The 288,358-nt window shown below is 44.8% G+C and overlaps 2 protein-coding genes and 2 non-coding genes across 5 annotated transcripts; 2 read left to right on the top strand and 2 right to left on the bottom strand.

Annotated features, from left to right (window-relative positions):
* Positions 1–60,721: 60,721 nt before the first annotated feature.
* On the bottom strand, positions 60,722–60,797 carry TRNAT-CGU (transfer RNA threonine (anticodon CGU)). The gene has a single exon. It is a non-coding gene; the product is annotated as a tRNA-Thr (tRNA).
* A 20,124-nt stretch (positions 60,798–80,921) lies between these two features.
* Positions 80,922–91,880, top strand: S1PR3 (sphingosine-1-phosphate receptor 3). Its single transcript, XM_066368454.1, has 2 exons — positions 80,922–81,126; positions 88,903–91,880. The coding sequence occupies exon 2, from the start codon at positions 89,035–89,037 to the stop codon at positions 90,169–90,171; it is 1,137 nt and encodes a 378-aa protein (XP_066224551.1). The 5' UTR covers positions 80,922–81,126; positions 88,903–89,034; the 3' UTR covers positions 90,172–91,880.
* Positions 91,881–93,060: 1,180 nt separating this feature from the next.
* Positions 93,061–231,718, bottom strand: SHC3 (SHC adaptor protein 3). 2 transcript variants are annotated; one of them, XM_066368451.1, is made up of 12 exons: positions 230,893–231,718; positions 188,945–189,015; positions 140,568–140,631; positions 138,133–138,252; positions 133,932–133,985; positions 126,956–127,007; positions 122,441–122,567; positions 117,587–117,737; positions 116,582–116,669; positions 114,150–114,308; positions 110,078–110,376; positions 93,061–100,524 (listed from the first exon to the last, which is right to left on the bottom strand). In XM_066368451.1, exons 1-12 carry the CDS (start codon positions 231,349–231,351, stop codon positions 100,396–100,398), a joined length of 1,773 nt encoding a protein of 590 aa, XP_066224548.1. In that variant the 5' UTR covers positions 231,352–231,718; the 3' UTR covers positions 93,061–100,395. The 2 variants fall into 2 exon arrangements, with proteins under 2 accessions (XP_066224548.1, XP_066224549.1); XM_066368452.1 differs by having other exon boundaries at positions 110,078–110,373.
* On the top strand, positions 109,476–109,551 carry TRNAF-GAA (transfer RNA phenylalanine (anticodon GAA)). Its single transcript has one exon. It is a non-coding gene; the product is annotated as a tRNA-Phe (tRNA).
* Positions 231,719–288,358: the final 56,640 nt, after the last annotated feature.

Raw genomic sequence — 288,358 nt, 5'->3', positions numbered from 1 at the left:
ATTTCTTGTTTGTTAGCCCTGGATAATATTGTATCATCTGGATGCACCACAGTTTATTTCTCCATTCTCCTACTGAAGGACATCTCAGATGCCTCCAAGTATTGGCAGTTACAGCTGAAGCTGCTCTCGACATCTGTGTGCAGGTTTTTAAGTGGGCATGTTTTCAACTTGTTGGACCAACACCAAGGAGCACACATTGTCTTCCAAAGTGGCTGCAGCATCGTGCATTCTCATCAGCAATGAGTGCAAGTTCTTGCCGCTGCCCATTGGGTGCTGCCAGGCTTCCAGGTGTCAGCCACACTGATAAGTGTGCAGTATCTTATTACTGCTTTAATTTGTAATTTCCGAATGATATATGATGTAGAGCAGGGGTCGGGAACCTATGGTTCGCGAGCCAGATGTGGCTCTTTTGATGGCTGCATCTGGCTTGTAGACAAATCTTTAATAAAAAAAATAATAACGTTAAAAATATAAAACATTCTCATGTATTACAATCCATTCATTTCCTACCACTCATGTTCATGGTTGCAGGTGACTGGAGCCAATCACAACTGTCCTCTGGGACAACATCAAATTTTTATTGGATAATGCATAACATACACGGGTCGTTGTATGGCTCTCACGGAATTAGATTTTAAAAATGTGGCGTTCATGGCTCTCTCAGCCAAAAAGGTTCCCGACCCCTGATGTAGAGCATATATGTTCCTATGCTCATTTGCCATTTGTATATCTTCTTTAGTAGGATGTCCACATCTTTTGCTCATTTTTAATTGGATTTTTAAATTTTTCTTATTTTTAAATTTAGAATTCTTTCATATTTTTTATAACTAATCTTAATCAAGTATGTGTTTTACAAAGATTTCCTCCCAGTCTTCTAGACATCTCATTGTCTTAGTTGTGTCTTTTGCAAAGCAGAAGTTTTTTATTTTAATGATGTTCAATTTATCTTTTTTTTTTAAATGGATCATGCTTTTGGTGTTGTATCTAAAAAGTCATTACCAAACCTGGGTTTACCTAGATTTTCTCCTATGTTATACTTTAGGAGTTTTATAGTTTTGCATTTTACATTTAGATTTGTTGCCTACTTTGAATACATTTTTATGAAGGATTTAAAGTCTGTGTCTTCAGTCTCTTTTTTACATGTATGTGGCCAGTTGTTCCAAGGTCATTTGTTTAAAAGCCTTTCATTTCTCCTACTCTCTGCTCCTTTGTCAGAGAATAGATGACTATATTGGTGTGGGTCTATTTCTGAGTTTTCTATTCTTGTTCGTTGGTCTATTTATCCCCTCACCAGTACACATTGTCTTGACTATTGTAGCTTTAAAGCAAGACAAAGTCAGAAAGTGTCAGTCTTCCAGCCTTGCTCTTCTTCAATATTGTGTTGTTTATGCTAGGTCTCTTGTCTTTCCATAAAAAATTTTACAATGTGCATATTGATATCCACAAAATAACTCATTGGGATTGTGATTGAGTCTGCATTGAATCTGGAGATCAGGTTGGAAATAATTTATATTTTAATATTGAGTCTTCCTATTCATGAATTTGGAGTATCTCTTCATTTATTCACTTTTTTGATTTCCCTCATTAGAGTTTTGTAGTGTTCAGCATGTAAATCTTTTTTAAAATGTTTAAAAACTTGTTGATTTCAGAGAGAGGAATAAAGAGAGACAGGCAGAAACTTCAATCTGTTCCTGCATATGCCCTGAACAGAGATTGAACCCACAACTTTTTGTTTTCTTTTTTGCATTTTTCCGAAGCTGGAAACGGGGAGGCAGTCAGACAGACTCCTGCATGCGCCCAACCGGGATCCACCCGGCACGACCACCAGGGGGCGATGCTCTGCCCATCTGGGGCATCGCTCTGTTGCATCCAGAACCATTCTAGCACCTGAGGCAGAGGCCAGAGCCATCCTCAGCGCCTGGGCCATCCTTGCTCCAATGGAGCCTCGGCTGCGGGAGGGGAAGAGAGAGACAGAGAGGAAGGAGAGGGGGTGGAGAAGCAGATGGGTGCTTCTCCTGTGTGCCCTGGCCGGGAATTGAACCTGGGACTCCTGCACACCAGGCCGATGCTCTACCACTGAGCCAACCGGCCAGGGCTGAACCCACAACTTTTGTGTATCAGAGTGATGCTCTAACCAACTGAGCTATCCAGCCAGGGCCATCATGTAAAATATTGTACCTGGATATTTTGTTAGATTTCTAACAAATAATGCAAATTGTGTTGTGTTTTTTATTTCAAATTCCAAATGTCCACTGCAGGTATATAGAAAAGCAATTGGCTTTTGTAATTTAACCTTGTATCCTGCAACCTTGCTGTAATCTCTTATTCCAACATTTTGGGGTTTTTTTGTTTGTCTTTGTTTCTTTGGGATTCTTTTACACAGACAAGTATAAATTATTATTTCTTTCTTCTCCCAATCCATATAACTTTTATCTCTTTTTTTTTTGGTCATATTACACTATCTAGTTCTTCAAGTACAGGGGAACTTCTTGACTTTTCCTGATTGTAGGAAAGCATCTAGTTTCTCCTCAGTAAGTATGATGTTAGCTGTAGAGGATTTTAAACAGATATTCTTTATCAAGTTGAATTCTCTCTTCTTAGTCTGCTGAGAATTTTTATCATAATTGGATGTGGAAGTTTGTCATATATTTTTTTCTGTGTCTATTTCTATGACCATGAAAGTTTTCTTCTTTAGCTTGTCCATGTGATTGATTTTCAAATATCAAACCTGGTGGGCACACCTGGAATAAATCTCATTTGGCCACAATGTATAATTCTATTTGTATATTGTTAAATTTAATTTTATATTATTTAGTTTAGAATTTCTGCATCATGAGAAATATTGCTCTGTAGTTAGTTGTTGTGTTTTTGTCTGGGTTTAATATTCAGGTAACTCTGGCCCCGTAGACTGAGTTAGAAAGTATTCCCTCTACTTCTCATTTCTGGAATAGATTATACGAAACAGGTAATTACCTGGGCATGGTAATAACCTCTTTGCAAATTATTTATTATTGTTTCAATTTCTTTAATAGACTCAGATCTAGTCAGATAACCTATTTCTTCTTGTATGAGGTGTGGAAGGTTATGTCTTTCAAGAAATCAGTCCATTTCATTTGGGTTATCAAGTTTGTAGATATAGAATGTTCAAAATATTTTTTTAAGTCCAAGTGATCAGTAGTGATGACCCCTCTTTTATTTATTATATTAGTTACTTGTGTCTTTTCTTGGCTCAGTTAGAGGTTTATCAATTTATTTTATTGGTCCTTTCAAAGAACCAATTTTAATTTTGTTAATCTCTTAATTTTCTCTTTCACTGACTTCTGCTCTAAATTTCATTATTTCTTTTCTTTTGTTTGTTTTGAATATAATTTGCTCCTCCTTTTCATGTTTCTTAATGTGAAATTTTAGGTCTTTGTGGGTTTTTTTTAAAGATTTATTTTTTTCTAAATATGCATTCAATGCAATATTCTCTAATCACTGCTTTTGCTGCATCCCACAAACTATGAAAAGTTGCAATTTTATTTTCCTTTAGGTCAAAATATTCTAAAATCTCTCGAGGAAATGTCAATAGAAACTGCCCACAGTGAAAAGAAAAGGGAAGGGACTGAAAAAAAGAGCAAACTACCCAAGGACAGTTACCAGATGGAAAAGAAAGCGAGAAAGAAACAGAAGAAATATTTAAAGCAGTAATGATTGAATATCTTCCAAAATTAATTTCAGATATCAAATCTTGTGACATTTCCTTGTCCTGTGTATTATTTAGAAGTATGTTGTTTCAAACCAAATATTTTGGGATCTTTCAGCTACCTTTCTGTTAATTGATTTCTAGTTTATTTTTACTGTGGTCTGAAAGCAGACATTGTATGATTTCAATTTTTTTGGTTTTTTTTGTATTTTTCTGAAGCTGGAAACGGGGATAGACAGTCAGACAGACTCCCGCATGTGCCCGACCGGGATCCACCCGGCACGCCCACCAGGGGGTGATGCTCTGCCCCTCTGGGGCGTTGCTCTGTCACGAACAGAGCCACTCTAGCACCCGGGGCAGAGGCCAAGGAGCCATCCCCAGCGCCCGGGCCATCCCTGCTCCAATGGAGCCTCGCTGCGGGAGGGGAAGAGAGAGACAGAGAGAAGGAGAGGGGGAGGGGTGGAGAAGCAGATGGGCGCCTCTCCTGTGTGCCCTGGCCGGGAATTGAACCCGGGACTTCTGCACGCCAGGCCGACGCTCTACCACTGAGCCAACCGGCCAGGGCCTATGATTTCAATTTTTATGTTTGCTAACATGTGTTTTATGGATACCCGTCTTGGGGAATGTTCCATGGGAGCTTCAGAAGAATGTGTACAGATTCTATTGTTGGAAGAAGTTGTAAATGTCAGCGAGATACTGCTGATTGAACACGATGTTCAGTTCAGTGATGCCCTTCCTGATTATCTGCCTGCTAGAGCTGTCAGGTACATGGGATGGTCAAGTCTCCAACTGTAACAGGGAATTCATCTCTTTCTTTTTAAAGTCCTACTAGTTTTTGTCTCATGTATTTTGAAACTTTATTGTTAACACATATACCTTAAAGGCTGTTATGTTTTCTTGAAGAGTTGCCCCTTCATCATGATCTAAGACCCCTCTTCATACCTGGTAACTTTCCTGCTTCTGCAGTCTGCTTTGTCGGAATTTAACATAGCTTTCTTCACGTCAGTCCAAAGCTCTGACCTATATCATCTTCCTTCTCTCTGAATAACTTCTTACAGATATTTCTTGCAAAGTAGGTTGACTGGCAATAAATTTCTACAGCTTTTGTTTATTGATAATTTCACTGGATACAAAAAGTTAGATCACTGATTTTTTTTGTTGTTCCTGTTGTTCAACATCATAAATATTTCACTACATTTTCTTCTTCGATTTTTCTAGAAGATTTTTTAAATTTAATTTTTATTTATTTATTCATTCATTTTAGAGAGTTAGAGAGAAAGAAAGAGAGAGAGAGAAAGGAAGGAGGAGCAGGAAGCATCAACTCCCATATGTGCCTTGACTAGACAAGAGCAGGGTTTTGAACCGGTGACTTCAGCATTCCAGGTTGATGGTTTATCCACTGTGCCATCACAGGTCAGGCCTACCTTCTCTTCTTGCTTGCATGGTTTTTCAGGAGAAGTTCAATGTAATTCTTATCCTTGCTCCTCTATATATAAGTAAGGTGTTTTCTTTTTTACTCTGACTTTTTTCAAGGTTTTTTCTTTGTTTTAATTATTATATTCTTAAGTGTTGACTTTTGTGTTGTTATTTATTCTTTTTAGTGTTGTTGAGCTTCCTGGATCTGTGATTTGGTGTCTGAAATTAATTTTGGAAACTATTCAGTCATTATTGCATTAAATATTTCTTCTGTATCTTTCCTTTTTTTCCTTCTGGTAACTGTTCCATAGTTCTTGGGTAGTTTGCTCTTTTTTCAGTCTCTTCCTTTTTCTTTTCAGGTTTCTATGGACATGTCCTCAAGTTCAGAGATTCTTTCCTTAGTCCAGTCTACTAGTGAGACCATCAAAGGTCATTTTAGTAATGTGTTTTTTTTATTTCTATAATTTCTTTTTTGAGTTTTTCTTAGAATTTCCATCTCTATTTCCACTATCCACCTGTTTTTTTTTGTTTGTTTTTTCTCATTTTTCTGAAGCTGGAAACGGGGAGGCAGTCAGACAGACTCCCGCATGCGCCCGACCGGGATCCACCCGGCATGCCCACCAGGGGGCGATGCTTTGCCCCTCTGTGGCGTTGCTCTGTTGCTTCCAGAGCCATTCTAGCGCCTGAGGCAGAGGCCACAGAGCCATCCCCAGCGCCCGGGGCCATCTTTGCTCAATGGAGCCTCACTGAGGGAGGGGAAGAGAGAGATAGAGAGGAAGGAGAGGGGGAGGGGTGGAGAAGCAAATGGGCGCCTCTCCTGTGTGCCCTGGCTGGGAATCGAACCCGGGACTCCTGCACGCCAGGCCGACGCTTTACCGCTGAGTCAACCGGCCAGGGCCTATCCACCTGTTTTAAATGTTGTCTACATTATCTATTGAAGCCCTCAATGTATTAATCATACTTCTTTCGAATTCCCAATTAATTCCATCCTGACTGGTGATGGCACAGTGGATAGAGTGTCAACCTAGAATGTTGCGGTCCCTGGTTTGAAACCTCAGAGTCACAAACTAGAGCCTTGGCTCACCAGCTCAAGCACAGGGTTGTTCTCTTGAACGTGGGATCATTGACATGATCCCAAGGTTTGAGCCCAAAGGTCTCTGGTTTGAAGCCCAAGGTCACTGGCTTGAATCCAACATTGCTGGCTTAAGCAAGGGGTCACTGGCTCAGCTTGAGAACCCCCTGGGTCAAGGCACGTATGAGAAGCAATCAATGAACAACTAAAGTGAAGCAACTATGAGTTGATGCTTTTCACTCCCCTCCCTCTTTTTTTTCCCTTCCTCTTTCTCTCTCCCTCTCTCTCAAATCAATAAATAAAAAAATTAATAATTTCTCTATAAATTCCTGATAGTCACTACCTCCATGCCATGTCTAAACTGTGTTCTAATGGTGGATTTATCTCTTTCAAGTCTGTGTTTTGCCTTCCAGTTTGCCTCGTAATTATTTGTTGGAAACAGAATATGATGTACTAGGTAAACAGAGTTGTGGTAAAGAGGCCTTTAGAAATGTGATGGTGAGGTGTAGGGGAGGCAGAGGTTCTATGGCCCTATGATTGGCCTTAGTCTTTTAGTGAGCGTATGGCCCCAGGCTGTGATCATCACAGTGCTTCTCAGTTTCCCCACCCCTCCCCTTTAGGTGAGTCTGGATCAGCAGAGAGGAGTTGGGTTGGCATTTTCCTCTCTCCCATGTGAAAGGCTGGAGGGGGTTGAGTTAGGTATTTCCTTTCCCATAGTTTTGCGGCTCAGGAAAAACCCAAGTTGGTTAGGCTCTGTTGAAATATTTTCTTTGTCAAGAACAGAATGCTTTGGGCATATTTCAAAATGATTACTTGCTTACTTTTCCACTCCCCCTGCTGGAAACATGGGGGGACTGCCCTCTGGCCTCCAAACTGAGAACTTGATGAGGCTCCTAGAATTGAAACTCAGGAAATTGTGCACCAATAGCCACCACCGCCATCACCACCACCACCACCACCAGGTTCAGCCTCCAGGAGTTTTTATCTCTCAAGCTAGTTCATGCTCAGGCTCCAGCAACTGGTCCACCACACTTGAAGAATTATACCTGCTGCTTCCTGACCAGGCAGTGGTGCAGTGGATAGAGCATCAGACTGGGATGCGGAGGACCCAGGTTCGAGACCCCGAGGTCTCCAGCTTGAGTGTGGGCTCATCTGGTTTGAGCAAGGCTCACCAGCTTGGACCCAAGGTTGCTGGCTTAAGCAAGGGGTTACTCAGACTGCTGAAGGCCCATGGTCAAGGCACATGTGAGAAAGCAATCAATGAACAACTAAGGTGTCGCAACAAAATACTGATGATTGATGCTTCTCATCTCTCTCCATTCCTGTCTGTCCCTATCTATGCCTCTCTCTGACTCTCTCTCTGTCTCTGTAAAAAAAATAAAAAAAATAAAAAAAGAATTATACCTGCTGCTGACTCCAGCATGGTTTCTGGGTTGTGTCTGCTCCATGTAAGCTGTAATTCTTCGTGTCTGCCTGTCTCTCTAGTTTTTAGGGAGGTGGTTTGTCAAGTACTTTCATTTTCTGATGCATCTTACAAAAGTTGTTGGTTTTCAGCTTTCTGCTTGGTGTGAGGATAAAAATGGTGAATTCCAATCTCCTTACACTTAGACCATCTCTTGTAGCATTTTAAACAATATAAAACCAAAACATTTGCTCTATCTAGAATTCTAGTGTAAACTGGGAGGTGTGGGTAGAGTTTTTTTCTTTCCAGGTGCCCCTCATTTGTCCAAAAGCATTTATTAAATAATACATTTTTTTAAAAGACTTTATTTATTCATTTCAGAGAGGAAAAGGGGGGGGGACAGGAAGCATCAACTGTCATTATTTGCCTTGACCAGGCAAGCCCAGGGTTTCAAACTGGCAACCTCAGCATTCTAGGTCAACGCTTTATTTACTGTGGAACGACAGGTAAGGCCTCCCCCCCACACACACTGATGAAATGCCGGCTCTATAATCTAGTTAATTTTCTTAAGTCCATGGAGCTACAGTATCTCTGGACATCCTACTCTGTGGCATTGATCCATAAGTTCATGTACCAATATCAATCCCTTTTGATTACCAAAACTTCAAAATATGTTAGAATGTCTAACAGGTTAATCCTTACTCATTATTTTTGTTTTTCACATTATTTTCTTCTCTACTGTTCATTTTTCCATAAGAGCTTTGACTAGTTTAAGAAAAAAAAAATCTCCTAACAATATTTTTATTGGTTGCCAAGTAATGTTAAAATTTAACTTATAGGGGGAATGAACATCTTTGCAATGTTGAGGCTTCTGGTCAAGTATATAGATAATCTTTCCACTTGTATAGGTAGGGTTGTTTTTTTTTTAATGATCTTCAAATGAATTTTATAGTTTTTCTTTTTTTTTATAAATAAATTTTTATTAATTTTAATGGGGTGACATCAATAAATCAGGGTAAATATATTCAAAGAAAACATGTCCAGGTTATCTTGTCATTCAATTATGTTGCATACCCATCACTCAAAGTCAGATTGTCCTCCGTCACCTTCTATCTAGTTTTCTTTGTGCCCCTCCCCCTCCCCCTCCCCCTCTCCCTCCTTTCCTACCCCACCCCCTATAACCACCACACTCTTGTCCATGTCTCTTAGTCTCATTTTTATCTCCCACCAATGTATGGAATCCTGCAGTTCTTGTTTTTTTCTGATTTACTTATTTCACTCCATATAATGTTATCAAGATCCCACCATTTTGTTGTAAATGATCCGATGTCATCATTTCTTATGGCTGAATAGTATACCATAGTGTATATGTGCCACATCTTCTTTATCCAGTCTTCTATTTTTTTTTTTACAGTGATTAAAGCCTTTAAGCAAACTCTTGGCCAATACAGCAAGAATCCATAAAAGAGTAGTGTCCTTAACATGTTCACCAAATCCAAGTTGGCACCATCATCATTCCAAATCCCTGCAAATGCAACCCAACTCCAGTTCAGTCTGTTAGGAGCTGTCACAAGGAGCAGGAGTCCAGAAAAAGTCTGCATCCATGAAAAGTCCACATGGCACTGGAATTGTCACAATTCTATACTTTGCAGCTCACATCCAAGTCTCAATGACCACTGCTTCTAGCTGGTAATGATTCAGGTAGACTGGAAAAGCCATCTGCAGCATGTGTGGAGATGGAGCTTCTGTTCTCCTCTGCCTGGAGAGATGAGACCAGGTTGCTTTCCCTGGAGCTCTGCGACTGTGGCATGGTAAAGAGAACCTTGGGACACACTAAGCTGGGTGGCAAAGGTAGATTCATAATAGAAGTTGGCATATAGTTTTTCTTATAGATTCTCCATATTTTTAGTGCAGTCATTATTTTTTCTTATATTTTTGGTGGGGTATTTTCTTCTATTTAGCTCTTCCCATTAATTTCTGCTTTTATACACAAAAGTTGTAAAACTATATATATTAATTTGTACTCTGCTGTGTTATTGAATCCTCCTATTGTTTATAATATTTTTTTCATAAAATATTGTGGTTTTTTAGGTATAATTAATTAATATATAAAATACAATTTATTTGTTATGTAAAACAAGTAATAATTTTATTTCTACTTTTTCAATTATTTTATCTCCAGTATTTTACTAGTAATTCTAATTGTTCTGAAACAAATCCAGGTAATAATGATAACAGTGGACATTCTTGCTTTTTTTTAAATTTAATAGAAGTACTATCCAATGAAAAAGATGCTGTTGCTTTGAGTCTAAAATAGGTATATTTTATCTTACTAATGTAGCATATGTGTGTGTCTATGTATGTATAGTTATATTTTAAATTTTATTTTTATATATACTTTTTAATATTTATTTAAATATATATTTATATATTCAGTATTTATTTTAATATATGCATTTATATATTTTAACAAATATATAAATACATATATAAATATATAAACATGTATTTATTATTAAGCAGTTTTTATTATGAATGGATATTAAATTTTATTGAATGCTTTTCAGCATCCTTTAAAATAAGCACACACTTTTCAATTTAGCTTCACGAACATATTAACCATATTAAAAATTTCTTGTCATTGGATCACTCTTACAATCCTGGAATAGCCTGACCGGTGGAGGCACAGTGGATAGAGCATTGGCCCGGGATGCTGAGGTCCCTGGTTTGAAACCACAAGGTCAATGGCTTGAGCATAGCCTCATTGGCTTAAAAGTGGGATCACTGAAATGGTCCCAAAGGTCACTGGCTTGAAGCCCAAGGTCTCTGGCTTGAACAAGAGGTCACTAGCTTGGCTTGAGCCTGCTCCCCATCCCCCATCAAGGCACATATGAGAAGCAATTAATGAAAAACTGAAGTGACGCAACTACAAGTTGATGCTTCTTATTTCTCTTTTACTCTCTCACCCTTCCTGTCTCTCTTTCTCCCTCCCCCCCCCCAAAAAAAAACATGTTTGGTCATGGTGAGTTTCTATTTTTATCTGTTGCAAGTTCTAGTTCATAATATTTTATTTATAATTTTAAGTCAATATTCATAAATGGCATTGGTCTGCAATTTTCTTTTGCTGAATTTAATTACTGCATTCATTTTGTACACTGGAAGCACTCCCTTTCTGAGTTCTAGAACAGAACCATTTAATAGCATTGGAATTGCTATTCTGTATAGGTTTGGTAGAATTCCTTGTGGGAACAACTGAACTTAGTGATCTCTGGAGCTATAACTAGGAACTTCCTATTTTCTCTCTGGAGTTAGTCTCTTTATATTTTTGAAGTTTATTTAAGTAAATCATATATTCTTAAGAAATTATCTGAACTTCCTATTTTCTCTCTGGAAGTCAGTCTCTTTATATTTTTGAAGTTTATTTAAATAAATTATATATTCCTAAGAAATTATCTATTTTGTCCAGGTTTTTAAAATAAAATATTGAGAAGACATAAGCTTCTAGCCAAGGTGAAATAACAGATACTAAATTTTAGCCTCACCTTCACCCCCCCCCACTCCAAACACACACATACAACTAAAATATATATATGAGACAATTGTTTTCCAGACACTGGGCTTCAGGCAAGAAAAGACAGTAATCTCTGAGAGTCAGGAAGCAACTGAAATGAGCCCAACAACTGCCCTAGCCTATTGACAGAGCAGAGTTTTCAGGTCCGGGCTCAGGGAGGAGCAATCCAGGGAGAGCTGGACAGCTCCCAAGTTGAGGAGATGGGGCAGAGAGTACAGAGTGATGGAGGAGAGACGTGCATGGGAGAGGACCTCAGTTTCCCTCCAGTGTTCAGCTGAGGACTGATTACCTCAGGTGCGTGAAGAAGCTTACCTGAGGCCAGAGAGGATCCTCCCAGAGAGGACGAGAGGGAGCAGCACCTGCAGCACTCATCCATGCCCAAGAGCCGAGCTTGTCTCTATCAGCGAGGCTAGAAAGTCTTATTTTTCATGAAGAATAAGACACATAGGGGAAAATATATATATATATATATATATATATATATATATATATATATATATATATATATTTTTTTTAATGAACAGATCATCAGTGAACTGTAGGACAATTTCAAACTGCAACTATCTAGGCAAATAGAGTCCTTGAAAAAGAAGGTGAAGACAGGAAAAATATTTGATGATGTAATGGCCAAAAACTTACCAAATTTGATGAAAACTATAAACCCACAGATTCAAGAAGCTCACTGAATTTCAATCATAAGAAACATATAACAATAAGGCACATTAAAAAGAAATAGCTCAAAACCAGTGATAAAGGGAAAATAGTAAAATCAGCCAGAGGAAAAGAAGACACATTATGCACAGAATAACTAAAATTAAGAATAACAGCTCTTTTTGTCAGAAATAATGCAAGTGAGATATCAAAGCAGTAACATTAAAAAAATTTTTTTTCTTAAGTGAGAAACAGGGAGGCAGAGTGACAGACTCCCACATGTGCCCTGACTGGGATCCATCCAGCAAGCACCCTATGGGGTGATGCTCTGCCCATCTGAGATTGCTCTGTTGCTTGGCAACCAAGCTATTTTAGCACCTGAAGCAAGGTAATGGAGCCATCCTTAGCACCTGGGGCCAACTTACTCCAACTGAGCCATGGCTGCAGGAGGGGAAGAGAGGGTGAGAGAGAGAGTATTGAGAGGAGGAGGGGTGGAGAAGCATATAGATGCTTCTCCTGTGTGCCCTGACCAGAAATTTAACCCAGGACATCCATACACTGGGCCAATGCTCTACCTTTGGACCAGCTGGCCAGGGCCAGACAGTAACATCTTTAAAGAACTGAAAGAAAAGTAGTTTGTCAACTCAAAATTCTATGCTTCACGAAAATGTCTTTAAAAAATTAAGGCAAAATAAAGACATTTTCAGACATATAAAAGCTTAAAGAATTTGCCTACAGCAGACCTGCACTGCAAGAAATATTAAAAGATGTCTTTCAGGTCTGAGCAGGCAGCGGCACAGTGGATAGAGCATCAGGCTAGGACGCTGAGGACACAGGTTTGAAACCCTAAGGTGACTGGCTTGAGTGCAAGCTCACCAGCTTGAATGCGGGGTCACTGGCTTGAGCATAGGATCATAGACATAACCCCATGAAAGTGGTTTGAGCCAAAGGTGGCTGACTTGAGCCCAAGGCCACTTGTTTGAGCAAGGGGTTACTGGCTTGGCTGGAGCCCCCAAGTCAAGGCACATATGAGAAAGCAATCAATGAATAACTAAAGTGTTGCAGCAAATAATTGATGCTTCTCATCTCTCTCCCTGCTTGTCTATCTGTCCCTGTCTGTCCGTCTCTCTTCCTTTCTCATTCTCTTGCTTAAAAAAATGTTCTTCAAGGAGATGAAATATGATTTGAGAGAGAATCATGGATCTATACAAAGGCATGAAAAATATCAGAATTTGTAACTATATGGATAGAGAGACAAGGTTTTATTCTCATTATTTAAATATATTGACTATTTAAACAAAGAATAACAATATTCTCTGAGGTTTATTAATTATGTAAGTAATATGTAAAAATGTATGACAATAATAGAACAAAATTGAGGATGAGAAAATGAAAGTATGCTATTGCTAAGTTCTTATACAATATGGGAAATGGCATAATAGCACTAAAAACTACTCTGTAATAAGTAACTGCTGTATAAAATGTTAAAGCAACCACTAAATAACAAAACAAAAAGTTACAGCTAATAAAATTAGCAAATAAAAGAAAACAAAAACATTAGTTATAATAATTATAATTATTGTATTATAATAATCATAATTAATAAATCAATCCAAAAAGCCTTTTTAAGAACAGGGAAAAGACAGAGGGGCATTCACATCAATAATCACATTAAATGTGAATAGTCCAATTACCTTAATTAATAGACAGTTTTTCATATTGGATGGAGGAGCAAAATCCAACTCTATGCTGCCTATAGGAAACATATTAAATGTGAAGACATAATAAATTAAAAGAAAAGTAAGGGAGTAAGATATAACATGCTAACACTAATCAAATAAAACTGGAATTACTATATTAATACCAGACAAAGTAGATTTCAAACAAAGGAAATAACCAGGAATAAAGAAAGAGGGTAACCAGATTGGTTTTCTTGAAATATTTGATTTATTTAAAATATGATGTTGGAAGGGAGTGCTGTGGATACTTTTGCTTACCAAAATGATGAACAGGTGGGTCCTAGAGCAAATTAAGCCTGAAACATTGCTAGAGGTTAACAATAATAATAATAATAAAATAGTAATTCGCTAAAGCTGTCCTACTTCAAGAACATCATGTCAAGCAGAGTTCTTCAGAAAGGAAAATAATGTTGGAAAGAATAGAAGGTAGCAGGGGCAGAAAAAGACCACATATGAGATGAGCTGGCTCCATAAAAGAAGCAATTAGCATGTGTCCACAGGATCTGAGCAGGGATGTTGAGACCAAGACCTTGTGGACATCACTTACTCATAGGTTTACCAGGAATCAACAGCATATAGACACACACAGAGAAAGAGATTTTGTCATAGCAAAAGGGTCAATTCATCAAGAGGACAAGGTAATCTTAAATATCACTTAATAAAAGAAAATCAAAATAACTGAATAGTAACTGTTATGACTGCAGGGAAAAATATATAGTGTCATAGTTATATTTAGAGAATTCAGTAATCCTCTCTCAATAATTGATAGAACAAATAGACAAAAACTCAGTAAGAATATAGACTATTTGAACACTATCACCCAACTTGACCTAAGATATTTATGGAACATTCCACCCAATAATAGCATAATATACATTATTCTCAAGTGTATATATAATTATACCAAGTTAGATCAATTTGGGATCATAAAACAAGTCTCAAAAAATGTTCAGTGTTCCAAGCCATATAAAATTTTTGCTCTATTCACAGAGTAATTAAATTTAAAACCAATAACAAAAAACTCTACTAAAAATTCTTCATACACATGGAAACTTTGACAATACATTTCTAAATAAGTCATGGCTCAGAGAAGAAAACAAACTAGACAGTATTCTGAAATGAATAAAAATAGAAACACAACAAATAAAAATTTATGAGATGTCACTAGAGCATTTAGGGAGAAATATGGAACTCTAAACATAAATATTTAAAAACAAATGTCTCAAGCTTAGAGTCTGAGATTCCACAGAAGATTAGAAAAAAATAGCCAGTTAAACCCCAAAGTAAGTAGAAGAAACAAAGTAACAAAGATCAGAGTAGAAATAAATGCAACAGAAAGCAGCAAGGCAAAAAAAAAAAGAGTCAATAATATCGAAAACTGTTTTTTTTTAAAGAGGACTGATGAAATTGATAGATATTAATTAAGGCTGATCAGGAAAAAAGAGAGAAGTAACAAGTTATCAAAATCAAAAGAGATAAATGTGATATCACCTAAGAATCAAAAGATAATAGGACAATAAGGAAATATTATAAACAATTTCATGCCAATTAATTTGATGCTAGATGAAATGGACAAAGTCTTTGAAAGACACAAACTACCAATGTTCACTCAAGAAAACATAGATAAACTGAATAAGCCCTCACAACACACACAAAAATTCTATTCCAAGGTAGCTTTACTGGTGAATTCTAAGAAATATTTAAGAAAAAACATAATTACAATTCTACAAAAATTTTTCCAGAAAATTAAGAGGGAAGGAATCCTTCCCAATTCATTCTAAGACCAGCATTAATTATGCCTACTCAAAAACTAGACATAATATTAAGGAAAAGACAGTATAGACCAATATTTCTCATGGAAATAGGTGGAAAAATATTCATCAAAATTTTAGCTAATCTCTTTGACAATGTTATCAAAAGCAAAAGATATTTTGTCTAAGTGGGGTTTTCCCCCAAATACACGTTTGGATTAACATTGAGAAGTTAATCAATGTAGTTTACTTTATTAACAAACTGGAAAAGAAAAATCATACCATCACCTTAATACCCACAGAAAATTATTTGATAATATCTAACATATACTCAAGATGAAAGCCCTTATCAAACAAAAATTAGAAAGGCATCTACCAAAAATCTGCAGATGACATGATACTTACTGGAAAAGACCAATGCTTCCCTCTTGGTATCAAAAACAACACATTTCTATTCAGCATGGTACTACAGACTCCAGCCAATACAAACAGGCAAGAAAAAGAAACTAAAGGTGTTTGTATTGAAAAGAAAACAGGAAAATTATCTTTATTTGTGTACGACATGGTCACCTATGTAGTAATCTGATGGAACCTATGAAAAAGCTAATAGAATTAGCAAACGAGTTTAGCAAGGTTCCAGAGTACCAGATTAATAAACAGAAATCACTTGTATTTTTGTGTACTCACATCAAACAATGGGACATTGAAAATCTAATACCATTTGCATTAGCATAAAAATATGAGATATTTAGGGATTAATCTGTTAAAGGTAGTGATAGAACTATACACTAAAAACTACAAAATATTACTGAGAAAAATTAAAGAAGATAGAAGACCTAAATAAATGAATAAATATACTGTGTGTCCGTGAGTTGAAAAAGTCAATATTGTTAAGTTGTCAATTTGTGGCAAATTGATCTACTGAAGCAATTCAATCTCAATCAAAATTCCAGAAGTTTTTATAAAATTTTATAATTAAATCTAAAATTCATACAGAAATGCAAGGTACTTAAGATAGCCAAAACAATATTTAAAAATAAGAGCAAATTTAGAAAGCTAACACAATCTAACTTCCCAATTATATAATGAGCTTACAGAAAGCAAGACAGTATAAATTTGTTGAAAATATAGACAAAAAAAAAATCAATGGAATAGAATGGAGGGTCCTGAAATGTAGCTACACTATAGTGACACTGATTTTGACCAAAGGCAACTGGATGAAGAAATCATACCCTTTTCATTACAAGGCGCTGAAATATTAGACTGTTTAAAAGTTATAAATTGGCCTGAAGCACAGAGGTTGCTTGTTTGATCCCGGGTCAGGGCATCTACAAGAATGAACTGATGTTCCTATCCCTCTCTATCTCTCTTCCTTCTTCTCTGCAAAACCCCCCCACAAAAAACAAAAAACAAAAAACTGTACCTATTATGCCCGGGCCAGTTGGCTCAGTGGTAGAGAATCAACCCAGTGTGTGGATGTCCCGGGTTCAATTGCCAGTTAGGGCACACAAGAAAAGCAACCATCTGCTTCTCCATCCCTTCCCTCCCCCCCCCCCCTTCGTCTCCTGCAGCCATGGCTGTATTGATTTGAGGACATTGACCCTGGGTGCTAAGGATGGCTCCATGGAGACTCTGCCTCAAGTATTGAAAATAGTTCAGTTTCAAGCATCGGGCCCAGACAGGGTTGCTGGGTGCATCCCGGTTGGGGCACATACAGGAGTCTGTTTTTCTATCTCCCCTCCTCTCACTTGGAAAAAGAGGAAGAAAAAAGTTATAAAAGTTATAAAATGGTAAGATTAAAAATTTGGTACAGTGTTTTTGGAAAATATTACAATTGTATTGAGAGCCCAGTATAGAAAATTTGTGGAATTCACAGATTTCAGGGTGCCATGGTGCTTTAGTCTCAAGGAAGGGGGATGTGGGTGGTGGGTCCCAGTCCTCCCTTGTTTGTATCTGGGGGGCTAAGGGGGTTTTAAATGAGAAGACTCTCTGAGATCCTGTGGAGCAAATATAAACTCGGTGTCCCATAAATAACCAAAACCAGGTATTCATTTTCTCCAGAGAAGTTCAGAGGAGAGGGCTATGGGTAAGAATTAGTGAGGGAAAGAATGGAATGTTTTTTGTTTTGCTTTGTTCTGTTTGATGAGGTGGACTAATAGAAGATGGAGGTCCTGAATCACTTCATTAGGAGTAATGACTGGGATTTATAGGGTGGTTTCTTTCTTCTGAAGATCTAAAGACATTTTCATACCTACTATTTTCTGCAACCTGACAAACAAGACACTGTTGTGAAATAAACATCAATGCAGAAATGTTGCCTAAAGAAAATGGCTTGAGAACCTGAGACCTGCGTGCGCTTGGAAAAAGAGCAGCCCCACCCCACTTGAGGCGGGAGTGGGGGTGAGGGGTTGCGGGGTGGGGACAGGGCTGTGCAGGCAGTACCACTGAGCCGGCAGGTCCTTGCAGACACTCGCGGACTTAGGTGCTGCCTTGTTGTCTCCGGAAGAAGTCAGTAGAGTGCAGAGGGCTTCATGTCCCCAGAAATCTTTTTCAATCACTTTTTCCAAAAAGTAGACTTTATTTTAGAGCAGGTTGAGGCTCACACCAAAACTGAGGGAAGGCACAGAGATTTCCCATGGACCCCTGGCCCCGTGCAGGCACAGCCTCCCCCACCATCAACTTCCCCATCATAGTGGCTTGTGTGTTAAACTGATGCAGCTGCATGGACACATCAGCATTGCCCGGAGTTCAGAGTGTACCATAGTGTTTGGTGCTGGACATTCTGTGGGTTTGGACACATGTATATGGTCACGTATCCACCATTACAGTGTCACACAGAGCAGTCTCACTGCCCTAAAAATCACTGTGCTCCACCTGTTAACTCCCCACCCAAACCCCTCGCAGCCCCTCACCTTCATGGTTCCCACAGATTTGCCTTTTCCAGAATGTCTTACAGTTGGAATCATACAAGATGTAGCCCTTAGAGATTGGCTTCATTCACTTAGCAATATGCATTTAAGGGTCCTCCAAATCTTTAATAGTTCTTTTCTTTTTCATGCTGAGTAATTAATATGATATTTTCTGAATGTACCAGCTTGTTTATTTATTCACCTACTGAAGGACATCTTGGTTGCTTTCAAGTTTTGGTGATCATGAATAAAGCTGCTATAAACCTCCATGTGCAGGTTTTACGTCAGCTCCCTTGGGTAAATACCAAGGAGTGCGATTGCTGGATCCTACGGGGAGAGCAGTTGAGTTTCATAGGAAACCGCCAAGCTGTCCTTCATTTTGGATTCCCAGTGGAGACAGCAGTCAGGCCCTGACAGGGACAGAGCGGAGCTAGAACAGACCAGCAGGGCAGCCTCTCCTCTCAGCGACACTTGCTGAGTCACTTCCTGGATGGGGTTTCACACTGGTATTGTCCGCTGGGAGTCCATGAGAAAGTGGCTGGCGTCCTATGTCAGCAGTGGGACACAGTGTGCCTCTGGGGCCTGGGGGCACAGATGATTGGTCCTTTGGTTTTGCTTGTTCAGCATTGCTAAGACAGAGCGCCTACCATGTGCCAGGCACCCCTGTGCTCCTGTGTCAATCTCCCCACAGCCCACCTCTGACCTTAGCTTTAGGCTGATGCACAAACAACACTGGTCGTGGTGCCACTTAAACCACAGGGTCTCCCACCAAGTGGAGATATAAGCTGAGCCACGACGTGGCTCCTTGTCTGAACCACACAGGAGGGCCTGTGTCTGAGCTCTCACAGGGACACTGGTCACGTGGCTGTGGACACAGAAGCATGGAGACTTAGAAACTTGAACACATGAGACACTCCGTAGGACAAAAACATGTTTTCTTTAAGCAAAATATATGTAAGCAGATAAAAAAGAATAGAGAAGAGGAATGCATTTAGAATAAAAGAGAACAGATATACCTAACAGTCTAATGCAATGTGTAGCCCTTGTTTAGAGACAGATTTTTAAAAGCCAAATGAAAAAAAAGGGCATTTTAGAGATAATCAAGGAAGTCTGAATATGTGCTGGGCATTCAATATATCAAAGAACAATTGGGTTCTGATTATGATTATAACAATTAGAGATGATAACAACGTGTGTTACATTAAAAGAATGAGTGTCCTTTTGGTTCAGAGATACACATAGAAGAAAGGATCTAGCAGTCAAGACATATGCAGTCCTTGCTTGACCTGTGGTGGCTCAATGGATAGAGCGTCGACCTGGAATGCTAATGTTGCTGGTTTGAAACCTGGGGCTTGCCTGGTCAAGGCACATAGGACAAGTAATCAATGAACAACTAAAGTGAAGCAACTACAATTTCTCTCTCTCTCTCTTCTCTAAAATTATTTTTAAAAATCTTAAAAACCTCCCATTAGGCCTCAGCGCCCCAATATACACACAGACAAGAAGTGATGCAGTAGATGAAGCGTTGACCTGGAATGCTGAGGACCCAGGTTCAACCCCAAGATCACTGGCTGCAGCATGGGCTCACCAGCATGAATGCGGAGTCACTGGCTTGAGCATGGGATCACTGAAATAATTCCATGGTGGCTGGTTTGAGCCCAAGGTCACTAGCTTGAGCAAGGGGTCACTGGCTTAGCTAGAGCCCCTCAGTCAGGGCACATATGAGAAGCAATCAGTGAACAACTAAGGTGCTGCAACTACAAGTTGATGTTTCTCCTCTCTCTCCCTTCCTGTCTGTCTGTCTGTCTCTCTCTCATGCTTAAAAAAAAAGAGAGAGAGACATATGCAGTTCATTATTAGCTCTGATGCTCTGATCAACTTCAACAAACACACACAAATCAACAAGCCTGGGGCACAGATGCATGGTTCCTAAACACAGGCTGCTGGGCCCCCAGAGCTTTCCATCCCTCAGGGCTGGGGTAGGACCTAGTATTTGCATTTCTGACAAGTTCCAGGTGTCGCTGATGCTGGGGTTCACACCGGAGGGAACCACAGTATAAACGAAACAAGCCTGCAAAGGGGACAATCGCTGAAGCTGCGTTTGGGGTCCATGGGGTTTCTTTATTCTACTCACATCTGTGCATTTGATACAGGTGGTTTTTAACATCTTTCAAACAATATGCTCTCTACACTCAGAGTTAAAAACACATGGATGATTCAGAAATCAAATTCTTGCCAGTACCTTCCTTTCCTCAAACCTTCTATGAGAAATCAAATCGTGAATCTAGCGGAAGCTCAACTGCCCAACAGGTGTGAGTCACTCTCCTCTCTCTTTTACACTTTGGTGGGGATTCTAGCAAAGTGACACAGCCACAAGCACACCCTAGGAGGAAATTGCAGCAGGTGGAGAGGTCCCAGCAACTTGCCACAATGGGAAAATCTGTGTTTAAATTATATAATTTAATAATAATTCATGTTCAAATCAGTTGGCTGTGAAAACATTTAACACTGTTTGGCTGAGGATGACAGACAGCCACCTTGCACACCCCCAGTCCCCCACATGTTGGCGGGAATGTAAAAGCAGTGATTTAAACAGAAGTACTTGTTTCTCTTTGCTCTTGGGCCTCTGGGCAAGCTGGTTAGGGGCCAGCCCCCTACTCTGCTGGCCTCATCGCCCAACATGGCAGAGAAAGCACAGGGCATGTCTGGAAGATTCCTGAGGCTCTGAGCCTGCCATCAACGTTTCTGTTAGGGCTCCACTCCTGCCAGGGAGCAGTCAGAAGAGGACAGGTGCGCAGGAGAGGCCGAGCTCTCTGCCAGGGTGCATGGCAGGCAGAAAGCATCATGAAAGGACCACCTTTCTTCCCTTACACTCTGGACCCACCAAAGCCTCAGGACCCAGCCCTTCAAGTAAGTCTCTTGTGAAGTTCCACTGCCATATGTAGGAAAAATGAGACAAGAACCAGCCTGACCCATTAGCAAAGTGGAATTTGAATTCTAGATCCCAAGCAACCAAGTGAGAAACCCCAGCTTGATGCTGGGGGCAGGGACAGGCCTTCGGGTCTGTGGGATAGGCCAGCACAAGTTCACATCCTGCCTCTATCTAAAGTGGGTGAAGTCAGCGATTTTAAGGATAATCTACTTCCTGCCATTTTGCTTACTTAAAAATAGCTTACACTTTAGCACATAAAATCTTTCAAATCAGAGAAAACCAAGAACTGCATGATTCCATACATTGGCGGGAACATAAAAACGAGACTAAGAGATATGGACAAGAGTATGGTGGTTATGGGGGAGGAGGGGGAGAGAGAGGGGGAGGGGGAGGGGCACAAAGAAAACTAGATAGAAGGTGACAGAGGACAATCTGACTTTGGGTGATGGGTATGCAACATAATTGAATGACAAGATAACATGGACATGTTTTCTTTGAATGTATGTACCCTGATTTATTGATGTCACCCCATTAAAATTAATAAAAATTTATTTATAAAATAATAATCTTTCTGAGGCAGATGTCGTGATCCTTGGGGAAGGGACATCTGGAGTTGGCCTACAGTCCCCCTGCAGGTGGCAAAGTTCTACTCTGTTCTGCAAGTATATTTGGTTTTAAAGACTTAGAGATCATTGCTGATTTAAAATAAAATGACAAGAAATAGATATATTTTGTAGAAAAATTACCAAATGTAGCCTAGCCAGTGGTGGTGTAATAGATAAAGCATTGGACTGCGACACTGAGGACCCAGGTTCGAAATCTGGTCACTGGCTTGAGCTCAGGCTCATCTGGCTTGAACGTGGGCTGCCAGCTTCAGTGTGGGATCATAGACATGATCCCATGGTTGCTGGCTTGAGCCCATGGTCACTGGCTTGAGCAAGGCGTCATTGACTTGGCTTGAGCCCCTGGGTCAAGGCACATATGAGAAGCAATTAATAAATACCTAAAGTGATGCAAGTACAAATTGATGCTTCTCATCTCTCTTCCTTCCTGTCTCTCTGTCTGTCTGTCTGTCTCTCTCAAAAAAAAAAAAATTACCAAATGTAGCTTTAAAAAATCTTATTTTCACCATAAGCTTTGTTAACTATATATGGGGGGAGGGGGTCACCATTCACATTTAACTAGATATATTCATTTTTTTTAAATTTATAGAAGTGATTTTAATGTAAAAACTTGAAGCAAACCCTCAGTGTTCAATAATTTTCCTTTAAGAAAGACTTCAGGCCTGATCTGTGATAGCGCAGTGGATAAAAGCATTGACCTGGAATGCTGGGGTCGCTGGTTCAAAACCCTGGGCTTGCCTGGTCAGGGCACATATGAGAGTTGATGCTTCCTGCTCCTCCCCCTCTTCTCTATTTCTCTGTCTCTCTCTCTCCCCTCTCTAAAATGAATAAATAGCCAGAATAGGCAGTGGATAGAGCATCAGACTGGGATGCAGAGGACCCAGGTTCAAAGCCCTGAAGTTGCCAGCTTGAGCGCGGGCTCATCCTGCTTGAGCACGGGCTCACCAGCTTAAGTGTGGGGTTGCTGGCTTGAGCGTGGGATCATAGACAACCCCATGGTCACTGGCTTGAGCCCAAAGGTCGCTGGCTTGAAGCCCAAGGTCTCTGGCTTGAGCAAGGGGTCTCTTGCTCTGCTGTAGCCCCCCCAGTTAAGGCACATATGAGAAAGCAATCAATGAACAACTAAGGTGCTGCTATGAAGAACTGATGGTTCTCATCTCTCTCCCTTTCTGTCTGTCCCTCTCTCTGACTCTCTCTGTCTCTGTCACAAAAATAAAATAAAAATAAAATAAATAAATAAAATCTTTCTTAAAAAACGAGAGAGAGCTCAGACTTAAAAAAAAAAAAAGAAAGAAAAGAAAGACTTCAAATAGTCTTGAGCTTGAGGCCGCTAAGCCTTGGAAACTCACGCTTTAACCCCACCGGGCAATCAGAATTCACGGTGATGCCAGATTTAAACACACCTGATATGTGTGGACTGAGCCACACTTAGCACGGTGGAAACCCCATTCCCCTGCCACTGGTTCGGGGAGAAAGTAGAGCTTCAAGGGTCTGAAGGACGGGCAGCCCGAGGGCCGATCCTCCTCACGTCCTCCAGCAGGCCACCCTCATCCGCTCTCAGGTTCTTGTCCCCAGAGAAGGCCTGGGAAAGCCAGGCTCTCCCTGGGCTTTCTTGTTCTTTCCCATCCGCTTAGACGGAGAGGGAGGTTCAAAGGCACCAGGGAAGAAGGCGAAGCAGACCTCAAGTCCAAGCCTGCCTGTACCTTAGCCCAGGGGGAGCCAGTGAACATGGCGGGGGTGGAGGAGGGGGAGACAGGGGCCCGACCGACCGTGGGAAGATGCTGCCTGCTGTCCCCACGAAGGAACCACAGAGCCCTCTTTCTCATGTGAGCAGTCTTACAAGGGGCCTCTGGCTCCCACACCAGCCCACAAATTTTTTCTTTTAATTATACCATAGAGGAAATCAACAAAATGACTACGATGTGGTCAGCCAAGAAAACTCACTACACATACAACTACGTATGTCATTAATAAGATGAGGTCCACCTTCCAAACAACAAACTGAGGAGGAGCCTTTCAAACCCCTGCCCTCCATCCTTCCTCCTCAACAGTGACCCGTCCCAGCCCTGAGTCCACTTGATGGGCACAAAGATGGAGAGAGATAGGAAGGAGTATAGGTGGGCTGGTGGGCCGGTGGCCACAGTGAGCAGCCTTCCCGGGACCCAGCTCTGTGGGTAGCTCTGCAACAATACCCAAGGAGACCTTCTGAAATACTGAGGATCAGGACCCTGCATATGAATTTGGCGCAGGAAACACAATTCAGCCCATACCACCCAGGAAGGTGGGGTCAGGGGTGGGGGGGGAGACATTGCATGATGCAGGCACTGAAAGCCGCTGAAGGGACCCGCCTGTGTGCACCTGGAAGCCCCGCGGGGTCCCTTTGCATAGACAGACCCCCTATTTTATTGCTGTTTCCAAGGAACAAATGAATCACAAGTGCTTACTTGGATGTGAGGCTACAAATGGCCTTTCTGGGGCAAGCATTGCTGTGAGCCCTGCACCCTGACCTTTGAGGTTTACCTGCAATTTCACAGCCTGTACAAGCAAGAGTCCAGCGGCTCGCTAGCTCACCAAACAGCACAGCATTCGTTTCCGTCTTCAGAGAAGTTGAGGTGCATTGACCATTCCCATCCACTTCTGCTTTTTACCCATCATCTCACACTTATTTTGCCACCTTTTACTTGGGAAATTTTTTTCAAAATAAATATTTTTTTTAATTTTTAAATTTTATTTAAAAAATTTAACAGGATGACATTGATCAATAAGAGTACATAAATGTTTTAGGTAAACATTTCTATAACATTTGAACTGTTGATTGTGCGGTATGCCCATCACCCAAAGTCAAATTATTTTCTGTCACCTTATATTTGTCCCTCTTTATACCCTCCCCCCCACACCCCTTCTCCCTTCCCTCTCTTCCTCTTCCACATCTCCTTCCCCTTGGTAACCACTTCAAAAATTAAAACCATAATCTTTTGGCCAATTGTCTCACTTGACTCTAATCAATCTATTAAGCATAATAACATAGGTGTTTTTTTTTTCTCAGTGTTATACGAAGATCATAAAGTGGGACTCGCTGAGAATCCCTAACTTCATTTGCCCAAGTAGGACTGAAAATTGACATTTTATTTCAAGTAAGTGTGGTTAAGTGTGGTTCATTGACTTCTTTGTACATACATATGACACTTCATGATGGGGGAGAGGGGACAGAAGGCCCCCTGAGGGCTTCAAATGTCAATGTCCAGATAACCTCCCAAATGAAAATGTATAAAAAGAGCTTTTTTGTTTTTTTCCAATTTTTGCTATGAGAAAAAAAACCCTGTCTCTCAGCACATGTCCATTTTCTCTGTCACCCTCTTCTTTCTTTGCATGGTTTGGTGTCATGTTGTAAATTTTCTCTGATTTTCAGATCCTTCTTTTGTCCTTGTAGTTCTCATCTTTTCCTTTTCTTTTCCCTTGATTCTTAAGTTCAGTTTTTGCTTGTTCTGACAAAGCACTAGTTATTAAAATTCAGAGCAGGATAGGTTTCTTTTTCTTTCTTTCTTTTTCTTCCATTTTGCATGTCCCCTCCCTCACTGAATTATAAAATAGATAGGCTACGGTGCGGTGACAAGACTTCAGGACATCACAGAGTGTGACATCTCTGGTCTGGAGGTGTTACAGGACACGAGCATCCATGCGGCATTGCTCACTGGTGCCTGGAGCTGGCACCTGTAGAGACTGGCAGTTTGAAGTTCCTGTCCTTTGCAAGGTGGCTTTCACACTGCAGGTTCACAGCACATGGGACGGAAAAGGACGCATTAGCTATGCGGTTCTGGCTGAGCCAGCTTTCTCTGCCTGCTTCTGGGTGCTTTCCCAATGTATCACTCCTTCTCACCTACGAACACGGCACTTCAAAGCAGGCACAACCCTTTAAACTGCTCATCACACATTCCGCTCCATTCCAACTTTCCCTCCTCAGAACTTTGCGAAGGACAGACGTCCTCAGCCTCAGGAATGTCAGTGTATTCCTGGGTCCCTGACACTGGACACTGCTCACCGACTATGAACTAATGGCCAGGCTGGGACTCTCTGCATGTGTTTCTCTTCCTGCTCTGTTTGCTGGGCCTGAGGGGTTAGCCACGTGAGTCCTAGTTTATCACCACTGCAAATGCTGGCTCACAGGTTGCAGCTGCTCATAGCATCAGGGAGGAGCCACCCTCCGAGCACTGTGTCACCAGGACATGTGATATCAGGTGGGAAAGCAATGTGGCTATGTCCAAGGCCAGCACATCCACATAGCATTTGAGCCTGACCAGGTGGTGGAGCACTGGATAGAGTGTCAGCCTGGGACACTGAGGTTCCACATTCAAAACCCTGAGTTCACTGGCTTGAACGCAGATTCACCAGCTTCAGCGCGGGGCCCCAGCTTGAGCGTGGGATCACAGACATGAACCCATGGTCGTTGTCTTAAGCCCCAAGGTTGTTGGTTTGAGCCCAAGGTCGCTGGCTTAAGCAAGGGGTCATTGACTCAACTGGAGCCCCCCAGTCAAGGCACATATGAGAAAGCAATTAGTGAGCAACCAAGGTGCTGCAACTATGAGTTGATGCTTCTCATCTCCCTTCCTGTTTGTCCCTGTCTCTTTCTCTCTCTAAAAGAAAAAGAAGAAGGAGGAGGAGGAGGAAGAGGAGGAGGAGGAGGAAGAAGAAGGAGGAGGAAGAGGAGGAGGAGGAGGAGGAGGAGGAGGAGAAGAAAGAAAAAAAGGAAAGCAGGCTCGCTCTTGCCAGGATCCAGACGGGGTCAGTCTGGGCAACCTCGTGGGTCCTTCCCTTTGACATTAGATAAGAAAGTCAGACACGCTCGAGCGTTTCCAGGGCTGGGTCATAACCTTGTGGTGCAATAAACTTGTTTTTGTGAAAAAGCATTCTCCAGGTGACATTTTTCTGTCCCTCTGACAAACACAGCCAGCTGCCCTTGCAGCCTCCTTCCGTGACTGACAGACTGTTTGGGGTGCTCCACAGACTTCTGAGTATAAGGTACCTGAGTTTACACAGAACACACAGATGAGTCTACTCATGGGAGAACTCAACCCCTAGAGAACTGTAGGTTCCTTCCCAAGAAACCAGAGCTGATAAATGCCACATGGGCTACGGCTCAGGACCCTGGTGCCCGAGCCCAAAAGCCTCATGACCCTCAGAGAGTGGGGTTCCCTCGCTGGCTCCAGGTAAATGGACCAGTAACACCCTCCCCAGCCCTCAGAACCTACAGCACCAATAGTCAGTCTTCGAGCAGTAGGTAAACCCTGTTCAGAGGTCCGTGAAGCCAGTTTCTATTTTTATTTCAGGCTTGAGACAATTTTTGTCAGGGTCAGTAACATCTTGGCTAATAGAATTCTTTAAAATACTTAAAATAAATAACCTCAAGTTGCCTTTGGCAAAACCTGCTTTCCAGGTATTTCAGGGGGATGTGACCAGGATGGTTGAGTGGTCTACTCTGAGGGATGGGCAATGTCTCACAGCAGAGTCCTTGGAAAACTGCGAAAGGAAGTGGCTTCAGTGACTCAGGTAAGGGATTCCTGCTTAGTAAACATCCACTAGCTCTTTCCCCATCTGTCAAGCCCAACAAATTTGTTCTTCTGTTGGGGAGAATTCAACCAGCTAATTGGCTCCATCCTCATCTCACATCTTCTCTATGCAAACGAGACTATTTATTTAGCAAACCCCATGTGCCATAACCCCCTCTCTGAGCAACACCCATGTCCTGGCACCCAGGCCACTCCCATGGGCCCTCCCCCTCCTCTACTATCAAATAGCTCAGCTCTTTTCTTGGCCTGAGGCAAATGAACAGCCCTGGTGACCAGGGGGAATTGCTCTCTCAGCAGAAACTCTCCAGTAACACAAACCCATCTGCTGCCCAGATGTCCCTTGCCCCCTGCAGGGCCCTTGGCCAAAAGGCTACAGCCTCCAAGTGAGAGTATTATTCTTGGAGACATCTGAAACCAGTTTCAAGTCCTTTCCCAGGTCTTCCTGCGGCCAAGAAGGAAAGACCCTGCTGTGGACAGGGCGAATGTGGGCCAGACAATCCCCAGAAATGACAGCAAAGGCCCAGGCCAGTGTCCCCAGAGGGGAGCAGTCATCCTGGCCTGGGGTCTATTTCCTGTCCATCAGAAGTCACTGGGGCAAGAGGGTTAGAAGGGCATTTCCTTTCATTCTTATTCCAGCCAAACACTGATCAAATGTGCATAAGTTAAACCCATAGCATCTGCAGATCCTAAAACTGCAAGTTCCATAAGCTCCCCCTCAGAGAGAAATATCAAGTGGCCAAGACAAAAAACTACTAATTCAGAACATGTCTGAATCAGTTGTGTCAGCTTGAAATAAAGTATATGCACAGGGTGGTGGCGGGGTATGGAGAGAATGGTAACAGAGGGTGAGTGAAGAGATGTGTGCAAAGGTGTGTGTACGGGGTGTAGAAGGTGTGAGCCGAGAATATATAGGGAAAGTATGTAAAAATGTGTATGGGAAAAGAGTGTAGACAGTGTGCAGAGGGAGTGTAGAGAGGTAGTGTATAGAGCGTGTGTAGAGGGTGTATGGAAAGGGTGTGTGTAGAGGGTTGTGCAGACACAGTGTGTAAGGGTGTGTAAGGGAGTGTGCAGAGGAGGTGACTCTGAGAACAGTGTGGATGGTCACTGGGAGGAAGGAGATGCTGTAGACAGCTATGTCAGCGTGTGATGAGAAAAGGTGCACAACAGGGTTTTCGATAATTCTCCCGAAACTCACACTGTCATTTCGTGTCTTCATAAACTAAAACGACTCCCATAAAATCGTTTCCAAATTAATTACAAGGAGTCATAAAAAGGCTCTGGGGAAATTTTACTGGGGCGCATGATGGGATGCTTACATGGGTACCTGTTCTCCCCACAGCTCTTAACATTTTAAATGCACTGGACTCTCAGCAGTCGCCTTCATTACAAAATGCTTAAGATTCTGAAAATTTACAATTAGCTGTTAAGGAAGGGGACGGCACATAGCTCTTAAAATTAGTCTGCTTTAGTCACAGGGTTAAAATGTTGAAAGTAAGAGCTTAATGAGGAAAGGGGGAGAGTGGGGGGAAGAGAGAAATAAATTGGCCTTTTGTAAATTGAATGTATTGGTGGTGACAAGAGTTAACAAGTTTTTTCAGAAAACTCAGTTCAAACATCAGTTGCTTAAAATTAATTAAAGAGGAAAGAAGTCTCTCTGTTGAATGGCCATCTGTTAAGGGAAGGAAGGGAGATGTTCGTGGCAGCCTATGGAGAGGGCTCCAGACACCGCCCCCTCCCCTTCGAACCCCAGGTGAGATCTTCATCCCTTGAGCGTTGGTGGCTCTTGCTACTAACGAAAAACACGCAGCAGAGGTGGTGGCTGTCACTGCCATTGAGTGGGTTATGATTTGTCTATAAGATGACCATGCTGTGTACGTAGATGACATGCTTCTGCTGTCCTTGGAGAAGCAAACTGCCATCTTGTGACATGCCTGGGGACCGCCTAGGAAGATGTGGAAGGCCTCTGGAAACTGAGCCTCCCCACTCATAGCCAAAGCACTCCCAAGAAGGAAGAACCAAGCAGGAGACATCACACATCTGATTTCAAGCTAGAAGAAAACGTACCAAACACATTTCTTGACATGAACCCTTATTTTTTGGATTTGACACCTAAAGCACAGGAAACAGAATAAAAAATAGGCCCTGGCTGGTTGGCTTAGTGGATAGAGTGTTAGCCCTGCATGTGGACTTCCTGGGTTCAATCTCTGGTCAGGGCACACACGAGAAGAGGCCATCTGATTCTCTTCCTTCTCTCCCCCCCCTTCTCTCTTTCTTTACCTCCTGCAGTCAGTGGTTCAATTGATTATCGAGCATCAGCCCCAGACAGGAGTGGCCAAGTGTATCCCAGTCAGGGTGCATGCGGGAGTCTGTCTCTCTATCTCCTCTCCTCTTACTTAAAAAATTTGGCTCCTGATCTTTGAGAGAAAGCATTCAGATTTTCACCACTAAGATGATGTTAGTTGTGGGGTTTTTAAAAATAAATGTCCATCGTATTTTAAAAGTCTCCTTCTACTCTTGTTTGTTGAGTTGTTTTATTATAAAAAGGTTTTAAATTTTTGTCAAGTAATTTTTCTGCATCTATTGAGATGATCATAATTTTTTTGTTTGGTTTTTATTCTGTTATAGACTACATTACTCTATTTGATTTTTGAATGATTAAACCAACCATTCAGATTTTCACCACTAAGATGATGTTAGTTGTGGGGTTTTTAAAAATAAATGTCCTTCATCATATTTTAAAAGTCTCCTTCTACTCTTGTTTGTTGAGTTGTTTTATTATAAAAAGGTTTTAAATTTTTGTCAAGTAATTTTTCTGCATCTACTGAGATGATCATAATTTTTTTGTTTGGCTTTTATTCCGTTATAGACTACATTACTCTATTTGATTTTTGAATGATTAAACCAACCTTGCATTACTTAAGTAGATTGTATTTTGTCATGGTGTACAATATTATTTTCATGTTGTTGTATATAGTTTGTATTTTGTTGAGGGTTTCTACATTTATTTTTAATTTTTTTTTAAGTGAGAGGAGGGGAGATAGAGAGACTGACTCCCATATGCACCCCAATAGGGATCCAGCCAGCAGCTGTCATTTGGGTCCAATGCTCAAATCAACTGAGCTATCCTCAGTGCTGGGGGCTAATGCTTGGACCAATCAAACCACTGTCTGAGGGAAGGGAAGAGGGAGAGATGGGGGAGAGGAGCAGATGGTAGCTTCTCTTGTGTGCCCTGACTGGGGATCAAACCCGGGAGGTCTGTATGCTGATGCTGTATCCATGGAGCCACTGGCCAGGGCCTACATTTATTTTCATATGGGATAGTAGTCTGTAGTTTTTATTGATGTTTTTGTATCTAACCTAACAGAGAAGTTTGGAAGTGTTTGTCTTCTATTATTTGGGTAAGTTTATAAGGAATTAATATTAATTTTTTATTAAATGTTTGGTAGAAGGCACCAGTGAAGACATCTGAGCCTAAACTTTTCTTTGTAGGTACTTTTAAAATTACTAATCTGAACTTTTTATTTGTTTTAGGTCTATTTAGACATTCTATTTTTTTTTCTTTAGTTTTAATAATTTGCATCTTTCCAGAAATTTGTCCATTCATCTAAGTTAACTAATTTACTGGCACAAAATTTATAATTATCCTTTGCAGTTCCTTTTATTTCTATAAGGGCATATCTTTCTTTTTTTTCTTGATTAGTGTAGGAAAAGTTTTGTCAATTTTGTTGACTTTCTTCATTGTTTTACTTTTCTCTATTTCATTCACTTCCACTGTAATCTTTGTGGCTTTTTTTTCTTTTGCTCAAAATTTTTCCAGAGTCTTACGGGGGAAGTTTAAGTTATATAATAAAGATTGTTATTTTTTAATATAAACATTTATAATTATAAACTTCCCCTATGCCTGACTTTGGCTGCATTGCTCTAAGTTTTAGTATGCTGTCTCATTTCCATTCGTTTCAAAGACGATCCTAATGTGCCTTTGTGGTTTTCTTCTTTGGTCATTAGTTATTTAGGAATGTGTTGTTTACTTTCCACATATTTAGGAATTACCCAAATTTCCTCCTGTTTATTATTTTAACTTCAGTCCATTGCAGGCATTGTGACAAACAAACAAACGCACTAAAAGATTTTAATCTTTTAATTTATGGAGGCTTGTTCTATCCACAGGAACACTTCATATGTGCTTGAGGAGAATGTGTATGGTCATACTCCTGGGTGGAGTGTCTGTTAGGCCTCACTGATGTATAGTGACATTCAAACCTTCTAGATCCCCATTGGTCATATGCCTAGTTTTTCTATTCATTAATTAAAACGAAACGTTAAAGTCTCCAACTTTTATCGTTGAGTTGTCTACTTCTCCCTTCAATTATTTCAAAGTCTGTTTTGTATATTTTAGGATTCTATTGTCAGGTGCATATATGCCTTTAATTGTTATATTTCTCTGATAGATTGGCCCTTTCCTCATTATAAAATGTCCCTCTTTATCCTAGTAATATTTTTTTATTTAAAGCTTATTTTTGGAATATTAGCATAACCATTCCACTTCTCTTATAGTTGCTGCTTTCAAGATACGTAATTTCCCTTTCTTTTACTTTTGGCCTGCCTACTTGAACTCCTCACTGTAAAGTGCGTCTCACAAAGACAGTGTATCACTTGATCATTTTTTATCCACCTCAAGAATCTCTGCCTATGATTGATTGTGTAATATATCTGCCATTTTGCTTTCTGTTTTCTTAGCTCATGCTTTTCCCCCTGTTTCTTCCTTATTTTCTTTGCATTTAATGAACATGGTCTATTCACTAGTGTAACATTTTCATACTTTTAATTATTTTTTTCACTATTATTTAAGTTATTTTTCTTAGTGGTTGCTCTAAGCTTTAGCATATACACGTTAACGTATCATAATATGCTTCAGATTGGCATTAACTTAATTCCAGTGAAATATATATATTCATATATATTTATATATCAAATATATACATATTTGTGTTATCATTACACATATTACACGTTTGTGCATGTTACAAGTGCTATAATTATTATTTTAAATACTTTATATTTTTTAAATGTTTAGAAAAAAAGATAAGTAAGTATATATTTTTACAACTTTCAGTGCAAGGTTGGTTCAACCATGTTCCTTTTGCTGTTATTTTCAAGTATATTATATTTTATATGTTGCAGATACAACAATAAAATTATATATACTTACATAATACATATACTGCAATTTTATACAAATTATATATGTGTACACACATATATAGTAATTTATACAATTGCTTTTCAAATCAGTTTTGAGAAAGGAGAATAGGAAATTTACTGTCTTTTGTAATAACTGCATGTTTACACTTTGTTTTTTCATGAAGATTTGAATCATTGTCTGGTTATCTCTTGTTTCCAGCCTAAAGAACTTACTTTAGTATTTTTTATAAGGTGACTCTTCAAGCAACAAATTTCCTGTTTCTGCTTAATAAGTGATGTCTTAATTTCTCTTTCATTTTTGAAGGAAAATTTTTGCTGGATACGAGATTCTGGTTTGATAGTTTGAGTTTTTCCTTCTGGCATTTCGATCATGTCGTCCCACTGCTTTCTGGCCTCCATTGTTTCTACTGAGAAATCAGCTATCAGTTTTATTGGGGTTCCCTTGTATACAATGAATCATTTTTCTCTTGCTGCTTTCAAGGTTTTTTTTCCCAACACTTTCTACTATGACATGTGTGTGTAAGAGAGAGAAAGAGTGTGCATCTCTTTGTGTTTATCCTACTTAGAATTATTTTCTTCCCTGATTCTTGGATATATAGAAAAATGTTTTCATCAAACTTGGGGAGTTTTCAGCCATTACTTCATATCTTTGCTCCTTTTTCTCTTCTTTCTGTTACTCCCTTTATTTTTATATTGCTAAGTTTCATGCTGTCCCGCTTGACTTCTCAGTTCTGTTTATTTTGCCATATCTTGGAGGTACCAGCCTCCTCATAATTGCTCTTCACCAAGATGTGAACCATTTGCCCCACCTCCTCAAGCATGGGTTCTCTTTGTTCCAAATAGTCAGAGATGCAAAGTTACTTTATGGTTTGCCTGTCCTCTTGACAGAACCTCTGCATTGCTGCAACAGAGCTGGGGGCAGACCCTGCTTCTCTGGGTGTGACACCCCACTTCAGAGGTGGACCTGGGAGGGGGTGGCAATCTCTAGTCTTCTCTGCTTGTTCCCTCAAGCATGGCATTTCCACCCCACAAGAGACCTGGGGCAAAGGGTGATTGAGGACACTATGCTCAGCCTATCAACCTGGAGTAGAATGTCCACCCCATGAGTGGGAGCTGCATGGAGAAGAGAGACCTGGTCCTCTCCCTGTGCCTACCTGAAATAAAAGTTCTGTAACAGGATGGGAAGATACAAAATGCTACAACTGACTCATTCTAACATGGACCTATATTAACCACAGACTAGGATCTGAGGAAAGGAACCTCTGAATTCTTGGCTGCATATGCCTGGGATGGAACTTTAGTCTCATGGGAGAGGGGATAGAGCACACAGCTCATCAGCTGTAAGGGCCCGATTGTGGTGAGAGGCTATGAGGCTATGGGATCTCTACTCTGCAGGACAAAACCCTGTGGAGAGAGAAGGCAGGTGGCTGGGCAGATCCCAGGTGGGACAGCTGTGATGGAGGGACAAGAGGAAGAAGAATTTAGAGGTGTGGAAAGGAGGTAAAACAGTACATGAGCAGAGCTGGGTTGTGAGAAAGGCAGAGAAACCCTGGGCAGGAGGTCATAGGCCCAGAAACATCAGAGCACCTTTCACAGATAGGAGGACACAAAGGGCTTGGGTTCTGCTCAGAAGGTCGGAAGTGGACGGCTTCACACAATGACAAAAAGACCATGCGGAACAAGTGCCAAGTGGGGCATGTGAAGATTGTTGAAGAAGAATAACCAATGTGCCTTGAGCACTGGCTGTTCACAGACATTTGAGTGATTCAAGATGCTGGCACTAGTGTCCCCAACTGGTGGGAGAATTATATTTAATGTGGAATTTACTCAAAGTCTAAAGAGCTACAAAAAAAAAAAAAAAAAAAAAGGCAAGATGAAGACCATCAAACTGTTTCTCTAATAATATTTTTCCTAAGAACCCATAGCTTCAGAAAATATTATCGAGAATAAGATGTAAAAAAATTCCTACATCTTGTATTCTGAGTTCTTAGTGTCATCACAGAGCTTCTGGATCAACCCCTACCTGAACCCCATCTTTATTGTTTTGGGCATATAATTCAGGTTCCCTGTGATTTGCAGCTCAGGGAATACCAACAAATATAGGAGCTATTTACATGAGTCATTTTTTTGTTACCAACTCTCCTTTTCCTCCCCTATACCACCTCAGCTGGATTAATTCTTCTAGCAGAAATTGACAGTGGATTTCTCCCTAAAAAGTTTTACATGTGAATCAGCTTTGTTTTGAACTAGTGAAGCAACAACACTTTTCTTGTGAAAATAATATGCTGGGATAACATGAAAGACCAAGATAAAAACATCCACTTAAGAACATCTTCACAAAATTTAGATGTGTGGGAGGCCAGAACATGAATACTAAAAGAACAAGCACAAGAATGGAGCTTTCTCAGTTACTGAGACCAAGGAACAGGTCAGCAGCATGTCTAGGAGACCGGCCATGCAGAGGACAAAAACCAGATGCATGGTCACTGTTGTAAGGGTGAAATTAGCCCCTGTAAAACTCATATTCCCCTCATCCAAACATTTTGAAAAACCAGAGTTAATTTGCTTGCTATTCCCTCTCCTAACAGCTCTCTGGCCTCCACTTTGAAATGTCATTGGGGAGGAACCTGACCATTAGGGGAGATTTAAATCACAATAGCTGTTTGTGAAAGCAGGCTCAGAGACTCAGGCCCTCGGCTGTTATTGGGCAACTGACCTTTTGGCTATCTTCAAGATTTACAAAGGATACTAACCTAAGTCTGTGCTACATCAAAGAACTTGTGTTTCTGCAGCAGAATTCCCCTCATTAAGTCAGTAATCAAGGCCACAAAAACCAATACGCTATTCTAAGCTTGCCCAGGTGCATGAATCCCAGGCCGGCAAATTCCCTGTATCTAATGCCCCCTCCTGCAACTCGGGGCTGACACTTTTTCTTCTTTAGCTTGCTTGTATGCTTGCATCCAGACGTTTGTAAAATATGATTTTCCTTTTGGAACACACCAGCCTCATGTTTTCTGCCTTTCAATTGTCATCTGTAACACACAAGAACCCGCCAAAGCGTGGCTCCAGGCAGACCTGTGATACAGCTTTTATGGAACAAGAGAGGAAGGGCAGCATTTGCCTTTCTCTCCCCTACCTGTGTTTCCTGCTGTCTCATTCGGTGATGGCAGTCAGCTGTCCCTGGGTCAGTCTGTGTATGGCCCAAAGCAGAGATTCAGCAAGACTGCTCCTTTTCCGGCCTTGGTCTTTCTCAGGTTGGAGTGTATTAGAGACTCTCTTAAGAGCCTCTGTCAGCAACCAGGTAGACAGAGATGTGGGGAGGATGGGGAGTATAAAGAAGGGACCCTGAGGAGGGGAATATCAGAAAGGGATAGTCGCCAAGCAACGTGGCTCTCAGCTTGGTTCAGTCCCTGTTTCCCACTCGGTATGTGGGGGCAGAGAGCTCCCAGGCTGACCAGCCCATGACCAGCTAAGATAGGGAGGACACCGGCCACCCCAAGGTTTTCTGCTTAGAGGCCCCTGTCATCACATAAACCTGCCACGGTGGGTGCCACGTGGCAGAACAGGAGATTCCGTAGTTGCCTGAGATCCAAGCCTCCAACACCCTGGAAGCTTAAAGACTGGGAGTCAGGCTTCAAGAAAAAACAAACAAACAGGAAATGAATGTGCCTTGCTTGTTTGAGTCGGTGGTCTGAAGCTCCTCCCTGCTGCTAGTGAGCACATGCACAAGTATTTGTGGTGGTTCGGCCTTTGCTTAACTCCAGGAAACCAAGTCTAAAACAAAAGGATTTGTGAGAAGCATTAATAATACATGTCAAAACGCACTTTTTAATCCCCTATCCTAAATCTAAGTACAAAACCACTAGACTGGTGACAGAATAAAACTGAAGACCTGGATATAAACTCACATGTTGCAACATAGGTTCCCATAAGTGGAGGTTTGTGTGCATACGAGATCTACAGCTCACATGCACTATCACCAGCTTTGCCCACCACGAGGGTCTCGACGCAGGGATACCCAGGGAACGACCAGCAGAACCAGCTCCCATATCTTAGTTTCTAAATGCCGATTTCTAAAAAACATGGAACCACAGCTCCCTGGAGAAATGTCCGATTCTAGGACAGGGGCAAGGAAAACACAGGATGAGCCAGGAACATCTTACTGTGCCAGAAACACAAAAAGTACTCAGAAAAAAGAATAAAAAGATAACAATTGAGGAGCATTTTTGAAAGAGCACCAAGATCCAACCTGGAGAAACCCCCAACGGCCAACGCTGAAACAAACTGTGCGACCAAGTAAATGAGCAAAATATTAGAGTCTGACTCAGATAAGAAAATAAATATCTGTTGAGTACATACTGGTATAAATAAATGATTGGAAAAATAAATAAATGGGAAACAAGACACATCTTCCTTTCAGAATACCAAGTAATGAATGTGGGAGGACTTGGGGGAAAAGCGAGACGTCATGAGAACACCACGGTAACAGTGGCCCCAGGCAGAATCCATGGAGGATGCTATAATTAGTGGGGAGACTTTAAAAAGGGCACAGAATATTGGCACAGCCTCAAAGGATCTACCGCAAAAATGTTTATTCATTACCATGGTGGTTTTAACATATGTCCACAGATTCCTGACCCACGTCTAGAAGATGCACCTTGCCCCCCCAACCCCACTGGAGTGTAAGCTGGACTTAGTCACCGGCTACTAACTTACAGGAAGATAACAATAGAACCTTCACAGAGAGCCCACCTCACTGGGAGATGCAGGTCACCAGCACCAGGAGGCCATCAACGGCACGGATCCCCTGGCAAGAGGTGAGGAGGAGGCTGTGACAGTCTCTTAGAAACCTGTAACCCCGAGAAAGCACCAGAGGGACACTCCACAGAATCCCCAACCAGGGCTCTTCAAAACCACCAGCGGAAAGAAAACAAGGAAACACTAAAAGCTGCCTTAGACCCCAGGAGAGTAAGGAGTCACAGGGCCAAGGCAAACCCTACAGAGCAGGATGTAAAGGCTACAGAGCCTTGTTCGTCATGGATGTAACACCATCACCCAAGTGCACACACTCTGGGGATGTTCTGGAATTATGTTATTTTGAAACTCCTTCCTCCCCAAGGCTCCACACCATGGGCTACCACCCATTCAGCCAACACATTCATTGCCGCTCTGAGACCTGGCTTCTTAGACAGAGGGGTGGGAGTAGGGAGGCAGGAACGCCCACAGGCAAAGCTTAGCTACAGACAGACAGGAAGGGCCACTAAGGAGAGCTGGACCTTGGGGTAGTAGGGTCTGTCAGCTTCACCCTCCACGCTGAATCCAACAGCTCTGGAGAGGGGTCACTGCTCTTCCTCCCTTCACATCCGGTGTGTGTGGTGCCCCTCCCTGAACACTGACAGACCACCTGGAGAGGACTGCTCAACAGGAGCACCCCCTCCTGTGTGGCTCCCAGGATCCCCTGGGTCCAGGTCTGCGTGTGTTAGGTGAGAGCGGGAAACTCTGCCGCAGGTTTTCTGTCAGAGCCTTCACTGGGCCTGCCCCAGGCTCTCCTCGAGGGGTCCTACACCCCACCCAGGGCACAACCCAACTCACATGGAAGCTCACAGTGTGGGCTTGTGGAAGCCTGAAGGCCTGCAACCAAGGGAAGGCCAGGGCCAGGTCCCTGGTTTCCAAAACAAGTCACGAAGGTGATGGAGGCACCAGACAGCTCAGCTCATCTCTTCCCCACTTGGCTTTTCTAAGGGACCCCTGTAAATTTGCAGCCGTGTGTCCATGGGCGTCAGCCAGCAGCCAGCAGCCAGGAGCCAGGACACATTCCTGCGGAGTGCAAAGCTGCCCGTCCCTGGGGTGGGCATCTAAGCCAGCCCTGTTAACACCTTCGCCTGAGTGCACACGCTCTGGGGATGTCCTGGGATTCTATGTCACCGTGTATTAGGCCCCTTTACCCTTCCCTGTCTCCAGCTCCTCTTCCCTCTGGTAACCACCACTGTTGTTTGTGTCTATGAGTTTTTGTCTATTTTTCTTGTTTGTTCATTTGTTGCTCCCAGTTTTATATCCCACATATGAGTGAAATCATTATGGTTCTTAGCTTTTTTTTTTCTTTTTTTTTTTAATTTTTATTAATGTTAATGGGGTGACATTAATAAATTAGGATACATATATTCAAAGAAAACATGTCTAGGTTATCTTGTCATTCAATTAAGTTGCATACCCATCACCCAAAGTCAGATTGTCCTCCATCACCTTCTATCTAGTTTTCTTTGTTCCCCTCCCCCTCCCCCTAACCCTCTCCCTCCTTCCCTCCAGCATCCTCTCTCCCCCCACCCCTGGTAACCACCACACTCTTGTCCATGTCTCTTAATCTCGTTTTTTATGTTCCACCAATGTATGGAATCATGTAGTTCTTGTTTTTTTCTGATTTACTTATTTCACTCCATATAATGTTATCAAGATCCCACCATTTTGTTGTAAATGATCCGAAGTCATCATTTCTTATGGCTGAGTAGTATTCCATAGTGTATATGTGCCACATCTTCTTTATCCAGTCTTCTATTGAAGGGCTTTTTGGTTGTTTCCATGTCTTGGCCACTGTGAACAGTGCTGCAATGAACATGGGGCTACATGTGTCTTTACATATCCATGTTTCTGAGGTTTTGGGGTATATACCCAGTAGAGGGATTGCTGGGTCATAAAGTAGTTCTATTTTCAGTTTTTTGAGGAACCACCATACTTTCCTCCATAATGGTTGTACTACTTTACAGTCCCACCAACAGTGGATGAGAGTTCCCTTTTCTCCGCAGCCTCTCCAACATTTGCTATTACCTGTCTTGTTGATAATAGCTAATCTAACAGGGGTGAGGTTCTTAGCTTTTTCTGACCAACTTATTTCACTTTGTATAGTAGTCTCAAGGTCCATCCATGTTGTCACAAATGGCAGTATTTCATCTTTTTTTATGGCTAAGTAGTAAACCACCAGCAAAACAAAAAAGCCACCAACCAAATGGGAGATGATATTTTCAAACAACAGCTCAGAGAAGGGGTGAATACCCAAACTATTTAAAGAACTCATACAACTCAAACACCAAACAAACACTCTAATTGAAAAATGGGCAGAAGACCCAAACAGACATCTCTCCCAAGAAGACAGACAACAAGTATATGAAAAGATGCTCAACGTCATTAGCTATTAGGGACATGCAAATTAAAACCACAATGAAATACGACCTCACACCTGTTAGAGTGGCTATTACCAACAAGACAAGTAATAACAAGTGTTGGAGAGGCTGTGGACAAAAAGAAACCCTCTCCTTCACTGCTGGTGGGAATGCAAACGGGTGCAGCCACTATGGAAGATAGTGTGGGGGAACCTCAAAAAATGAAGACTAGAGTTACCATATGACCCAGCAACCCCTCTCCTGGGTATCTGTCTGAAAAACTTGAAAACATTTATTTGCAAATATATATGTACCCCTATGTTCACTGTGGTGTTATTCACGGTGGTCAAGAGGATAATGAAGGTGCAGCACATACATTCACTGCATTTTGGTTGTCACAACTGGGAGGAAAAGATGTCCTTGGCATCTAATGTGTGGAGGCCAGGGATGCTGCTCTCAACATCCAACGGTGCCCAGGACGCCCCACCACCGAGAGTTATCTGGTGCAGAATGTCAGCAGTCTAAGAATAAGACACACTGCTCTGCCATTGTTTGGTTTTTAAAAATATTGATTTGTTTTTCAATAATCCAATTAAAAAGGTCTCCTGTAGAGAGCCACTGTGTCTGAATGCACTCAGCCGACGTGCAGCTGAGAGCGGAGGAAGAGCCCTGGTCGGCTTTGAGTGACCTGGCAAGGCAAAGGTCACTAAAACAACTTAAAGGCTGTTTGTGGCACTGACGCCAAAAGCAGGGTCAGCGGTGACACGGTGGATAGAGTGTCAGACTGGGATAACAAAGGACCCAGGTTTGAAGCTCCAAGAAATGGCCAGCCTGTAAACAAGCTCAGGATCGTTGTGTCTCCATCAGAGCACAAGGTCTCACCTGGCCCAAACTCTATCTATGTCTCTGTGTTTTCCTTCATTCTCCGTCACCCCCACTCAGGTCTTCACTTCCCCACGCTGGTCGCGGCAATCTCCCAAGCACTCTGTGCTTTCCCGTGTCTCCACCAGCTGCATTTAGCCCGCACACTGCAAGCCTTTGCCCTGCCCTGACCAGCCCTGCCCTGCCTGCGGGGTGGAGCCCCGGACCTCTGACCCACGGGGCTGCAGGCTGTGGGTGTCCGTGTCTGAGTGTGTGTCCTTCCCAGCTCAGAGGCTGAGACCCAGCTTGATCTCAGTAGTCCAGCTGGAGATGACTACAGGAAGCACGTATTTGGAGAGGGGGAAATGAGGGCCATGAAGTGGGTGGGGTGAGGGGCATGGGCACGTGGAGCTCAATCTTGCAGGTGACCCTCCAGACACTAGGGAGACACCCTTCATTGTCGTGTCCCACGGAGAAGGACGATGGCAATCCCTGGTGAGGGCTGGTCCCAGGCACAGACTCCCCACCCTTCCCACAGCAGAGACTGGGCCTCTCTGGAGTGTCTGCAGGAGGGAGCTGCAGGCAGCCTCTCGGGTGCATGTTCGTGTTCGGCTGATGGTCCCCTGCAAACATGGGCCGCAGGGTCCCGAGCAGACCCCTCGTCAACAGCATTCTTATCCCACCGTAACCATCACCCTATAAACTCCTGAACAGAGGCTGTCTCCTTGCTCGGCATTGTGCTCTCAGAGCCTGACACCTACTCACCTGCAAGACATACTGGTAACATAAGGGAGGACCCAAAGGCCCTAAGCATCCCTGTGGCTGAAGGAGAGAAGCGAAGAGTGACCCTGTTCCCGCTGGCCCGGCCGACTCTGCCAGTGTAATGAGAAATGCATCGCGCGCCAGTTCTCCAGCCCACTCTGCAACAATATCTGCAAATGTGCTCTGCACTCAGTATTGATTCTGACCTCTGGGCAGAGAAAGGGTGTTTGATCCCTGCCAAAGAGAACCAGTATCTATCTGATTGAGAAGACTCGTGCCCACAACTCTGGAGCTGAAATCCTGCTGGCGCCTGGGCTGGCAGGAGGCTGCATGTGAGTTGTAGCGATGGGAGAAAATAAAAATTGCAAGCACTGAAAAGGTCTTGAGCCATCACTGCACCTATCTTGGCCTCTTTCCTCCCAGTATTTTGTTGCAATTTTCTCAAATAAACAGAAAAGCTGAAAGGTTTTGCTGTGCACACGCATATAAGCACAGCACCGAGATGTCACCATTCACTTACCCTCCCTGCTTTATCCTACATCTCGTCTCCCACGTGTCCACCCTCCAGCCACCCACCCAACCCTACCCTCTCCCTTTCAGCTCAGGTTGTGTCTAGACGGTCAGGAAAAACAGAGAATAGATATCACGGCAATTTAAATGGACTCAGAGTCCAGGACTAAGAAGGGAACCTCTTACAAGAAAACTTTCTTGCAGGCCACATGATAAAGCACTTTAAAGTTGGAAACTTTAAAATTGCTTATAACCCTGGCCAAGCTGTTCTCAAACTCGAAACCCCAGGGGTCAGTCACACCAGTGTGCATGTCTCAGGCAGCTGGGCCATGCGGAGCATTGCCTCAGACGTGAGACAAAGGCCTGCACTGTGGAGACTGACGGGCAGAATGGTCCCCTCAAGCAGTGGACCCCTCAGCAGACCTGTCATCTGCAACTGACCATTCAGAAACTGGACTCTGGAAAACTACCTTGAAGACTTACCAGTGTGGGCTTCAGCTGCTGGGAGTGCATTGCTTGATATTTTGGAAATGCAACTTGTCAGTTTTACAGGTATTATTAAGCCTACGTCATTGAACTCAATAAGATGGACACAGTTATGTGACAGTGATGTGCATTTCTGAGCATTTATTGACTTAGAGAAATTAGTAAGTTCTTAGCAATGACTGACCTAATCAAAAGTTAGAGCATGAAAAGCAAGAGGCAGTTTCGGCCTGGCCGGCGGAGGTGGGCCTTCCTCACCAAGCCCCCAAAGCATTGGCGGCAACGCTGCAGGGCAAAGGCAGAATCAACCTAAGGAAAAGTTTAAGCCAAAGGCAAGAAAAGAAGTCCAAGACGCTAAGTGATAGGCACCGATGTTTTACAAGATCAAGTTTGGTATCAATGTAGGCTGAGTTTCTGAAACACAAGACAGAAACTGAAAAGTACTTTAGCAAAAACAAGAGATGTCTTGGAGCTTTGGCAGGGGTCTCTCAGCTGGCCAGATGGCATAGCCCTCAGCGCTGCCCCCTTCCTATGACAACTTTGGGCGAAAAGCAGACAACCTTGGGACTTCTGGGGAAGGGTCCACAATAGGTCAAGTTCAATGGGGTTGCCCTCACGGAGAGTCAGGATGCAAAGTGTTCTTGGACGGACAGCAGTAACCTGCCTTTCTCAGGCAGACTGACTCTATGCCTCTTGCTGAATATAACAGATTCTACAAGGTGACTTGCGACATTATCTTCCTCTTTCTGAATCCATCAGATGGGAGGCCTGAGTGCAGAAGCAGGCCCCTTGAGGCATCTGTCCCCCACTCTTCACTAGTGGAGAGCTGAACAGGTTGTCGGCCTTCCTCCCAGTGACCTCGTGTTGTCAGAGGTCCCACCCACCCCTCCCCAGAGGCCTCCTGAAGCGCCAGTCTCCCTCCCTCCTATTTCCAGGCCTCTGTTCTTGCCCCTCTGCTTGGGGCTATGTTGCCAGTCACTAAGAGGAGAGGAGGAACTTCGGGAAAGTTTCTAAATTGTTAAGGTTTCTTTTTCCATTTTTTTACTTGTTTACGAAGCCTTTATTTAAGAAAAACTTATTTTAAAGAAAAGGTAAATCATGACTTTTTAAATCTACAAATTAAGGGGTGTTTATTTTTCAGTTTACTTGCAAAATAATTGACAGAGGGTTTTTCTTAAACTAAGAGTTTTTCTGATACACATACATGCTTGCTAGAAACAAAGAGATCCAAGCCTGAATGGTTAGATGTCGTTGATCATAGAAAATTGGTCAGTAATGGATAGGAGTCATCCCCGAAAGGATGGCCTGTCATGGGGCACCTGCAATTCAATTCACTAAAATATTGATTCGTATGTAGATTTTGAGGTAATCTACTTCCCAGAATCATGACCTAATACATTGTACCAGATAACCTGAATGGGTATATTTCCACTTGATTAGGCTTTTCCACAAATTACTGAAAATATTGAAAAGTGAAGGTTCTTCCCCTGAGGAGCACCCTCTGCAGTCGGGTTTCTGCAAAGAGGTTCGGGAGAGGGACTCCTTCCTCAGAGGTTCTTCCCGTGAAAGAAACGCCCCTTCTCTCAGGGAGATGGAAGGTCCTCCCACCAGGACAGAGAATCCCATAAACAAACCTGCAGATTAAGCTGACCATCAGCGTTTTGTTTCACAAAACCTTGTGCCAAGCAACGAGAATGTCCTGGATTTGAGGGCCACCCTTGAAAAGCACCCAGAATGGGAAGCACCCTGGTCTCCGGATGTGATTCTATCCCCACGCTGCCCCCTTCTCCTGAGGGCACCATCCTCATCCCTCCCTTCAGAGTGCCCGGAACCCCTGCTGCAGGTGTGTGTGGGGGGGGTGTCTGACCCTCTCCTTGAGGTGAGGTTTGTTCCCATACATATGTATGCATTCAGTTTGGTTATTTTCTCTTGCTCATCTGTCTCATGTCTATTTGTTTATTACATCAGCCAGAAGGAACCTTGGGGGTAGAGGAAGGCTTGTCAGTCCTGCACAGTTGGTGCTCTGAGCAGGATCACTCCCTGGAGGCTGCGGTGGGGGAGGAGAGCCTGGGGCATCTGTCAGTCTGTCACAGGCCCACGGAAGGTGAGGGCTCTCCCTCAGTCAGCACACCCCAGAGCTCTGCCTGCAGGATCCGGTGGAAAGTCAAAGTGGTGAGAATCTTTTTCTCTTGTCTAGATTTAGGTTGGTGGGAGAAAATATCTGTGGAAGCAGTTTCTTGGACTAGCAATTTGTGGTTACTTGGTCTGTACTTCTGTGGATGAATTAGGGGCCACATAGTAAACCTGACAAGCTCAAGGGAGGCCAGCAAGGTGGGCCTTACAGACTCAGAGATCAAAAATAATCACACAGGATGGTCTGAACATAAAAATTCCTAACTACCAGAGTCATAATGGGTAGTCACATCCCATATCCATGGGTTTTGTTTTTCTTTGTCTCTGTCTGGTTCCTTTCATCTTGTTACGTGTCCTGAGAGCCTGGCCTTATGACCAGTAAAGGTATTTTCTCTCTGACCTCTACCACTCAGAGGGTGCTTTGCAGAGGTGCACCTTGCTCCTTAACTGGCCATGCAAAGTCCTTAAGGAGTTTTCTCTGTTTATCTTGCTCCTCCCAGAAATGGTCTATCATCTCAGCCAGCTGGAGGATATATATTCATCAGGGGACAGCAGAGTAGTTGTGGGTCCAAGCTCCAGGGATCTTAGACCTTGTTCTGTTCAATGGGGCAAAGCACATGATTCCCTGGGTTTTGGAACAGCTGTTCACAGACAGAGCTCCTCACCTTTCTGAGGCTAACTCTGGGAGTCATATTTTTGTGCATTTTTGCCCACTCTCCTTTGGGGATGGATCTCGCGCCCATAGCATTGGTTGAGTCGCTATAGATTCTATCATCAAGGTCAGATGATGGATCCTTTTCCCCAGAAAAACTTCTTATTTGAAAAAATAGAAAGAATTTTTTTTTTTTTTTTTTTGTATTTTTCTGAAGCTGGAAACGGGGAGAGACAGACAGACTCCCGCATGTGCCCGACCCGGTCACCCAGCACCGCCCACCAGGGGCGACGCTCTGCCCACCAGGGGGCGATGCTCTGCCCCTCTGGGGCGTCGCTCTGCTGGGACCAGAGCCACTCTAGCGCCTGGGGCAGAGGCCAAGGAGCCATCTCAGCGCCCGGGCCATCTTTGCTCCAATGGAGCCTCGGCTGCGGGAGGGGAAGAGAGAGACAGAGAGGAAGGATGGGGAGGGGTGGAGAAGCAAATGGGCGCTTCTCCTATGTGCCCTGGCCGGGAATCGAACCCGGGTCCCCCGCACGCCAGGCCGACGCTCTACCGCTGAGCCAACCGGCCAGGGCTAAGAAAAAAATTTTTTTTAATTTATTTATTAAATTTAATGCAGTGACATTGATAAATCAGGGTACATATGTTGAGAGAAAACATCTCTAGATTATTTTGACATTTGATTATGCTGCATACCCCTCCCCCAAAGTTAAATTGTCTTCTGTCACCTTCTATCTGGTTTTGAAAGAAAAATTTTTAAGAGAGCTCCCATATTGTCAAAATAACTAGTCATTAAAGTTTCTTTCATCAGATGGAAGAACAGAAATTAGAACAAAATCAAAGTTTACTATTTGCCTCCAGACAGTTGCAAATACTGTAACAACAACAACAACAAAATAGGACGTTGGAAGTACTCACGTTAAAAACATCCAAAACTGCCATGAATTTTTATGAATTTATTTGAGCCAAGCCAACAACAGTTACTGAGGAGCAAAATCTCAATAGATTGAGAAAATGGCCAAGAGAATGGCAGTTTGTGGCTTACTGTACACGTTAGAATCAAAGGGGAAGTCAGAAGGGGTTACATGAAATTTACTGGTGGTAGATTAAGGGAGTGGGAGAAAAACCAAGTGGGGAAATCGCTGAAATTGGATAAAAAGCAAAGTGAAGAGGCACATACTTCTCTTAGCTAGGTGGGAACAGGTTAGTTAATGATGAACATTTACAGCAGACAGAGATGGAATGTGGAGAATAAGAAAGCAACGGGGGTTCCAGGTCTCCTGCTGTCCTGGGAGGTTGTGCCCTAAGTGACCGTTAAAGATTAGTCTGAAATTTCAAAGCTATGTTTATCTGAGAGGCAAAAAGACAATAGACAGGCTTACTTAAAGTAAAGATGGACTTTGTCAAGGTAGCTTTAGGCCTAGGACGTGACTACCCATTATGACTCTGGTAGTTAGGAATTTTTATGTTCAGACCATCTTGTGTGATTATTTTTGGTCTCTGAGTCTGTAAGGCCCACCTTGCTGGCCTCCTCTGAGCTTGTCAGGTTTGCGATGTGGCCCCTAATCTATCCACAGAAGTACAGTTGTCCTGCACTGAAGTAGTACTTAAATTTATGTCTTAAGAACTTGGCTTGGTAATTGTCAGGTCGGAAGCTCTGAAATATGGCCAGAGAGACATGTGGGCTGAACCCCATTAACCACGAGGGTCCTACCAGACTCTGGCTCCCTTAAGGGAAGTGCAATCTATGAAACCATGCTTTTATGAGGAATGTGCCCATTAGGAAAAGAATCAGGATAAATAAAATGGACGTTGATGGGGCTAAAACAAAGGCTTTTGTAAAGCAGTAACAAAGGCTGAATGTGCCAAGTTGATCCCGTGTCAGCCCCCAAACATTAAAGGGCCCCATGCAAGTCTGCTCTATTTACCCCAGTGTGGAGAAATTTAAAAGACTGGGTGGAAGAAATTACAATGAGAAGCCTCATCCACAATCACGTGAGGCAACATCAGGCTGGTTAAATGAAGTTAAAGGTTGATAAGAGGGCCAGCGTCCCTTGGCTTGACCCCTTGCTGGGACCCCAAAGCCTTGTTACTTAAGAGTGGATACAATGATCAGAAAAATGGAAACAGACATTTCTAGAATTTCTTGATATGGGAATTCATGAACTGTGGTATCAAAGCTTACTGGTGAAGCCCTGACTCAGGCTACAGTTAAAGTAAAACAATACAAAAATGCCAAGATAGATGAAACTAGAAAATTGGCATTATGTTAAAAAAAAATTATGTCAGCTTTAATTGACTGCATCTCTTTTGCTTGGTGATGTGTGGAAACAGACATCGTCTCACTGGAGAACTGAGAGGAAGGCTGTCAGTTCTTTGAGCTCTCGGAGGGAAAGATGAGGAAGTGGGAGCCTTTCTGCTCTTGTGGGTCCATGAAATCGTTTACTACCACCAAAAATACTTACTCTATTGTCCGTCTGAAACCTGATAAGGTATTTGAAAGGATTTAATAACTTTTGATCAGAAATTTGGCCAGACTGGAAATTAGTGTCAAAGTCTGATTTAAAAAAAAAAAAAAGTGTATCCAAAGAAACATCCCAACCAACACGTGTCAGTTCTTTGCCACCAATCAGGTGGTGACGCATTTCCTGGCGTATTAAAGACAACTGCACTTGTTGTACAAGTAAAGTCTGTTAAGGGGCCAGAGGTGTGGCTCCAGAAACAATCAAAGCACACCAATTTTTTTTACCTTCCCCAAACCTCCCATATTTATCTCAAAGGGCTTATAAATATTGGCTTTATGAAACCGAAGTCCTTCTAGAAGGGGCTTGCTTCTCTTTTCCTTTCCCTTTGTGATATAAATACTTGATTTTCTCCAACAACTCCTATCTGGGGCATCTTTTAAAATGTAAATGTTAGGGAGGGTCTTCTTATTTAGAAAAACTCAGGTATCTGGGCATATCAGTTTAGCTATTACAGTGGTTCCTTTCTAAATTAGTGAGTTTTGTGTTCTGGTGTCTACCTCATGTCTCTGTTTGTATGTTCATGTGTGTCGTGTAGTATTTTCTACTTCTGAATGATACTGTTGATTTATTTTTAAAAGAGAGCTCTATTAAGTTGGCTTAAACAAGCACTTATATGAATAAGACTTCTCAAAATACATAATAAAAACCAACCCCAATTTTTTTTTTTAGAATCACCTGATCTGGGAAAATTTAATATTAATAAAGCTGGTTTGAGTTTGGTTTGGTTAAATAGAATCACAAGCATTAAATAATACTTTTATTCTACCTGGGTGTGTTAGTTAGGTAAGTTTATGCTATCTCTGTTGCAAAATTTGTCAGCAAGAAAAAACTTTCATAAGTAATCTAAACTTAATTGTTAAGAGTGAGTGAATTAAATAAATGTAAGTGGGGTAAAAGGTTTACTTTTAGGGGAATTCTTTAACAATAATTATATTGTTCAAAATAATTTCCTCATCCTCCTATGGACGGAAAAAGGGGCCACATGCTGAACCTGACAAGCTCAGGGGAGGCCTGCCTGGTAGCCTTGCAGGCTCAGAGACCTAAAGTAACCACTTAGGATGGGATAAAATGAAAACTTTCTTAACTTTTAGGTCATGGTGGATGGTCATGTCCTAGGGCAGTATTTTTCTCTAATAAACAATTAACAAATCTTAATTGATAGTCTTTTCCCATCTACAATAACATACCTTTAAAAATCTAGAAAAGCATGCCTTTGAAGTGTCACAGTAATCTTTCTAGGACACAATCTCCCACCAGAGCAGGAGACCACAGAACCCTCCTTGTTATCCTCTTAGTTGTTAACTATCCTACAATCACCAATGTAAAAGGAAATGTGTCTATACTGTTCTTTTTATGCAGTCCCAGAGATTTCCCCACCTTGCTTTCTCCCGCCTCCTTAATCTCCCCCCGGTGGATTCCATGTAACCCCCTACGTCTTCCCCTTTAATTCTGATGTATAATATAAGTGTCAAAACTGCCATTTTCTGGAGCATTTTCTTATTCCCTTGAGATTTTGCTTCCCAGAATTGTCAGTTTGGCTCACAAACTCATAAAATTCTTACAGGTTTGGACATTTCTTATGTTGACACGCTAGTAATCTGAAGCCTCATTTGCTAGCTAAATTAAATAATGACTATTTATGGGATTTCTAGACCATTTCCAAGTAAGATAAAATAATGAAACATTACTGAACATATACTTATCTACTTTTTGCTTCTTATTATAGAGAAATGTATTTGGGTCTATTAGTAACCATGTCTCATGCCACATTAAAGAAAAATGTTTGTGCTATTGTCAGCGTGAGTAGTTAAATATTAATAAGAGGAGGGAGTGAAGGGAATCAGACGTTAAAGGCCCTGCTTGTCACCAGGAAGTTGCAGCTTCAGACACCCCCAGGGACCACAGCCTTGCTCCCTAAGGGGATTAGCACCCTTCCTTCCCCCTGGAAGGGAGGAAGGGCCAGCTTTTCAATTTCCCCAAGGTACAACCATTCCATCCCCAGGCTATGAGGGGAAGGAATAGACAATAGAGGAGAAAGTCCTTTGCTGAGCACATGTGCAGTAGAAGCCAAGATGGCAGCCACAGAGGCCTGTCAGTCTAGCCTGGAAAAAGGATCTGATTGGATAAGGGACACAGCACCTTGGAGATCCAGGAAATGGATTGATTAGGGGAGGAACTATCAGAACCCCATAAAAGATTAGGAAATTGATTGGCTAGTTTGAAGAACATCTAGTCCATCCCAAAGCCCAAGGCAACATAATCACCCTAACAAAGAGCTAGCTCTAGTGTGCACTCCCATTCTCTCTCTCTCCCTCTCCCTCTCTCTCTTTCTCTCCCTCTCACTCTCTCTTTCTCTCTAACATATGCTCATCCCAGTCACGTATTCTCTCCATAGCCCCAAGGGCATAGTAGCAGCCTGGGGCCCTGGTAGGCCATGTGAGCTCCAAAGAACAAGCCTGGGTACAGCACTAGCCATAGTGCTGTGGAGAACACAGACTATGCCAACCAGACAAGGACAAAGCTTGGCCTGGATTGAGCTTTGAGATGGACTGAACCACGGCACAGAATTTTTGCACTGGGCCTGATGAAGACCAGACTGGAACTTTTCCCCAGTGAGATGGACAGAGATGAGGCATTGGGAACCTGTAGGCAGCCTTCCATTTCAACCCCAAATAAATCTCATCACAAAGCCTCACTCCCCATATGTGGTTCCTTGTAATGCTTTCCTCAGGACTATGAAAGAATAGCATTTCCACCAGCGTCACTATAAGGAAATGTATATGTTTCTAGAAATTATGATATGTGTTATAAATGTATCAGTCTAAAGAATACTTACAGTAACTATTGGTCTGCAACTAATGTTAGGTTCTGGATTACTTAAGAAAACTGAATCTCTCACCTGGCCTGTGGTGGCGCAGTGGATAGAATGTCAACCTGGAACTTTGAAGTTGCCAGTTCAAAGCCCTGGGCTTGCTCAGTCAAGGCACATACAATAAGTAACAAACAAGCAATGAACAATTAAAATGAAGCAACTATGAATTGCTATTTCTCACTACCTGCCCCCCCTCTGTAAAATCAAGAAATAAAAGTGGAAAGAAAGAAAGAAAGGAAGAAAGGAAGGAAGGAAGGAAGGAAGGAAGGAAGGAAGGAAGGAAGGAAGGAAGAAAGAAAGAAAGAAAGAAAGAAAGAAAGAAAGAAAGAAAGAAAGAAAGAAAGAAAGAAAGAAAGAAAGAAAGAAAATTGAAACTGAATCTCCTCAATGGTAAGAACTAAGTTTAGCTAACAATTATGTAAACTTCTGTATTTGTGTTTGAAATCTTCTATCAACACTTTGGTTAAATAGATAATTAATTATTGCTTCATAATGACTTATGATTCTAGTTAGCCAAATTTTCAATTTTTTGATATATTTTAAAAATATACAATAAAAATATATAACAAATTTCTCAAAATATAAATTATAAATAGAGTTGTGACCTTGGAATAACTTTGAGGTATTCCAGAGGGCCCTTGGAATACTTCAAAGGATTGGTTTTCTTTCCTTATGTGTAAACATAGTTTCCCAAAGTCTTTTGGTAGCTTGAAATTTAGAGTTTTACTAAGTTATGTTAAATGGTAAAAATTACTGAATATCTAGATATTTCAAAATTAAAATTCTGAAACATTATTAGATTAATCTAAGGTTACCTACTTTTGGCTTCTTACTACAGAGAGACTAAAAGATAAATTTGGGTCTGTTAATAAATATCTTATAATTCATTAAAATATATGTTTTTTTTTAAAATTGTAAATGTATTTGACAATGAAAGGATGCTAATTACTTACTTTTAGCTGTCACTAGAAATTGGAGTTTCTAATTAAGATTAAAAAAACTGTTTGTGTTTGCTAATAGAAGGTATAAGGTATGGAGATATTATTTGAAGGAAATTAAAGAAAGATAATTTGTCCTGAAGTTATTTATTTCTGAATGAGTTAAGAAAAAGCAAATTAAAAGGGACAAGGAAAATTTAAAAAAGGTTTATAAACAAGTATCTTAAGAAAAAAAAATTATATATGGCTAAGCTGAATAAGATAAGAATAATTATAGTTAAGTAACTGAATTTAAATATTAAAAGTAAGCAGATGGAAAATTAGAGTTTGGTGCTTTTCCCTCAGTTAACAGGAAAGTTATTTTTTGTACTTATTGTTCTACTGCAGATAAGATATTGTGAAATGTTTTCTACCTAGAAAGCAAAGATATTATGTTTTATTAAAATAGTTGTATCTTGTTGTCTTAATCAGTTTCTTCATTACTTAAGGAAACAATCTTCTCAATCCCAAGAACTGAAGTTTGACTAATAATAGCTAACCAGTATTTATATTTGATGCCGTTTATTGTCACATTAGGTACATAAATAATGTAACCTAGTTTTATAATGATATATGATATTTTTGGTCAAGTATGTTTGACAACCTTCCCAGGGTTCAAATTTTAAAAGGACACAGTTTCTTAACCTGGAAATGTCTTTGAGTTATTCCAGTGAGCTCCTGGAATACCTCAAAGATTTGTTCTCTCTCTCTCCTTATAGGAGAGAAATTTTAAATTAATTTGGCCTATTTGATATGTTTCAATTACATGGAAAGCTTTGTCAAATTAAAAAAATAATAATACTTATGTTGTATTTATATGCATCTAATACTAAAATGTTCTAGCTATTATATAGAAATCTAGAAGAGTCTACAAAGTCATGCTATATTTTTACTTGTAATTCTGATTATCTTAAAATGTTGTTATAAAAAAGCAGAGTTCTCTGTTAATTGTATTATAATCATATCTATAACTGTATCATTTTAAGTTTTGTCATTTACAGACTTTTTTTATTCTGATGCTTTTTTAAAAAAAGATTTTATTTATTGACTTTTAGAGAGGGAGAGAGAGAGAGAGAGGGCAAGAAGCATCAACTCATAGTTAGTTCACTTTAGTTGTTAAACCACCTGTTGCTTGTCATATGTGCCTTGACGAGGCAAGCCCAGCATTTCAAACCAGCAACCTCAGCATTCCAGGTCCGCACTCTATATCCACTGTGCTACCACAGGGCAGGCTACTCAGATGCTTTTGAAAATATGGTTTTTTGTGGGGTTTTTTGTTTGTTTTGTTTTGGGTTTTTTTTGAAAATATGTTTTATCTTCAGAAAGATTCATGGAAAGGACTCTGTCCTATTCTAAAATAGTTTTCTTAGAATAAATTTTCAGATCATAATTTTAAACTATATGAAGACTTATGGAACTCTAAGTAACTAGATTCATGGAAATGCTAGCAAATGACTAAGATAAATAAGAATTAATTATTCGGGAATGAATGAACTGAGAATGGTTTGATTTTTGTGATTTTTTACTTGAACAATTGCTGATTTTGACTTTTTTGTTTTCCTGATATAAGAAAAACTTATTTTTCTTAGAGCAATTTGGTAAATTATATCTTTGTAAACAGTATTGAAACACTTATATTTTTCTTCCCACCTGATCTCTCCAAAGTTTGGAAACTCCTAAAGGATGAGTATTATTATTTTCATGGCAATGTGATTATGTAAGTTCAATAAGAATTTGTTTTCTTTAGAACAGGACAGAATTGGACATTGATATTGTTATCATGGCTTTAACCGGAATATCATGTTTGAAAAAGACATGCATAGACTTTGATGTCACCAAAAAGCTTTAGGGACTTAAGATTGACTTTGGAGGCCAATAAAAGCCCCTTGGATAAACAGCCTGGGCCCTGACCAGTTAGCTCTGTTGGTTAGAGCATCATCCTGAAGCACAGTGGTTGCTGGTTCAATCTCTGGTCAGGGCACATACAGAAACAGATCTATGTTCCTGTTTCTCTCTCCTTTCCTCTCTTGCTAAAATCAATCAATCAATAAAACAAATGAGCTCTTATTTAAAAAATGAAAAGAGAAAAGAAAAGAAGTTAAAAGAAAAGAAAAGAAGATCCTGGTACCTCGTTTACATGGTTTATAGAAGTCTTTCTAAATAAGGAACAGAAGTTGCTTTCTGGGAGATGGCAAAGAAAGAATCTCAAGACATTTGGGGGAATCTTGAGAACCTGAGGAATTCACCAAAATCTGTAGGCATTGCAGGCAAAGACTTATGCTATATGGCATGGCTTCTTAGGTTTGTGAAGCTAATTCAAGTTCATTTGGAGATTCCTTGTGAAATTCCAGCAAAGCAAGTTTGAAAAGCCTATATAACCAATTGCTATTCTTGTTGCATCCTTGCAAATAATAAGGGCAAATTTATTAAAATTAGACTTATGCAATAAATTAAATAAATTAGTCTTAATTTAACTATTGTTTATAAAACAGGGTAATTTGGGGAAGAGAGATTATGTTTCAATGGAAACTATGATTCATGGTTGTAAATATTAGATTCTGGTTGTTCATTGTTTTTAAAGTTTTATTTTTTACCTAGCAAGTGAACTGGATCCTGAATATTTCTAGTTTTCTTAAATATTTCGCTATCACCCTTCAAACTAATGTTTTATTTTTCTCCCATCCTTGGACTTGGAATCATCAAGAACTAAAACAGTTTCTTCTGAGACAACATGACATAAACTTCAAAGAAACCGCCAAAACAACAAAACAACTCATGCTTAAACAATGTCTGTGTGATGCTGTGTAGCCACAGAGGGTTCACCTGTGCACCTGCTGACATCATCTGAGATTCAAGCTGCAGGCTGGGAGAACCTGCTGGTCTCAGTCTGCCCTCACGCCAGCAAGGAAGCTCAGCTTCTCGTCCAGAAATATTCTCCACTGAGAGCCTACAGACTCAGAAACTGCTTCACAATTTTTCCCTGAACAGCAATCAACCTTTCTTCTCTTTTGTTTTCATAGTCGTACCTCGTACTAAATATCTAATTGCTTGATTACACAATACACACCTCATTTCACTGCCTCCTGAAATGAGATTCAGCAGAGTAACAGGATTGACTTATTTTGGGGGCTGATTGATTGAGTCAATGAAATATAGAGCAGTCTGCCTACCAGTTTAGCTTCTGGAATGTAGAACTTACTTAAAGTTTCAAAGGTGGAGCTTAAGGGAACCATACATAGTTTTGCCACATTGAAGCTGCCCTTTGGGATACTGATTTCAAGCTCTTTAATAAGAAATAAGACTTGGAATGAAGCTTTGACCATCCCTCCTTTCCTGCTCAAGAGTTTCAGAGAAACCTGCTTTAGAAAGAGAGCCACTGGGCTTAATCACATTAAGAATCTTCACCCTGGCAGGAAGACTCCAAGCCTGCTAGCTAGATGCCCCATCTCCCATTGCTCCTGAGCTGCCTAGCAAAAATTTCCCTGCCTTGTGTGTTCTGTTCTTCCTCAGCTCCCTGTAAATTGCCCATTCTCACTTCTTGCATATAGTACTCCATCCCTTCCTTTTCTGCTTTGTTCAAAAATATCATGTGTATCCAATTTTGCCTCACTGTCTTTGGAATTTTCATGCTTATGCGAATTCATATGCACGTGTATTATAACTTTGATTTTATCCTGTTCACCTGTCTCTGTTAATTTGATTATTGGCTCTCAATAAACTTAGAAGATGAGAGAAAAAGTATATTATATTAATGTTTTTTAGCCCCCATAATACCATTTTGGGGATATTAGATTCTAGTGCTGTTCATTGTCTTTTAAGTTTTTTTTAAATTTTCTATCTAGAAGCAGGACTGTCTCCAGAATTTTTCTAGTTTTCTTAAATATTTGGATGCAACCCTCCAAACTGACATTCTCATTTCCCACCCATGGACTTGGAACCATTGGGAGCTGAAATGGCTGGTTTCACAAGGCCATGAAAGCTACAGTGGGCCAATCTGATGCAGACTGCAGAGAAATTACAACAGCTCATCTGTGGACAGTCTTCATGCCCGCTGCAGAGGGATCACCAGAGATAGTCACACTACAGACCAAGAGAGACCACCAGATGACCACTGCTAGCCTCCACTCCATCTGATGATGGTCAAGACAAATATCTAAAAATCTTTTTTTTCTTTTATTGATTTTAATTTATTGTGTTTACATAGATTCTAGTGTCACCCTGAATGCATCCCCCCTCCCCCGTATTCCCCTCAACATCTCCCTTGCCCCCTTCCCCTTCCGCCCTCCCCCCTTACCTTCAGGTTTATCCCATCCTATCATCCCCTTTCCCTCTGTCCTCTTTTCCTCTGGTCCCTTTGATCTCTCCTCTGTCTCAATTTCGTTCCTCAGTTCACATTGTTCATTGGATTCCTCAAATGAGTGAGGTCATATGATATTTTTCTCTTTCTGCCTGGCTTATTTCACTTAACATAATAGTTTTCAGACCCATCCATGTTGGATCTGAAAAAAGGTAAGATAGCAAAAGGTAAGATTTTCTTCTTTTTCATGGCCCCATAGTATTCCATAGTATATATGTAGCACTGCTTTTTAATCCACTCATCCACTGATGGACACTTGGGCTGTTTCCAGATCTTTGCTATTGTGAACAATGCTGCCATAAACATGGGGGTGCATTTATCCTTTAGAAACAGTGATACGGTGTTCTTGGGATATATTCCTAAAAGTGGGGTGGCTGGGTCAAAAGGCAGTTCAATTTTTAATTTTTGGGGGGAATCTCCATACTGTTTCCACAGTGGCTGCACCAAGTCTGCATTCCCACCAGCAGTGCAAGAGGGTTCCCTTTTCTCCACATCCTCACCACCACTTATTCTGTGTTGTTTTATTGATGAGCACCATTCTGACTGGTGTGAGGTGATATCTCATTGTGGTTTTAATTTGTATTCCTCTAATGATTAATGATGTTGAGCATTTTTTCATATGCCTATTGGCCATCTGTATGTCCTCTTTGGAGAAGTGTCTATTCATTTCTTTTGCCCATTTTTTGATTGGACTGTTTATCTTCGTGGTGTTGAGTTTTACAAGTGCTTTATAAATTTTGGTTATTAACCCCTTATCAGACTATTGTCAAATATGTTCTCCCAATGTGTGGTTTGTCTTTTTATTCTGTTCATATTGTCTTTAGCTGTGAAAAAGCTTTTTAGTTTGATATAGTCGCATTTGTTTATCCTGTCTTTTATTTCACTTGCCCATGGAGATAAATCAGCAAATATATTGCTGCAAGAGATGTCGGAGAGCTTATTGCCTATGTTTTCTTCTAAGATGCTTATGGTTTCATGGCTTACATATAAATCTTTTATCTATTTTGGGTTTATTTTTGTGAATGGTGTAAGTTGGTGGTCTAGTTTCATTTTTTTTTGCAGGTAGCTGTCCAATTTTCCCAACACCATTTGTTGAAGAGGCTGTCTTTACTCCATTGTATTTCCTTACCTCCTTTAACAAATATCAGTTGTCCATAAAGGTGTGGGTTTATTTCTGGATTCTCTGTTCTGTTCCATTAATCTATATGCCTGTTCTTATGCCAGTACCAAGCTGTTTTGAGTACAATGGCCTTGTAGTATAACTTGATATCAGAAAGAGTGATACCTCCCATTTGCTCTTCCTTTTCAAGATTGCTGAGGCTATTCATGTTCTTTTTTGGTTCCATATACATTTTTGGAATATATGTTCTATATCTTTGAAGTATGTCATTGGTATTTTAATTGGTATTGCATTGAATTTATAAATTGCTTTGGGTAATATAGACATTTTAATGATGTTTATAATTCCTGTCCATGAACACGGTATATGCTTCCACTTGTTTGTATCTTCCTTGATTTATTTTATCAATGTTTTATAATTTTCTGAGTACAAGTCTTTAGTATCCTTGGTTAAATTTACTCCTAGGTAGTTAACTTTATTCTTTTGGCTGCAATAGCGAAGGGGATTGTTTCCTTAATTTCTCTTTCTAATAGTTCATTGTTGGTGTATAAACATGCCTCTGATTTCTGAGTATTCATTTTATATCCTGCCACCTTGCTGAATTCATTTATCAGGTTCAGTAGTTTTTTGACTGAGACTTTAGGGTTTTCTATATGCAATATCATATCATCTGCAAATAATGATAGTTTTACTTCTTCTTTTACAATTAGGATGCCTTTTACTTCTTCTTCTTGTCTGATTGCTATGGCTAGAACTTCCAGAACTATGTTGAATAAGAGTGGTGAAAGGGGGCACCCTTGCCTTGTTTCTGATCTTAAGGGGATTGCTTTTAATTTTTGCCCATTGAGTATGATGTTGGCTGTGGGTTTGACATAGATGGCCTTTATCATGTTGAGGTATGTTCCCTGTATTCCCACTTTACTGAGAGTTTTGATCATGAATGGGTGCTGGATTTTATCAAATGCTTTTTCTGCATCTATGGAAATTGTCATGTGGATTTTCTCCTTTCTTTTGTTTATGTGATGAATCACATTGATTGATTTGCAAATGATGTACCAGCCTTGCCTCCCCAGAATAAATCCCACTTGATCATGGTGTATGATTTTTTTCATATATTGCTGGGTCCGGTTTGCTAATATTTTGTTGGGGATTTTAGTATCTAAATTCATCAGGGATATTGGCCTATAATTTTCTTTCTTTGTGTTGTCTTGCCTGGTTTTGGAATCAGAATTATGCTCACCTCATAAAAGGAGCTTGGAAGTCTTCCTTCCTCTTGAATTTTTTGAAATAGCTTGAGAAGGATAGGAGTTAGTTCTTCTTTGAATATGTGGTAGAATTCACTTGTGAAGCCATCTGGCCCAGGGCTTTTGTTTGTTGGGAGTTTTTTGATAACTGTTTCAATCTCATTTGTTGTAATCAGTCTGTTTAGGTTTTCTGATTCTTCCGGATTGATTTTTAAAAGATTATATGTTTCACAGAATTTGTCCATTTCATCTAGGTTGTCTAATTTTTTGGCATACAGTTCTTCATAGTATTTTCTTACAATCTTTTGTATTTCTGTTATGTTAGTTGTTATTTCTCCACTCTCATTTCAAATTTTATTTATTAGAGTCCTCTCTCTTTTTTTCTTGGTGAGTCTGGTTAAAGGTTCATTGATCTTGTTTACCTTTTCAAAGAACCAACTCCTGGTTTCATTGATCCTCTGTGTTGTTTCTTTAGCCTCTGTGTCATTTATTTCTGCTCTAATCTTTATTATTTCCTTCCTTCTACTAGCTCTGGGCTTTACTTGCTGTTCTTTTTCTAGTTCTTTTAGATGCAGGATTAAGTTGTTTATTTAAGCTTTTTCTAGCTTCTTAAGGTATGCCTGTAATACTGTCAACTTCCGTCTCAGTACTGCCTTTGTGTGTCCCATAAATTTTGAGTTGTTGTATGCTCATTATTATTCGTTTCTAGGAATTTTTTTATTTCTTCTTTGATCTCATTGTTAACCCATTTGTTATTTAATAACATGTGTTTTGTTTCCAAGTGTTTGAGTATTTTTCAGTTTTTCTGTTGTGGTTGATTTCTAGTTTCATGCCATTGTGATCAGAGAAAATGCTTGATATGATTTTAATCTTCTTAAATTTGTTGAGACCACTTTTGTGCTCTAACATGTGGTCTATTCTAGAGAATGTACCATGAGCACTTAAAAAGAATGTATATTTTGCTGCTTTAGGGTGAAATGTTCTAAAGATATCTATTAAATCCATTTGATCTAATGTGTCCTTTATATCTGCTGTTTCTTTGTTAATTTTCTTTCTTGAGGATCTAGCTAGTTATGTCAGTGGGGTATTGAAATCCCCTACTATTACAGTGTTGCTGTTGATTTTGCCCTTTATATCCATCAAAGTCTGCTTTATATATTTAGGTGCTCCTATATAAGGTGTGTAGATACTTATAATGGTTATATCTTCCTGTTGGATTGCTCTCTTTATCATTATGTAGTGACCTTCTTTATCTCTTACTATAGCCTTTGTTTTAAAGTCCATTTTGTCTGATATAAGTATTGCTACCCCAGCTTTTTTTTCATTTCCATTTGCATGAAATATTTTTTTCCATCCTTTTACCTTTAGTCTATGTGCATCTTTTGTTTTTAGGTGTGTCTCTTGTAGACAGTATACATATGGGTCTTGTTTTCTTATCCACACAGCTACCCTATGTCTTTTGATTGGATCACTTAATCCATTTACATTTAAAGTTATTATTGATATGTAGCTGTTTATTTCCATTTTATTCTTTAAAGCTATATTTCTCTTTTACTCTATTCTTCCCCCCTCCTTAGATTTGTTTACAACAGGCCCCTTAATGTTTCTTGTAGCATTGGTTTGGTTGTAATGAATTTCTTGAGGGTTTTTTCTTTGTGTCTGGGAAGCTTTTTATTTTTCCTTCAATTTTAAACAATAGCCTTGCTGGATAAAGTAGTCTTGGTTGTAGGCCCTTGTTTTTCATTTCTTTGAATATTTCTTGCCATTCCCTTCTGGCCTCAAGTGTTTCTGTTGAGAAGTCTGATATCATCTTTATGGGGGCTCCTTTGTACGTGATAGCCTTTTTTCCTCTAGCAGCTTTTAAAATTTTCTCTTTATCTCTTAGCTTTGGTATTTTAATTATGATGTGTTTTGGTGTAGATTTCTTTGGGTTTCTCTTTAGTGGAATTCTGTGCTTCTTGAACTTGTGAGATGTTTTCCTGCCTTAATTGAGGGAAGTTTTCAGCTATGATATGTTTAAACAAAGTCTCTATCCCTTGTTCTTTCTCTTCTTCTTCAGGAACCCTATGATGCGAACGTTATTTCTCTTCATGTTGTCACAGAGCTCTCTTAGAGTTTCCTGAATTTTTGAGTCTCTTCTTTTTGCTACTCTGCTTCCATGCTTTCATTTATCTTGTCCTCTAACTTGCTGATTTGATTCTCAGCTTCATCCATCCTGCTTTTATTATTTTATTTTTTATTTTTATTTTTGTACTTTTCTGAAGCTGGAAATGGGGAGAGACAGTCAGACAGACTCCCATATGCGCCCAACCAGGATCCACCCGGCACGCCCACCAGGGGCAACGCTCTTCCCACCAGGGGGCGATGCTCTGCCCCTCTGGGGTGTCGCTCTGCCGCAACCAGAGCCACTCTAGCGCCTGGGGCAGAGGCCATGGAACCATCCCCAGCGCCCGGGCCATCTTTGCTCCAATGGAGCCTTGGCTGAGGGAGGGGAAGAGAAAGACAGAGAGGAAGGGGGGGGGTGGAGAAGCAAATGGGCACTTCTCCTATGTGCCCTGGCCGGGAATTGAACCCGGGTCCCCTGCACACGAGGCCAACGCTCTACCGCTGAGCCAACCGGCCAGGGCCCCATCCTGCTTTTAAATCCTTTTGTTGTGGTCTTCATTTCTGATATTGTATTTGTCATTTCTGACTGATTCTTTTTTATTATTTCAATTTCTTTTTTTATACTTTCTATCTCTTTATTTAGGTGTTCATTATGTCCATCTATTGTTATTCTAAGATCTTTGAGCATCCTAAGAATCATTATTTTAAACTCTGCATCTGGTAATTTGGTTATCTGACTCATTCAAGTTCTTTTCTGGGTATTTCTCTTGATTCATTTGGGTTGCATTATTCCACCTTCTCATTTTGTCTGTATATAAGAAGGGTGTGGCCACTGGAGTCCACTGGGTGTGGCCTCTGTGTTCCCTAGGTGTGGTCTGTCTGCAGGCCTGCCACCTTCTCTGCTGCTGCCTTCGTTGTTCAGGTTCCCCAGCTTTCACCTCACCCCTCACGGTCAGAGCTGCACTCGCATGCCAGCCACATGCCCCAGCTCCACAGGCCTGCTAGGGCTGTGTGCCTGCGTTCAGCTGCGGGTTTATGCAGTTCCCAGCTTTTGCCTTTCCTTTGTGGGCAGGATTGCAACCGGGATTGCAGGTGGGACTGCTCTTGCTCACCCAGCTCGCAGCCAGGTTGGACCACTTTCATGTGGCCCTTCTGTCCCCACCGAGTGAGACTGAGCTCACACCAGGCCTCAGTCGTGGCTGGACCATCTTCTGCCCCCACCCACAGGACTGTACTTCTGTGTCCCACTGCTGCCGCCCACCCTCAGGGGAGTCCTCAGCAGTGTGGGTGGGGGCGCTGCTGCTCAGACCTCAGCACTCCATACTGTATTCCTGAATGCTCCCTCCTTCTAAGTGACTCTGCTCTGAGTGCTGTGGGAGAGTTTGTTTGGCTGGTGTCCTGCTTCCCTTTGCTGGTATTGCTTGTTCCAGGGGAAATATTCACTTTATATTTGAAGGGTTACTCAGCCCAGGGGTTAGGGTGGCTGTCTATCAAAGTGTTTCTCCCTATGCCTCCTAGATTACACTCTCTTCTTGCTACTCCGGTCCTCTCAACTCTCTCCGTCCTCCAGTGTCTCAGGTGAATGGTTGTGAAAGAAGTTTCCTGTGCGGTCCCTTTAAGATGAATCCTGGGTCTGAGAATTCTGTCTCTTTTTCACAAACAGTATCCTGACTTGTTTCACAGCTAAATAATGCCCATACGCTTCTTCTAGGCTCTGGGGCTGCAGGTTGGGGCTTTGTTCCTAGGGCCCAGAACCCTCCCCTCTTTGCTAAACTTACTTCCTGCCATGTGAGTGCCTCTGGGCTGCCGTTAGCTCCCAGGAGCTGGGCAACCCCCTTTGCACTTCTGCTTTTCCTACCAGTCTCAGTGTGGCTTCTTCAGTGTTCCTTGGTTAAAGAGTCCTCTTAGTTTAGTCCAAAGTTGGTTTTTCCTGATGATGGTTCTTAAAATTAAGTTGTAATCCACTTTGGTTCTGGGAGGTGGAAGTTGGTATGTCTGCTCAAAAGAAACTTCCACCCTTCCTTTAACTTCCTCCATTTGACTATGATCAGTAGAGCAGGGCAAATTTCTATTTACTAAGCATCTGCCCTTCTAGTCATCCTGCAAGGACTCTTTGAAGCCCCTAAGCCACCTTACCTCATCCCTTACTCAGGATGTTTACTGACCGCATCCCCTTTCTGTCTCTGGACCCCTACTGCATATGGGGTCTCTGATGCTCTCATGTATGTGGGGTTCCCATCAGTGGTGGGATTCAGCCAATTCACACCAGTTCAGCAGAACTGATACCTAATTTTTTGTTGAGTTTGGTGAACCGGTTGTTAAAATGGCACTTGTAATCAGGGTTCTCCCTAAGGTGAGTGCCTGGGCAGCTGCCCAGTGTGGAAATCACAAATTTACATTCCTCTCTTTTTTTTAACATTCATCTGCACAATGTATTCTAAGTGCTCATAGTAATGTTCATTTCATCCATAGGTGAAAACAATTGCAGATGAGGATGCCAATCAAGAAGCAATATGGAAATATTTTCAATAACAGTTTTATTGTTTTTTGTCATATATTATTTAATATTTTTTCATTAATATTTAAAAATTTTTATAACAATTTAGTTTTGTGTACATCTTTTATTGTTCTTATTTAAGCATTAAATGCATAATATAATAAACTGCCTTTCGGTATATCATTTTTTAATAGTTAAAATGGTTAGTAGGGCAGAGAACTGATTGTTAAATTATTTGAATCCCACCACTGATTATCATGCATATGTATATATTACATTTGGTTATTTTCTCTTGCTTAAAAAAAAGTGCCTGGAAACTTGAAACAAGAGTAGCTGTATTCACTGTATCAGAAAATCTTCCTCTGTCACAATTGTTAATGTTGATAAAATATTGTTCGTAGTCACTGTGAATAAATATTTCTCCTTCACTGAAAATCAAGGCCAATAAAGACATTTTTAATTAAATTTATTGGAGTGACACTGGTTAACATCATCACACAGATTTTAGGTGTCCAATTCTATCACCCATCCCTGTGCACCATAATCATTAGTGTGTAGAGTAGATTTCCCAAACCACAAACTGAGGGCTCCAACTGCCTCCCTCCTGCTGTCCTAACTCAGCAACATCTGAAAGGAGTATGAGTTATCACAGGGCCCGAGGCTCAGGGGCCAGTCGGCCTTGGCTCCCACCCACCTTGTTCTACACAGCTGACCACACCTGGCCTGCCCAGGCCACTCTGGTAACCTTTTATTTCACTTCCTGGCAACCTACCCATCCTTTGGGGAGGCAGGCTTTTCCCTCCACCCCGAGGAGGGACACTGACTGGAGCCAAGAGACCCCCACTCCTTCCCAGGAGACCCCCAGGGGTTTGTCACCAAATCCCATATAGCCATGTCCATCGTGATGGATGTCTCCACCTGTCACCTAGCCACAGCTCTTCACTGTCACTCAGGGCCTATGGTTCCTTGCAATTTAGTTGACTATAGCCCACCTCAGAGCCAATGTTTTACCCTAATTGGGGCATCTGAGACCCGGCATGTCTCATTCCTGCTAAGGCACATGGTGCTGCAGGTCCACTAGCAGCCCCCGATCTGGGCACCCAGCCCATGTCCCGCAGTGGGCTGCCCTCTGTTCTGTGGGTCTCTCTGGTCCCCTGGCTGCCACCCCATGTTCTGTGGGTGCTGCTTACCCTCTCTGGGTCCAGAGCCCTCAGAGCTCAGACACTTGCCTTGAGGGTTGGGGGCTTCCATGGGCCCTGGGATTCTTGCCACCAACTGTCATTTTGGAGCAATTATTAGGGTCCTGCTGAAAGAAACCATCCTTGGATGTTTAGTTAATGAGTTTACTGTAAAGGTAAATTATCTTCATATCACAGGAGCCTCAATTAGGCCCTGGCATTGACTATTTTCAGGTAAGATTCTCAGAACCCCAAAGGCATGGACGATTACTGAACACCCTGTCTCCCTGAATGGAATACTTCTCCCCCAAATGGAGCCCCCATCTCCTTGAATGGAGCACCATCTCTCTGTGAATGGCCATGCTCTCCAGGCTTGGCGTCTGCCACCCTGCCTCCTCCACAGGCCCTCCATTTTACCCATTCTGTAAGAGGGCTGTCAGGCCCCTCCTTCAGGATGCCTTTGCCTCCCAGGCTGGCTAACAGCACGCTCATCAGGACCTGGGCGCTCCTCCTCCTCTGTGAGAGCAGCTCTGCCTGGCCTCCATCTCTGACCCTCCCCTGCCCTAGATTAGGGCACAGCATTTGGTTCCATTCACTGTGTCCCCTAGAACTCCAACAGATGAGCAGGAGGGAGAAAAGAAGTGAAGAGGAAAGCATTAGTTGTCTAAGACCTCTCCTGTTTCTTTCAAAGGCCACGGAACCACTCTTCACCCAGCAGGGTGCACAGCGCCAAGGGCCCTGGTGGCTGCCTGCATCAGGTCACAGGAAGAGAGCTAGCTACACCTGTGCTCATCAATGTGAGTGGGCCTGATCTTCAACGTGCTCACCCGGCTACTCTCCTGTGAACTCAGGTGGGTGTGGCTTCAGTGCCGCAGGAGTACTTAACGTGTGAGGTCAACACAGAGAAGAGGTGGCTTCCTATAATCCAAGTCAGATAGATTGGGAGTGGGAAGGAAGGCAAGGCAGGGTTCATTTCAAATTGTCTTCCAACACAGTTACCATATTTCCCCCATGAATAAGATGCTCCCATGTATAAAATGCACCTTAATTTTGGGGCCTGAAATTAAAAAAAAAAAGTATTACATAAAGTTATTGAGAATTCATACAACTCCTCATCACTGTCAAAACCCATCCATTAGCTCATCCTCATCTGTGTCTGAAGACAAATCACTGTCTTCAACAAAGAGCACAAAGCAAGTGCAAAAAAGCGGAAAATGCAAGTAAAAAAATCTACACCCACTGTATAAGATGCACCTAGTTTTTAGACCTCAAATTTTTTGAAAAAGAGTGTGTCTTATACATGGAGAAATACGGTAATAGAAAATGAGGTAAATATATTAGAGACCAGAGTGGTAGCTGGTATAAGACATTCATTCAAAAATCACTGTCAGACACACCAGGCATCGGAGACAACTGCTAAGAAGGAGGGCAACAGGGCGGCCACTTCAGAAGCAGCCTGCAGGGGACACAATTGTCTGGGTCAGGGACCTCCACTCCACATGCTTGACACATATGCAAACACACACCAAGACACCCGCATGAAAACACATAGGCACATATGTGCACACACATGCATGTGCATGAACATGTGTACACAGACACACACACACATGCAGACCCACGTGCGTGCATGCACATTCCACACTTTTCTCGGGGTGATGCTGAGCTCCAGGACCACAGAATAGCTGAGCCTGCGTTTCCCACATCTCCAGTTTGGAATCCATCCAAAGGGGCCGGCTGTTTTCCAAAAGCACTGTTTCCAAACGCAGAACCCCTCCTGAGCAATACTTGAACCAAACATTGGCTTACAGCCAATTGTCAAACTTATAACTTGGTGAGTAAAACCATCTTGACCCTGGAAGGCTGTAAATTAATGTAAACCTTTTCCATGCCTCAGGCTTCACCCTCAGGTAAGCGACAGGTCCAGCTGTGGGCTGTCAGGGTTCCCACAGGCTTCTCAGGGCCCCAAGTGCCAGGTCCCGGTGTGGGCGAGGCTGTGGCAGCCAGGGTGAAATCCAAAATACTCTCTAGAGTGAATATAAATTGTGTTTCCGCTCCACGGGAGAAAAGAACACCCTCCACTCTGCATTGGGACTGGCTAAATGAAGCAAAAACCACAGGATGTGTTGCTCAAGTGCCACAGAGATCCAAGCCCTCTCCCTGAGGGAGCTCATGGTCTGAGGGCAGATGAGGAATCCAAGTGGGGGTGAGGGGAGGGGAATTGGGGTGGCATTTATCCCTTCAATGGCCTGGAGGGAGAGAAGGAAGTGCATCATGGGAGACTTCCTGCAGGAAGGGCCTCTCCATCTAGAAGCCAAGGTGTATGTAGGCTCGCATGAGCTAAAGAGGAAGGCAAGCACTGAAGGGGGGGCACGGCATGGCCACAGACCCTGTGGGGGCTGCAGCATGGGAGGAAGAGTGAGCTGAGAGACCGTGGGTGTGACAGGATGTGAGCTGGAGCCGGGACACACAGGGCACTAGGCCATGAAGGAGTATGGACTCTACCTGAGGCGCCGCGGCATCAGTAAGGGGTGAAGAGATGTAATCACGTTTGTATTATGAGATTTGTTTGGAGGTTCTAGCAGGGAGCACAGCTACTCGTATACCCTTGACTGAAGAACGGTCCTCTCCTCAATCAGGGAAGGTCGTCCTCTTCATCTGAGCGTGCAGCTTCGGGATGGACGCACACGGAGCGGTGAGGGAGGAAGGGGACACCCGCCTAGCCAGCCAGATCAGCCGAATCAACCCTGCGATCAATGGGGTGACAGATGTCGCAGCCAGATCGCCCTCACATCCACGTTTGTATTTTGAAAAGATCCTTTAGGCTGCAATGTGAAGGGAGAATTAGGGGGAGTTTTAATGTTGTATTTGTGTATGATCATTATAAAAATTAAAAATGAGAAAGTCCTACATCCAGCCACAAGGAAGGCCAAGGGTCAGCCTCTTAAAAGTCAGGTACCTGCCAAGAGGAGGGAGGGAACATCAGGGAGGAGGAGAAACGGGTGGCCCAGGAAAGAGGGGCTGCTGGAAACATGTGGTCAGCACGACAGTCAGTGGAGAGGCCACAGAGAAAGAAAGGGTCTTGGGTTAAGCAACGTGGAGAAGTTTTGTTTTGGCTGGAGCAGTGGATTCAAGCTAAATGGCAATGAACTGGGGCGAGGGGGAGAAATAGTAACTTTTAGTACAGAGAGGAAAGATGGCAGGGTTGGGAAGGGGCAGTTGTCAATGGGTGGGTGGTTTTGTTGTTGTTACTGTTTAAAATGAGAGCAACTGCCTTTTGTTTAATGCCGACTGCCTTGTATAATGCCAACTGGCTCCCCAGTGAATGTATCGCATTGTCACATTTGCTTTCTCTCCCTCTCAGCAAGGTTTGGAGACAGAGGGACAAAGAAAGGGAGGGGCTGGAGATATCAGGAAAAGAGATATTTTGGAAAACTTTTGGGAGAGGAATCCTGGATGAAGGCCGGAAGCTGCCATAGAAAAGTGGGAGGGGCTGCAACTTGGTCTTGCAGGGAGGGCACTGACCATGAAAACCCTAGGGAGACACTCAGGGTCTGCGAGCGGGGCTGACACAGGAGGGCCCAAGGGGCTGGAGCCCAGTTCCCCCACCCACTCATTCTCCTAGTACAGCCTGGTCGTGGTGACAAGAATCCACACAAGTTGTGACATGGCACAGGACTGCACGCACTTGGTGCTCTACAATTACTAAGTAACCATCGGGAGATGTAACCATCGGGAGAATTGACTGCAGGATCTATGGGACAGCTCTGGACCAACTTTGCACATCCCTATGCATCTATAACTATTTCAAAATACAATGTTAAATAATTAAAGTTAAATAATTAAAACTCAGCATGTCCATTGTTTTTTCTGGTAAAAGATTTAACACATGACGTCCATGTTCCAATGGGGAAATGGAAGAGTCAGTGTGTTCTTAATGACCATACACAAGTACTAGGGTGTGTCCCCCAGTGAGAAAGAACCAGGACACTCTGTCATCAAGGACGGGAAGGGCAGAAAAACCCCACCTAGAAGTTCCATGGACTTGTTACTCCTCGAGCTTGTGGTCTGAATGGGAACAGTTTTTTCTGAGATAACCTCTGGGCAATGCAATAGAGCTTGCAGAACTAAACACCTCCAAGTCCGCAAATCCTGGGATCCCACGCTAACTGGGAAGCTGGAGGAAGGCCACCTGCCCCTGCCTTCTTGCTGGTTCTCAAGTCACTCACAGCTGGAGTACGTTTTCCTGGTCTATCTTTACCTGAGCCCCCAAATTTAAAACCATGGTGCCCCAAAGACTTTTTCCCTCTTTTTGTCTCCTTTATTTATCCTAAGTGCCTAGAACATTTCCCATGGCCTTTATTGAATGGAATTTACTTTTCCCAAGTCAAAGTTGGGAGGGTTCCCGACTATCTGTGAGGCTCAGGCAGCAGGCTGGCCTTGCAGGCAGCTTTATCTCCTGCTTTGTGATCAACCTCTGCTTTTATCTGACTTTGCAAGACCCCAAAGCTACCTAGCCCATAGAGCTAGGAGTCTGGGGTCCTCTGATCGCTGTTACTGCTTAGAGACCTGCAGCCCTGATGCCCTCACAAACTGCAGGTTCTGAGAGAGAGAGTCATTTTATTTCCCTGTTGTTCGGAATAGAGAAGGCAGCAACAGAGTCTGTCTTCATTCTGAATGTTGAGTTCCCTATTGATTCTCTTTTATCCCCTGTGTAATCTCTGTCTTTTTACTCTAATTACTGGGGAATAATTTTTCTTATCTTCTAACCCCATCTGGAATATTTTAAAACGTTTTGTAGATGTCTCTTCTCCCCCCTCCCACCCCAGACTATTTATTCCTCTAGTTGCTCCTTTTTCATGAATTCTGTTCTTGTTTCATTGATGCAACATTTTCTCTGTAGCTACAAGTTTCTTTTGATGTTTTTATCACCCCCAAAGGTCAATTTCATCTCCGTGAGGATCTCTCTCAGTACACTCTTTTATATCCACCCCCTACACACCCCCTACACCCCTCCCAACACCTAACCCCTGGCCTCCACTGACCTGCCTCCCATCTCCACATACAGTGCATGAATGGAACCACACAGTATGTGACATTTAGAGACCGGCTGGTTTCATTCAGCATGTGTCTGTCCACAGTGACTCCTTTCACTGCCGGGCTACAGTTGAACAACTTACACTCCACCGAGGAATGTTTGGGTCCTTTCCTGTCTGCAGTTACAACTAAAGCTGCCGTGAGCAATCATGTGCAAGTTTTCTGTGGACAGAGCTTCACTGGGATGACCGCCCAGGGATGCGATGGCCAGGTCACATGGTTTTGCGTGTTTAACTTTTTAGGAAACTGTTATATGGTTTCCCACAGTGGTTACACGATTTCAGCCTTCCCACTGGAGTGACCGGGTCTTCCTCACCGTCACCAGCTTGTGGTATTGGAACAGTTTTTTAGGTTGTTTTCATAGGTGTATGTAGTGACATTTTATTGTGCTTTGATTTTTCTTTCCTAATGGCTAGTCATGTGCCTATTTTCCATCCACATTCTACTTCATGCCTTTTGCCCATTTTCTATTTGAAAATTTTAAAATGTTAAGTTTTAAGAGTTCTTCTATACTCTAGATACAAGTACATTTTATTTGCAAACTATCTTTCTGCCAGTGTTTCTTCTTGCCTTCTTAACCAGTCTTTTGCAGAGGAAAAGTTTTAATTTTGATGAGATCCAATTTATTAAACTTTTTTTTATAATAATTTTATTTTTTTAATGGGGTGACATCAATAAATCAGGATACATATATTCAAAGATAACAAGTCCAGGTTATCTTGTCGTTCAATTATGTTGCATACCCATCACTCAGAGTCAGATTGTCCTCTGTCACCTTCTATCTAGTTTTCTTTGTGCCCCTCCCCCTCCCCCTTTCCCTCTCCCATTCCCCCCTCCCCCCCCGTAACCACCACACTCTTATCAATGTCTCTTAGTTTCACTTTTATGTCCCACCTACGTATGGAATAATGCAGTTCCTGGTTTTTTTCTGATTTACTTATTTCGCTTCGTATCATGTTATCAAGATCCCACCATTTTGCTGTAAATGTTCTGATGTCATCATTTCTTATGGCTGAGTAGTATTCCATAGTGTATATGTGCCACATCTTCTTTATCCAGTCATCTATTGACAGGCTTTTTGGTTGTTTCCATGTCCTGGCCACTGTGAACAATGCTGCAATAAACATGGGGCTGCATGTGTCTTTACGTATCAATGTTTCTGAGTTTTTGGGGTATATACCCAGTAGAGGGATTGCTGGGTCATGAGGTAGTTCTATTTTCAGTTTTTTGAGGAACCACCATACTTTCTTCCATAATGGTTGTACTACTTTACATTCCCACCAACAGTGTATGAGGGTTCCTTTTTCTCCACAGCCTCTCCAACATTTGCTATTACCTGTCTTGCTAATAATAGCTAATCGAACAGGTGTGAGGTGGTATCTCATTGCATAAACTTTTTTTTTTAAATAGATCATTCCTTGCTGTCATATCCAAGAACTGTTCCTCAAGCCCCAAGTCCAAAACAGTTCTCTTATGTTATCTTTAAACTATTTTATAGTTTCACACTTTACATTTAAATATGTGATCCGCTTTGAATTAGCTTTCATATAAGGTGTGAGGTTTAAGGTCAAGCCACTTTTTATTTTAATTAATTAATTAATTAATGCTTTTGAACATATCCAATTGTTCCAGCAGCATTTGTTGAAAACACAGCCATTCTTCCATTAAATTGCTTTTGCACCTATATCAGATATCAGTTGACACCCATGTGGGGCAATGCCTGGGTTTTCTCTTCTGTTCTACTGATCTATGTATCTCCTTTGCCAACACTACCTTGATTAATATCACCATATTATAAATCTTGAAATCTGGTGAAGTAATTCTTCCTGTTTTATTTTTAGTGTTGTGCCAGCCATGCTATTTACTTTGCTTTTTCATAAAAATTTTAGAATAATTTTGTCTATTTATACCAAAAAAATGCTGAGATTTTGTTAGGAATTGGGTTAAATCTATATATCAGTTTTGACAAGTCAACTGCTTTATTGCATTGACTCTCCTCCTCCATGAATGTGATCTACCTCTTCATTTATTTAGATCTTTAATTTCTCTTTTTAGCACTTTGTGGTTTCAGCATATAAGTTCTGTGCATTTGTTAGATTTACAACAAAGAATTTTTTTTTCAGTGATTACAGGTTATACTGTATTTTTCATTTCAGTTTTCATATATCCATTCCTACTACATAGAAATATAGTAGAATTGATTTTGGCATGTTGATATTGTAACCTGCAAACTTGCTTATTAGTTCTAAAAGTTTTTATTTTATTTTTAAATTTGAAATCCCTAGGATTTTTATGAAGACCATCATGCCATCAGCAACTAGGAGCGGTTTTTTTTCTTTTTTTTTTTTGATCCATATGCCTTTTTTTTTTTAAGCTGGAAACGGGGAGAGACAGACAGACTCCCGCATGCGCCCACCAGGGGCGACGCTCTGCCCACCAGGGGGCGATGCTCTGCCCCTCCGGGGAGTCGCTCTGCCGCGACCAGAGCCACTCTAGCGCCTGGGGCAGAGGCCAAGGAGCCATCCCCAGCGCCCGGGTCATCCTTGCTCCAATGGAGCCTTGGCTGCAGGAGGGAAAGAGAGAGACAGAGAGGAAGGGGGGGGGGTGGAGAAGAAAATGGGCGCTTCTTCTATGTGCCCTGGCCGGGAATCGAACCTGGGTCCCCGCATGCCAGGCCGACGCTCTACCACTGAGCCAACCGGCCAGGGCCCATATGCCTTTTATTTCCTTTCTTGTCTTTATTCTGCTAGAAAGGAATTCCGGTACAGTACTGCGTTGAATGGAAGTGGGAAAATGGGCATCCCTGTCTTCTTCGGATTCCTCGGGGAAAGCGTCCAGGCTTACACTGTCAGCGAGGATGTTGTAAGATTCTTGCAGATGCTCTTTGTCAAGTTGAGGAAGGTCCACTCTATTCCTAATATTTGGAAAATTTTATCATGAATGGATGTTAATTTTGGAAAATACTTTTTATTTTTTACATCAATTGATATAATTATGTGGTTCTTCTTTTGTGAGCTATTAGCATTATGGATTACATTGCTTGAGAATTGAATATTAAACAAGCATTCCAATACTAGAATAAACCCAACTCAGTCACAGGAATAATTATTTTCATGTATGATTGAATTCTACTTGTCAGTGTCGTATTAGGGATGTATGTGTCTATATCAGAAATACTGGTCTGTAGTCTTTTTGTGTGTGTGTGTACTGTTTCTGGTTTTGGTACAAGGATAATACTTGCTTTATAAAATGATTTGGGAGGCATTTCTATTTCCTGAAAGAGATCATGTAGAATTAGTGTTAGTTCTTTTTTATATGGTAGAATTTTTCAGTGAAACCATCTGGGCCTGAAGATTTCTTTTTTGAGAACTCATGAATTCCACATCCCGTTCAAATTGTTCATTTTGTATTGAAAGAATTGCCATAGCTTGTGCTTTTGAAGGATTGGCCCGTTATATTTAACTTGTCAGGTGTAAATGTGTGCAGTTATTCCTAGCCTTGTTTTTTTTAATTTATCCTTTTGATGTCTTCAGGGTAGGTACACAGCATCTGTTTCACACCTGATACCAGTAATTTCTGTCTTCTCTTTTTCTTGTCAGCCTGGCTAGAGGCTTGTCAACTTTTTGAGCTTTCAAAGAAATGCACCTTAGGTTCACTCGCCGCATCACGTATGTCCTAGGCCTTTACTTCGCACTGTGGTCCTTAGAGCCGCAGCCCTATCCATACACCGCCCGGGCTGACAGTCAGTCCGCGAGCTCACGGTCATGCTCTCAGCTCCCTCTTCACCCTGGAATGTAGGAGCTCTTTTTTTTTTTTTTTGCTTATAGGCTCAGCTATAAATATCCAGGTATTTTCAAATATTTTATTTAGCTTTTCTCAGAATCGGTAGTCAGAGACTTTCAGTATCTCCTAGTCTATTTTTTTTTTTGCCAGAAGCCACTAATATTCTATGTAGTTGTGTTTATATTTATATATACATATGTGTACTTGAATATGTTTTTCATGTACTTCTATATGTTTCCTATGTAGACAGTACATTTATATTTATATATATATGCGTGTATGTGTTTAAATATAAAGCATATAAAAATAACATGTATACAAGATATATACACAATGGCAACAAATGCACATAAACTCTCACAATTGTTCATGCCAAATTTCTATGAAATATTCTTTATTATGATATAACACTATAGAATGGCTAGTGTTTCTTCTTCTCTGAACCTCAACTGATACAAAATTTGTTACTGGGAAAACAAACAAATAAAAAACCCCAAAGAGCCACCTTTTCTTTCATGGGTTATTTTTCTATTTTAATTTAATTACTTTCTGCTCTTAGGTTTTCTCTATCCTTCCTTCTGCTTGCTTTGGGTTTATTTTGTTCTTATTTTTTTCATTCTTTGAGGTAAGAGCTTAATTATTAATTTGCGACATTTTCCCTTTTTTATAAACTCAGCTTTTAACCTATTTTTTAGTCGAGAAGAAAGGCTTGTGTAAGGTTTCCACTCAGTTAATGTGGAAGTAAAGGCTTTTTCACACAGTTGTGTATTGCATGAAGTTACAGAATTTCTATAGCCCATTTAAATACCCAGTTAACATTCCACTCATGGAATAGGTACAATGTTCCATCTTCCAGATGCAGAGACTGAAACTCAGAAGATTCCTCACACTTCTCCTCACTACAGCATTCCTGCCTGGCTAGTGGTCCTAACAGGCTTGACCAGGGGTGTCCAGCAGGGATCTGGGCAGCTTCTGTCCAGCGCCCCAAACCAGCCACACGCCATCCAGAACCAGAAGCAGGTGTGAGGACTGGCAAGAGGGAAGCCAGCAATGGCACCCATCCTCCTCCCCTTTCTGCCCTCAGGCTTCAGCCACCTGAGGTCCAGGGAGCCGGCTAAGGGACTTCCAGAGGTTCCCCCAGGATCGGTCATCTACGTCTAAAGTCTAGTCCAGTGTCTGTCAGGAGGCTCGCAATCCCCACGGCACTAAAATAGACCAACAAACTCCGAAGGGACAAAGCTCTTCAACTCTGCTGCTCCCCAGCTGTGTTACATTGGGCAAACCTACAATCAAATCTGGGCCTCAGACACCTCATCTGAAAAACGGGATGTTACCACCGTTGATCTCACAGGGCGTTGTGAGGATGAAGGAGCCATGCTGTGCAAATCTCTTGGAACAGCAGGACCAAGTGCTGGTCAGTGCTGACCTGTGCTCTTTCTGTCCCCATCAAAGCTCCTTCAGTCCTTTCTGCTTAAAACGCACAGGCCTTTGATGTTGGAGGAGCAAAGGAAATGCACAATTACGATTATATTTATCTCCACCCTTCCCCCACACACACACACATCCCCGGTGCCCAAGGAAACCCTTCTGCAGCCAAGAAAAAGCAGTTACTCAACAATGTCACAGACATTCGTTCAAAAAGCCAGGGGCCGGGGAGGAGTACACAGGACAGGTCCGAGCAGAGTGCAGGCAGGTTTGCGCACACCCACCTGTCCACCACAGCAGTGTGGGTGGCTGGATAGACACAACCAAGCATTTGTGTTGAATGACACCGCAGACCATGTGTATACACAGTTCTCCGTAAACAGAGAGCCCTGCTCTGGCAAGCCTGCTCCTACCAGCTTCCCAGGCATGGCATCTGGCAAGGCAGACACACATTTGGACTAATTTAACTGAAAGCATCAGGGCAGCTGAAGACCGAGCTGCCTAGTTTGCAGGACTCAGATGCAGGCATCACCATCAGCCCTCAGAGGACTCTCCTCCATCAAAACAATGGGAGGATCAAATTAGGAGTGCGGCCCATGCCTCTCCTGCGTCCAGAGCCGCAAGCATCCCTGAAAACCCACGCTTGCACACTCACAAGCCCACACACACTAGACCCTTACCACTCCCCAGGCTGAGTTCACACGTCCGCTCTGTCCACGTTCCTGTCTGTCCACTCCCACTGGATCTTCTGCCCAGCTGACCACAAACTTGCAGGATCCTACGCCCTCCTCGGGTTTGGTCATTGGCTAGAATAACTCACAGAACCCAGGGAGATGCTTTACTTATGTTACTGGCTTTTCACAAAGGTGACAACTCCGAAGCAGCCCAATGGAGGAGATGCATAGGACAAGGTATCGGGAAGCAGGGCACGGAGCTCCCACGTCCTCTCTGGGAGTGTCACCCCCCAGCACCTAGAGGTGTTCCCCAACCTGGAACCTCCCCAAACCCTGTTGTTTAGGAGTGTGTGTGGAGGTTCATTATGCAGGCATCACTGATGAAATCATTGGCCTTTGGTGATTAACTCCATCTCCAACCCCTCTCCCCTCCAGCCCCATCCTGAGTCTGTCTGCCACACCCTACCCCATACAAAAGACAATAAATTCAATGATTTTAGGAGGTCTGAGCCAAGAACCATGAGCAGAAGACCAAACATTTATTTTGTCTTATACCACAAGGTCCAGGTGCTCATGCTCCCTGGAGGGTCAGACACATTACCTTCCTCACAAGATACAGTCCCCGTGCAGCACGTGCACACACACAACCACATGCCCACACATGCCAACAGGCACACATATGCACACAAGAGTCCATATCCACATATATGTACATATACTTGCACATCCATATATACACATATTGATACATATGTGTGCACATGTATATACTTTTACACATACACATACATACATATATACACACATATGCATACAAAGTTATACACTTACATAAACACACACACACACTCTTGTTAGGTGTCTGACTATAAACATCCTTACAAAATATGAAATGTAAATAGAACACTTCTTGGAATCTCTGTCGGTTCCTGGCTGACATTAAGGGTGCAGAAAGGGGGTGCATGAGGCACAAAGACGGGGAGAGTTGATATAGAAACTGGGAAAGTCACCATTGAAGTCATGAGGCTCAGCTTTTGTCAGTGTCTCTGTCAATGAATGAATACTTATTATAAAAGAGTCCTGGCAGTGGCCCTGGCCGGGTAGCTCAGTTAGAGTATGCTCCCAATATACCAAGGTTGCAGGTTCGATCCCTTGTCAGGGCACATACAAGAATCAACGAATGAGTGCATAATTAAGTAGAACAGCCAATCAATATTTCTCTCTCCCTCCTCTTTTTTCTATCCTAAAATCAATGAATAAAAAAAAAAGAGTTCTGGCAGCAAGTCAGAGGCTGCATTTGAGCCCCGACAAGGTCATTATACAAAAGGCCCAGTTTCATTTTGCAAGTCCATATCCAGACCAGTGTTGTAAACCTATTTCTCCCCAGCACTGTGCAAAAGACTGCACTCACAGTGAGTGATTTGTCAGAGAACCACAGCCTGGGCCCCAACATTGCCCAGGGTTCCTGAGGGCTCCTTTCCACCAGGTACCCTTCCCTGTACCCCCCTACGTCCCCCTGCTCCTGCCCAAAGCCCCCTCCACAGGCTCATCCCCATGTGTGGACCCATATCATGCTGTCCTGAGTGCACGCTTGAAGAGCAGCTTCTGAAAATCAAAAAAGATGGTGTGCAATTTGACTCAAGATAGGCACTACGAAAGAGCCCAGAAAAGGCATGGTGCAGATTAATGCCAACTTGGGGACTGCAAAACGCACCCTGGGGCCCTGGAGGTAGAGGCTGGGAGGGCGGATTACGGGGCAAAAACAGGTACATTTACAGGTGAAAGGGTCTGGCCTTCCCAGCTACTCGGCTCCTGCAATCTATTCCATGTCACCGTGGTTCTGCTGGGAGAAGCTCCCTAGTGGTGAGAGCCGCGCAACTGATGCCCTCTAGCCACACTACGCCTGTCTGCCAGGCGGCAGGCACTAGTGCTGGGAAGTGAATGTATTTTTTTAAATTAAAAGTAAGTATGTACTATATTTGTTCAAATGATAGTCAAATTTGGTTTTCAATCATCTACAGATATAAATCATATTACCTTTTCATTTTATTCCTATAAGTCTAGATTTGATTATATAGCCTTAGTACTGAGGTGGAGAAAATTTTAAGTTATATAATATCTGACATTGTAGTTTTCTCCAACTTTTCTTTTTTTTTTTTTTTGTATTTTTCTGAAGTTGGAAATCAGGAGGCAGTCAGACAGACTCCCGCATGTGCCCGACCGGGATCCACCCGGCACGCCCACCAGGGGCCGATGTTCTGCCCATCTGGGGTGTTGCTCTGTCGCAACCAGAGCCATTCTAGCACCTGAGGCAGAGGCCACAGAACCATCCTCAGCGCCCGGAGCCAACTTTGCTCCAATGGAGCCTTGGCTGCAGGAGGGGAAGAGAGAGACAGAGAGGAAGGAGAGGGGGAGGGGTGGAGAAGCAGATGGGTGCTTCTCCTGTGTGCTCTGGCCAGGAATCGAACCCGGGTCCCCCGCACGCCAGGCCGACGCTCTACCACTGAGCCAACCGGCCAGGGCCTCTCCAACTTTTATATGAAAAAACATTTTAGCATATAATTAAGGGGAACACATTGTACAACTTCCCCCACATCTACCGCCTAGATTGTTAACATTTTGTTATAGCAGCTGTATGGGTATATACTGTTTTTGCAGAATAATTTAAAAACAAAATTCTGCCATCGACACATTTCATCCTTTAATAGTTCAGCAGGAACATCCTAAACATAAGAATGTTCTAGAGAAATGTTGCACTGTTATCACACTTAATAACATTAATGATAATTCAGTCCTATCATTCAAGACTCCATCATATTGAAATGTCCTCCAAACTGTCTGTCACAGTGGTCAGTTGATGCAGGTGTCTGTTAGGCTCCACGCTTGCTGCTAAGAATATTGCATCGTTTTCACTGTTTCTATACTAGAACTATCCTCACCCTTTTTCTGGCATTGGCTTGTTTTAGGAGACCAGGCCAACTGACGACAGAATGGTCGCTGTTGGACTCATCTGCTTGCTTTTCCCTGATTCCATTTACCTTGTTGCTCTGTCCCTTTTCCATCCCATAAACCAGAAATGTGGGCTCCACATCTGACCTCTGAGTCAAGGAAAGAGTTTTTAGCAAGAAAACAGCATGGGTGCTATTGTGTGCTGGGTTCCACATCCTCCCAAGCTGTCAGGATGGTCCAGGACACTTGACATTAAGCTTGATCTCCTATTAAGGAGCTGGAAGCCAGGTGCCACCATGAAAAGTGAAATAAGTTCTCCTTTTCTGGCTAGCAATCCGTGGTTAGCCAGTTCTCCACACTTCCACCTCTGGGAGCATTAAATCACTTTGTCCAGGCGTGGCCAACAGTTTTTGCCCTTGGACCAGATTAGAAAAAACTTTTTTCATGGGCCGGATGAAATATTAAAATTAAAAAATGTTAAATACAAAAATGATTCGTTTAAGTAAACAAAATTTTATTATGTAATTTGTTTATGAATAAATGTGAGTGAAAAAAATTTTAATATACAATATTATTTTAATAAAAATATATTTTAATAAAAATATAATTACATACCATATAAATATCCAAACTGTATTGCAATCAATCAAAACAATATTTAATAGAATGAGCTTGATGGGGTTATATCACAAATAAAACAATTACTTTGTTTTACAAACAGCCTGGACATGTTTTCAGTTATCAACTGCAGCTATTGTCTATGCTACAATGCCACTTGATTCAGCACACTTGACCACAAAAATAATGAATTGTTTGACCTTGGGTGCGCACTGGCAAACTCCACCTAAAAGAATGTAGGTTTCACATCACCACTAAATGTCAAACAGTTCATATCGAGTACAGACAAGTACAAAAGTTGTAAACCTTTATAATGGAATTTTTTAAAAAAATAAAGAAGTATCTCGAATCCATTGGCCAATTATTGTAAGTTAACCCTAGATTAGTCACACGCGGAATTCTTTTCCACGTATCACTATCTTCTTGAATATCTCGATTTCCAATAATCAAAGACGCTTCCACTTCTGAGTAGCTGAGATTTTAAAGTAGTGGAGAATATTAAAAATTTAATCGCGGGCCGCATAAACTCATTATGCAGGCCGCATCTGGCTCGCAGGCCATATGTTGGCCATGCCTGACTTTGACTCAATTATTTCCTTGAGGGCTGCAGGACCGGAACTTGCTAATTCTCCCCCTCTGTCTTCATTATGAGCTGGCATTTTTCTGTAAAGAGATGTTCTTTTTAACCAGGGGTGCAGAGGTGCCAGTGTGTTCTTAGACCCTTAGTGAGGGCTGGCTTTCTTCTGGGATGCAGTGAGAGTACATGGTCTCTAGGGGTTGTGTGGGAGCATGGAGGGGCCCTGTCGGGCTCCACTGTCGGGGTCGACTGTCGGAGCTTTAAGGCCAGGAGCGGGAAGTGAGTAGGGTAGGCGCTAGGTCAGTGAGGGGACAGGAATGTGTGTGGTGTGAGCTTCCCAGGATTGGGAATCTTTGGGGGAAAAGAGCATTGACAAAAGAGGAGTTTCAGGTACGACTGCCACTGTATGTCAAATCCTGTGTCTCTCTTGCACACTTGCAGTAAGGAACCCCAGTAGTTATCAGAGCTCTGGAGTCTGCAGAGGCAGTGGGAGTAGCCACCTGGTTGCCCTGGTGAGGACAAGTGGCTAAGCAGCACCTTTCGCCTCTCTTTTCCTTGAGTCACTGCTGCGGGAGTGGGACATGGAGACACATTTGGTCCCATTTGCTATTTGGGACAGAATTGGCTTCTTAGAGCTTGCACAAGACACTCTGAGTCTGGAAGGCCAGATGCTGGGGCGTGGGTGGGAGGCTCACAGTAGCGCGGACAGATAGCGTTAAGGGCAGCACCTCCTTCCACCAAGCCCCAAGGGCAGGCCGAGCTCTGCGCCTCTTCCCTTCCAGCCCAGAGTCCCAGGGATGCGTTTCTCCACCCGAAACCACAGAGCAGTTTGCCAGCGGCCTGCACCCTGATGCCGTTATATGGCAGGTGCCCATCAAGGCTCCAACCCACCCCAAATAAATATCAGCTCTCAGCTCTAGGGAAAAGCTGCTCCAGGCTCCTCCCCTGGAGGCGAAAGGGCACAGGAGGGGCAGGTATCTGAGGACACTCTGCCCCAAGGTTCCCCACCGCACCGGGACGCCCGCGGCTCCAGTCTTGTCTGCTCAGGAACGCATAGCCCTGCTTTGGATAACGGGCTCCCAGGTCATCTCTTCTCGCCTTTCCTGTTCCTCCTCCGCCCCCCGCGCCAGCGGCTCAGGGCAGGCTGCGCGCTCACCCCCTCCGCGGCCCTCGCTTCCCGTGTCCACTAGAAGATCAGGGAATCGCTTCCCAGGGGGACTCTTCTTGCAGAAGTGTTTCGCGAGAAGCATCTTATCTCATCACAAAGAAGCTGAACCCGCGCGTGGGCAGAGCAGTCGCGGGTCGCCCCCCCGCAGGTTCGCGGACTGGGCGCCTCCTGTAAGCCAGGGTCGGTTCGGTTCAGACGGAAACGATCATGACCTCAAGGATAATCATTGTCGTGATAATCATCATCGGCCCAAACTCTCTCCTTCAGCGCAGCCGACCCAAGGACAGCCTCAGACTTGGTTCGGACTTGTCCCCTCGGGGTCTAAGGGTCCCGGGGTCAGCGCCTGGAGCTAGCCCGATGGTCGCACGTTCTGGAGGCCGGACCTGGGCAGGGCAGAGGGCGAGCCGGCCCCACAAGCACTGCATCCCAGGGGGAGCGGGGGCACAAGGCGCGCGGGGGCGGGGGCGGCGGCCGGAGGCTGAAGCCCCGCAGCCCCGCGCAAAGCTGCAGAGCGCGGGGAGAGAGTAGACTGAGACCCCGCGCGAAAGGTGGGCGCGTGCGGGGGCGAAGGGAGGCCGGCGGGGTGTCGGGGGCGGGGTGGGGGCGGGGCTGGAGGCGGGGACGCGGGGCTCGGGGCCCGCCCCCGGGACGCTGGAAAAGTTTGTGTTCCGGCTTTGCGGGCAGTGGCTAGGGGAGCCGGTCCCGGGGACGCGCTACTGGGACCCAGAGCTGAATGTGATGGCAGGAGGAGCCCAAGCGAGACCTCCAGGCCCGGGTGCGACCCACTGAACACCGAGACTGCCCGGTTCCCCTGCCTGGCTTGCATCTGAGCGGAGGACCGGGCCTTAGGATGCCGGCGGCCCGAGTGCCCTTCCCGGACGAAGGTGAGGATCGCAGACTCCCTGGCGGGTGGGGGCAGCGGCTGGACCCACTTTCCTCACGAAATTCCACCCGATCCCCGGCGCGACAGTGAGCCAGGCGGGCGAGCGCACCACGACAGCATCGCCCCCTCCCACCAAGCCATCCATCCCGGTGACCGGGCCGCGACAGGGGGAGGGGGCGCTTGCCCTTCAACTATTGTACAATCGGAGCCTCTGAGCTCAGCTGCCTTCAATTAACCTGCATGAAGGAGAAGTGGCTTTTCTTAGGGAAGTCCCACCCGTCCTCTGACTTGGACAATTGGAAGGTTAGACACCCTCCCTGGACGAGGACCTGAGGACTCGAAGAGTGTGTGACTGTGGTCACTCTCCTGGTGAAATAATTTTTAAGTGATATTTGTCACAACATTTTTCATCTTTCTTTATATTTTTCAAGCAAGGGAATCGGGGCGAGAAGGCAGAGTCCCGGTGCAGTGATGAGGTTCCCACAGAAAACCAGAGCCCGAGGGCAGAGCCCGGAAAGGGGCTCAAGTCCTTCCCTGGCACGCAGGGCGCCCCGCTGGCTCTGCCACCCTTCACCGGTCTCCAAATGGTGCTCTCTAACCCTCTCTGTCTCTGTCTCTCTGTCTCTCCCTTCCTTTCTCTCTCTTTCTGGCGTCGGGCACTCCCAATGACATATTTCTTTGCGGTCTTTTTATATTTAGATGTAAAAGGAGGACTTGGAGTTAGAATTTTTTTTTTTCAAAAACATAATTTGTTTTGAGGATGAAGGAAGGATAGCAGCATGAACAGAAGACTCTTTGGGGAGATTATTTCAAAACGGAAAAGTCCACCCTGCACCCAGTCCCCATCCCCGCCCACCCCTCCACCCTTCGGCCCTCCACCCCCACCCCCCACCCGCAGCCCTGGGCTGCCAGGATCCCAGCTGGCAGGCGTCGTGTGTAATCCCGTGCTCATACTTCATCTTTTCCGTGTTCTTTTCTCCACTGGTGCAAACTGTGCAGGTATGATTGAGAAAGATGTGATTCTTAGAAAGGGTAAGGGCGGGATTAGCTTCTGCAGGGCTATGACTATAAGGATGACCATGCCCTTTCTGGGCTGGTGGTGGTACGGGTGTGTGCGCATGCGTGTGTGATTGTGTGTGTGTGTGTGTGTGTGTGTGTGTGTGTGTTGCTCAAGGAGTTGTGGAAGTACCTGGGTCTGTACAGTTTCTCACTTAATTGAGGCAGAGCTCCATGCCAGTACGAATAATTTTTGTGATCATAGAGGGCCCACATGTTGGTTTTCCCAGTCAGCAAATGTTTGCACTGGGCCAGCCTGCCAGTCCAGCAGCACTTGGTCACCTGACACAGGAGATTCTAAAATGCAACGCCAGCCCTAAGAGCCTCCCCTAAGATACAGACCCAGTGATTTCTCATCCAGGTTTCATCTTCGAAAATGCCTCCTTCCTCTTTATGTTTGTGATTTTCTTCACGTGCGTGGCTCCTCTAATGTTGTACCATGCGTGGACAGGAGAGACTCACGTTTCCCTGGAGAAGAAGCCTTACGTGTGGCCTAATAGCTTCATTTCTTCACACGCGGGGACTGGTTTTCCTTTATCTGGGAATTATAACGCACTCTTGGTTCCATGGCATCTCTTCTGTGTCCTAAAGATGATGCAGTATCTGCCGTGTATGCATATATATATTTGCATTATAAAAAACAATGAGAATCTGAGCACGTCACAATCTTGAGACATTGGGGGTTGCCGTCATGCCGAGCCCTGTTTTGTCTGCCAGGGCCGAGGGTGTGACTACTCAGGCGCTGGGCATCGTCAGGCGGCTGGCCGTGTGTGCGGGACCCGGCATGGGGCTGTGGCCTGCAGGAGCCCATCTCCTCATGTTTGGCTTTGGAATTCTTTTATCCATTTTGGAGTTATTTCATAGTACTCCTTTGCCATGTAGTTCCTGTTGAAGTAATTGATTGCCCTAAGAAATTTTTCCCATAAGATTTTGGAGACAATATAATATGCTGAGTAGAATCCTATCTAGTGTCCATTAATAATACATTTCAGTTGTTATTGTTGTTACAGCTATGGACATAAAGTCGCCTCTTTTGTTTTGTGTTGGGGTTGTTATTTTTGAGGAATGGGAGTTGTGTGTCTGTAAGAACCCAGGCATCAGGGTAGTCGGGTCAAATCCGTGACAAGATGGCTTGTTGGAGAATGTGGCACCCAGGGGCTCTGGTGCCTTACCAGCACAGTGAGCTGGAGCGGGGGTCCTGGTCAGAGGACGAGGCTATTTGGCCTTGGCGATGTCCCCACTCCATTTCCCTGGAGGCAGAGTTGTCCACATATTTCAGCAAAACCCCCATTCCAGGATTTTGCTAGCAGAGTAGTAGCGAGAGGTGATTTGGCTTGAAAGCCGTGCTGAGGACGCTTTTGTCCTCGTCGAGGTGAAGAGCATTTGGAGAGGCAGTCACCTCCACAGAAGCCTAATTAGCATGGTGTACTGGGCACAGGCATCCAGCCTAGTTTGGCCTTTCCGAGCTGTGTCCTTAAGGATGGGGACCCCCCCCAGCCTCATTTTCCTCCTGTACACAGTCAGGAGTCAGACGGGGGGGCACCAGAGCTGGTCCCCGCTAGGTCAAGTTTGATGTGTGGTCCACAGGCCATGGCTCTGAGCAAGAACACCGCTTTGGGAAAGAATGGGAGGGACCCCATTTCTTCAGCAGACGCTTCTTCTCTGCATAAGCCTTGAGCTGCCTCGAGGGGCTCTGTTCCACACACTCCCATTGGCCCATGACAACCTCGGGAGAAATGCAATCCTGTGCCCTTATTGAGAGCAAGCAGGGAAGAGAAAGTCTGAAAAGCTTGGTTGAGAAGCAAAGAAGGTGAGACTTCTCATATTAAAAGCAGTGGCCTTCCTGTGGAGTGAGCCCTCCAATGTGAAATCCTCGCCTGGTTCATGGATAACAGTGGTTTTCTCCCCAGAAGCTCCATTCCTGGCCTAGAGCAAAGTGCAAGCATGCAAAGCAGTGTGTGTGCGCACAGCCTCTGGCTGTGAACTATCCCCGAAAGCAGAGAGAGGTCGCCTAAGAAATCCAGAGGGAGGGAAATACTCATTAGCAAAGAATTTTGCTGGGACCGTGAAATGGCCAACACATTATTTCCTTTTGAAAAAGAAAAAGTCTGCTTTCCAAGAAATTTTGCTTGTTGGCAAATGCTTGGTGTTTGAATTCAGTTTAGAGAATGAACTAGTTGATTTCCCTGTGAGAAGGTGCCTTTTAGAAATACTGCATCCTGCATTCTAGAAATTTCTCTCTGTCTCATTGTGCTTTTCTGTTCGGCGTGAGAGAGAGAGACCCCAGACTTTGTGGAGATAGTTTCCTTTACTTTTTTCTTTTTCTTCTTTTTATAGTTTGTTTATTTTTCAAATTGACTGTGGAGAAAGTGAATCGCTAGCGTAGAAAGCACATCTGGAATCCATCAACCTGCGGTCCAGGGCTCTCCCCGCCCCTCCCTTCCCTGCGGATGGGCCTCCTTGGAATGGAGGGAAGGGGAAGGGGAGCTCCCTGGCTCAACAAGGTCTAACCTGGGGGGACACACTTCAGATCCACTTTCTAGAAGGTGCTTTATTCCTTCTCCATAAAAAGAAAAAGGGTTGGTTGGCCTGGCATGTGGAAGTCCTGGGTTTGATTCCTGGTCAGGGCACACAGGAGAAGCGCCCATCTGCTTCTCCACACTTCCCATCTCCTTTCTCTCTATCTCTCTCTCTTTCCCTCCTGCAGCCAAGGCTCCATTGAAGCAAAGTTGGCCCGGGCACTGAGGATGGCTCCATGGCCTCCACTTCAGGCGCTAGAATGGCTCCTTTTGCAACTGAGCAATGGCCCCACATGGGCAGAGCATCGCCCCCTGGTGGGCATGCCGGATAGATTCCAGTCGGGCGCATGTGGGAGTCTGTCTCTCTGCCTCCCTGCTTTTCACTTCAGAAAAATAAAAAAGGAAAAAAAAAAGATAAAAAGAAAAAGGGTTGGTGTTGAAACATCTAGAGGTGGATGGGAGGTCTCAGCTTATGAGGATGAAGTGAGATCCCTTAGGAACTGTCTCCGTTGAAATCTAAGGGGAGCACAGGCATGGGTGGTGCACTTCCTTCAGGTGAGATGCAGGCAGGGGAGGGGTCTGAGGGGGTCTGGGCTCTGGACTGAGCCAGGCCTGCTGGAGGACACGGCATTCCTGAATCTGAATCTGCTGGAAGACTACTGCCAGCGAGCCTGTGTATCTATTATATTGTACCCCAGTGCTGAGGGCACACGTGTCTCAGCATTGGGCTGTAGGGGTTCAGGTGGAATTCAAGCAGTGACCAAACTTGCACAGTGTCACTCCCCCCACCAGACACTAATCTTTTGAAATGAAACAAAATGTGAACATCTGTAATATGTAACTCTTGCCCTCTGGGGGACTTGTCCAACTCCACACAAACATTCGTGTGCAGGATGTTGGCCGAGTCTAATGGGTCTCCATGGGAACTCCCGCAATGGAGCCCAAACTAGGCACCAATACATGTGCTGGCGGGTCAGTGGTACCATGGACATACAGACATGTGCCCACACATACATGGAGGAGGGCATCCAGACCACTGGGAAACCACCTGTGTCCACAAACAATATGCGATACATCTGTCCAGTGGGCACAGCCATGTCCTGCACAGCTCCGTCTTCAGGAAGTCAGCCACAGGTTACAGAAGCCCAGACAGTGGTCCCATTTGGGAGTGGGCAGTGGCTAGAAGGGTCTCCAGGACATCTGAGGGCCCAGCCTCAGGGGTGTCAGGTTGGGGTCCCTCTCTGTGAAGTGAGACAGCAGCCCCTCACGAGATACCCTGACCAGGCGCAGCAAGTCTCACAATGCATATAAAGCCAGCCTGGCCTCCAGCCAACACTGGTGTCTAGGGATGGGTCCCATTCTAATGCTGATATTCCAAAGGACGTAGGCTTTTAACTTCCAAAGACTGCTGGATGCCTTCCAGTTATGCAAAATGTGGAGACTCACATTTTCAAAAATGTTCTGGAAAAAGAAAATATGCTCCTTGAGCCATGAATATTTAATTAAGGAAAATGATAAATCAAGCATTTATGGGAAAATATGTTCACCTTCAGAATGCAAGGCTTTGAGGGGGTCTCTGGCCCATCTTGGGCTGTTTTTATTGTGGTTATTTTATGGCTGGTTGTTAGTTTTTATTGTGTGCTTGGTATTTATTCGCTCTGCTCAACTTTATCAAAACCCTCCATACGAGCAGGGAAATGAAAATGACGTCAGCCCACAGAGCCCTTGGCCTGCTTGCCCTGTGCTGCTTACTCTCGGAGAAGTCCGGATGCAGCAGGTCTGCAGGGACTTGCTGCCCTTCTGTCTGGGCTTCGTGGGTCCATCAGAGGGGCCTCGGATGTCCAGGGGAAGCCATGAAGCACACAACATGGCGTGGGTTATCAGCAGGAGGTTGAGGCACAGAAGACTGGCTTTAGACGTACCATGGTCTCAAAAAATTTCTGGTACAGACATCCACAGCCCCTTCTTCCATGTGGGTGTGAGTCACGTGCAGTTCACACTACTCATCTGTTACCATTCTGACCTCCCTGGTGCTCACCATATATCATGATGCATCACGTTAACCATGTGTGCCATTATCAGTGTCTGGGACAGAAGCTCCCAATGGGGGAGTGGATGCTCAACAGACATTTTGAGGCAAACTGGAGGAGGTGAGGGACAGAGCAGGGGTCACCTGGACATACGAGCAGGCGGCCCTGTGTGGGGATGTATGAAAGGTCCTCAGGCCAGCTTTGGGGTATGGAGCCACTCTCAGGGCACTGCTTCTTATGGCTCTCAGAACTGTGCCTCTATCCCTTCCCTCGTGCTGAGCCTTTTCTAAGAACAGGACCACCTGTGGTATCATTGGTGTCCAGCAGAGTGGGGGGTGGAGTCCTCGCTCACCGTTCACAGATAAAGAATGCACAGAGGAACAGGAATAAGGCCCACACAACGGGCAGCATGCTCTGAGCTCCAGGTGTGGTGTGAGAACTGGACAAGGCACCTCGGACACAGGGCCCGGACACTGGGAGCCGCTGCTGTCGTTTCTGCTCTTGGAAACATTCCTTGCGATTTGTTTTAAGAAATGGAATGCCAAGAAAAGTCACCAAGAGCTGGGCCAGTTCTAGAAAATGTCACAGAGCAGATAGAATTTGGCTCGGGCTTAAAGGACTGACAAGATTTAAGTAAAAATGGGGGAGGGACAAGAAGAGAAGGGGGCTGGTGAGATAGCTGCCCACCAAGGTGGCCTGTCGCTGTCGCCGCTGGAAGAACCAGTGGACATCCGTTGTCCTTGATGGTCCTCAGGCCAAGTTGGGGGTGGGGAGTTCCGGGGTTGGGAGCACCCAGGCAGCTTTGCCTTGCACTCAGAGCAGCCAGGTGCCCCTGCGCCTGGGTGGGCAGCAGTCAGGGAGGCAGCCTCGGGGCTGATCAGCAATCGAGGAGGCTCAGTAACCCCTACCCCCCAGTCCTTCATTGTAATCCAGCCTCAGAACCTGCCTGCTGGTCCCTTATGAAGTTAGAAGAAGTTTCTGCCAGAGTTGGCATCCAAGCTGACCTCCCAGTCCTGCGTGGCCTCAGACAACTGTTGTAGGGGGACCAGGAAAAGGTCAGGGGCAGCTTGCGCAGAGCACAGGCATCAGCTCAGGTGCCAGGGCCCACAGGGTTTCCAAATCAAGTAGCACCCTGAAGCTCCTGGACCCTGGGAGAAATCCCCGCAGAGAAGCAGCGGGCCACCTCTGCCCAGCCTCAGAGGACAGGGCCCCAGACTAATGAACGGAGGGGAGGGTGTGACAGCATCCGCAAGGCCCTGGGACCAGCACCTGCGGTGCAGGAAAGCCAGTTACCATGGGCAGGGCCCTCCCCTGCAGAGCAGCTGCCCTAACTGACCCCTGGGTCCTTCCAGGGACTCGGGCCTGTCTGGCCTCCATTCATTCTGGGAATGATCTCAGTGGATACACGAGGCCTTCAGGTCACATCAACCTCCAAAATGCCAAGCCCCAAGTCACTGGAGAATGGTCCATTTGCCCTTGACTCCAATTTAGGGTTGTGACTTAAATGTCAAAAAGTACAAAAAAAAAAAAAGCACAAAAACAAAACCCAACAATCCACCTTTACTGATAGACACAGTGGGCTGTTGTAAATTAACCTCATTTGATCTTAGACATTTAGATATTTAACTAACTTAAATGTATTGAGTTCACTGCAAGCCCTTTCAACCTTGATAGTTGGTTTTGCTTCACCCTGGACATGACAGGAGGCAACAGAAAATGGGGTCAGTGTTCAGGGTCCAGTGGGAGAAGGGTTAAAATTCAGGGCTGTCCAGTGTGTGGCTCCTGGGCTCACACCTTTCTGTCTCCCTAGTGCCCCCAAGTTGGTTGTGTCTTTCAGTTCACATCCACTGATTTCGTTTGGGGGACTTAGACAGTCACAGCTGATACTCAGGTGAGGATTACCTGATAGCATTTCTACAGGGAAGTTGTTTGAGTCTGTGCATCATTGCTACAGAAGCAAGTGACTGACCAGGGCTCTGGACCTGAACTTCCCTCCTGAGACCGCAAACACCCAATCACTTCCTAAATCCTCCTGCATCACCAGGAACTCAGCCTGTAAGGACCCGCCATCCATGTACTTCAGCATTTCGGTGCCTTTCTCCAGCTTTGCTGCCGGCCTGGCTCCTTGGTGGTGTTCTCCTCTCATTGGGACCACTCCCCCTTCTTTTGCAGGAGTCCAATGGCAATGCCCCAGCAGAGGTCCGACCAGTTGGTGCTGAAGCCTGAGCCGCTCTTTTTTAGACATGGACGTTCCCTGGGCGCCCTCTAGTGGTTGTAGAGCAGACCAGCTGTGAATTTCTTGTGATGGCCAGGGTCCTAGCACCGCGCCCCAGCACCCCCTACCCTGGGAACGATACCCTGCACGAACATTACAACTACGTGGGCAAGCTGGCCAGCCGGCTGAGGGACGCCCCGGAGGGCAGCACCCTCACCACGGTGCTGTTCTTGGTCATCTGCAGCTTCATCGTCCTGGAGAACCTGATGGTTCTGATCGCCATCTGGAAAAACAACAAGTTTCACAACCGCATGTACTTCTTCATCGGCAATCTGGCGCTCTGCGACCTGCTGGCCGGCATCGCCTATAAGGTTAACATTCTGATGTCGGGCAAGAGGACGCTGAGCCTGTCTCCTACGGTCTGGTTCCTGCGGGAGGGCAGCATGTTTGTGGCCCTTGGGGCATCTACCTGTAGCTTGCTGGCCATTGCCATCGAACGGCACCTGACCATGATCAAAATGAGGCCCTATGATGCTAACAAGAAGCACCGAGTCTTCCTCCTGATCGGGATGTGCTGGCTCATCGCGTTCTCACTGGGCGCCTTGCCCATTCTGGGCTGGAACTGCCTACACAACCTGCCCGACTGCTCCACCATCCTGCCCCTCTACTCCAAGAAGTACATCGCATTCTGCATCAGCATCTTCACCGCCATCCTGCTGACCATCGTGGTCCTGTACGCACGCATCTACTGCCTGGTGAAGTCCAGCAGCCGCAGGGTGGCCAGCCCCCACAACTCGGAGCGCTCCATGGCCCTGCTGCGCACCGTGGTGATCGTGGTGAGCGTGTTCATCGCCTGCTGGTCCCCGCTCTTCATCCTCTTCCTCGTCGACGTAGCCTGCAAGGTGAAGGAGTGCGCCGTGCTTTTCAAGGCCAAATGGTTCATCGTGCTGGCGGTGCTCAACTCCGCCATGAACCCCGTCATCTACACTCTGGCCAGCAAAGAGATGCGCCGTGCCTTTTTCCGGCTGGTCTGCGGCTGTCTCGTCAGGGCCCAGGGTGCCCGTGCCTCGCCCATCCAGCTCGCCCTAGACCCGAGCAAGAGCAAATCCAGTGGCAGCAACAGCAGCCCCTCCCCTAAAAGCAAGGAGGACACGCCCCAGACAGTCACCTCCCCTTGCATAACCAACAAGAACAAAACCCTGCAGAATGGGGTCCTCTGCAAGTGAGTCTGGTCCCTAGCGGCAGGGGTCCTTATATCTCTGGGGGAGGGGCGGTGCCTGTCCTGGGGCTACGTGCTTATTTATTGCAGGTCTCGCCGGAGCTTTGCCAGAGCTGACACATTCAAGACACCTGCTCTGCCAACAGCCTCCTAGGATTGGCTGGCTCTGATGGCTGGGACTCAAAGACTTGCCAACGCATTTCAGTGTAGACAGCGTTCCTTGCCTGTTTCAAGCTGCAAAGCCTTCCAAACGTACCAAGCTGCTGATGTCATCGCCACCTTGCCTTGAATCCCACTGGCTGCTCTCAGGTATTTCTGGAGAGAGAAGCTTATGGACCTGGTTCCCAAGACATGGAGACATTGGGTAACTACATTACACTGACTGTTCCCAGCATGGAACAGTGTGTCTGTCACTTGTGTGCTGCGTTGCACAGGTGTTCTGCTTGCCTGCTATGGGCACATGCAGAACTGCAGACTTGGTGCAGTTAACAGATAACATGGCATATTCTGACCAGACCACCAGACCATCCGCTATAAGGCAATGGCTAGGAACAAGGTGGACATGCCAGGTAAAGTCTAGAATTGACCAGATTTCAGATCCTGAATGCCAAAATTCTCAAAGATCTCATCCAAGGCTGGTCCCGGATGTGTGGGTCTGACCCTGGACAGTCCTGAGACATGCCTGGGAGCCGGACAATCTGAAGGATCCTGGCAAGAGCAGCCTTGCTCTGTGGAGGCAGGGCCCCTGAAGGACCCCAGCATATCTTCTGTCATGTGTTCCTACACAGTTTTGATGACATCCAAAACCTAATTTAGCCATGTTACAGGATTATACACAGGTTTCCCCAAATCACAGGAAAGTCAACCAAGGCCTTTCAGGAACCTATGTCCCAAACCACCTCAGAAGTGGACCAACTCTGGAGAAACAAGGACAGAGTCCTGGACCGTTTCACCTTTCCAGGTTTTCAAAAGCAGCCATCTGTTTAATGGAAGATTTCTATTGAATTAGGACAGGTTTACAGGACACCACTTCGACCCTGTGTTAAGTTCACTTCTATATCAGAAAAGCACCTAGCCAGTAACCCCCATGTGGTCGCAGCAGAGGAGCGGGGGCCAGCAGCAGCCTCACAACTTCCGGAAAGCTGACCCCCACAGTCCCCATTAGAGCAGTTTAGTTGCCAGGAGAGGAAATGTGACCTGGTGGTGGGCGCCTTCTTCAAAGAAACATAATCTTATTGTGATCTTACTTTTTGATGTAGGTGGCTCCTACACCACTGTTTACTTTATAAAGGAACCACATGGAGGCATTTTGGGGCATGCCCTTCCCCGTGGAGTCCGGAGTCCATGAGAAGTGAGAACGTAAACTGATGACAAGACACCCACGTCTGTGGTACTCTCTTAAGCCCATGGTTGATGGCTCGAGTTCTTTGTAAAAAAACAAAAACAAAGCAAACAAACCTGCAAAAGGCTGCTTTTGGGGAAATCTCACAGGAGAACAGTCTGGTGTTTTGGGGTTCAGTGAGCGTGTCACCACCATAAGGGACTGAAGAAGTCTTATCACATTAACTCTTCTGAAGAGAAATAGACTCCTGTTTCATCTGAGGCAAGTTGTTCTTATTGAGGGACATTTCCGTGGGCCCTGGGCGATGACCATGTACTGACCAAAGACTCTCCACATTTTTATTACTAATGAGATAAATCCTGTTTGTAAGGAGATGTTCGTCGGTGGTATTTTTTTTTAATTTTTTTGTGGTTGTTGTTACCTTCTTTACATCACTGAAAAGGAACTTATTCTCTTACCAAATAACGAGAAATTCCAGGACATTTCTAGAAAAGTTAAGCATTAAGCAGGTTAAGAACAAAATGCATCATCAGAGAGCCCACAGGTCAAGCATGGCATTTTCCTGAGGTTGAGACAGGAGACTTTAGAACTTTCTGTCACAGCTCTGAGTCACTCTGGGGCCCGTATCTCTGGTGCCAACATTAATATAGCACTTTGCACCATTGCCACAACTTTACTGTGACATGACATAACACTTTCAAGCAGCCTGAATGAAAAATACTGAAAAAGAAAAAAGATTGCATTCATTTGATATGTGCAAAGCATAGTTAACTTGAACACCCATGTGTATGTTTCTAACCAGCTAGCTGGAGCTCATTTAGAGGTTCGGTGTTTCAAAGCAACACAGTACCTTCCCATTAGATCTCATTCAGTTAATAACCTTTGTTATGTCCCATGTATGTTTGTTTAAAAAATAAAACAGAAAGCTTTTGTATAAACCGTTGTTGGAGTCCATGTGGGGGTCGTCCACAGCGGGGGCCGCCCTGGTGTCGTGCAAGATGGCAGGCTGGCCCCTCACCTGGCACCACTGTCCCCTCAGGCATGGAACCGCTCTTACCACCCGATCACCCTTCTGCCCTGTACCCCCTCACTGGTGTGTCTTGTGTTCAGCGAAGCTGGCTGGTGTGGGGCTCCCTCACCAATCCTGACGGACAGGTCAGACTGTTTTGAAGATGGTCGGTAGACTGTCCTTTGGCAGGGAGGAGATGGTGACGGCCACAGCAGTCAAGGTAGGGCCAAGAGGTGGGATATTTAATCCTGCTCCCTTTGCTGGAGAGAAGAGGTCAGAACAGGCCCATCCCCCAGCTTTCTCATTTACAGATGGTAAGTTTTAGAGAGAGAGAAAGAGTGTGTGTGTGTGTGTGTGTGTGCGCGCGCGCGCGTGTGCACGCATGCTTGCATGTGCATGCCTTGTGTTCTACAGAGAAAGAGGCCAGAGTTTGGCATGATTAGTATGGTGGTGACAGTCATGATGAGAACACCTGCTTTCTGGAGAAAGGTTCCAAACACCCTCCTCTCTTTTGAGGCAACACAAGATCCACCATCCAAACGAGAGACTCTTCACAATATACTTTATTGCCCACAGAGCTACAGTGACAGTCATTTCAACAACGGACGACACAGAAAACAGCTGTTACCTCAACCCTTGACCCATGTTATCCTGCGCTGACAAGGAGCTTTTCACAGAAATGTGACAAGGCATATTTTATAGAAAACTTCTGATTAAGTTACCAAACCCATGCATTTAAATTGTCTCTAGAAGTGCAAAACCTCAACCCGATGTTTTCGTGTTTAAGTGAAATATCAAAGGGCTCGCTACATGGTCAGGAATGCACACACTACGATCCCAGAAATGAAGGCACGTTTTCTGATAACCCATAACTGCGGCATTGCCTGCGTGGGCGACAGCCTCCCTCCTGAGCCACAAGGATGGCACTTGGGGATGCCAGGCTGCCCCTCTGCTTGGCTCCCCCGTGGCACAGGGATGTGCCAGGTGGCTGGCAGGGTGTGCAGCTGGGAACCACGTCATTTCCCAAAGGAGTACAGTGGCTTCTCGGAAGGCGAGGAGGAAATGTAAGCCAATTTTCTTCCCCGCTGTGTTGCCAAATCTCCCGAATGTTGGCCAGATAACTTCAGTGTTAATCATAGAGCAGGGAGTAGAAAACTTGAAATCAGTTTAGAATTCCCACTCCTCGGGGGTTTCCAAAGTCCCATTCCATTACAAATATCGAAGTAGAAAGTGGTGAATTGGTGATAAACCCAGACAGGGAATTATAGTAATTCTTTTTTTTGTTTGTTTGTTTCACAAAAGTTCATGGAAAACCAAACACAAAATCTTCAAACAATATTTATCAATGCGTATCATGTGTCAACCAAATGCTTTCTTAGAAAAGTAATAAATATTATTACATGTTAAATTTATACGGCATTCTCTCCTAATCCTTGGATTTAAAGACCAAATGTTGAGTTCTTAAGTCTGAAGAGAAAAAACATTCACATACCTAATTTTACAATATTTATTTTAAAACAAGTTATATTCAAAAGTCAAGTGAACAGAGCATATTCCACTTGCCATCAATGAACGCATAGTTGTTACAAGGTAATTCAGTTTTAAGAGTGGGTTTTCCCATTAATGTTTGCTTTGTTGATTGTCGCTTGACTCAGTGGTTAGAACCGCTAGTCACGGAGACAAGTCCCAAATGAGTGTGATTGTATCACCTCACCTCTTAGGACCACAGCGCCCGCCCATGGGCAAGTTTTTCTACCTACAGCATTTCAGGGTGATACAGCAAAATAGAGACTTAAACTCTGAGATTTTTGTTTCCCATGTGAGAGGGGCTCTTCCACCCCCAGGAGGGAGCCCTGTATTTCAGGGCTTAAGGGGCTTGTTTATATGGGGCCCCTGTGAATGCAGGAAGGAAGAGTAGTGACAGGAGCAGCCTCACCACCCGTTCTGGCCCCTCTGCTGACACCAGCCACTGTGCCTGCGAGGGTGTCCTGCCTGCCTTGGACCTTCGTGCCTGTCTGTCTGCAAGAATCTACCCTTCAGTTCACAAAGCCTTCCAACTCCCCAGACCCACCCAGGAGCGCTGGTCTCCACAGCCCTACTGAACTTGACCACAACACCGCCAGGCTTGTCACACCAGCACCCGGTGAGGACTTCCCACAGGGTTACACTCGCGGGCAGGCAGAACCCCCGTGGTGCACTTCTCTGTCCCAGGAACCCAGCATTGTGCCTGCGCATGTGAACAAGTGTGCACACAAGACCTAGGGAAGGCTGGTCAGCTGCACTGACGGTGGTGCCACACACACAGCCACTGGGGGGGACACACTCGTCTTCCCCCCCCCAGGCCACACTGTGACGGGGACAGCCTCTACCACACCTGGCCGTTCTCATCCTTCCTTACTGGCCTCCATGGCACTGCACACTGTAGCTGAAGACAGGACGTAGTCTGGGGTTGATTAGTATACCGCCTTTTTTCCTTATCCTCCTACGCCCTCCGTCCTCTCTTCTTCACCTTTCCCGGCTACGTCCCTCTGTCACGTCCCACAGTGACCTGCCTCCTGTCTTGTTCCTGCAGCATCCAGGGGCCTCCTCAGATGTCTGTGGGTGCCAGCACACGTCAGTCCCCAAACACTTAACAACATTTCTTTAACTTTCTAGTTGTCCTCATCCGCCAAAATATCAAATTCCAGGGAGGAGCCCTAAGGTGCACGTTGCACAGCCAGCTCTCATGTGTACACGGCAGAGTTGCACCCTCGTAAGCAGTGCAGGTGTGTATGCGTGTGTGCACACACAGAGACAGATTCTCAGCCATAGCATCAGTGCAGGTCCACGGATGTGCAGGTACACACATGCGACTGACACTCACAAGTTCTCCTAGGAAGTTGCCATTTTTCTGGGGGTTATAAAATGTGCCACTTTTAGAACTGTGCATTATGTTGCTTGAAAACTTATGAATATATATGAACCCCATTGTAAATGAGCTGTGGCTGGCTGATGGCGTTTTATCTTTCAGTAATGGTTGCGTGGAGTTGTAAATGTTTATTAACCTTCCACTGTTAAACTCCCAGCATGCACCCGGGGACCTACGATATGAAGTAGCATGGAAATATATACAGTCATCGAGGGGGAAAGCCATCAGTATGGGACAGATAAGGACTGGCAACGCACACCTGGTGGTGGTTCTCAAAGTTTAGACTGCCCACCAGCATCACGCACCATTTATTAGAAATGCAAATTCTCAGATGCCATACAGACCTACTGAGTCAGGAACTCATGGTGGGGGCGGGCAGCAGTGTTCCACTTCAAGTCTGCTTGGCAGGAAGGCCTGTCTCTGTGTCAGAGGACATACGCTAGAGGGGTGCATAATGCCGGCCAGGGCAGCCTCACAGTGGTGCTGGGCTGGGTGAGTGTGTGCCCGGCTCCTTCCTGCCCTGTGGGTCAGCTCTGGGCTGTGTCCAGCCCTGTCTCCCACAGTCCCCAGTGCACCCTGGTGATCAGCTCAATGGAGTTTTCATCAGCTTCCCTCCTCTCCCCACCCCTTGGTCATCACCCAGAGGAACCATGTAAGGTAGAACCTCTCTCAGGGGCTGCTTCTGAAGCCCCCAGAGTACACAGGAACTTGGAACATTTCCTGGTCTTCCGTGTGAATGACACGTGCCCTTACATGCTTTGGACAAAAAGATGGATAAAATGAAAACCCAAGGAAGGAAGGACCACTTGCCATTTCCACTGGGGCGAGCTTGTCACACGAGCCCTAAAGGGCCCTAACAAGTCCTGCACTCTGTCCTAGATCCAGCCGGCGACCCCCTTTCCTCACTGAAAAACGACCCCTCCAGCTGCAGGAAGCCGTGACGCGCCTTGGCTCACGGTCCTCTCGCAGGCGGCGGTGGTCCTGGGACTGCAGCGTGTCCTAGTAAAGCCATTCCCCCTCTTGTTTCTCAGGACCAATTGTGTAAGTTTCATTACACAACCAGAGTACATTTCTGGAACCCAAGGCCAAGATGTGTCTGTGTCTTACCATTACCTACGTGCGATCTTTGCACAGTCGTCCTTCCTGTTGCCCACCAGAGTGGTCACCACTCACAGAATGGCATGTGTGGCATCTGCACAGACTCAGACAGAGAGAGAAATGATGCTCACTTTCACAAGAAGCATCTGAGGAAACCACTGTCCTTCATGCTTGCACATAGTCAACACCCTGCAATCCTTACACGGGGACTGCACAGGCCTGCAGTGCAGGGGGCGAGACACAGTTCAGAGCAACGTGGCCCCGTGTGTGGGGGCTGAGGCTGGGTGGAGGTGGCCCTGCTGTGGGCACTGCCCAGGAGCCTATGATCCGGAGGAGCATGACTGGCCCTCACGTGGTGACTGGTTCAGGGAAGTGAGTTCTAAAGCATTACTCACATAAAGGAGCCACCTGGGAGTCTGACTCTGCCTGAAGGGAAAGCTCCATGTTAGAAATGGCAGGCCTACTGTCTGCAGGGCCCCAGAACAGGCACGGAGACAGAAAACATGTCATGAGTGTCCGAAGCCTGGAGGCCCTTTGGGAGTGCTCTGTCCACTCCCCCCTCCCCCAACAGGCCTGCCCTGCCTTCCACAGGCATTTTCCTCCACACATGGCCTGTCAGTATGTGTCCTCAGAAATTACTGGTGGTGACCTCACCAGGAAACCCTCCAGACACCATATGTGTCCCAGTGGGGTCTTTGTCCATTGACCCCAGCTCCGAGAAAGCCATAAATAGAACTGTTGTTCACATGAACCACGAGTCAAAGCTGAGTGTGAACCAGTCCTTTGGCCTCTCAGTTTAAAAAAAGGCTGGAAGTGGTCATTTAAGCCCAGGGTGTAGACTGGGACTGTCCCGATGCCTCATTCATCAGACTGCCCCGAGCCATCAGGGTCTCCTTGTAGTCAAGCCTCAGAACTGATGTAAATCAGAGATGAGCAGCCCACAGGAGGCCCCTCAGGCTCTCAGCAGGACCAGAATGCCGTCTAAGCACAGCCAATGCACATAGGACCATTTGGGTGGGGGAGGAGGTGGGCAGGAGGGCCAGGGCACTGCACAAGCCAGGATGTTGTAGGACTGCTGGCTCACCTTGCACTCTCAGCAGACACAGAGGCCCGGGTCAAGGGCTGGTGGCCCATGAGACGGGCAGCAGGCCTGGAGCATCCATGGGCCCGGGTGGGTCTGCATGGCCATGGAGTATGTGCCCTGGATGTCAGGGATACTGGAGTGCATGCCTGGTGCTGCTCTGCCTGCCTCTGCCCAGGCAGGGACACAGCTGGGGAAACTGCTGGAGGCAGGACCCAACCTGGACAGGGTGGAGGCCTCATCTCCTCTGCCTGCAAAGCGTGAGCTCCCAGCTCAGCAGAGCCAAGGAGACGGGGATGAGCAGGACAGCTCTGCTGCCCGCCTACCACGCAGCCTGGAACACATTGTAGCCTCCGTTTCCCTGGCTGTAAACGAGGCTCCCAGTCACACCATCACATGTGCCTGAAGGAGGAGGCGGGCTCCGCATGAGCTCTAACACATTCTGCAAACGGAGAGAGCATGACGGGGAAGCATTGCCGTCCGTGTGTCCCAGTGTCCAAGGTCCACTCCCTGGTGGCCCAATTCCTTTGTAAGCAATATTATAGTCTAAGCTTTAAAGTGAATATTTTGAATCCGCATTGAAACAAAATTGGATCCCCCAATACTTTTAATTGTCTAAATTGATTCTCATGCAAAAATAAAAAATCATATATAAATGTATATATTGCTGACCACTGAGACAAACACTAACCTCGGAGCAGAGAGCCCTTTGCACTGCAGGTCCCTGGGGACAAGCAGAACAGGCCAGGTGACCAGGTGCTAACGGCTCCTGACTCTTGCTTCCTGCCTGCTCCCGCCCTGTCATGTTAGCGTTTTGGCCTTGCATGCAGGGCATGCAAGATGATAGAAAGAAAAGCCACTTTGTCTGTTTTTATGTGTGTGCACACCACACACAGAGAAGGCTCAAGCTCCCTCACAGAAGTCGGACATCTGTTTGCGTCCACAGGGCTGCAGGCCCCGGGAGAGGCGTACAGGGTGATTCTTGTCACCACGCCAAAGCCTGCGTGAGCAGGAGGCAGGGCCAGCTGCTGCCCTGCACCCCCACTCAGCCCCCACTGCTTCTAGGTAACCTGGAGCCAGGCGCCCGCGCTCACCTGAAATCAGACCATTCCGGAAGGCAGCACAGAATGGCCTAGACGAGTTCCAATCCACTGCAGAACATTCTAGATGACTGAAGCCGCTGTCAGCTTGGATTCCCTGGGCCTTCAGAGAATTTAAACTTCAGAGAAGGCCACACATGAAGCCTCTGACCTGCTCCAACCCATCTCTGCCCGTCAGTTATAGCCCACCCACCATCCCAGCCACAAACCCCCATAAGTAGAAATGGGGTTCGCACACCTAGGAATGCTGCAGAATTAGGGGAAACCTATCCGTCATTACTGTTCAGCTCTGTGACATGTGGCGGGGGGAGCGTCACTGTGTCCCGGGGGTCAAGGAGGAGGCAGTGGGCCTGTCGTGGGGGGTCACAGGGACAAGGCCAGCGCTGCAGCAGCGCTAAGAAGATACCCCACACAAATAAATCTCGCTATCTTTTAAAAGACACCCTGGACTCTCATCCCAGATACATTGTCAAGGTCATAGACAAGGTCAAGTTCCCAACACCCAAAGATCAGCAAGAATTTTTCTCTCCAAGGAAGGAGCCAGCACTCAGCGCTGCATGGGGAGCCTGGCGTACAGACCGCTTGTGGTGCTACCTGCCCGTTGCTCCCAGGGCACAGCCTCAGATGATTCTCAGAAGCATGGGCTCGCCAGCCTGGGCCCAGAGGAGCTGCTGATGCCCGGTCTCCAAGACAAAACCCAGGCACATGTGCTCACACTGGCTTGGGCATAGGCGCTCACTCTCGCTTTTCTCTCCCTGGATGAACGCATGGGGAGGGGGCAGTTTTGCCGGCAGCAACCAGAGCAGCCTGGAATCAGCCGGTCAGCCAGAGAGACATGCAAACCATGGCTGTGCCCAGCGACCCCTGCACACGTATTCATCTTGCCTTCACACAGGTGAGAACAAGGGAAGCACTGGCCAAGCAAGACCTTCATTGGTGGGGCTTATTTTGTGCCAGATTTGGCAACAAAACACATCCCAAGCACCCCTGGGCCACCAAGGTCATGGGAGACAGCACTCTTGTGCTCAGCATAACCCAAAACAGCTGAAGGGACGTCGGCTCCTTGGTGCGGTGCCAGGAGACCTCTGGTGCTGGACACCTGGTGCACACAGGTGCTGTGCAGACAGCCCAGGGGGGGCGTCTGGAGGAGGAGGGACAGCCATCAGCACCGCCGTGTCACCCTGCTCTACATGCAGACCTACGCCTCTTTGGGTGGCAGGCACCTGGACTGATTCTGTTGTAACCCTGTGCCAGTCACTGAAGCCCCCGCTTGCTCCGACTCCCCATATTGTGCTTATTAGGTAAACATCAGGTGACGCTTTCCCCAGTGCACTATCCTAGTAGAACGGGTCAGCTGAATTAAATTTCTGCCCAGACAACTACAGTCAAACTTCTTCAGCAAAAACATACAGCACAGAACATTAGTCTCACCCCTTTCTTAGTCTTAAAAAATAGAACTATTGAGGGATCGTCTGTACAGGATGTATAGGTATGTACACCTTTGCTATGCACATGAGAAATCCGAGCGAGTTTGTGAAAACCTCTCTCTATTTACTCTCTCCTCCTGGGGATTTGGAACAAGGCGCTGAGCCTGCGGGCCGCTGCCCGCGTTCCTGGGGCCTGAGATCCATCCGCCGGGAAGAATCGAGTCCTCCTGACCTTGGTGCGGTGTCAAGACAGGGCGGCTGGCCGGTCACGGGTTTCTCTCCACTGGCTGCTGGAGGCAGAGCTCGCTCCCAGCAGAGACGATGGGGATGCTGTTTTCCAGGTGGTGGTTGATGAGGTGGCTGATGCTGTCGAAGACCCTGTCTTTTGTCCGGACCTGGGAGGACACGAAAGGAAAGTCAGCGTTGCTCACCGGCAGAAGTAAAAGGACACATGCCTTGCTTGATGTCAGCCACACCGTTTGAATGGGGGGGTCAGTTCCTGGGGGGCTGGGGGCTCCCCATGTTCTCAAAGCTGGTGTCTGTTAAGTCCCTGGTGACTGTCGCTGGCCAGTCAATTCAGGCTGCTTACCTGTCCAGCCTTCCAGGGCTGAATCACGGGCTCCCCCACCTTCAGCACCCAAGTGCCATAGTGAGCTCTCCTGTCCCACACCAGCCTTCTGTCCCCTGCTCTCCTCCTGCCCTCACAAGACCCATTACAGAAACTGCTATCTAGCCATCCTGCATCACTTACTGAGGTCTGCAGACTCCCATGCTCCTCCTACCTGCAGGCCTCTGCCTGGTCCCTGGGGGCCAACCCCACACACTAGGCCGGCACACTCTGAGTGCAGACCATACCTGAAGAAGGCAATATGAGGCCTGGTCAAGAGCAGTCTCCCAGCATGCTCTTGACACAGCCGCTGGGTCCTGCTTCTGAGAGGGAGTTGGAAGTGGGGCAAGGAGCAGGTGCCTGGCTATACCCACTCACCCTCCAGGCTGTTAGAGGGCCCTCAGGCTGGTTCTCGGATGCCTGGGTACCCTGACCTCTATCTCCTTCCTCAGCAACTCCAAGGGCATGTCTATTCTCTTACTGACCTACTTGTCCTAATAGTCTCCTTTCCCCAAGTACTTAATTTCACCCCTTTCCCTAAGGTAGCCACCCTGGCCTCCCCTCCCCACCCCCCCAGCTCCATCATCTCACCAAGGGGTCATTGCTCTCCGGCCCTCCAGCCCCCGATCTTACTTCTACTCCAAACCTCTGCTCTAGGTGTGCATATCTAAAACTTCTTCCCAGGCCATTTGCTCTGTGCTCTGCCAATTAGCAGCCAAAGGCAATAGCAGAAACTTTGAAGTGAGGAGGTTTTCTTTTCCTGGGATCCAATTCCAGGTGGCCCTGCCCGACCCATCTCTGTAAACACCAGAGCCGAGGAGACGTCTCAGGTCACAAGGTCCCCTGGCTCTTCAGCATTATGCCTCCATGATGGTGTAATATCATGGACACATTCAGAAAGGAAACTTTTTGTAGGAGTTTCTGGCATCTTCCCATTGAGGTTGTTTAATCCTCCTTCCCAGCCTAAAATGCCCATGCGAGTGACATGGGCAAGCCCCTTCCTTGGCAGCTAGGGGCACCCAGGAGCTCAGCCTGAGCCAGGTCCTGCCAGCAGGCTAAAATGCCCACGTGAGGACATGGGCAAGCCCCTTCCTTGGCAGCTAGAGGCACCCAGGAGCTCAGCCTGAGCCAGGTCCTGCCAGCAGGCTAAAATGCCCACATGAGTGACATGGGCAAGCCCCTTCCCTGGCAGCTAGGGGCACCCAGGAGCTCAGCCTGAGCCAGGTCCTGCCAGCCGGCTACCTCGACATTGACTTCTCACTCCCACTTCTAATGATTCACACTCACGTAAGTCTGAGGCAGTAGGAGTAGATTACAGAGGGTTTATCACAAGAACAATCTGGGACAGTGGTCTCAACTGCAGCTCACGTCAAAGACAGTTGAGGAGCTTTAGTAACCCCACACCCTGACCTGCCCCGTCAGACACTTGAGGTGGGGCTCAGCCTATGATGTGTTTTACACTACACCCATGACCTCAGCATGCCAACCACGCAGAAGACTACCCGGTCAGTGTCTTTGGAGTATATGGGCTGGCTAACATAACATACATGTAAACAAAGGCACACAAAGAAGTAACTCATGAATTTACTGGCTAAGGAAACAGGCCAGTTTATTCCATTCCCATAAATATTCACTGAACCCCAGGTCTGGCTCCTGCCCAGAGACCTTGCTGTCCACAGAGGACCCAGCTTTCATGGGGTCAGAAATGTCATTCATTGATTCCAAACACTCAGTACCCCAGACAAACCTAGAACACAGTTCTCTGGACACTGGGGAGGATTCTGCTGCAGCTATGATACATGGAGTGTTACCCAGACACCTGTGTGAGGCTCTGCACAGCAAAAAGGAAACAGACATGAAAATAAAAGGCTGATCTGGCCAGGCTAGTGGAGACTAGACTAAAATATGCAAGTGTTGGAAAAGAAGAAAGATCTGAAATCAATAATCTAAGCTTCTATCTTGGGAAACTAAAAAAGAAAAAAAAATGGAGTAAATTATGTCCAAAGTAAATAGAGGAAATAAAGAATAAAAGTTAAAGCAGAAATCAGTGAAATCAAAATGAGAAATCAGGCCCTGGCCGGTTGGCTCAGCGGTAGAGCGTCGGCCTGGCGTGCGGGGGACCGGGGTTCGATTCCCGGCCAGGGCACATAGGAGAAGCGCCCATTTGCTTCTCCACCCCCCCTTCCTCTCTGTCTCTCTCTTCTCCTCCCGCAGCCAAGGCTCCATTGGAGCAAAGATGGCCCGGGCGCTGGGGATGGCTCCTTGGCCTCTGCCCCAGGCGCTAGAGTGGCTCTGGCCGCAGCAGAGCGACGCCCCGGAGGGGCAGAGCATCGCCCCCTGGTGGGCAGAGCGTCGCCCCTGGTGGGCATACCGGGTGGATCCCGGTCGGGCGCATGCGGGAGTCTGTCTGACTGTCTCTCCCCGTTTCCAGCTTCAGAAAAAAAAAATGAGAAATCAATAGAGAAAATCAATAATCCATAAAACTAATTCTTTGAAAAGATAAATAAAATCAGTGAGCATTTAACCAGGAAAACTAAGAAAAAGAAAGAGAAGACACAAATTACTAATATTAAAAATGAAAAAAGGTCAGCACTATAGATCTCCCAAGGACATTAAAAGGATAATAAGGGAATATTATAAACAGATCTATCCATACCCACAAATTTGACAACTCAGATGAGATGGACAAACTCCTTCTGAATAAGCCCATACCTATTTTTTTTTTTTTTTTTTTTTGTAAAGCAGAGCAGAAACTTTATTCTTTGGTCAAGGTTTGGAGAAGGTGAGCTCACACTCTAACAGCACCATCTTCCTGACTGGGAGGAGCCATTGCATTTACAAAACCTATACCTATTAAAGAAATGGAATAAATAATTAATAAGCTTCTAACATAGAAAACACAAGGGCCAAATGGTGAAATCTACCAAACATTTAAAGAAGAAATTGTACCAAGTCTCTAAAATCCCAGTTAAGAGCTAGAATCAGAATAAATACTTATTTTGTGAGGCCAGTATCACTCTAATATCAAAAGCAGACATGGACAATACAAGAAAATGACAGGTCACTATCTCTTATGTATATAGATGCAAACGCCCTCAACAAAATATTAGCAAATTGACTTCAACATTGTATAAGAGGAATTATACATCAGGATCAAATGAGACTTATTCTGACTTTGCAAGGCTGGTTCAACATTTGAAAATCAATTAATGTAGTCCACATCAACAGGTTAAAGACAAAAAAAATTCACATGGTTATATCACTAGATATATACAAAGGATTTGATAAAATTCAATACTAATTCATGAGAAAAGAAATTCTCAGTAAATTAGGAATAGAGGGTAACTTCCTCTACTTGAGAAAGAGTTCCTACAAAAATTCTACCACTAACATCCTACTTAATGAAAAACTTGACACTTTCCCACTGAGATCAGAAGAAAGGTAAGGATGTTACATCTCAATACTTGTCAACATCAGCGTAAAAGTCCTAGCTAAGGTAATAAGACAAGAAAAAGAAATAAAAGGTATGCTGATTGGGGATAAAAGAAATAAAAATGTCTTTGTTTACAGATGATAGGATTATCTATAAATAAGATAAAAAAGAGTTGATAAAAACTCCTAGAACTAATAAGCAATTATAGTGAAGTTGTAGGTTACAAGATTAATATATTCCTATATTCAAACAATGAAAAAGTGGAATTTGAAATTAAAAGCATAATGGCATGAGCACTCCAAAAATGAAATACTTAGGTATAAAGCTAATAAAATATATGCACAATTATATAAGGAAAACTACAAAATTCTGATGAAAAAATTAAAGACTAAATAAGTAGAGAGATATCCCACATTCATGGATAAGAAGACTCAATATTGTCAAGATGTCAGTTCTTCTAAACTTATCCTACAGATTCAATACAATCCCAATCAAAATCTTAGCAAGTCATTATGAGTATATTGACAAAATGATTTTAAATTTTACATGGAGAGGTAAAGATTCAAAATATTCAATTCAATAATGGAGAGCAAAGTTGGAGGAGTTACACTACTTGCTTTCAAGACTAAATAAAGTCACAATCATCAAGACAATGTGGTATTGATGAAAGAACAGATGAATCGATAAATGGAACAAAATAGCCTAGAAATAGACCCCCATAAATATAGTCAACTGATTTTTGATAAAGGACTGAAGACAATACAACAGGCAAAGATTATCAAAATGATCCCATGGTCACTGGCTTGAAGCCCAGTGTCACTGGCTTGAGCCTAAGGTCACTGGCTTAAACAAAGGATCGGCTGGAGCCCTCCTGGTCAAGGCACATATCAGAAGCAATCAATGAACAACTAAGGTGCCACAACTACAAGATGATGCTTCTCATCTCTCTCCCTTCCTGTCCCTCCCTCTCTCCCCCCCCCCCATTAGAAGGAAGGAAGGAAAGAAAGAAGGAAGGAAGGGAGGGAGGAAGGGAAGGAGGGAGGGAGGGAGGGAGGGAGGGAGGGAGGGAGGGAGAGAGGGAGGGAGGGAAGGAAGGAAAGAAAGGAGGGAGGGAGGGAGGGAGGGCGGGAGGAGGGAGGGAGGGAGGGAAGGAAGGAAGGAAGGAAAGGAAGGAAGGAAGGAAGGAAGGAAGGAAGGAAGGAAGGAAGGAAGGAAGGAAGGAGAGAAGGAAGGAGAGAAGGAAGGGAGGGAGGGAGGGAAGGAAGGGAGAGAAGGAAGGGAGGGAGGGAGGGAGGGAGGGAGGGAGGGAGGGAGGAAGAAAGGAAGGAAGGAAGGAAGGAAGGAAGGAAGGAAGGAAGGAAGGAAGGAAGGAAGGAAGGAAGGAAGGAAGGAAGGAAGGAAGGAAGGAAGGAAAGGGAGGAATCAGTTTTAAAAATGAGTCAAAAACCTCAACAGACACCTCAGCAAAGAAAATATAGAGATGGCAAATAAACATATGAAAAGAAGCTACACACCACCTGTCAGCAGGGAATGCAAATTAAAACAATGAGACACCACTACACACACTTATTAGAATGGCCAGACTCCAGAACACTGACAACACAGTAAGCAGCTTAAACTTACCTTAGAGGCAATAGACCAGCGGTTCTCAACCTGTGGGTCGCGACCCCGGCGGGGGTCGAACGACCAAAACACAGGGGTTGCCTAAAGCCATCAGAAATTTAGGTGACCCCTGTGTTTTGGTTGTTTGACCCAAGCCGGGGTCGCGACCCACAGGTTGAGAACCGCTGCAATAGACATTTAGGAGAAGTTTGGAGCAGGGAGTGATATTAGCAGAGCCTCCTGTTGGCAGTGGGGGTGGGATGTAGACGCAGACAGTTCAGGTGTGTGAGGGGAGAGGGGCAGTTTCGCAGATGTTTAGGGGTGAGTGTGGTCAGTTGTCAGCTGTTGAGTGTGGAGTGTGAGAGGGAGGCACTGGAGGTCAAGGCTTGGTGACTGGGTGAGCGGTAGGAAGGAGTCCAGAGGGCAGGGGGGTGAGGAGGTAGGGATGATCGAATGAAATGAATGATGCCTTCTATCTGAGAGGAGGTAAGCATAAGCTGCCTAGGGAACATTTAACTGAAGTTGCCCTGTAGGCAGATAGAAATACTGTTTAAAGACTGCATTGGCCCTGGCAAGTTAGATCAGTATATAGAGAGTTGGCCTAGCGTATGGATATCCTGGGTTCAATCCCTGGTCAGGGCACACATGAGAAGCGACCATCTGCTTCTCTTCCCCTCCCTCTCCCTCTTCTCTCTCTCTATCCCTCTCACAACCAGTGGCTCAATTGGTTTGGGTTGAGCATTGGCTCCGGGCACTGAGGATTGCTCTGTTGATCTGGCATTGGCCCCAGACAAGGGTTGCTGAGTGGATCCCAGTTGGGGCGCATGTGGGAATCTCTCTATCTTCCCTTCTCTAACTTAAAAAAGAAAAAGAAAAATGTCAGCTCCCCCCACATTAGTCTACAAACTCAATGCAAACCCTATCAAAACCCCAGCAAGTGGATCTAAACTCAGAACCAAGAAGAATAAGGGTCTGAGAATCTGTGAGACAACTTACAGAAAGGAGACCCAAGAGGACGGACTCACACCACCAGCGATCTAGACGGTTTCAAAGCCACACAGACTAGCACAGTATGATGCTTGTACAAGAAATAATAACAGTGACATCAATAGAACAGACTGAGCAAAAGAAGACCCATGACATAGAGAACTTAGTATGTAAGAGGAGGAGCATCCATGTTACAGAGAAAAGATGAATTATCTGGCAGACGGTGACAAAAAACATTGCCTCATTACATGAAGATCTTTTCAGTGTTGGGTCCCTATCTCAAATCATCTTAAAAAATAACTCCAGCCTGACCAGGCGGTGGCGCAGTGGATAGAGCGTCGGACTGGGATGCAGAAGACCCGGGTTCAAGACCCCGAGGTCACCAGCTTGAGTGCGGGCTCATCTGGTTTGAGGAAAAACTCACCAGCTTGAACCCAAGGTCGCTGGCTCCAGCAAGGGGTTACTCGGTCTGCTGAAGGCCCGTGGTCAAGGCACATATGAGAAAGCAATCAATGAACAACTAAGGTGTTGCAATGCGCAATGAAAAACTAATGATTGATGCTTCTCATCTCTCTGCATTCCTGTCTGTCTGTCCCTGTCTATCCCTCTCTCTGACTCATTCTCTGTCTCTGTAAAAAATAAATAAATAAATAAAAATTTAAAAAAAAAAGAACTCCAGTCTTAAATGTGAAAGATAAAGCTGTAGAGATAATAGAAGAAAATATAGATGCACACAGACAAGGGTTGCTGAGTGGATCCCAGTTGGGGCGCATGTGGGAATCTCTCTATCTTCCCTTCTCTCACTTAAAAAAGAAAAAGAAAAATGTCAGCTCCCCCCACATTAGTCTACAAACTCAATGCAAACCCTATCAAAATCCCAGCAAAAAACTAATGATTGATGCTTCTCATCACGTGTGTCTGTGATTTATAAAATTCAAAACAGAAACCATAATGGGAAAATTGGTGGATTTGACTACATTCCAAAGAAATACTTCTATTTGATGAAGAGTGTTTCAGACAAAATTATCCAACAGCCCTGGCCAGATAGCTCAGTTGGCTATAGCATCATCCTGAAGTGCAGAGGTTGCTGGTTCAACCCCTGGTCAGGGCACATAAAGGAACAGCTTGATGTTCCTTTCTCTCTCTCTAAAATCAATAAATTTAAAAAACTTGTAAAGATTATCCAATAGGTGGGAAAGTGGGAGAGTACATAGGAAATTCTATGACTAAAAAACTCAACAAAAAAAGCCCAATTAGAAGACTAAATCAGCCTGACCTGTGGTGGTGCAGTGGATAAAGTATCAACCTGGAATGCTGAGGTTGCCGGTTTGAAACCCTGGGCTTGCCTGGTCAAGGCACATATGGGAGTTGATGCTTCCTGCTCCTCCCCCCTTCTCTCTCTCTCTCTCTCTCTCTCTCTCTCTCTCTCTCTCTCTTTCTCTCTCTTCTCTCTAAAATAAATAAATTTTAAAAACTTTTTAAAAGAAGACTGAAACATGGGGAAAAGCTAGGACCATAAGATGGACAGTACAGGATACACTTATGGATGAGCTAACAGCACAGCACACAGTGAGACACCACGTCAACCCTCCGTCCGCTGGGATGAGCAAGACCAGGGTGATGAGAGCCAGGAAGAAGATAACGTGGGATGCCTTGTGCTTTGTTGTGGTGCACATGATAGTCTGGTCATTTTGGAAGCCAATGCCACTAGTGAATCTAAACCCGTGATCACACACTCTCCTGCCCCGGGGAGACACTGTCCCGGGCACAGAGGAAAACATGCACAAGGCTGGTAGGGCCTCCAGTGCCTCAGTTCTTCACAAGAGAGCTCAGGGAGTGGTGTGAGGACCATGTGTCCAGGGGTTCCCGGGCAGCTCACTCAAGTGACTCTCCCGTATACAGCCATCACCACTGCTGGAGCCCTGAAACATGGGCCAAGGAGAAAAAGAAAGAGATCAAATGGAATTTGTGGAATAATATCATGTTTGCAAATTTCTAAAATGCACAAACACAAAAAAATCTATTTTCCTAAATGTGCACATATTTTTTTAAACGTCCAAACAACTAAAGATGGGAAGTCGTAAGGGTATATATTATATTCTCAGGAGAGGCTGCCCAGGTGGAGGGGGAAAAGAGGGTGTAGAGATGGGTATCTAGAGAGCCGGAGTGTGCGAGCAACTTGGTCTCGACGCCCGGGGGTAATGGATCACCTCAGGTAACACCGCCCCCTCCCCAAACACACACAGGTAATCGGTGTCCACCACTTGCACCTGAAGCCTAAGCCTTCATCTCTACCTATCAATCAAAAACTGCAATGTTCTTAATGTTTAAGTAACTGCACCTGCTTCTTTGTTTTCACTGGGTAGGATTTTAAACAGCAATCCTGAGATTTACTCACTGGTTAGGTTAATGTGATGACATTTATTAAATCCAGCTATTCCTGGACTGTGCCAGGGTGAAGTCAAACACATCTATTGACTGAATAATGGGGTATTTAGTGAAGTCAAACACATTTACTGACTGAATAATGGGGTATTTAGTGGCACCCACAGCAGTGTAAGACTCAGCCTTCCTGTTGAATGTGCTGCCACACAGCATTGCTCCCCTGGTGGGAAAACAGGATGGATGAGTGGGGGTTTCTCACTGCTTCATCCTGATCCACCACTTGCAAAAAACAAAACAAAACCCAGGACTCATTGTTTAAAGATATTTGAGAGGCCCTGGCTGGTTGGCTCAGTGGTAGAGCATCAGCCTGAAGTGTAGAAGCCCCAGGTTCGATCCCCGGTCAGGGCATACAAGAGAAGCAACCATCTGCTTCTCTACCGGTACTCCTCCCCCTCTTTTATTCTCTCTTCCCCTCCCTCAGCCATGGTTCAAATGGTTAGAGCAAAATTGGCTCTGGGTACAGAGGATGGTGCCATGGCCTCATGTCAGGTGCTAAAATAGCTTGGTTGCTGAGCAACAGAGCAGCAGACCCAGATTGGCAGAGCATCACCGGGTAGGGGGCTTGCCGAGTGAATGCTGGTCAGGGCACATGCAGGAGTCTGTCTCTGCCTCCCCTCCTCTCACTGAATTAAAAAAAAAAAAGAATTAAGGCTTTCCAGCTGGGCCCTGATGATTTTCCAAGTTGTATAACTTGCAGGGGCCCTTACCATGGGTTCCTGTAGACAAACTCTGCCCTGAAAGCTTTCATCCCCTGGGCCTGGGCCCAGGTCCTGGGGGCTTAACTGTCAGGACTCAGAAAGTACATGCAGGTGGACAAAGGAAAGCAGCCTCATGAAGCTCACCGCCCTTTGTGCCAACCCTGCCCTGTGCTCACCGTGCCTTCCGGGTCCACAAGCAGAAGGTGCTTGGCCTGGCCATCATGCATGCCGGTGAGCACGAAGGAGCCTGGGTTGGTGGTGCTCTTCCGGACCAGGAAGTCCCCGTCACGCTGCAGCAGCCCTTCAGCCTCCTGCCTGCTCATCTCGCCCTGGTACCAGGGCTCGGCTCTCAGCGCCTCCAGCACGCCGGCATCTGGGGGCCAGGGTGACACAGGACTGATGCACTCCACCGATGCAGCCTTGCTCATCACAGGCCCCATGCACTGGTTCCTGAGAGCATCTTCAAACGGTTCTGCTGGCACCATTGGCCAGCACCAGGCGACCGAGGGGTGGGAGGAGCAAACGACAAACAGCACAACGTGAGCAACGGAACATGGAGGCTGCTCTACTACAATGAAGCACTGGCCGTGAACAGAGGCTGACAATATAACGAGATGCATCGCAACAAGCGTTTGAAGGCACAGCCCAAATCTTGGCATGACTCCTTCAGATAAGTCTGCCTTTCCAAGGCAGCTAGGCTCTGTGCCTGTGCCAAGGGTTCAAGCCCGCCCTCTGTCTAGCAGATTAGGATGACCACCTTTCTGCACCCCGCAGGGCCTGCGTGCCACACCCCAACTACTTTCTCTGGAAGGTTGGCTTGGCTCTTTAACAAATATGTTCTCTCCCAAATAAAAACCTGCCAGACCAAAGGAAATGCGCACCGGAAAAGGCAAGTTGCAAGATTTTGATTTTGTGCAAAACCTAAACCCAACCTATCAAATGTTTATTTCAAGATCTTTGTATTGGACAGAGAACAGAGTGGCAACTGTCAGACGGGAAGGGGTTTGGGGCTGGGGGGAAAGGTGAGGGAGTTCAGCAAAGAAAAAAAAGCTCATAGACACGGGGAACAGTGTGGCGATCGTGGAAGGAAAAGGGGATGGGCGAGGTAGGTGTGGGTGAAGGGAGTAAATGGTTATGGAAGGAGACTTGACTTGGGGTGGTGAGCACACAATACAATATATAGATGATGTTTAGGAAATTGTACACCCAAAACCTGTGTTATTTTATTAACCAATGTCACCTTAATAAATTCAATTTGAGGAAAAAAATCTTTGTATGGGTGAATTTTTAAAAGAAAAGAAAACTGACATTTACAGGGTGCCGTTTATGCGACTTGCCCCTGAGTAGGAGCCCTACCTCCCCTTGACCTTCACTCGTTTCCCTGTGGAAAGGATCTTGTGTGAGTGTCTGAGGTTGAGCTTGACCCTGGGCCCTTCAGAACACACCTTTCACTGCAGGGCACCAGTCGGTGGTAAGACTCCTGCCCTAACATCAACATATGCCAGGAGCAAACATCTCAGTGTTTGGTTTTTAAATAAGTACTTGTGCCCTGGCTGGGTAGCTTGGTTGGTTGGAGCATTGTCCTGAAGCACAGAGGTTGCTGGTTTGATCCCCTAGTCAGGGCACATACAGGAACAGATCAATGTTCCTGTCTCTCTCTCTCTCTCTCTCTCTCTCTCTCTCTCTCTCAAATAAATAAATTTAAATAAATAATTGTACAAAAGCTCACTGAAAAAATATGTGGAGTGCTGCATGAAATGTGCTATAACAGATATGACTTAGGGCCATCTGGCACCCCCAAACAACGCAAGCACCACAAGAACTAGAACAGTGTCCTGGGCAGACTGGCATCCTCAAAGCTCAATGGGTTTATTCCTGGTCACACTTCCTACTCTATAAATATTCAACAGAAGCTGCAAAACAAGGCCAATTATTAGTAGAAGATGGGCAGAAGTGAGGTGAATAAATGAAACCGAAATTAGATCATTTTGACACTTTTTAAATCATTTCATTTATATAGTTGGAGTAAAAAAGTTAAAATTATTGATTAAAATTTTACTTTATTTTACCTTATCTTTTTTCTGATTGCCTGGAGTAGCTGAAAATTTGTATCATTTTGTTTCTGCACCGTCACCATCACCATTATCCCATTGTCATCATTGCTATTTATCATAATGATCACCACAACTATCACCATCATCACCATTCAGCTCTAGTGGTTCAAAATAAACAACATAGAGCACTGCCCCTTTTTTTTCATTCTTTTCAATAGATACTATCCTCCCAGAGTCCTTTCCTCTTTTTGTCTTCTCTAATTTGGGGAGCAGGAGTAGAAATGGATGGATGAGAAAATGTTGGATCTGATTCTCATGATTCCCATCCCAAACCCCAGACCGATCTAATTCTCACTGGGTTCTGGGCCCAGGAATCACCTGGTAAACTGACCAAATTGAACAGTAAAACGGTCTGACCACAAGCACAACTACGAAACTGCAGTTGTGAGACATTGTTAAACTTGGAGCAGGGGCCAGAGAGCCGCCACATTGCTCTACGTTGTGGGGAAGTCACTTTGTACCTCCTAGGCTGCTTCTAAATTATTTCAAGTATTTCAAGTAAAGGCATTGGATTAGATGATCTTTAAGGTGCCCTAAGCCCTGGGATTCTACAGTTCCTCTGGTTCCGGTCATTGCTGTCAGTCAGAATGGGAGTCCAGTATCCGGGAAACCAAAGTGGCTGAGGAGAAATAGGCTTTTGTGGTCTTGGTGCCGCCTAACCGTGGACGCACTCAACCCTGTCCTCACTCACACACCATGGAAAGTATTGTCCAGCCAGTGGTAAACTTTCTTAGCCTCTAGGATTCTCTGTTTTCTCTTCTATAAATAAGGATAGTAATAGTAATAACAATACAGTCCCATGTCATTTAATGATAGAGATACTTTCTGAGAAATGTGTCATTAGGTGACTTTATCGTGCAAAGATCATGGAGTGCACCTACGCAAACACTGATGGTACTTTTACACAACTGGCAGCACAGTAGGTTTGTTTACACCAGCACCACCACAAACACACAAGCAATGTGCTGTGCTAGGACATGAAGACACCAAGGACCTTCACTAGTCAACAGGAATTTTTTAGTTGCATTGAAACCTTATGGGGCCACCATCCTAAATGTGGTCTGTTGTTGACCCAAATGTCATTTTGTGGCGCATTGCTGTAATAACATCCACCTGTAGTAATAACATCCACCTGTAATATCTTTGCAAATATTAAATAAAATAAGTGCAGAGCAGATGGTAGAAAGTTGTTAAATATTAACCTCTTCCTTTCTTTAGCCTTTAAATCCTCAAGGAATTTAAAAAAATTGGGGGGATATAGAGCTCTTTGTGAGCTCGGGAGTTTCTTTCAAAATTTCTTTACAGTTTTTTGCTCACCATTGTCATCCCATTAATGAGTTCATGGGTGATTTAATTTTCCCCATATTTATGACACACAGAAAGCCCCTGCTAAATACCTCACTGTGTTGCTATTTAAATAGTTTCCTGTCTCTCTCTTTCTCTTTCCTTATTTTCCATCTGGGCACTTGTTACTGCCTGGTAACTCACAGAGCTTAGTTCAGCTCTCCGAGAACAGGAACGTTGCCTACTCTGTTTTTCTGTACATCCCCAGTGAGCAGAATGGTATTTGACACATGCTAAGTGTTCAGTGGAATGGGGGAGAGACTTGAAGTGGTAGAGAAAGAGAGAGGATGAGAGAAAAATGAAAGAGAAGGCAAACACTGCACGCATATGAGAAGGGCTTGTTGCAATTTCTGGGTCGTGTGTTGGTCTTGCCCAAGAGACCGAGGGCTTTATGAGGACAGCGGCCGTGCCATTGCACCTGGACATCTTTGCAACTGAGACAGCACTTAACAGTCAATTAATTATTAAGTGAATAAAGAAATGAGTGTGTTTCCTTATGTAGACTGTTGGTCTCGATATGTGCACATCTTCAAGAGCTAAGCCAATGTCCCAAAGAGAGGAGAGTCGCTGTGCCTCTGGGCAACAGAAAGGGATGTGGTCAAAAAGCACAGGCTGGCTGACATTAAAAGTCCTGAAAAGCCCGATCATAACCCAGAAAAGCACTGCTAATCATCACCATCAATCAGAACCCAACCAGCACAAAGTTCAGTAACTGCACAGACTTCCAGTAAAAGGCCATGTGGAAAGTAAGCTCAGAAGCAAAGGAAACCGAGGGCGAATAGAAACCCACTCATGTCAAAGAGGTCCTTCCCGGGGCTGCCCTCTGTGCTGCCCCCCACAGACGGCCCGGCCTGTGGTGGGAGCTGCTGGGTGTTCACATAGGTGGGGGCTTCTCCTGTGGGCGCCACGTGCGCTTTCCCTTCCGACGTGCTGTAGGTGTCCGTGGACCCTGCAACAACAAACGAGCCCTGTTTCCTCCTCTGATGGGAATGCTGTTGGTGCATTTGTGATTGAGCCCCCCCAGTTTTCCAGGAAAGGCCCTTCAGGCTGACTGTAAGGACATTCTTCTTGTAGCCCCCTACCCCCCGTGGTTTAAATCTTCTCTTCTGACCCTGTCACATGCACTACTGCGTTCTGGCTAAGACACATCTACACCCTCATGTCAAAGTGCGACCATTAGTCCATGGCAGTGGAGACCCGTGTGGTCAGCGATTCACCACGACTCTGGGCCCGTGACTGTGTGGGTACCACTATTCTATACACCGGAAACTAATATAAAATAATATTGGATGTCAACTGTTATTGAACAACATAATGTTTTTTAAATTGTTGTCATTCGATCTCAGCACAAATAGCTACGCTAAGGGAAAAGTTTTGTTGTTAAATTAATAAATGGTTAAATTTATAGACATAGAAGCTTAAATTGGATCTTAATTCATTCGTCACCGCGTCTCCTTCAGACCCTGTAGAGTTAGTAGAGCCCTAGAGCTATCGAAGGAGTTATGGAAGTGTCTGAGGAAGGGGAACATTTAAAATTAATTTAAAACTTTAATACACAAAAGATACATGTGTATGCGCACACGTGTGCACAGAACTGTCTATGGAATGAAGACTCATGTTGGCAGTTAGCTGTCAGTCATTTCTAATTTTTTTTTTAATTTTTCTGAAGTGAGAAGCAAGGAGGCAGAGACAGACTCCCGCATGCTCCTGACCAGGATCCACCCAGCAAGCCCACTAGGAGGCAATGCTCCTTTGCAACCGGAGTCATTCTAGAGCCTGAGGCGGAAGCCATGGAACCATCCTCAGTGCCCAGGCCAACTCTGCTCCAATGGAGCCTTGGCTGCAGGAGGGGAAAACAGAGTCAGAGAGAAAGAAGATGGGGAAGTGTAGAGAAGCAGATGAGTGCTTCTCCTGTGTGCCCTGGCCAGGAATCGAACCTGGGACTTCCACACACCAGGCTGATGGTCTACCACTGAGCCAACCAGCCAGGGCCTCTAAATTATTTTTAATGTGGGGTGTAGGTGCATGCTCATGGATTTGATAAGATGTGGAAGTGTCCTCTAAATGTACTCAGGGCCGTGCGGGATGTGTCCTGGTGCATCTCTGCCTATGGTAGATGTCACTCTCCTCCTCTTGCAGTTGACCCTGGAGAGTGGGTAGTGGAAGAGGAAAGCTATACTGGTTCCTGTGAGGACCACTGGGGCTCAGCCCTATGGAGCTTAGGGACGGCATGATACACCCTTCCAAGTCTGCCAACCAACTCCCACTGAGATGGGTGGAGGTCACTTCCTCAGACCTCTGGCCAGAAGAAAGGTGCCTGGGCACCTGAGAACAGTCAGCGTTGAAGGACACACACTCATCCTGGTATGTCATCTGTCTAGGAGTTGTCAGCGGACGTGCAGCACCCCCACTTCCTCACTTTGTGTATTTCTATGATCTGGTCAGGAATCTACAGCCCCACCATCCACAGGGTTTTCAGTGGATTTTCCTGCCATTCCACAGGGGATAAACTAACACCGGGGAGACACCACTTTTTTTGCGTGACAGTGAGAGTCAGAGAGAGGGACAGACAGGAAGGGAAAGGGATGAGAAGCATCAATTTTTCGTTGCGGGATCTTAGTTGTTCATTGATTGCTTTCTCACATATGCCTTGACTGGGGGGCTCCAGCAGACCGAGTGATCCCTTGATCGAGCCAGCGACCTTAGGCTCAAGCTGGTGAGCCTTGCTCAAACCAGATGAGCTCGCACTCAAGCTGGCGACCTCAGGGTCTCGAACCTGGGTCCTCCACATCCCAGTCTGATGCTCTATCCACTGTGCCACCGCCTGGTCAGGCTCATTTTTTTTTAACACAAATGTTCAAACCAACTTTATCTGTAATGCTCACAAATTGGAAACAAATATCAATCAACAACTAAATGCAGTGTAGGCTACTCATACAATGGAATACTAGTCACCAACAAAAAGGAAAAATAACTGCTGATGCACATAGCCACAGGAGTGAATCTAAAACTAACTTTTTCCGAGTGAAAATAAGTCAGATAAAAAAGAATGCATACATAGAACTACATGTATATGAAGTTCTAGAAAATGCAAACTGATGTAGATAAACATACAAAGCAACACAATGGTTTCTTAAGGATGGAGGTGGAGCAAGGGAGACCGGGAAGCGACACATGACTTTCGTATTTTATGTTTCTTGTCCTTGTTACCTTGCTTCTCACCTTGCCTGACAGGTGCTTGCTGCCAGTCCTCACCAAACGGGTCTCCTAAGTGTCTTCCCTGGTAATAAGTTTGCTCTTTTCCTGAAAACTATAGATACAAAGAGGAAAAATGATGCTCATCTTGTTTTCCCATCTCCAAAAGCCACAGTGCGGTAGCAGGCACATCAATGACCAGGTGGCTGCGTCCCCAATTACACATGACTTCCCCGTCATGCCCCACAGCTGACATTAAGATTTAGGAAGTAAGTTTGTGTGGGTGAGAGGAAGAGACCGCATCTTAACAAAACTGCACATTCGCCCCTTTATTCTCACCCCCCCTCCTCACATGTGAGCATGAATTGAGCTCCCTGGACGCAGCAGAAGTATCTATGTGCCAGAATACACTGGTCACCTGACACACCTGGGCAAGTCCACCTGGGGATTCCTTCTTAGTGTCAGAGCTGCTGACATTTGATTTCAATGCTATTTTGACACTATTATTAGTGTGGTTATTATTCACGCCAGGTAGATGACATCAAAAGAACTCTCAACACAAAATAAAAATATCATAACACTAGAAAACAATTGCCTCATTAGAATTTGGAGTTAGAGGGAAACCCAGGAAAATGACTAAAATAGAAAAACTCATAAAGTTCCTACCACTTCAAAGGCCTGTGTCCACTGTCTTTTCAGAGTACCCAAAGCACCCAAAGACAAGTTGAACATGTATTGAGCCCTGTCTTTCCTCATTCATTAAGATTGCAGTATAATGAAATTTGCCCTAACGTAGAGAAGGGACCTCCAGATCCTACCTCAGGAATCACAATACAGTCCAAAGTATTTGACTAAGCACCTTGTAATGTTAAAAACAAAGCCTTAGCTTTCCCTACTTGTCTGCTCTATGAAATCCATGGGGAAAACATTTGCGAGTTATTCTGTCAGAGGCCAACCTGAAAACAAAGCTGAGAAAAATACAAGGGAATAAAGTTCAGTTAGCCAGCATCCAGAGAAAGGTGTAAGATTAACCTGGGCTGTGTCAGCGGCATGGGGTCTGGCTTTCAGTCGAGCATCAACAAAGCCCCCCGGAGGGGGTGTCTTGTTTGGAATGCTGTTGTAGTACGGGTGGTCTGAACCGTCTCCTTCCTCTTCCGTCCATGGTTCATCCAGACTCTGCATTCTGTTAAAAGAGAATTTTCAAGAGCTTTAGTCAAAAGCTGAACCTGTAGTCAAAACCAACACCTCGAATGTTAATACCTGTCACCCCAGAGGGGTGAATTTAGTCACTTTCTACTCAACCACATAGGTCTCAGGCATATTCGAAAACCACATGAATGGTATAGTAAAATATCTCTGTCTTATTCATAGTTCTACCCTTTGGAAAAGTCCAGTCATATTTGAAACAGAAAATAAAATCCTTTTTCAAAAGTACATTTTAATTAGAAAAGAAAAAAATTTTTTGTTGTTCCATTTATTTATTCATTATTGATTAAATCTTTTTTAAATTAATTTTAATGGAGTGACACGGATAATCAGGGTACATATGTTCAGAAAAAACATCTCTAGGTTATTTTGACATTTGATTATGCTGCATTCACATCACCCAAAGTCCAATTGTCTTCCGTCACCTTCTAACAGGTTTTCTTTGTGCCCCTCCCCTCCCCCACCCCCTCCCTCTCCCCCCCCCACCCCATAACCTCCACACTCTTGTCCATGTCTGAGTCTCATTTTTATGTCCCACCTGTGTATAAAATCATATAGTTCTTAGTTTTAATTTAAAATTTTAAATGTAAAGATAACCAGATCCTCAAGGCAGAGACACATACTTTAGTAAATAATGAAATTTACCCAAGGCAAAATCAACTAAAAATGAAGATTTGGTGACATCAGGGGAAATGGTAGTGTAAGGACCTCTGAAAAATTTCTCTTCCACAAAAGCAACAATAAAACTTGGTAAAAAAAAATTCTATTTGTTTGTTTTTTAGAATTAACTATTTAAAACCCTGAAATTAGCCAAAAGCTTGCAACTACATAGAGAGGTATATATTTTGCTTGTTTGTTTGTTTGTTTGTTTGTTTTTTAAACAAATGGAAAATAACTGTAAGAACAGCAGCTTTGTCATTTTAACTTGCTCTATTACCATCTCTGGGGTAGTTTTGAAAGCAAAGCCCCCGCAGTCACAGAGAAAACCAGTAGCCTGATAGCCATGGGGGTGGGGACAAACAGCCTGAGTCTCCTTTAAAGCCCATTCCCAGAGAGCTGCCATTAAGTAAACTGTCTAGTCGTTCCTTAGAAGAAGTCATTCCTAAGGCTGTCTTTATGTGACCTGATTCAGAACTAGCCCAGGAAAAAAATGCCTCTTCACGAGGGAGGTTTGTAAAAAATAACAAGAGGCCATTGTTCAATAGCATGACTCCCTGAAGTAGTAGACAGCATTTGGAGCAGATAGTAGGCTAATGAAAAGCTTAAAAATAACAGCTAGAAAATAGGATGTCTGTATGGGTTTTTGATAAATTTCCACATATTCCGAGGAATCTAGGAGGCCACATGTATTCACAGGGCTCTGTTCATGTCTGCAGATGAGGCTTGCTCATCCTTGGAAAGATGTCAAAAGGCCCTAGTTTCATGTCTGGCTTACCTTGGAGCTACACACAGACAGGAAATGAAAGCTAAGGCAGAATAACCAACTGCCCAGCTTGGTGTTAAAGGTTGCTTCCTATACAAACAGAACCCCTCAGAAAGCCTGGGAAACTTAATAGTTCCAGGAATTTAAAGAAATCTTTCTCTAATCATTAGCTCTCTAATCAACTCTGAACTGATCAGAGTTGCCAGTGGCCATAGCTGGCAAAAAATACAGACTTTATGGATTTAGTTTAGAAAAGTTATAGAAACAAAACAGCCACAAAAAATACCACCAACAACAAGTGCCAAAGAGGGAAGAAATCTGACTTCCCAAGTTGCTGCATTATTTACAAGCTCTAGTTTAAAATAAAATAAAATAAAATAAAATAAAATAAAATGTATGAGACATGCAAATAAACACAAAGAAAAAAAGCAATCAATAAAGACTAACCCTGAGGAAATTTAGATCTGGACAAAGGACCCTCAATACTATGAACAGCTGACTTCTTAATTGAAAACAGTGAGAGCCAGAAGGCAGTGGGATGGCATATTCAAGTACTGAAAGTAAAAGACTGTCTACAAGCACTTTATACCCAGTAAAACTATCCTTCCAAAATAAAGCAGAAACAAAACATTTTCAGATAAATAAAAACTGAAAACATGTCATTACTAGCAAATCTGCCCTGCAATTTCCATTAAAAGAGATATTTCAGGCTGAAATGAAAGAACATCAGATGGTAACACATACTAACATGAAGAAATAAAGAATGAAAATCCAAAATTAAATTTCCTTTAAACCTTATTATATATTATAGAAACAATACAGAACTTTATGCCTTAAAAAATTTTCCCAGAGAACCATGGTAGCTCAATTAACTCTACCTACTTTTGTACATGGTGTTTTTTATAATATTTTTTTTTTTAAGAGAGAGAGAGAAATAAAGATAGATTTCTTGTTCCATTTATTTGTGCATTCATTGGTTCATTCTTGTATTTGCCCTGATCGGGGATCAAACCTGCAACCTTAGTCTATCTGGACAATGCTCTAACCAACTGAACTACCTAGCCAGGGCTGTACATATTGTTATAATAACAGTTATTTGATTATTACATAACATTTTAAAAGTACAGAAAATCATAATTAACATAAAAGATACCTATATATTCACCACTAACATTAAACAATGTAAACAGTTTGCTATATTTGCTTTCTTTTTTTTTTTTTAAGAAATAAAATTTGTCGCCCTGGGCTGTTGGCTCAGTGATAGAGCCTGGCGTGTGGATGTCCTGGGTTTGATCCCTAGTCAGGGCACACAAGAGAAACAACCATCTGCTTCTCTACCTCTTCCCCTTTCCCTCTCTTTCTCTCTCTCTCTCTCTCTCTCTCCCTCCTGCAGCCATGGCTCAATTGATTTGAGCAAGTTGGCCCTGGGCACTGAGAATGGCTCCATGGCCTCCACCTCAAGTGCTAAAAATAGCTTAGTTGCATAACAATGGAGCAATACACCAGATGGACAGAGCATCGCCCCAATAGGGGGTTTGCTGGGTGAATCTCGGTCGGGGCACATGCAGGATTTTGTCTCTCTACCTCCCCAACTCTCACTTAACTAAAAAGAAAAAAAGAAATAAAAATTTCAAACTTACTTTGGATCAATAGATATATGAAATTAACAGTCAGATGTTAATGGTAGACTCTACAATGGGTATGAGGGTGTTCACTGTCATTTTTTTTAAAATATTGGTATCTTTACATTTTAAAATACTAGGGAAGAAATATAGTTGACAAATGAAGTTAAAGCTCACTATACCCTACCTCATCCTTGGATATCCAAGAGCCAGTGTATAATATTCCTGCATATATATATATACATACATATATATATATATATGCATTTACCCATAAACTATGTATACAATTGTCTAACATTTCCATAAGTGATTCATATTGTTTTTCACACCATTTAAAAATTCTGAGATTTTTTTCTAGTAATACACAATACAGATGCATTCTCTGTAACAACTGTATCCCATTATATATAAAATATATATAATGACACATGAAATGTTGCATGGTTGCACAGGAAACGGAGCAAAAACATTTTACAAAAGTGTGTTCACTCGTTCTCCTGCAAGGACCATCTGGGCCTCTGTCACTTGCTAACTCTACCTCTTCCTGCACACAGCTCGTCTGAGCTTGTAGCAGCTTCTGTTGACCAGGAACAAGTGGGGCCTCCCCAGGGACCTCCAGAGTGAATGTCTTAAAAGAAATTTCCCAGTGGACAAGGGGAAAAATCTCTTTCAAGAAAAGTGAAGATTTCAGAGGGATGACATGAAATCTTCATAACAATGAAGACAAAGGTAGACAATTCCTACATGACTAAGTCACAAAATGTGGCTGCAGAAGTTGGAAATGCATGCAAAGTAAACTTGGGAAAAATAAAATGAAGTCTGACTTACAGTGATCACGCCAAGGTAACAGGCTTTCATGAGAGTTCAGTCAAGGACAGACTACTGAATGACCACCATGCCCTATATTACTATTTTAATGCTTAATGCTGCATGGTAAACCCCTATGTGCTAAGGGAATTCAATGATAGGTCCTGAACATTTTTATAATAAATCAAAGTCTCACAATTCCTGTTTGTATTTACCATTTTATTTAACACTCAAAATCACAGTATGGCTGAGGGACTATTATTCCTATTTTACAGAGAAAGCTGCTGAGCCCCAACTGGTTAAAGTACTTTACCAGAGCCACGTGGACCATGGAGTCCCCAGGCTACAGAGGCCAGTCAAGCAGGACTGACACTGGTCATTCCAGGCACAAGGCCCCACAAGGCAGCCTCTGAGTCAGGCTGCTGGTCAACCATGATGACCAAGGGCCATGGTACATGCAGACCCTGCGGGGATACAGACCCTAGGAGGTGACACGTGAAATGTTGCATGGTTGCACAGGAAACGGAGCAAAAACATTTTACACTGTTTCTTTGTAACCTTGGCTACTGTCACTATAGTTTCAAGAAAAAATGTTTTTCCAAACATTCAGAGCATCGCCCATATGTCGGTTTCCATCTGCCAGTTTCCTCAGCCCTGGCCCAGCGCCGCCAGGTGTCCCTGAGCCCAGGAAGCCTCAAACAGGGCACTCCCCAGGGAGGCACTTCGGTGGTGTTCCCCTTTACAGTTTGTTTGCTTGTTTGTTTGTTTTAAGGAGGAAAGGTGATAAAACGCGTAACGGCCACTGCAGACAGCAGCACCACTCACCGGGCCTGGAGAGCAGGGATCTTGGAAGGGCACTGCAGATACTGCTTAAACCGGAGCTCGAAGGCTTGTCCAATGGAGCCGATGACATCCTGGGCCAGCCCGTCACAGCACTCCAGAATGTGGCATGCTGTGGGAGCCAGAAACCCGGCCCGTTAGAGACAGACAGACACTGGGGTTGCCCAGGCGCCTGCACGCAAGCCCTCCCACGGGTAAACCCGTCAGCCTCAGTGAGAAGAGGGGGACAGGAAGGTGTGAGTGCCCTTCATAATATGTCCTGGGGGCTCGACTTGCAGCTTAATCCCAGTGTCACCATCGGATGGATTCCTGAGTAGCCTGTTTTCTCTAAAATGAAAAATGAATGCCTTTGTGGCAGGTGCTCGCCACCCCTCAAGGGCATAGTGACCAGGCTGTGGCACAATCCACGTGACACCTTCGGAGAACAGAGGGTCCAGTGGTGTCAAGCACAGAGGAGGCCTGCTTCTGCTCTACAAGACAGTGACTGTCCATGCACCCCACAGAGGAACCAATTGCCATGATCAGCATGGCGCAACTTGTCATGAATAAAATAAGGGCGTTCTCCCTGGAGAAGAGAACACATAGATGTGTCCCGCTTCATCTTCTCTCATCAACAGCTGGGACATAATTGAATTTCAGGGAGGGTTCCTGCAGGTGCTTGGCAGACGCCACAAAGATAGTTATTCAGGCACCAGAGCCATCAGATTGGCCTCTGGCTCCAGGAGAACCCAGGACACATGGAAAAGAGGGCTCCTTAAGATGGGAAACTGCCTGGGAAGGGACGGAGACATCACCACCTTTGAAGTCTGGCAACTTCCAGCATGATACAGCCTTCTCTGTGCTCAAAGCCAGGGGAGCCTACCCCGATGGCAGTGGTCAGGCCCTGCCCACCCCCAGCTCCTGCTCTCCCTTCAGGCTGGAGGGGGCGCACTCCTGAGGACACAGGAAAAAGCACTGTGGGGAAGACAGGGGAATGTGCTGTGGATCGCCGGGCAGTCCTGGGAGGCAGTAGGTGTGGCCAAGGGACTGGTCCCCAGGAGACAGATGTTCTAACGGCATTTTTTCTCATTGACTATTGACACTAGTTTGTAAGTATCAAGCCGGGAAGGCATACAGCAAGCCCAGGTGAAACAGGTATTAGAGTTGCCGGGTTATTGGTTCACCAATAGAAACAGACATGTCTTCCAATGGATGGGGAAGGAAGAATTGAAGCCAGTGTGAAGGAAAGACCCCCCAACTCACCCCACGCACGTATTCCAGCCACACACCTATACCCCTAGTGTCAGCAGCAGCCCCGGGAGTGGGCTGGCCAATACTTTGGCGAACCAAAAAACAAACAAACAGGGGAAAGGTCAAGAAATGTGGCTTATCTTTCTTCTGAGGAGAAAGCAGTGCCCTAGCCTTTCACCTAGTGACTGAGGAACCAGGTTTCAGCAGAAGGGGCTGCACCAAGATCCACAGGGCCCATGCGTTCCACACAGCAGAGCACAGCCAGCCTGGAGAGTGTCCTCTTCAGGTCAGCTCCCAGCACATGCACAGGCTGCAGTGTTCTGGTGGCTGCACCCTCACCGGGTTACGGCCAAGCCCTGTGTGTCTGAGCTGCCCGAGGCTGGCAGAGTATCTCTGGGCTCCACTACCTGTCTCGTCCTCGATAGACCATGAAAGTAGCACCTGTTGGCGGGGTGTGAGGCTCCTTGTCTATAATGCCCTTTCTGTGCACCAGAAGCCCACGCCAAATCCAGAACCAACCCTTGGCTACCAGCCACGGCTGGGTCTGCTGTTCCCTCTGAGGATACTGCAATGGTCTCTAGCCAAAACCACCATCTTTTAACCGGGCCTGCAAGACTTGATGTACTCAAGAAATGAGGAGACCCTTGCCAAGGTGAACAGCTGGGTGTGTGTTCACACCCACAAGGAAAGACAGAGCCCGAGGCATCATACATGACAAGAAGGAGACCAGATGAGATACGCATAGAGTCAAGAATCAAAAGAATGTTGTAAAACCTAAAATATGGCCCAAAGCAAACACTGGGGCAGTAGAAGGTGACATCAGAGAGGAGGCCTGAAGGAAATCGGGGAGTGAAGCCTGTGATGGTTCGAGAATGTCCCACTCAAGGGCCCAGCAGGTGCAAAGGCCCCGAGGCAGGTAGTGGCAGTGGTGTTCCAGGGACAGCCAGCAGTCTGTGGAGCTGGAGGCAGGAGGAAAAGGTTGGGACCGCTTAGAGCAGGATCAAGCTCACTCAGGTCCTGTGGGCATGTTGATGAGACTGGCAGATGCTTTGTGGAGGGCAGAAAGGCTTCAATCTACAGTCTGTCCAGTGTGAGGGGCTGTGAGACCTTTACATGCAGGGGTGCAGCAGGCTGTTAGGACCCAAGTCCAGCTCTCAGCCCGAGGCCTGGGGCGAGGGGAACACCCAGCATTGTCACCAGATGCTTACTGCCGGAGGCCTGTCTTATTTGCACAATTGCTGCTGAAAATAGCCCAGTATGGGGTAACCTAGATGTCCACACATAGGAACACTAACCTCCTGCTCTATGTTAAGAGATGGAAATGAACCTCCCACTTTAAAAAATAAATAAATAGATAAACCCTCGCTTTCACCCACTGTGCTGATGAAGAAAGAACATGGGGGGAGGTGTTGTCTGCCCCAGTGGGTTCTTACTGTTTAAGGCCTTTCCCAGGCAGTCACCTCCTGGAGCCACAGCTGTCTGAGGCCAGAGCAACCCTCACTTTCTCACGTTGAAACAACCCCGCTGTTGGAGGCAAGCGCGGCTACAAGGGGCGGCATTCCCCTGGGCGCGATTCCTGCGCAAGCCTTTTGTTCACCAAGTCTCCCACGACACAGAAAATGTTGGGGGAAAGCTGCAGAAGGTGTTAGGAGCGCTTCAGACTGAACACGCAGGCTTCTTTCCTCTTAGGTCAGCACCAACAACGTATAGGATGTGTCTTTCCACAGCAGATCAGGGAGCTGTGGACGGTGCCTGAACAGGGATGTTGCTGCAGTTACAAATTACAGGAAGTCCATGCTTCCTGTGGCAGCCACATGTCTAATCAGAGCATCGTGTTTTAGCTGCTTCTGTGACCCCAACCATGCAATCTGAGCTAATGTATACATAAGACTGCAGGGGGTGGGCGTCACTGGGTAATAAATGGAAGTTCCAATGTTAAAATAAAATGATGTAACCTGACCAGACAGTGGTGCAGTGGATAGAGTGTCAACCTGGTTCGCTGAGTTCACAGGTTCAAAACCCCAAGGTCACCAACTTGAGCGTGGGCTTGAGCATAGGATCACAGACATGACCCCATGGTTGCTGGCTTGAGCCTAAGATCGCTGGCTTGAGCAAGAAAGGGGTCACTGGCTCAGCTAGAGCTCCCTGCATCAACGCACAGAAGAAAAAGTAACCAATGAACAACTGAGGTACCACAACTATGAGTAGATGCTTCTCATTTCTCCCCCTTCCTGTCTGTCTGACCCTGTCATCTCACGCAGCACTCGTGTGCATGCTTGCACTAAAATAAAAAAAATTAAAAAAAGGATTATGGGGGTAGAACACACAAGACCTTTAGGGTTAATTCTGGTAAAGCCACATCATGGATCAGGTAGGTAACCTCATCATTCTAGGCTGTCTTGAAAATAGGTCCAAGATATAATGTATGTGTGTGTGGGGGGATAAAATAAAAGGCTAAGATCTTATTTGTATCAAAATTTTAAAAGAAGAAAATATATGTGTAAACATATATGAAGAAAAAAGTTTTGCAAACTAGAAAAGCGTAACAGTTGGGACCTAAGGTGGAGGGTGGGAAGAGGAGGAACCAGTGGGCTGTGGAGGGAAGGGTGTACTATTTTAGACCCCCCTCCAGGTGGTCTTGGTCAATGAGCTCTGCACTGGAGCTGTATGTACAGCTGTGGCTGCCTGGTATTCAAGGGCAGCACACTTTTAGTCAGCCCGCCCACCCAAGTTAGTTAGCATCCCATGAGTGGGACTTTGGTTTTGTAGGTGATTTAAAATGGAGTGTGATGTGCAGGGAGAGAATAGGAGTATAGGGTCCATGAGGATGGAAAATACTTGAATGCCTCAGACCCCCCACTCAGTCTGTATAGCTTTGAGGGGCATCAGGGTCAGCATCTAAGCTTCCACGCTAGCCTTCAGGGCTGGGTCAGGTAGTGCGAGGCTTCTCGGGGAGGCTCAGGTGGCAGTGGACACACAGGAGCTGGAGCCCGTCAGGAGCGGGGCCACTTTCAGAGTATGAGTGGGAGTGCACTGAGAAGGGCAGGTGCCCAGAAGCGGCCAGTGGGAAAGAGACGTGCATGTGGAGCTCACGGTCTCAGCCAGGTGAGCGGCCATGCTTCTCAATGGTCATGACCCTCAATGGTCGTGAACAGTGTGACATGGCACAGGCTCCTGTCGGTGCAAGCAGCTGAGCAAAGAGGCATGTCTGTGCTAATATCTGATGTCACTGTATTCAAGTGACAGATGACAAGGTCAAGCACTGCTTACCTCGACGATTAACAGGGTCCTTGGCCACATATGCAACGTAGTCTGTTGTGTCCTGTCAAGAAAAAAGAAAGAAGAAGAAAATAAAAGAGATGTCCACATCACCAATCATAAGGAAGAGACACACAGTGTGTAAACCATCTCAGGAATGAAATGCTACACCCAGATAACAATCCCACAAGACAACATTCTCAAACTGTCCCATGGCGGGAATCACCAGGCTCCCGGTGACATGCAGGTCCAGACTGGGTGGGGAAGGGGTCAGGCTGGAGCTCCATGTGGCCCACATGTACCATGGCAGGAATCACCAGGCTCCTGGTGACATGCAGGTCCGGACTGGGTGGGGAAGGGGCCAGGCTTGAGCTCCACATGGCCCACATGTCCCATGGCGGAAATCACCAGGCTCCCGGTGACATGCAGGTCCAGACTGGGTGGGGAAGGGGCCAGGCTGGAGCTCCACGTGGCCCACATTTTTTTTTGTTTTTGTTTTGTTTGTTTTTAAATTTTATTTAGACAATTAATTTTAACAGGGTGACATTGATCAATTAGAGTACATAGATTCAGAGAAAACATCTCCAGATCATTTTGACATTTGATTATGTTGCATACCCATCACCCAAAGTCAAATTGTCCTCTGTCACCTTTTATTTGGTTTTATTTATGCCGCTCCCCTCCCCCCACCCCTTCCTTCTCCTCCCTTCCCCTCCCTCTGGTAACCACCACACTCTTGTCCATGTCCATGAGTCTCAATTTTGTGTCCCACCTATGTATGAAATCATACAGTTCTTAGTTTTTTCTGATTTACTTATTTCACTCAGTACAATGTTATCAAGTTTCATCCATGTTGTCATTAATGATCCTATGTCATCATTTCTTATGGCTGAGTAGTAGTATTCCATAGTATATATGTACCACATCTTCTTTATCCAATCCTCTATTGAAGGGCTTTTTGGTTGTTTTCATGTCTTGGCCACTGTGAACAATGCTGCAATGAACATGGGCACATGGCCCAGATTTTGAGCAGCAGGATATGAAGGGCTCCTATTCTCTGCATGTGGGGTCACTGGGGAGCTATGAAAACACCGAGTCTCACCTCCCAGGTAATCTGGTATAATTGGATTGGATAGAAGCCCAGGGACCTGGGATGTTTCAAGGCTCCCCAGGTGATTCCAGTATGCATAGAGGCTGAGACCCACTCCTGTCAGCTCTGTCCCCTGCTGGGCTTCAAACACAGATTGCTAAGTCCCACTGCAGGGTCTCTGTTTGGTGGGTCCTGAGGTGAGACCACAAAATGTGCACCCTGGACAAGTTTCCCGGTGCTGCTGCTGCTGTTGGCCAGGCAGCCACGCTCTGAGAATTGCTGGTCCAGAAGAAACTCGGATGTGCAGAGGTCCATTGCAAACGCGTTCTCATGCGTGGATGAGATATGATGGTTTCTTTTCTCCTTGGACATAAGCAGTGAGTGATTTTAATTCTTTTAGGGTGTCTCAAAAATATGAACTCAGTTTAGACATCTCATCCTTACCTGAAGGATGATCCTCCTTGCTTCTTCCCCATCTAATCTACAGGGCAGAGAGGAGACGACAGCCTCAGAAGTGGGCTGAGGGCCCATCTGAGAACCAATAATTCTCTGCATTGGCAAATGCAGAAGAAACTTCTCTGCCAAGTTAACATTTTCAACATTCAAAAAAGTCTCAGGTAGTGGTGGGCAATGGTGAAGGTCTATCCGTTGTAGCAAATGTTCCCCAGGTGTTACTATTTTGAAAGGCTACAAGGTCATCGATTAGCTGATTAGCTCCCTGGTCTTCAGCAGTGAAGGATTCTCCATCGTAAGTTCTCATCATTGTCTGGTCATATGGTCAGAGGTGCCTGCCCTTTCTCTCTCCACCACGTTCGCAGAAAACCCTCCAATAAGAGAGAAGAAGGGAAAGTGTATGTGGGTGGGCTTGCAATGGTTACTAAGCACCTGCTGCAGGGTGGTGGGTGGGGAAGCACCTTCCCCACATCACTGCCCCTGGAGCTCACGATGACATAGTCAGACCAAGTAGGGAGGCAGCTCCCCCAGCGTGTCTGCCTGGAATGGGCTGCTATGCTACAGACATTCTCCAGCATGCAGCCCAGCTAAGCTGTTTCCTCTTCCCACTCAGTTCACTGTCCACTGGTGTATTCACAGACTGACCTGGGAAAGGGAGTAGGAGATGGTCACACCAGTCCACGTGGCTTCCAGTCATTTCCATCAAGGAATAACTGGTAAGACTCTAAAACTATTGGCAAAAATAAGCCTTGTAGCTTGTCATCAGAAACCCTCTTCCTGGATTCAGGAGATGTTCATGTCAGAAGTTTCCTTAGGAAGCTCTAGTATTTCTCAAATTGAGATCCATGGGACCCAGGGTTGGGTTGGTGCATTCCTCTGCATTTGAGATGTCACAAGAATTTTCTTTTAATTTTGTGTTTTCTTTTCCATGATAATATTAACAGTTAATACAAGAACATTCGAGATCATCTGAATGACCACTGTGTCATCATGTTCTGCAAGCAGTTTCAGTGTCAAGATTTCTGGTTGGGTTTCCAACATTATGAGTACCAGGTTTTTAAAAAATTTATATATGTGCTGCCAAAGCAAGCATTAAAAAATTAGAAAAGAAATGTCATCTAGCCAGAAAGGTCTAGATGTCTTTGCCCACCTGAAGCAAATTAATGTCACATTACATACAGTGATGTACAACGAAGCGTTTGCTTGAATAGGAGAGATTAGTGGAGAACTGAGTCATTGGGCGCCTGTGAGAGATACTGACCTCAGAAGATCCTGAATGCACCTTGGTGGCCAATTTTAGCATCTCACCGAGAGCAGCAAGCCTTTCTCCATCAGAGTAAGTTTATGGTGCTTTGAATGTTTTTGGCTTTACTGTATTTATTAGCAAACTTTCAAGTTCAATTGGGGTTTCCAGGTCAATAAAGTGTGTAACAGGAATCTATACTTTATTTTTGTACATATTTGGATGACAAAATTAATTTCATTTGACAGTAGCATCATACAGAAAAAAAATCCCTTTCAAATTCTTATTCCAATCTGAGAAACTCTGCTCTGGAGACATGATGTGTGCCTGTCACTTCGATGGTCAATGGCCAAGCCAGGACGTAGCCTTTCAGATGCCAATATTATTTATTTTTATTTTTTGGCACAATGAGGGAGTGTATAGCTGTTCAAAACAATGTTCTTGACATCGCATAGTAGGCACACAAGGTTCCAAAAATGGGGCTATACTGACTACTCATTCTGTATTTACCCACTTCTGTTTTTATTTTCCAAGACTTTTGGGGCCTGACCATTATTCCAGCATTCTTCTGGGGGTCGTTTAAGAGTGGATTGTAACTGATATGCACCCTTTTTTTGTTGTTATTGTTGAAGGGATTAATAGCGCTTTCCAATCTATCTTACTTGATGTTTCAAACTATCATTTTCTTACATGGTAAACTGAGGCATGGAGCAATTAGTGGATACACACTTGGCAGCAGAACAATGACTAGAACCTGGAATCATTGGTTTTAATTTAGAACATCCACTAACTGTAATAATTACAAACCACGCGGGGGTGGGAATTCATGGACAACGTGACATGCACTCAGTTGGTTACAGTGGAAGTGGAAAGTAACCGGGCTTCCTATGGTGACATTTTTCTGTATCAGAAGACATTAGAAAGAATATAAAAGGTTGTGAGTTATTTTAAGGGTCCCTGAAAGTTTCCCTTTCTTAAAGGGAGGATGATAGGAAAAACTAGAGATAGTTCACAGACCTGTGTGTACCCTGGAGAATCAAAATAATTCTAACACAAGACAATGTACCTGGCTTCCCATTTGCTAGCTCTCTGCATCTCCACTGATGACATCGTTATGAAGATGAGGCTTGAGACAAGTTCCTGAAGGGAGCTGTCAACGCAAGTGTGCAATGTTTCTGCCTTTTGCTGACCCAGTTTTCAAACTGGATCACTTTCCAAATTTAAGAAAACACAGTTCCAAGTGTCACATTGGGAAAACAAGTAGACAGCCGCTGCAGGTTAATTAGAGCCAGACAGATACAAATGCAAGTAAAGGCATAAGTGCAGATGTGTGTGCAGGTGTACCTTAACGTCTAGATATCATCCTCAAGAATGCACCTATGATGGGTTTGATTGTGGAAGACTTCCACTTTCTAAATATACAACTCAGTGAGGTCTTTCATTTTACAATGAAACATAAGAAATTAAAGGGTTAGAAAGAAAGTAAAGGAAGGGCCTGATCAAGCGGTGGTGCAGTGGATAGAGCACCAACCTGGGATGCTGAGGACCCAGGTTTGAAATCCCGAGGTCACTAGCTTGAGTGCGGGATCATAGACGTGACCCCATGTGTTACTGGCTTGAGCCCAAAGGTCAATGGCTTGAAGCCCAAGTCCACTGACTTCAAGGGGTCACTGCCTCAGCTGGAGTCCCCCAGTCAAGGCACATATGAGAAGTAATCAATGAACAACTAAGGTGCAACCTCTCTGAGTTGATGCTCTTCATCTCTCTCCCTAACTGTCTGTCTACCTCTGTCTATTCCTGTCTGTCTGTCTGTCTCTCTCTCTCTCTCTCTCTCACACACACACACACACACACACACACACACACACACAAAAGTAAAGGGAAGGAAGAATCATCATAAATGACTTGAAAACAAGACCGTAAGTATGAAAAAGGGCCAAATAAGATGGTTAAATGGTGGTCTGGTCATTCCTTGACAATTAAGCAGAGGTTTAAGGCAAAAAAAACCTATCTGCAGGGTGAACAAACTCCTTCCCTTGATAGTGCGCTTGGCTCACGGGTCTGAGAAGGGTCTGAGAGGGGTCTGTGAGGTGTCTGCGAGGGGCCGTCACCCAGGCCTTTTTTTGCAGTGAGCTCTCAGGCAGGCGTGGTGCTGGGGTGATGCCCTCCTGGGGGCTGTGGCAGCTGGGGGTGGGACTGGCCCCCCTGGAGCTGAGACACTCCGTGCCATGACCGCACCGCCCTTTGGAAATGTAGAGACTGGAGCCAGCAGTGAAAACTGCTCCCCTGATTAGGCTTTCGGTGTGCCAACAGTACTTTTACAATCACACAACCCAGGTAGAAGGAGCTCAGGAGGGAAGGTCTGTAAGATAAACATGAACATGGGGAAAATGTCCTTCCTGGGCTAGGATAGACTAGGTCCCTGCATTGAGATAAATCAGGGGTCGAGAACCTATGGCTCGCGAGCCAGATGTAGCTCTTTTGATGGCTGCATCTGGCTCGCAGACAGATCTTTAATAAAAAAAAAATAACGTTTAAAATATAAAACATTCTCATGTATTACAATCCATTCATTTCCTACCGCTCATGTTCATGGTTGCGGGTGGCTGGAGCCAATCTCAGCTGTCCTCCGGGACAACACCAAATTTTTATTGGATAATGCCTAACGTACACGGGTCATTGTATGGCTCTCATGGAATTACATTTTAAAATATGTGGCGTTCATGGCTCTCTCAGCCCAAAAGATTCCCGACCCCTGGGATAAAGAGTCATATATCCTCCAATTACTCAAGCAACCTTGGACCAGCAAACTTTTATTTAAAATATGAGTATTGCCTACTGGTAATTTGGCAAAATAACACAGACTAATAATTATAACAAAAATACTACTATAAGCCACCATTCTTTTATTATATAAAAATTAATTTTTAACAGCAAAAAGACATCTTCCCAGGACATAGAACAATTTTTTTTTTAATTGAGTGAATTTAGCTCCATGAAAAAGTCACTGTTGTCCTAATTTTTAGCTGTTTCCCTGGACCGGTGGGAACTTAGTCCAGCCCAGTGAAAAGTAGCATGACCACATTGTAGGGGGAGCCCTGTCTCCACTTCACCACTGGAAAGTGGTTTTCTCCTCGGTTTTCTCCCTGGTTTCCTCTCACCTCCTTCCTTCTGGATTGATGTCCTGCTGCGTTTCTTCAAAGGGCTGACTGCCCAATGCGAACAGCAGTGAGTGTGTGGGTGTGGCCCTGAGTCCTGCTTCTGCTAACACGGTGGTGAATACTGACTCCTGACACGGAGCCTGACACACCGGGGAGCCAATCCCTTCATTCTTGCCTGTCTTCATTGAATTAGCGATGCAAACACAGGACATTCTTATTCTGTTGTGTCAATCTTGCTTTGTCTCCGCAACGCCTTCCTTGATGGCTAAATAAACCATAAAAATACTACCATGTTGGCCCTGGTCCATTGGCTCAGTGGAAAGAGTGTCAGGACAATGTGCTGACGTCCCAGGTTTGATCCCCAGTCAGCGACCATCTGCTTCTCTCCTCTCCCCTTCTCGCTTCTCTCTCTCTTCCCTTCCTGCAGCCACTGGCTCCATTGGTTGGAGCGTAGGTCCAGGGCACTGAGGATAGGTCGGCTGATTTGAGCATTTGCCCCAGATGGGAGGTGCCAGGTGGATCCTGGTCAGGGTGCATGCAGGAGTCTGTCTATCTCCCCTCCTCTCACTTAAAAAAAGGAATTACTACAGTATTAAATTTGAAGAGAAAAATGCCCGTTTCAAATATTTCTGAATGAACCTGACTAAGGAAATCCACAGCCTATGAGTGAACTTCAGATACAAACATGGAGGACCCCAGCAGAGGGAGGACCCCGGCAGAGGGAGGACCCCAGCAGAGGGAGGACCCCGGCAGAGGGAGGACCCCGGCAGAGGTCCAATAGAGAAACAGGAGCAGAGCAGGGCAGGCAGAGTCGGGAGATGGAACACCTGGCAGCTTGAGATGCCAGGGAGCTTCCGTTACCTCTTGAGAAAGCCAAGGTTTCAACAGAGATTGTTGGCAGCTCCTGGCTAACGAGGCTTAGGAAACCAGGAGGGGAAATAGTTAGCATCACAGTAAACTTTCAGGATAACATCCTAAGAGGCACCTCCTTCTCAGCAATTCTCAACAAGATAAAGAAAAAACCACGCCAAGAGCACTTACCGGGTCCCCGCCGGAAGCAAAAGAGATGGACTGCATGTGGTGATTCGCTATAATCTGCCAGGCCCAAAACAAGAAAGGAGATATGCCATTAGTACCCTCCCGTGTCTTGGAAGAACAAATGTTTATTGACAGGCAATACAAAGCAACGAGTTTTCTCTAAAATTGGTGAAATTGATACCCAATGAAAACAACAACTCTAGAAGTAATGACAGTGGATAACTTTAATGAATTTTGCAGCAGGTCAGCTGGTCATCTAGCAGCTTTGTCAGAATTAGCTCATTTTAGCTCCTCTATAGCCTCTGTGATATAGAAGCTGCTGCAATCCCATTTCACAGGTGGGGAGCCTGAGGCCCAGAGGGCCAAGGGTTTGCTCAGAATACTGCAGCTAGCAATGAGCACAGATGTGTCCCAGCATAGAGGGTCTTAAGGACTGTGCCTCTTTGAGAGGGAAGACGTCTCACCCACACACAAAGACATTTCAGCTGCGTAGTGTCTGTTTCCAAAGACATATGGGGTCTTCAATAGAAACCCCAAAGCTCAAGTGGAGGGAAGTGTGGCCGTCCCCCACTTCAGTTCATCTGCATCCTGTGTGCAGAAATTGGAAACCCAGCGTCTGAGATCAAAATCGGTGCCATCTCAGGCACTGTTGTAATTTATCAGTTTGAAAACTGGCGAGGACATTCCAAGTTCATTTTTAAGTGGGAAATTTCCATCAGCGTCATGAACTGCTGGGTACAGTGGAATTTAGCAGATGCTGCGTAAATTAGGAGCTGCCCTAAATTTAAAAAGCTGCATAAGTCTTCCACCGCTACTTTTATCTATTTTAAAGACAGTGTGACGACTTTGAAGTAAATTTCTGGGGGTGGGGACAGTGCTCTTGTCTCCTTCTGGACATAACCAGGTTTATTCTGCTCAGCCCCCTCCAGCCCTCGCTGGTGGGCAGGCAGAGTTTACAGAGCCCAATTTTACCATCCAAGGGATTTTTCCAACCTTACTCCTGCAAAACCCAAAGCAAAACTTAAATGAACTGTAAGATGATACTTTTAAATGCTTCCTTCAGTTTTGGGGGACACGCAAAACTACTCAGGGTCTAGAAAAACCTGAGCAGATAGGAGTTCATTTGAGGGGACAGCCGAAACTTATTCACAGGTTTTTGAGAGAACAGGGGTTGGCACCCGTGACCCTGGCATTGTTCAAAGGTCAATTGTAAGTGAATAAAAACAGAGTCCGCTCTGTAGCCTGTGCCCATGCCCAGATGGGTGAAATTAAAGGGTGCCCTATGCCACTCTCTGAACCCCTGCCTCTTGTCTATGGTGTCTCCTGGGGAGCAGTAAGGACACAGAGGTCCGCAAACGATAATAAATGATGACGTCTACAATGGAGTTTTGCTTATTTAACTTTGGTTCACAAACCTACTCTAAACTGGGGTTTGGAAATCAAAGTGTACACTAAGATTTAGGAGAAAATGGAAGTCATATTTGGTCGGCACAATGCGTAACCATCACCGTGTAACTGTACGCTATCCCTTGGGCTGAGAGAACTGAGGAGGAGAGCTAAGTAACTGAAAGCCGTGTTTTGCTCTCAAGGAGTTCCATCGTTTCCTTCCCCATGAGGGCCCTGCAGAGGGGAGGGTGCTGCCTGCCTGCTGTCCGTCTGTGTTGGGAAGGAACTCTCCACTTGGCTTCTTCTCAGTTTGCTGCAGCCAGGCCCTAAACTTGGCCACACGGGAGAGCTAGAGGGACATGAGCTTCAGTTTCCATCAAACCTTCCTCAGACTGAGTTCATGATAGCCAATCTGGCATCTCCCAGGGCTCACTCCCATCCACCCCCACCAAAGGGCAGGACAATAAGAACTGGATAGGACACACCCACCAGCCCCTACATCAGGATGGAGAGAGCCAACCATGGTGGCCTCGTCCTTTCTCCTCTTTCTGAGTTTGCTTCCTTTTATTTTGAGGTGGTGAATTAGGTCAAGGGGAAACTAGGAGGTAAGATCCCACAGAACTGAGGACCAAGCTTTGAGGATTCCTAGAAACAAAAGGGTCAAGAGGCACAAAGAATAAGATTGGATGTGGGCATATGAGTGCAGAGCAGGGGGACCAAACTCTGTCAGCCACCACAGTGCTCTGCCTTGTGGCAGCACCACAGAGAGGCTGAGCCTGTTGAGGTCGCTTAATCCACCCTTTAAATGACAGGTTATCCCACCCCTTAGATGTGCCAACGAAAATAGATGAGGGCCCATCTATCTCTCGAGTGAGGAAAAAGGAACAAGCTGAGAAGTGGCATTCAGGATGTCAAAACAAAGACCAGACACGACCTCTTCTTTCTATTCTGGATCTAGAATCCATTTCAACATCTCGAGTGGGAATGGGAGTGGAGAAATAAATGGAACTAGAAATACTGCTCATTTACCTGGGGAATTTGAAAACTAATAAATAAGAATATGGGCCCTGGCCAGTTGGCTCTGTGGATAGAGCATCAGCCTGGCATGCAGACTTCCCAGGTTCGATCCCCAGTCAGGGCATACAGGAAGAGTGACCATCTGCTTCCCTTCCCTTTCTTCTCCTCCCTTTCACTGACTATGGTTCAGTTGGTCTGAGCACATCAGCCTCAGACACTAAAAATAGCTTAGTACTCAAGCATTGGTCCAAGATAGGGGTTGTCAGGTAGATCCCAGTCAGGGCGCATGCAGGAATCTGTCTTTCTATTTTCTCTCCCTCAGTTAAAAAAAATTAATTATAATTAATTAATTAATTAGTAAGAATATGTATAGTCACATAAAGGTGGCCCGTACATCCCTGGTGACACACTGTCAGGGTCAGGAAGTGTGCCATCCATGGGTCTGTGGATTGCCCATCTTTCACAGCGTGGATGCCTCTGATGCCAGCTTACCCTACCAGCAATGGAGGCCCAGGCTGAGAAGAGCGGGTGAAGGCACTCCTAGTTACGAGCATTTGCACCTGTTGGCATCCAGGTCAGCTACTCCCACACGCATTGGGGCCACAATGTTAAACAATTGTCTCTAATTGTTATCTGTTTTTGTTTTTTGTTTTTTGATAAACATCCCTGGTGAAGAGGTATTTCTTCCCTGGGCAAACTCAGTTAGATCAAATGAAGACCACCTTGAGAGTAGAGTCTTCCAGGGAACGACCGTACACAGGTAGCACAGTGATATCAGTTAACCAAATATCTAGCTGAAGGAGCTAACGACCAGAGAAGCCTAAAAGATGGACACTGCAGAGAAATCCAGCCGCCCTGAACAGAACAGGCATCATGGCTGAGCGGCCTCTGTCAGCAACAAACTCCTTCCACACTGGAAAGCCACGGACACGCCATGTCACACAATTCCTTCCACATTGGGAAGCCACGGACACGCCATGTCACACAACTTCTTCCACACTGGGAAGCCATGGACACGCCGTGTCACACAACTCCTTCCACACTGGGAAGCCACGGACACGCCGTGTCACACAACTCCTTCCACACTGGGAAGCCACGGACACGCCGTGTCACACAACTCCTTCCACACTGGGAAGCCACGGACACGCCGTGTCACACAACTCCTTCCACACTGGGAAGCCACGGACACGCCGTGTCACACAACTCCTTCCACACTGGGAAGCCACAGACACGCCGTGTCACACAACTCCTTCCACACTGGGGAGCCATGGACACGCCGTGTCGCACAACTCCTTCCACACTGGGGAGCCACGGACACGCCGTGTCGCACAAGCCCTACAACACTATCAAATGTAAGAAGCTCCAAAACAATGACCCACTAGGAAAAAAAAATACTGTCAATTAAACCACAACATGACATTCATTTCAAAGGTAATAAAACATGGGCTGTAGAACCAATGGAATATGGTTTCAGAGAAAACAACCTAGGGGCGAAGACATTAAGAGGAGAATTTTGCACAAACACCTCTTTTGGACACAATGAGTAAATCAATGACTTCACGTATTATCCTCAAAAAAAAAAACCAAAACGGTAATTTAGGAAAGAAGTAAAGAGAGTCCATTCCAACAACACCTTATGGTGACCCTTCAGAGTACTCAAAGTTTACAGACTCGTAAACGTTTTACACAAACATGCTCCACACAGACTTGGTAAAGCTGAAAGTGAGCATCCCGTGAAACACCCATTGTGCAGGAGGTTCTGAGCAGGGCGTGGGAGGGGGGTGCCTGAGTGCCCACAGACCTGTTTTGAGTCCGGCGTCCGCAGGTTCAGGCTGGCGGTGGAAATGGTCAAAGAGATGTTCATCCCTGCAAACTGGAGGTTGCTCTTGCCTAAGATGCTGGACAGCATTTTGCTTGGAGGCTGTAAAATCAAGCAGCATTATTTTCACATTTAGGTCACTGGACTCTGTGTTGTTCCTGTCTGCTGCACCCCCAAGCCTCCATCTTCCTACCCTCACCAGGCACATCAAGAAAATGCCGCTTCAAATAAGCTGGGCGGGGGGTCCTGACACTGGCCCAAAAGTCCTAGAATGTATAATGTGGGAGTTATGAGACATCCCGTGGGCACACCCCGCGATGAGGGCAAGGCAGGAGCATCCGTGTGGTGGGCAGCTCTCATTGGACTGTGTCTCTTGGAGTGACGTCACAGCCTAGGGGAAGGGTCACAGGCCAGGGCCTGCAGCTTTGCGGGCTCCAAAGCCAGCAGCATCCCACTGAGAGTCAGACTAGTCAGGGCCAGACTCAATCGGTCCAGTTCAGAGGCTTCTGAGTAGTTCCATCTGAGCCATGAGAAGACTCACGGCTGAAGGAACGGAACACAAGTGCTTCGACCGGCACATCCTAGGGTCAGAGCTCACCTGAGTGGTCCAATCAGAACACAGCAGGTCTGAAGCCAGCACCCAACAGACAGACTCGGTTCCATCAGCCCGTCGGAAATGATCTGGGCACAGGGACTGAGAGGCTGCATTCTCCAGCCAGGCAGCTTCTCCCTGGGTCCCTGCGAGGCCACTGCCAATACTCGTCTCTGTCCATTGCTAACCCCCAACCTTCCTCTTAAGATTAGAACACACCCCCTCGGATATGCCAGTCAACACTAACTCTTAGCCAGGCAGGCATGGCTGGTGACTCTCTTGCCAGAGCTGTTCAGAGGTAGAACTGCCTGGGCCGTGGAAAGTATATCAGGGGTGGAGCCTCGCAGTCGACCTCATTCCCACCACCTGCACCCAGAGAACCAGGCGGGCACCCCAACACTTGCTGGCCAGGCACCACTGGCTCTGAAAGTGGAGGGTCCCTCTTCATTCCTGTATCCAAGATTCTGGAGGTACGCTTGGTTCCCCGTGTCCCATGTGGGAGGACCTGGGCACAAGCTGGCACATCTGAGCCTGCATCCACAGCTCTCTGACTGAAACTCAGCGGCCCTTTGGGTCACGAATGTCCTCAGGCTACGAAGGCAGGAACTGCTCACAGCCCGGGAACAGCAGAGGCGATCACACAGCCTGCCCCAAACCTCGGCCCCAAGGACAGATTCAGAGAGACTCGGGGGATACTATTCACAGTCAGTCCAGGCGCAGAAAAGTCCTCATGGTGTGTATTTACTAGACACTTAAGAGTTTTTCTGAGCTTTCTCTTAATCTAGTTTTTTTTTTGGGGGGGGGGGTTTCCTTCTGGTTCAAACACCTCAAGATGAAAAGGTCAAGTACAAGAATCGAACACACAACCACTGGAACCAAGGGCTGTGGGCTGGAACTTGCCTCTACCACCTACTTGCATTGTGGGTTCTCCTCTCTGTACCTCAGTTTTTATCTCTGTAAAATGGGGATACCCAACAGTGTTCTAGAACTGCTTATGCTAGCTAATGAGGGACATCTATCAAATGTTTAAAAATTTTATGAGCTGGCCATTAAAAACAGCCACTATTAAAAATCAATGTATGCAAACTTAAAATAAAATAACTTGATTTAAAGAACAATAAATACTCAAAACTCAACATTTCCTAATTTTTGCTGCATCAATTATTACCTATGCAGTTCAGGTTGTTTGTGTCCATTGTCCCTGTGTTACCTGGGACATCTTTCTTAACTCCATTTTAGGGATGTCATGTTAGAGCCTGGTGCGAGAATTTACAGCTCAGAAACTGGCAAACCCCACACATTTAGCGCTTCAGAGCCCCCACCCCTAAAAGACAGTCATTAAAGTTTTACCAGCACACCAGTGAGGATATCTTTCACAGAGAGTCGTTCTAATGAAGTGGATCGATGCTTCTAATAGCTTGGGAGCATGACTGGTCCTGTCTGATGAGCCTGTTGTCATGATTGTCTTTACATGCAGGTCACAGTGAGGGGCCAAGGTGAGTTAGCAGCCACAGCTGACTGTCCTCATCAGCCATGTGGCAGAGAGAGGGATGGTAAGCTCTTTCTGTTTTTAAAAGTGACAAGAGCCACTGCAATTTACCCCCTTTAAACTAAGGGATACCGTTTGGTCTCCCTGGGCAAAAAAAAAGGGGGGGAGAGGAAAGGAGGAAAGAAGGAAGGAGGGAGAGAGAGAGGGAGGGAGGGAGACAAAAACTAGGCCATGGGAAGAGAACTAAATGACTGCAGATTTAAAGACACCGAGTGGTGACAGAGTGAAGATGTGGAGGAGGAGACGCAATTAAACACAGAGTCGAGAGGACAGTACCTTTCTCTTCCGGAAGGCTCCCTTGGTGCCAGGGACGGCTTCACAAACACGGCTGATGGCTTCCCTTAAGAAGACAGGAAGAGAGACCCATTTTATCATGTCAATCAGGATCACATGCTCCAGGGGCCCTGCAGGTGCATGTCCCCAGGGGGAGCATAACTGCCTGTGCATTCCAGCAGAAAATATCAACCTGCCAGCTTAGGTGACACCAATTTCTCCTCTAAGCGAAGCCCAGACAGGCCACCTGGAACCCCAGCCTGGTGCATCCTGGTGGTGGCTGCACACTAATGTGCTCTCTGTGTGTGTCCACGCCACATGCTGCTTTAGTTTTAATTCAATAAGTGGTTAAGAGTTACTGTTAGAGACTCAGGACCCTGCATGTGCTACTCGGGGTGCTGTTGTGGTAACGGCAAAGACTGACTCCCAACCCGGTGCCGCTATTGCTCAAGCAAGTCCAAATGGAATGAAAAGAAATGTAGCTCTCTGAGGGTTGTTCCCAATGACCAGGGAAAAATCTTGAGGTGTCCTAAATTTAATGGCAGCAGGTTGCAGGGTGGAGGAAAGAGGTAAGAGGTTAATCAGTTAACAGCATCTAGCCAGACCCAACAAAAGACGGCTCTCATTCCTGAGTGTGAGCTAAAAAAACTTTGGATCAGCTTTGGTGACTACTGTAGCTCTTATCTAGAGAGAACAGCTGACCACTGGACTCCACTGCATCCTGCTTATGGATGACCTTTCTGAGTGCTGCCCACAACTAGTTCGGGACTCTGCGCCTCTCCCCAAACTGCCTCCCTTTACCTCCCCCCTCCCTGTATCTATAGCCATAGAAATTCTGTCCAAATAAAGCACAGCTTTCTGTCCACACGCACAGTATAGAAGAGCCCCGTGAGCCCCAGGACGGCAGACAGCTCGTCTTTCTGGTCCACCCTGCTGCAGGTGGTTTAGACTGCATGCTCTAGGACCTGGTCCTTTCTATGGCTAGAATCTAGCTCAGAAAACCCTTTATTTCAGAAAAATGTTTGTCCTCAAAGGTTTTTATTTAACACCAGCTTCTGTAGTTAGCTAAATATCATAAAATCAAAAGGGTTGTGAAGAAGAGGAACTCCAGAGGTCTACAAATGAGCCAGAAATGAGGTTCTGTGCAGGTCAGCTCCATGGAGCAGGCATTTACTGAGCAGCTACTATGTGCCAGGCACTGTCCCAAAGGAGGCAATGCATGTCCTACGTATTGATGGGCCTGGCAGAAGGACAGGCTGCAGAGGGTCTGACTCCCAGGTCTGCACAGGACAGAAGAGCACAGAGCAGAGGAGAAAAGTGCACATGTCAGACCGGGAGGAGGCTGCTATGGTCCACCCGCTGGAGGCTGGGGCCCAAGGTGAGGAGGACGTGGCTGGGGCAATCACTGAAGGGCAAGCAAAGCTCAACCATGTGGCTCAGCCTCTGTGATAAGTAACGGGAGCTCTACCAAAGGTGGTTCCAACATCAGGAGCCCCAAAAGGGGCTAGGAGAACCTCTAAACTCCCACATGGGGAAGGACAAAATTGTAAGAGGACACAGAAAAAGATAGACCGGGGTTCAGGAGCACACTGAATGAGGGAGAAGATAATAGGTCCTCAGAAACATTCCACAAGCTTTCTCAGCTAAACACCCCTTGAAATTATTTTCTGTCATCTAGAAAAAGGAAATGCCATCATAATACATTGCTTTTGAAAGAAGAATGACCTTGTCAAATTAGGTAAGAGACCATAAAGATAAGCTTCACACTTGCCATTTAATTCATTGTCCAGAGCAGAGAAAGAAATACTATTTTAAAAGTTCAAATGCCAGGAAAACTGTAGACTATGAATCACCATGACTCACAAAACATTCATTTAAAAGAAATAACTGACTTTTACATTTATGTTTAATCATTTATTTCATAATGATATTCTTACTGTGGTTCTATCAAAATGACCATCCAAAGTACTTTCTAAAAGTAAATTGCTTACTGAACAAGGTCAAGTTGTCTCTTCTTAAACAATTTTATAAACCCCAGTATCAAAATTTTATCTGCTTATTTTTTTAGGTTTGAGGTATCTGCACTGTACATGGTATATTCAGTGACATATTGAGCTAAGCATAGCAGCTAATTCTCTGATGGTCCCGGCACACTAGAAAAACATTTGGTGGTAGAAACTCTCCCATCACTCATTCCTTAAATACCCCTAATATGCATCAGATTTCTTTTTCCATCCACAGACATGGAAAATAAGAGGAGGAAAATCAGTCTTAGATGACATTTTTTCAGAAAGAAATTGTTAAATGTGCAACCTCTGATGTAGGTTAGACACTGTCAAAGGTCTAATCTAGTCAGGCCACCACCGAGCTCAGCAGCAGGCTCGCTACTGATATGCCTGGGAGAGGGAGGGGGAGCTACGAAGGAGCATTAAGAATAAGATCATGGAGCCTGAACAGGCAGTGGCACAGTGGATAGAGCATCGGCCGGGGATGCTGAGGACCCAGGTTCAAAACCCTGAGGTTGAGACTTGAGTGGGGGGTTGCCAGCTTGAGCATGGGATTATAGATATGACCCCATGGTCTCTGGCTTGAGCAAGGAATCACTGGCTCGGCTGGAGCCCCCCGGTCAAGGCATATATGAGAAAGCAATCAGTGAACAACTAATGTGCCACAACTATGAGTAGATGCTTCTCATCTCTCTCCCTTTCTGTCTGTCTGTCCCTGTCTGTCTCTCTCTCTTTCTTTCACTTAAAAGAAATGTCATGGAGAAGACACTGCCCATAATTAATACACTCCACCAAAAGTTCTTCCACAGAGAGGCATGCAAGTCTATCAGGTACAGATTCAACCTTTTATCCTTAAAATGTGCAAATGTAAGAAATTCCGAAAGTTCTCAGAGCGCACGAACTCGGTCGAGTTCTAAAGATCCTCTTGTGAACCAGTATTTAGAATTCCCAAAGAGGTTTGCAAATCAGACTACTTTTAGAAAAACGCTCTCCCTTCTCATTAGCCTGAGTGTGCTGCGAAGGCATTCCTGTGATAGTGCCTGTGTGTAATCCTCATCTTAATCAGGCTGGCGGTGCCTGTTTCTGCTTGAAATGGAAATGCGATGATTAATAATTTCAACAGTTGGATGAATGAAATTAGTAACTGTAATTCTAATTTTAAATGTAACAATTCTCATTGTCCCTCCTTTCTGTTGAGTATGCTGCATCTTGGTGAACAATACTGTTTCAATTTGTCCATTTAGCTGTAATTATTTAGCTTTGTGTAATTCTGTTTAACTCCAGTGTGAGCCTCAGGTAGCAATTTGGGCGTTTTGAATAATAGAGATCACTTCTTAACCTTCTGCTCAGTGTGACCCCATCAGCAAGCCAAACCATGACCTCAGAGCTCAGTTAAGAGGAAAACAAAATATCTGGCACTTTTCATGGCTATCTGAGAGTAACCCTGAATGCTGACCCCTATTTCTTCATGATTTTACCCTGTTACTCGACCTAGCTAAAATCCTCATCATTAGAGCCGGTACCAGTCACCTTTCAAAATTTTTTCATTGGAATGCTGGATTTGTGCACTAGAACCTTTGAAACCCTGTAGCATCATCTTTGTCTTTGTCTCCATCTCGTCGCTGCCAACCTCATCCATAGATACACACACACACACACACACACACACACACACACATGCACGCGCACACTCTACAAACACAATAAAAAAAGGTATTTGTGATTTCTGCACTCATGGGATTAGACTTAGTAGGGGAGGGGCAACAAACACATATTACAGCAAATAGCAACCAATGTCATGAACAAACAGAAAGGAGAGATACTTGCAGTGAAGAAGGTCAGAACATACTCTTTCAAACAGGCCTCTTGGGCATATGGATAATTTTGAGCTAAAGGCAATTGACAAGAAGCAGATTCAAGAAAAACGCTCTGTCCTCCCCCATTTTGCCTAAAAGCAGGACATACATGTGTGAAGGCATGCCCCTGCCCCCTCTAACAGGAAGGACAGACATTAGTCACTGGAGACCAGTCTATACTCTGGTCAGCCCTGAGACACAGCAGAGGATGCCACATGACAAACATGGAGGCTAGTCCTCATCTCCCCTTAGTTCCCACCTGCATTTCCCAGCCAGCGATCTGCTGCCCCTAGACCCCTGTTTGGCAAACTGCAACTCGTGAGCCACATGCGGCTCTCTGGCCCCTTGAGTGTGGCTCTTCCACAAAATACCACGTGTGGGCGCTACCTCGATAAGGAATGTACCTACCTATATAGTTTAAGTTTAAAAAATTTGGCTCTCAAAAGAAATTTCAATCGTTGTACTGTTGATATTTGGCTCTGTTGACTAATGAGTTTGCCAACCACTGCCCTAGACAAAGTCCTTTCCTTTGTTTTGTCTCTTCTATACAGAGTCACTGCTCTTAGGTTAAGATGGTATGTAGCCAGAGTTCTAAACACTTTTTTTAGTTACTAATCCAGGGATCAGGAACCTTTTTGGCTGAGAAAGCCATGAACGCCACATATTTTAAAATGTAATTCCATGAGAGCCATACAATGACCCGTGTATGATATGCATTATCCAATAAAAATTTGGTGTTGTCCCGGAGGACAGCTGTGATTGGCTCCAGCCACCTGCAACCATGAACATGAGTGGTAGGAAATAAATGGATTGTAATACATGAGAATGTTTTATATTTTTAACGTTATTATTTTTTTTATTAAAGATCTGTCTGCAAACCAGATGCAGCCATCAAAAGAGCCACATCTGGCTCGTGAGCCATAGGTTCCCAACTCCTGTAGTAATTGCTGATTTTCCTGTCCTGTATGTGCAAGGAATGCATTAATAAACTGTTTTTCTCTTGTTGATTGGCCAGACCTAAGCCAGACAACAAGAGGGCAAAGCAGCAAGGTTCTTGCTTCAGACAGTAATAAATGTGGTAATGCAGGTCAGGAGGGGGGGTTACCCTTGAGGAGCATTTGAGTGACTAGGCAGCTGTCCAGGGAAAAAGCAAGGGGGGTTCCTACCTTGTGTTTTATATGCAAATAATTCTAGGTAGACTACACACTTAAATTATTTGTAATTAAACTATAAAGGTACTAAAAGTAAACTGGGAGGATTTTTTAAAAATCTTTTAGTTAAAGGGTGATACAAAATTCAGAAACCACGAAGAATATCTTGGCACACATCATAGCATGAAAATAAAACTGTATACATAAGACAAACATGGTAATATTTCATAAAGAGATAAGTGTTTTGATTTAAGTCAGTAAGGAAAACATCAAAAGCTCAACAGAAAATGGGTGAAAGATAACGAACAAAGGGTTCACAGAAAATACAAACGGTTCTTAAAAATCTGAAAAGGTCCTCAGCATCACAAATTAAATCCTACACTAAAATTCCTATTGTCACGACTCAATATTTAAGCTTGGTAAGACTCCACATCAGAGAGGAGGTCATTCAGCACAGTCCCTGTGAGGGCAGATGGGTCAAAACCCAACAAAAGAAAAAATGCACAGCCCCTCCGGTCCGGCCGTTCCACTTCCTGCACACACTCTAAATGCACTTGCAGACAAGCCTGAAAACCCGTGTGCCCAACCACCAGCTGTGGCAAGGGTTCCAGCAGACTGACAGGAGATATCAATGTCTCATAAGGGCCAGTCCAAGAACCTAAGACACCTCCATAAAATGGACCACCAACACAGTCAAGGTGAACCTTCATAAGATGGACCACCAACACAGTCAAGGTGACGGTGCCCTCTGCCCTCCTAGGTGCTCTTGGCCAGTTTCTTGTCATCTTTGTGACTCAGCCTTTTCTGTCCTCAGCTTGGCCTGGATGGAGCCCCGGGCATGTCCCTTATCTAATCCATTCACAAGTGATTGAGGGAACGTCCTCAAGCACTTACATACAACCTTTTTCATTTTCCTAATTTCAGTATAAAAATGCTCCCTCTGAGCACAACAGTGAAAACCTCCTCCCTCCTTTGGAACAGCCTGGGCAGAAACTTCCAGGTGGCCAAGGAAGGGAGGTGCCTCTCCACCTCCGGCTGCAGCTTCTGACAATTGTGTGAGGTGGGGGGAGGGGGTTTGGGGTTCCTAGGGAGAAGTCAGAGTGCACGCGGGCACTGACAGCTGGGCACTGCCAGCTGGGTCCTCCGGCCAGGGCTGAGGCTTGTGGCCACTTCTCTCACAGGTGCTATCCTTGCTTTTTTGAAGTCCCCCCTCCTGGGAAGATCTGGGTCTCAGTGCCACACATCTTCCCCTCCTGTGTCCATTCCTTTGGGTAATCCAGCCCCTTACTGTTGACACGTCCCAATCTTTAGCAGAAAACCCTCCTGGGTGGGCCCAGTGGGTTCATGGTCCACACAGGGCACATCCTGCCCTTGGCATCTTTGTTTGGCCATCAGAAGGAGGCAACTTCTCTCCAAACACACAGTTCTACTTCAGATTTCACTGGTGTAAGTCCATCCATCCACTGGGCCTCCCAGACTCTCAGTGACACATGCTGAAGTGACCTCCTAAACACCCTCACTTTGTGTGAAGTTGGGGGTAGGGATCGCAGGACACAGGACTTTCACCAAGGAACTCCTTTCTATTCCCAACCTATCCTCTTATACCTTCGGGGGGGGGGGGCCTGGATAAATAGCAGCAAAATATATAGATTCCCACCCCCATTTTGTCTTCCCAAGCCCTATGTGGGCGGTCCCGCATTGTAGGCACAGGACTGCTGGAGCTGGAGCCATGTCCCCAGTGGACCCCAGTTCATTTCACTCCCACCCTAGGGTGTGTGACCTCTGAAAGCCTGACTGGTCTTTATCCCCCAGAGTACCAGGATTTTATAGACAATTACAACACGCGATTGATATCCCCACTTCACTGACCTCAGTCCCCTCAGAAGGAACGTTTTCAAACAAACCTTGATCATCGTCCCCGCCAAAAACTCTCTTCCCCACCTTTCCATGGCAAAAAAACAGGACCAAGGCCCACAATTTCCCCTGACCCACAACCAGTAGCTGTCCTTGATGGCCCCGTGCTATCCCCACCCCAAATCTATCACAGCCCTGACCACCATGGAGAAGACAAGGGTGTGTTCTCAGGAAACCTACAGGACCGCAGAGGAGACCAACAACACACGGAAGAGTCTAGGAAGCCGTAGGCGAAGTATGCCATGTACTATTAACAATCGAGTGCAATTCTGTCCTTCCGAGGAACCTGAAGGCGGGGATCTGCGGTCAGTACACACGGATCCGAAGGCCTAGGGGCGGTGGAAGAGGATCGCATGACAAAATGCTGATTGGAACTGGGATGAGGAGAGGGCGTGAGGCAGGGTGGGAGTGGGAGGAGTGGCCTCGTGGAGCAGGCAGGTGCCAGAAAATGACAGAGAGGGGTCGGATTTGCAGAGAGCTCTGACATACACACGGATGAGTCCAGAGTTCAGACCTGGGTCCAAGGAGCATCCAGGGACGCACTGGGGAGGGGCAGACCTCAGAGGCCTCGTGAGTAGGGCTATATGGCCAGAGGCAAATTTAACGACGGGCACACCAGGCACTCGCCCTGGGCCCCGACTTCTGAAGGGCCCCACAAAACCCCAACTTTACACTTTTTTCTAATGACACCAAGTTTGGTTTCATATGTGCAATTTTAACATTAATAGTACATAGTATTTTTTATTTATTTAAAAATATGGTTAACATGTATTTTTATTTTCCCTGTCTCTTTCTTTTTTTACAGGGGCCCAATATTTTCTTCTGCGCCCGGGGCCTCAACCAACCTTAATCCGCATCTGGATATGGCAGAAATAGAATTAAGTGGACACTGTTTTAGCAACCAAGTACTGGACGCAGAGAGGCTCAATGAAACACAGTACACAGAAAGATGAGCTCAGACCTTGGGGGTGAAAGTGACAATAAAAAGAAGACCATTTGAAGAACAAAACCTGAAGTCCTGCCTAATTGTGGCCGGTGACACTGAGGGGTGTCATAGATGCTCGCCCTCCCTCCCTAAGAACATAAGAAAGCAGGTCATTATCTCCACCCTGATGCCATAAGACCAGGTGTGCAGTGTCTGACACCCCGCGGGACAGAGCCAGAAGGCTGCCTGTCACGGTGAGAGGGCACCAGGGGCCCAGAGCACCAAGGGTCCAGAGGAACAACAGAGCAGATGGCTTCTCCCCAGTTCCGTCCACAGGGAAATAGACAGCACTCTACTGGCTCTAAAGCATCCAAGTAAAACCAGCCATTCAGCAAAAGAAACTCTAATTAATTTCAGACCTCAAAAATACTCTAAACTTGATTTCTGAAGAGTGATTTTACCAGAACAGGTTGAAACCACTTGAATCGTCTAACAGTGAGTATGTGGCAAGCAGAAACAGAGCCATGAATTTGAAATCTGTGTGTCACCTGAGAAATCAGTGAGATCTCAAAGCAGCTTCCCAAGTGTTCACCCTCTGCAGTGACCCATAGTTCCAGTGTCTGTAGTATACCCCCAGACATGCCGATACAGTGGGGGGAAAGAAATACTGGTTGATTATTATAAAACAGATACAAAAAAAATAGTATTATTTAAGTTTACATCTAAAAAAAATCCACCAGGAAACTAGAAAAAAGATTTCTTATCCACGCTGAAAGATACCTCAGAGAATAAAAGATAAACTCTTAGGATTGCTAAGAATGTGCAGCCCAAAGAGTAACGGCCAGCCCTGGCCGGTTGGCTCAGTGGTAGAGCATCGGCCTGGCATGCAGGAGTCTCAGGTTCGATTCCCAGCCAGGGCACACAAGAGAAGTGCCCATCTGCTTCTCACCCCTCCCCCTCTCCTTCCTCTCTGTCTCTCTCTTCCCCTCCCGCAGCCAAGACTCCATTGGAGCAAAGTTGGCCCAGGCGCTGAGGATGGCTCTATGGCCTCTGCCTCAGGTGCTAGAATGGCTCTGGTTGCAACAGAACAACACCCCAGATGGGCAGAGCATCGCCCCCTGGTGGGCGTGCCGGGTGGATCCCGGTCGGGCACATGCGGGAGTCTGACTGCCTCCCCGTTTCCAACTTCAGAAAAATACAAAAAAAAAGAGTAACGGCCAACATATGCAATATTGAACCTAATATTCCTTATGGTTTTAATAACTAATATTTATAGTTTGCTTAAGGCCACAGGTAGTGTCACAGACATCTGTGACAGATCAGGGACTTGCTTTATTCTTTCAAACACTTTCACTGAATTTGCTTTTCTCCTTTAAAGTTCTGCTAGAGTAAAAAAGTCCTGCTCTCAACTGGACAGCTTCATGCTGCTGATAATCTCATCAAAGGAGACAGGCACACCCCATGATTGCTCCAAGTTCTCAGGTGGTCACGATGGGCCTTCCACGGCCTTCAGAGTGCAACTGAGGGGCTGAACGGACCGCCCACAGCCGTGTGGCATCTGCAGACCCTGGGAGACCCAGTGCACCTCTCCTCACTGACAGAGTTTAAGAGTCACTTATCTATTGAAGAGAGGCACCTTCTGAGATCAAACACCACAAGTATTAAAGAACCTAATTCCATTGAAACCTACTTCTTTATAGCAAAGTGGGAATACAGGAGCAACAAGCGAACCTGCCCCCCCCCAAAAAAAAACAAAAGGAACCTTGCATGTCAGGGCTTGTCCTGCTTAATTTTCACACACTCTGGAAGGCTGGACCCCTTGTGCTGGTTTTATAGTTGAGGAAATGAAGGCACAGAGCAGTTAAGCGATGTGCTCAAGATCACACAGCCAGCCAGTGCCTGAGCCTGCTGGGCCCGGGTTATGGGACACAGATGCCATGAACCCACTGCTATAATGCCAGGCCCAGAGGGAGGCCCACAGAGATGGAGCCTTTTTGAATCCCAGCCCATGGCCCTCTGGGGGCCCAGTCCCATGTTCCCCTGCATGGCCACTCACAAGAGGACTCAGACCCTTAGAGTGCTTACAGTCACAGAACCACACAAAGCCTTTGAAATCCTCGATGCCAGTGCTAACCCACCAGGGTATGCAAAATGGGGGCCACGGGAATGGAAAAGCAAGAGCCATCATGCCCCAAATCTGCCTTGAGTGGCTAATTAAACATCAATGTTCAACATTGAAAAGCGGTGGACTACGGAAGCACACAACCACACAAACAAATCTTTAACTACGCTGCCTGAGAGCGGTGAGACCAGAGAGGATGTGCTGCCTGACTTCGTTTATGCACAAACTGTAGGGGACGCAGTTGATCTGCAGGGACCAGTCACAGGGTGGACCGGGAAGCAGGGGGAGGGGAGGGCTGTTGCCAAGCTGCCTGTGGAGAAGATTGCGTCCCGGGAAGCTCAAGGAAGATTCCATGACAAAACCTCTTTTTTTTTGCTCTAGTCTTGACGGAATCACCTAAATTTTGTCTATCTCGTCTTCCGTGTTCACTTTTCTTTGCAAAATGGCAACTAAACCTCTGTGGGTGCCCTGTTAGCCGGGCCGCTTGGACACCTACACCACCCCTGCTTCTGCCCTTTACCGGCTGATGCACTGGAGGCGGAGGCTTTGTTTCCCAGGGAAATCTTCCCCTTCAGGATCCTGCGGGTGGATAGATGCAGCCCTCAGAGGTGGCAGCTACAAATAGGTTCAGACAACAGGAGGACTCAGAACAGAGCCCTGTTTAACAGCCATGTGCCACACAGGGACACATCTACTGTAATTATTTTCTATATTAGCATGATGTTTTGAGAGCTTAGAAATACTTTCCAGCCATGGAGAGACCAACCCTCTGGGGTTAGCCCGTTCTCAGAGATGCAAAGGGCCCAGAGCATGTTTCCAATAAGTAAGCTAACCAATGCAGAGCCGGCCTCCTCTGTCTGACCTGTGTTCTTGGGGAATCAGGTTTCTCTGCCTTAATGATCCTGGGGACCAGGTGCAGAGCAACTAGGGCCCTTGTAGCTCAGAGCCTGATGGAATTATGCAACCTAGCCAGGCTTACCCTGCCCTACCCTGCCCTGATCTCTCTTGTGTTTCCTCTTGTGGCCACACCTGACTGACCATCTTAAAAGAATACAAAACAGTAGGTCTAACAGGTTTCCATTAAGTTTTAGGGAAAGAGAGGGGGAAAAAAAGAGTATGATCTTTCCATGATTAACTCTGTAGTAGAGAACATTCCTGAAGTATTTTACTTAAAAATCCTTAGGGAAAAGAAAAGTAAGTTCCTCCATTCATGCTATCCTCAAGACCCAGACCGTAGATCTGCTATCTCTGAGGAGAAAAGGGCCAGAGTGCAGGTGAACAGGGCTTGTCCGTAATAAACAAAAAGAACACCAGGCTGTTAGCTGATCCATTGACCACGGGAAAGGAAAACACATGTGTGAGCTGGGACAGAGGGGACTGTGCAGGTTCCATTTCTCCTTGCTGGCTTCCACTTCCAACAGAGTTTATTTCTAGGGGCTCCATTTTCTGACCTGGAACAACAGACAGGAGGTGTGTGGAGACAATCGCAGGGAGGTGGGGGGGGGGGCACTTCGCGGTCTCTACCCTCTCTCTACTCAGATCACTCACCTCTAGGCTTCTAAATAGAAAAGATCAAAAAGGGTAAGCCACCTTCTCTGTCACCAGTGTCGGCACAGAAGAGACTCTAAACCACACCATATGGAGTGCGACTGGGCAAATTAAAATGGGCATTTGTTTGTTTCTTCACATAACTCAGATTAAATTCCTGGACAGTCAAATTGAATTGTGCCCCAGCCCTGAGGCATGCTCCTCAAAGATCCAGATGAAAACTATAAACCTAAAATTCAGGCTGCCATACACCTTTTAGGTGACTATGTTTGGGCATCAAACATTCATCTTTGGCCCTGGCTGGTTAGCTCAGTGGTAGAGCATCAGCCTGCAGTGTGGAAGTTCGGGGTTCGATTCCCGGTCAGGGCACACAGGACCAAGCGACCATCTGCTTCTCTACCCATCCCACTCCCCCTTCTATCTCTCTCTTATCTTCTCTCCTCCTACAGCCATGGCTCAATTAATTTGAGCATGATGGTCCCAGGCACTGAGGATGGTTCCCTTAAGCCTCCGCCCCAGGCATAAAAAATAGCTCAGTTGCAAGAGGCCCCAGATGGGTAGAGTCTCGGCCCCAGACGGGGGTTGCCAGGTGGATCCTGGTTGGGGCACATGCAGGAATCTGTCTCTGTATCTCCCCTACTTTCACTTAAAAAAAATTCAGCTTTGTTAACTCTGAGAAAGGAGACACCTACTAAGAAGGGCTCCAAGTGGTTAACTGAGCTCAAATTAAAAAAAAAAAAAAAAAAAAAGGTAAACAGGGGCCTCTCAAACAAACTGCACTCCATGGAGAATCCTGCACTGTACTGCCTGCCACCCCAGTGTTCCTGCCAGCCCTTATGAGGTAGGAATGTTCCTGGAATCCTATGTCAACTAATAGGGCTGAGGCTTTCCCCATCTAATCAGAGCTAAACAGCTCCAATCAGAGCAGCTCTATTCTGAGTAATCAGGACAGTGCCTTTTGGACCAATCACACTTCGAAAATTTGGGTCTTCATTTGCATGAGGACAGATCAATCAGGAATGATGGGCAAGACTTCTCTGTCCATAAGCCAGCTCCATTATGGCTCAGAGAGCGCACTTTCCACTGAGACTAGACACTGTGTGTCCCCAGCTGAAACACTGAAGATGTCCTGTCAGAATACAGTGGAACAGACCAGAGCAGAGAAGAGAAGGACGAGGGCAGCACAACGCAAACCAGCTCAGAGCAGAGCAGAGCTGGGGAGGGGCCATATCACAACTGAGCTGTTTTGCACTGAATAGTTTCCTTCTTCACCCATCCCAAATTGGGGGTTCCTGTTGGCATTGAGTTGGCACCAGTAACCATCAGTTGACAACATCTACTCAGGAATTTGGGACCAGTTTAGGATTGGGAGGTTTGGTAAATCCTAAAAAGTCCCCTTATATGGACTCTTTATTTTGGTCAATATTTTCTTCCTAAATCTAAAATCGAGAGGTTCTTGCTCACCACTGCACCAAATACCTCCCACCTTCCAGCTTCCATTAAGAGACTATTTAAAGAAACATTGTATGAAACTCAGTTCAGTCAGCAAGCTGCCCGGGACATCCCCGGTCATAGCGGGCCATGATTAGGGTGGAAAGTGGATGGAGTGGCTGGTAGGCAGGCAAGGTGGGACTGTGCTCTATTTAAATCAGCTTTGTTTTTTCCAGAACACAAACCCACAGATGATACCACAGAACCCATCTCCCAAAGACACACACTGACTTTCCAAACTAAGGACAAGGGGTTCCATCATCCCTCAAGATGTGAGGGGTACAGAAATGCCTCCTGTCTCCCTCTGTCCCCAACCTTGGCAAGAAAAAGACACGCATTCTTTCCCTAGTGAGACCCTCTGGTGGGCTGTGTCCACAGGGATTCCCACAGTGGCAGTGAGGGTGCAAGTGTGAATTCTGCTCTCACCACCTGAGCTCAGCCTATGTGGATTTAGCAATCAGACCTGTATCATGGGATCTCTGTGGTGCCTGGCATGGGGCAAACACAAAATCATCATCAATGTTTTCATCTTCGATATTCAAATCAAAACGACAAGTACACGTCTTCAGAACTAAAAAAAAAAAAAAAAGAGCCTTAATTGATGGAGGCATATAAACTTGATAGATTATATATAATTACATCCATATGTATATGAGAGACTCCCTTTAGATGCACATTTATGCAGAGAGAGAGACAGAGACAGAGACAGAGTCGAGACAGGAGAACTGTGAAGTTTCAGTAGCTAATTTTGGTTTCAAACACAGTATCAGTTCACATGGACCATAACCTCATTCATTTACAGACATATGATCCCAAGAAACATATGGTCTCTGGAAAATTATAGGAAAATAAGTAGATTCGTGTGTGAACATAAGCTACTGAAAAGTCCACTTTGGATCTGTATTAACAGTTCTATCTGCATTCTTACAAGCAAGGGACTATGCTCAGAGGCCGCTAGAATGGTGTCCTGCGTCAGTCACCACAGCTGGGTGCTGCACACAGAGACGCATGCGCACATGTCCGGGGTCCTAGACATGCTCAGCTGCGCCGAGCAAACCTCTGGAAGTCAGTGCTGAAACGGGAATTAAAATTAAGTTTCCTGTTTTCCAATCAAGGGAGATTCCACCAAGGCAAACACATAGCAGTGAAATTGTCAGTAAACACAGCATATGCCAGATCACTTTCCCTAAAGGCAGTTAAGTCCTACACCCCTGACTCCAGAGGTTCAAAACCGCCTCCTTCCACAGGGTTTTCTCCAACACTGGCCCAAGGCCGCTGGAGGGGCTTACTGCAAAAACTCGGAGAGGAATCAACCTCACCAATGGTGGCACAGTGGATAGAGCTTTGACCTCCTGAGTTTGAAACTGGAGGTCGCCAGCCCAAGGTTGCTGGCGTGAGCAAGGGGGTCACCAGTTTGGCTGGAACCCCACCCTCACCCCGCACCGTCAAGGCACCTATGAGAATCAATCAGTGAACAATTAAAGTGACTCAACTATAAGTTGATGCTTCTTACCTCTCTCCCTTCCTCTCTTAAAAGAGAATCAAAACAAATACACTCTGCCATGGAGCTGCTGGAGGAAACTGAAGTGGAACTCGGGCTTTGGGGGGACCACCTCCACCAGCTCCGCGTCTCCGGGCAGCTGCAGCAAGAGCCCCAGGTGCAGAGGCGAATTAATGGTGGGAGCACTGGGCACAGGACCTGGGCCCCAACTTCTGAAGGGCCCCGCAAAACCTCAACTTTACACTTTTTTCTCATGTAAGGGGCCCAATATTTTCTTCTGTGCCCAGGGCCTCAACTGACCTTAATCCGCCTCTGCCCAGGTGCCCAGCAGTCAGAGGAGGAGAGGGAGAACCAGGGGTCCACTTGATGAGTCCAACAATGTCCTCCCTGTCACCACTTTATCAATAATAAGACTACAGAGTATCATATAAACACCCTAGAAGATGAGCAACGTGGACTAAAGACGCCAAAGCATGAACTCCTATAAATAAATACTCCAGAGACACAGCGGGTTGTTTTTTCAAAAATAGGTTTAATATCAGGCACAGAGCTACAGTCAAAAGGACAATGGACAGGTTTTTGGAACAGACAGACTTCAACCTGAGAGGAAGGGGGTGTTGGCACAGGAGCCACAGGAAGGTGCAGAGCAGGCAGCGGTCACCACACGGCTGGCACGGGCCGGGTTGGGAGCTGGACAGTCCTGTGTGGACAGCAGCCCAGGGGGCAGTCCTCCGTAGAGTGCCCTTCAGTGCTCACACCTGCAAGGCAAGAGAGAAAGCGCGGTGATCTTTCTGGTTTCTCCAGCTGTGCCTCAGCCTTCCTGTGGGGCCCAGTCTGGTGGTATTTGCTGGGACAGGACACAGGTCCCTCTTCTTGAAGGAGATATTCAAGACAAGTCACAAAGAAACCATGGATGTATTCCAATAAAAACCCTAATGGGTGGGCTGCTCTGTGTGCAACACTCACAGCAGGGCCCTTGTCAGGCCTCACACCTGACTCGCTGCCCATCCTCACCTGTTTCTGTGTGAGGTGAGAGGAGGCCCTCCCATGGAGTCCACATAGGACCAAGGGCAAGAGGGCAAGACATTAGAACATACCTGCTGTGTGTAAAGGGAACCCCCGGAGTTAAGGGCAGCGCCAGAGGGGAGGGTCTCTGGGCTCCCCCAGAACAGGCTCTAAGCTGTAAGAGGGGAGCTCTCACACACATATACACTCACACACCCTCATTTATGCACACTCACACATACACACATCCATGCACACCATGGTGACCCAGCCCCAGAGAGGAAGGCACAGCTGACCCCTTCTGTGCATCTCTATGACCCTCATTGCCCTAAGCCTCCAATTCTGAGATCTGAGATTCTTCCCATCTGTGAAAAATAAGCTAAGACAAAAGAAATTAAGCTCAGAGAAGAAACTTAAACTTTTCCCAGAATCACAGCATATTAATGGAGTCACATCAGAGTTAGATTGTCAGGCTCCAAAGCCAGGTCACTCAGATGACATGAAGCAGGTGAGCACATCCACCCTCCTCAGGAGGTGCAGGGAGACCCTGCCGGTCGCCGAGACTACAAAGCCCCCACTGACACAGGGTGGGCTTGGGCTGACCCTTCGCTCCCAGCAGTCTGAGTGTGTGCCCTGGAGCCCAGACCCTATGGGCAGAGGGACAGACAAAAGAGCTAGCTCCTCTAGTGGCTCAGTTTTGTCCAGTGCCCATGAGAAGGTGAGACCAGCCACGTGGAGTGATAAGGAGGACCCAGCTATGCATTGTGTGACATGGCAGAGGCCTCAGAGAAAGGCAGGGGCTCGGACATTCAAGGTTCCGGATCAGAGGGAGAAATCATCGCACCTGCGCACAGCCGAGCTCCGGTTGTTTTGGTGGCTCCACTCTGGCTCCCTGCTGAGTGGACCAGGAGATACCTGGGGAACAGTTACTGAGGACAGAGGATGACCCAGAGCAGGACCCATAACAAGGACCAAAGAGACAGGCAAGAGCCAACCTCACAGGGGTAGGGAAGGCAGTGACTGCTGGGAGAGATTCTGTTGTTGAAGTGACATAAGGGGGAAAAAAACTAGGAACTAATGTGGGGGGTTTGGTGATGGAGAGAGAGACAGAGTCCTCCCCTCTGACAGCAGTGAGCATGTAGAATGAAGATGTGTGGTTACGATGGGGACCCCCATGCACTGCAAGGCCAGGATGGTGCAGCACATGGGTCCTCCCCTCTGACAGCAGTGAGCATGTAGAATGAAGATGTGTGGTTACGATGGGGACCCCCATGCACCGCAAGGCCAGGATGGTGCAGCACATGGATGGAGGTTGACGGGGGGGCATGCCTGCGGGAAGACAGAGTAAAGTGATACTGAAGGACGTAGCAGGATCTGAATGAACGAAACTCTGCCATGTGCCAGGTATAAAGACATAGTACGTCCCTGGCCAGTTGGCTCAGTGGTAGAGCATCAGCCCGGTGTGTGGATGTCCTGGGTTCAATTCCCAATCAGAACACACAGGAGAAGCAACCATTTGCTTCTCTACTCCTCCCCCATCTTCTCTCTCTCTCTCTCTCTCTCTCTTCCCCTCCCTCAGCCATGGCTTAATTGGTTCAAGCCCATCAGCCCTGGGCGCTGAGGATATAGCTCCGTAGAGCTTCCGCCTCCAGTACTAAAAATAGCTCAGTTGCGAGCATGGCCTCAGATGGGTAGGTCATCGGCCCCAGATGGGGGTTGCCAGAGGATCTCAGTTGGGGCACATGCAGGAGTCTATCTATCTTCCTCTCACTTGGAAAAGAAGGCAAAAAAGAAAAAAGAAAAGAAAAAAGAAAATCATTAATATAAACTTACAGTGAAGGAGATATTCAAGACAAGTCACAAAGAAACCATTGATGTACTCCAATAAAAAATTTAATTGTATTGTAAAATATTTCAGCACACATCAAATATGCAAAAAGGCTCCTACAACTTGCTAAGAAAATAAAGGAAACCCAAAAGAAAAATGGGCAAGGGATGTAGAAAGATAATTCATTAGAAGAAAGGACACCAGCCACAAACATATGTAACAAGGTGCTACCCTCCTGGTTCACAAAAGTCCTCAGAGAAAAACAAAAGCAACTCTGTTTTGACCACAAAACTGGTAAAAGTTAACAACATGAAGACCCAGTGCTGCCAGGGTGGGAAGGGCGGGCAGCTTCATAAACGGCCGTAGCACTCCACACACAGGACAGAGGTCCACGTGTCCTTGTAGCATAGATTCACTCAGCAAAACAAAACAAAAATGGGAATAGCCAACTAAATTATCAAGAGCCATGACAGGCAGGGATAAAAAATTAGGAAGTTAGACCCAAATCTACTGATCTGTTTCCAAAGAAGTCAAATTGTGAAGTAATGAGTATGGTAGCATTCCCGTTTTTAACAAAAAGAGGGGGGGAGTTGTGTATGTGTGTGTGGTGTGCTGTGTGTGGTGTATCATATTTGGTATAAGTATGGTATGTCTGTGTGATGTGCATGCATATGTGCGGCATGTATGGCTTGTGGTATATAGTATATGTATGATATGTGGTTGGTGGTGTGTGTATATACAAATGCAAAAGAAGATGTGGTTACTTGTTACCTCATTTCAAGCAAGTGTGATTGGAACAGGGAGAAACTATCTTTCCTTTCTGTATTTCTATATTGTTTGACTAGTCACAATAAGCATCTGTGGTTTTAAATTTTTAAAAAGAAAACACAGAACAAGGAATTAGTCCATGTTGCCACACACATCCGTAATTCACTTCTGCTTTATTGTTGAGCGCATATACCAGCATGTACATACCAGAACCTTTTTATCTGCTCACTGGTTGGTTGATGATTGGGTTGTTTCTTGGGTCTATTGCTGCTATGAACTTTGACGTACGGTGGGAATATGTTTTTATTGCTAGGTTGTATGGTAAATTTATATGTAACTTTATTTTTGAAAAGCTGTCCAGCTGTTTTCCAAAGTTCTGGGCCACTCTGCATCCCTACCAGCAATGACACCCACGGTGCCCGTCAAAGCATGTGCTGAAAAGAGGAAGCCACACACAAAGGCCTCACTCAATAAGATCTCATCTGTGTGAAATTCTAGAAAGGCCAAAATTATATTGCCAGCAAGTCCTGTGGTTCCAAGGGCGATCCAGGGACCTCCGCCAACTACAAAAGGCCCAGGAAAGTGGGGCAGGGTGGTGTATAGACTATTTTATATCTTTCTTGTGGGGGCAATTATACGACTGTCAGCACTCACCAGGTGGCACACCTAAAATGGGTGGGGACTATTTCTGTAACTCAGACCTCTGTGAAGCTGGGGGAAAATGTTTAGATACACACACAAATATTCTGAACCAAACAGGAAACTTAGCCTACCTTTTGACCAATCAATGCACGAGAGAGAGAGAGAGAGAATAGGCACAGCTTTATGGTGCTCCGCACCCTGGCACCACTTAGCAGGAGAAAGGACACGCTCTTGTGGCCAGTGGCAGCATGAAAGATGGTCCAGACAGGACAATGAGGGAAAGAAAAAAGTGCAAACACACAGACACAGGATACTTTGTGTCCTCCGTTTATGAGATGTTCAAGACAAGGTGGGGTTTCCTGGCTTGGGAGGGCACAGGGAGCCACCTGGGGTCTGCAGGTGTGGAGCTGGTCACAGCTCCTTAGTGTGTGCATGAGTGAAACTCCAGTGAGCCACTCACATGAGACCTACACACTCCAGCAGCGGTGTGCTGTGCCTCAACAAACTCATCTGTAAACACAAAATCGAGAATAACAATTAAAGTGAGAAAACCAGCCAGCAAGATGGAGGTGGCATCTAAAATGTCATTAAGAGCCGTCATAACTTGTGAAGCTAGAGAAAAGCATGACAGAAGTGACTTAGGAATGGGAATGTGGGGGTTTTTAAGGAGAGACCAGTGGAGGAAGCATGGCTATGCAAATTCTTGGGGGTTTTATGTGAAAGTGAGCCCTGTGGTGAGGGGTCCCAGGAAGGACTGAGGTGGAATGGGAAGATGATGGAGACCCAAGAGGCATTTTCCAGAAAAGCACACAAAATTTGAAGATGATGGCCTTGTGCCTGGTAAACTGGCCCTGTCATTGCCAAGGCCATAAGTAATCATAAAATTTAATTTGAAATTTAATAAATAAATTTTTATAATAAAATTAAAAATAAGCAATAATGAGAGCCCAGTCCGTGGTAAGCAACGTCATGATGTTTATGGAGTCTCTGCCCCTGTTCTAAGATGTTGAGATATTCATCTTGTAATAAGGTAGGAATCGTGATAACTCCATTGTACGTGTTAATAATGTAAGGGCAGAGGTTAAGGAGCCTGTCTGAGATTGTGCAGCTGGGAGGTGGGGTGAGGAGTGGGTATAGTTTGCAGCATAAGCCCCAAGTACTGGGTGAAATATGCCAAGCTCAGACTGGAACACTTCACGTCCGCAATGCAGGGAAACACCTGTCACTCCCAAGGAGATCATTGTGAACTCCCATTCAAAGGGACTTTGAGATAAAACAGCAAAGCACAGTTCAAGTGTAGACGAGCATTCCTGTTAACTCTACAGTGAAATACCATGTCACATGTGGCTATTAAAGGACAAACAATGTTTTTTAAAAGGGGCAGTGCTGGCGAGGATGTGGAGAAGTTGGAGCCCCTGTGCACTGTGAGTGGAAACTTAAAATGGGGCCAACGCTTTGGGACATGGTATGGCTGTCACTCAGAGAATTAAAGCTGGAACTACCATGCAGTCCAGCAAGTCCACATCTGGGTGACTACCCAAAAGAACTGAATGCAAGGTCTCACAGAGATATTGGTGCCCCCATGTTCACAGCAGCATTATTCGCAGTAGCCAAAAGGTGAAACAACCCAGTGTCCTCTGACCTGATGAAGGGATAAATGAATTGTGGTCTGCACATACACTAGAATATGACTCAGCCTTAAAAACTAAGGCTTTCTCACACCTGCCGCCACATTAACGAACCTTGGGGACATTGTGCTAAGTGAAATAAGCCAGTCCCAAGAGGACAGATACTGTATGACTCCTCTTACTAGAATAATCAAATCATAGCAATAGCAGGTGGGTGCCAGCAACTGGGGGAGGGGAGAACGGACAGTTAGTGTTTAATGGGGGCAGAGTTTCATTTGGGGAAGTTGACAAAGTTCTGGAGACGGACCATGGGGATGGCTACACAACCACATGAATGTACTTACTGCCACTAAATTGTGCACTTGAAATGGTTAAAGTGGTCCGTTTTGTGTTACATGTATTTTACCACAATAAAAAGTAACAACTAAGTAAAAGCCAAAAAATAACGGAAGAAATCTACCCGTTGCTGTCGGAGCCAGACACGACAAGCAGTCCTTGAGCCTCAGCGGCAGCCTGGAAGGAGTCTCCCACCTGTAGTTCCACTGCCAGACAGACCACAGGCCAGCTCCCTTCACATGGACTTTAATCTCTTTTCTTATTCCTAGCTAATTAAACCTGCAGTATTTCTTGGCAAATGAGTCATCTTTTTTTGGATGCACTTTTATGCCTATAATGACAGAACTGCGTGAGGCTATAAACATCAATGATGACATGCTTTTCACGGGACATCTCCCAGCACAAAGTGTGCTCTGCCATTATTAAAAGGCTATGTAAGCATCTGGCCAAATGTCAGAAGGCACTGCCTCAGAGGTAAACAAACCACCACAAGAAATAATAAATAACATATATTCAAGCACATACATTTCAGAGGGCAAGATTCTACTCCACTTATGTGCACTAATGTTGGACACAGATGAGTATCGTATTCCATTGAAAATTAGAATTTAGCCAAACACAAAAAATGTTTCCTGCTGCAAAGTGGGAAGGAGATGCTTCTGATTCCCTGAGAACTAGGACACAGGTACTTAATTGCTTGTGTCTTCAGCTCCAGAAGCGTGGAAACCCCATCCCGCCCACCCCCAGTGAGATCAGAGTTCTGACTCAGCTCCCACCAGAGGCGAAGGGCTGAGTTTATGTGCATTAAGATTAATTAAGTAAAGACCCTGGCCGGTTGTGGAAGTCTCAGGTTTAATTCCTATTCTGGGCACACAGGAGAAGCAACCATTTGCTTCTCTCCCTCTCCCTCTTCTCTCTCTCTCTTTCTCTCCCCCTCTCTCTTCTTCTCCTGCAGCCATGGTTCAATTGACTAGAGCAAGTTGGCCTCTGGTACTGAGAATGGCTCCATTGCCTTGCCTCAGACACTAAAAATAGCTCAGTTTCTAAGCAATGAAGCAATGCCCCAGATGGGCAGAGCATCAGCCTCTAGGGGGCTTGCCAGGTGGATCCTGGTCAGGGTGCATGCAGGAGTCTGTCTCTCTGCCTCTCTGCTCTCATTTAATTTAAAATGAAATAAAATAAAATAAAATAAAGACCTTGGCCAGTTGGCTCAGTGGTAGAGTGTCAAGCTGGCATATGGATGTTCTAGGTTCAATTCCTGGTCCAGGAACATGAGAAGAGACCACCATCTGTTTCTCCACCCCCTCCCTTCTCTTTCTCTCTCTATCTCTATCTCTATCTCTATCTCTCCCCCTCTTCCCACAGCCATGGCTCAGTTGAAGCAGATTGGCCCCAAGAATTGAGGATGGCTCCATGGCCTCACCTCAGGCACTAAAATAGCTCAGTTGCCAAGCAACATCCCTAGATGGACAAAGCATCAGCCCATAGGGGGCTTGCCAGGTGGATACCAATTGGGACACATGAGGGAGTCTGTCTCTCTGCCTCCCTGTTTCTCAATTAATTTAAAAAAAAAGATTAAGTAAGTAGCTTAGAGGAGGTGACCTATAGATAACATTCTCATATGACATAAAGTTACATTAATATAGGAATCTTATTACTTAATATTGCATTTAAGAACAAATGGGAGACACAAAACTTTGCATAAAATGTGATCACAAATATGTGAAAAATTAAGGGAATACTTTACTTTCCCTTTTTTCATACTTTGTTTTATAGAATTTCTCCAATGGGCATGTATATGTGGCTTTTATAATGAAACACAACTCCATTTTAAGGCTTGTAGATTAGTGCAGAGCAGTGACACTAACCCAGGGGACATTGGGCAAAGTCCGAAGACAGTCTTGGTCATCACAATGTTGAGGGGGGACGTCTAGTGCATAGAGGTTAGGGGGCTCCTAAAATGCACAACAAGCATAGCCCAACCCCAAGTGCCAGTGGTGGTGAGGCTAAGAGACCCCGTCGCCGACCATTTCTGTCTCCCCACAGGAACCGACCTGCAGTCCCCAGCCACCAGCACTGACCGCTGCATGTGTTCTCCCAGGAGCAGCCTAGGGATGTGCTGTTTACCCTGAATAAAGGTGTCCAAGGAAGGTGGGCTCCCCCAGTGCACACTCAGGGAGCGTGCAGTATACAGGCTGCAGTGGTTATAGCGCCACCCTACCCCTCACTGTCCCCTGCTTGTCCTGCAGGACCCAAGGGGAATGGGAAGAAATGTGGGTGAGGACACAGGCAGCAAGAGGGGTTTGCTGGTACTGCTGATGCCACCTCACAGGGTCTGAAAACCACCTCCCCAGGAGCCACCTGCCAGCCCTCCTTCCCTGGGAGAATGGAAGTGGGACAAGGAGCCTGGAAGTCACCTATGCAAGGCTGGTCCTGGTAGACTCAGGCCTGAGGAAGTGAAGACTACATGTTGAAATAGGAAAGTATGCCTGACTAGGCAGTGATGCAGTGGATATAGCATTGGCCTGAAAAGCTGAGGACCCAGGTTTAAAACCCCAAGATTGCTGGCTTGAGCATGGACTTTTAGACATGACTCCATGTTCGCTGGCTTGAAGCTCAAGATCGCTGGTTTGAGCTCAAGGTTGCCGGCTTGAGCAAGGGGTCACTGGCTCAGCTGGAGTGCCCCGGTAAAGGCATGTATGAGAAAGCAATTAATGAACAACTAAGGTGCCATAACTATGAGTTGACACTTCTCATCTCTCCCTTTCTGTCTGTATCTCTCTCTTGCTAAAAAATAAAAAGTTAAAATTAAAAAAAGGAAAGAAAGAAAACAAAAGAAAAAGAAGAAAACACCAGAGAAATGACCAGGGCCTCCTAGGAATGCCCAGGAAATTGCACCGGACAGCAAGGACCAGCAGCCTTCTGGGGCTTGTGTTTCCAGCTCAGTGAGACAGGTGAAGCTAGAAGCACCACCAGAGGGGGTGCTGTAGGGACCCTGGTGGGTGCCAGAGATCCAAGACACCAGCAACACAGGAAGAAGGGTTCGTTCTCTTAAAAGAACACCAGCCACAAAACACAGTCCCTGGAGGAGGAGGCAGGGTCAGACTCACTATTCAATAATATGCCTCTCTCTTATCTGATATTTCAGGTATTAAAGTGCACTGAATTAAATTACAGGGACTCACAGATAAGCTAATTAAATTTACTTCCTGGTGCTTAAAGGCTTTGTGTCAAGGGGGTTGTAAGCTACTAATCTTGAATTCATCCAACAAGTCTTTATTTTTCCAGGTTAAATGCAATAAATAAAAATGTGAAGAGAAAGGACATTACAGTATATTCAAATATGATACTCAAACAAAGGATGCCACGTCTTCTAAAATGAGTGACACCCATGCAGTTCAGCATATATAGCTGCACTAATTCTCTTAGAAATGGCCCTTGGGGCAGAAAGAAAGGAAGAACTGTTTAATATTACTCTTCCACAGGGAGTTTTGTCTCATTAATCACAACTTCTAGGCTGTTACTATTACCAGTTTGCTCTTTCTGATGCTTCATTTTTAGTCATCTACCTGGATTCTTGAAAACTTAAGGCCCTGGCCAGTTGGCTCAGAGGCAGAGCAGCGGCCCAGCAGTGGATGTCCTGGGATCGATTCCTGGCAAGGCACACAGGAGAGTGCCCATCCACTTCTCCACCCCTCCCCCTCCACTTTCTCTCTCTCTCTTTTCTCTTCTCCTCCCACAACCATGGTTCAATTGGAGCAAGTTAGACCCCAGATGCTGAGAATGGCTCCATGGCCTCTGCCTCAGGAGCTAAGAAGAGCTCAGTTCTTAAGCAATGGAGCAACACCCCAGATGGGCAGAGCAACACCCCCTAGTGGGCTTGCTGGGTGGATCCCAGTTGGGGTGCATGCAAGAGTCTGTCTTTGCCTTTCCTCCTCTCACAGAATTAAAAAAAAATTAAGATTTCAACAAACATTGACTGAAGCAACCACTGTGCACCAGGCCCCAAGTTCCAGGCAGGAGCCCTCCGAGGACAGCCTGTCACCTTCGTGGCCCATGAGATGCCTCAAGGGGACCTCATCAAGGAACTCAACCTCAAGTTGACAAGTCAACTTGGCTCAATCCCTCCTGTATGTATTTAGACCCGTTAGGCTTTGTTCTTTTTAATAACAAATAATAAATATTAAGAAAGTGTTTATGATTCTGAGGGAAGGAAGATGAATATAACCTTTACATACAGTCTGAACACTGTAATATGAACAATGCACATGAGAAATACCCCTTAACTAAGGCATCAAAGTTGACATGGTCACTATTGAGACACAGAGACATCATGCACCTCCAAATGTCGCACAATGAGAAGGACACAGCAATTTCTATGATTTGCTATCAAAAATGCATAAACTGGTATGAATCATGGGAAAGCAATGTCAGGAGAGACGAAGAAAGGCGGGGTGCTGTTCCATAGTACAGGAGCCCAAGGACAGGTGATGATTAAATGTAGTGCCCGACCCTGGATAGAAGCTCGGACTGGGCAAACACAGCTGCAGAGTACATTCCTGGGACAGCTGATGAAATGTGGATGTGGACAATAGGTTAGGTAATAGTGCTCTATCATATTAAAGTTCACTGGGCTGTGGATATGTAAGGAAATGTCATTGTCTTCAGGAAATACACACTTACATAGTTCAGATTAAACAGTCTAACTACCTTCTATCTGCTCTCAGATGGTTCAGAAAATATGGTTCAGACTTGCAGGATTCCTTTGTCCTATTCTTACACCTTTTCTATTAGTTCAGAATCACGTAAAATGTCTTGAAATGCACAGAAAAAATGAAAAAAAGTCACAGTTAGTCAAACTGAAAATGCAACTGATTGCAAAATAGATCTTGTTGTATGTTCCACAACAAAAGAAAAAATGCAGACAATTAAAATATAGCATAATGCTTTATCACGTACAATATTTTATACTTTAAAGTACTATTTTAGACTTACTAATGTACAGATCTCTATTATATATCGCTCCTTTGTATATATGGAAAGAAGTAGGTAAGTGGAATAAATAGGTTAAAATATTCCTCCCATTTCTTTGTATTCGGTTTCAACACTTTTCCTGAACACTTTTTGACTGAGGTGCTGGTGTCTGAGCACTTATATGCCACATCATCATCTGAGCCAGCAAGAATGTAGGTGACACAGCAATTTTTCAAAAATAATGTTCCCATTACTATTTCAGTATTTCCTCAGCCACTGAAGCTCATTCCGCAAGCCTTAAAGCTTGGCCTTTCCAGAAGATGTTGGAGGAAGGATTAGGCCAACATGGAAGACTCATGTTCCCTTAAGTGGTTGGTGGACTGATCCTTGACATGAGCAACAGCCAAGTGCTCATGTGTTTCGCCATGACAGCAAACACACAACTGCTGTCTGCCTGTAGGAAGTGGTGAAGACACGACTGAACACAAGACAGATCCAGAGTTCAGAGAAATTAAAATGTGAAGAGAGTGCATCTGGGAGCTGAACTGTGGCAGTTTAAAGTGTTTAATGGTATTGGGCTTGTGGGTGGGAGGTGATACCACTTCTATACACTCCAATTTTGTACCAATAGGCACACATTAATTACTTGGTGTTATTTTTATAATCAGAAAAAAAGAGTACATCTTGATCTACAGAATATAGTTATTTTATGCTTGGTTTTTAACTGTGGATTCCCCATAATTTCCCAAGGCACAAAATTCAACAGCTTTGACTTCAGATCTAAGAAGCTTCTCTGGTGTGAAAAGCATCAACTGACCCAATAAATATAAATCAAAGTCTGTAAGTTATGAGGCAAAGCTAACCTCAGATGATGCCATCAAGGGTCTGAGAGCCTTCGAGGGTTCTCTCCCTTAGTGGAGAGAAGAGTCCACAGTGAGTTAATTCTAAGATGCACTTTTTTTCAGATTCTAAAACTTCTGAAACCACTGTTGGCCCAGCAGCAGCCGTGATGTAGCTGTCATTCCTTGTACACATGCATCACAAGCTGCAGAATGAGTATTATTAGTTTGAAAGAAAATTCTAGAGTCAATAGCGGAGTGTCTTTTTCAAAGACAGATTTATTAAGATACAACATAGATAAGATAAAACTCACTCTTTTTTAGATGTCCAGTTCTGTTAGTTTTGAAAAGCATGAATGGTCATGCCACCACTACCAAATCAAGAGGTAAGACCTTTCTCTAGTTTACCTTTTCTAGAAGAAGGTCATATAAACAGAGTCACACAGTATACAGCCTTTGTGTCTGTTCCTTCACTCAGCACAGTATTCTTGAGACTTATCCATATTATCACATGTATCAAGATTTTACTGAACAATTACTACCAAGGAGATTGAACCAGTCATCAAAAACTTCCCAACACGGAAAATTCCAGGACCAGATAGCTTCACTGGTGAATTCTATCAAACATTTAAATAATAACGAATACCAATCCTTTTCAAGCTCTTTCCAAAACAGAGAAAGAGAAGAGAAAACATTTCCAAACACATTCTAAGAAGCCAACATTATCCTTATACTAAAACCAGACAAGGACACCACAAGAAAACATAATTACAGGCCAATATTTCTAATGAACATAGATGCAAAAGTCCTCAACAACATATTAGCAAACCAAATTCAACAGTACATTAAAGAGATCATACACCACGATCAAGTGAGATTTATTTTAGGGCTACAAAGATGGTTCAACATCTGAAAATCAATCAATGTGATACACCACATCAACAAAATGAAGGATAAAAATCATATGATCATCTCAATAGATGCAGGAAAAGCATTTGACAATATTCAACATCCATTCATGACAGAAATTCTCAATGAGCTGGGCATAGAGGGAACATAATTAAGCATAATAAAGGATCAAACCCACAGCTAACATCATACTCAATGGTGAAAAGCTAAATGCTTTCCTTTAAGATTAGGAACAAGAAAAAGTGCTCCCTCTTGCCACTTTTATTCAACATAGTACTAGAAGCCTTAGCCTGAACAGGTAGGTAAGATGAAGAAATAAAAGGCATTGAAATTGGAAAAGAAGTAAAACTATTATCTATTTGTAGATGCATAGTCTATATTAAAAACCCTGAAGATTCCACTAAAAACAAACAAACAAAACTGTTAGAATGAATAAACAAATTCAGTAAAGTTGCAGGATATAAAATCAAATATACAAAAATCAGTTGTGTTTCTACACACTAAGAATAAACTAACAGAAAAAAAATTTAAGAAAAAAATCTCATTTCTAATCTCATAAAAAAAAAGAATAAAATATCTAGGAATAAATTTAATCCAAGAGTGAAAGGTATGTACACTGAAAACTATAAGACATTGATGAAAGAAATTGAAGATGGTACAAATAAATATAAAATATTCCATGTTCTCGCATTGGAAGAATTAATATTGCTCAAATGTCTACACTACACAAAATAACCTATAGAGTCAATGAAATCTCTCCCAAAATTCCAGTGACATTTTTCACAGAAATAGCAATTCCATTTCTGGGTATATTTCCAAAGAAAATAAAATCACTATGTTGATGAGATATCTACACCCCCATGTTCAATGCAGCATAACAAAAAAGAAGGAAATTCTACCATTTGTGACAACAAAAATGGAACTTGAGGGCATTATGAAGTGAGATAAATCAGACAGGGAAAGACAAATACTGTATGATATCACTTATATGTGGAATCTAAAGAAAGAAAATCAAAAATCAAACTCATAGAAATAGAGACTAGATTGGTGGTTCCCAGAGGTGGGGGGTGAGAGGGTGAGGTAAACAGGGGAAGGTGGTTAAAAGGTATAAAATTTCACCTGACCAGGCGGTGGCGCTGTGGATAGAGCATTGGACTGGGAGGCGGAGGACCCAGGCTTGAGACCCCGAGGTCGCCAACTTGAATGCGGGCTCATGTGGTTTGAGCAAGGCTCACCAGCTTGAGCCCAAGGTCGTTGGCTTGAGCAAGGGGTCATTCGGTCTGCTGTTGCCCCATGGTCAAGGCACATATGAGAAAGCAATCAATGAACAAGTAAGGTGCCGCAATGAAAGAGTTGATGCTTCTCATCTCTCTCCCTTCCTGTCTTGTCTGTCCCTATCTATCCCTCTCTCTGTCTCTCTCTGTGACAAATAAATAGGTATAAAATTTCTGTTACAAGTAAGTTCTGTAGAATGTTAAGTACAGCATGACAAGCATTAAAATTTTTTTTAAAGAGTCTGTTCCTCTTTATTGCTGAGTAGTGTTCTGTAGTATTGACATCCAATTGGTCTGGCCATTTTCCAGTAGATGACTATTTGGGCTGTTTGCAATTTGAGGCAATTATGAATAGTTGCTATAAACATTAATACAGAGGATTTTGCATGTTGTATGAGTATGTTTTCATTTCTCTTGGGAAAAGAATAGTGGGATTGCTGGGTCATATGGTAAGTGACTAACTTTAGATAAGAAATTGTCACACTGTTTTCCACAGTGATTCTACTATTTTGCCTACCCCTAAAAGCCATGTCTGAGAGTTCCAGCCATTCCTCCACACAATGGCCAGCCCTTGGTATTGTCAGGGTGTTTTGTTTTATTTTGCTTGTCATTTCGGTCAATGTGTAATGGTATTTTAACATGGTTTTAAATTGCATTTTTCTAATGTCCAATGAGGTTGAGTTTGTTTTTCAGTCATACCTCTTCTTTGGTAAAATGCTGTTCACATCATTTCTCCATTTTTTAAATTGGTTTGTTGCAAAGACTTTTTGTTAAATGGGCTTGTTGCATAGATTTTTGTGTGTGTGTGTTCTGGATACAAGTTCTTTATTAGGTGGGTGTTCTATAAATATTTTTGTCCATTCAGTGATTTGTCTTTCATTCTTTTAACAATGTTTTTCAAAAATAAAGTACTTGGCCTGACCTGTGGTGGTACAGTGGATAAAGCATCAACCTGGAACACTGAGGTCACCAGTTTGAAACCCTGGGCTTGCCTGGTTAAGGCAAATATGGGAGTTGATGCTTCCTGCTCCTCCTCCTTCTCTCTCTCTCTCTCTCAAAAATGAATAAAATATTTTAAAAAAAAAAGAAAATACTTAATTTTTTTTTTTTTTTCATTTTTCTGAAGCTGGAAACGGGGAGAGATAGTCAGACAGACTCCCGCATGCGCCCGACCAGGATCCACCCGGCACGCCCACCAAGGGCGATGCTCTGCCCACCAGGGGGCGATGCTCTGCCCATCCTGGGCGTCGCCATGTTGTGACCAGAGCCACTCTAGCGCCTGAGGCCGAGGCCACAGAGCCATCCCCAGCGCCCGGGCCATCTTTGCTCCAATGGAGCCTTGGCTGCAGGAGGGGAAGAGAGAGACAGAGAGGAAAGCGCGGCGGAGGGGTGGAGAAGCAAATGGGCACTTCTCCTGTGTGCCCTGGCCAGGAATCGAACCCGGGTCCTCCGCACGCTAGGCCGACGCTCTACCGCTGAGCCAACCGGCCAGGGAAAATACTTAATTTTGATGAAGCCACTTCGTCCTTTTTTCTTTTATGATTTGTGTTTCTTATGTCTTAAGAAGTATCTGACTAACCCAAGATTACAAAGACCATCTAGAGAGGTATATAGTTTTAGGATTTACTGTAGATGTAGGTCTATGATCCACTTCAAATTAACTTTTGCATATTGTGATAGAAATTTGTTGTTATTGTTCTTGGATTTCATATGTAGATATTCAACAGCCTTAGAAGCTTTTGTTGGAAAGACTACCTTTTGTTCCACTGAGTTAACTTGGCACCTTTGTCAAAAATAAATTGACTATTGCCTGACCGGTGATGGTGCAATAGATAGAGCATCAACCTGGGACACTGAGGTCCCTGGTTTGATACTCCTGAGGTACCAGCTTGAGCACAGGCTCACCAGCTTGAGCATGGGATCACCAACATTATGCCAAGGCACTCGCTTGAATCCAAGGTCACTGATTTGAGCACGGAGTCTGTGGCTGGATTTGAGCCCCTAGGTCAAGGCACATTTGAGAAGCAATAGATGAACAACTAAAGTGATGCAACTAAGAGTTAATGTTTTTCATCTTTCCCTTCCTGCCCCCTCCTCTCTCGCATAAATAAATAAACAAACAAATAAATACTTAAATAAGTAAAATCTACTATTGTGTGTTGGTATGTTTCTGGACTCTTTATATCCGTCCTTATGCTGACACCACATTAGATTGATTACTGTAAATTTAAATTGTAAATTATCTTTGTATCGCTTTTTCAAAATTGTTTTAGCTATTCTAGGTCTTTGATTATTTTATATACATTAAAGAATCAACATGTCAATTTCCACAGAAAGCCTACTGAGACTTTGATTGGAATTGTATTAAATCCATAGAGGAACAGTTTGGAGAGAGTTGACATGTTTTGTTTTGTTTTTTACAGAGACAGAGGGTCAGAGAGAGGGATAGACAGGGACAGACAGACAGGATGGAGAGATGAGAAGCATCAATCATTAGTTTTTCATTGCGCATTGCAACACCTTAATTGTTCATTGATTGCCTTCTCATACGTGCCTTGACCGCGGGCCTTCAGCAGACCGAGTAACCCCTTGCTCGAGCCAGCGACCTTGGGCTCAAGCTGGTGAGCTTTTGCTCAAACCAGATGAGCCCTCACTCAAGCTGGCAACCTCGGGGTCTCGAACCTGGGTCTTCCACATCCCAGTCCGACGCTCTATCCACTGCGCCACCGCCCGGTCAACATTTTAACAATACTGAGTCTTTTAATCTATAAACAGTATGTTTCTACATTTATTTAGATCATTTTAATTCCTCTCATTAGTGTTTAGTAGTTTTTTGCATGTAAATCTCACACATATTAAATTTAACACTGTTTCACGTTTTTTGCTATTGTAAATGATTCCCTTAAAATTTCATTTTCCAGTTAATCTTTGCAGCAACTATATTCTGCAAACTTGCTAAACTCACTTGAGAGTTCTAGTAGCTTTTAGGTAGATTCTTCAAGATTTTCTATTGAAATGATTATGTTATCTGCAAATAGAGTTATATTTCTGTCTTCCGATTTATATGGCTTTTATTTTTGTTTTTCCTTTCTTTACCCACTAAGATGACTAGTACAATGTTAAGTAAGAGTATTGAAAGTAAACATCTTGCCTGGTTCCTGATATTATAAAAGTACTCTGTTTTTCACTATTAACTATAATATTGGCTTTAGGTTTTTGTAGATGTCCTGTTATCAGATTAAGGGCATTTCCTTCTGTTCCTAGTGTGCTGTTTCTGTTGTGAATATATGTCAAATTCTGTCAAAGCTGATTCTGCAAGTATTGAAATTTTTATATAATTTTTAATATACTTTTATCTGGTCTTGGTGTCAGGATAATTTTGGTCTCATAAAATGAACCAGAAAGTGTTCCCTTCTATTTTCTAAACAAGATTGTGGAAAATTGGTGTTATTTCATCCTTAAATGCTTGGTAGAATTTGCCAGTAGAATCATGTGGCCCTAGAGTTTTCTGTATATGAATATTTTGTTTTTGCCCTGTATTTTTTATTATGAATTTAATAGAAATAGACCTATTAATATTATATATATTACCTAGACCTATTAATATTTATATATATATAAAGCCACTTTGGTAGAGGAATTGGTACAGTTATCCAATTTGTTGACATTAAATGGTTTAAAATATTCCTTTATTAATCTCTTAGGGTCTTTAGTATCTGTAGTAATGTCCCTCCTTCATTATCATAATTGATCATTTAAATTTTCTGTTTTCTTGTTAGTCTCACTAACAGTTTATCAATTTTAGAATTTTAGTGATTTTTTTTAAAAACTACCATTTGGTTTCAAATATTTTCTCTTTTTTTTTACAGAAACAGAGAAAGAGTCAGAGAGAGAGACAGATAAGGACAGACAGACAGGAACAGAGAGAGATGAGAAGCATCAATTCTTTGTTGCAACACCTTAGTTGTTCACTGATTGCTTTCTCATATGTGCCTTGACTGGGGGGCTACAGCAGAGTGAGTGACCCCTTGCTCAAGCAAACGACCTTGGGCTCAAGCCAGTGACCTTGGAGTTTTAAACCTGGGTCTTCCATGTCCTAGTCTGCCGCTCTATCCACTGTGCCACTGCCTCATCAGGCTCTCTATTCTTTTTCTGATTCAAATTTCAGAAAAAAGAATAGAGAAAATATACTCCTGAAATAGCCCGAAGACAATAAAACTTAGAAATAACCATAGATAACAATGATTTTGAGTCAAGAAATGATTCACTACATTCAGACTCTCAATTAGAAAAAAAATTTAGGGATACCTTTTTCATATTGCTTATATTTTTCTTTTAACAGATGTACAAGTGTTATAATGACATAAATCTGTCTGCAGAGGTCCAAAATAGCTTTTTCATGACATAAAAACTAATTCTAAATGATAGGAAAGCATTGTGTCATGTTTTGACAGGCAGTTCTTTTTTAATGGTTATAAAATAATGAAGTATTTTTACAGTTGATGGCATTTCAGAGTAGATGATATATGGTCTGTGTCTTTAAAAGTCCAAAGCAATGTGCTATGTGGTATAAAACCTGCAGAGCAATTCAGAAAACCTGATCTCATAGCTCAGGACCAAAGCAAATATTTCTATGGCTAAATATTTGGCATTGAGGTGCAGACAGTGAGCCAGGAGAATAGGTTAGTGTGTCAGCCAGTGTGATTGTGCAAAGGAAGTACAGTGGGGATTTATGAGGAATATATTTGATAAGATATGCCAAGGCAGGTCAAGTAGATCATCGGATAGTAAAATTGTTTTTCATTGTATTTCACAGGTAATAGACAAACAATGAAGCTTAGTAGAGAGTAATATGTTTCAGGCACATTGACTGTTAACAAATACAAAGAGAATTAAAAGAGAGAGAGAGAGACTGAAAGAAAGGAGGGAGATTCCATGGCAGGTTTGCAAAGGAAATGAACGAATAAACATCAGTAAGTGAACAGGGAAGAAAAATGATAGAAGACTGACCCCACAGTTTCTAGTTTGGGAGATGTGTGATTGTAGGTGTAAAAAACGACTAGACTGGGTCAGGTACACGTCAGGTAATGGAGGTGAGAACGGTGGCAGTAAGCAGAACACATGGGGCAGTGATTAGTCGCTGAGGACATGACAACTGACTGAGCATCTACAAGAAGACACAGGCCTGGTAGGCTGCTATGCACACAGGGTGGGGCTTCGGAGAGGACCCAAGGGTACAGATACGGGTTTGTGGTGTACACTCCAGCATGCTAGTTAAAGCATGGAGGTTAGCCACATGGAAAGGAAGTAATAAAAATGGAAATAACAATATTAGCAACTATGTCCTGAGCCTTCCCACATTAAGTGCATCTCAATTATTATCTCAATTACTTCTCAATCTTGTGAAGGAGAGAAGGAGGTACCCTTTCTGATTCCCACTTAAAAGATGAGGAAACAGAAATAGAATAAATGTAAGTTACTTACAGGAGGTCACACAGCTAGAAGGTTGTTCATCCTAGCAGGAGCCCAGGTAATCTGACTCCAGCACCTGTGGCACTAGGCTGCCCTCTACAAGGACAAAGAGACCCATATGAAATGATGTCAATTGAAATGCATCCTTGGGGTGGGATGGGTGAGCGAACTCAGAAGATGAGACAGAAACAGAGCAATCAGAGAGGTACGTTCTAACACGAACGTGCTCCTGGCGGGGATTATAAATACACACCACACCAGATGGTCCCTAAGGAAAGCAGGGAGTGACTGCCACACAGTCATCTTATGGATTCTATTTAAACCATTTGCAGCCACCAAGTCATCCATGCTCTTCATTTCTAAAGTTTTGGGGTGGCTAGGATCACTTGGACTGATTTTCAAAGCTGCTTCATGGATGGTAGCTGCAAATGGTCCAGGAGTTAAAAATATCACTTGAGAGCACTGCTTCTCAACGTGTGGTACATGGACAGACAGCATCCACGCGCTGCAATCTTGTTAGAAACGCAGATTCTCAGCCCAATCCTAGGCCCCTGAAACTCTGAGCGTGGGCCCAGTCTTCCGCTGTAACAAGCTCTCCAGGGAATGCTGATGCATGGCCAGGTTGAAGAAACACGACTCTAGAAAATGAGATGACCTGTGTCTGTATATAAAATCTTTGGGGGACCCTGTCCCAGGTCAGAGCACTGGCAGAACAGAAACCATCCCTGTGGCCCCTTTGCCCAGCCCGCCGGGTTCTGAAAGGAGTTCATCCTAGAGTGGAGCTCAGGAGAAGTCCTTTCCTTCAGTTGTGAGGTGGTAGAGAAAGATCAAGACCTTCTGTGCCTGTTACCACCAACCAGAGATATTAGCAGGGACGCCGTGGGTATGGGCTTGGTTTTGCCTGACCTATGGTGGCAGAATCTCCATGGGGCAACACTGTGGTGGTCAGCATGTTGCCTGTTACCTCAGCCTTCAAAGAGTAAGCTCTCTTTACCAACCAGAAAGCTCCACCAGGAGACAAAACTAGCTTAACAGGCTGCCCAAGAAGCAAACAAACAAACAAGTCCTAAGGTTCCTCATGTAACACTCTGCCAAGTGCCTGATCTGCTCGGCTAAAACTTAGACATTTATGCCTAAACCCTTCCTCTGCATTGCAATGACATCTAAACTTATCCTACCCACTGTCCCTCCCTTGGCACACCTCGTGCCAGCTCCCGGCTCACCTGTGCAGCCAACTGACCACCCAAGCCCATGCCAGGCTCTGGGCCTGCTGTCCAGCCACGCATGCCCAGTTGACCCTGACAATCCTGCTGAGGAGACTGTCACTGGGAGACCTCTTCAACCAGGTTCCCAGGAACAGGCCCCACAGTCGGAAGTTTTCATGCCCTTGGGCAATAAATGCCCTCCCTGGTACAGACAGCTACTTAACTTGCACCAGATCTCTGTCACCAGCTGGTCAGAAAGTAAGGACAATGGGGCCATCCTGACATGATGTTAACCAGTCAAGATGAAAGGAAAAGAGAAAACAAAGCAGTAAAACAATGTCTGCATTTAAAGATGGGAGGGAAGGGAGAATCAGACTGGTGTATTCAGATGTTTGAAGACAGAAAGGAAGACAGGGCTGTCCCAGACCTCTCGGAGAGAGAGGTGTCCGGTCCTTTCCACGCAGCACCTCCGCCTCACCCCACCACCCCTTCCATCCTGCTCCCAGTCAGCCCGTGCTGCCCCAGCTCATTCCCCCCCACCCCCATCGCACCGTGCCCCACCCGACCTCTCCCCGTTCTGTCCCACTCGCTCATTTAGAGCCAGTTGAGGTGGTAAGGGTCCGTCTTGTCTATAATCCTTTCATATGAAATTTTTCAAGGACACTTTTATCACATTCCCTCTTCTGTTTGGTGAAGTTCGGTGCTGACCCGATGAAGTGCAGGTGAACATTCCCAGGAAGAACAGGAGAAGCAGGGAGAGAGCAGCACAGTCTGCACAGCCCATGGCACCCGGCACAAACAGCTCTCTCAGATGAGTGTCTCTGCCCTGCTCAGACCCAACAGGTGGCAAGTGCCTCCACGGGCCCTGCATTTGCTTTCGTTCCCTCTGTACCCTGCTCAAGGCCAACACTCCACAGTGGTCAGCAAGGGCATTCAGAAATGAACAGGGGATCCCCGTGCCTCAGTGTACATTGGGGTTCGCCAGCACCCCTGGCTTTCTAAGAGACCCACTCCTCCTCAAGCGGCAGTGCCGTGCTACATATGGTCGCAGACCCTGGGTCCAGGCTGCTTTGCTTCAGTCCTCAGCTCTGCCACGTCCTAGCCATGTGGCCTCAGACAGTTTGCACAAACAGTCCAATCTTCAGTTTCCTCATCTCCAAGTTGCACACAGCCTGCTGCTCCGGGTTCTTGAGAAGAGAGCTCACATGCTCTCTTCCCTGTCTGAAATTATTATGCAATGGCCGACAGTTGATCATGTCCAACTACAAACATGACAAGCACATATGGTGCACCTTAACATCCTCATTTTGCATATGTTTGTGTGCATTCTCTCTCCTCCCACAATGGAAGGCAAGCTCTTATTTAGTGCCTTACTCCTCAGATCTAAACAGTGACTACAGATGGGATGCAATCAATAAATATTTGTTGAATGAATGAATGAATGAATGACATCCTTACTGAATGCCTGGAACATAGCAGGTATTCCACGTTGGTGTTGTTATTATTATACTAGCAAGTGAGAAAGCAGGAGCATAAAGTGGAGCACTAGACAACAACACCTCAGGCGAAAGTTCATGCCACGTTACCAAGTATTGTATCCTCTTCAGTAACTTCAGTTTGTTGCATCAACCCAATCTTTCCATTTTTAAATTGGTGTCAATTTAATTTATTTTACCTTATTTTTCAATTACAGATTACGTTCGATATTATTTTGTGTTAGTTTTTATGTGTACAGCTTAGCGGTTAGATAATCATATACTGTACTCTACAGTGTTTCCCCTGATATTTCTGGTACACAATGACACTGTAGTTATTACAATATTATTGAATCTATTCTCTGTGCTGTACTTTACATACTCATGACTATCCTTAACTACCAATCTGTACTTCTCAATTTCTTCACCTTTTTCACCCAGTCCTCCAACCCCTCCCCTCTGGCAACCATCAGTCTGTCTGTCCTCTGTGCCTCTGAGTCTGTTTCTGTTTTGTTCTATTAGATTCCGCATATGAGTGAAGTCATGTGGTTATCTTTCTCTGTCTGACTTATTTCACTTGGCATAATACCCTCTGGGTCCATTCATGGTGTCACAGATGGTAAGATGCTGTTCTTTTTATGGCCAAGTAATATTCCATTGTATATATGTAATCAAACCAATCTTTCTTTTCAACTAGAAAATAATACCCTGTGCTAGAAGTTCTGGCCAGAGCAATCAGACAAGACAAAGAAATAAAAGGCATCCATATCGGAAAAGAAGAAGTAAATGTATCACTTTTTGCTGATGATATGATCCTATACATCGAAAACCCAAAGGACTCCACAAAAAGATTACTAGAAACAATAAACCAATACAGTAAGATCGCAGGATACAAAATTAACATACAGAAGTCCATAGCCTTTCTATATGCCAACAATGAAATATTAGAAAACGAACTCAAAAAAATAATCCCCTTCATGATTGCAACAAAAAAAATAAAATACCTAGGAATAAACATAACAAAGAATGTAAAGGACCTATATAAAGAAAACTACAAGGCATTGCTAAGAGAAATAGAAAAAGACACAATGAGATGGAAAAATATTCCTTGTTCTTGGATAGGAAGAATAAATATAATTAAAATGGCCATATTACCCAAAGTAATATATAAATTTAATGCAATTCCCATCAAAATTCCTATGACATTTTTTAAAGAAATGGAACAAAAAATCATCAGATTTATATGGAACTATAAAAAACCCCGAATAGCCAAAGCAATCCTAAGGAAAAAGAATGAAGCTGGGGGCATTACAATACCTGACTTTAAACTATATTATAGGGCCACAATAATCAAAACTGCATGGTATTGGCAGAAAAATAGACACTCAGACCAATGGAACAGAATAGAAAGCCCAGAAATAAAACCACATATATATGGTCAAATAATCTTTGATAAAGGGGCCAACAACACACAATGGAGAAAAGAAAGCCTCTTCAACAAATGGTGTTGGGAAAACTGGAAAGCCACATGCAAAAGAATGAAACTCGACTACAGCCTGTCCCCGTGTACTAAAATTAATTCAAAATGGATCAAAGACCTAAATATAAGATCTGAAACAATAAAGTACATAGAAGAAGACATAGGTACTAAACTCATGGATCTGGGTTTTAAAGAACATTTAATGAACTTGACTCCACAGGCAAGAGAAGTGAAGGCAAAGATAAGTGAATGGGACTACATCAGAATTAAAAGTTTTTGCTCAGCAAGAGAAACTGATATCAAAATAAACAGACAGCCAACTAAATGGGAACTGATATTTTCAAACGACAGCTCAGATAAGGGCCTAATATCCAAAATTTACAAAGAACTCATAAAACTCAACAACAAACAAACAAACAATCCAATAAAAAAATGGGAAGAGGACATGAACAGACACTTCTCCCAGGAAGAAATACAAATGGCCAACAGATATATGAAAAGATGCTCAGCTTCATTAGTTATTAGAGAAATGCAAATCAAAACTACAATGAGATACCACCTCACCCCTGTTAGATTAGCTATTATCAACAAGACGGGTAATAACAAATGTTGGAGAGGCTGTGGAGAAAAAGGAACCCTCATACACTGTTGGTGGGAATGTAAAGTAGTACAACCACTATGGAGGAAAGTATGGTGGTTCCTCAAAAAACTGCAAATAGAACTACCTTATGACCCAGCAATCCCTCTACTGGGTATATACCCCAAAACCTCAGAATCATTGATACGTAAAGACACATGTAGCCCCATGTTCATAGCAGCACTGTTCACAGTGGCCAAGACATGGAAACAACCAAAAAGCCCTTCAATAGAAGATTGGATAAAGAAGATGTGGCACATATACACTATGGAATACTACTCAGCCATAAGAAATGATGACATTAGATCATTTATAGCAAAATGGTGGGATCTTGATAACATTATACGAAGTGAAATAAGTAAATCAGAAAAAAACAAGAACTACATGATTCCATACATTGGTGGAACATAAAAACGAGACTAAGAGACATGGACAAGAGTGTGGTGGTTACCAGGGGTGGGGGGAGGGAGGACGCAGGAGGGAGGGAGGGAGAGATTTAGGGGGAGGGGGAGGGGCACAGAGAAAACTAGATAGAGGGTGACGGAGGACAATCTGACTCTGGGCGAGGGGTATGCAACATAATTTAATGACAAGATAACCTAGACATGTTTTCTTTGAATATATGTACCCTGAATTATTAATGTCATCCCATTAACATTAATAAAAATTTATTAAAAAAAAAAAAAAAAAGAAAATAATACCCTGGATCAAATTGGTTAATATGGATAATCTGTAATAATATCAGCCAGTAATTCTATTACCTTAAACAAAAACTTGGAAAAAGTGAACTGCAAGATTAAATACGTGCTAATAACCCTCCCAGGGTTTTTTTGAGCACCTGCTACATGCCAGGTGCAGCCCCAGGACCTGGCAGTCTCATTCTGAAAACTTTCAACAGGCTTCACATGGAGGCTCCATCTCCTCTCCATGGGTAAGGAACCCCACCCCAGAGAAGGAATAAGTGAGTGAGACATGCTTCCTCTGGCACCAAAGGATCCCTGTACTTGCCTGTTATGTTAGGAGCCCTACCCCACATACACAGGGCTGTGCTATGAGGGGTCAGGAGCCTGCTGTCCAAAGACTGGACTGGGCCGACTGGTGGGACAGCTGGTGAGGTACACAGGACTGGGACCTGAGGGCTTGGATGCTGCATGCCTTCAGCCAGCTGCGGCCTCGCAGCCCCGAGCCCTCTCTAAGCCTCATGAATGGTGCCTGTAAACATGGTCATGCTGCCTCCAGGGATGAGTCTGGCCTTCACAGCTGTGACGGAGGCTGCTTCAGCTGACTCAAAGCACCCCAAAGTACCCAGGACAGTCCTTAATTTAACTTAGTGGGAGGCAGTCAGTGGGCAAACATGCCAGCATCCCCACCCTCCATGGGAAAACTCTGAGGCACATCCTGCAAGAAATGAACGGCACAAGGTGGGGGGAGACACTGTTCCTGAGCAAGCCCTCTCACCACCTGTCCCTCTTGCACTACAGAAGCCTTCTAAGCACAAAGGGAGGTCTGTGAGAAAGCAGACCACAGCCCAAAGCCCCTTCCAGTGTCCTGAAGGTGACCGCTGGGGCCAGAGCTCAGATGGAGCAGACTCTGTGCTCTGATGCCGTGCCAGGCTCGGGCTACCACCCTCGGCATGCACTCCCTCTACTAGGTATCTACCCCCAAAGCTCAAAATCATTGGTATGTAAAGACACATGAACCCCACATTCATCACAACATTATTCATGATGGCCAAGACACGGAAGCAGCCAAAGTGTCCCTCAATAGAGGATTGGATAAAGAAGATGTGGTACATATACACTATGGAATACTACTCAGCCATAAGAAATGATGACATAGTGCTATTAGGACAACATGGATGGACCTTGAGAACAATCTAGTGAGTGAAATAAGTAAATCAGAAAAAGCTAAGAGCTGTAAGATTTCACACATAAGTGGGATATAAAACTGAGACTCATGGAGATAAATAAAAGTGAAGTGGTTACCAGGGGAAGGGGCTCTTGAGGGAGAGAATGGGGGAGAGGAGTAAAGAGGGACAAATATATATATGGTAATGAAAAATTATTTGACTTTGGGTGATGGGCATATAACGCAAATAACAGCTTAAATGCTATAGAAATGTTTACCTGAAACCTCTGTAGTCTTATTGATCAGTGTCACTCCATTAAATTTAATTTCTAAATTAAATTTATTAAAAAACATAAACATGTACGGCTTTGAAAAAGAAAAAGAAGTCTTGCATAGTTGGAAAGGCACAAACCGTGTGGGGACAACTAAGAGATTTTAGTAGTGTCTCTGTCCATATTCCAGGCACCCCTGAATAACCAAGTGAAAGTAATTGCCTCTGTCTTATATTTCCTTGGGTCTACCATGTGGCTAGGGAAGAAATCACCCTGGGCTTAAATGCTCCCTCCCCCAGGACGTCCTCCCAGGCTCACCCAGGCCTGAGGGACCCTCTTTCATGTTTCCATGGTACTTTTCACATGCTCTGAATGCCTCTCCTATTGCCTTATGAATCTGGGCCTCTCTCCAGGGTTGTGGCCCACTGGGCACCTGTAATCCATGAACTCCTATGTCTAGCACATTCATATGCACAAATAGCAAACACCTACGAAAGAGATACAAAACTATTCTGTTGGTGTTAAAACCCAGGTAACAATGTAGAAGTGAAGCTGAAGGACTCAGCCTGCTTCCTCCGAAGCTGGGATGTGTGTGCACTTAGGCAAGCTGGTGTTTTCAAACAGAATTCTAAACTGAGAAACACAAACTGCCGCCCTGCCGGGCCTCGCCCCTCTGGGGCTGCAGGGCTGCTGCAGGCTCAGCCTGCAAAACGTGCTCAGAACAAGTAGATGCAGACGGAGCTGGTAAGGCTAAAATCACAAGTTAGCCTTCTGCACGGGCCCAAAAACACAGGGACAGGTGGGCAGACTGCCCATGCCGCTGCTCTCCTTCCTAATCCTGAGAGTCAGCCAGCCTTGGGGAAGATTTCTACAGGTGTGCTTTCCCCTAGCATGCGAAACTGAAATCGACACTGAAGGTGTTTGTTCTGCAGTGGAAAAGGAACTCTGGACCATCGGAACAGAGTCATCATAAGAGCAGAGTTGTGGAGCCCGTCAGCCTGTGTTCTGTGTGCCAGGTATGACGCTTTCATCTTAAAACCACCGATATCATGGCTTCTCAACATGGGCCCTTCTGCGTGACTTCCTGTGGGCTTGCAACATGACAGAACCAAAGTCCCCATGTGTGTGTGTGTGTGTGTGTGTGTGTGTGTGTGTTTGGGGGGGTAGCATGTCGAGTTCATGTTTTCCAAAAGGAAACAATGACCCCATACCTGAAGAGAAGATGTCCAGACTCCCACTCACTGAGTGTTTCCATCATTCCACCAGGCATCATGGTCTTGTCACCTGGACCGTTCACAGTTCTTCTGAGGGGCCCAGCGCCTTACCTGCCCTCCTTCCTCATGTCCATCTTCCTCTGCAGCAGATCCTCACTGCCTCAGAGGTTCCCTGAAGACGGGAGAGCTTCTATAAACAACACAAATACCTTGTGAGTACAGATGGTCTGTCCCACACCATACCAAGTGCATTGTTCCAATCCTCCCCCCCACTCCCCGTGAGCTTGTGATGACATAGCGTGTGACACTGACATGCTGGTGGGAGATAATGAAGGGGTCTGGGAGGCTTCCATGCCACATGGAAGGGGTGAGGGCACCCAGACACAGCCTGTTCAGCCTTCTCTTGCAGGAAGTCCACCCAGGGTGCGCTGTCTCGGGGGGCCTTTCTGCACAGAGCTGGAGGGACGGCATGGATGAGGGTGCCCAGGACACACGCGATGGAGTGAAGTATTGTGCAGCGAGAGATTTTACCTTGGGCTTTTTTTAGAGCATTTATAGGACGTTGGAAGCCAGAAGAGCCTGGAGAAGTGTCACTGAGTCTTCCAGGTCCAGTCGGAGAGGAGAAGGTGGGCCGCACGGGAGGCTGTGCTGAGGTCATCCAGCTCGCCTCCTTAGGGCCGGAAGGGGAGCCCCTGTGCACAGGCTACAGCCGGCAACCCCCACCGCCCGCAAGCCGGGCACCGTGCTCACGGCGTCACGCATGCGCATGGGTCAGGGTGCCAGGTCTTCCACCTCTGCTCTTTTTCCTTCATGTCACCAAGGGCATGCTTGCCGTTTTGTTCACTCTCAAGGCCCTGCTGCTATCAACTACCCAGCATTGTCAGACCAGTACCCCGTGGTCACACATGTACCTTCTAACTGAAGTCCCCTGTGTGGAACAACAGACAGAAAAGATCCCAGTGTGACAGAGCTCACCCACCCGCGCCCCTGCTGGCTGCTGGCTCACGCTGTGCCAGCTCACGCTCTGCCATGTGCTGTCGTCATCACACCTGAGACACCAGAAATTGACCTCCAGAGACCCCATCAATACACTGAATAAGAGGAAAGGGGGAATTCTGTTCCCAAATAAAGATGTTCACCTTTTACAGGTTTTGATATTAGTTTTCAAACTAAAGGGGTTTTTCTTTTTGCATGTTCCTGGAGAATTTTTGAAACACCCTGATGTTGGAGCAGGATCTGCGAGAGTGGTCAGCCAAGTGTAAGGCCAGGAGAGGGCCACATGCATGGGGCAGTGCAGGTGAAGGGATGGGCCAAACCAGGGTCTTCCGGGCCTGCTGAATCCATGACAACATTTAAAATAAGAAAAACAAAAATACCCAACCTAGATTCAGTTGTTCACTCTTTACATTTTGAAAAAGTAGATCTGGGTTGGGCCCTGAACAACATATTACATGCACATGTGGTGAGGCTTGCTCCAGAGGAGTGGCTAACCCCATGTGTCTGCAGCACCCCGAGTGCAACGCAAACATGGCCGTCATGTGGCTGACCCCAGCAGGGCTGGAAGTCTGCCAGTGTCGTTTAGAACCGACAACACATGTCAGGTGTTGGCATTCACTGTTGGAGAAAGGCCTCCTCACCGACTACTCTGGGCTTAATTGTGTCTATACCTACAGCCTTCCATGTCCTAAATATGGCGTATGACAACTTCCAATAATAGATACAATTTAATGCAAAAAATAAAATTTAAATGAGCAAGTGAGGAAATCAAAGGAGAGGAGAAAGAAGGTAAGGCTGCACCAGTGACGAGGACACATGGGGGCTTTCTGTCACCATGCAGAGTAGCCTCCAGATGTCAGGTCAGATAGCATGCTCTCCCCTGAATCTTCCTACTGGAAACATCATTCCACCCATCCCCCAGACCCAACTGGAGGTGAGAGTAGTCACGTGACAAGACTTCTCAGGGAGATGCCCGGTGAGATTGTCTGACCGTCCGGCTCAGGCCAGGACAAGCCAGATTGAACAGCGGTTTCCCGACGTTGTTGGCCATGTGACATCGTGTGGAAATTAAGCAACCTGGTTCAGATGAATGCAGAGGCTGACTGTTCACCTGCTGGGGAGCTGGGTACTCCCTTCTTGGGGGTCCCTGCCTCCCCATGGCAACACAAACCCAAGACCCTCCCTCTCACCCCTCAGGGGCTGCACAGCGTGGTGTGAAACCCATGCAGAACAACGGTGGTCTCTGGGGGGCTTTCACAGACTGGGAAGTGGTGCTGGTGGTGAGGGAGAAGGGCAGCAGGCTCCATCAGCCAGAGGAGCAAGTTTGAGAAACTCTAGAATAGCCAAGTTTCGTGGTTCTTGGCAACGGGGTTTCTGATAGCCTGCAATAATGCAACATCATTGCAAATCTTCATGGTTAGGCTTATGCCACATTCCAAAACTGTACTGGACAGGGGACATAGAGGGTAAACCCATACTGGGTTTTTCAAGCAAGGGCAGGTTGAGAAGCCGTCTTCTTCTGAGTAACTGTTTCTGCTTCTGGAGCGCGTCTCATCCCTGCCGGACTCTCACGGGTGCCACATGGCCCAGCCCCGCTCTGCACCCCACCAACAGGCCAGTCCAGAAAAGCAGCAGCTGCTGAGACTGCCATCCACACAACCCCAACCACTCTCGCACTCACAAGCACCCCTTCTTTCAACACTGAGGTTTTGTGCTCACTGGGCCAGATAGGACCTCAGGTCCATAAGAGGCAGCAAACACTTGAATAAGGCTGCCTCTTTGCCAGCCTGTCCTTGTACATCAGATGTGAAGACTGTCTTTTTGTTTCGTACAACAGGCGAGGTAGAAATTGGCGGAGCTGGACTCCACACATAAGCCGACTCCTCCGCACAGCAGGCGCCTATTTGTGTGAACAAGTCACCCAGTTCCTCTGCCCAAAGTATTAGTGTGCAAGGCATTTAACAGTCACAGCCAAAACCAGGTGTATAACAATAGCAGCTCCTAGAGAAGTTTTTAAAGTTATCTACTGGTAAAAGATCAGTAATCCATGAGTGGTGTTGTTGCAAGGACCAAAGTTGCTCTGAACTCAGACACAAGGACAGCATAAAACTATACTGACTCAAGCCCTGACCAGTTGGCTCAATGGTACAGTGTCAGACCAGTGTGCAGATGTCCTAGATTCAGTCCCCGGTCAGGGCACACAGGAGAAGCAACCATCTGCTTCTCTTCCCTTCCCTCTCCCCTTTCTCTCTCTTCCTCTCTCACAACCAGTGTCTCAATCGGTTCAAGCATCAACCTCAGGCACTGAGGATAGCTCAGTTAATTCAAGCATCAGCCCCAGATGGCATTGCCAGGTGGATCCTAGTCGGGGTGCATGAGGGAGTCTTCTTCACTATCTCCCCTCCTCTTGCTTAAAAACAACAAAACTAAACTGACCTAACAGAAAGATACTTTGGGTTCAGCTCTCAGAACCTTTAAAATATACTTATATCCAAAACCTGAAATAGTGGAACAGGTGAGTAGAGATTGGTTATTTGTTTATAAATATATATATATATTTACAGAGACAGAGAGAGAGTCAAAGAGAGGGATAGATAGGAACAGGCAGAAAGGAATGAAGAGAGACGAGAAGCATCAATCATCAGTTTGTCCTTGCAACACCTTAGTTGTTCATTGATTGCTTTCTCATATGTGCCTTGACCGCGGGCCTTCAGCAGACTGAGTAACCCCTTGCTCGAGCCAGCGACCTTGGGGCCAAGCTGGTGAGCTTTTGCTCAAACCAGATGAGCCCGCACTCAAGCTGGCGACCTCAGGGTCTCGAACTTGGCTCTTCTGCATCCCAGTCCGATGCTCTATCCACTGCGCCACCACCTGGTCAGGCTATAAAAATATTTTTTAGGAAAGATATAGCTAAGAAAGTTTGGAAACCAGTTTTCCTAGAGTCTGTGTCATATGACTTAATTACAATGTTATATTTTCTTACTAGCTTTTAAGAATGCCTTTAGTATATAAAGTAAGCCATGGCCATAAAGTTTAATCCCAGGCATGTTTAAAAGCTCCTCCATGTGCCACATCTGAAGAATTTCACTGGTGTTCTTCTCCTGTATACAAAGGCTTCTTTGATTTGCCATATTGTTTCCTATGAGTGGTCTCTAGCTATTAAACTAAAATAAGAAACATGTCATGTGATTAAAATGAGGCAAGAGACAGATAGCATTATGGAGACAAGCAAACATACGTTTTAAAAAGTCTAATAAACCCAAGGCAATTCCAATGCAACCAGAATTCAATATCAACTGCCTTATGTCCAAGAATGGTGCTCTGCTTGGCCCAGTACATAGCTGTGCCTTTGCTAAAATATGAACAGGATGGAGCTGGAGGTCCGTTCTGTGGCTTTTTTCTACAATGTTATTTTCACATCTATGCATTTGGGTTCTACCCCACCAAAGAGTGCTAATCCCTTCATCCAAGAGAGCCCAGGATGTTCACTTGCCCCCTGCCCACCATGCTTCCCAAGGAGCAAGAAATGACTGTGTCCTTCACACACCCCTCAGCCAGTTGCATATGTACCTTTCTCCCCTAAACCAGAAAGAACAGAAACTCAGGACAGCCCATGTTGGCCAGCATGCTGCACGTACACACTGAATGAATATATCAGGAGAATTGAAATGACATAAATCATCTCAGAAGTATCTATAAAGGGAATTCAATGGAAATAGTTGGCAATTCTCTTTCTAAACAACTGCCACCACCCAGGAGAAGGTGAGCAGTGTCACCGATTCCAGGACTACCGCAGGCATGCGGCAGGGTGCTCTACCCACAGTCAACACACTGCACATGCCTTGTCGTGGGCAGGATGATCGAACTAAGAAAGCATTCAAACTTTTCTTTTAAATGCTTTTACTTCAAAATACCATTCTTTGGCCTTGTCAAGTTTTATCAATCATTTTCTACAAGCACACAGAGATGGACGCTTCTCTTAGTGTGGACCCGGCATGTGGATGTGTTCCCACCACATATGTGTGTCCCATGTAGCTTTAGAGTAAGACAAACATCAACTCTTTAGAACATGAATTCCATCACTGAAGAAGAAAAGGTGTCCTAGAGTGGTTAAAACAGAGACTTGAGGTGTGTCCTCATTTAGTAGCTAACTACCACAAATACACTGCTCACAAAAATTAGGGGATATTTCAAAATGAATATGAAGTAATAAAATATCCCTTAATTTTTGTGAGCGGTATAATTGCTTTCTAAAATTCAGTCTTTAGACTGTGGCTTGCTAACCAAAAGATATACAACAGAGTGATTTAAATGAAATAAACATGAGGCATTTTCTGAGGTCACAATTTAGATTAAACCATTTCATAACAACCAAGGCAACGTGAGCTCATCACCCAAGGAATCAGCTTTCTAACAGACTCATTCCTTAGCTTTCCAGTTCTCTTGTTCAAATTGACTTGAATTAGCATTTTTCTAAATGGGTAAGCTGTAACAGGCTATGAATTTTATATAAAAACCACATTTAAATACAGAACTGGCCCTCAAGAAGTTCAGAACCAAGTTGATGATGGAGAACACATAAATCTGTCCAAAGTCACTTAACACCTTAAAATAACTGGTCTGCTCTTTAAAGTAATAGTCCCATTGATATTTCTATTTCTAACACTACGCATTTTTATTTTTTGTGTGCAGTGTTGGAAATTCTCTCCTGACATATTTCCTTTCTAAAAAGAAACACAGTTCAGCCCATTTTAAAATGTCAATCTGGTATTAGAGTCTCCCTTAATCAAATAACAAACACAAACACTTCATTTCTCTACAGTTTAATTATAAAGAGTGCCTGGAGGTGGGGAGCATCCTTGAGGGTGTTCCGTCAGGAGATGCATGTCACAAATATGGATAAACATGTAATCGTCTTGAAACGCAGTGGGTCCTAACCCACTGTCCCCAGTCAGCAGCACTCAAGGGGCAGCCTTCCCTCTGGAATTGTCTCTAGGCTGTTAACCTCTGAAATCATTTCCTTACTAAGTAAAATCACAGCAGTCCATTTTGAAAAGGGCTTACCTGGTAATTTGTGTTCTTGTACTGAAGTCAAGAGACCTCATTGAACGTAGAACTTCAATGCACCCCAAGTACTGCAAGGGGAAGAAACGTACATGGTGAGCCCTGGGAGCGGGGGTGAGGAGACCCTTCCTGACAACATCAAGAGCATTCCTGGCAGCCATACTCATTTAGTAAATCGCATGTAACTTTCTATTCATGGTGATGTTTTTGCTTCCTGTTTCTAGGAAAGCGATAACTCATGCTCATAAGAAAATATTCCGAGTGCTTGGATTAGCACTACACTCAACTTTCCTGAAACTCATAATATTTTCATTTTATTTAGCAATACATTTTTTAAAACTTTTTGTTGAGGCGTAACATACATGCCAAAAAATGCGTATCTGCCCTGTAATTATCACCCAGACACCAACATCCTAACATAATATTTCTAGTTCTACACAAGGTTTCTAGATCTTTATAATTTTGAAAGAAAAAATGAAACCACTGCAATACCAACATTTTTACCAATATTAAATTTTATTCTTTTTAAATATATATTTTGGATTCTACAAATAAACTGTAGATTATTCTCCTCAAAGATGTTTCATTTTGGTTTACCAGAAAGCCCTTTTCTGCAATTTTTTTTCCCTCCTTAAGTTAGAAGCAAGGAGGCAGTCAGACAGACTCCCACATGCACCCTACCGGGATCCATGCAGCATGCCCACCAGGGGGTGATGCTCTGCCCATCTGGAGTGTTGCTCTGTTGTGGCGAGAGCCATTCTAGCACCTGAGGTGGAAGCTATGGAACCATCCTCAGCACAAGGGCCATCTTTGCTCCAATGGAGCCTTGGCTGCGGGAGGGGAAGAGAGAGATAGAGAGGAAGGAGACGGCGAAGGGTGGAGAAGCAGATGGGCGCTTCTCCTGTGTGCCCTGACCCAGAATCGAACCCGGGACTTCCACACGCCAGGCTGACGCTCTACCACTAAGCCAACCAGTCAGGGCCCTTTTCTGCAATATTTAACATAGATTTTCAGAAGTACACATCTACATTTGTTGTTAATTTTATTTATGAGTTTCACACAGGAAATGTATGTGTGTGTGTGAATGTATGGACATAACTAAGGCTACAGATAAACAACTAGACAGGTAAAGATACAATATTTATGTTCCAAATCCCATGGAGAGTTTGAAGGTATGGATGCTTTGTACCGGTGCCTTTAAATTTAGACTCAGCAGAAGGAGGTTTCATGCTGTAACACAAAAAAGACTGCGCGTGAATTATTCAGAAAAGCTGAATTTGAGCCTCACTCTGGAATATCTCATTATGTAACTTTAAGCAAAAGTTCTCTAAGCCTAAGTCTCTCTACGTAAAATGTGGCTTTTACTACTGTGACCATGACTCAGTCAGTGGGCTCCAGGGAGATACAAAACAAAAGAGACAAAACCTTGAACAATAGAGCCCGGAAAACCTCCCAGAACCAAAGGGACTGAAATATATATGAGAGAAAACGCAAAGTCTTGGCATTTAGATGTAGAAATTCCTGCATCTGTCTTACAGAAATTTAAGAAAAAGAAAAAAAAATGCAGGGAAAGAAATATTCAAGAACAAAAAGAATAAAAAGTTTAGTGTTGGGGGAGACAGGAATGTTTCTATCTTTAAACTCCCAGAAGAAATAAGAAAAAAATAAAAAAGGTTACTTTTGGAAATATGGATACTTAGTTTCAGCACAAAAGGATCAAGAGAGAAACATCTTAAGAGCATTTCAGAAGGAGAAGAGAAAACAAGTTCTCTCTCTCTCTTTCTTTTTTTAAGATTTTATTTATTCATTTTAGAAAGGAGCAAGAGAGAGAGAAAGAACAGAGGGAGGAGCAGGAAGCATCAACTCCCATATGTGCCTGGACCAGGCAAGCTCGGGTTTCAGACCAGCAACCTCAGCGTTCCAGGTCGATGCTATATCCACTGCACCACCACAGGTCAGGCTGGAAGTTCTTGTTTAAAATATATAGATAGCCTGTCTTGTTGATAATAACTAATCTAACAGGTGTGAGGTGGTATCTCATTATAGTTTTGATTTGCATTTCTCTAATAGCTAGTGAAGATGAGCATCTTTTCATATATCTGTTGGCCATTTGTATTTCTTCTTGGGAGAAGTGTCTGTTCATGTCCTCTTCCCATTTTTTATTGGATTGTTTGCTTGTTTGTTGCTGAGTTCTTTATAAATATTGAATATTAGTTCCTTATCTGAGCTGTTGTTTGAAAATATCATCTCTCATTTAGGTGGCTGTCTGTTTGTTTTGGAGAGGCTGCGAAGAAAAAGGAACCCTCATTCACTGTTGGTGGGAATGTAAAGTAGTACAACCACTATGGAATAAAGTACGGTTATTCCTCAAAAAATTAAGAATAGAACTACCATATGACCCAGCAATCTCTCTACTGGGTATATATCCCCAAAACTCGAAAACAGTGGTACGTAAAGACACATGCAGCCCTATGTTCATTACAGCATTGTTCACAGTGACCAAGACATGGAAACAACTAAAATGCTCTTCAATAGAGGACTGGATAAAGAAGATGTGGTACATATATACTATGGAATACTACTCAGCCATAAGAAATGATGACATAGTATCATTTACAACAACATAAATGGATCTTGATAACATTATACTGAATGAAATAAATAAATCAGAAAAAACTAAGAACTGTATGATTCCATACATAGGTGGGACACAAAATTGAGACTCATGGACATAGATAAGAGTGCAGTGGTTACCAGGCAGAGGGGAAGGGAGGAGAGGAAGGGGGTGGGAGGGGAAGGACATAAAGAGAAACAAATATATGGTGATGGAGGATGATTGGATTTTGGGTGATGGGTATACAGTGATGTTTTCTCTAAATCTCATACTCTGGTTGACCAATGTCACCCTGTTAACTTTAATTGTCTAAATAAAAATAATGTAAAAAAATAAAAGATAAAATTTCTTGGCATTTAAAAAGTATAGCTAGATAGATAGATAGATGATTGATTTTAGAGAGGGAGGAAGGAAAAACGAGAGAAAAACATCAATTTTTTTTTTAATTCTATTGATTGATTTTAGCAAGAAAGGAAGGGGGAGAGAGACACACAGAGAGACAGAAACATCAATCTGTTCCTGTTTGTGCCCTGACTGGGGATTGAACTGGCAACCTCTGCACTTTGAGATAATGCTCTAACCAACCAAGCTATCCAGACAGGGCTACATAGGATTTTTTGTTCCACTTATTTATTTTTTTGTTCCACTTATTTATGCATTCAGTGTCTGATTTTTGCATGTGCCCTGACAGGGGAATTGAACCCACAACTTTGGCATATCGGGACAATGCTCTAACCAAGTGAGCTACCCAGACAGGAAGTTCTCTTTCAGCACCAAATTCTTGAAGACAACATTATTGAAAGTCTCAAGAAGACAACTGTGGAGACAAAAGTCTTAGTTACGCTCAAGCTGACATTTCAGTGGGAGAGCAGAGTGAGGACTCAGAATGCTAACCACCCACAGATACTCTCTGAAACAGTCACTTCCCGAAAAACAATGACTACTAAAGAGAGCGTGAAGCGGTGGGCTCAGAGAAACCATGAGAAGGGAGGAATCAACAAACGTTTCAGGTGTGTCTTATGCCTTAGGAATTATTCATGCAGAACTCTAAATGTGTTGTTTTGTTTTTTTACAATGATGAGGAATTCAGTCTCAGAAGATTTCAACACGACTAGTAGGGGACAGATACAAAGGAGAGAGGCATTGTATTTTGGGGAGGTAGGTCCAGAACTGACTGGTTCTAGATGGCAGTGTATGTATGTGTGTGTGTGTGTGTGTGTGTGTGTGTGTGTATATATATATATACACACACTTACATATGTGTGTAAAAAAAAAAGTGAAAATAAGAATAGAATGATCAACTTCCAAACTAAACAGCCCAAGCAGCAAAAAGGGGAAAACAGAAAGTGCACACATGAAAGACAAAAGAAAAATATAAAACAAAACCTAACTCCTCAGTCATCACAGTGATCATGGATAAGTCAGATGCGCCAATGAAAGGTCAGAGGCTTTCACCACTGGTTAAAATACATGTGTGTTAAATAACATGATAAAACAAAACCGGGAAGGTCAAACAGATTCTAGCCAGCAAAGGAAAGCGGGGGGGGGGGGATATTTTATTTAAAATCACAAGAAAGAAAAAGAAATGTTGAATAAAGTTAAGAAATGTGCACTACCACACTGAAGAAACACTTAAATGAAGGGCGAATCAAGAAAGAACACCTGCACATATGGAAAAGCATATTGTGATTTCTGGATCGAATGACTTAATACTAAAAAACAATACCAAGTCTCCCCCCCAAAGTCATCTACAATTGGAGTATTGTGTCAGGGAACCTGCCAATGGATTTATTTTTACCCTCAGATCTTGAAAACTCAATTTCAAAGATCCCGGAGAACACAAAGGAATTCATAAAGAAGTTAAGAATGAAAAGGAACTGGTAGAAGTTCTGTGATATTCACGTGGGAACAGACAAATCATAGAAAGGACTGGAATGGGCCCGGTGAAGAAGGGCGTGCATACCTGGGGGAGTCCCTGCAAGAAGGGTAAGCCAGCCCACACACGAGGACAGGAGCGTGGCTATACATCAGGAAGAGAATGCACCAACACAGCCCTGCCCACGGCCGTTGTACGTGAGTGTGTGAGGTGCGTGTTAGGCACACTGCACTGTATAAATGGCATGGCCTCCCCAACACGCCCATCTTACATGGTGCACAAAAATAAATACCAGAAAGAGCCTGACCTGTGGTGGCGCAGTGGAAAAAGTGTCAACCTGGAAATGCTGAGGTTGCCGGTTCAAAACCCTGGTCAAGGCACATATGGGAGTTGATGCTTTCTGCTCTTCCCCCCTTCTCTCTCTCTCTCTCTCTCTCTCTCTCTCTCTCTCTCTCTCTCCCCTCTCTATAATGAATAAATAAAAATATCTTTTTTTTTTTTTTTTTGTATTTTTCTGAAGCTGGAAATGGGGAGAGACAGTCAGACAGACTCCCGCATGCGCCCGACCGGGATCCACCCGGCACGCCCACCAGGGGCGATGATCTGCCCACCAGGGGGTGATGCTCTGCCCCTCTGGGGCATCGCTCTGCCACGACCAGAGCCACTCTAGCACTTGGGGCAGAGGCCAAGGAGCCATCCCCAGCACCCAGGCCATCTTTGCTCCAATGGAGCCTTGGCTGCGGGAGGGGAAGAGAGAGACAGAGAGGAAGGGGGGGGGTGGAGAAGCAAATGGGCGCTTCTCTTATGTGCCCTGGCCGGGAATCGAACCCGGGTCCCCCGCACACCAGGCCGACGCTCTACCGCTGAGCCAACCGGTCAGGGCCAATAAAAATATCTTTAAAAAAAAAAAAAAATCCCAGAAAGATTAGAGGGCTAGAGCTAAGAACAAAATCACAGAAGCATTACAAGAAAACAAAGAATAGCATTTCTGTGACCAGACCTAAAACCCGAAGGCCATAGTGAGCTCATGAAAATAAGTAACGTTTGTAGGGAAAGACAAATGACATAAACAGCATGAGAAGGCAAGAGAAAGAGTGACAACAATGCAATCAATTAAGAAGGATCATCAACTCAACAGAAAAAAGAAAAAGGACCAGGAATACAAACAAGGTATTCACAGAGGAAGACAGACAATTGGCCAGTATGCATTTGCAAAGACCAGTGATCAGAGAAATTAAAGCAAAAGCCAGGAACAGAGAGAGCTTTTTGCCCAGCAGAATGGGCAAATCAGATGAGGCAGCAGGAAAACGGATCATCACATGTTGCCAAAGAGAGTGTAATCTGGAGAAACCTTTCCACAAGACTATTTGGAATTATCGATGGATATGAAAGATGTGCTTGCCCTTTAACCCAAGAATATAATTTGTAGGACTGTATCCATGCTTAAGTACATAAAGTTGTACATACAAAATATTCATTACTTAATTGCCTGTGTAGAGGGAAAACTTGAACCCCCTCTTCCAATGTTTATCAATAAATGTATGGTTACACATTTGGAGCACATCCTAACTATGATTCCAACGGCAGATATTTTAAAAATAATTTAAGTTTAGAATCTCCAAAAATACTATTACTTCCTCCACATTTTACTGTTAGAGCAAGTCACGATATTGGTCCAAATTCAAAGCATAGGGATGACCCAAGGGTATAAACACGAGGACGCTAGGTTCACTGGACGTGCCTTTGGAGACACGGGGACCCAGAGACGAGATGAAGACACAGGTGTTGCCAGGAGGAACAGTGGTGGGAAGGAGGGACAGGGAGGGAGGAGTATGATCTATGAATACTTCCATATTGTCTAAACATTGTATAACAAGGATGTGTTTGTTTCTTACTTAAACAACTACAAAAAAATAATAAAAAATAAATATTTTTTTTCCCACCAAAAAAAGACTATGCTTCAGCAAGTTGGACATCCAAGCTACAATGATGCAGAACTGATCAGAAAGCAATCAAAGACACCTGGCGACTCTAATCTCAAAGCATCTGGAACCACCCCCCTCGAAGTTCTGTTGAATTACCTTGTTCTGATCATGTAGTGGAGAGTGGAATGTTCCGGGAGGCCTCTCAGGTGGGCTAAACCTACACTTCAGTGATGGGGCAGGTATGGGTGTGTGGTCCCAGGAAGGCCCACGAGTCACTGTCCTGGGGGTTTGGCTGAAACTACCTGGAACTGCTGGTCAGGAGTGACAGGTCCAGTGCAGCCTCTCAGGGCTGCACAGTTCAGGGTTAACTGCTCCTTAGTCCCTAAACCTTCCCAGTCAGAGGATGTCAGGAGAAGTAATGAACAGTTAACCCCAGTACTGTCTATCCTCAGTGACATTTATGGGCACCTTTTAAGTTCATTTGGAATTATGGTGTGCCCAGCCTTCTTATTTTCAAGCACGGTCCATAAAAGGGGTGGCCATCCATGCTAAGCCTCAAAAAAGTCTATTGTACCCTGAATATTTTATTATTAGCACATTGAGTAATTTGGCTTTTAGGCTCTGGTACTGGGCTAAAAGACCCATAAAACAAACAAAAAAAAAAACACAACAGCCTGACATGTGGTGGCGCAGTGGATAAAGTGTCGACCTGGAAATGCTGAGGTCACCGGTTCGAAACCCTGGGCTTGCCTGGTCAAGGCACATGTGGGAGTTGATGCTTCTACCTCCTCCCCCCTTCTCTCTCTCTGTCTCTCCTCTCTCTCTCTCTCTCTCTCTCTCTCTCTCTCTGTTTCTCCCTCTCCTCTCTAAAATGAATAAATAAAATACAGTGTCTCTTAAATGACTTTAAAATACCTAAGTAATTATTAAATTGTTGCTATTAATTAAATAAGCATTTATTTGCTGACTACATGTAAAAATCTCCTATATTGTTCATGTCACAACTAATAAATACTTACCTGCACCTGTTAGGATGCTCAGGTAGAAAGAAATTGGACAGGTTTCATAGTGCCTTCAGAGACCTTGCAGGTTACCAGCCACGCCTAAGAAGCTATACCATGGGCAGCAGAAGGAACGTGCCGAAGCCAGGGTGAGAGAGATCGCAGAGAGGTCGAAGAAGGGACCACAGAGTACCATCCACCTGGACATGAAGTCTGGGGCAGTTGGTCTCAAAGTGTGGTCAGGCACGGACATCATTTGGGAACTTGTCAGGAATGCATCCTGCATCTCCCACAAGGTCTCTAGGGGTTCCGAAGCCCACTTCAGTCTGAGATGTGTCTATATAGAGACTGCTCTGACTTTGCAAGCTTGCTTTATCTGATCACTAATGGACATAGGCTATGTAAGTTCAAATCATGGTTCTGTGACCGCATAGAAACTTCTCTTTTTTTTTATGACCTCTTCTCCTTTTAGTTCAAACTGGCCTCGTCCAGCCTAGGAGCACACTGACTCAACTGCCTTCCTCTCTCTTGAATGTCCACCCGCTCCCTTAAGCACTAAGCCCCCAGGACAATAAGGTTCTAGTCAGCATTAAATAACCTGAGGAACAAAGCTTCAGGCCCATTGACCACAGAGACAGTTTCAGTCAAACTAAAGATAACATCTAGGCCTCAGCTGTGTTTCAGCTCCAGACCCAGAAAAGTGAAACCACCCACTGACCACGCCCTTGTGAAACCAGGCAGCAATGCCATGGCCAACATCAGGACCGGAGGCCCTGGTCAACTTTCCCCTATCTTAGTGCAGACCAATCAACAGAGACCACGACCCTAACTCTCTTAGTTGCAATGACGAATGATTTTTCCCCTATTAACCCACCTCCTGTACGTCACAGGAGATCCAGGTCCCAGAGCAAGAGCTCACCTGTGGCTCCAGGTTTGGTGCCTTCTCCTTAAATAAACCTTGACTTTCTTTGCTGCAAATTCCTGCTGGCATTGGATTGGGCTTTGATGTGTGCAGCCTAATAAACCCCACTCGATTCAGTAACAGTTCTTCCATCTAATAGGTGTAACCTTAATTTTCCATGTTTTTTAACTTAAATCTCCCAGTGCCTTGCTTTCTTTATGGGATGACAACATGTACTTCCTGGATTTGTTGTGATAACAAAACCCACCTCAAAGTATCGCACATTCATACATACGGTTTGAGATACCACCAACATCCTCATTTGTACACTTTAGTGAGGTTCCTAGGGGCACCTTCATACACATGGTTAAGGACTCAGCTAAGTTATTCATACTGAGCTGAAATGGCACATGATTCAGTAGGCTTTATTTCTTCAAACTCTAGATTACCTTGAGGGTCCCAGAACATGACGGCTTTGAGCTCCTCCTGCTTCCTGTGATAATCTCCAGACACACAGCCCCCCAGTCAGGGCATCAAAACATCCCAGATCTTATGAAACGAATGGCATGACATTGGTAAATGGACTTTGTGCAACCCGAGTTCGTGGTATTAAAATAAAATCATTTCCCATCAAGTTTCTGAAGGGTTTATTCAGGAAATGAGGAATATAGGCAAACAGCACTTTTCTTAAAAAAAAAAACTGATAACTCAAGAACACAGCATAAAATTAGCTTCCTGAATGATAAATGTTAAAAGCAAAACACGGAAGGGTGGAGAGAGAGTTCCTGCAACAGAAGTGAGAACGTCACTGATAGAATAAACTGAGCCGGCTTGTTCTAGAATTCAACGAAATAATGGGGGTGTGTGGGAAGACATCAGAGCCATCAAAAGAAAGCTGCCACTTAAAAAGACCTGAAAGAAAACTCCCTTCACCCAGAGCGAGCCAGCTAAAGGAGGAATGTTGTTCCTTCGGTGCAGAAGAGGTGATAAGCGCCACAGTAATGAGACAAAAGCGATTATTCTGTAAACAGAATCTTGAGAAAGACTTTCTCTGCGACTGTGGGTCTGAGCTGGTCGCCAATGTGAGCACAGGGCAGGAAGCCAAAAACCGAGTGAGGGAAGATTAGTCACAGGTGTGTCAGCCTCCATGCACCCTGATGTTTTTGCTTCACCCTGGAGAGCCTGGAGCTGCCATCTCAGAGGTCAAGGGGACTTGGAGACATGGGGAACCCTGGCTGAGAGTGGCCTGAGGGTTACAGCAGGACTGTCCTTATAACCCTGGCAGGGGGCCTGTCCTTCCCCCAGGAGTCTCAGAGGGAGAAGGCAGTTGGGGAAGGGAAACATAGTATGGGAGCCAGAATTGCAGGAGGCCCACATGGGATCCACCAGCAGGTTAGGAATGGAGAGGCCCGGGTCCAAAAACAACAGAAGATTGTCTGGTGTGCCGGCTCGCATACAAGAGAGCAGGGAAGCCAGAGAAGTCTTGAGCACTCACTGGAACCTGAACTGACCTCCAGGCCTCAAAAGGAACCCACTCTCCCCAGCTGCTTGGACCTCCAGGATGGAGGGCAGAGCCCTTGCAGGGTTCAAACAGCGACACAATACTCAGATCAATTCCTCATTCTTCAGGGGAGGGAAGGCACCACTGTCCCCACTGCTCCCTCACAAAGGAGGGGATGTCTGAACAGTGTCACACCCCTGTGGGGACCTTGGTGGACGAGGGGAATGTGTAGAGCCCTAGAGCTTGCTTTTCAGGGCCATGGCCAGATCTGAGTTTTTGCAAAAAGGATCCATTCTAAAGGGTCTTGTTTAAAGAAAGACAGCCTGGCCTGTGGTGGTGCAGTGGATAAAGCATCGACCTGGAACACTGAGGTCGCTGGTTCAAAACCCTGGGCTTGCCTGGTCAAGGCACATATGGGAGTTGATGCTTCCTGCTTCCACAACCACAATTAGAATTACAGCTAAAATACAGAACAATCATCACCCAGAATCTCCTGGAACCTGGCTGAACGGAAGTCCTACAAGTAGGGATTTAAAGAAGCCACATGAAGACTCGTAGGAGGGACAGAGACAATGGATGGGTTGGTCCCATACCCATGTATGGTGGTTTAAAATTGGGAGGGATGTATCCGCTGTGGAGGTTCCTTCTGAAGAGTGAGGGAACCCAGCCCCACAGCAGTCCCCCCAGTCCAGGGTTCCAGTGCCAGGAAGAGAAGTCACCACACCTTCTGGCTGTAAAAACCAGTAAGACAGAGGCTGTTAGAGTCCCAGGCATCCCTCTTAAAGGGCCCACGCATGGACTGACTTGGACTCACTCCCTCTAAGCTCCAGTGCTGGGGCAATAGCTTGAAAGGAACCAGGGATATATGGGGAGGACTGAATTGTCGGGCATCAAAGCAAGAACTGGGGGGTGGGGTGGGGTACAGCTTTCCGCCAAACAAAAAAGCTGGCAAAGGCCATTGTCTTTTTCTGAGACCCCCATCCCAACAGAGCCAGCAGTGGGGTTCCATATCTGAGTTTCCATCAACCTGGCTCACAATGCTCACCCCATCCAGGTAATTCTCTGAGACCTCTTCCCACCCAGCTTGCAGGCCCACCCAAGCTATATCCAGTGGCTTTTCCATACAAATAGCCTCTTGTCTCATGCCTCAGACTTTACTAAAATCTTGTAAACAATCAGCATCTGGCCTCAGCATACCCAGTACCTCTTGCTAAGTGGCCCCAGACCTAGCACCAGTGGCAGCCTGCCATGCTTCACAGCTTGGCCTCCACCAGCCATCTGCAAATCACTCTGTAGCTTATGCCAGGTGGCCCTAGACAGGGCACAGGCAGTGGCTGACCTTGAACCTCCTGGGAGATCCCAGAGCCAGTGCACCCAGTAAACAGCTTCAGACCACACCAGATTACAGCTGTACCACCTCCCTGAGCAACACACTCAAGGAGCAGACTCAGTGATCACCAAAGCACCACTGAAGTACATCCTGCTCCATAGGGTCAACTCCTGCATAGCAGCTCCTCTGCTATAGTCACAGGCAGTCCTAAAAGCTGATCAGCCTGAGAGTCAATCCCTCCCAGTGATGCCAGCAGCTTTTAAGGCTCAACTACAACAGGACAAGGCACACAGCCCACACAGGGGCCATCCGGAGCACCCAGTTCAGGTGACTGGAAAGGCTGTGCTGCTGGACCCTACAGGGCACCTACTACAAAAGGCCACACTGCCAAGTCCAGGATATGTAGCCGCTCTACTTAATACATAGAGACAAACACAGGGAAGCAGTCAAATACAGAGACAAAGAACCACGTCCCAAATTAAGTAACGGGAAATCTCTAGAAAAAGAACTAAATGAAATGGAGGCAAACAAACTACCAGATACAGAGTTCAAAACAATGATTAGAAGGATGCTCAAGGAACTTAGTGAGAATGTCAACAGCATAAAAAAGGACATAGAAACCATAAAAAAAAAATAGAAACAAACGATACACTAACTGAAATGAAGAATGATTTGCAGAGAATCAACAGTACAGTAGATGAAGTTGAGAATCAAATCAGTGATTTGAAATATAAGGAAACAAGAGATATCCAATCAGAACAGCAAAAAGAATCCAAAAATATGAGGATAGTGTAAGGAGTTCCTGGGACAACTTCAAGCATACCAACATTAGCATCATGGGGTGTCAGAAGTAGAAGAGAGAGAGCAAGAAATTGAAAACCTATTTGCTTCCCTACCCTGGTGAAGGAAATAGATATATAAGACCAGGAAGCACAGAGAGTCCCAAACAAGATGACTCCAAAGAGGCCCACACTAAGACACATCATAATTGAAACACCAGAGGTTAAAGAGAATCTTAAAAGTGGCAAGAGAAAAGCAATTAGTTACCTACAAGGAAGAGTCTATAAGACTGTCGGCTAATTTCTCAACAGAAACATTTCAGACCAGAAAGGATTGGCATGAAATATTCAAAGTGATGAAAAGCAATGACCTACAACCAAGATTATTTTACCCAGCAGAGCTATCATTTAGAATAAAAAAAAATAGAGTTTCCAAGACAAAAAAGAGCTGAAGGAGCTCATCACCACCAAACCAGTATGATATGAAATGTTAAAGGATCTTCTTTAAGAAGAAGAAGGAAAAAAAGATAAAAAATATGAATAATAAAATGGCAATAAATACATATCTGTCAACAATTGAATCTAAGGAAAACAAATGAATAAGCAGAATGGAAACAGACTCATAGATACAGAGAACTCGCTGACAGTTGCCAGATGGGAGGGGATTTGAGGGGGATGGGTGAGGAAGGTGAAGGAATTAAGAAGTACTAATTGGTGGTTACAGAATAGTCATGGGAATGTACAGCACAGGGAATAGAGTCAATAATATTCTAACAACAATGTATGGTGTCAGATGGGTGTGGGACTTGTCAGGGTGATCATTTGGTAAATTACATAAATGTCTAATCAGTGGGCTATACAAATGAAACTAATATAAAATATTATATATTGTTATATGTCAGCTAGAGTTGAAAAATAAAAAATGATTAAAGAAAGGGTATAGCTGAGAGTCTCATGAACCTGAGAAATAGTCAGCAAATCATAATAAAATATGTATGCAGCATTAGTTCTCATTTAAAATAACAGTCATTGGGACAAATTCCTTCTTTTTCCTTATGTTTCCCATGCCTAAGCCAGCACACACTCATGTTGTGTGTCTGACTAGATACAGAACCAGGTACGCACCTGGGATGCCACAGGGGCTCCTCCAGCTTGAGGGACAGAGGTGGCCTTGTCCTTTTATTCACACCCTTCAGGACTGTTGAAATTCCTTCTCTTTTTTGCAAGCACACTACTCTTATTTATAGTTAAAGAATTATTTTTAAAATGTGCATAACTACAGAGAAAATAACTTCGCTATACATATAGAGTTTCAAAGGAGTTCTTCTGCTCTAGAAACTTCACTCCTGAAATTATAACACAGGAGAGGATCCTAATTATTTCCTCTAAAAAAACTTCAGGAACCAAGATGCTCTATCAATTGTTATTTTTAACAACAAAGAAACAAACTAAACATCCCTCAGGGAACAGTGCTCAGGGTGAACAAGCCACCAAATAGACTATGCCATCATTGCATATTTATGAAGACTATATAATTACTGGGGAAAAGGACACAAGATTGTCAATGAAAAACCAGACTATATGTTCAGTAAGATTAACCAAGTCTTCCAAAAATGAAAAGAATGATACCAAAATGTTAATTATACGAGTGAACACTGGCTTAGCGTTTGCTATATGCCTGGCACCAGGCTGACCATATTGGGTGGGAGTCCTATTACTGGCCCCACGGAACAGTTCTGGGACTAGCTCCATTCCAAAATGTGGAACTAAGGCAACGTGTGAGGAGGGACTTCCCAAAAGGTACCCAGGTGGTCACCAAACATGTGAAGATGTGCTCAACTTCATTAACACTCACAGTTATACAATTAAAAACCACAATAAGAAATGGAGAATTGGCATGACCAGGTGGTGGTGCAGTGGATAGAGCATCGGCCTGGGATGCTGAGGACCCAGGTTTGAAACCCCAAGGTTGTCGGGATGAGAGCGGGCTCATCCAGCTTGAGCATGGGGTTCCCAGCTTGAGCATAGGATCACAGGTATGATCCCACAGTCACTGGCTTGAGGCTCAAGGTTTCTGGCTTGAGCAAGAGGTCCCTGGCTCGGCTAGAGCCCCCCAGGTCAAGGCACATATGAGAAAGCAACCAATGAACAACTAAGGTACCGCAATGAAGAATTGTTCTCTCTCCCTTCCTGTCTGTCTTTCCCTATTCATCCCTCTTTCTTTCTCTGTCTCTGTCTCCCTCACTAAAATAAATATATATATTTTATATATTCTTACTGAATCTTAATATATAACATCAACTCATCCTGAAAAGCCTAAAACTACACTTTATATAAGTATTCCCTGCTTTAGTAATATTTTTAAGATTACGTAACAAGCCACCTCTGTCTCAGTGGAGTGTCTGCCTGAGAGAGGGACTTTCTATGTGAACTTGAGCTGAGCTCTGAAGTTCATTCGGCTCCCCAAGGTTGGGAAGCTCTCACTCCATTTATTGGACACACAGGCTGGCAAGGACGTAGCCCTTCCCTAACAGTGGGCACCCACCCAAAATGCAGGTAAGATTAACTAAGCTAAAGAAAGTAAGAAAAAAAATCAGTATTTCTTTCATATTATAATATGATTGAAGAAAAAAATATATTTTGCTTAAAAACCAGTAAAGGTCTGCCTGACCAGTGGTGAGGCAGTGGATAGAGCTTCAACCCAAAGTGCTGAGGTCCCTGGTTACAAACCCTGAGTTCATCCACTTGAGCACAGGCTCGTCTACTTGAGTGTGGGCTTACCAGCTTGAGTGCTGGATCATCCACATGATCCCAAGGTCAATGGCTTAATCAAGGGGTCACTGGCTCAGCTTGAGCCCCCTGGTCAAGACACATATGAGAAGCAATCAGTGAACAAGTAAAGTAAAGCAACTACCAGTTGATGCTTCTCATCTCTCCCCTCCCCTTCCTGTCTTTCTCTCTTTTTAAAAAAATCTAACTAATAAAGGTTCTGTCTGCAGGTGTAACCAGGAATGAATATGCTATATTACTGATTGAGATTAGTCTGACTAGTCATAAGATAGAGCTAAGTAACAAAGCACTAACAAAGCTCACTTATAAAAGAATTTCTGTAAAATGTTAAATCCAGTTTGTTGCTCTTATAACCATGATTCAATATCACCAATTCAGTGATCACATTTTTGTATTCTTTTTTATTTTTTTTAAGAAATTAAACTTGCCTGACCTGTGGTGGCACAGTGGATAAAGCATCAAACTAGAATGCTTTATCTTGTTTGAAACCCTGGGCTTGCCTGGTCAAGGCACATATGGGAGTTGATGTTTCCTGCTCCTACTTCCTTCTCTCTCTCTCTCACCTCTCTCTCTCTCTCTTTCTCTCCTCTCTAAAATAAAAAATAAATAAAATTTTTAAAGAAGTTTTTTTAAAAGAAATTAATTTAATGGGATGACATTGATCAATAAGAGCACATAGGTTTCAAGTGAACATCTCTATAGCATTTGAACTGCTGATTGTGTCATGTGCTCATCATACAAAGTCAAATCCTTTTCCATCACCATATACTGTATTTGCCCTCTTTACTTCCCTTCCCCAACCCCCACCCCAGGTAACCATTTAATTTTTATCTATGTCCATGAGTCTCAGTTTTATATTCCACCTATGTGGAATATATATATATATATATATATATATATATATATATATATATATATATATATATATATATATATATATATTTGTTTTTCTTTACTCCCTTCAATTAAGCATCCTGTAACAAATCAAAAGTATATAATCAATCCTGTTTTCATCTCTGGCCAAGTTCTCGTTACTGTTGAAAGGCCTGCTCCCCTCCGGCTGGTGCACATCAAGGGTTACCCTCCGAGCAAGAAGAATAAACGTAAGTGGGAGACACACGTGGGGCTCCCTCCACTTCTCCTCACTCCCACCACGCTGAGACTCACAATTCTGATTCTTGCTAAGGGCCAAGAGAACAGCCTGACTGTGGGAATCTGTGGACACTTTTTATGTGAACAAAAACCCTAGTTTATAAGTTACTTGCAACCTTCAGTTCCAGTAACAACCAGGGAAACAAAGTGACCTGCAGATGTACCAGTTGCTGACTTTCATCCACTTATCTGAACAAACTGTGCTGAACCTCCTCAGCAAAGAATCTCAACCCCGCCTTTCGACTCCTTTGTTCTATTTTTATTTATTCCCTCTCCTTCTCCCTCCTTATAAAAACCCCTGCCTGCACCAAAAGAGCAAGATGGGTCTTTGAGGACAGGAGTCCCCCCAACTTCTCAGGTGACCAGCACTTGAATAAACCTCTTTCCCACCGGCACATATGTTGTGTAATCAGTTCCCACAGCAACAGGCAGCTGGGCCTGCAGGTCATTGGACAGGAGTCCCCCCAACTTCTCAGGTGACCAGCACTTGAATAAACCTCTTTCCCACCGGCACATATGTTGTGTAATCAGTTCCCACGGCAACAGGCAGCTGGACCTGCAGGTCATTTTTCTGGTTTTGCAGGCACACAGCAGCTTCCCCCTCCCCCAAATCCCTCGTAGTGGCAGGAAAATAAACCTAATTAGAGTGGGAAACAGAAGAAGGGGCATGTCAGTGGAGCAGCCACATTAAGGATCCCTGACAGAGGAAAGCCGACCAGAACGGGACCGAAGAAGGAAGCCGCACACACCCTGTGCACAGCGGAGGGTTGACATGGGGGCACCAGGAGAATGTTGCCAAGAGGAAGCCATGTTCTGGCTTCATCTCGGCTCCTGAACCATCTTTTCCAGGAAACAGCAATCGCAGTGATTGGCTTAGAGTAATCCAGACCAGTCCTGGAGGTAGGCACACTTCCTGAACCATGTGTGGGAGGCACAAATGGGCACTGGAAACTGACCACACCAAACATCAACAGCACAAAAGTCCAAAGATTGGGAAGAGTAAAAGGAAATGTAAGAGACGTGGAAGACGGACCCAGACATTCAACACCTATTGAATATGATGCAGGCATAAGAATACAGAGGAGAGGGAGTAGAGAAGCCTTTCCCAGAACAGAAGACCCAAGTCCTTCTTTGAGTTGTCCCCCCACCAAGTACTAAACAAAATCCCAATAACAAATGAACAGCAAACTCCAATGACTCAATATAATGTCAGAACAACAACAATGAAAAGCCTAGACTTTTTGCAGTTAAGAGAAGTGTATTCGGTCACTTAAGAAAGACTTAGACACAACAAGGTGAATGTACCTAATGCCACTGAACTGTCCACTTAAAAAATGGTAGCCATGGAATATTGTATATTGTGTACATGTTACCATAATTTAGAATCCATGCATACTACTTAGGAAAGGCTGCATAACAATGCTCTACTGTCAGATGGGTGGAGCCCGTACAAGAGTGCCCTCCATCCCTGAGTGACAACCCCCCCTATCGTGCAAGAGCACTTTCTCTGTTGTGTCCCCATGGACCTTTGTCTATTTGCAGAATGCCTTTTTCACTGATTCAGCACTTCTCAATGTTTGGCTCAAAGAAGATAAGAAGCCATGTTGCTAAAATTCAAAATAGAGAAAATATATCAACCTCTGTCCTTGTCATCTCCTTCCTCCCTGGCAATGGCTTCATACCCCAGCTTGCCACTAGAATGCTGATTGGTGCCCTGTGCCATTGTCCCAACCCCAGCATAGCCTCCAGTGCCACGTTCCACAGTTGGTCACCGGGCAGATTGTGCAGAACGGTGTCTTCATTCCTCCTCATGGTCCTGCCTCACGTGGAACGGGTACAAGATAAATGCTTGGAGAATGGATCCACCAGGAGCTAAGGATGTAGAGATGGTTTTGACATCCCTCCAGCATTTGAGCTAGAAAGTTTACAGCACTTCCCCTGATAACACTGGAATCCTATGACTCATAATTTTCATTAACTTTTTATTTCACTTATTAGCACCAATTTGTACTGGTTTGTGGTGTATAATGTGCTTGAATACTCTCTGACTGTTTCCTTGAGATTAGTCTGGAACTTAGATACTTTGCTGTTAAATAGGCCCTTTTCCTTAGCTGTATTAATCCAAGTGACTGTATAGAGTATGTATTTGCAATTAAAGGACAGTGAAAAAAAGGCTGAGAAGTAGGAAGTGCATTATTTTTCTATCAAATATGTCTGCAATTATTTCAAAATTAAAGGTTTTTAAAATTCAAGAAAAAAAAAAAAAGTAGACCCTTTCCTATTGGCTCAGTGGATAGAGCATTGGCCTGGCATGCAGAAATCCAAGATTTGATTCCCAGGCAGGGTACATATGAGAAGCGACCATCTGCTTCTCTCCTCCTCCCTCTTTCTCTGTCTCCCTCTCCCCCCTCACAGCCAGTGGCTCGAATGTCAGCCCAGGCACTGAGTGTCAGCTTCAGGTGCTAAAAATAGCTCAGTTGATATGAGCATCAGCCCAAGACAGGGATTGCCAAGGGTATCCTAGTCAGGGTGCATGCGGGAATCTGCCTCACAATCTCCCCTCCTCTTAAAAAAAAAGAAAGAGAAAAGTAGACTATAAATTTCAACAATATTCTCAGTTTACCTAGGTGCCAATTCCTCCTCATCTAGAATACTAATCCAAAAATGGATGCGGGTGACTTTCCATTGGAGCTACAGGTGGAAAAGATCAATACGTTGAGATTGTCTCCAAACTGGATCTCACGCTTTCAGCTTCCCAATGACAAATTATAATTTTAAGATGAGTAAATATGCTAAGAGTGAACCACCTGAACCGCACATGTCAATGTTAACTGGTATGTGCACCGTGATGCAGAGTAGACCTGATATCATTACACAACGCAACATTTACGCAGGGATTCTGTGTGCTGAGCACTCACGTCAAACTGAACGAAGAAAGCTACTCACTTCACATTTCACTTCTCTGTCTCCTGTACTTTTGAAATCGTGAAAGACACGTGTCTGTTGCCCTGGCTGGCCAGTGGTAAAGCCCTATACAACTTGCATGTGTCTTCTGCACCCTGTGTGATAGCTGGACAGAGCAGCCCTGCACACATACGGCCGCGTGTTACTGACCCACGTCACAGCTGACCACCCATGCAAATGTCAGCCAGTCATCGGACCTGTGGAGTCTGTTTCTCCTTGTCCATAGAATGGGATTACTGTGAGAAATACAGGATTTTAAATAAGCGGCATCACAATATACACAATTAATGCAAGTGTACACACACTATTCATTCACAACACATTTCTGGACTAAGTATGGTATTTCTGACTGGCTTTTCATAAAACTTGTACCAAGTGACACACCTCTTCGCCAACTCTGCGGAATATGATGTACTTTTATTTTGTTATAAGAAAACACAAGGTCCCTCCACACCACCTCCCTAAGAGCTTTCTCGCTCTGCTCTGATACCTAGAACGGTCTCCTACCCTGTTCACTAGACAAGTGCTGCTACCAGTCGACCTCAGATCCTTGACAAATTCCTCACTCACCTCTAGTGCATTTCATTTACCATGGCTGCATTTTTTGTTATTATTTTTTATTGAGATATAATTCACATGCCATAAAAATCCATTTTTAAAAAGTGTACAGTTCAGCCATTTTTTTTTGTGCATTCACAAGATTGTAGAACCATCACCACCATTTAATTTCAAAACATTTGCATTATCTCAAAAATAAACCTAGATAAGAACCTAATAGCAGTCACTCCTGTCTCCCCACCCCCAAGCTCCTGGCTACCGCTAATCTACTTTCTGTCTCTACAGAGTAGCCAATTCTAGACATTCTATATAAATGGAATCACGCAATCTGTGCCCTTGGGCATCTGATTTCTTTCACTCGGCATAGTTTTTATGGTTCATCTGTGTTGTGGCATGTGTCAGTATTTGACTTTTTTACAGCGGAATACTATACCACTGTGTAGATATACCACCTTCTGTTTATTCGTTCGGCAGTTGATGGACATTGAAGTTGTTTCCACTTTGGAGTTATTATGGAGAATGCTGCCATGAAGTCTTATGTGCAAGTTTTTGTGTGGACACATGCTGTCAGTTCTTGTGGGTATACACTTAGGAGTGGAATTGCTGGATCATGGGGTAACTCTACGTTTAACATTTTAAAAAACCATTAGACGGCTTCCAAAGTAGTTGCAGCATTTAACATTTCCACCAGCTTCGTATGAGATCCAATTTTTCTACATCCTCGCCAACAATACCTGTTACCATCTTTTTTATTTTATCTACCCTAGAGGGTGTGAGGTGATATCTCTTTGTAGTTTTGGTTTGTATTTCCCTAATGACTAAAGATGTGAGCATCTTTTCATGTTATTATTGATGATCTGTCTTTTTTGGAGAAATCTCCATTCAAATCCTTTGTTCATTTTTAATTGGGTTATTTTTCTCTTCGTTCTTGAGTTGCAATAGTTCTTTATAGATTCTAGATGCCAATCCCTTATCAGATGTGATTTGCAAATATTTTCTCCCATTATGTGGTTGTCTTTTCACTTTCTTGATAGTGCCCTTTGAAGCACAAAATTTTTATTTGGATGAGGGTTAATTTATCTATTTTTCCTTTTGTTTCTTGTGCTTTTGGTATCACATCTAAGAAACCATTGTCTAATCCAAGGTCACAAAAATTTACCCCTATGTGATTCTATGAGTTTTACGTTTTAGCTCTTACATTTAGGTCTTTAATCCATTTTGATTTAATTTTGATATATGATGCGAGAAGGAGTCGAACTTCATTCATTTACATGTTACTATTCACTTGTCTCAGCACCATCTGTTAAAAGGACAATTCTCCATTGGCCTTAGGACTCTTGTCAAGAAAATCAATTGAACATAAATGTATGGATTTATTTCTGGTCTCTCCATTCTATTCCATTGATCTATACTGTCAAAGAAATAAATTCTAAACCTAAAGAAAGGTTTAAAGGTTTAAAGTGTTGATCGTTAGCCCCAGAAACAAAATCTCAAAGGATTGAGAAAATGCCGCAGAGAAGGGCAGTTTTTCAGATAATTTCATGCATTAGAACCAAAGTAGGAGGCATAAGGAGGGGGGGTACATGAAACCCACTGGTGGTCGATTAAGGTGATGGGGAAAAGTAAAGTGGGTAAATCTTTAGGATTAGATAAAAGGTAAAATGGAAAAATACATACCTCTTTCCTATCGGTGGGTGCAGGAGAGGGAACATCTAACACGCGTTGTGTAGAGAGGTATGTGGAAAAATGATAAAATAAAGAATGTTGGGGTCATTTCATCCCAGTGCCTGGGTGTTTACTTTGAGAAGCTCAGAGAAGAGATTATCCTCACATTTTCAGTATGTTGTGCTCAATGCACGAAAATGGTGGCCAGCGCGTCTTAAGGTCAAGATCAACTCTATATGATAACAGAGTTAGGACGTGACTCTCTATTATGACCTGCTCAGTTAGGCATTTTTTATTATCAGAACATCTTGTGTGGTTACTGTTATTTATTGGGCTAGTCACTGGGTCTGCCAGATCGCCCCCCTTTGTTCACAATAAATCAGTATGTAGGCCAGTGTTGTATCATCTTGAAATTGGAAAGTGTGAATCTTCAGACTTTGTTCTTCTTCTTCTTTCAATGCTTATTTTACTGATTTTGGAGAGAGAAGAAGGTAGAGGGGGAAACAGAGATACAGGGATATCTGTTCCTGTTTGTGCCCTGACCAGGAATCAGACCACAACTTCTGAGATTCCAGATGATGCTCTAACCAACTGAGCTATCCAGCCAGGACTAACTTTGTTCTTCTCAATCAAGATTTGGATATTCTGGATATAGTTGCATTTTTAAATTATTTGACTGGTTTGTTTGTTTGTTCAGTTAATTTCTGATGTCCTCACCAGAATATAAACTCCAGAAAGAAAGAGGCCACACCTGTTCTTTAAACCCCAAGTGTGTCCTCAGCACCTGTGCACTACCTGATACATAATATAAACTCAGTGTAATCTATTGAATAAATGAATAAGTAAGTGAATATTCAATTTTTTTATAATGACAAATATTGGAAACGTTTTTTGAATGTTCAAAATATACAATGATAATACACTAATGGGACAGAATATTATGGAACCATTAAACTATGTCTTCCAAAAACATCTAATGATTTGGAGAATCATTGAGCTTGTTCTGAGTTTTGCATAAGTGAAAATAATAAATAAAAAATATCATGGAAATTTTAATTAAAGTTATCAGGGAAGATTGTGCTTACAAGTGATTTTAATTATCTTCTTTAGGCTTTTCTCTATATTCTACACATAATTAGTATGTATTGCTTTCATAAAAGAAAAGTAAACATTATAAACTGAAAGTATCCATATTTAGTCATGCACAGCCTTCTGGATTGGCAGTAACAGTTGATGATTCTCTCTCTAGGATTTTGTTAGTGGAGACAATCCTTAGTGTCCTGAATAGCTTTAAATTCAGGAGTGTGAAGTACACTATACACAAGCTCCAGCCTGAGTCTTTTCTCTGGCTGGGTGAACGGTCACTCAACCACCTATGAGAGCCCAAGACTGAGGGTGCGCTCTGAACATCTCCTCTTTCATCCAAATCCCCAATGGTGACCAGTGCACCTGGGCACGTGTAATGAATGGCTTCTGCCCAACCATCAAGCAGAGTTCAAGTGTTGTCAACGTACAGAATGTGTGGCAATTATCATGACCTGTGGTGGCACAGTGGATAGAGTGTCAACCTGGAACACTGAGGTCACCGGTTCAAAACCCTAGGCTTGCCTGGTCAAGGCACATATGGGAGTTGATGCTTTCTGCTCTTCTCCTCCTTCTCTCTTTCTCTCTCTTTTCTCTCTAAAATGAATAAATAAAATCTTAAAAAAAAAAAAAACAAGAAGGCCCTGGCAGGTTGGCTCAGTGGTAGAACGTCGGCCTGGCGTGCAGAAGTCCAGGGTTCGATTCCCGGCCAGGGCACACAGGAGAAGCGCCCATCTGCTTCTCCACCCCTCCCCCTTTCCTTCCTCTCTGTCTCTCTCTTCCCCTCCCGCAGCCAAGGCTCCATTGGAGCAAGGATAGCCCGGGCGCTGGGGATGGCTCCTTGGCCTCTGCCCCAGGCGTTAGAGTGGCTCTGATCGAGGCAGAGCAACGCCCCGGAGGGGCAGAGCATCGCCCCCTGGTGGGCAGAGTGTCACCCCTGGTGGGCGTGCCGGGTGGATCCCGGTCGGCGCATGCGGGAGTCTGTCTGACTGTCTTTCCCCGTTTTCAGCTTCAGAAAAATACAAAAAAAAAAGAAAAAAGATTGTGTGGCAATTACAAATTCAACTGCCCCATAGCTTTTAGGTGTGAAACATCCTTTAGCATTGCGGAAGTCAGCCAGGGCCTGACCCTCTTCCCCAGTCCACCACTCAGGAGCCTCTTCTCACCATTTTCCTCAACCAGGCCTGTTCTCCGGTGTATGTAACATGGTACGTGTCATTCTATCTGGTATTGCTATTAAATAATTTGAGGCTCCAAGAGGACTTCATTCAGTGAGGCTAACGTAAACATTATTTGTTATGAGTGTTTATATATGTATATTTGAGAAAAAGAAAATTCTAGATTTTACCCACTAATGTGCCTAATTTATTTAAATATGATTTTGTATCATTCAAGTTATAGCATTATAAAGTTTCCTCTAAAAACAGATGCATCTACCCTGGTAACAGGGTAAAAAACTTTTTTAAAATTTAAAAATTAAATAAAAATAGCCTGAACTTATTAAAAAGTTACTAATCACACTAGAGCCGTGATGGCGAACCTTTTTATAAAAACTGCTCACTTTTGCAGTGCTGATCAAGCTGGTCCCTCCTGCCCACTAGTGGGTGGTCCAGCTTTCATGGTGGGCGGTAGCAAAGCAACCAAACGGTGTCGCGATTGGCCCACCATGAAAGCTAGAATGCCCACTAGTGGGCGGGAGGGACCAGGTTGACCAGCACTGCAAAAGTGGGCGTTTTTTATAAAAAGGTTCGCCATCATGGCACTAGAGGAATGGGCCATATTAAATAGCACTAATTTGGCCAATATTACTAGTTATTTTCATTTACCAGGCCATGGTTATAAAGCAACCAATGATTGCAGAACAGTGGATACCAAGTTTGGAGGGTATGACTGGTTGGCACATACAGAAGCTTGGCACTGCCTGAGACTCTTGGTCAAGAGCTTGCTGGGCATGATGTGTGTACATGTGCTCACTGAGCTGAACACGTAAGGTTGCACGGTATACGGTGCACTCAGTTAAAAAAGCATAAAACCGCATTGCTTTTGTATTTAATGCTCATCTTTTTCTGATAAAAAAAAAGTATGTTTCTTATACAAAAATTTTGAAAATAAAAATATCAAAAAATTAAAACCATCTATAATCAACTCACCAGAATAACCTGGTCTCATGAAGTCCTATAACATTGCATCTTCCCTTCACAGGCTTACGAGGTATCTCTGCAAACTTGATTAATACACGTGAACTTTAACACTGACTCCGGAAGCTGTGGCCACTTAGACACCATGTACCCTCAAAAGGGTCTGTTCCCAACATCTGTGCTACCCCCTCTAAAAAAGCTTCAAATCTAGTTCCTGGTGATTACTTTATCATGAAAAGGAGCATGCTGTTCCTGCTGCAGCTCCAAAACTCATACTCACCTTTGTGACACCACGAATGGCACCTCACCATCATGTGTCCCGGAACGGACTCATAAGAGTTATGACACAGAGTTGGAGTCACAGTCTTGTGATATGGCAATACTCATTCTTGAATAAATCAAATGAATAAGCAATCTTTTTGACTGGAGATGGAGGCTGGCCCTGACTCATGGAGTGTTGGAGAGGTGAGCTCTGGGTTCAACAATGGGGCGCAGATGGTACCAAGAGCAAGCCTCCAAGAGCGAGCCTCCAGGAGGTGGTCTTCCGCCTGCCAGCCACTGTGCCAATCACCTTGCAAATGTTGAGTCACTTCACTCCTTCTGATGACTTTATAAAGATGGTGTCATAGGCACCCCCATTTTGTACAAGGGACCTGACATTCAGATGCACCTCCACAGAGCAGGCATCACTCAGGGGAAGTGAAGGTTAAGAGTAAAGTTGGCCCTGGCCAGTTGGCAAAGCGGTAGAGCATTGGCCTGGCATGTGGATGTCTCAGGTTTGGTTCCCTGCCAGGGCACACAGGAGAAGCACCCATCTGCTTCCCCACCCTTCTCCCTCTCCTTTTTCTCTATCTCTCTCTTCCCTTCCTGCACCCAAGGCTCCATTGGAACAAAACTGTCCTGGGCACTGAGGATGGCTCTATGTCAGAGGCCTCGGGCACTAAAATGGCTCTGGTTGCAACAGAGCCATGGCCCCAGATGGGCAGAGCATCGCCCCCTGGTGGGCTTACTGGGTGGATCCCAGTTGGGCACATGTGAGAATCTGTCTCTCTGCCTCCCCACTTCTCACTTCAAAAAAATATAAAAACATACAAAAAAAAAAGAGTGAAGTCAAGGTTTCTATGTGTCCAAAGAACCTGCTGTGCCTGCTTTGAAGAGTGGAGACAGAAATGTGTTTTCCATGAAGTAAGCACAAAAGGCTGTAAGGAGGGGACGCCACGAGTCTCACAGGAATAAATGCTTTGGATGTCGAAAGAGATGACCACCCACTTTCAGTTTCCTACTTCCTTTGTAAGATTTTTCTTTTCAACTCCAGTACAGAAAAGAAATTAGCCATTTGGTTACATTGGCCAAGGTGACAATTCTCTCTTAACTTTTCATCTCACAGAAATGAAATTTTACTGATACAAATACTGTACATGCTTTCATGAAAAAAGCTAGGATGCTTTTGCAGACATTCGCCAGGGACATGTGTCAGCTGCCTCACTCATGGCTAGGAAGCTGAGTCAGAGAGAGGAAGGATGAATGGGTTTGGTTAAAAGCAGATTCCCATGCTTCATTTCATCTGAAAATCACAGTAACGCAATAGACCACCATCTGCCATTCAAAGTCAAAGGGAAAGAGGGAAGAACTGTTCCAGAAATACATATTGGTGTCACAGCTGAAGCTGTATTCCAGCTAACATGTGAATAAGGCCACAGTGACCTGCCCTAACCATTCTAATGTGTCACCATCTGCATTCTCATTCCCTCTCTGACACAAATTGGCTGCCTGGTCTTAGGAAATGCATTCTCTCCCCTTAAACACTGGTTCTCTTCATCTTTCCCTCAAAATAAACAGATTATTGGGCCCTGACCAGTTGACTCAGTGGTAGAGTGTTGGCCTGGTGTGTGGAAGTCTCGGGTTCAATTCCTGGTGTGGGCACACAGGAGAAGCGACCATCTGCTTCTCCTTCCATACTCCTCCCCCTCCTCTCTCTCTCTCTCTCTCTCTCTCTCCCCCTCCTGCAGCCATGGTTCAATTGGTTCAAGTGCATTTGCTCTGGGCACTAAGGATAAATCCATAGAGCCTCTGCCTCAGGCACTAAAAATAGCTCAGTTGCGATCATGGCCCCAGATGGACCCCAGATGGGTTGCCAGGTAGATCCCAGTCAAGGCACATACAAGAGCCTGTTTCCCTATCTCTCCTCCTCTCACTTGAAAAAGAAGAAAATAAAATAACAAAATTAAAAAATAAGCAGATTATTGGACAAGATGGAGCTAAGCTGGCCTCTCTGTGCAACAGAGCTCCTCACAAGCTTACTGCCTACAGCCCAGTCTCCGGGCCAGCCTCCTCTTTTCCTGGGGACTCACTGGGTTTGAGGGCCCAGTAACAATGCCAAGCCTACATGATTGGTCCACACTGTATGTGGATTATGGCTTTGCATTCCAGGCAGTGCCACAGCCCCTTTGCCCAGGGCCTGCCTCCTTCTTCTTACCCTTAAGAAGCAGCTGTCAGCCATGGTCTAGATTGTAACAACTGAGAATGGGGCCAGGCTGTCTCAGGAGCCTTGTGTAGCTACAGGGTATGTTGGGGTTACCCTGGTTTCATTTCTCCTGTTGGTGGTTTGTAGCTTCTTCCTTTTTTTATCTTTGTCAGTCTTGCTGGGTTTCTCCATTCTATTGATTTTTCCAAAGAATCTGATTTTTGTTTCATCTTTTTTTATTATTAATTTTTCTGTGTTTACTGTCATTGATTTCTGCTTTTGTCTTTGTTATTTCTCCCCTGCTACTTGCCTTGGGCTTATTTTGTTCTTTTTTAGTGTCTTGAGATAAACGCTTAAATTACTAGTTGGAGAACTTTTGTCTTTCCCTGAATAAGCATTTGGGGCTATACATTTCCCTCTCAGCATGGTTCTAGCTGCATCCCACATACAGGATGGGGCAAAAGTAGGTGTACAGTTAAACGTATGAAAATAAGACAATATCAGTATACAATAATACAAGAATAAACTCTGGGATTCATGTACTCACAACTGTAAACCTACTTTTGCCCCAGCCAGTATTTGATATGTTGTAGTTTCATTTTTCATTCCATTCTATGCATTTTTAAATTCATTTGAAATGTCTCCTTTGTCCTGTGAAATATTAATAAACATGTTGCTTAATTTCCAAGTACCTGGGGATTTCCTTGTTGTCTTCCCTTACTGTTTTATAATTCAGTACACTGTGGTCAGAGAACACTCGCTGTATAATTTTTATTACAGTTGACCCTCGAACAACACAGAGATCAGAGGCACCAATCCCACCCACACATTTGAAAATCTGTGTATAACTTTTGACTCCCCAAAAGCTTAATAGGTGACTGTTGACTAGAAAACCTTACCAATAACATAAATGGTCAATTACACATATTTTGTATGTTATGTGTATTACATATACTATTCTTACAATAAAGTAAGCTAGCAAAAAGAAGATGTTATTAAAATCATAAAGAAGAAGGACTACATTTACAGTATTTATTGGAAAAAATCCACACAGAAGTGGACCCACTCAACTCAAACACATGTTATTCAAAAGTCAAATGTATTTTAAATTTGGTTAGATTTGTTTTATGGCTCAAGATATGGTCTGTCTTGGTGGAAATTCCAAGGTAATAGAATGTTTATTCTTCTGTGGCTCAGTGGGGCAATCTTTGCATGTCTACTAGACCCTGTTGGCTATGTTCTCAGTTTTGTATATCCCTGTTGATCTGAGTGATATCCTATCCACTGCCCAGAGTAGATTGTTGATGTCTCCAACTACAACTGTGGCTATAGACAAGCATTTCTGAAATTGTTTCTGTTACCAGAGTGGGTTCACAGTACGCACACATTGCTTCATGCTCTTTTCACCCAACAGTGCCTCGTGAAAAATCTATTTCAGTCAGCTGTAATAGGATTTTTAATTCACCGTTTTATATAGCTGCCTATCACTGCATGGTGTGAATGCACCAGAACTTGTTCCATAATTCTACTGTGGGACATTCACTTTGGGTTATAGGATTGTTCCCAGTGATAATTCCACTGGCTGTCTCAGTTGCAGCTCTGAGTTTTGATGACAGAGGCTGATGGTTGGAAACTCACAGGAATGGAGAGACTTATAGTAGGCCATGGGTGGCGAAGGTGAGTCTACACTGAGCCTTTTGATAGGAAGAAGTGTGATTCTAAAAATCCTCAACAACACCACTTTGTAGACCATAACGAATGAGCCCTAAAGAAAATCCTACTATCCTTTCTTGGAAAAAAGAGCAGCAGTATTTTAGACAAAGACAAATTTATCTCTCAGTAGTGTAGGCATATGAACCAAAGCCCAAATTATTCTTAGGACAGGACAAAACTCTAAAAAGGGAATATACACCAACCCAGGCCAGAACTTCAGTTCTACCACGTTCTCTACATGGGCAGTCTCTCCCGTTGCAATTACAAACAGGGATGCAAACAGATAAGAGAATCCAGGAGAGAGTGAGATCAAGACTGTGGGCAGAGTGAGAAGCATTGAGCTTGGAGCGGAGAAGCCTAAGGAAAACACATCCCAGTCCTCTCTAGGACTGTTACCTGGTAAGGAAGGAGATCAGTCCTGCAAGCATCAGCCAGATGGAGCAAGCTCGTCGAATTCAATAAAGGGTCAGCTCTCGACTGGTTTCTCCATTAAATAGGAGCATTCTGACTTGGAGAGGCCACAGTGCATATTACTGACCAATGCAGCTAGCTGACGGCGCTTCCCTCTGACTGTGGCTGGTCCATAATGAAAGGCTTTCCCATGCCCACCTCCAGAGCCATCCCCCCTCTGATTCTCTGCATGGAACGTTCTATCTCCACCCAGCCAGACCTGAGCAGTCTTTCAGGGTCCAGAAAAAATTCCATTCCCCCAGGGAAGCCTTTCCTGATAATTCACCATGTGTCTCTCACTTTATTGAACATGATCTTGTATTTTCTTCTTTTTAAATGGAGCATCTTGTCCTGCTAAACTAGACTGCAAGTTCCTTCAGGGAAATTGCCCTGCCTCACTTTCAGGATCTTCTACAAGAAAAGGCATGTACTTGAGCCCTCAAAAAATACTCACTGATATATTTATTTCTCCATTCTTTGCCATAAGTCCATGTGCTTCAATTAGAGGTGGGGCATGAGAGAGAACTCAGGAAATTAGGTTTCTGTTTAGAAACGTCCTGGTGAAATTTGGCTATCTTACATTTAACTTAATAATGTTCATTCATGGCTCTCATCATAGTTGATTCTCTTACTGAATCTTTCCTGTAATTAGTTTGAAAGAGAAAGGGCAGAAAGAGACAGAATTCATGGATCTGCTAATGTTGCTTTTGATCTGTGGAACAGCCTGTGCAAACCTGGAGTGGGCTGTGTTGTGAACACCCATCACAGAAACAATTACAAAGGATCTCTTAAATACAGGGTTCAAAATGTGCCTTGTTGGAGTTAGATTCTTAGTCACCAACACCATATAAATAGGCCCACAGGTCACCCTGCTGACAAGTGTCCTATAGCCAACTTTATCCTTCCAGATTTATATCTTAAGGGTTTGTCACAAGCCCTTTCCCCAAGGATGTCTTAGGAAGGATGGTTGGCCACCTTTCCACAGTTCATGGCCTTATGTCACACACATGTAATCCCCTCTAAACTGGTGGCTCAGTGGATAGAGCATCAGCCCGGCATATGGATGTCCTGGGTTCGAACCCTTGTCAAGGCACACAGGAGAAGCGACATCTGCTTCTATCCCTCCTTCCCCCTTTTTTCTCTCTTCCCCTCTTGCAGCCAGTGGCTCAGTTGTTCCGAGTGCCAACCTCAGGTGCTAAAAATAGTTTGGTACTCCAGCATTGGCCCAAGACGGGGTTGCCAGATAGATCCTGATCGGGCACACGCGGGAGTCTGCCTCATTATCTCCCCTCCTCTCACCTACAAACAATAATAAATAATAATAAAGAGAATTATTTCCTTGAGAAGAGAAACCACTGATTTCATCTTGAGTTCTCAGGAGCCCCCATGGTGGGTGACTTGTAGGTTCCCACTTAGTATGAATTGAATTGATGAAAAGAAGGGGGGATCCACAGAGCCATGGGACCCAGAGGAGTGACCACTAACTCTACCCTCATGAGAGAGATGAGAGGGAACGCTCCCAGGTCTTGCGAGCTGACAGATTTTTATTCTGGGTAAAGATGGGGTGGAGAGAGGGGTCTAGGCTGGGGAGGGGGGAGGATTTGAGCTTAGACTAGAGACATAACTGGTTTTGGGGGAAACAGGTTGTTTCATGTAGTGGAGTACTGAGGATCGAGGGGCAAAGGATGAAGGGCTAACCATGAACATCTGTACCTCACAAGAACAAATTTGGATTGAACGTCAAAAGGAAAGCAAAGCAGCAGAGAATTTTTAACTAGAAAGGCAAGTTGTGCATTTTACAAAGACAAATGATTCACCACATTAACAGAAAATAAAAAGGTGAAAAATATGTATTTATCAAACTAGGTGCTGAAAAAAAAACCTTGAAAAGAAATTCAACAACTATCCTAGGTTGTTTTTTTTTTAATTTGGAAAATTAGAGTTGTAGAAACTGTTTCTTAACTTGTGAAAGTGTACATCATAGCAAATGTCTCCCTCAACGGTGAGCACAGAAGGCCTTACTCTGTAGCCATATATGAGATGAGACCTTCACCAAGAGAATGATCATTGTCTTCTAGGTCCCGCCAAAGCCTTAAGGAAGGGATTAATATTAGCCAAAACTTACTGTCCTCACAGGCAAAAATATTTGTCCCAGTGGAAAGACACCACATGCAGAAGATGTTCACAGCTTTTATTAACTGCCAGAAAGTGGAAATGATCTATACATCTACCGACAGGGAACTGTCCGGATAACTATTAGCACATCCATGTATTTGAATATTAAGCAAAGGCTGAAAGGAATATGGCAGAATTATAGATAATAATTTGAAAGATTTTCAAGGCATACGCAGTGAAAAGAGCAATCACCAATCAATAGAATGTTCTGCTTTGGGCAACAGAAGAGAAAAGGTAAAAGAAAAAAAGAAAAAGAAAAAGTATGTGTGTGGGAATCTGCAGCTGTAAATGGCAAAGAGTTGAGAATGATTCTCGCTGAGAGGAAGAAAATTAGACATCTTCAGAGGGGAGCTGAGGGGAAACTGTATCGAACTTTTCTGTCTGATTTAAAAAGAAGAGTCCTTCCCAAAGCAATCATCCAAAGACCAGTTGGTTTATTATAATCATCACGGCAAGAAATGATGAAAGCATGAATCGGAACAAAAGGAAGGGACAAGAAGAATGATTTGAAACACTGTTGATTAAAAGTCCGAGTTCGACGATGGAGCAGCTGGACTGGGTTCAGGGGCGGGCAGTGCTTTCAAGGATGGCTCTGCACTCTCGAACTTGGGAAGTGGATGACAGTGACACCACAAACTAAGGAGCATGAGCAGGTGCAGGTGGGGAAGGTCAGGGATTCACTCTGAGACATGCTTCACTTAAGGGGCCCACGAAAGACAGACAATAAGAGAGACAGATCTGGGCTCGGTGTAAGCCCCTGGCCACTGGTCCAAGCCACCATCATCCTTCCCAATTGTTTTCTGATTGTTTTTCATTCCTGCCTTTCAAACCTGTTCTCTGCACAGAAGATGAAATAACCTTTCAGAAAATGTCCAGTGGCTTCCCACTGCACTTCCCTGGCACTGGCCTCTCGCTTATGGCCTCACCCCCAGCAGGCTTCCCCCGACTCAACACACTTCAGCCACATGGGACTCAGCTCCTATCTACTCCTCCTAGAAGGGGCCCCAACACACATACTCATGCACTAACACATCTGTACACCTGTTCCACCCATCCTCCTGGATAGTTTCCACTCATTCGGGGCTCTATTTCGGCATCTCCTCAGAGAAGCCATCCCCAACTTCTGCCTCCCACCACCAGCAGTGTGGTGTGCAGTTTGCAGAAGAGTGGGATGCAAGCCTGTTTGATTCACCTCTGTCCCTATCTCTGGGCACAGGCCTACTCCATAAACTCAATCAACATTCACTGCAATAACTGATCAGCGTATGAAGAGGGATAAATGAATGAATAGAGGAGTGGCTTGGTAAGACTGTTCACAGGCAATCTATTGAGCAGAAGTGAGAAGAGCAGAGGGCTGCACCAAGGCCAAAGAGGGGGCCTCCCCAGGGCCGCTGCAGGGTCTGGGGGTGCTGGGGCCACAGCGCCCGGTGCTGTGGGAGGTTGAGCAGAGAGACACATAGAATGGGGTTAAGATTTTATAATGAGGGGGTCACAGAGGAGCCACCTCCAGACGCTGTCCACGGGGCAGGAGGAGCAGATCACTGCGTGCTGGCGTGAACACGGCGAGGACGTGAATGAGGAGGGAAGGGCACACCAGGGAAGCACGGGGTATGGAAGGGGGCCGCTCAGGTGCAAGAGACCAAGAAGGAGGTCTGCACACATAAATTATACATTTATTACAAAAATGTAATAAATACTTAAAACTCAACACTTCCTAATCACGGTATAACACTTTGCTATCATCTCCCTCTTGGAGTTAGGACTTGGCACAGCCCCCTCCAGGAAGCAGCAGGGCTCTTGTAAATCACAAGTCAGGATATTTTCTGTCCAAAGAGCCAGAGGTTAACTGTCCGCCAGCACATGCCAGCCGTGGGGTGAGAGTGGGAGCAATAGGACAGCAGCCGTGGGCAGCACGGAATATTAGAGCTTTTCTCCTCCCATGTGAATTAGCAAGACAGCCTGCAAACAAGGTTTTTATTTCCCCCAGGAGCTGCTACTTCCAGAGAGAAAACTACAGCTCACTTCTTTCGGTTACGCAGCCACCGTGGCCTCATGAACAACAACCCTTTAACCAGCAGGGCCTCCAATCAGAAGGACCGTCTGGATGTGTCCTGAAGGTGGGGGAGCTGAGCAGAACGAGCCAGAAGCCAAGGGTGAAAGTCACGAGGGAGAACCAGTATTCCTGGGCACCTCAGCTTCCGGCCGTCCCATGAGCATGAACAGAAGAGAGGAGCTCCTCAGAATGTAAGCTCAGGACACATTCAAATGTTCAACGGCACCTCCTCGGGCCTCCCAGGGTCTCCTGCCCACCTGACCACAGACATTTTATTCAAAGCCTGCTCACCGAGAAGGGCCCAGCCCTGGCTACCCCCATTATCTGTCATGTTTATGTGTTCCTTCCTCTCTAATTGGTTCAAGGTTGGCAACAGAAGCACACATCAAAATACTTATATTTAAAAAAATCCATGAGAAGGCCCTAGCCAATTGGCCCGTACATACAGCATCAGCCTGGCGTATGGACATCCTGGACTCGATCCATGGTCAGGGCACACATGAGAAGTGACCATCTGATTCTCTCCCCACTCTCTCCCCTTTCTCTCCCTCTTCCCCTCTCGCAGCCAGAGGCTCCAATGGTCAGTGCCGGCCTCAGGCACTGAGGATAGCTCAGTTGATCTGAGCATTGGCCTTAGACGGGGGTTGCTGGGTACATCCCAGTCAGGATGCATGCAGAAGTCTGTCTCTCTATCTCCCCTCCCCTCACTTAAAACATAAAATTTATGAGAACAAATCTTAAGTTGAGAAAATGGCAGCTATAAATTATTATTGTTGTTATTTACAAATTAGAAGAAAAAAAATCAAGGCTGCTCCCTTTCAGGAGTGATGCACCCTAGTCTAGAAGCATCTGCTTTCCCTCTGTCCCTGGCTGAGATTCTGTGTCACTGACACACAATGGCTAAATTTCCCACAAATAAGCTCGCTCCTACCTTGGTGATAACGTTAGGTGTGACATCTGATTCCTAGAGGCACATGAGCCTCCACTCTGAGCAAGTGTGCCCGCAGCCACATCCTTGCCAACAGCCTCACAAAGACCTGTTTCTCAGCTTTCCTCACGAGTAGAGGTCATAGCTCATCCCTCTCACACCCTAGGACCCTAGCTCATTGTCCACCCAAAGTAAACCCTAGAAAAATGCTTAAGGAAGTTTCAAGGTGTCTCCACCTGGTGCCCACAGGAACGGTAAGTCAATCTGAGACTTGCCCAGCCCAGGATTTCTTAACTTCTTATCCCTCATCTCCCTTATTACAGGGGTTCTGAATCCCCATATGTGTTTGGGGTCCACTAGTGGTCACTCTAGATAAGACCTCAAAAGCTTGTGTACATACTTGTGACGGTACATCTTACATATCAACTTGGCCGGGCTACAAGGTGCCCAGACATTTGACCAAGCACGATGATTCTGCGGGTTCACATTAGGGTGTTTTGGATGAGTTAAACCAGTAGACTGAGTAATTAGATTGCCCTCCCCAGTGTAGGTGGGCCTCATCCAATTAGTGGAAGGCCTGAATAGACCAAAAAGGAAGGCTGACCTTCTCCCAAGTAAGAGAATGCTTCCTGTCTGATGGCCTTCCATGTGGGATAATGGCTTTTCCCTGTTTACAGACTCAAACTGAAATCTTGGCTCTTCCTGGGTCTTGGACCTGCAGACTCTCCTGGCAGACCCTGGGGCTGAGCAGCCTCTATAACCATGTGAGCCAATACTTTATAACAAGTCTCCTTCTATGTAGATGTACATTCTATTGGTGAAGAACCTGGACTAACACACTAATGTTAAAAACAATTTGGGAGAACAACACCCAGTTCTGAAAAGATTGTCTTGTGAGCAGAGGCCCCACCTGGGCCGAGAGATAGGGTGCTCCAATGGAGACTGAGCAGGGGAGGCTCCCTCCCCATCACCTGGGCTGCCTTCAGAGTCCCTAGGAGCTCAGTGTCCTCATCTCTGTAGGAGAGAGCACAGAGGGTGCCCCACCTCCTCACAGCACCGCTGGGACCTCCGTGTGGAACGCAGGGACGTTTGCACATGCATCACGTTGCGTGTGCTCTGCCGTATTTGGAGCCCCTATGAAGCCAAATAGGCAACCTACTCATCAAATATTTGAGTTCTGTCTCAGCGCTGAGGTGGGAGGCCCCACTGAGCCCTGCATGATTTGGGGAGATAGGGCTGCAGGAGGGCCTGCTGATGGCCAGGAGCTGACACCTGCTGTGCTGGGTGCTGGGTGCTGGGTGCCTGTGGGCCCTTTAGAGCATCCTCACTATTTTTCATGTTGATGTGTTTGGTTATGCTGCATGTATGTTTAAAAAATGTCCGTAACTAACATTTACACTTTGTAAAGGAAGATTTGCTAAAGAGCTAAGTGAGTGACAGAGCAAGCACACAGGGCAGCAGAGCAAGACAAGGTAGACAGACAGTCACTGTTGGGGGTCATAGTGGGGGGGTACCTCTGATGTGGTCCCAACCTCCTGAGGCTGTTTCTCTCACTGTTCCCAACTTACGGAAACAATTCAGTGTCAGGGACAAATGCCTGTTCGCCCGCACACCCTCCCCCCAGGACACTGCGGACAGGCTCCTCTCCCGCTGAGCACGCTGTGGGGACACAGACGTAGCAGCAGCTCTCTGCTGGGGAAGCTGGGAGGGTCCAAACTGAGACCAGAGGGAGAGGGAACGAGAGGGGAGGTGCCAAGCTCTAGGGCAGGTGTCCCCAAACTACGGCCCCGCGGGCCGCATGCGGCCCTCTAAGGCCATTTATCCGGCCCCCTGCTGCACTTCTGGAAGGGGCACCTCTTTCATTGGTGGTCAGTGAGAGGAGCACTGTATGTGGTGGCCCTCCAATGGTCTGTGGGACAGTGAACTGGCCCCCTGTGTAAAAAGTCTGGGAACCCCTGCTCTAGGGGGTAAAGGTTCCTCAGGGTCCCACACGGCATGGGCAGTGGTCCCAAAGTTTGTGCAGGCTGTGTCCCTCTCCCGGACAGGTGACCTGTCATGGAGGGCATCTGGCTCCCCCACACATGCTGAGAGCAATCATGCTGTCCTTGCTTCAGCCCCAGAGCTGAGCACAGCTATTGCCCCCACTTCAGGGAAGCCGTCGGGGTCTGGGCTATGTATACCTCTGCAGAGCACCAGGTCGGGGGTCAGCTCTTCCTGAACAGAGCGAGGGCCATGTTGTGAGTTTTGCACGTTTTTGAAACAGAGGTTTCAACTTGGGCAAGTGGCATCAGCAGTGTTTAATATTAGCAAAGCAGAAAGCAATCGTATTGAACATCGGCTCGTAGTCTAGACTGCCAAATGATTAGATTGAATGGGACTTGATAAAGCAACAACTGGATGAAATCTTTGTTTCTTTTCCTGCTTATGCAGTAGACGGAAGTGAGGAAAGACCCTTCTGAGGGGCTTTCCCTTTAGCAAAAAAGCAGTTAGATGACACTCGAGGACGGCTCCCAATCTGAAGTGGGCAGCGTGACAACAATGAGCTCCGAGCATTTTTTTCTCAGAAAGCCTTGGTGCTGAGGGTGTCAAATATTTCAATACTACCAAGGGTATGTGGGACCCTGTGAGCAGAGGAGGCCCTGCTCCACCCCTCAGCTCTCCTTTCTCTCTCCAGCTTCTCGGTTACCTGACAGTTTCCTGCAGAAGCCTGGACCCCTGGCTGGAAACCCAGGGCATTGCCGGAAGGTGGTGGAGCTTGCTGGACAAGCTGTGTGGCAGCCAGGCCAGACAGAGCTCCGAATCCTAGGGTCAAAGACTCCACATGTACTAACTTACTGCCAGCTGCCCCTGGGCAGAGCGAGGGCCAGTCAGCCACAGGCCAGTGGGACGTGAGAAAATACCAGCAGGGAGGCTTCCACCCCCCGAGACCTGGTCGCTATTCGGGTGTCTCCTGGAGCCCAGGGTAGTCCTCCCTGGGGGAGAAATCACAGAGGGTGCTCCCTGTCCTCGCAGCACTGCTGGGACCCCAGAGCTGAAGGCAGGGGCATTGGAGCACACAAGAAAGCAGCCTCCGGTCCCCTCTTTCCAGGTACCTGCCACCTAGGCTTTCCATCACCAAAGCTTTGCTTAAATGGTGTTTATGATATCTTCCTCACAACTATGGCACATGTTCAACGACGACACAGAGCAGAGGGAGGGAGCCAGAGGGACTCTACAGGACCAGTGCCTCAGTAGCAGCGTAGCCCTCAGAGCCATTTTCCCTTAAATGTGAATATAAAAGAAGTGGGTGATATAATTAGCTATTTCTGGAAATATGATATTTACTATTTTCCAACTAGAAGGAAAATAGCCACTGTTCAGTCATCAAAAGTTGTCTACCTGTGTGTGTGCTGTGTCCTGGGTGTGTGTAGGGAGGGGTGTTCATGGGAGGAGTGTAGGGTTGTAGGGAGTGTGGTGTATGTGTATGTGTAATGTGTTATAGTGTGTGTGTGTGTGTGCATGTGGCATGTGTGGTGTGTAAGTTGTGTGTGTACAGGTGTATATGTTTGTGTGGTGTGTGTACTATGGGTATTTCATATGTGTATGTGTGTGTGTTTGTGTGGTGTGTATGTTTTATGCATGGTGTGGTGTGTATATGTTGTATATTTGAAGGTGTATATTTTTCTGTGGTGTGTGTGTATGTGGGCATTGTGGGCATGTCATATGTATATGTGTGTATATTTGTGTGGTGTGTGTTTTCATTATGTGGTATATGTGTGTTGTGTAGATGCTAGGTGTGGTTGTATATATGATCTTTCCAGATCAAATTAATAATTCTGTCTCATCATCTCAAAAAAAAATCTCACACTGTTTTTCAAACCATTTTGACAATATTTACGTGTAAGCTGTCCATATAATGAGGGTGTTCAAAAAAATTTTTTTAAATATCAATTCAGTTCTATTTCACATTAAGGAATAATTTTTTAATTTATAATTAAAGCACAATTTAATCAATCCCAGCATAATAGTATATTATTACTATTTCTGAAATAACTTTGCTGATGACAGTTTAGTGTAACCTCTGCTTCCGGTTACCAAAGGGATGTAGTGCTAAGAAAAGGAAGATTTAAGACATTTTAATGGGCACTGAGGCAAGTGTCTATAAAAACACCAATTAAGAAAAAATGTTAGAGTAAATGTGGTTTATAAAGACCATCTATAAACAGCAAAAGAACATGTATAAATAAATGAATCATTTATACCACCCTAAATAGCATCAGATTCACAAATGAAGAAACAAAATAATTTTTAAAGAGTTCTTGTAAAAACGCCTTTGTTCAAAAAGAAAAATGGTGCAGCCCACCAGGACACAGTGAAGTAGTTCTAGAATAGTTAAAGTCTCCTGGAACTAGCTCGTGGCTCACACTGCCAGTGACACAATGCACAGGGTGACTCTGAGGGAGCCATCGCCCAGGAGCTGGCTGACCTTGTCGCTACATGCTGATGGGGCACAGTGAGCCCATGAGCCTAGGAGGCACTGCTGCTTCTCACTCAGGCCTCCAGATTCTACCCTGGGCACTCGGGCCAGTCTTGCATGTGGTCACTTCTTATCCTGTTTTGAGCCTGTGCTGTGATGTGACGCAAGAAAGAGCCATTCTTTGAGGGACCCGCCAGAACTAACGGTCACCCACATGCAGCCCACATTGCCTCCCATCGGGCAGGGTCAAAGCTGAACCTGATGGCCATGTCCATCTTCAGACAGTGTCTTACTTCTGCCTGTGGCCATTCTTAAGAACTGACCCCCCCCCCCTTGCTGCCCAACTGTTCTTGTCTCTTTCCTAAACTGCTTACTCTGTGAACCTGTAAGTGTGCATGTGTGGTGAGTGTGTGTGTGTATGGTGAGTATGTGTGTGTGCATGTGTGTTGCACCTGGAAATTGCCTGTGAAACCTGCTAAAGACCAGCAGCGGCCCACGTGAGCCCTTGGGGTCTTAGCCAGCTTGGATGCTCAGGGAACAGAATTTGAAGGTAGGTAGAGCAAGCTCAACACTTTGTATTCCTATTAGTCTTTCAGGCCTCAATTTAAAATAGTTCCAAAATGAAATTGTAATGAAAATACCCCTTGTTCTTTGTTGCTGGATTAAGTCAAAGACTTATTTTCATGTCTTTCCCTTTCATGTCACCAAAAGAAAAAGCCAAGTGTCAGCTGTGGTGTTGGGGTGGGTACAAAGGTTTTGCACAGAAGCCCTTGAACAGCAGTACAATCCTGGAGGTTGTGTGTGTCCACCCTTCCTCATTCACATAACCCAACGCTGCTGTCGTCAGTCACAGACTCAGGGGCAACATGATGGGGGCTCCGAGCTTCGCCCTCTACTGCTGCTCAAGGACTTTGTCTGTTCTGAAATTTTGTATGCCTCATTGATTAAAATTACAACCTGCTGTTCAGATAGCTGGATGTTCCTAGATGATCCAATCCCACCAGACTTCTGCCTTTTGCAGTTTCCAGTGTCGTGCAATCAAATTAAATGGAAATATTTTTGAATAACAAACCTGCATTTCATACCCTTATACTGTCTGCAGGCAGGTATTCCTAGGAGAAGTGACATCTGTATGTACACAGGAACATGACTTTTCCAGGAAACTGGAAACCACTTAGGGGTTTCCCTTAATTTAGAAATAAATTTAAATCAAAGAGAATGATCATAAGTTCTTCCCCAAACCCTAAGCCTTTAGATTTTATGACTGATGTACAGTGATGTTAAAAGATGGTCCTTTTCTATCTACCAGAGATCTTTAAAAGCAAGGATAACAATAAAACTATTCACAAATCAGCATAAGGACCTAATTAAGATTTTGTTTATAGTTCTGTGATTTTTTTCAAAAACCAACATTCATTATTTTAAACTCAACATGGGCAATGTGGAAATGTATAGCCACAGAGGGCCCCATGGCCATGTGAATGACCATGTGCACGAGAAATTGTTCTTTAGTGTCCAGTCTTTACTGTGTGATTTCAAACTTCTCCGGGGCAATCTGAGCTTACGTTCACATGACGCTGTTGTTTAACGCTAAGGAGGGACCAGGTGACGGCTCAGGGTCCTTTCTAGCCACACTACACAGCCCAGGCAGCTGAAATCCTTTAGTTGAGGCAGACAAAGTGACCTTAAGCCCTAGCTCTCCACCTTCTAGAGTAGCTGCACTGGACTGTCATAGCCTTACACCAAAAGGATGGACCAGCAGGGCAGACTTGTTTTAGGGATTCATCACCATTCAGTCACAACTGACCTTTGGAACTGGACGTCTGCCTTCATTCTTCATAAAGCAAGAGCAAAGCAGTCAAATAATTTTTTTTAAAGAAAACTTCAAGGGCAAAAGGTTGAGAACTCCCCTTCATGTGAGAGCTACCTTCTTCATTAATTATAACAGGTATGGACAGCTTTGCCAAGGTGCGCTTTTTTTGAGATACCAACTATACTAACACTAGAAGTGATACATTTTGGAATCACTGCTTAACCTCAAAGTTGTCAGGGTTTTTGTTGTTGTTGCTGTTTGTTTCTTGCTTGGTTTTGTTTTTTTCTTTTTGTTTTTGGCTCTTGGTTATTTTAAAGAAGGAATACAAAGAGAATATTAATTTTCTCTTATAACAAATTCAGCCAGACGTGCAAATTTTATGCTGATCTACATCCCTTTTGTAAAAATAGGTTAACCAATTTTCAGGGCTAGATAAAGATAAATTAAAAGTAACCTTCAAAGCCCCTTTTTTTTTAACATGGATGACCACATGACCTGTTCAGTACTTTTTAGATAGTTCAAGATAATCCATGAAGTTCACTTTTACTTTTATTAGTTTGGTTCCAAAATGGCCCAGATACAACATTTTACCTGAGGATGTGACCTGTTGAGTTTTTAAACTGGACCTGTAGCCAGTCTGTATCCACCAGATGTCCTGCAGGTTTCTCGGTCAGTAACACTGTGGGGATAGCGTTCTCATTTCTTTTTAAAATAGAAAGTCATGTCTTGGGTGGCCAGACTGAAGTAATGCACCTCTGGTCCGTACCTCTGGTCCAGAGGCAAGCTGCCTGGCAGCAGGCCAGCTGATAACTCCCTGGTTCCTGAAGGCCAGACAGAAGAGTGGGGGGCAGGCCACCTGGCCGGTGCTGGGGACGTGTGACTTACGTATTACACAATACTTGCATAAGGGAGGAATTTTATAAACCACATCAGGAGAGACAGTATAACTCTTTGTGTTGGAGGGAAAAATCTTTTTCAGACTGTGCCACCCCACAACATAGCCCCTCCATTTGTTTAACTGGAAGGCTTGTTGCGGGGGGGAGGTTGGGGGGTCAGCCCCAAATTCTCCTCCTGCTGCTGAAAACTAAAACCTTAGGTATGGAATGAAAGGCAGACACCTTGCTGAGTAGGAAAGTGCAGTCTGTCTTATATAAAGCAAGACAGTGTTTGGCCTGCGCCAAATCCTTGCTATGGGGGAATGAACCTGGTCACCCCACTGCGAGGCAGAGGTAGCAGCAGCGTCCGTGGCACCACCGGCTTTTCCCCTTGCAGGGTTGCCCAGTGTTCCCCTGTGTGCTCACCAGTGTGCTCACTGTGTCCGGGGTAGGCCTGAAGCACAGTTAATGCCCAGGCCCAGGGGCCCAGCCCAGAGAAGCGGAATGGCGAGGGCATGCCAAAGAATCGGGGCCAAGGAAAACCAGGACAGAGTGAGGTCACCGTTTTATAAACCTTCTCCCCACGTATTCGCAGCAGGCGCGTTTGTGTTTGTTGCCCGGTCCCCGGTGCCAGGCGAGCTGACTGCGAAGGAGTGCGCACCTCCTGGCCTGCAGGGCGACCCTCGCATAGCGGACGCGCCAGCACCCGAGCTTTCCCACCCGGCGGCCCGCGCCCGCACCCACCTTGACGACGTAGGTGACTCCGGCTCCCAACACCTGGTCGCTGGCGGGGGGCGCGCGGGGCGGCGGCTCGTCTCCGGGCCGGCCCTTCATAGCGGCGCGCATGGCCGGGGCGCCGGGGCCGGGGGGCGCGCTGCCGTCCGGGGCGGCTAGGCTGGGCGCGCTGCAGCTGCCCGAGAGCCGCGTGCCCGCCCGCTCCCTGGCCGCCGACAGGCCGCGGAGGCCCGAGCTGGAGAGTTTCAGGTGGGACACCTTGTGGAGCAGGTGACCCAGGCTGCCCGAGCCATCGTCGGGCGCCCTGCGCAGCGCGTCTCCGGACACCAGGTATGGGGCCGCCGCCGGGGCCGCGCGCGCCGCCGAGACCTTGCCGCCGCCGCGGCTCACCGACAGATTGTGGAGGAGGTCATCGACCGATGTCACCGAGTCATTCCTGAAGCGGTTGTACTTGGTGCGTGGAAGCATGCCCCTCCGTGGGCTCGCCGCATCCGCCCGGGCGCTGCAGGTGCGGGCGCGGGCGCGGGGTGCCGCGCATAGCAGGCGAGCCGCGGTCCCCGGGGCTGACTCCGCGTCCGGGACAGCGGCCCGATCGCGGGTGCGGGTGAGGGTGCGGGTGCAGGCAAGGGCGCCGGCCTCCCGGCGCTAGCACCCCGGGCCACGGCGGCCGCGCAGCCCTGGCCCCGGACGCGGCAGCCGAGGGTGGCACACTCGCTTTGCAAAAGTCATAGTTGCCTCTGATGCGCGCCCAGCTGCTGCTCGGGGCTGCTTACAGCAAAAGCATGACTCACTCCGAGAGGAGACCCTTCTCAACAAAGGCTCGGTGAGCACTGCAAATCACTTCCTGTAGCAAAAGAGAGAGAGAGAGAGAGAGAGAGAGAGAGAGAGAGCCACATACACCCACTAACAGCACAGTGGAGCCAATCAATTTTCAAATTTCCTTTTTCTACCTTCCCAGACATTTCCTTCCAACCTTTGATTTTTTTCACTTTCCCGTCCTCCCCACTCAGCATTTGGTCCAGAAGGTAAGTCCAGTCCCTTCCCAGGATGGAAGGAACTTTCTGAAACCCACCATTCTATGCTAGGATTCTCCCTTTCCCCCCATCAGCCCATCTGCACGAACCTGCAAGTATCCGACAGAGATGCGATAAAATGTGACGAAGGCTTTTTAAGAATAAGATCTCTGGCGGGTCCTCATGGATTCTGATTTGGAAAGCAAGCAGAAACTGTTAAATAGGAAAAGAGAGAGAGAGAGAAATATGCACTCCCAGGTGAACATAAAATACACCAACTCCTTGGGTTTTTGTTTTTTCCTTTCAAATCAACAAAGCAGCCATGGCAAGTGTCTTTGTGGCAATGCAGTTTCTCAAGGAAAAAATTAATCTGCGCATGAACTTCTGCACAGAGCCAGGTAGAGTCTCCCCCTCCTCCACTAATTCACAGTGGTCTTTCTCTGCCAGAGTTAGGTTGAAAAGCTACTTTCCCCCCCCCCCCAAAAGAAGAGTGCTTCTTTGATGAATGTCAACAGGCTCCAGAAATCCATTCCAAAAACAGGGCTGGGGGGGGGGGGGCTGTGCTTGACGCTTTATTCCAACTGAATGTGTTCAAGCCCTGGAAAAATGCCTAAGAAACTGCCACAAATACATGTCAATGTCCCTTCAGTTGCGGCTTGCAGTCCTGCAGTAAGGGGGGGAATGCAGCTGCTCTCATTGCACACCAAATAAAGACGCAGGGGAAAATGCCTTCTTTTCAGGAGTCGGATGCAGACTGACAGAGAAGTGCCCAGGCTTCCCTCCTCTCGGGAGAACAGGGCATTGGCAGCCCCCGGAAGGGCTGCAGAGCTCAAAGCCACGACCCCTGTCACTGTGGACTCCGCTGTCTCCCTCAAGCATTGCAATAGGCTGCCCAACACAATGGCCAACTCCCTGGCCAAGTTTCTTCCAGCTACCTCTGTGCAAGCAAATGAATTTACCTCTAACACGTTACCAAGTCACCCTGAGTCTTCTCACACTAATGACTAGACATGTGGCACAAGAGGCACCAAGCCTTACAGAGCTCTAGGGACCAGCTGTAACCAGTACCACCCAGAGCAGGCCAGCTGCTGGTCGCAGGAGCACAGGGGAGCAGCGGCTACCAGCCCAGGGCGCAGGCCTGGCAGGACAGGCGCCTGGCTCTCATCTCTTCCCTTTCCCTTGCTCGCATAGCAACAGCAAGTGCACACCCCATAGGTGACTGGGATGCTCATCAAAGCCCCCCCAATGCTAACGCGAAAATGCCCTATCATTCCCAAACCGTGATCTTCAGACCAAAAAAAAAAAAAAGAAAGGCAGCAAAATGTGAATGAAGTGCTGTTTGTGTGAATGAAAGGGCTAGCGGAGGAGCCAGAGATTCTGTGAATGAAGCAGGGCCTTGCAGCCTGCGCCAGGCAATCCCCTGGTTCCAGCGGCCTCGGCCAATGAGCAGCCGCCGCGGTGACTCATTCAACAAAGGCTTGCTCAATAGTGGAAGGTTCCATTTCAATCAAAGGCGGGATCTTTCATCCAACGGCAGTGTGGGAAGAAAAAGAAGGGGGGAAAAAAGAAAAGGGAGAAAAGGAGGAGAAAAGCCAGCCCGATCACAAAGATGAAGGGAGGAAGGGGCATCCATCATGGAGAGAGACAACACTAGCTTTTCAGAGAAAATTAAAAAACCCCACGGGTCAGACACGGAGTGTGCACAGGACTGCCCTCTTGGAGGTGAGTCGTGCCCCCAAACTTTCATTCAGCCATTCATTTACATCAGAGAGCAACCATGAATGTGCCATTGGGTTCCGCGTTTATTATGAATGTACAGCGAAGGCGCATTCAACATCGAGGCACCTCGCCCCAGATGCCTTTTGTGAAAGAAATACAGAACACGCCTGCACATCTCAGTCTCTGGGAGGGAAAAAAAATCCACAGCTACACCATTAACCCTTTAGCCGACAGGAGATTTATTGCTTCTATCGCGATGAGGCAACTGGAGGGAACTGGCCATTTTAAAATATAAATAGCCATATACACGTAAGAAGATATGCAAATCAAAGAGTGGTTAATGGTTCAAGAACACAAGGGCACAGTGAAACCTCACGCATCAGGAAGACGGTATCCACATTTTGAAACACACAGGAAAAACAGAAACACCAAGGGCAGCACCAAAATAGTAGCTGCCAGCCCAGCTCAGGAGCCCATGCCTCTCCCTCCCAGGACAGTCCTGTAGGCCTCCTGGGGAGTTCCTGCTCATTTTAGACACTGTCCCCAAACCTAAATGCCTGCTTTATCAGCCTGTGGCATTGCAGAGATGGGTGACAGATGAAATTTTCATAGTGCGACACACACACACACACACACACACACACCACAGAAAAGAAAGAAACCATTATAAAGTCAGCCTTGAGACTCAAGGAATCCAGGCAGCCTGCATCATTTATGGATTATTGCAACTTTTCTTGTTAAATATATTCATTGAAATGTGTGTTGGTTTTCTGTTGCTACCTTAACCACAAAATCAGTGATTAAAATGACACAAATGTATCACCTCCTAGTGCTATAGCTCAGAAGTCCAATATGTGTCCTCCGGGATCAGGTTCAGGGGTGAGCAGGGCTGCAGTCCTCCCGGAGGCCCTGGGGAGAATGCCTTGCCACCTTCCCATGCCCAGAGGCCACCTCTTTGTGCCTGAGGACTGCTGTGAACCCCCAGGCCCTGGGTAGGGTGCTTTGCCCCTTAGAAGGTTTCATTCTAACAAAACAGGCAACAAATCTAAAATTAGCATAATAATCTAGTACCCTGCTATGCAAACATTTTAATGTGTGTGAGATACAAAAAAAAAAGTCTCCAGAAGGGAGTGGACTGAGCTTGGCCTGAGTCCTCTGGGATGACTTCAGCAGAGGACCTGCCAGGGTCTTCCAGGTAAAGGAGGGGAACCTCAGGAGCAGATGCTGGGTGGGGAACAGCTCAAGGCTGAACCAGCCCAGTGTCTCCCAGAATCCCTTGTGGATTGTTTGTTGGGAAGCTGAGCTCCAAAGGAACCTAGAGCAAGGAGGGTCCAAGAGTAATGCGAAACAGCCTTGAGATACACAGGGAAGCACGGGGAAGCCTGCAGGGGCTTGAGAACGGGTGCATATTTTATGTTGAAGACCTTGACAATGACACAGGGCAGCTCTGAGGAGCTGTGAGGGGCAGTAGAAAGTGAGACAGGGGGAAAATGATGAGGTATGGAAAGGAAACAGGGATGGAAAGAAGGGGATGGGTTCCAGGTACAGTGAGAAGGTCAAGTGATCAGGACGGCAGGGATGAATGAGGGAGACCACAGGCTGGCTCATCTGGGGGCAGAGTTGGGATGGAGTTTAGGGTGCAAGATGTTTTTTAAGGATCAACTTCTATAGGAAGCAGGAGGAAACCCCAGGATGAGAAAGTGAGACTGTATGAAACCACATGTTCCAGCCTGGTGGGGAGACTTCTCGGGCCCCTGCTCCCTCATTCCTCACTCCTTGGTGGCTCAGCAGCCCCAGGAGTAGGACCTCCAGCCTAGTGGCTTCTGCCTGAACCCCAGAAGGAGTGGACAGTGGAAACCCCCTGTGCACCACACCCCAGCAGCGGGGCGGTGGCCCCTGCTGTGGAGTCTGGACAGGGCCCTTTTCAGCTCCTGGGAGAGGAAAAAACAGTAAAGGCCATTCTTCTGGCTTAGACAGTGAGTCTGAATGAGTCCTATCCCTCAGGGTGAAAAGCAAAGGCTGCCAGAGGGAAGGTGAGGGTGGGTTCTGAGGCCTGTGAGTGCTGGGCACTTTCCTGGAGGTGTCTGTGCTGAGGAGCAGGTAGGGCTAGAGTTTGAAAGTTGAAGGTTATTGGCATGTAGGTGAAGTTGGGCTCTTCAGTTATTGATGTAAAGTCAGGAAAGAAGTTCAACATGAAGAAATTCCAGGAAACACCATACTTTCCAGATGGGAACTGAGAAAAAATGATCCAGATTGGGAGGACACGCATGGAAACTTGGTTTGATGGATGCCACGCTTCTATCCTGTTGGTGCTGTCATAACAAAAACACCACAGACAGGGTGTTGCCACTTTAACAACAAACACAGACTGCTCACAGTTCTGGAGGTTGTGAGGTCATGATCAAGGTTCCAGCAGATTGGTGTCTACGGTGAATCCGTTTCCTGAGTTACAGATGCTGACTTCAACCTGTGTTCTTACATTGCAGAAGGGGTGAGGAAGATCTTTGGGGTCCCTTTTATAAGGCACTGATTCCACCACCCTCATGACCTACTCATCTTCCAAAGGCCCATCTCCAAATGGGGTTAGGTTTCAGCATACAAATTTTGGAAGAGCAGAAACACTGATTTCAAGAGAAAATGAATGATGGTTAGCAGGAATAGCCGTAGCAACCACAACTACTTTGTCTGAGTATCCTTATGTCCCAAATACTGTCGTCTCCTCTAGATCCCATGACCTGTGAGATGGAGTTTACATCCAGCTCTGCACAGAGAGAAACCGAGGATCAGAAGGGGTACAAACATGCCAGGACAACCCAGTAGTAGGAGATGGCCAGGCCATCTGACTCACAGCCTCGCCCAACTCAGAGAGCTTGAGTACATGCGTGCTAAGAGTCATCATTGGATGCGGGGATTACCCATCACTGGGCAGTTCACAGAGAGAATGAAGGGGATGCCACCTAGGTCACAGGACAGTACCAATTGAACTAGAAACAAGCAAATTAATGGAAAAAAAATAGCATACTTCCCCGAAGACTGCATGAAACAAAAGGGAAGATGGGGGACCATAGCTGGAAGTACAGCAGAGTGGGAAGTGGCGATGGAAGAGTTAGGGTGTGTTCAGAGTAAGGGAGCATGACAGAATGGGGGAAAGGGAGATGCAGGAAGGAAGGAGTGAGGGTCAAATATGGGTGGGGCTACTGCCCTAGAGCAATGGTGGGGAGAGGGAGGAATTGGAGAGCAGATCGTTTGGGGTTGGGTAGGAAACATGCGGCTCCAAGGAAGAGAACTGAATGAGATGGGGTTAAGAAAGTCCAGAGGAGGTGACATACCAAGCGTCCCTGAGAACCATTAATCAGCCCACATTTAGGGCTGAAGTAACAGAGAGGCTCTGGATCTGTGGGGTTCCAGCTGGAATTGTGGAGGGGGAGCTGTAGTCTTGGGAGAATAAAGTTACAGACTGTGGTGGAAACCATGAGGAAGGAATAAGGAAAAAATACCCCAGGCTCTCTTTCTCCCCACTGTCTGATCTCCTGTGGTGCCTCCCATTGTCCAAGCCCACAGGAAGCCAGAGGTCCAGGAGCCTGGTGAAGGGGAACAAGGGGGCATCCTCCCAGACACAGTCTGGGCAGGGTTGTGGGGGATTGGATCATGGTTCATACATGAGTGTGTCTGCAGGTAAATTTACTGGTGGCCATGGTAAGAAGCCAAAACATTTTTATGCCTGATTTTAATGTCGACCTGATTTCCTCTGTAAAATTAGAGGCAAGACTGTACTTAGGAAGTGAAAGGAGTCTACTGAAGTAAGGAATGTGCGTTGAGGGTGTGCCTTTAGAATGAATGCCTAGAGGAACAGGGGGTACTTCTGACAAGTGGGGAAGAGAGAAAGCATCTCTGCACAACACTGTGAACACACCATGAGCCTGTGGTGTCCCTGAGAGCAGAGGTATGGTTCTCTGTAAAGAATACCCCTCTGCCTACATATGAGCTGGAAGAAAGCAAATTGTTAGGTGAAGGGTTCACTCAAGGATGCAGGCAGGGGAGGGAGGAAAAAGCAAAAGCAGGCCCACAGGAGTGGGTGATGGGGTATGGGTAGAAGGACAGATGGAAGTGGCCCCTGAAGGAAGATCAAAAGAGACATGATGGGGGCCTGACCTGTGGGGGTGCAGTGGATCAAATGTCGACCTGGAATGCTGAGGTTGCTGGTCCAAAACCCTGGGCTTGCCCGGTCAAGCACATATGGAAGTTGATGCTTCTTGCTCCTACCCTCCTTCTCTCTCTCTCTCTCTCTCTCTCTCTCTCTCTCTCTGTCTCTCTCTCTTCTCTAAAATGAATAAATAAATTAAAATATTTTTTTAAAAGAGACACGTGGTCTTGAGGTCCTAGGGAGGTGACGGCCTGAATCTTCAGGGATGCACATCTGAGGGAAGTGGAGGGAGCAGAAGGTCTCTGATGGTGTCACAGAAGCATAGATGGGGAGGAGGAGCAGCACCGGAGGGCTGGGGACAGATTGGGGTTATCTGGGAGGAGATTGGGAATGGAAAGAAGTTCATTTCACAGGACAACGTGGGGAGCAAGTGGATGACTGGGCACTGGGAGAAGAGAGGATGAGAACACAGGGTGTTTGGAAGGGAAGAAACATGAATCACACGTCGCGCTGACCACGGAGGGAGGGGTGGGCCGCAGCAGATGTTCTCTCCGCAGAGACCCTCAGGTGTTTATCGCCCACAGCCTGGGTGTAGAAATATCCGTGGTCCAAGAATACTTACTCTGTAGCAGGACACCCAATGGTGGGAAACCAGGGGACCAAAATCTGCGCATGAGCCCACTGGTTCAGCACCAAGGACAGCTTCCATGGACTGTGGACCAGGCTGCTGTCTCCAGAACCAAGTGTTGAGCCACTGCCAGCTCCAAGGACCACCACCACCCCCAGCGGGGCCCCAGTGCCTCTCCACAAGCGCTGTGTTTATTTCTAAGATTTGAATATTGTCACTCCATCTCAGCAACTCAGCTCTGCCTGCCCAGGTGAGCGATGGGGTGGCACCCACTCATTCTGTGTCCTGGGCAGCTCCTTGCCAGGCAAGGCCCTGTTCGGAGCCCCTTATGTGGGCAAATTTAAGCCTCAGGACTCGACTCTACAAGTGCTGTGATTACACCACTTTGCAGATAGCACACTGGCCTAGAGAAGTTTAGTGGCTTTTTAAGATGACCCACCTTAGCAAGGATTCACACCACAACCAGCCTGACTCCAACACCCCACAAAAACAATCACACAAAAGGCTGACTTGTGGTGGCACAGTGGATAAAGCATCAACCTGGAACAATGAGGTCATTGATTCGAAATCCTAGGCTTGCTTGGTCAAGACACATATGGGAATTGATGCTTCCTGCTCCTCCCTCCTTCTCTCTCTCTTTCTCTTTCTCTCTCCCCCCCTTTCCTGCCTCTCTAAAATAAATAAATAAATAAAATTTTAAATCACACAAAAGGAGGTCCTGATTCTAGCCCTGCCACTGATAACACAACTACCACCACCGCTTGTCACCATTGCCATGGCTACCAGAAGGCAGGCTCAGTATGGGGAAGACTAGCAGGGTATCACCTATTGTACATACATAAAGGGGACAAGGTATCGGGCTAACCATGGGCTTGTTGGCCTCGGTGGGAAAGAAGGAGAAAAGAGAGGAAGACTTTAATCCACTCTGACAGCAGACACACTGGAAATCAAACAATCCTAAGGAAACAGTTCTCCTTCCAAAAAGACAATTCCCAGCAACAAACTTAGGAAAAAGGGAGAGAACCATAAGGATCTGGGAGGTTATGCACACTGAAATAGTTGCTCAATTAAAATGTGTAAGAACCTTATTTTGTAAGATACAGTATAGCTTTTCCTGAAGAATTAATTGACTTAGAAAATGCAGTGGTTTCTGTATTCTTGCCAGTTCCTTGACCACACGCATGTCTACTGGTATGTAGAAACAATTTTGTGCCCCTCAGTTTTTCCCTCTAAAGGAGCTATTTTTAGAAACATTTATTTTATCATATAATCTCCACAGATATGTTTGGGGCCTGAGTAATAGTCCGCAAAGTCGAGAAAGTGTAAGTCCCTTCAGCAAATCTACTGAGACAGAGAGCGTATCCGTGACTGCCTGAGGTTGTGGCAGGGGACATGCTGGGGGGTTGGGATTGTCTGCAAAGGTTCACTCAGAACCTTCTGGGGGTGATGGGGAAATTCTAGAACTAGATTGTAGTCCCTGGTTGGTGGCTCAGTGGATAGAGTGTCAGCTCAGCATATGGCCATCCGAGTTAGATCCCCAGTCAGGAGAAGTGAACATCTGCTTCTCTTCCCCTCCTTCTCCCCCTTCTCTCTCTTCCACTCCCACAGTCAGTGGCTCAGTTGGTTTGAGCATGGCCTCAGTCACTGAGGATAGCTCAGCTGATTTGAGCCTCAGCCCCAGATGAGGTTACCAGGTGAATCCCAGTTGGGGCACATGTGGGAGTCTGTCTTACTATCTCCCCTACTCTTACCTAAAAAAAAAAAAAAAAAAAGAACAAAAAGAACTGGACTGTGGTGATGGTTGTATAATCCTGTAAATTTACTAAATATTATCAAATTGTAAAAATTATATACTAAAATGAGTGAGTTTTATGGTATGTAAATTATGCCAGAAAAAAATATCTTTTAAGAAAAATACTTGGAAATAGTCCTTTACAAAAACTAGAAACTGAGGAATCATCTTGTGTAAAACCACTTCCATTCTGACCCTCCCAGTGATAACTGTGGGCCAGGCCTTGAAATCCTCAAGTTTGATGAAGACGGCTGCACTGCACTTGATAACAGCAAGCTGTTTGGGGTGGGATGGGGGGAAATGGGAGGGAGATAGCTAACAAAATAAAGGACCTTCCATTTTAGCAAAAGCAAGAATTATTGCCAGTTCTGGGGTGTGTATGTGGAGTTTCCTCTAAAGGAGCTGTATCTATGACATTAAATTTTTCAGTAAAAGAACTTCCCTGGGAGTACTTTTCAGCCATAAAAGTTAGTCAAGGGTGGTGTCGCTGAGTCCCATCTAGAGAGTGTGCTAGGGTCTCCAAATGTAATGATATTCATTCATTGAGAGAAATAATTCCCTCAGCAATTGATGAAAACTGGTGTCCAGTATTAATCCATTCAGACCCACTATAAAAAGCCATTTTTAAAAATTTGTTTTATGCCTGACCAAGTGGTGGCATAGTGGATAGAGCATTGGACTGGAACACGGAGAAACCAGGTTTGAAACCTCAAGGTCCCCGGCTTGAGCACGGGCTCATCTAGCTTGAGTGCGGGCTCACCACTTGAGCGAGGGGTCACTGGCTTGAGCATGGGATCATAGACATGACCCCATGGTCACTAGCTTGAGCCTAAAGGTCACTGGCTTGAAGCCCAAGGTTGCTGCCTTGAACAAGGGGTCACTCGCTCTGCTATAGCCTCCCCACCCCCGGTCAAGGCGCATATGAGAAAGCAATCAGTGAACAACTAAAGTGCCACAATGAAGAATTGATGCTTCTCATCTCTTTCTCTTCCTGTCTGTCCCTATCTGTCTCTCTCTCTCTGCTGTCTCCCTGTTTGTGTCAAAAAAATTGTTTTACAAGTTGAATCATTCTTGTGTGAGCTCCACATTGCAGGCTTTATTGTGTCCATTTGGCTTTCCTTGTAGGTTTTATCAAACCATCAAAGCAAACCGTGTATAAATGATTAGGATGGATTTAGGGGGAGTATGACTGCCTCTAGCTTAGCCTAAGACCTCCTTTTCAAAGACAGTGACAAATGGAGGACTAATTAGTAATAATCTGTAATGCTATAGCAATCTTTAATTCTATACTTGAATGATAATACATGAGAAACATATAACCGTCTATAATGCTATATGTGAGCATTTCCCTACCCTGGTTCTACAGCCTCCCATTTAATCCTATTTAGTTGTGATTATAGGTTGACTTCACCCAGTATTTCCCTCCCTGAATCATACATGTACTTTGAGGTATTACCCAGAGGAAACAGCTTTTCAAATACAGGTTTTCTAAATGAGAATTTAGGACAACCATTACTTGATGCTACCTGGCATTCATGCCTCCTATCACGATAACGTTAATGTTTCTTCTGAGGAGGCAGGTTCAGAGGGCACAGACTGCACTGAACACCATGCACCTGCAGCACCTCAGCTCTCTCCAGCACAAGTTCCATGCTCCTTCACAACTCAGGAAAGATCAATCCAATGAATAGTTGGATGAATGAATGGATGAAGAGTGTGGGAATATTAAAGTCCCATGGTATAAGATTTGATAGTAAAAGATTCACAACCTTTGCCATGAGGTTACCTGCTTGAGCATAGGCTCACCAGCTTCAGCACAGGGTTGCTGGCTTGAGCGTGGGATCATAGACATGACCCCATGGTCACTGGCTTGAAGCCCAAGGTCACTGGCTCGGCTGGAGTCCCCCTGGTCAAGGCACATATGAGAAGCAATCAACGAACAACTAAGGATCTGCTACTATGAGTTAATACTTCTCATCCCTCTCCTTTCTTGTCTGTCTGTCTCTCTTCTCTCTCAAAACAAAAAAAATAAAATAAAAATAAAAACAATTGTAAGCAAGCTGCACACTGCATCCCCAGGACATCATGTAGAAAAATCATTGTGAATGCAGTTTAATGGATTTTAATCCAATGGAGTATTACAAAAAGGCTGGGCTGGGATCTCTGTGTTAGAGAGGAGGGCAGGTGAGATGTGTGGGATGGATAGAGTCTACAAAGATGGAGGACAAGTGTGAGGATTCTATACTTACGGTGTGCACACAAGTCAACTGTCCATAGCGATTTGGTCAGAGGTCTGACAAACATTTATGGAATGATGACCATGCGACAAAGACCAGGAGACACATTTTATTTGGAGCAGCTCATGCATTTCCACAACAAAAACTTCTGGGATTGAAAGTACAGTCTGTACCTCTGCATATGAGAAAATGAGGAGACATTAAGAACCTTGGAAGCAGCAATCAGAGGTCAGGAACTGAGACCACAGTGTTCCTGCCCTGTGCCTCTGGAGTTCATTCTGTTCTGCTGTGTCAGAGAGAAAGACTGAAACACGATTTTTTTTTTTTTCAAAAGAAACACATGCAGCCTGACCAGGCAGTGGTGCAGTGAATAGAGCATCGAACTGGGATGCTGAGGACCCAGGTTCAAGACTCCGAGGGCTCATCTGGTTTGAGCAAAGCTCACCAGCTTGGACCCAAGGTTGCTGGCTTGAGCAAGGGGTCACTCAGTCTGCTGTAGCCCCCTGGTCAAGGCACATGTGAGAAAGCAATCAATGAACAAATATGGTGTTACAACGAAAAACTAATGACTGATGCTTCTCATCTCTCTCCATTCCTGTCTGTCTGTCCCTATCTATCCGTCTCTCTGACTCTCTCTCTCTCTGTCTCTGTAAAAAATAAAAAAAGAAAGAAACACATGCAGATGTGTAACCTACAGTCAGGAAGCCACACACTGCATTCAGGTTCACTAGAAGTGTAACAATCTATGTGTTCTCCCCAACAGCCAAGGTGGAGCTGAGAATGACTGTAACACCCAAACAGGTGTTGGGGAAGATCAAAGCCCAAGGATGGGACATGCATGTTCTCAGGGGGAAGACTGAAACTCGTCCAGGTGGAGCACCCAGTGCAGCCTTATCTGGCCATGCAGCGAGGCTGCCACAATCATGGTGGCCGTTCCTCCCTCCTGTTGGCCTGTAACCCCCACTGCGGTTCCATAAGGCAGAAAGCCTCACAGCACAGGACAGGCAGCCAGCTCCAGCTCACGACTCAGCTGAAGGACTCCCACTGCCTTCCTTCCAGCCAGCCCCGTCTCCCTGGCAACATGCTCCCCACGCAGCCTGTCAGCCCCAAACACAGAGGGACAGGCAGCAGCTCAGTGCAGACAGGAAGTCTGCACCATGACCTCGTGACGACCACTCTCCTTTACCTCCCAAGACTGCAGGAATTTTAGAACAACAGTCGGGCCGGCAGAAGCCAGCAGTCTCCAACAAAAGCCAGTGGACATGGCAAACTGTGTGGGCAGTCCTCAAGGGAGGAATAACACACTCAAGGAAATGAACCAAGTCTGACCTTAGGATGTAAGTGGGAATTAGCATCCAAAGGCTCAAGACAGTAGCCCGTGTGGTATTGTATTTAATGCAACATTTGCCATTTACTGCAAACACTGCCCCTCTGCCCCATCAAGTGTAAAGTTGTACTCTTACATTTCCCTGGCCAGTAGGGACCCATCCAGACAAAAAGAAAGATGGGCATGGACACGGGTTCTTCACCCAGCAGTGGTGTCAGGTGGGAGTTGGCTGGTGTCAGCTCACAAGAGTCGAGTGCTAAATGGTCGGGGATTTTGTGAGCCTCCAGTGACATTATAACTAGCTTGAAATTGGCCATCGTGGAGAGCCAACACCACAGAAATCATAAACACTGCTGGTCAGCGTTTGTCTTTCTGTTTGTTTTCTAGGAAGCTGATTGTTAGACATTATCAGCATCCCAGGGCCCACCTGTGACTTCCCAGGTGGGCTTGTCAGTCTCTCCACTGTTCCAAACTATTTTTTCCTATTCTTAAGTAAGAATCATAAATCCTGCCTGACCAGGCGGTGGCGCAGTGGATAGAGCGTCGGACTGGGATATGGAGGACCCAGGTTTGCGACGCCGAGGTTGCCAGCTTGAGCACGGGCTCATCTGGTTTGAGCAGAGCTCACCAGCTTGGACCCAAAATCGCTGGCTTGAGCAAGGGGTTCTCCGTCTGCTGAAGGCCCACAGTCAAGGAACATATGAGAAAGCAATCAATGAACAACTAAGGTGTTGCAACGAAAAACTAATGATTGATGCTTCTCATCTCTCTCCATTCCTGTCTGTCTGTCCCTATCTATCCCTCTCTCTGACTCTCTCTCTCTCTGTCTCTGTAAAAAATAAAAAAATATATATAAATTCTATCCCACAGAACCATTATTTCTAAATGAAAACAATGAATGTGAAAGTGCCCAGTAAATTACAAAACAAGGGACAAATACTTTTATTTGTTTTCACCCCCATATCCTAGTCCTTAAACTATGCAAGGGTGTCTGCCTTCCTGGGGCTTGTGGATACCAGAGATTCCATTTCATCCTGTCTTTTTTAATAAATGTTCATAGCCTTGGTTTTCAATTAAACTGAGGATTTTAGAATTCTTCCTCTTTCTTCATGAAGATCATCAGGGTAAGAAGAGTGATATTGAAAATCACAGGACAGAGCTTAAAGCCCTCCTGTTTCCTAGGTGTTCTCAGGACAATGGCCAAGGTGGGCTGAGAATCTGAGAATGACTTTAACACAAAATAGGTGCTGGGAAGGACCAAAGTCCGAGGACTGACACACAGTTCCCAGGGGAGGACCGGAGCCTGTCCTGGTAAGAGGAGCACCAGTGCAGCCTTATCTGGTCATGCAGCATGGCTGCCAATCATGGTAGTCACTTGCCCCCAATATTGGCCAGTACCTCCACTGTGGTTCCATGTGGCAGACATGGATGGGGTGGACCCTGGGAGTCACTGAGTCGAACTAGAGGTTTTTCATCCAGGGACCTTCACACGACAGCCATGGGGCAGGCAGACCTCCACTCTGAGAAGGGAGACCCACAGCTGTGAGGCCATTCCTCCTTCCCACGTGGCCCCTCATCCCATCTTGCTCTGGGAAAGTTTCACCTCCATTTGTTCATAAGTTCAAAGTTACTTACATGAGATGGTTTCCACTAGACAGAGTAGTCCCTCAAAAAGGTGTAACTCTTGCTGTCCTTTCTGAAATGTGAACTACCTTTCACTTTCCAGAATGCATGCACTGTGCACCTAGAGGAGGCCCCGAGGCCAACGGCCCCCTCCACGGCCATCTCTGCAAATGTCGGCAGCTGTGGCATCATTCCTCCCTCCCCACAGCGATGCTGTACAGATCCCACAGCCCCCGTGCAAGCGTTTTTATCTCACAGCCTCCATGGGCTTGAACATTTCCCTGAATTTCTCCTGAGTTGGCACAAGGCTGAGATAGACACTAGTGGTGGAGACTTCAAGTGCGTAGGGCTTTCCTAGGCACCGGTGCTTCTGTCTTGCTGAGTACTGTGGGTGTGTGTGTGTGTGGGTGTGTGTGTGTGTGTGTGTGTGTGATTTAGCCTTTAAAAAGAAGGAAAGAAGGAAATTCTGCTATTGATAACAAGACGGATGAACCTGGAGGACCTTATGCTAAGTGAAATAAGCCCATCACAGAGACAAATGTTGTATGATCCCACAAGTGGAGGGAAGTAAGGGATGTTGAGGGTAAAAAGTCTAAGTCATGCAGGATAAATAACTTCTGGAGACTTTATGTACAACAGTGTGACCATAGTTAACAATTTTATATAGTTCACTTGACATTTGCTAAGAGGATAGATTTTTTTAAGTGTTTTTACCACAGAAAGTGGTTACGAAGTAAATAAATTTAAAACATAAGAACACATACAGGCCCTGGCCGGTTGGCTCAGCGGTAGAGTGTCGGCCTGGTGTGCGGGGAACCCGGGTTCGATTCCCGGCCAGGGCACATAGGAAAAGCGCCCATTTGCTTCTCCACCCCCACCCCCTCCTTTCTCTCTGTCTCTCTCTTCCCCTCCCGCAGCCGAGGCTCCATTGGAGCAAAGATGGCCCGGGCGCTGGGGATGGCTCCTTGGCCTCTGCCCCAGGCGCTAGAGTGACTCTGGTCGCAGCAGAGCGACACCCCAGAGGGGCAGAGCATTGCCCCCTGGTGGGCAGAGCTTCGCCCCTGGTGGGCGTGCCGAGTAGATCCCGGTCGGGCGCATGTGGAAGTCTGTCTGACTGTCTCTCCCCGTTTCCAGCTTCAGAAAAAGAAGAAAAAGAAAAAAAAAAAAGAACACATACACACAAAAATATGACTGGAAAGTTCTTTGGAATCATATAGCAAGGAGTCTAGAGTCACCTAGAAAACACTGTTACCAGGTAGTTATTATTTAAATTATTCAGGACAAGGTATACTATTTCTTTAAAGATTTGCAAGGATTAAGATTTCCAAAGATTCTGTAACTTCTTTTATGAGTTATAGATTCTATTCTAAAATCATCTATGGTCAAGAAATTTTTCCTATAAACTTCTTATTGCCTATTTAATTTTATAACAGTAGAAATTCATTTAAAGAAACTACAGTTGTATTCATATGCTATAATATTATACAATCTTTAAAATTATGACATCCAGAAAAAGAAAAATAATTTAAAAATAAAAATTATGACATCCACTATGTTCCTATAATTTTATCAAATAAAAAAGCAGGTTACAAAACATTACCTGCTTTGATCTCAAATATTTAAAGCAGTATATATAGTTAGTACATGTAATACATAGTATACTATGTAATACATAGTATAAATATGTGAAGTTCATAAGAAATGTGAGCATAGTTTGCTATGTAAAGAAAACATGTTGTGCTTGACCAGGCGGTGGCACAATGGATAGAGCATAGAACTGGGATGTGGAGGACCCAGGTTCAAGACCCTGAGGTCGCCAGCTTGAGCACTGGCTCATCTGGTTTGAGCAAAGCTCACCAGCTTGAGCCCAAGGTCGCTGGCTCGAGCAAGGAATCACTTAGTCTGCTGCAGCCTCCTGGTCAAGGCACATATGAGAAAGTAATCAATGAATAACTAAGGTGCCACAATGAAGAATTGATGCTTCTCATTTTTCTTCCTTCCTGTCTGTCTGTCCCTATCTGTCCCTCTCTCTGTCTCTGTCACACACCAAAAAAAAAAAAAGAAAAGAAAAGAAAACATGTTACAAAGCATGATACACTATGTTCCTGAAGTTGTATGGCATACAGTGGTGAAAGAGACAGGCCCCCTGGGCTCCTGCGTGTCTTTCCAGGTGTACCGAGGATTCAAGGCCTCAACAGCTCTTTGCCCATGCCACCTCTCAGCAAACCACACTGAGGACAAGGTGATGCCCCGAGACAAAGAACAGGCTTATTATAAAAACAGTGGGTTTCCCGGGCACACACTTTTCTCCTGCAGCACAGCTCAGTGCCTGTGTGGTGCCCTTGGCTCTCTCTGTCACAAACAGGCTGAGGCTGTGCTATGAGGAACAGTGGGCTCTGTCTCTAACCCAACAATGTCATGTCTTTTGTCAGAATCCATGAGGAAGCCAATTGCATAGGTCCACATGTGTCCATGGTGTCTCATATTAGCATATGCATACAAACAGACACATGGTCATCACCAAATGATAGTGTCCCTCATAGCTCTTTTTGTTTGTGTTGTGCTCATTTTCTACAGTTCAAGAATTAATGTGTACTATCTGCAACCAGAAACAGGAAATCAATTTGCTTTTAAAACTGTATGTAGAGTGATTTCCACTATATAAATGTCATTAAATGTGTCTTACTCTTTTCTGAATTTACTCCTCATTCTCTACTCAACCAGCATCGTTTGAGGGCTAAGGATATTATCTAGGTAAGTTGACATGAGTCTATCTCATGAAACTACCCAGGAACCTCCTAGAGTTCATATTGAAAGGAGGGAAAACTGACATTTAAACAAATAGAAGATGAAAAGACAAGATCAGAAGAGAATTTTTGCAAACCACATAGCCCACAAAGGTCTAGGATTTACACTCTCTAAAGAAACCACAAGACTCAGCAGTAAAAATGCTAACACTCCAATTAAAAAACAGGCTAAAAAGACAGACATTTCACCAAATAGGATATGCAGATGACAAATAAACACATGAGAAGCTGTTTAGGAATGGGCAAATTAGGACCACATTGAGGAGCTGGGTCACTCATACATTGTGGGTGAGAATGTAAAATAGTATGGCCACTCTAAAAAACAATTGGTCAGTTTTCTTTTTTTTGTAAGTGAAAAGAGGAGAGATAGTAAGGCAGACTCTCCTTACTATCCATAGTACTCCTTACTATGTGCTCCAACCAGGATCCACCCGGCAACCCCATCTAGAGTTGATGCTCGAATCAACTGAGCTACTTATAGCACCTGAGGCTGATGCATTTGGACAACCAAGCTACCTCAGCACTAGGGCCAATACTCAAACCAACGGAGCCACTGGCTAAAAGAGGGAAATAGGGAGAGAAGAGGGAGAGGGAGGGGGTAGAAACAAATGGTCGCTAATCACGTGTGCCCTGACTGGGGATGGAACCCAGCATGTCCATACGCCAGGCTGATACTCTATCCACTGAGCCAACTAGCCAAGGCCTGGTCAGTTTCTTAAAATACTACCTAAGTAACTACAGGACCCAGAGGTTGCACCATGAACATTTATCCCAAAGAGATGAAAGCAGCTTTATTTTTTATAATGGCCGAAAACTAGAAATAACCCAAATGTTCTCCAATAGCTGAATGGTTACATAAAGCTGGTACAGCCCCTCCCTCATGGGACACAACTGGGCAATACATATAAATAAACTATTGATCCTCACAACCACCTGGGTGAACTTCCAGATAATGATGCGAGGTGAAAAAGCCAATTTCAAAGTGATTGGATACTGTGTGATTCCATTTAGATGCCATTCTTGAAATGATGATATAAGTAGAGCAAGCAGATTAGCACTGCCAGGAGTTAAGGAGGTGGTGGGGGAGGGAGTGGGGGTGGCCATGGAAGGGTAGATGAGGGAGCCTTGTGGTGACCTCCATGTCAGTGTCATTGTGCGTGAAAGGTACTTCCTGCAGCTTTGCAGATGTTATCCTGGAGGGAAACTGAGGGAAGCACTCATGGGATTTCTTAGTAGTCTGTCTTGCGGCTGTGTGCAAATCTACGATTATCACAAAGCTGAGAGCTTAATCAAAAATTTAAAAATTAAACATGAACAAAGATACAAACCAATTATTCAAAAAATGCAAGGTGTAGAAGAGTGCATCTAGAATGTAATATTTTGATGACTAAAAGGGAGAAAATAATCATTTAAAAATAGGTATGTGATTACAAATTATGACGGGGCTCTAAGGAACCATGAGAAGGTGTGGTGTGGTCTGAGAAAGGCTTACAGGCAGTGCTGAACTTACACTGGAGTGTTCAAAACTCTTTCTGACGACCCGGCATGACACCTGTCACCGCAGTACTGAGCACTATCGGGGCAGCGTGGGAGAAACGGCTTTTCAGGCAGCAGCCATGGGGCAAGAAGCGTGAGGTACTCTATTGCCGCAAGAGAGATGAGGAGGTCAGGAGGGAGGGGGCCAGCTCAGGATAGACCTGCGGGTCCCGGAACTGATTTTGGACTTTATCCTCAGAACCAGAAACAATTGGAGTGATTGAAGCAGGGACGCCCAGGTTCCCACCTGCACTTTGGAGCACCCCTCCGAATGCTGGGTAGGGCACTGACTGGTCGGGGCAGGAGGGAAGACCCAGGTGGGCAGTGATGATGGCCTGGCAGCCGAGATGGAGAGACGGGCCCATTCCCATGTGTCCTAGGAGGGACAAGGGGGTCCAGGTAACATGAAAGGTGGATAGCTCTTCCTTTACCAAAAGGAGGGACATAGGAGGAAGGGGTGGCTTGGGGGAGAAGACCAAGAGTTGGGTTTCAATTCCCTGGAGACTAACACATGCAGGTGCCAAGTGGAGACGGGACTCAGAAAGAGGTCAGGCTGGAGCTGCCCAGACAATGGTGGTGGGTATAGAATCCTGTAGAGAAGCAAGGCCCACCTCAGAACTGTCCCAGAGGGAGGGGCCTCTGAGCCCTCCCCCAAGAGCCTGTACCGAGGTGACGTGCAGTGGGAGGGGAGGCCACCTCACCTGCCGCCAGTCAAACCTGTGAAGCATCTTTCTTTCTCCCAGCCTTTCCAACAGGTACAAATAAAATCATACTTATGCTGGTACCAGGACAACATTTTCGGCAGGGCTTCCTTTCTCTGCGTGGGCAGCACAGCCCAGGGTGGCCGACCCCACAAGCCACTGTAGGTTTCGTTTCCAGAAACAAAACTGGGCTTTGCAGCTCAGAAGGCCCCGGAGGTTGTGACAAATCCCTTCTAGAAATTTCTAGGGATAACTCCCCATGGGTGATACGTGAACTTGACAACAAATAGCTTTCTCAGAGGATTCCAAGAAGTCCTTCCCCCTAAATGGTCACATCATTAGAAACAAAAGGATCCCCGCACTGCCTGGAGGGCTACAGAGGACTCCGAGGAACTGAGCCAGCACAGGGTTATGCTGCTGGGTGTGCTGTCCCAGCTCTTGGGGTTAACAGGTGCAGAGAGCAGCGGCGATGACATCATGTGGGAAGTTTCCATCTAGGTATACTGCAGAGGGCACCCTGTTTGGTTTTGGCTTTTCATTTTCTCAGCCTGAAAGTTACCCTTTTCTACACAAATGCCTTTTTATTCCATGTGGATTAACCCAGTTAGAAATTGTGATTTGCTGCCTAGCTCTCTCTGGTTCAGGGGAGTGAGGTACAAAGGTCAAGGGGAAACTCACTAAGAGAAAGTGGTGAGTCCTTGGGGGGGGCAAGGAGAGATGCAAAGTGACACCCCCTGCCCCTGTGAGCACGGTTCCCAGCAGCAAGGAGAAGCCACATTCGCGATTGGTTCTCTGTCCTGGTTCCCACTACTATCTCTTAGAATATTTCTTCCCCCACCTCACACCCCTCAGGATGGCTGCTTTCAAAAAAACAAATGGAAATTAGCAACTGTTGATGACAGTGTGGAGAAATTGGAACCCTCACACATTGCTGGTGGCAATGTAACACGGTACAGCTGTGGAAACAAGTAGCCAAGTCCTCAAAAACTCAGCCACAGAATTACCAGTGATCTAGCAATTCCACCTCTCTATATATCCAAAATAATTAAAAGCAGGAGCTTGAACACCCACAGCAGTATTATCACAATAGCCAAGTGTCCCTCCACAATGAATGGCTAAACAAAACATAGTGTGTACACACAATGGGATACTACTCAGCCATAAAAAGGAAGGAAGGCCCTGGGCAGTTGGCTCAGTGGTAGAGCCTCAGCCTGGTGTGCAGGAGCCCACGTTCGATTCCCGGCCAGGACACACAGGAGAGGCGCCCATCTACTTCTCCACCCCTCCCCCTCTCCTTCCTCTCTGTCTCTCTCTTCCCCTCCCGCAGCCAAGGCTCCATTGGAGCAAAGTTAGCCGAGGCGCTGAGGATGGCTCTGTGGCCTCTGCCTCAGGCGCTAGAATGACCCTGGTTGCAACAGAGCATCACCCCCTGGTGGGCAGAGCATCGCCCCCTGGTGGGCGTGCCGGGTGGATCCCGGTCGGGCGCATGCAGGAGTCTGTCTGACTGCCTCCCCGTTTCCAACTTCGGAAAAAAGAAAAAAAGAAAACAATAATAATTAAAAAAAAGAAAAAAAAAAGGAAGGAAGTTCTGAAACATGCTACAACTTGAATGAACTTCAGGATGGTGCACTGAATGAAATAAGCCACTCACAAAAATACAAATACTATATGATCTCACTTATATTTGGTCCCTAGAGTAATCCAGTGCATAGGCAGAAAGGATGGTGGTGGCCAGGAACTGGGAGAGGATGAAATGGGAAATTGTTGTTTAATGGGTTGAGGGTTATGCCTGGGATGATAAAACATTTGGAAAATGGATGGTGGGGATGGGTACATAACATTGTGGATGTACTTAATTTTACACGTAAATGGTTTAAATAATAAATCTTGCATTGTGTATTTTAACACATTAACAAATGTTTGTTTGTTTTAGTGAGAGGAGGGGAAATAGACTCCCATATGCGCCCCAACAGGGATCCACCAGGCAACCCTGTCTGGAGCTGATGCTCAAATGCTGAGCTATTTTTAGCACCTGAGGCTGACATGCTTGGACCCATGCTCAAATCAACTGAGCTATCTCCAGGGCCCGGGGCTGACGCTTGAACCAATCAAGCCACTGGCTGTAGGAGGGGAAGAGAGAGAAGGAGGGGGTGGGAAAGAAGCAGATGGTTGCTTCTCATGTGTGCCCTAACCAGCCTGGACATCCATACCCCAAGCCAGTGCTCTATTCACTGAGCGATGGGCCCATGGCCAATAGCAAATGTTTTAAACATTATTCTCCTGCCCTGTTGCTCGTAGACACGGAAGAAATTGCCTCAAGTACTTTCTCTATAGCAGCAACAGTGGTGGTTAAGTGACTGCCTTCTGCTATAAAATACCATAGCAATGCAGCCAGATTCCAAACTCTCTCTAAGGAAAAAAGAAACCAGCCACTGTTTAATCGAGTGTCCATCTCATCACTGCCTGACTTGCAGGTCTCAACTCTTGTACAGGCCTTGGTTTCTAGGTTGAGGTCTCTGGTATTGTATTCTGATGACAGAGCCCAGAGACGCTCCCAGAAGCCTATAGACACGGCACCCTTGGCCTCTAAGGCACCGACTGTCATGGACCTCAGCTTGGCTAGAAAGGTACTGTGGTCAGGGCAGTGGGAAAAAAAACCACACCCAAGCTCCCTTGATGTGAAGTGATACACATTTTATTGTATTTTCTGCTCTGTCTGAAAGCAGCGCTATTATTTGAGAGTTACATTTTTAGGTGTTTTACTCATTACTGTCTTAATGTAATATATTGATTCTAAAGTCCTGTGCTTCAGAAGAATCTGAACATTTTTCCATCAAAATAGATGAAAGGCCTGACCAGGCAATGGCACAGTGGATAGAGCATTGGACTGGGATGCAGGTGACCCAGATTCGAGACCCCAAGGTCGCCAGCTTGAGCGCAGGCTCATCTGGTTTGAGCAAAAAGCTCACCAGCTTGGACCCAAAGTCACTGGCTCGAGCAAGGGGTTACTCGGTCTGCTGAAGGCCCACAGTCAAGGCACATATGAGAAAGCAATCAATGAACAACTAAGGTGTTGCAACGAAAAACTGATGATTGATGCTTCTCATCTCCCTCTGTTCCCGTCTGTCTGTCCCTATCTATCCTCTCTCTCTGGCTCTCTCTCTCTGACTCTCTCTCTCTCTGTCTCTGAAAAAAAAAAATAGATGAAAGAGATGACAGTCAACTAGAATGGCGATGTGAGGGGCTTCTTGTTCAGTGCCAGCCCAGGCGGAGTGGATCAGGGACCTCTGTCCCAGCCAACACAGCTATCCTTTCTGGAATTAATGGCCAACACTGATTTTTAAAATGATGTTTTCATAGAGAGCACTTTAACTGGTTTCCTGTGGAGTACCATCTCTCTTGGGTTAAGAAGTACCCCTCTGTATGTCAGACAACCTGGCTGGCTTGTACTTTGGTTTTTCTTCTCAGCTCAAGAGCCTAGCCTCTTTGGCCTTGTGTTCTGGATGTATGTCTCCAAATGCTGTCCTAACCATAATCACTAAAATGAAAACACAAGGCATATGGCTAAAAATAAAGACTTCAGGGAAGGATGCCAACCCTCGCTGATGTGTATCTTTCTGAGGGAGAGTTCTGGGGAATCTGTAGCTCTGTCTGTGGGCTTTTATAGAGTTTCTGAAAGTTCTACTAGGAACGCATATACCAGAATAAAGGGCTACTTTTCTTTTTAAAGGTTTTATTTATTGCTTTTAGAAAGAGGAGAAAGAAGTATCAACTCATAGTTGCTTTTCATATGTGCCTTGGCCCAGCAAGCCTGGAGTTTCAAACCAGTGACCTCATCATTCCAAGTTGACGTTTTATCCACAGCACCACCATACCTCAGGCAGGGCTACACTTTATAAAAAATCAGGTGCTCATTACGAGAACCTTTATGAAATGCCATTTTATTATTCTTTTAGCTCTGACTAACGTTTCCCAAATAGAAACAAAAATCTCTCATAGCAGCCTTAGAATTTCCCAAATGATCAGATATTCAGAGGGCTCAGTACCAGTTACAGTACAGATATAACCCCAAAAGGTGATCATTCATCAGTAATAACACTGAACATAAGCATGAATGGCACATAGTCACTCAGTTAACAGGAAGTCTTATCAAATCTTTAATGTACCTGTTATAAAAACCAGTTTCACACACATCTGTCCTTGCCTCTCACATCCATAACCAGATCCCTCCTTGGAACTTTTATATCCGAACAAACACTTAAATGTGTATGACACTTTGGATCTTAGAAGAAATAATTGATTGCTAAGTGTTCCCCAAACATGGTTTTTTAAACAATAGTATTTAGATTTAAAATTGAAGCATCTGATGAGCTCTAGATGCAAGACTTGCAAACATACTTTGAAAGAGAAAATAAAGGGGGGGAAAAAGTCATGGTGCATTCATTTCCTAAAGCATACTGAACACTACTGTAATTATTTCAATGAGAAATTCCTGCAAACTCCTGTTCTTCCTTGCTTCCTCTCAGAGTTACGATGTGTTCCCATAGTAACCCTGTTGCTAAGGGGGACCCATGAGCATCAGCAGTGTTATCTGCACTTTGAGATGCTGTTAGCCTGAGCGGCTGGGCTGGCTGGAATATTGAGATTTAATTTGCTGCCATTTTCCTCCTTATCCTCACAGTGGATTTAGCAGAAACTGTCAGAGATCGTCCCCATGGGAGGAATTCTTCCTAGGATTGCCTCTTGAGATTTTTATGCCCTTCAGATTACAGCGACTTTCCTTTTAGGATCTCCTTGCCATCCTCCTGTGACTTAAATGCTAGAATTATAAGAAAAAACTATAATAGCAATTACCAACACTACTCAATGGCACGTGGGTTTTGCCGAATGTTTACCACATGGCAAATACAACCAAACATAAGTTGTCAGAAGTAAACATCATTTTGCATCAATAATCTGAAAGATTTTAAATATTAAATATTTAGAAAACCCCAAATGAAACAAATCAAAATATTTTTGAGATTTTCCTTTGAATGTCTCCGAAATCATATCCTGGCAATCAGACTGCAATATTTCATCATTTCATCAGATTCTCCCATCAAGCCGGTTGTCATGGAATGTTTTCTTGGTTGGGAATAAGTCTCAGTATTGTAAGTGACAATTCTTTGGGGTGGCCCAAGTTTCCTGATTCTGTTTTTCCAGCTCCTGAGCCGTGCACGTCAGAGGACCTTTCCAATAGCACCATGGTGATTGTCCTTGGCCAAAATGGGGGTGCAAACCTCATGTACCTCCAGCCCGGCCCAAACGGGGGAGACGGGGCCATTCTGCTACCCTAACACTCACTGCCCGGGAACCATCACACCAAGTCCCAGCCTCTAACTTCCCACCACTTGCTTAGTAGGAGGGAGAGGACATAGGCCAGCTGCTCTAACCCCAACTCACAGGCCCTGGCCAATCTCCACCTAGGAGGCCTGTGCCAAAGCCATATGGTAAAAACCCAAAGTCTGGGCTGGTGAAGCCCAGGAGAGGCAGCCATGCTGGTGGGGGCCAGCCTGTATGACCAAGGAAATACCACAATGGGCGTGAACACCAGGACTCGGGTAGGCCCAGAAGGAACTCCACTGCCTGGGGTTTCTGCTCCTGCCCACCCTCCCAGGACCTGGGACAGTCAGCTTGAGCTCCCATCTGCTGACACCACAGATGTTCATTTCTCATGGGTCTGGAGGCCGGCATGCTGGGGACCTGGTGAGCCCAGTCCTCCTATGAAGGAGGGGGTGGAGCGCTCCAGGACACTAACCCCATGGAGGGGCCTCGGGACCTCACCTAACCGTAATTGCTCCCCTCCTCCACATATTACCCCCCCTCCGTGGGGGAACCACTTCAACATGTGACTTTGGAGAGCACATATTCAGTCCGTAGCAAGACCCACACCTGCACACACAACACTGGTCAGGATGGAAAGGCTTTGCCTCGGGGTGACCAACCCTCCCGGTCTGCCTGAAGCCAGTCCAGCCGGCACTACTGGTGTTCATGTCGATGAGCATGTTCCCGGAGGGCAAACGGCTTCACCCTTGCCTGACCCCTCTACTCAGCTCAGTCACCCTGACCCCACAGCACGGTGTCATCTCAGGGCACAGACCTGCCTAGACATGCCGCGGACCAGCGCAGCTCCAAATAACGGTGCGGAATTGAGGAAACACACTTTGTCAGAACAAAACCGATGGGACCGGGAGGACTCCTCAAACTGCCTGGCAGCATCTGAGTGCCTCACAGCCCCAGTTCGCTTTATTATATAGACCTATGCAAATCAAGGACCCTGATACTAAGTTGCACATCAAAGGCTAAGACAGGAACTCTCCCAAGGCAAAAACAGGATACATTAGTGAAATTTACAAACATCTGAAATAAACAAAGAGTCAGAGGAAGGGCATGTATATTGCTTCCTGCAACCCAAGGAAGGAAGTGGAGTGGGTGCAAACACTCAGCATCAAAGCCAAATATGGAGATGGAGGGGGGAGAACTTAGCCCCCTGCCAAGCCTTGAATCTATAATGGCTTTTTGCCATTAACGGTCCACAACATAGACAGACACACACTTTGCAGAGGAGAGATGAGCCCAGATACAAGTGGGAACGAGTCCTTCATGTGTTTCTCTTTTAATTTACTGTCCCTGTTACATAGGGAAGGAAAACATTTTCAAGTTGTTGTTGTAGGAACCATGTTACACAAACAAGTCCTCAGAAGACAAAGACAAAGATGCCATTAGGGGCACCAGCAGGCATTCCCTGCCCCAGCTGTTGCAGCTTCCAAAAAGTCACCAGGGAGGCCACTGTGGTTAGCTTGTCGCTGCTGCACGGGGTCATTTGTTGGCACAGCTGAAAACCATGCAATCAACCTTGTTCAGTGGTCTGAAAGCAGAGTAGTAAAAGGTCAGGGATCAGGAGGCAGAGTTTAAAGGGACAAATGAGAGGCACGAACCATGTCCTGATGGGAGGAAGGCTGTATTGAGGGGCCTCTTGGTCTCTATGTCATCAACTTTAGAAAGAAAACTAACGCTAGTCACCACTAGCCAGGCCTACCTCACGGAATTCTTACAAACCCCAAGAGTCCCCAGGATGCCGGGACACTAGGAAAACGTGGCTTACGGAAGCCCAGGAGCCATGGGACCGTGAGGCAGCTGGTGAGTGGGTCAGGTTGTGAACTCAGGCCTCTCTGCCTCTGGCTACTGCCCCTCAGGAGACACTAGCCTCGGCTGTGTCCCAGGACCACCTCAAAATAAAGACATTCGCTCAGAAAGGGCTGAACGCTCTAGAGGTCTGACCCATGCTCAGGGGGTACCAGGCACCTGGTGCCATCTCCATCCCATTCTGTGCAATGATGCAGAGACAGTGTGACACTCCCTGCTGCTCCCTAGCTATGAACAGCTCATCCAAACACCCCAGGTCATCGCTCAGAATCACAGCACTCCTGAATCCACAGACAGGCATGAGGCCACTCACATGGTCGTGTAGTACACACACATACACACAGCACACCACACATACCACACACAGATACACCAGACACACACACCACTCCACACACCACACACAGACACATCACACCACACACATTACACACACACACACTACACACACACCACACACAGACATATACACACTACACACATATACATATACATATACACACACACACATTACACACACACTGGCCATGTGCTGTGGAAGCAGGATACCCCCTGCTTTGGCTCCTGACTTGTCAAGTACTTTCCATCATCTTCCTCCAGAGACAGAGAGCGGTCTCCTGGCTACACTCCTGGAGAAAGTGAGGATTGGTCCGGAATGCATGATGGCCAGACCCAAACCAATCACTGTGGCCAGAGGCCAACACTCTGACAGCCCAGGGCCGGGCCAGTGCCATACAAACCACGTGGCAGTGGCAGGATGATTGTAGCGTGGCTAAGGGAACTTTCCCCACAGAGGTGACACTGAGCCTCACTCCTCTAGCCCTCTCTGGGCTGGTACTCTAGGTGGGTAGAGTCCATATTCCCACACTAACTGGATAGTCTCAACAGGCTCCTGGAATTTACTTTTTTAAGTTCATCATTGATTTGTCATATTTTCAGCAAAGAAAATAGACTTTTTTTTATTTACCCCCCAAAATGACTGTAAAGTGGAGGAAAATGTTCAGGCATGAGCAATGGGTTCATCTACTTTGTCCTTTCTGCATAAGGATGCAAGTCTTTCTAAAATATTTGAAAGAGTTACCTGTCCTCTGTGGCAGTACAGAAAGCAGATTCTTTGATATCGCGAACACTTATAATGCACAGACACACGTCATTGCTATGTTTCTAATCCTTGGAGGCAGCCTTCACCTCTCAGCAATGGGGCTGGCCTCCAGCTGCCTCCTCTCTCCCTCACCTTTAACCCACGGAGCCTGAGACCCCCTAACTTGACCAGCCAGTACTTCTCGGTGTGTTGAATCCACAAAGGACCTCCCTCCAGAGCAGAATAGAATACAGACGTGTTATTTCTCTCTTCCCCGGATCACCACTGTCCCGGTGGCAGGCAGGCATGCAGGTCTAGGGGAGCCCTCCTCCTGTGGCCAGCTGGCTGAGCAGCCCTGGGGAGGTGACCTGCCCCAGCTGATTTCCAGTCAGGAAACAGTGGTCCCAGCCTCACCAGGCAGCTTTGTGACTCAAGGAAACATGTACACAAAGTGAGGGGACCAAGCTCACCGCCCTGTCCCCTTGCTCCCATCCCACAGCAAAAGACAAACAAGGCAAGGTGGCTTCCTAAACCCCTGGTACCTCATCTACACCGAGGAGATGGCAAGTGTGCACTCTGCAGCCTCCCAAGCCTTGCTGTATCCCAACCTTCCTGAAATGCTGCTTCTCAGGACTTCCTCTGAGGGGCTCAGAGCAAGGCGTGCTCTTCATTTGCTCATAGTTTTTCAAATTCTATGACCTTTAGCATGAGAGAGGGCCTGTTGCCAGAGAAACCTAGCAAGTGCCTGCTCAACTCAACCCTTCACCCACTCTGGTTCTCATCACCCCTGTGGTCCTGGAAAACCTTTAGTTCTCCTCAACTTCCATCTTCCTCTGCTTCTCTCCAAAGATTGTTGGTCTATAGGCATGTTTCCAAATCTGCTGGTGACCCCATCTGAGTTAGGCTTGGAATCCCTCCATCAACACAGTGCATCCCCATCAGATGTACACTGCTTGGTTGAAACCAGCCCAGTCATTAAGTTCCCTGCTTTTCTAACTAATGAAAGTTACCGGCCCTGGCCAGTTTGCTCTGTGGTGGAGCATCAATCTGGCATGTGGAAGTCCCAAGTTCGATCCCTGATCAAGGCACATAGGAGAAGCTACCATCTGCTTCTCCATCCCTCCCTTCTCCCTTCACTCTCTCTCTCCTGCTACTGCAGCCATGGCTCAGTTGAGTTGAATGCACTGGCCCTCAGCACTGAGGATAGCTCCATGGAGCCACCACCTCAGATGCTAAAAATAGCTTGGTTGTGAGCTTGGTCCCCAGATAGGTAGAGCATCAGCCCCAGACAAGGATTGCCAGGTGGATGCTGGTTAGGGCACATGTGTCTGTCTCTCTATTCTCCTCCTCTCACTGAAATAAAAAAGAAAAAATAAAGTTACTGAAATCTGACCTCTCGATAACAGGCTTAGCACTGCTAATAACAAGAAGACAAAGTTAAGGAATAAAACAGCTTCAAATGAGAAGCATGTGTGAGTGCACCGGCTGCCTCTCTTTCTTGAAGAGTCAGGAAACAGGAGAGCACCAGCCTCCAGAACCAGAGCCATGCATCCCACCCACAGGGACTCCTTGGGTGGCAGGCTCCAGGCAACACACCAACCTGGCCCTCTAGTCTACCTTGAGCCTAGGAGTCAGCTCTGATAGCCATTCTGAGAAACTCACTATTTTTTGAAGACCACAGTTCATTAAATGGAAAAATATGGGACACATATCACTGAAGTTATTAGCCAAGGTTTATAAAACATCTCTTGCAGATTTCTGGTTTTGGAACAAGATTAGACTCACTTTCCCCAGGTTCTCTCTTATAAATACAATTGAAAACTCTGGATATAATTTAACAAATAATAATAAAAGGATACTGGAAGCAGAAATTTAAAAAAGCCACTGACAGTGGACTTCAGGACTCAAGGAATGACAAGACCAGCAGTCCCATGAGTTTATCATCCAGAGCGCAGACTGGGCACTTGAGAAGTCTGCAAGCTGAATCAACAATCCTAGATGGAAAAAAATAAAAAGGAAAGCCCATTCTCTCTGGCCAAAGGATCAGGAAAAAAGAAGCCCAACAGAGACCTAGTGGGGACCTCCAGCAGGGACCCTTGTGCCACCATCCGGCTGACTTGTATCAAGTGGCACCTCAAAGTCACAGCAAAGTTATCCCTGGACCTTAGAAAGTGGCCTGGCAACACCAGGAGCCTACAGAAGAGCCTTCTCTCCCTGCAGGTGGCAGCTGCAGCCGTGTGTGCAATCTCTGGCAGACGCAGGGATGAGGCAAACCAACAGCAGCATTGCGAGGGCTCTGATCGCCAACTGCCACGACGACAGCCACACCGGCAGCAAGGCCTACTGGCCACACCTAAGTGGGAACAGAATGGTAATGGAGATCTCAGAGACAGTCAGGGCACACACAGGAGAGCGCCCGTCTGCCTCTCCCTCCTTCCCTCTCCCCCTTTTCTTCCTTGTCACCTCCTGCAGTAGCTTGATTGGTTTGAGCATCGGCCCTGGGCACTGAGGATAGTTCAGTTGGTCCCAGTGCATCAGCCTCTGGCACTAAAAAAGTTCAGTTGATTTGAGCATTGGCCTCAGACAGGGGTGGATCCTGGTCAGGACGCATACAAGAGTCAGTCTCACTATCTCCCCTCCTCTCACTTAAAAAAAAGAAAAAAGAAAAAGAAACAGCCTCTGTGCACACAAGTGTGTTTGCAAAGAAGCAAAACAATTGGGGAAGAGCTTGGCCAGGGTAGTATTGAAAAATTAAATTTAGCTAAAATTTAACACTTTTCTATAGCACATTTGAAGACATTATACATGTTTTTCCTTTTTAAAAAAATGATTTATCTTATTTGTAAGATTTTTGTGATATGAAGAATTTTTGAATTCTCTCACATTACAAATGAACAAAAATTAAGAGAAAAGAATAGCAATTTCCGTTCAATAGATACTGATCCTAATCATAGATAAAGGACCAGCCAAAGGAAGCTGTGTGGTTTCCACATTCTCCTTACCCTGACTGAATTTCATGTGAGTTATGCTTGTTTTATTTAACATATCACTTATTTTCTTTCAAATCAACAAACTAGCTTCATAATTAAAGTGAAAATGTTTTTCAAAATTACAAATACTTCAAGAAACGTAGTTGCAATGTCTTCTAACACTGTTACATTGCACGGTTTTAAACACATGCACAAAACAATTGCCTCCATTTTTTTTTTTTTTTTCTTCATTTTTTCTGAAGCTGGAAACGGGGAGAAACAGTCAGACAGACTCCCGCATGTGCCCGACCGGGATCCACCCGGCACGCCCACCATCGGGCGACGCTCTGCCCACCAGGGGGCGATGCTCTGCCCATCCTGGGCGTCACCATATTGCGACCAGAGCCACTCTAGCGCCTGGGGCAGAGGCCACAGAGCCATCCCCAGCGCCCGGGCCATCTTTGCTCCAATGGAGCCTTGGCTGCGGGAGGGGAAGAGAGAGACAGAGAGGAAAGTGCGGCGGAGGGGTGGAGAAGCAAATGGGCGCTTCTCCTGTGTGCCCTGGCCGGGAATCGAACCCGGGTCCTCCGCACGCTAGGCCGACGCTCAATTGCCTCCATTTTAAATCATTGTTGACTATGGTTTTACTAAACTTCTCAGGAAAAAATTAAAATCTGAGGCTGCGAAATAGTTAAATTAATTGTAAGAAATTTGGCCTGTCTAGTCCTGCTCACAGCAGCATTATTCCTTCTGTATGAGCATACACTGGTTTTCAGTGTACTAATTATATTTGGTACAGGCAGGAGCTGGGGAGGGGGTCAAGTTCTATGTCTGTACTGTATTTTTCCTAGTCTTTACAAATACACACCACCCCATGGCAGCCAATTAAGGCCATATGTCATTGGAGAGATTTGACTTTTTTTTTTCATTACTGTGCTATTTATTATCTTCTTGAAATGTCACTGTTCATGTCATTGTGCAAAGCAGGCTATAAAATGTTTCAGCGCTTATCATTCACCATTAGTAGAGGATCAAATCAGTTTTAATTTCATACCACCGAGAAGCTCATCCAATTTGTATAGGATTTCAATTCAGTCGGATTTTTGTCACTTTTTTTTAATCTTTTTTTTTTCTTTTTAGTTATTCATTTTAGAGAGGAGAGAAGGGGAGGGGGGGACAGGAAGCATCAATTCCCATATGTGCCTTGACCAAGCAAGCCCAGGGTTTTGAACCAGCTACCTCAGCATTCCAGGTTGATGCTTTATCCACGGTGCCATCACGAGTCAGGCCAGTCTTTGTCACTTTAATGGGGAACTTGTGTCACACACACACACACACACACACACACACACACACACACCTCCAGATGCGCTTTGATTTGAGTTACTATAGAAATTGAGCCGCCCAGGTAAGTTAACTTGCTGAACGGGCAGACAACCCATGAAATAGTCCCCAGGGCAGACCCTGTGCCCAGGATGCTCAGCAGGTGAGCACACATGGCTCCGGGGATGTGGGACCATTTATGGTGCCAGGGACTGCTATGATTGGTATCATAGGAATTCCCGGCACCATATATCTCCTTAATTCTAAACACCTTATGGACTTAATATATAAACAGCCAGTGCTTGAGGAAATGGTGATACTGCTTCCCAAAACTAAGTGGGTGGATACTAAGAACAACCATTTTTTGCCTTGGGATTTTGAACCTCGAAGGTGGGACATCAGGGTGGGAGAAGACAGGGACAGCCAGGACGCAGCTGGAGGGAAGGATGGAGGTTGCTACGCTGACACACCAGACTACAGTCCAATGTTCTCCCTCCTGGACACTCCCTGGGGCTCCTGGTCCCCACTGCACCTTGTCCCCACATTACCTGTGTTGGCTCTGTTCACCTTAATTTCAGGGAACAGAGGTGGGCTTTGTCAGCAGGAATGTCTAGGGAACAGGAAACACAGGTGGTGAGTTGGGGAGAGCAGTTCTGACAGCTTAGCTCCAGATGGAGGGCTGGTGTTACACCCCTACACACAATGCTGTGGGTCCAGGCTCCCAGGATAGGTGTCACTTTTCTTGAGTCACTTCCTCCTGTCTTCCTAGAGGCCTCCTCAAATCACCTGCCTCTCCCTGAGGACATCTTCCCTGGTTCCCTCCAGGGACCTGATGACATACCTGCACTCCATATCCAATGATGGGAAGTGGCTCCCTGCACCCTATCACTGCAGATACATGCCCTGTGGTCACCCGGAAATAAAAACTCTGCACAGAAAGGGTAGTCATGGAGAATCATTAGAGGAAAACAGTCTCCAAGCAGTCACTGTGGGCATCACCCAGCCAGCCCTAGACAGACAGGCAACACCTGCCCACTGTTCTCTGTGTGTGGAATAAATACTAGGGACCCTCTTAAAATGTATGTGTTGTCCATGTTTATAAAATACACCCAGCAGCCACAACAGGCTCAGTATAACACAAAATGCAACTCTACGTTGTTTTCCTGTTGCCTCTTCAAAAATGTGCCCAGCAGGAGATTTACTCAGATAGGCCTAAAACTTGCCCAATTAAAAAAAAGAAAGAAATGAAAAGAAATCTTATGTCATTCAAAGTGGTGATTTCCATCTGGTAGCTCCCTGGTCTGCCAAGTGGGGCTTGCGGGGAAAACCCACCCAGCCTCTTCTTTCTTGCACACACACACACACACACACACACACACACACACACACACACACACACTGGCTAGCTGCTCCCTCTGGTCTCTGGGCTCAGTGCAGACTGGAGTGGACACTCAGAGTCCTCACCTGACAGACACTGCAGCAGAATGCTTTGCCCTTTCTGGGTGGCTGCCAAATGCCAGCTCTTCTCTCATGAGCATTTTCACAGTGCCCCCTGCTGGGTCCCTCCTGCTGCGACTCCCCAGGGGAGGCCAGGCCCCTCTTTCCCAAACTGAGGCTCACCAGGGAGAGGCCCACAGCCATCCCAGGTTATGTGCTCCAAGCTCCTGCACTCTTACCCACAGCAGCCTCTGGACATTGGCCTGGGTGCTTTACCTGGGCAAGCCGTCCTGGTCACTATTGCTGCACGGCAAAATACCTCAAAACTGAGTGGTAAAAGATAACAACCATTTTATCCTATTACAATTTTGGAGGTTAGAAACATCCCAATTTAAAATAAGCAAAATATCAGAATGAATACTTTGCCAAAGAAAATGTAGAAGTGGCCAATGAGCATGTAATAAGATGTTCAATATTATTCATCATTGGAAAAATGCAAAACAAAACTACAATGAGATGTCAGTTGGAACCTGTTCAAATGTCTAAGAGTGAGTCTGACCTGTGGTGGAGCAGCAAATAAAGTGTCGACCTGGAATGCTGAGGTCGCCGGTTCAAAACCTTGGGATTGCCTAGTCAAGGCACATACAAGAAGTAACTATGATGCTTTCTGCTCCTCTCCCCTTTCTCTCTCTCCCCCTTTCTCTCTCCCTCCTCTCTCTAAAAATCAATAAATAAAATCTTTTCAAAAGATTTAAAAGAAATAAAAAGAGTGAGCATACTACGTGCTGGTGAGGATGTGGAGGAACGGGAATGCTCACACACTGTTACTGGCAGGACTTCTACTTCTTAAAATAGTGTGGCGTTTGATGAAGTGTTCGACATGCGTATGCCGCAGGACTCAGAACTCCACCCCTACCTATATTCCTATGAAAGAACGTCCACTCCAGCTGTATAAGAGCAGTCACACTGGCCACACGCAGCGCAGAGCCATGTCCTGGTCAGGGAAGGTGTCTGTCATTCCTAAATTTGGTCCTTTGTGCTTGCTAGTCTTTCCCTGCAGCCTGCCTGGGCTCGGTTTTCGTAACTCTTCTCCAGGTGCTAAAAACGGACAACTACAGTAGACTGCAGTGCAGGAGTTGGTGAACTAGAGCCATCAGCCAAGTGCAGCCGCCTGCTTGGTTTTTGGTAAATTCAAGTCTATTGGAACACAACCCTGCCCAGGATTTATAAATGGTCTATTTCACACAACTGCAAAACTGCCATTCTTCAGAGCATCTTCTCAATCCACTGAGGCTTTGCTTCTCAGCAATTGTCATTATTTGGCTCAAATAAACTCATACAAATTCTCTACAGGTTTGGACATTTCTTACGTCGACAACTTTAATCAGCTGCACTGTAAAATCTTTGGAGAAAATGTGTGCTGTTTCATCATAGGCACAAAGAATCTCAGAGTGAAAGGACCAGCGTGGATGCCTCCCGAGACTTTGGGAATCTCTACAAGAAAAACTCCCTGTGGGGAGGGTCCTACCACTTGGGGTTGGTTTCAAATGAGGACCCACAGTGACTCATTGACCTGCACAGACCTTCTGAGATGATTAAGCAGATTACTTACACCAGGATTGAGCCAGGAGTCGAGATTGAAGTCACCCTTGCAGGCACTTAAATCAAACTTTTTAATAAATTGATTATCGGTTGTTAAAAAATAAAAATAATAACCAGTGCTGACTAGGAATGGAGGAGGTGGAACACTCACACATTACTGGTAGGGCTGGAAAATAGTGCAGCTGCTTTGAGAAAGCATTTTAGCCCTGGCCAGTTGGCTCAGTGGATAGAGCATCATCCCAGCTCATGGATGTCCTGGGTTTGATTCCCAGTCAGGGCACAAAGGAGGAGCAACCATTTGCTTCTCTCTCCCTCCCTCTCCCCCTTCTCTTCCCCTCCCAAAGCCAGTGACTCAATTGGTTTGAGTGTCGGCCCCAGACTGGGATTACCGGATTGATCCCAGTCAGGGTGTATGCAGGAGTCTGTCTCTATTTTCCCTCCTCTCACTTAAAAAAAAAAAAAAAAGGAGAAGAAAGAAAAGAAAAGAAAGCATTTGAAAGTTCCTCCAAAGTTAAACATAAAGTCACCCTTTAACCCAGCAATTCCACTCTTAGTGATATATCCGAGAGAATTGAAAACATGTTTACACAGAAACTTATACACAAATGTTTGTGGTAGAATTATTCACAATAAGCAGAAAACGGGAACAAACCAAATATCACTCCACTGGTAAATGGATAATTAAATGTGGGACATCTGCACAGGGAAAGAGTACTCAGCCATCAAAAGAAAAGAAGCTACAATATGGATGGACCCTGAAAACACTGTGTTGAGTAAAAGAAGCCAGACACAAAGGCCACACGTTTTATGATTTCATGCATGTGAACGTTCAGGATAAGCAAACCCACAGAGACAGAAACCAGATCAGTGGCTGCCAGGGGCTGGGGTAGAGAACACAATGACTGCTAATGGGTCTGCGGGTTCTCTTTTTTGATGATGAAAATATTTTGGAATTACCCTGATGATGATTGCACAACCTGTGAATGTACTAAAATATTCACTGAATTGTACATTTCAAAAGGGTGAATTCTATGTTATATGGTACTATCCAAAAAATTTTAAGTGGAAGAAAAGGAAAGATAAGGTTGTGCTGACCCCACAGGATAGCACATCATGTACTTACCTTGAAAGTTGACACATCATGTGATGACGACAACTTAATAGGTTTCCTGTAATTGCAGGAAAAAAGTGAACACCTTTCCTTTGAAACCCCAGACCCCAAGCCCTTGCCGCTCTGACACACATGACTGTGAGCAGTGAAGATTCACTTTTCGCCACGGTACTCGTGTCCCATACAACGCCTTTCAGAAAGATGGCCACACCAGGGAGAATCAGAGGCTGATGCCCAAAGCCCCAGCACAGAAACAGAGGTCAGAGGGCTGGTCAAGGGGCAGGTATGCTCTTGATATTGTCACGTACCAGTTCTGTTACAGGGTTAGGAAGAGACAATTGTGTTCAATGAACAGCAGCACAAGGAACAGTGGCAGGACTAAGTCAAGAACCCACCAGTGCCTGACCTGTGGTGGCGCAGTGGGATAAGGCATCGACCTGGAACACTGAGGTTGCTGGTTCGAAACCTGGTCAAAGCACATATGGGAGTTGATGTTTCCTGTTCCTCCCCCTTCTCTCTCTCTCTCGCACACACTCCTCTCTAAAAATCAATAAATAAAATAAAAAATAAAAAAAGAACCCCACCAGTCCTCGCATGAGATCTACAAGGCATTCTTGTTAAAGCCTATATATTCACAGCAATTTCTCCCTGGCCCCAGCACTGGCAGACAACTGAGGACTCCAGACATTCATTCAGAATGGCTCCCTGTGTCCTGATCACCCCAGAAAGGCTGCTTTTGCACACAGGCCTCAATCCTACGATGATGGCAGAACCATTCTTCACCTCCTGGGCAGAGCCAGCTTCTAGACTCACTCATGCCAGGCCAGCCTCTAGGAGTCACCCATCAAGCACCTCCGAACCATGGTCGCTTCCTCCCATGGAGCCCACTACTCTATAAGACACCAATCAACCCTCTATATAAAATATGTCCTTCTCCAAAATCCACATTTATGCCCAAGATGCTCCAAACTCCTGTTCTTTCAGTGCAAATCTATTCCATAAACTGAATGAGAACTCGGCAAGTTGTGGCGATTTCTTAGGTAGACCAGCATGTCCTCTAATTCTTAATCCAGAAGAAGTCTGCAAAGGCCATTCACATATAACACAATCATAACTAAATGTGACCAAGCAAAGTATGAAAAAGGAACAAGGTGGAACTAACAATATATGCTAATTAAAAGAGGTGTGTATTATTCAGTTTAGCAGCCAAAACAAAATGCCAGAAATGTATGTTCTCACAGGTCTGAAGGCTGGAAGTCCAAGATCAGGGTGTCACAGGGCCAATGTCTGGTGAGAACTCTTTTGCTGATTTTGCAGGTGCCCCCTTCTCACTGTATCCTCACGTGGCTTTTTCTCTGTATATGGAGACAGCCCATTCTCTTTGTCTTCTTATACAGACAGGTCTCAGAGCCCTCCCGGGAGAGGACCTCACCCAGTGACCCCACCAAACTGTCATTACCTCTGAATGGGCCCATCTCTAGATACAGTCACATTGGGGGTTAAGAGCTTTGACATAGGAATTTGGCGGAACATGATAACAAAGTCCATAACAAAGTGACATCATTTATTTTTCTCTGATAAAAATGAAAATAAACTGCCCTGGCTGGTTAGCTTGGTTGGTTAGAGCGTCATCTGGAAGCACAGAGGTTGCCAGTTGGATCCCTGGTTGGGCACATACAGGAACAGATCAATGTTCCTGTCTGCCTCTCTCTCTCTCTCTCTCTCTCTCTCTCTCTTTCTCCCTCTCTCTCTCTCCCTCTCCCCCCTCTCTCTCTCTTATTCTCTCCCTATTTCTCTCTTGCCCTCTTCCTCTCTCATTGAAATCAATAAATAAAATTAAAACAAATTTTTAAATAAAAATAAACTTTTAATATTATTAAGTAATGGTATAAGAATGCTGAGAAACTGTCAGTATGATGCCCCCTAATGGGAATATAAACTAATGCAACCATGTGGATACTAATTTATCATTTGATATCAAATGCCCCATAGCTATTTTATTTCTATAAGTGTATTCTTAGGAAGAATCAGGGACATACTCAACATTTAGATTTAATAATACTCAAAAAAAAACACAAAGAGGCAGCCAAAATGGGGTGACAAAGAAACATGCTCCAAAGGAAAGAACATGAGGGTGGGACAAAGGAGAAAAAAATTTAAAAAAAAGAATATTCAGAGACCTTTTTTCAAAGTAATAATTTAGAAAGTGTAATGTTCAAAAATGTAGGGTTGGTTAAATAAATGGTGGTTCATCTGTTTTACTGAAATTCCTTGTATCCATTAAAAATGATACTACACAAGACTATTTAACATTCTGAAACATTTTTAAGAGGGAACACACAATTTGTAAAATAGTAGGCTTGATGTAAATGGTGAGTATGTATGTATGTGAGGGGGGTGTATGTGTGTTGTGTGTGTGGATGGAAGGATGGTCAGATGTAACTAACACTTAAATACAGGTAATATTTATTTTTTATGTTTCCTTACCTTTACTTTCTGTCATACTGAGATGGTCTAATACTTTAAAATAAGAATATTGCCAACTCTGAGAACTATACCTCTGTCCTCACTACTGTTGACCTTACAAACTATTTCAAGGTCATCAGACTGAGGATTCAAAATTCCCCACATGCTCAGAATCTTTCTCACCACCTGCACTAACCAACTTGATATCTTGGTTAATCTTAAAGGAAGACCCGATCCTGCACTTCTCATCCTAGTGAACAATTTGGAGAATCCTGAATCTTGATCCTCCAGAATTCCTGGCTCTATTAGAAAAATCCCTAGCTCCTCATCAGCCACAAGCCAAGGGGCTCTTCTCACATCTCACTTTCAACCTCACCAAGTCCACAGGATGGTGGACCACAGGACCCAAGCCCACACCCCACCTGTTCTACTCAGGTGGCTCTCCTGCACCACTTCTCTTAGCTCTCACCAAGATATCCCACCTCCATGCCTTGGCCCCCACCAACCTATGAATGGGAGAACATATTTGCAAATGATACATCTGATAAGGGATTAATAACCAGAATATACAGAGAATTCCCACAATTCAGCATTAAGAAAAACTAACAGCCCAATTGAGAAATGGGAAAAAGACTTGAATAGGTATCTCCAAAGAAGACACAAATGGCCAATAAGCACACAAAAAGATGCTCAACATCACTAATTATTAGGGGGATGAAAATCAAAACCACAATGAGATACCACTTTGCACACCCATTGGATGGCTATTATATAAAAAAATTAGAGAGAGCGAGAAATTAACAGTTATTGGCAATAGTGTGAAAAGAAAAAACAGAACCCTTGAGCGCTACTGTTGGAAATGTAAAATGGTGCCGGTGCTGTGGAAATAGTATGGTGATTTCTCAAAAAATTCAGCACAGAATGAATTACCCTATGATCCTGCCATTCCAGTTCTAGGTACGCACCACAAAGAACTGAAAGGAAGGACTCAGACAGACACTTGTGCATCCATGTTTGCAGCAGCAGATTACACACAACAGCCAGAAGGTGGAAGTACTCCAAGCATCCACCAGTGGAAGAAGTGGATAAACAAAATGTGGTATAATCCACCCAATGGAATATTATTCAGCTTGAAAAAAGAAAGAAATACTGACACAGGCTACAACATGGGTGAACCTTGAGGATACTAGGCTAAGTTAAATAAGCCAATCACAAAAGTCCAAATATTGTTTGAGTTTAGTTATATTGAAGTGTAGAAAAAAAGACTCTTAACATGAATAATTTTTGACAAAAACTTACTTTTTCTAAAACAAAGAGACTTTTAGCAGAACTTACTTTTTCTGAATAGACTCCCTAATCCTGGCCTTGAGGCCAGTTCCCCAGACTGTGGCCTCGGGCTAGCTTTGCAAATTTACAGGTGTTCTCAGAATGTTTCTCCCTGAATTAACCCTATAGATAAAACACTGTAAGAAAGCTTGTTTCACTGCTTTGTTTTACTGCTATGCTTCCTCTCCTCCCCATCCCTCAGTCAGTATGTAATTTTCCCTTTAAAAACCAGCCCCAAACTGTGTTCGCTGCTCCACTGATTTGAACGACTTAGGTCTCTATGTGGTCTGCCAGCTGGTTAATTAAAGACTCCTTAATTTCTTAATTTGACTGATTGATCGTGTGGCAAGATGTTTGTTTCTCGCTGTTCCAGTACAACAATATGAGGTACTTAGAGTATCAAATTCGTAGACGGAAATAGAAGAGTGGCCACCAGGGGCTGGGGAAAGGGGAGAGGGAGGTGTGTTTAATGAGCATAACTTTTCAGTTTGGGAAGAGGAGAAAGTTCTGGAGACAGAGGGTGATGATGGTTGCACAACAGTGTGAATGGACTTAAAGCCACAGAACTGTATACTTAAAAATGGTTAAAATGGTAAACTTTATGTCATGTACATTTTACCACAACTGCAAGAACAGAGAGAATCATAGTAAACAACCAAGAATGGACAAAGTTCTGGAGCCTTCAAGTCCTTGGTTCCAGCTAGGTGCCGACACCGGGCTCCATGGAACGTTGGCTTCTCTAGCCAGTGTCTCTTGCTTGCAAATCAAAGGAATTCACAAGGATTGGAGAACGTGGTGCTATCTCACCACTGCAACGAGGTGATTACTGATAAGAAGTAATAAATGGAGAAGAAGGATTTCATTTTTATAAGTGCTTCTCTTTTGTCAGTCACCTTGGTCTGCCTCTGCAACTATAATTGTGCTTGGTGAGCTGGTTAAATCAGTGAAAAAGATATAAGTTCCCAAATTAATCTAGGATAAGAAAAAAAAAGAAATGTTTTCCCTGAAACTACCATATTTCCCATGTATAAGACACATCTTTTTTTGAAAAATTTGGGGTCTAAAAGTTGGGTGCATCTTATACAGTGGTTGTAGATATTTTTCCTTGTATTTACTGCTTTTTCGCACTTGTTTTTGCGCTCTTTGTATGTAGATATATGAAGACAGTGATTCGTCATCAGACATAGATGAGGACAAGCTAATGGATGGGAATTTTGACAGTGATGAAGAGTTGTATGAATTTTATGATGAACAAAACTTGAGTTCAATAACTTTATGTAATATATTTTTTTCCAAATTTTGGTTCCCAAAATTGAGGTGTGTCTTATACGTGGGAGCGTCTTATACATGGGGAAATATGGTAGTTACCATAATGTTGAAGTAACTGAGAGACTGAGCCAGGGAAAATATACTAGCACATCTGCAAGTTAGCACTACCTAGACCCTTCTCAGTAACCGTGGTAGCTCCTGATATGTGGGTAAAAATGAAACAAGAACACATTAACTTTTAATACCAGGATAGCTAGTTTTATCAGTCTTTGCTTGAGCACCAGACATTTTTACCAAAAAAAAAAAAGAAAAGAAAAGGAAGGAAGGAAGGAAGGGGGGAAGAAAGGAAAGGAAAGGAAGAAGGAAGGAAAGAAGGAAGGAAGGAAGGAAGGAAGGAAGGAAGGAAGGAAGGAAGGAAGGAAAGAAGGAAGGAAGGAAGGAATCATATAATTTTAATGACGATATTATAAATTACAAGAAAATTGGGGCCCTGGCTGGTGGGCTCAGTGGTAGAGTGTCAGCCCAGCATATGGATGTCGCAGGTTCAATTTCCGGTCAGGGCACATAGGAAAAGCACCCACCTGCTTCTCCACCCCTCCTCCTCTTGCTTCTCTCTCTCTCTCTCTCTCTCTCTTCCCCTCCTGCAACCATAGCTCAATTGGAGTGAGTTGGCCATGGGGTGGCCCTGGATGCTGAGGATGGCTCCATGGCCTCTGCCTCAGGCACTCAGAAGAGCTCAGTTGCTAAGCAACAGAGCAATGTCCCAGATGGGCAGAGCATCATCCCCTAGTTGATTTGCTGGGTGGATCCTAGTCAGGGCACATACAGGAGACTATCTGCCTCCCCTCCTCTCACAGAAAACACACACACACACACACACACACACACACACACCACCTGCTTCCACCTGAATCAACACAATTGCTCCTGTGGTCGTCATCTGACTGCCCAGGAAATGGAAGTCAGAAGCTCTGTGTGATGAATGCCCTGGTCTGTCTCATTCACATTTCTCCATGACATGACCCTGACTTGAATCATCAGAAAGGCGACAGACATTGGATCAAGCACCCACCCAACCTCCCTCCTGGGTGTAGGTGACCAACTGGATGCAGATGGACCAGGGCTGTCCCTGACTTGTCACTAAAAGCCTGGGAAGCCCCTCATATATTTATCTATATTTATCTGGAATGATTGTGAAAAGTAACCTAAATGACACTAACATATATTTTTTTAAATACAAAAGCTTCCTCTGAAAATAGAGTAAGCTTACAGATTATCCTTTAACACTCTCTGAAAAGGTATTTAAATTAGCAGAATTAACCTATCTTAGCGGATTCATTTGTATTTGCAGTAGCACTAAAAATACATATGTAGCCCTGGCCGGTTGGCTCAGTGGTAGAGGTAGAGCGTCGGTCTGGCGTGCGGGGGAACCGGGGTTTGATTCCCGGCCAGGGCACATAGGAGAAGCGCCCATTTGCTTCTCCACCCCCACCCCCTTCCTTCCTCTCTGTCTCTCTCTTCCCCTCCAGCAGCCAAGGCTCCATTGGAGCAAAGATGGCCCGGGCGCTGGGGATGGCTCCTTGGCCTCTGCCCCAGGCGCTAGAGTGGCTCTGGTCGCGGCAGAGCATCGCCCCCTGGTGGGCAGAGCGTCGCCCCTGGTGGGCGTGCCGGGTGGATCCCGGTCGGGCGCATGTGGGAGTCTGTCTGACTGTCTCTCCCCATTTCTAGCTTCAGAAAAATACAAAAAAAAAAACCAACCAAACAAAAAAAAAACATATGTAACATATTGTAAAAATAAAAAATAAATAAATAAAAGGATCATATTGCATTTGCGGGTAGCATTTTTAATTTTATTTATTTTTTGTATCTTTTGTTCGGTTTGGTTTTTGTTGTGTTTTGGAATTAGGTTTTTTGTTGTTTTTTGGTTTTGTTTCTCTTTTTTTGTTTTCTGCAAGTAGTGTCTTTACTTTTAAATGTCATTGCAGGACAATGTGTTATAGACACTGTATGCATGACTCACTACTTGCAGGGTAGAAACATCATATTTGAAGTCACTTTGATTCCCAGAACAAGTATATTCCTGTATTTTTTTTCATATTATGTCATCTTGATAAGAATTCAAAATATTAGATTTTTGTGTCTTCTTTTTATAAATTTAATTTTTATTATTTGGGGGTATTTGATTTATTGAGTATGAATTTCATTTTTTAATCTTTTTTACTGAATTTATTGGGATGACATTAGTCAATAAAATTACATAGGATTCATGTATACACTTCTATATGATCAGGTAGCTCAGTTGGTTAGAGCATCGTCCCGATAAGCCAAGGATTAGGGTTCAATTCCACTTTAGAACATATATGAAAATCAGCCAATAAATGCAGAAATAAGTGGAACAACAAATGATATTTCTTTCTCTCTCTCCTTTCCTCTCTCTCTCTAATATCTATCAATCAACCAATCAATAATTTTTATATAAAAGAAGAAATATTCTTTAACATTTCTATATCTCCTTGAAATTGGCAGGAAGAACAAGGTCAGTAAGTATGCTGATGTCACTGCTAAACTGTGGAAGTCATCTAGGGTGAGAAGGGGTTTGTTAGCCTTCTGTTTACATTTATTAGAATGACTTGCTAAAGGTACCAACTATTTAAAATGAGAAGTATTCAATGTCTATGTAATAGATTATAATGTAACCATGTGCAATCGGAAACTACCCCTGAGCTTGTGCTTGCTGTTATGTTGCTGAAAATGCGTTGGAGGCCAGCAAGATACTTCTGACCATTGTTTGTATTGTCTTGTCAATGAGAAGAGAGGACAGAGAGACCTGGAGGCTGGCAGGACATCCACCTGCCCCCTGAAATTAGGAAGAGCCAGCTGTGCGGAGAGGGAGCAGAGGCAGCAGGTAAGCCTCACCAGCCCACATTGACCACTGACTTTGCAGAAGGAACCGGAGCCCTCCCACCTCCCTTCCCTTCTAAAACCAGGGCTCCTTAGGGCTTTGATTAAATTTAGCTTTAAATCCTAGCTCTAGAAACTATATCCCTCCTATATACACATACCCTGGGTAATCTGCAACCCCCAAGGCAGCAGAAAACAGTAGGGACCTGACTAATGACCACAAGGACAGGACCTCTGGCAGGCTAAAGATAACATCTTGACCCAAAGTATGTTTGGACTCCTGAGCCCTAAGGTAGAATGACCCCCAGCTTATCTCCCATGAAACCAGACAGAAGAACACCAGAACAAACCTCAGAACTTTCCTCAAGACCTGAAGAAATGATTTATTACCCTTACCTCACCCCTAATTCAGCTCCCAACATGACCCCAAACTTCTAACTCACGGTGTCTTGTGATTTTGCCCTATATGCCATATTTTTCGCTCCATAAGACACACAGGCATTTCCCTCTTCACTTTTTTTGGGGGAAAGTACATCTTATGGAGCAAAAAATACGATCATCTGTAACCTACATGCCATTGGGGAGTTTGGGCTTTTTAGCATTAGCTTGCCCTTCTCCTGAGTGGCACCATTCATAATAACATAGCCAGTATTTCTGCAATTCTCAGTGGTCAGTGTATGGTTCTGGTAGTGCCGAGTGAACAAGCTTTCTGTTTGGTAACACTACCTATGGAATTCACTTCCAAGGCAACACAAGGTTTGCTAGACAAGTTTTGAATACAAGTCTGTACAAGTTTATGAAGTCACCCCTTTAGGTCACAGACCCCAAAATCACAGGGCATGCTTAAGAATGTAGGTTCCTGGGCTCTGCTGAATCAGCATCCCTGAGGTGAACCCAGAAACCTGCATTTGGAACAAATCTTCTGTTGGCTCTGTTGTAAACAAGAGTTGTGCCTTGGGAACCCTTGGATTTCAGAGCATAACTATTGTAATTCCAAGCCCTTTCCCCAAAAGACATCTTTCCAGGCTAAACCGCCACCCTGGACATGCCAATGGGGCAGTCTTTCCTGACATTCTTCTCTGTGGATTTGAAATAAAGTGCCTCTCAGGCCTCATCTCCTGAAAAGCAAAGAGCAGCCATCTGTGGGAAACATCACAAAGGAAACAGCACACACAGCTATCCTCCGTGCAGAACATGGGCTTCACCTGTCCTCCAGCCTGGTTTTCCCTGGAACACAGACGATGACAAGCCACTGGGCAGCTGTGTGATGTGTGAATTGTGCACAAACTCACCTTCATGCTGACCAGTCAATCTTGAAGCTGCCTGCCAGCAATAATCCACCATTTGGGAAGTTCCTCATCTTACAAATCCCAGCTAACCAGCATACTGGTAGAAACTCAGAGTCAAAGGTATCTGAACAGTGAAAATAAATTGCACTAAAGTGTTGCACTTGACCTCATCAGTCCCTGAAATTTTTCCTCCGAGAACTTCTCATTTGGTTTTCTGGGATCCTTGCTGATCACAGTGGTATCAGAGGTACAAGGATAGATGAGGATCTTAGCTAACAGACAAATGAATTTTTCAGTGATCAGGCACAGTAAAAACAGGTGCCACACAGGACCTACTGCAACCCTGGGGAGACAAAACTGTATAGACTCTGAACTTGCCCTTGTGTTATACACAGTGGTGGGATTCAGCTGGTTTGCACGGTTCCACCAAACCGATACCTAATATTTTGTTGAGTTCGACAAACCGATTGTTAAAATGGCACTTGTCATCAGAGTTCTCTCTAAGGTGGGCGCCTGGGCAGCCGCCAATGTGGAAATCACAAATTTACATTCCTTACTCTTTAACATTCATCTGTGCAACAGCGTATTCTAAGCACCCCTAATAATCAGAGGCGGATTAAGTTCAGTTGAGGCCCCAGGCTCAGAAAATAATGGGCCCCTTAAAAAAAAAGAGAGAGACAGGGAAAATAAAAATACATGTTAACCATATTTTTAAATAAATAAAAAATATTACATACTATTAATGTTAAAATTGCACATATGAAACCAATCTTGGTGTCATTAGAAAAAAGTGTAAAGTTGGAGTTTTGCGGGGTCCTTCAGAAGTCGGTTCCCAGGGTGCGTGCCCGGTATGCCCACTGTTAAATCCACCTCTGGTAGTAATAACGTTCATTTCGTCCATAGGAGAAAAAAATTGCAAGTGAGGATGCCAATCAAGAAGTAATACAGAAATATCTTAAATAACAGTTTTGTTGTTTTTTGTCAGGTATTATTTAATATTTTTCATTAATAATAAAACATTTTATAACATAAAATAGTCTTGTGTACCTCTTATTGTTCTTATTTAAGTATTAATTACATGAAATAATAAACTTTCAGTATATCTTTTTTCATACTTAAGACAGTCATTAGGGCAGAGAGCCAGTTTTTAAATTATTTGAACCCCACCACTGGTTATACATAATCCCTGTATAAACATATAAATGATTAACCTGTGCCCCTCCACTCACACTTCTTGAGGACACTGCCACTCAACGACTTGGCTTCAGCCGCCTCAGTCCCTCTCAACATTCAGACGTCTAGAAGAGAGGACAACTGGCTCAGGTGGCTGGGAGTTAGGGTCTCATTTTCCACAACCAATATGAGTCACATGGAATCAAGTGTCCCCAAAGGAAGAGACCCTGGGGAGCCAAAATGAAAAGTGTCCATGTGTCTTAGTCAGCCCTGAGATAGTGATCAGAACCAGTTATGGGCAAGGGTGCACACCACATAGTTGTACATCTACTGACCGAGTAGAGGTTTTGGCCCCCTTCAGTGTAGGGGGCAAGTATTTGGCATTTTTGCAGTCAGCACAGGTTCTTCTAGCCCAGGCCCAGTCATGTCACTTCTCACCTGGACACCAACTTGGGGCTCTGGTTGTCAGAGAGTTACTAAGGATCCACAGAGAGGCCCCTGAGATACAGGAAAGGAGGACTCACACCATTCTGGCCTGTGGCCTCCTCATTTCTTTAGATTTAAACTATTGTGAGACAGCAGGGAGAGTTTGTGAGCTCTACCTTCAAGTATAAAAACAGATAAAGTGCAGCACAATTTTCAGCTCCCACTGGTGAGGAAGACGGCCTGCAGCCTGCACCCATCATGGTCTACTTGCCAGGGGCTGCAGTGGTAATTCCCCCAGTCTTACTCCAGTTCTCATGCAGGGACTTCTCATGGTACCTCCACTAACTTAAATTTCTAATATCATGCCTACATTTGTAAATCAATCATTTCAAATTTACAGAAACATTGCAAGCATGAGACCAAGAACTCCTGGGTACTATTTACCCCAAATTCTCTAAATTTTTACATTCTGCAATATTTGTTTAATCATTTTTTTCTATCTTTCTCGATACACACAAAGACACAGGTAAGAGAAGATCCTCATTCTTAGGAAATAAACTCTGTGTGTACATACACATATAGTGTTTTGTGTGTAAAATATACACATAGTATATGCAAGATTTAAAGGCTTATAGAGTAATACATGCACATTTTTCTTTAAAGAAACTTTGTATCTTTTTTTTTTTTTTTTTTTTTTTCCTTTTGCATTTTTCTAAAGCTGGAAACAGGGAGAGACAGTCAGACAGACTCCCGCATGCGCCCGACCGGGATCCACCCCGCACGCCCACCAGGGGCGATGCTCTGCCCACCAGGGGGCGATGCTCTGCCCATCCTGGGCGTCGCCATGTTGCGACCAGAGCCACTCTAGCGCCTGGGGCAGAGGCCAAGGAGCCATCCCCAGCGCCCGGGCCATCCTTGCTCCAATGGAGCCTCAGCTGCGGGAGGGGAAGAGAGAGACAGAGAGGAAGGAGAGGGGGAGGGGTGGAGAAGCAAATGGGCGCTTCTCCTGTGTGCCCTGGCCGGGAATCGAACCCGGGTCCTCCGCACGCTAGGCCGACGCTCTACCGCTGAGCCAACCGGCCAGGGCACTTTGTATCTTTTAAACACTTAATTTATTGATTTTAGAGAAAGGAAGGGAAAGCGCAGGAGACAGGAACATCAATCTGTTCCTGTATGTGCCCTGACTGAGGATTGAACCAGTAACCTCTGTGCAACTTCTGTGCTTTAGGACGATGTCCTAATCAACCAAGCTATCCAGCCAGGGCATAGGTGCACATTTCTGAACCATGTGAGAGGTGGTTGCAGACATCCCACAGCTTTACCCTGATTACTGAAGTGTGGGTTTCTTAAGCATGAAGACATTCTGTTCCCCTAATCAAAGCACACTTACAGAATTCAGAAAACTTAACGATGATACTTTCCTACAATCTACTATGCTTTAAATGTCTCAAAAATGTTCTTCACAGTGATTTTTCTCTTTCCGGGGGACAGAATCACTCACTGCATTTAGTTGTGTCCCTCTGGCCTCCTTTCATCTGGAACCCTTCCTCAGCTTTTTGCTTTTCACAATGTTGACATTTTTAACACCACCATCGTCTGTTTATTTTATAGACTGCCCCTTCGTCTCTGTTCGTGGTGTTCTCACTGGTATGGCTTTCTGTCATGCTTTTTCAGTTTCATTGGTGGTGTGCCCTCAGGGTCACAGGTCCCAAGGCACATGACTCTGCCTGGGCTTTACATGGTGATGGGCATTTGATCACTGGGTTAACCGGGTTGTCTATTGCCTCCTCTTCATAATTATTCGGATCCTTAGTAACCCTTTATAGTTATGCAATTGATAAGTAGTTCGTGTGGGAAGTGACTACACATCTTACCAAACTGTCAGAACAAAACAGAGTAAAAACTTTCTGCCTATAACTCAGCATACAGAAATGATGGATTCCCAGGGCACCATTGCAGCTCTGCACTGCGGGGGACCCTGCAAAGCTGGGATAAATGGACCTCGGTCCCTCCGGGTTCTAAAGAACTTCACAGGACCTCGACCCAAGTCTGCTGGTCTCGCCCAGGATTACCTCTTTTTGAATTTTGGAAAAGAACTTGGTCCCAAATTTCCATCCTGTTAGGCAAATCCCCACTCTTCCCTCTGCAAGCTCCAGGTGCAGGCCCGCTTTCTGCAGGACATTTACCTGGGGCGTCCCACTCCCCTCCACGTGATATGAATGTATTCCGCTCCCCCACCCCCCACCCGTCCCTCTGCAAGCCACCTCCTCCCCAGTGCGTGGGTGGCCAAGCAGGAAAACTATATCCTTTTTTTTTTTTAAAAGGTTTTTTTTTTAAAATTTTTATTTATTTTTTATTTATTCAATTTTTTAGAGAGGAGAGGGAGAGAGAGAGAGAGGAGAGATGGAGAGACAGAGAGAGAGAAGGGGGAGGAGCTGGAAGCATCAACTCCCATATGTGCCTTGACCAGGCAAGCCCAGGGTTTCAAACCGGCGACCTCAGCATTTCCAGGTCGACGCTTTATCCACTGGGCCACCACAGGTCAGGCTGGAAAACTATATCCTTAAATGGGATTCGCTGCTCTGCTAAACTTGACTTTTTCACCAAACACATCTCCGCAGGTTAGGACTGGAGGTGAAGGTCTTCCTTCCCGAGACAGGGGCGCGAGGCGGCCGCAGAGAATCCCGCAGCCCTGGGAGCGCGGCCGCTGGGGGGCGGACGGCGCTGGGAGCAGCGCCACCCCCGCCCTCGCCCAGGGATAGTCTCAGATTCGAGCCTGTGCTCTCCCCTCCCCGTGTGACCACACACACCCCGTGTGAGCTTTACATCCATGATGGGGGGAAAGTGACGCCTACATTTTTCATCATAATGCTACATATTTATACACACACACACACACACACACACACACACACACACACAAATAGAATAAAACTTCTATCTTTTAAACAATTAAGAACAACAAAACTAGTAAAATTAAATACAAATGAGTGGCCATGGCTGCAGGGTCTCGGGGTACAGGGCGGGGCAGCGAGGGCGTGGCCTAAGGGCCGGGGCGGGGCTTCGGGGAGGGGACCTAGCGCTGACGGCTCCCAGCTGGTTCTGCTACTGCTCTTCGCGCAGCGGTGGACCTTCTACCCAGAAGGTGATGTTTCCTAAAATTTCCCCCTATGAAACTCTCTTTTTGGAAAGTACCAACAAGACGTATAAAGATGACATTTCCAACGTCTCCTTTGTGAATGACCAGATATGGGGTTTTTCTGGGCGAATGGACTATTTTGATCATGAGATGATTTTCCGGGAACCGGAACGTCGATACATGCACAGGATGACTCCATGGAGGCTTTAGTGGTACTTCGCATTCCTGTTTATAAAGCCTACAACGTGGACCCAGACTTGAATGTTGAGGCTTTTATTCACGAAGCTGGTGATCACAGAATGGAAAAGCAGAGGTCTATTCATCTGAGTACTGGTGATGACCTGGCAGACGCTGAGCTAGAAAAACACCTTGAGCTAGTATTTGACTAGTTATTTATGACCATTCAGTTCTGAAGCCGTTAGTAAGGTGGTACAGAGACTCATTTCACAACTTCCGGCCTTGGAAAACCTATTACATGTTTTTATGTCAACATCAGGTATTGAAAAAACTTTTGGCCCTGGCCAGTTGGTTCAGTGGATAGAGCATCACCCTGGTGTGCAGACCTCCTGAGCTCAATCCCCAGTTAGGGCACACATGAAAAGCGAACATCTGTTTCTCTTCCCCTCTCTCTCCCCCTTCTCTATCTCTCCCCCTCTGGCAGCCAGTGGCTCCATTGGTTCCAGGTCAGCTGCAGGCGCTGAGGATAGCTTGGCTGATTCGAGCATCTGCCCCAGATGGGGTTGCAGGTAGATCGATGTTGGGGCACATGCGGGTGTCTGTCTCTATTCCCTCCTCTCACTTAAAAAATGGAAGGAAAGAAGGAAGGGAGGGAGGGAGGAAGGAAGGAAGGAAGGAAGGAAGGAAGGAAGGAAGGAAGGAAGGAAGGAAGGAAGGAAGGAAGGAAGGAAGGAAGGAAGGAAGGAAGGAAGGAAGGAAGGAAGGAAGGAAGGAAGGAAGGAAGGAGATAGGAAGGGAGAGAGATGAGAAGCATCAATTCTTTGTTGCGGCACCTTAGTTGTTCATTGACTGCTTTCTCATATGTGCCATGATGGAGGGGGGCTACAACAGAATGAGTGACCCCTTGTTCAAGCCAGCGACCTTGCACTTCAAGCCAGTGACCTATGGGCTCAAGCCAGCGACCATGTGGCCTTGTCTATGATTGCACACTCAAGCCAGCAACCCTGTGCTCAAGCTGGTGAGCCCATGCTCAAGTGGGATGAGCCTGAGTTCAAGCCGGCAACCTCGGGGTTTTGGACCTGGGTCCTCAGTGTCCCAGGTGAAAGTTCTATCCACTGTGCCACTTGGTCAAGCAGTGTGAGCTATTTTTGGATGTAGAACCACTAGTGGGTTGCTGTGTCATAGGGAATACACAGACTTAATTTTACTAAGTACTGTCAGATTGCTTCTAGAGGAATGAAACACCTTATATTCTATCAATAGACCATGAGGGTTCCCATGCCCTAATGTCCTAACACTTGATAATATCTGACTTCCTAAGTTTGGTCACTCTGATAGGTTATAAAGAAGCAGCTCACAGTTGTTTTAATTTTATTTCTCTGTTTACAAATAAGTGTGATCAGGCCTGACCTGTGGTGGCGCAGTGGATAAAGCATCGACCTGGAATGCTGAGGTCAATAGTTCGAAACCCCGGCTTGCCTGGTCAAGGCACATATGGGAGTTGATGCTTCCTGCTCCTCTCCCTGTTCTCTCTATTTCTCTGTCCTCTCTCTAATAAAAATGAAAAAATAAATAAAAATCTAAAAAAAACAACAACAAATAAGTGTGATTATTTCTTTTCTTTTTCTTTTTCTTAAACTGAGAGGAGGGAAGATAGACACACTCTTGCATGCGCCTCGACTGGGATCCACCGAGCAGTCCCCATCTGGGGTCGATGCTCAAATCAACCAAGCTATCCTTAGCACCTGGGGCTGAGGCTCAAACCAACTGAGACACTGGCTGTGAGAGGGGAAGAGAGATAAAAGGGAGAGGGAGAGGAAGAGAAGTAGATGGTTACTTTTCATGTGTGCTCTGACCAGGGATCTAACCTGGGGCATCCGCACACCAGGCTGACATTCTATCGACTGAGTATTTCTTCATATACTGTTAGTTAGCCTGTTAGAATTCTCCCTTCGTGAATTACTTACTTATATAAATATCTATATTTTTTGCCAAATTTCTTATGGATTTCTGGTTTTTCTTACTGTTTTGTAGAAGTTATTGGTAAAATATTGATATTAATTTTGTGTTGAAATTGTATTTCAAATATCTTTGTTATGCACGTGATAGAGTTTATTGCAAGTACTGTATCTTTTGTCTTCTATCTAATATGGTGGTCTACTGTAGGTGTCCTGGTTGAACAGAAATATTTAGTTTCTTGTAGTTCAAATCATTTATTGTTTGCTTGATGGTTACATCACATATTCTGCCTCTTGTGATCCCAAGTTCACAAAAATATTCTCCAAATTTTGAACCTTAAGCTTAGGTTATTTTCTTCACATTTCTTTCATGTTTGAAAGAAATTTTCTCAATTATGTACTTTCTCCACTGATACATGGTACTTATATTAGTGCTTGTCAAATATGTACTCCCCACCTATGCATGAATCTATTTCTACATTCCTTATTCTGTTATAATGTTTTGTGTTGTTTTTTTTAACCAGGTCAGGTCCTCATTTCAAAGTTGACTTAGCAGTTTGTGGGTCTCTATTCCTCCATGTAATTTCAGAATAAGTTTTTCAACTTCCTCAAAAACTCTGAGAATTTTTTTGGGATTACAATAAAATTATAATTTTATTTGGGGAGCACTTGTTAGGTTGCCAAAGGAGGGAGTCATGAGGCCTGATGAGTTTTATAAAGAATTTATTTATGCATCTGCAAGCAGATGGGCTAAGACCCTAGTGGCACCAGCACAGAGCAGCTGGGGATTCAAGCCCTTTTTTTTATAAGTTTAGTGAGCAAGGCTAGCCAGGAGGTTAGCCTTTATGGGGAACCCTGGAGCAGGGTGATGGTTAATCACTAAGCAACAGAATGTTTAGATAAATGGTGGGAGGTGACTAACTGGCAGGAGATCTGAGGGTTGGAGATCAATGACCAAGTAACAGAACGTTTTGATAAGTGATGGGAGGGGCACTAGGCACTATGGGAACTGCCCTGGTGCCGGATCACTTGAAGTTTTATCCTGGCTAATTGAGGTTTTTTGATAAGGGGCCCTGAACCTGAACCTAACAGCACTAACTTCTCACAATGTTGCATTGACAAGATATAACCATAGATGTTATATCTTTCCATTTGTGTCGCGGGCCAGCCGCAATGAGTTTTATTCAGGTCCCGAGCGGGAACGGTACGGAATTAAGAAAATAGACTTAAAGAATTAAAGAATATAAAGATGGGCTTGGGAGGGCTTTGCAATTACTGCTGGCAGAAAGACCACCCTAGCAGAGAAAACATGGCTGCTCCCAGAAACCACATCCTCCTTTATTATAGGGCAAAGTGGCCATTAGCAACTCAATGACTTTTCTGATAACAGTTTCCAAGGCAACTCAAGAATTCCACGAAGTGCAAAAAACCCCCACCAATACTTAACATCCTAACTTTACACAAAGAAACCAGTCCTTCCAGAGAACATAGGGGGAAGGACGAGCATCACAGTTAACAAGAAGGTGTGGGTAAGAGCTTAGCTTTCTGCAAGCGAGGTGGGGAATTGGGCAGCAGCCAGTTCCCCACACCTCTGTCCCCCAGAAAAAAACTCTAAAAACCTTGTTGATTTTCAGTCCCCAACACATTTGTATAGCTCTTCTTTCTTTGTCTTCATAAAGGCATTGTGCAGTCATTGTTAGGTTAAGTCTTAGATACTTTATAGCAGTGCTTGCTATCTTTTTCACATCATGGTACATGATATTTGTCTAAAGTTGCTCCATTAAATCTGTGTTCGTTGTAGAATTTTGATAATGTAACCTCTGTCGGGTAAGACCGTTTTCCTCAATCTAATAATTTTTATTATAAATCAGAGTTCTATTTTATCACTTCTTTTTCCTGCACATACTGACATGCTAGTTTTTTCTTTTTGTCTATTGTGTGATTACATTGATAGGTTGTACATTGCCATTAAACTCACTGCCATTGAATTTTTGAGGCAAACTCAATGTGATTTTTAATAAAGCACTAGGTTTACTTTGCTAAATTTAAATCTACATTTAAATGGAAATGACTCTAATTTTGCCTTTCTTGTTCCTTTAATTCCCCTCTCTGATCCTGGTATAAAGTTTATGTTAGCCTCATAAATGAGCTAGCCTGTTTGTCCTCCTTTTCTAGTATCTAGACCAACTTGCTTAAAGATCTAGCTTATATGGGTTTTCAAATAGGTATATAGTTCAAAGTTGTATCTTGTTTATAACCTACTCCAATGCCCTTCCATGGTAGCAGAGGTTGGAAAGCTAGAATCATTACATGGGTTTCACTGTAGCTGGATGTAATCAAACTTTCTCCCATTCAGATATGTTTTTGAGCCTTGAGTTGAGAACAAAGATAAAAGGGGAGTGCATCAGTTGTCTACCCCTCCACCCCAAATTGGCGATTTAGAGTGATGCTTTATTTTACCTCGTGATTCTGAGCGTTGTTTGGGCAGTTCCCACCCTCATTTTTCTGGGCCTCGCTCAGGGACTGCAGTCAGTACTTCATGCATGTTTTGCAGTGGTGCTAGCCGATGCCTGGGCAACTCAGCCCACCACTTCTTTATGTGATAGCCATGTTCCAGGGCAGCATCACAGGAGGGAGGAAGCAGAAACTTTTGAGAACTAGCCTCAGCCCCAATAAACTCAATTTAAAGAAAAAGAAAAAACTAGCTTCAGAAGTCACATAATGTCACTTATTTACATGTTTGGGAAATCAAGTAAAAGACCAGATTAAGGGTGGAGATATAGACTTTACCTGTTGATAGAAGGAGTGCTGAAGTCCTTTTGCTATGGGTGTGCATACTAGGGCGGGAGGTATTTGTGACGTTAAAACTCATTCTCAAGGAGAGATGTGGCATTGAGCTTTCTACCTTTGCTACTGCAGATGGCAGCAGGAACAAGATTGCAGCCAACAGTTGTGGTGCTGGATTCCTAATCTGTCAACTTCCTAGCAACAGCTGCAAAGGTTACCCTTTAGCAGGCACTCACTTCCATCTGTTGCTCCCTATGCTAGTCATGTTGGTCTTTGAATTGGTAACAATGAACATTTTTTTTAATCCTTGCTTTTTTAGACAATAAATGTTCTAAGGTACTTTGCTTTGTTTGTGGTCTTCAATGATCATTCACTCAATGTTGTTTCTTTCATGGTCAAGGCCACTGTGTGGGGTTTGCAAGTTCTCCCCAAGTCTGCCCTAGTTTCCGCCCATGTCCCAGAGATGTGCAGGGAGGGGAACTGGCATGTCTACATTTCCCCAGTCCAGTCAGCATGAGTTTGAGTGCTCCCTGTGCTGGAAGGGTGTCCTGTCCAGGGTGGGCCCCTACCTGTGCCCTGAGCAGCTGGGATAGCCACCCACAACTGTGATGGGAATAAGTGGGTTGGAAAATAATGATCTTATTTTTATTAATCTTTTTTAGATGTATGTATAGCTCATATTTATTTCAATGTTTAATATTAGTTTTATTTAGAAATTTGGGGATTTCATTGTAAACCAGAAATATGCTATAGGAACTTAACTCTTAATTATATCGAATAGGTCAAACTGGTTTCATTATACATTGTTTTACTTCATGTCATAGTTTCCAAGAACCGATTGGTGATTTCAAGTGAGGATTGACTGTATTGCAAAATGTCTTGAATTTATTCCTACTCTCCTAGAGCAGTTTTGGAGACTGCCATTGTCAATCTGTTCTTGTTGCTCTGTAGGTATGATCTGCAATGTCTCTCTGGAAACATTTAGATCTGTCTTTTGTCTTTGATGTTCTTAAATTGCATTATAACTTCTCTATGGTTAAAGTTTTCTTATTTATACAATTAGCACTTGTTGGGTAAACAAATTTTTTTTTAAGTTTGCTTGCTTGTATTGGGGCAGTTCCTTTGTGTATATAGTCTATAGAAGGCTTCAAAGGGGTGCCTGCCCTCAGGGCAGCAGATTGCAAATTGAGAATTGCCTTTCTGCTTGGGAAGGGCAATTGTTTGCTGGTGAAGGGCTGACTTCCCCAGTCTGTATTGCTGGGCAGAGTGCAGAGAGAGAGAAAGGGGAGGAGGGAGGTACTGAGGCTGGTTGGAGCTTGTGAGTCCAGGAGAGTCTGGAGAATGAGTCAGAGCTTTGGGAGCCCTGAGTGAAAGAAAAGCAGTCTTCCCTGCCAGTTTGCTTGTCTGCTGTTATGAGACTTTAATAAATGAAATGGCCCTACATCCTCTGGCTGCACAGTTCTTTTACCTTCTGCCTAAATCCAATGGGAATCTGCATCTGCATGCCCACAGTGGTGGTCCCTGGCCTTACAGTATTCTACTAGCTCTTTGAAAAGAAAAAAATATATATATATATAATATAATATATATATACAATATGAAAAATATATATTATATATAATATTACATATATATATATAATTTTTTATTTTATTTTTTAGAGAGAGAGAGAGACAGAGAGGAAGGGAGAGAGATGAGAAGCACCAACATGTAGTTGCTTCATTTCAGTTGTTCATTGATGGCTTCTCATACATGCCGAGTCAGGGAGTCCTTGCTCAAGCCAGCAACCTTGGGCTCAAGTCAGTGACCATGGAGTCATGTCTATGATCCCATGCTCAAGCCAGAGACCCTGTGCTTAAGCTGGTGAGACCATACTCAAGCCAGCAACTTCGGGGTTTGGAACCTAGGTACTCAGCATCTCAGGTCAATGCTCTATCCACTGCGCCACCACCTGGTCAGGCTATTGCTTCTTAATAAATTGTAATCTCTCTTAGAGTCCATTGAAGTATCTTTGCTATTCTTGGCCCTTTTCTTATTCATATACATTTTAGTCCATTAAACATGTTCCTTGAAAGTGTTATTTTTTTAAAAAGATTTTATTTATTCATTTTTTTAGAGAGGTGGGGGGTGAGAAACAGGAAACATCAACTTCTATATGTGCCTTGACTAGGCAAATCCAGGGTTTGAACCAGTAACCTTAGGAAAGTGATATTTTTATTAAAATTAGAATAACTCTATGACCAATTTGAAGAGAATTTATATCTTTACCATATGAAATCTTCCTAAGTTTAAACATAGTATATCTTCCCTTTATTCAAGTCTTTTATGT

This window comes from Saccopteryx leptura, chromosome 2 (genome assembly GCF_036850995.1).
Source record: "Saccopteryx leptura isolate mSacLep1 chromosome 2, mSacLep1_pri_phased_curated, whole genome shotgun sequence".
Classification (NCBI taxonomy): domain Eukaryota; kingdom Metazoa; phylum Chordata; class Mammalia; order Chiroptera; family Emballonuridae; genus Saccopteryx; species Saccopteryx leptura.
This window is presented reverse-complemented; position numbering and strand designations above follow the sequence as displayed.

Excerpts from the sequence above, each read along its gene's own strand:
- S1PR3 (XM_066368454.1), top strand. The coding sequence starts at position 89,035 with ATGGCCAGGGTCCTAGCACCGCGCCCCAGCACCCCCTACCCTGGGAAC.
- SHC3 (XM_066368451.1), bottom strand. The coding sequence starts at position 231,351 with ATGCTTCCACGCACCAAGTACAACCGCTTCAGGAATGACTCGGTGACA. Across the intron at positions 189,016-230,892 it reads GAGTCACCTACGTCGTCAAG|TACTTGGGGTGCATTGAAGT; the intron begins GTGGGTGCGGGC and ends TTCCCCTTGCAG. Across the intron at positions 100,525-110,077 it reads TTGTGGACCCGGAAGGCACG|GTCCGGACAAAAGACAGGGT; the intron begins GTGAGCACAGGG and ends GTGTCCTCCCAG.